General features: G+C 50.0%; 2 protein-coding genes and 1 pseudogene across 5 annotated transcripts; 2 read left to right on the top strand and 1 right to left on the bottom strand.

Annotated features, from left to right (window-relative positions):
- Positions 1 to 145,792: 145,792 nt before the first annotated feature.
- Positions 145,793 to 151,408, top strand: LOC142568027 (uncharacterized). The gene is made up of 3 exons (XM_075678109.1): positions 145,793 to 146,882; positions 147,860 to 147,977; positions 148,416 to 151,408. Exons 1-3 carry the CDS (start codon positions 145,833 to 145,835, stop codon positions 148,514 to 148,516), a joined length of 1,269 nt encoding a protein of 422 aa, XP_075534224.1. The 5' UTR covers positions 145,793 to 145,832; the 3' UTR covers positions 148,517 to 151,408.
- Positions 151,409 to 155,287: 3,879 nt separating this feature from the next.
- Positions 155,288 to 287,404, top strand: LOC142568072 (uncharacterized). 4 transcript variants are annotated; one of them, XM_075678165.1, is made up of 10 exons: positions 155,288 to 155,417; positions 155,522 to 155,593; positions 168,997 to 169,101; positions 170,796 to 170,876; positions 198,030 to 198,131; positions 201,205 to 201,243; positions 224,569 to 224,754; positions 230,243 to 230,415; positions 265,771 to 265,838; positions 285,088 to 287,404. In XM_075678165.1, the coding sequence occupies exons 2-10, from the start codon at positions 155,582 to 155,584 to the stop codon at positions 285,495 to 285,497; spliced, it is 1,176 nt and encodes a 391-aa protein (XP_075534280.1). In that variant the 5' UTR covers positions 155,288 to 155,417; positions 155,522 to 155,581; the 3' UTR covers positions 285,498 to 287,404. The 4 variants fall into 4 exon arrangements, with proteins under 4 accessions (XP_075534280.1, XP_075534281.1, XP_075534283.1 ...); XM_075678166.1 differs by lacking the exon at positions 155,288 to 155,417 and having other exon boundaries at positions 155,424 to 155,593; positions 224,569 to 224,715; XM_075678168.1 differs by lacking the exons at positions 155,288 to 155,417; positions 285,088 to 287,404 and adding an exon at positions 279,849 to 280,042 and having other exon boundaries at positions 155,424 to 155,593.
- LOC142568084 (uncharacterized) lies at positions 217,218 to 224,519 on the bottom strand (annotated as a pseudogene).
- Positions 287,405 to 288,358: the final 954 nt, after the last annotated feature.

Genomic DNA, 288,358 nt, shown 5'->3' with positions numbered 1-288,358 from the left:
CGACCCTAGATGCACTTATTCGCGCAGTCCGATGTGCCGACGCGCGAAATACCTTGTCACGGGCTCGAGGAGTCGACACTCGACGCGCTTGTTCGCGCAATCCGAGGTGCCGAAGCACGCAATTCCTTGCCGTGGGCTCGAGGAGTCGACCCTCGATGCGCTTATTCGCGCCGTCCGAGGTGCCGCTCGCGAAATGCCTAGCTGCGGGCTCGAGGAGTCCACCCTGGATGCGCTTCCTCGCGCAGTCCGAGGTGTCGACGCGCAAAATCCCTTGCCACGGGCTCCAGGAGTCAACCCTCGATGTGCTGATTCGCGCAGTCCGAAGTGTCGACGCGCGAAATTCGTACCCGCGGGCTCGAGGAGTCCACCCTCGATGCGCTTATTCGCGCAGTCAGAGGTGTCGACGCGCGAACAGCTTACCAGCGGGCTCGAGGAGTCAACCCTGGATGAGCTTATTTGCGCAGTCCGAGGTGTCGATACGCGAAATGTCTAGCCGCGGGCTCGATGAGTCCACCCACAATGCGTTCATTCGCGCAGGTCGAGGTGCCGATGCGCGAAATTCCTAGCCGCGGGCTCCAGGAGTCAACCCACGATGCGCTGATTCGTGCAGTCCGAGGTGTCGACGCGCTAAATTCGTACCCGCGTGCTCGAGGAGTCCACCCTCGATGCGCTTATTCGCCCAGTCAGAGGTGTCGACGCGCGAAATTCCTAGCCGCGGGCTCGAGGAGTCCACCCACGATGCGCTTATTCGCGCAGTTCGAGTTGCCGACGCGCTAAATGCCTAGCCGCGGGCTCGAGGAGTCGACCCTCGATGCGCTTATTCGCACAGTCTGAGGTGCCGACGCGCTAAATGCCTAGCCGCGGGCTTGAGGAGTCAACCCTGGATGCGCTTATTCGCTCAGTCGGAGGTGTCCACGCGCGAAATGCCTAGCCACGGGCTCAAGTAGTCGACCCTCGATGAGCTTATTCGCGCAGTCCGAGGTGCCGACGCGCGAAATGACTAGCCGCGTGGTCGGGGAGTCGACTCTGGATGCGCTTATTCGCGCAGTCCGAGGTGCCGACGCGCGAAATGCCTAGCCGCGAGCTAGAGGAGTCAACCCTCGATTCGCTGATTCGTGCAGTCTGAAGTGTCGACGCGCGAAATTCGTAGCCGCGGGCTCGAGGTGTCGACCATCGATGCGCTTATTCGGGCAGTCAGAGGTGTCGACGCGCGAAATGCCTAGCCGCGGGATCGAGGAGTCGACCCTCGACGCGCTTATTCGCGCAGTCCGAGGTGTCGACACGCGAAATTACCATCCGCGGGCCCGAGGAGTCGACCCTCGATGAGCTTATTCGCGCAATCCGAGGTGCCGACGCGCGAAATTCCTAGCCGCGGGCTCGAGGTGTCAGACCTCGATGCGCTGATTCGCGCAGTCCGAGGTGCCGACGCGCGAAATGCCTAGCCGCGGGCGCGAGGAGTCGACCCTCGATGCGCTTATTCGTGCAGTCCGAGGTGTCGACAAGCGAATTTCATAGCCGCGGGCTCGAGGAGTCGACCCTCGATGCGCTTATTCGCGCAGTCCGAGGTGCCGCTCGCGAAATGCCTAGCGGCGGGCTCGAGGAGTCAACCCTGGATGCGCTTATTCGCGCAGTCCGAGGTGCCGACACGCGAAATTCCTAGCCGCGGGCTCGAGGTGTCAAACCTCGATGCGCTGATTCGCGCAGTCCGAGGTGCCGACGCGCGAAATGCCTTGTCGCGGGCTCGAGGAGTCGACACTCGACGCGCTTGTTCGCGCAGTCCGAGGTGCCGAAGCACGAAATTCCTAGCCGTGGGCTCGAGGAGTCGACCCTCGATGCGCTTATTCGCGCAGTCCGAGGTGTCGACGCGCGCGATTCGTACCCGCGGGCTCGAGGAGTCCACCCTCGATGCGCTTATTCGCACAGTCCGAGGAGCCGACGCGCGAAATGTCTAGCCGCGAGCTCGAGGAGTCGACCCTCGATGCACTTATTCGCGCAGTCCGAGGTGCCGACGCGCGAAATACCTTGTCGAGGGCTCGAGGAGTCGACACTCGACGCGCTTGTTCGCGCAGTCAGAGGTGTCGACGCGCGAAATTCCTAGCCGCGGGCTCGAGGAGTCCACCCACGATGCGCTTATTTGCGCAGTCCGAGGTGTCGATACGCGAAATGTCTAGCCGCGGGCTCGATGAGTCCACCCACAATGCGTTCATTCGCGCAGGTCGAGGTGTCGATGCGCGAAATTCCTAGCCGCGGGCTCCAGGAGTCAACCCTCGATGCGCTGATTCGTGCAGTCCGAGGTGACGACGCGCTAAATTCGTACCCGCGGGCTCGAGGAGTCCACCCTCGATGCGCTTATTCGCCCAGTCAGAGGTGTCGACGCGCGAAATTCCTAGCCGCGGGCTCGAGGAGTCCACCCACGATGCGCTTATTCGCGCAGTTCGAGTTGCCGACGCGCTAAATGCCTAGCCGCGGGCTCGAGGAGTCGACCCTCGATGCGCTTATTCGCACAGTCTGAGGTGCCGACGCGCTAAATGCCTAGCCGCGGGCTTGAGGAGTCAACCCTGGATGCGCTTATTCGCTCAGTCGGAGGTGTCGACGCGCGAAATGCCTAGCCACGGGCTCAAGTAGTCGACCCTCGATGAGCTTATTCGCGCAGTCCGAGGTGCCGACGCGCGAAATGACTAGCCGCGTAGTCGGGGAGTCGACTCTGGATGCGCTTATTCGCGCAGTCCGAGGTGCCGACGCGCGAAATGCCTAGCCGCGAGCTCGAGGAGTCAACCCTCGATTCGCTGATTCGTGCAGTCTGAAGTGTCGACGCGCGAAATTCGTAGCCGCGGGCTCGAGGTGTCGACCATCGATGCGCTTATTCGGGCAGTCAGAGGTGTCGACGCGCGAAATGCTTAGCCGCGGGCTCGAGGAGTCGACCCTCGACGCGCTTATTCGCGATGTCCGAGGTGTCGACACGCGAAATTACCATCCGCGGGCCCGAGGAGTCGACCCTCGATGAGCTTATTCTCGCAATCCGAGGTGCTGACGCGCGAAATTCCTAGCCGCGGGCTCGAGGTGTCAGACCTCGATGCGCAGATTCGCGCAGTCCGAGGTGCCGACGCGCGAAATGCCTAGCCGCGGGCGCGAGGAGTCGACCCTCGATGCACTTATTCGTGCAGTCCGAGGTGTCGACAAGCGAATTTCATAGCCGCGGGCTCGAGGAGTCGACCCTCGATGCGCTTTTTCGCGCAGTCCGAGGTGCCGCTCGCGAAATGCCTAGCGGCGGGCTCGAGGAGTCAACCCTGGATGCGCTTATTCGCAAAGTCCGAGGTGCCGACACGCGAAATTCCTAGCCGCGGGCTCGAGGTGTCAAACCTCGATGCGCTCATTCGCGCAGTCCGAGGTGCCGACGCGCGAAATGCCTTGTCGCGGGCTCGAGGAGTCGACACTCGACGCGCTTGTTCGCGCAGTCCGAGGTGCTGAAGCACGAAATTCCTAGCCGTGGGCTCGAGGAGTCGACCCTCGATGCGCTTATTCGCGCAGTCCGAGGTGTCGACGCGCGCGATTCGTACCCGCGGGCTCGAGGAGTCCACCCTCGATGCGCTTATTCGCGCAGTTCGAGGTGCCGACGCGCTAAATGCCTAGCCGCGGGCTCGAGGAGTCGACCCTCGATGCGCTTATTCGCACAGTCCGAAGAGCCGACGCGCGAAATGTCTAGCCGCGAGCTCGAGGAGTCGACCCTCGATGCACTTATTCGCGCAGTCCGAGGTGCCGACGCGCGAAATGCCTTGTCGCGGGCTCGAGGAGTCGACACTCGACGCGCTTGTTCGCGCAGTCAGGTGTCGACGCGCGAAATTCCTAGCCGCGGGCTCGAGGAGTCCACCCACGATGCGCTTATTCGCGCAGTTCGAGGTGCCGACGCGCTAAATGCCTAGACGCGGGCTCGAGGAGTCGACCCTCGATGCGCTTATTCGCACAGTCCGAGGAGCCGACGCACGAAATGTCTAGCCGCGGGCTCGAGGAGTCGACCCTCGATGCGCTTATTCGCGCAGTCCGAGGTGCCGCTAGCGAAATGCCTAGCCACGGGCTCGAGGAGTCGACCCTCGATGCGCTTATTCGCGCTGTCCGATGTGTCGACACGCGAAATTCGTCCCCGCGGGCTCGAGGAGTCCACCCTCGATGCGCTTATTCGCGCAGTCAGAGGTGTCGACGCGCGAAATGCCTAGTCGCGGGCTCGAGGAGTCAACCTTGGATGCGCTTACTCGCGCAATCCGAGGTGTCGACGCGCGAAATTCCTAGCCGCGGGCTCCAGGAGTCAACCCTCGATGCGCCGATTCCCGCAGTCCGAGGTGTCTACGCACGAAATTCGTACCCGCGGGCTCGAGGAGCCCACCCTCGATGCGCTTATTCGCACAGTCTGAGGTGCCGACGCGCGAAATGCCTAGCCGCGGGCTTGAAGAGTCAATCCTGGATGCGCTTATTCGCGCAGTCGGAGGTGCCGGCGCGCGAAATTGCTAGCCGCGGCATCGAGGAGTCGACCCTCGATGCGCTTATTCGCGCAGTCTGAGGTGCCGACGCGCGAAATGCCTAGCCGCGGGCTCGAGTTGTCTACCCTCGATGCGCTTATTCGCGCTGTCCGATGTGTCGACACGCGAAATTCCCATCCGCGCTCTCGAGGAGTCGACCCTCAATGAGCTTATTCGCGCAGTCCGAGGTGCCGACGCGCGAAATGCCTAGCCGCGAGCTCGAGGAGTCAACCCTCGATGCGCTGATTCGCGCAGTCCGAGGTGTCTACGCGCGAAATTCGTACCCGCGGGCTCGAGGAGTCCACCCTCGATGCCCTTATTCGCACAGTCTCAGGTGCCGACGCACGAAATGCCTAGCCGCGGGCTTGAGGAGTCAACCCTGAATGCGCTTATTCGCGCAGTCGGAGGTGTCGACGCGCGAAATTGCTAGCCGCGGCCTCGAGGAGTCGACCCTCGAGGCACTTATTCGCGCAGTCCGAGGTGCCGACGCGCGAAATAACTAGCCGCGGGCTCGAGTAGTCGACCCTCGATGCGCTTATTCGCGCAGTCAGAGGTATCGACCCGCGAAATGCCTAGACACGGGCTCAAGTAGTCGACCCTCGATGAGCTTATTCGCGCAGTCCGAGGTGCCGACGCGCGAAATGACTAGCCGCGTGCCCGGGGAGTCGACTCTGGATGCGCTTATTCGCGCAGTCCGAGGTGCCGACGCGCGAAATGCCTAGCCGCGAGCTCGAGGAGTCAACACTCGATTCGCTGATTCGTGCAGTCTGAAGTGTCCACGCGCGAAATTCGTAGCCGCGGGCTCCAGGTGTCGATCCTCGATGCGCTTATTCGGGCAGTCAGAGGTGTCGATGCGCGAAATGCCTAGCCGCGGGCTCGAGGAGTCGACCCTCGACGCGCTTATTTGCGCAGTCCGAGGTGTCGACACGCGAAATTCCCATCCGCGGACCCGAGGAGTCGACCCTCGATGAGCTTATTCGCGCAATCCGAGGTGCCGACGCGCGAAATTCCTAGCCGCGGGCTCGAGGTGTCAAACCTCGATGCGCTGATTCGCGCAGTCCGAGGTGCCGACGCGCGAAATGCCTAGCCGCGGGCGCGAGGAGTCGACCCTCGATGCGCTTATTCGCGCAGTCCGAGGTGCCGCTCGCGAAATGCCTAGCCGCGGGCTCGAGGAGTCAACCCTGGATACGCTTATTCGCGCAGTCCGAGGTGCCGACACGCGAAATTCCTAGCCGCGGGCTCGAGGTGTCAAACCTCGATGCGCTCATTCGCGCAGTCCGAGGTGCCGACGCGCGAAATGCCTTGTCGCGGGCTCGAGGAGTCGACACTCGACGCGCTTGTTCGCGCAGTCCGAGGTGCCGACACGCAAAATTCCTAGCCGCGGGCTCGAGGAGTCCACCCACGATGCGCTTATTCGTGCAGTTCGAGGTGCCGACGCGCGAAATGCCTAGCCGCGGGCTCGAGGAGTCGACCCTCGATGCACTTATTCGCGCAGTCCGAGGTGCCGACGCGCGAAATGCCTTGTCGCGGGCTCGAGGAGTCGACACTCGACGCGCTTGTTCGCGCAGTCCGAGGTGCCGAAGCACGAAATTCCTAGCCGCGGGCTCGAGGAGTCGACCCTCAATGCGCTTATTCGCGCAGTCCGATGTGTCGACGCGCGCGATTCGCACCCGCGGGCTCGAGGAGTCCACCCTCGATGCGCTTATTCGCGCAGTTCGAGGTGCCGACGCGCTAAATGCCTAGCCGCGGGCTCGAGGAGTCGACCCTCGATGCGCTTATTCGCACAGTCCGAGGAGCCGACGCGCGAAAGGTCTAGCCGCGAGCTCGAGGAGTCGACCCTCGATGCACTTATTCGCGCAGTCCGAGGTGCCGACGCGTGAAATGCCTTGTCGCGGGCTCGAAGAGTCGACACTCGACGCGCTTGTTCGCGCAGTCAGAGGTGTCGACGCGCGAAATTCCTAGCCGCGGGCTCGAGGAGTCCACCCACGATGCGCTTATTCGCGCAGTTCGAGGTGCCGACGCGCTAAATGCCTAGCCGCGGGCTCGAGGAGTCGACCCTCGATGCGCTTATTCGCACAGTCCGAGGAGCCGACGCGCGAAATGTCTAGCCGCGGGCTCGAGGAGTCGACCCTCGATGCGCTTATTCGCGCAGTCCGAGGTGCCGCTAGCGAAATGCCTAGCCACGGGCTCGAGGAGTCGACCCACGATGAGCTTATTCGCGCTCCGAGGTGCCGACGCGCGAAATGCCTAGCCGCGAGCTCGAGGAGTCAACCCTCGATGCGCTGATCCGCGCAGCCCGAGGTGTCTACGCGCGAAATTCGTCCCCGCGGGCTCGAGGAGTCCACCCTCGATGCGCTTATTCGCGCAGTCAGATGTGTCGACGCGCGAAATGCCTAGCCGCGGGCTCGAGGAGTCAACCCTGGATGCGCTTACTCGCGCAGTCCGAGGTGTGGACGCGCGAAATTCCTAGCCGCGGGCTCCAGGAGTCAACCCTCGATGCACTGATTCGCGCAGTCCGAGGTGTCTACGCACGAAATTCGTACCCGCGGGCTCGAGGAGCCCACCCTCGATGCGCTTATTCGCACAGTCTGAGGTGCCGACGCGCGAAATGCCTAGCCGCGGGCTTGAGGAGTCAATCCTGGATGCGCTTATTCGCGCAGTCGGAGGTGCCGGCGCGCGAAATTGCTAGCCGCGGCCTCGAGGAGTCGACCCTCGATGCGCTTATTCGCGCAGTCCGAGGTGCCGACGCGCGAAATGCCTAGCCGCGGGCTCGAGTAGTCTACCCTCGATGCGCTTATTCGCGCTATCCGATGTGTCGACACGCGAAATTCCCATCCGCGCGCTCGAGGAGCCGACCCTCAATGAGCTTATTCGCGCAGTCCGAGGTGCCGACGCGCGAAATGCCTAGCCGCGAGCTCGAGGAGTCAACCCTCGATGCGCTGATTCGCGCAGTCCGAGGTGTCTACGCGCGAAATTCGTACCCGCGGGCTCGAGGAGTCCACCCTCGATGCGCTTATTCGCACAGTCTGAGGTGCCGACGCACGAAATGCCTAGCCGCGGGCTTGAGGAGTCAACCCTGGATGCGCTTAATCGCGCAGTCGGAGGTGTCGACGCGCGAAATTGCTAGCCGCGGCCTCGAGGAGTCGACCTTCGATGCGCTTATTCGCGCAGTCCGAGGTACCGACGCGCGAAATGCCTAGCCGCGGGCTCGAGTAGTCGACCCTCGATGCGCTTATTCGCGCTGTCCGAGGTGTCGACACGCGAAATTCTCATCCGCGGGCTCGAGGTGTCGACCCTCGATGCGCTTATTCGCGCAGTCAGAGGTGTCGACGCGCGAAATGCCTAGACACGGGCTCGAGGAGTCGACCCTCGACGCGCTTATTCGCGCAGTCCGAGGTGCCGACGCGCGAGATACCTAGCCACGGGCTCGTGGAGCTGACCCTCGATGCGCTTATTCGCGCAGTCCGAGGTGTCGACGCGCAAAATTGCTAGCCGCGGCCTCGAGGAGTCGACCCTCGATGCGCTTATTCGCGCAGTCCGAGGTGCCGACGCGCGAAATGCCTAGCCGCGGGCTCGAGTAGTCGACCCTCGATGCGCTTATTCGCGCTGTCCGAGGTGTCGACACGTGAAATTCCCATCCGCGGGTTCGAGGAGTCGACCCTCCATGAGCTTATTCGCGCAGTTCGAGGTGCCGACGCGCAAAATTCCTAGCCGCGGGCTCGAGGTGTCAAACCTCGATGCGCTCATTCGCGCAGTCCGAGGTGCCGACGCGCGAAATGCCTAGCCGCGGGCTCGAGGAGTCGACCCTCGATGCGCTTATTCGCGCAGTCCGAGGTGTCTACGCACGAATTTCATAGCCGCGGGCTCGAGGAGTCGTCCCTCGATGCACTTATTCGCGCAGTCCGAGGTGCCGACGCGCGAAATGCCTTGTTGCGGGCTCGAGGAGTCAATCCTGGATGCGCTTATTCGCGCAGTCGGAGGTGCCGGCGCGCGAAATTGCTAGCCGCGGGATCGAGTAGTCTACCCTCGATACGCTTATTCGCGCTGTCCGATGTGTCGACACGCGAAATTCCCATCCGCGCGCTCGAGGAGTCGACCATCAATGAGCTTATTCGCGCAGTCCGAGGTGCCGACGCGCGAAATGCCTTGCCGCGAGCTCGAGGAGTCAACCCTCGATGCGCTGATTCGCGCAGTCCGAGGTGTCTACGCGCGAAATTCGTACCCGCGGGCTCGAGGAGTCCACCCTCGATGCGCTTATTCGCACAGTCTGAGGTGCCGATGCACGAAATGCCTAGCCGCGGGCTTGAGGAGTCAACCCTGGATGCGCTTATTCGCGCAGTCGGAGGTGTCGACGCGCGAAATTGCTAGCCGCGGCCTCGAGGAGTCGACCCTCGATGCGCTTATTCGCGCAGTCCGAGGTGCCGACGCGCGAAATGCCTAGCCGCGGGCTCGAGTAGTCGACCCTCGATGCGCTTATTCGCGCTGTCCGAGGTGTCGACACGCGAAATTCCCATCCGCGGGCTCGAGGTGTCGTCCATCGATGCGCTTATTCGCGCAGTCAGAGGTGTCGACGCGCGAAATGCCTAGACACGGGCTCGAGGAGTCGACCCTCGACGCGCTTATTCGCGCAATCCGAGGTGCCGACGCGCGAGATACCTAGCCACGGGCTCGAGGAGCTGACCCTCGATGCGCTTATTCGCGCAGTCCGAGGTGCCGACACGCGAAGTTCCTAGCCGCGCACTCGAGGAGTCAACTCTCGATGCGCTGATTCGCGCAGTCCGAGGTGCCGACGCGCAAAATGCCTAGCCGCGGCCTCGAGGAGTCGACCCTCGATGCGCTTATTCGCGCAGTCCGAGGTGTCGACACGCGAAATTCCCATCCGCGGGCTCGAGGAGTCGACCCTCGATGAGCTTATTCGCGCAGTCCGAGGTGCCGACGCGCAAAATTCCTAGCCGCGGGCTCGAGGTGTCAAACCTCGATGCGCTGATTCGCGCAGTCCGAGGTGCCGACGCGCGAAATGCCTAGCCGCGGGCTCGAGGAGTCGACCCTCGATGCGCTTATTCGCGCAGTCCGAGGTGTCTACGCACGAATTTCATAGCCGCGGGCTCGAGGAGTCGACCCTCGATGCACTTATTCGCGCAGTACGAGGTGCCGACGCGCGAAATGCCTTGTTGCGGGCTCGAGGAGTCAATCCTGGATGCGCTTATTCGCGCAGTCGGAGGTGCCGGCGCGCGAAATTGCTAGCCGCGGCCTCGAGGAGTCGACCCTAGATGCGCTTATTCGCGCAGTCCGAGGTGCCGACGCGCGAAATGCCTAGCCGCGGGCTCGAGTAGTCTAGCCTCGATACGCTTATTCGCGCTGTCCGATGTGTCGACACGCGAAATTCCCATCCGCGCGCTCGAGGAGTCGACCATCAATGAGCTTATTCGCGCAGTCCGAGGCGCCGACGCGCCAAATGCCTAGCCGCGAGCTCGAGGAGTCAACCCAGGTTGCGCTGATTCGCGCAGTCCGAGGTGTCTACGCGCGAAATTCGTACCCGCGGGCTCGAGGAGTCCACCCTCGATGCGCTTATTCGCACAGTCTGAGGTGCCGACGCACGAAATGCCTAGCCGCGGGCTTGAGCAGTCAACCCTGGATGCGCTTATTCGCGCAGTCGGAGGTGTCGACGCGCGAAATTGCTAGCCGCGGCCTCGAGGAGTCGACCCTCGATGCGCTTATTCGCGCAGTCCGAGGTGCCGACGCGCGAAATGCCTAGCCGCGGGCTCGAGTAGTCGACCCTCGATGCGCTTATTCGCGCAGTCCGAGGTGCCGTCGCGCGAAATGCCTAGCCGCGGGCTCAAGTAGTCGACCCTCGATGCGCTTATTCGCGCAGTCCGAGGTGTCGACAAGCGAATTTCATAGCCGCGGGCTCGAGGAGTCGACCCTCGATATACTTATTCGCGCAGTCCGAGGTGCCGACGCGCGAAATGCCTTGTTGCGGGCTCGAGGAGTCGACACTCGATGCGCTTATTTGCGCAGTCCGAGGTGCCGATCGCGAAATGCCTAACCGCGGGCTCGAGGAGTCAACCCTGGATGCGCTTACTCGCGCAGTCCGAGGTGTCGACGCGCGAAATTCCTAGCCGCGGGCTTCAGGAGTCAACCCTCGATGCGCTTATTCGGGCTGTCCGAGGTGTCGACACGCGAAATTCCCATCCGCGGGCTCGAGGAGTCGACCCTCAATGAGCTTATTCGCGCAGTCCGAGGTGCCGACGCGCGAAATGCCTAGCCGCGAGCTCGAGGAGTCAACCCTGGATTCGCTGATTCGCCCAGTCTGAGGTGTCGACGCGCGAAATTCGTAGCCGCGGGCTCGAGGTGTCGACCCTCGATGCGCTTATTCGCGCAGTCAGAGGTGTCGACGCGCGAAATGCCTAGCCGCGGGCTCGAGGAGTCGACCCTCAACGCGCTTATTCGCGCAGTCCGAGGTGCCGACGCGCGAGATACCTAGCCACGGGCTCGAGAAGCTGACCCTCAATGCGCTTATTCGCGCAGTCCGAGGTGCCGACACGCGAAGTTCCTAGCCGCGGACTCGAGGAGTCAACTCTCGATGCGCTGATTCGCGCAGTCCGAGGTGCCGACGCGCGATACGCCTAGCCGCGGGCTCGAGGAGTCGACCCTGGATGCGCTTACTCGCGCACTCCGAGGTGTCGACGCGCGAAATTCCTAGCCGCGGGCTTCAGGAGTCAACCCTCGATGCGCTGATTCGCGCAGTCCGAGGTGTCGACGCGCGAAATTCGTACCCGCAGGGCTCGAGGAGTCCACCCTCGATGCGCTCATTCGCGCAGTCAGAGGTGTCGACGCGCGAAATTCCTAGCCGCGGGCTCGAGGAGTCCACCCACGATGCGCTTATTCGCGCAGTTCGAGGTGCTGACGCGCTAAATGCCTAACCGCGGGCTCAAGGAGTCGACCCTCGATGCGCTTATTCGCACAGTCTGAGGTGCCGACGCGCGAAATGCCTAGCCGCGGGCTTGAGGAGTCAACCCTGGATGCGCTTATTCGCTCAGTCGGAGGTGTCGACGCGCGAAATGCCTGGCCGCGGGCTCAAGTAGTCGACCCTCGATGAGCTTATTCGCGCAGTCCGAGGTGCCGACGCGCGAAATGACTAGCCGCGTGCTCGGGGAGTCGACTCTGGATGCACTTATTCGCGCAGTCCGAGGTGCCGACGCGCGAAATGCCTAGCCGCGAGCTCGAGGAGTCAACCCTCGATTCGCTGATTCGCGCAGGCTGAGGTGTCGACGCGCGAAATGCCTAGCCGGGGGCTCGAGGAGTCGACCCTCGACGCGCTTATTCGCGCAGTACGAGGTGCCGACGCGCGAGATACCTAGCCACGGGCTCGAGGAGCTGACCCTCGATGCGCTTATTCGCACAGTCCGACGTGCCGACACGCGAAGTTCCTACCCGCGGACTCGAGGAGTCAACCCTCGATGCGCTGATTCGCGCAATCCGAGGTGCCGACGCGCGAAATGCCTAGCCGCGGGCTCGAGGAGTCGACCCTCGATGCGCTTATTCGCGCAGTCCGAGGTGTCGACGCGCGAAATTCCTAGCCGCGGGCTCGAGGAGTCGACCCTCGACGCGCTTATTCGCGCAGTACGAGGTGCCGACGCGCGATATGCCTAGCCGCGAGCCCGAGGAGTCAACCCTCGATGCGCTGATTCGCGCAGTCCGAGGTGTCTACGCGCGAAATTCGTCCCCGCGGGCTCGAGGAGTCCACCCTCGATGCGCTTATTCGCGCAGTCAGAGGTGTCGACGCGCGAAATGCCTAGCCGGGGGCTCGAGGAGTCAACCCTGAATGCGCTTACTCGCGCAGTCCGAGGTGTCGACGCGCGAAATTCCTAGCCGCGGGCTCCAGGAGTCAACCCTCGATGCGCTGATTCGCGCAGTCCGAGGTGTCTACGCGCGAAATTCGTACCCGCGGGCTCGAGGAGTCCACCCTCGATGCGCTTATTCGCATAGTCTGAGGTGCCGACGCGCGATAGCCTAGCCGCGGGCTTGAGGAGTCAAGCCTGGATGCGCTTATTCGCGCAGTCGGAGGTGCCGACGCGCGAAATTGCTAGCCGCGGCCTCGAGGAGTCGACCCTCGATGCGCTTATTCGCGCAGTCCGAGGTGCCGACGCGCGAAATGCCTAGCCGCGGGCTCGAGGAGTCGACCCTCAATGAGCTTATTCGCGCAGTCCGAGGTGCCGACGCGCGAAATGCCTAGCCGCGAGCTCGAGTAGTCAACCCTCGATGCGCTGATTCACGCAGTCCGAGTTGTCTACGCGCGAAATTCGTACCCGCGGGCTCGAGGAGTCGACCCTCGATGCGCTTATTCGCGCAGTCCGAGGTGTCGACGCGCGAAATTGCTAGCTGCGGCCTCGAGCAGTCGACCCTTGATGCGCTTATTTGCGCAGTCCGAGGTGCCGACGCGCGAAATGCCTAGCCGCGGGCTCGAGTAGTCGACCCTCGATGCGCATATTCGCGCTGTCCGAGGTGTCGACACGCGAAATTCCCATCCGCGGGCTCGAGGAGTCGACCCTCAATGAGCTTATTCGCGCAGTCCGAGGTGCCGACGCGCGAAATGACTAGCCGCGTGCTCGGGGAGTCGACTCTGGATGCGCTTATTCGCGCAGTCCGAGGTGTCGACGCGCGAAATTCCTAGCCGCGGGCTCCAGGAGTCAACCCTCGATGCGCTGATTCGCGCAGTCCGAGGTATCGACGCGCGAAATTCGTACCCGCGGGCTCGAGGAGTCCACCCTCGATGCGCTTATTCGCGCAGTTCGAGGTGCCGACGCGCTAAATGCCTAGCCGCGGGCTCGAGGAGTCGACCCTCGATGCGCTTATTCGCGCAGTCCGAGCTGTCGACACGCGAAATTCCCATCCGCGGGCTTGAGGAGTCAACCCTGGATGCGCTTATTCGCTCAGTCGGAGGTGTCGACGCGCGAAATGCCTAGCCGCGGGCTCAAGTAGTCGACCCTCGATGAGCTTATTCGCGCAGTCCGAGGTGCCGACGCGCGAAATGACTAGCCGCGTGCTCGGGGAGTCGACTCTGGATGCACTTATTCGCGCAGTCCGAGGTGCCGACGCGCGAAATGCCTAGCCGCGAGCTCGAGGAGTCAACCCTCGATTCGCTGATTCGCGCCGGCTGAGGTGTCGACGCGCGAAATTGCTAGCTGCGGCCTCGAGCAGTCGACCCTTGATGCGCTTATTTGCGCAGTCCGAGGTGTCGACGCGCGAAATTCCTAGCCGCGGGCTCGAGGAGTCGACCCTCGACGCGCTTATTCGCGCAGTACGAGGTGCCGACGCGCGATATGCCTAGCCGCGAGCCCGAGGAGTCAACCCTCGATGCGCTGATTCGCGCAGTCCGAGGTGTCTACGCGCGAAATTCGTCCCCGAGGGCTCGAGGAGTCCACCCTCGATGCGCTTATTCGCGCAGTCAGAGGTGTCGACGCGCGAAATGCCTAGCCGGGGGCTCGAGGAGTCAACCCTGAATGCGCTTACTCGCGCAGTCCGAGGTGCCGACGCGCGAAATTTCTAGCCGCGGGCTCCAGGAGTCAACCCTCGATGCGCTGATTCGCGCAGTCCGAGGTATCGACGCGCGAAATTCGTACCCGCGGGCTCGAGGAGTCCACCCTCGATGCGCTTATTCGCGCAGTTCGAGGTGCCGACGCGCTAAATGCCTAGCCGCGGGCTCGAGGAGTCGACCCTCGATGCGCTTATTCGCGCAGTCCGAGGTGTCGACACGCGAAATTCCCATCCGCGGGCTTGAGGAGTCAACCCTGGATGCGCTTATTCGCTCAGTCGGAGGTGTCGACGCGCGAAATGCCTAGCCGCGGGCTCAAGTAGTCGACCCTCGATGAGCTTATTCGCGCAGTCCGAGGTGCCGACGCGCGAAATGACTAGCCGCGTGCTCGGGGAGTCGACTCTGGATGCACTTATTCGCGCAGTCCGAGGTGCGGACGCGCGAAATGCCTAGCCGCGAGCTCGAGGAGTCAACCCTCGATTCGCTGATTCGCGCCGGCTGAGGTGTCGACGCGCGAAATTGCTAGCTGCGGCCTCGAGCAGTCGACCCTTGATGCGCTTATTTGCGCAGTCCGAGGTGCCGACGCGCGAAATGCCTAGCCGCGGGCTCGAGTAGTCGACCCTCGATGCGCTTATTCGCGCAGTCAGAGGTGTCGACGCGCGAAATGCCTAGCCGGGGGCTCGAGGAGTCAACCCTGAATGCGCTTACTCGCGCAGTCCGAGGTGTCGACGCGCGAAATTCCTAGCCGCGGGCTCCAGGAGTCAACCCTCGATGCGCTGATTCGCGCAGTCCGAGGTGTCTACGCGCGAAATTCGTACCCGCGGGCTCGAGGAGTCCAGCCTCGATGCGCTTATTCGCATAGTCTGAGGTGCCGACGCGCGAAATGCCTAGCCGCGGGCTTGAGGAGTGAAGCCTGGATGCGCTTATTCGCGCAGTCGGAGGTGCCGACGCGCGAAATTGCTAGCCGCGGCCTCGAGGAGTCGACCCTCGATGCGCTTATTCGCGCAGTCCGAGGTGCCGACGCGCGAAATGCCTAGCCGCGGGCTCGAGGAGTCGACCCTCAATGAGCTTATTCGCGCAGTCCGAGGTGCCGACGCGCGAAATGCCTAGCCGCGCGCTCGAGTAGTCAACCCTCGATGCGCTGATTCGCGCAGTCCGAGTTGTCTACGCGCGAAATTCGTACCCGCGGGCTCGAGGAGTCCACCCTCGATGCGCTTATTCGCACAGTCTGAGGTGCCGACGCACGAAATGCCTAGCCGCGGGCTTGAGGAGTCAACCCTGGATGCGCTTATTCGCGCAGTCGGAGGTGTCGACGCGCGAAATTGCTAGCTGCGGCCTCGAGCAGTCGACCCTTGATGCGCTTATTTGCGCAGTCCGAGGTGCCGACGCGCGAAATGCCTAGCCGCGGGCTCGAGTAGTCGACCCTCGATGCCCATATTCGCGCTGTCCGAGGTGTCGACACGCGAAATTCCCATCCGCGGGCTCGAGGAGTCGACCCTCAATGAGCTTATTCGCGCAGTCCGAGGTGCCGATGCGCGAAATGACTAGCCGCGTGCTCGGGGAGTCGACTCTGGATGCGCTTATTCGCGCAGTCCGAGGTGTCGACGCGCGAAATTCCTAGCCGCGGGCTCCAGGAGTCAACCCTCGATGCGCTGATTCGCGCAGTCCGAGGTATCGACGCGCGAAATTCGTACCCGCGGGCTCGAGGAGTCCACCCTCGATGCGCTTATTCGCGCAGTTCGAGGTGCCGACGCGCTAAATGCCTAGCCGCGGGCTCGAGGAGTCGACCCTCGATGCGCTTATTCGCGCAGTCCGAGGTGTCGACACGCGAAATTCCCATCCGCGGGCTTGAGGAGTCAACCCTGGATGCGCTTATTCGCTCAGTCGGAGGTGTCGACGCCCGAAATGCCTAGCCGCGGGCTCAAGTAGTCGACCCTCGATGAGCTTATTCGCGCAGTCCGAGGTGCCGACGCGCGAAATGACTAGCCGCGTGCTCGGGGAGTCGACTCTGGATGCACTTATTCGCGCAGTCCGAGGTGCCGACGCGAGAAATGCCTAGCCGCGAGCTCGAGGAGTCAACCCTCGATTCGCTGATTCGCGCCGGCTGAGGTGTCGACGCGCGAAATTGCTAGCTGCGGCCTCGAGCAGTCGACCCTTGATGCGCTTATTTGCGCAGTCCGAGGTGTCGACGCGCGAAATTCCTAGCCGCGGGCTCGAGGAGTCGACCCTCGACGCGCTTATTCGCACAGTACGAGGTGCCGACGCGCGATATGCCTAGCCGCGAGCCCGAGGGGTCAACCCTCGATGCGCTGATTCGCGCAGTCCGAGGTGTCTACGCGCGAAATTCGTCCCCGCGGGCTCGAGGAGTCCACCCTCGATGCGCTTATTCGCGCAGTCAGAGGTGTCGACGCGCGAAATGCCTAGCCGGGGGCTCGAGGAGTCAACCCTGAATGCGCTTACTCGCGCAGTCCGAGGTGCCGACGCGCGAAATTCCTAGCCGCGGGCTCCAGGAGTCAACCCTCGATGCGCTGATTCGCGCAGTCCGAGGTGTCTACGCGCGAAATTCGTACCCGCGGGCTCGAGGAGTCCACCCTCGATGCGCTTATTCGCATAGTCTGAGGTGCCGACGCGCGAAATGCCTAGCCGCGGGCTTGAGGAGTCAAGCCTGGATGCGCTTATTCGCGCAGTCGGAGGTGCCGACGCGCGAAATTGCTAGCCGCGGCCTCGAGGAGTCGACCCTCGATGCGCTTATTCGCGCAGTCCGAGGTGCCGACGCGCGAAATGCCTAGCCGCGGGCTCGAGGAGTCGACCCTGAATGAGCTTATTCGCGCAGTCCGAGGTGCCGACGCGCGAAATGCCTAGCCGCGAGCTCGAGTAGTCAACCCTCGATGCGCTGATTCGCGCAGTCCGAGTTGTCTACGCGCGAAATTCGTACCCGCGGGCTCGAGGAGTCCACCCTCGATGCGCTTATTCGCACAGTCTGAGGTGCCGACGCACGAAATGCCTAGCCGCGGGCTTGAGGAGTCAACCCTGGATGCGCTTATTCGCGCAGTCGGAGGTGTCGACGCGCGAAATTGCTAGCTGCGGCCTCGAGCAGTCGACCCTTGATGCGCTTATTTGCGCAGTCCGAGGTGCCGACGCGCGAAATGCCTAGCCGCGGGCTCGAGTAGTCGACCCTCGATGCGTATATTCGCGCTGTCCGAGGTGTCGACACGCGAAATTCCCATGCGCGGGCTCGAGGAGTCGACCCTCAATGAGCTTGTTCGCGCAGTCCGAGGTGCCGACGCGCGAAATGACTAGCCGCGTGCTCGGGGAGTCGATTCTGGATGCGCTTATTCGCGCAGTCCGAGGTGTCGACGCGCGAAATTCCTAGCCGCGGGCTCCAGGAGTCAACCCTCGATGCGCTGATTCGCGCAGTCCGAGGTATCGACGCGCGAAATTCGTACCCGCGGGCTCGAGGAGTCCACCCTCGATGCGCTTATTCGCGCAGTTCGAGGTGCCGACGCGCTAAATGCCTAGCCGCGGGCTCGAGGAGTCGACCCTCGATGCGCTTATTCGCGCAGTCCGAGGTGTCGACACGCGAAATTCCCATCCGCGGGCTTGAGGAGTCAACCCTGGATGCGCTTATTCGCTCAGTCGGAGGTGTCGACGCGCGAAATGCCTAGCCGCGGGCTCAAGTAGTCGACCCTCGATGAGCTTATTCGCGCAGTCCGAGGTGCCGACGCGCGAAATGACTAGCCGCGTGCTCGGGGAGTCGACTCTGGATGCACTTATTCGCGCAGTCCGAGGTGCCGACGCGCGAAATGCCTAGCCGCGAGCTCGAGGAGTCAACCCTCGATTCGCTGATTCGCGCCGGCCGAGGTGTCGACGCGCGAAATTGCTAGCTGCGGCCTCGAGCAGTCGACCCTTGATGCGCTTATTTGCGCAGTCCGAGGTGCCGACGCGCGAAATGCCTAGCCGCGGGCTCGAGTAGTCGACCCTCGATGCGCTTATTCGCGCAGTCAGAGGTGTCGACGCGCGAAATGCCTAGCCGGGGGCTCGAGGAGTCAACCCTGAATGCGCTTACTCGCGCAGTCCGAGGTGTCGACGCGCGAAATTCCGAGCCGCGGGCTCCAGGAGTCAACCCTCGATGCGCTGATTCGCGCAGTCCGAGGTGTCTACGCGCGAAATTCGTACCCGCGGGCTCGAGGAGTCCACCCTCGATGCGCTTATTCGCATAGTCTGAGGTGCCGACGCGCGAAATGCCTAGCCGCGGGCTTGAGGAGTCAAGCCTGGATGCGCTTATTCGCGCAGTCGGAGGTGCCGACGCGCGAAATTGCTAGCCGCGGCCTCGAGGAGTCGACCCTCGATGCGCTTATTCGCGCAGTCCGAGGTGCCGACGCGCGAAATGCCTAGCCGCGGGCTCGAGGAGTCGACCCTCAATGAGCTTATTCGCGCAGTCCGAGGTGCCGACGCGCGAAATGCCTAGCCGCGAGCTCGAGTAGTCAACCCTCGATGCGCTGATTCGCGCAGTCCGAGTTGTCTACGCGCGAAATTCGTACCCGCGGGCTCGAGGAGTCCACCCTCGATGCGCTTATTCGCACAGTCTGAGGTGCCGACGCACGAAATGCCTAGCCGCGGGCTTGAGGAGTCAACCCTGGATGCGCTTATTCGCGCAGTCGGAGGTGTCGACGCGCGAAATTGCTAGCTGCGGCCTCGAGCAGTCGACCCTTGATGCGCTTATTTGCGCAGTCCGAGGTGCCGACGCGCGAAATGCCTAGCCGCGGGCTCGAGTAGTCGACCCTCGATGCGCATATTCGCGCTGTCCGAGGTGTCGACACGCGAAATTCCCATCCGCGGGCTCGAGGAGTCGACCCTCAATGAGCTTATTCGCGCAGTCCGAGGTGCCGATGCGCGAAATGACTAGCCGCGTGCTCGGGGAGTCGACTCTGGATGCGCTTATTCGCGCAGTCCGAGGTGTCGACGCGCGAAATTCCTAGCCGCGGGCTCCAGGAGTCAACCCTCGATGCGCTGATTCGCGCAGTCCGAGGTATCGACGCGCGAAATTCGTACCCGCGGGCTCGAGGAGTCCACCCTCGATGCGCTTATTCGCGCAGTTCGAGGTGCCGACGCGCTAAATGCCTAGCCGCGGGCTCGAGGAGTCGACCCTCGATGCGCTTATTCGCGCAGTCCGAGGTGTCGACACGCGAAATTCCCATCCGCGGGCTTGAGGAGTCAACCCTGGATGCGCTTATTCGCTCAGTCGGAGGTGTCGACGCGCGAAATGCCTAGCCGCGGGCTCAAGTAGTCGACCCTCGATGAGCTTATTCGCGCAGTCCGAGGTGCCGACGCGCGAAATGCCTAGCCGCGGGCTCGAGGAGTCGACCCTCAATGAGCTTATTCGCGCAGTCCGAGGTGCCGACGCGCAAAATGCCTAGCCGCGAGCTCGAGTAGTCAACCCTCGATGCGCTGATTCGCGCAGTCCGAGTTGTCTACGCGCGAAATTCGTACCCGCGGGCTCGAGGAGTCCACCCTCGATGCGCTTATTCGCACAGTCTGAGGTGCCGACGCACGAAATGCCTAGCCGCGGGCTTGAGGAGTCAACCCTGGATGCGCTTATTCGCGCAGTCGGAGGTGTCGACGCGCGAAATCGCTAGCTGCGGCCTCGTGCAGTCGACCCTTGATGCGCTTATTTGCGCAGTCCGAGGTGCCGACGCGCGAAATGCCTAGCCGCGGGCTCGAGTAGTCGACCCTCGATGCGTATATTCGCGCTGTCCGAGGTGTCGACACGCGAAATTCCCATCCGCGGGCTCGAGGAGTCGACCCTCAATGAGCTTATTCGCGCAGTCCGAGGTGCCGACGCGCGAAATGACTAGCCGCGTGCTCGGGGAGTCGATTCTGGATGCGCTTATTCGCGCAGTCCGAGGTGTCGACGCGCGAAATTCCTAGCCGCGGGCTCCAGGAGTCAACCCTCGATGCGCTGATTCGCGCAGTCCGAGGTATCGACGCGCGAAATTCGTACCCGCGGGCTCGAGGAGTCCACCCTCGATGCGCTTATTCGCGCAGTTCGAGGTGCCGACGCGCTAAATGCCTAGCCGCGGGCTCGAGGAGTCGACCCTCGATGCGCTTATTCGCGCAGTCCGAGGTGTCGACACGCGAAATTCCCATCCGCGGGCTTGAGGAGTCAACCCTGGATGCCCTTATTCGCTCAGTCGGAGGTGTCGACGCGCGAAATGCCTAGCCGCGGGCTCAAGTAGTCGACCCTCGATGAGCTTATTCGCGCAGTCCGAGGTGCCGACGCGCGAAATGACTAGCCGCGTGCTCGGGGAGTCGACTCTGGATGCACTTATTCGCGCAGTCCGAGGTGCCGACGCGCGAAATGCCTAGCCGCGAGCTCGAGGAGTCAACCCTCGATTCGCTGATTCGCGCCGGCTGAGGTGTCGACGCGCGAAATTGCTAGCTGCGGCCTCGAGCAGTCGACCCTTGATGCGCTTATTTGCGCAGTCCGAGGTGCCGACGCGCGAAATGCCTAGCCGCGGGCTCGAGTAGTCGACCCTCGATGCGCTTATTCGCGCAGTCAGAGGTGTCGACGCGCGAAATGCCTAGGCGGGGGCTCGAGGAGTCAACCCTGAATGCGCTTACTCGCGCAGTCCGAGGTGTCGATGCGCGAAATTCCGAGCCGCGGGCTCCAGGAGTCAACCCTCGATGCGCTGATTTGCGCAGTCCGAGGTGTCTACGCGCGAAATTCGTACCCGCGGGCTCGAGGAGTCCACCCTCGATGCGCTTATTCGCATAGTCTGAGGTGCCGACGCGCGAAATGCCTAGCCGCGGGCTTGAGGAGTCAAGCCTGGATGCGCTTATTCGCGCAGTCGGAGGTGTCGACGCGCGAAATTGCTAGCCGCGGCCTCGAGGAGTCGACCCTCGATGCGCTTATTCGCGCAGTCCGAGGTGCCGACGCGCGAAATGCCTAGCCGCGGGCTCGAGGAGTCGACCCTCAATGAGCTTATTCGCGCAGTCCGAGGTGCCGACGCGCGAAATGCCTAGCCGCGAGCTCGAGTAGTCAACCCTCGATGCGCTGATTCGCGCAGTCCGAGTTGTCTACGCGCGAAATTCGTACCCGCGGGCTCGAGGAGTCGACCCTCAATGAGCTTATTCGCGCAGTCCGAGGTGCCGATGCGCGAAATGACTAGCCGCGTGCTCGGGGAGTCGACTCTGGATGCGCTTATTCGCGCAGTCCGAGGTGTCGACGCGCGAAATTCCTAGCCGCGGGCTCCAGGAGTCAACCCTCGATGCGCTGATTCGCGCAGTCCGAGGTATCGACGCGCGAAATTCGTACCCGCGGGCTCGAGGAGTCCACCCTCGATGCGCTTATTCGCGCAGTTCGTGGTGCCGACGCGCTAAATGCCTAGCCGCGGGCTCGAGGAGTCGACCCTCGATGCGCTTATTCGCGCAGTCCGAGGTGTCGACACGCGAAATTCCCATCCGCGGGCTTGAGGAGTCAACCCTGGATGCGCTTATTCGCTCACTCGGAGGTGTCGACGCGCGAAATGCCTAGCCGCGGGCTCAAGTAGTCGACCCTCGATGAGCTTATTCGCGCAGTCCGAGGTGCCGACGCGCGAAATGACTAGCCGCGTGCTCGGGGAGTCGACTCTGGATGCACTTATTCGCGCAGTCCGAGGTGCCGACGCGCGAAATGCCTAGCCGCGAGCTCGAGGAGTCAACCCTCGATTCGCTGATTCGCGCCGGCTGAGGTGTCGACGCGCGATATTGCTAGCTGCGGCCTCGAGCTGTCGACCCTTGATGCGCTTATTTGCGCAGTCCGAGGTGTCGACGCGCGAAATTCCTAGCCGCGGGCTCGAGGAGTCGACCCTCGACGCGCTTATTCGCGCAGTACGAGGTGCCGACGCGCGATATGCCTAGCCGCGAGCCCGAGGAGTCAACCCTCGATGCGCTGATTCGCGCAGTCCGAGGTGTCTACGCGCGAAATTCGTCCCCGCGGGCTCGAGGAGTCCACCCTCGATGCGCTTATTCGCGCAGTCAGAGGTGTCGACGCGCGAAATGCCTAGCCGGGGGCTCGAGGAGTCAACCCTGAATGCGCTTACTCGCGCAGTCCGAGGTGCCGACGCGCGAAATTCCTAGCCGCGGGCTCCAGGAGTCAACCCTCGATGCGCTGATTCGCGCAGTCCGAGGTGTCTACGCGCGAAATTCGTACCCGCGGGCTCGAGGAGTCCACCCTCGATGCGCTTATTCGCATAGTCTGAGGTGCCGACGCGCGAAATGCCTAGCCGCGGTCTTGAGGAGTCAAGCCTGGATGCGCTTATTCGCGCAGTCGGAGGTGCCGACCCGCGAAATTGCTAGCCGCGGCCTCGAGGAGTCGACCCTCGATGCGCTTATTCGCGCAGTCCGAGGTGCCGACGCGCGAAATGCCTAGCCGCGGGCTCGAGGAGTCGACCCTCAATGAGCTTATTCGCGCAGTCCGAGGTGCCGACGCGCGAAATGCCTAGCCGCGAGCTCGAGTAGTCAACCCTCGATGCGCTGATTCGCTCAGTCCGAGTTGTCTACGCGCGAAATTCGTACCCGCGGGCTCGAGGAGTCCACCCTCGCTGCGCTTATTCGCACAGTCTGAGGTGCCGACGCACGAAATGCCTAGCCGCGGGCTTGAGGAGTCAACCCTGGATGCGCTTATTCGCGCAGTCGGAGGTGTCGACGCGCGAAATTGCTAGCTGCGGCCTCGAGCAGTCGACCCTTGATGCGCTTATTTGCGCAGTCCGAGGTGCCGACGCGCGAAATGCCTAGCCGCGGGCTCGAGTAGTCGACCCTCGATGCGCATATTCGCGCTGTCCGAGGTGTCGACACGCGAAATTCCCATCCGCGGGCTCGAGGAGTCGACCCTCAATGAGCTTATTCGCGCAGTCCGAGGTGCCGACGCGCGAAATGACTAGCCGCGTGCTCGGGGAGTCGACTCTGGATGCGCTTATTCGCGCAGTCCGAGGTGTCGACGCGCGAAATTCCTAGCCGCGGGCTCCAGGAGTCAATCCTCGATGCGCTGATTCGCGCAGTCCGAGGTATCGACGCGCGAAATTCGTACCCGCGGGCTCGAGGAGTCCACCCTCGATGCGCTTATTCGCGCAGTTCGAGGTGCCGACGCGCTAAATGCCTAACCGCGGGCTCAAGGAGTCGACCCTCGATGCGCTTATTCGCACAGTCTGAGGTGCCGACGCGCGAAATGCCTAGCCGCAGGCTTGAGGAGTCAACCCTGGATGCGCTTATTCGCTCAGTCGGAGGTGTCGACGCGCGAAATGCCTAGCCGCGGGCTCAAGTAGTCGACCCTCGATGAGCTTATTCGCGCAGTCCGAGGTGCCGACGCGCGAAATGCCTAGCCGCGAGCTCGAGGAGTCAACCCTCGATTCGCTGATTCGCGCAGTCCGAGGTATCGACGCGCGAAATTCGTACCCGCGGGCTCGAGGAGTCCACCCTCGATGCGCTTATTCGCGCAGTTCGAGGTGCCGACGCGCTAAATGCCTAGCCGCGGGCTCGAGGAGTCGACCCTCGATGCGCTTATTCGCGCAGTCCGAGGTGTCGACACGCGAAATTCCCATCCGCGGGCTTGAGGAGTCAACCCTGGATGCGCTTATTCGCTCAGTCGGAGGTGTCGACGCGCGAAATGCCTAGCCGCGGGCTCAAGTAGTCGACCCTCGATGAGCTTATTCGCGCAGTCCGAGGTGCCGACGCGCGAAATGCCTAGCCGCGGGCTCGAGGAGTCGACCCTCAATGAGCTTATTCGCGCAGTCCGAGGTGCCGACGCGCAAAATGCCTAGCCGCGAGCTCGAGTAGTCAACCCTCGATGCGCTGATTCGCGCAGTCCGAGTTGTCTACGCGCGAAATTCGTACCCGCGGGCTCGAGGAGTCCACCCTCGATGCGCTTATTCGCACAGTCTGAGGTGCCGACGCACGAAATGCCTAGCCGCGGGCTTGAGGAGTCAACCCTGGATGCGCTTATTCGCGCAGTCGGAGGTGTCGACGCGCGAAATTGCTAGCTGCGGCCTCGAGCAGTCGACCCTTGATGCGCTTATTTGCGCAGTCCGAGGTGCCGACGCGCGAAATGCCTAGCCGCGGGCTCGAGTATTCGACCCTCGATGCGTATATTCGCGCTGTCCGAGGTGTCGACACGCGAAATTCCCATCCGCGGGCTCGAGGAGTCGACCCTCAATGAGCTTATTCGCGCAGTCCGAGGTGCCGACGCGCGAAATGACTAGCCGCGTGCTCGGGGAGTCGATTCTGGATGCGCTTATTCGCGCAGTCCGAGGTGTCGACGCGCGAAATTCCTAGCCGCGGGCTCCAGGAGTCAACCCTCGATGCGCTGATTCGCGCAGTCCGAGGTATCGACGCGCGAAATTCGTACCCGCGGGCTCGAGGAGTCCACCCTCGATGCGCTTATTCGCGCAGTTCGAGGTGCCGACGCGCTAAATGCCTAGCCGCGGGCTCGAGGAGTCGACACTCGATGCGCTTATTCGCGCAGTCCGAGGTGTCGACACGTGAAATTCCCATCCGCGGGCTTGAGGAGTCAACCCTGGATGCGCTTATTCGCTCAGTCGGAGGTGTCGACACGCGAAATGCCTAGCCGCGGGCTCAAGTAGTCGACCCTCGATGAGCTTATTCGCGCAGTCCGAGGTGCCGACGCGCGAAATGACTAGCCGCGTGCTCGGGGAGTCGACTCTGGATGCACTTATTCGCGCAGTCCGAGGTGCCGACGCGCGAAATGCCTAGCCGCGAGCTCGAGGAGTCAACCCTCGATTCGCTGATTCGCGCCGGCTGAGGTGTCGACGCGCGAAATTGCTAGCTGCGGCCTCGAGCAGTCGACCCTTGATGCGCTCATTTGCGCAGTCCGAGGTGCCGACGCGCGAAATGCCTAGCCGCGGGCTCGAGTAGTCGACCCTCGATGCGCTTATTCGCGCAGTCAGAGGTGTCGACGCGCGAAATGCCTAGGCGGGGGCTCGAGGAGTCAACCCTGAATGCGCTTACTCGCGCAGTCCGAGGTGTCGATGCGCGAAATTCCGAGCCGCGGGCTCCAGGAGTCAACCCTCGATGCGCTGATTCGCGCAGTCCGAGGTGTCTACGCGCGAAATTCGTACCCGCGGGCTCGAGGAGTCCACCCTCGATGCGCTTATTCGCATAGTCTGAGGTGCCGACGCGCGAAATGCCTAGCCGCGGGCTTGAGGAGTCAAGCCTGGATGCGCTTATTCGCGCAGTCGGAGGTGCCGACGCGCGAAATTGCTAGCCGCGGCCTCGAGGAGTCGACCCTCGATGCGCTTATTCGCGCAGTCCGAGGTGCCGACGCGCGAAATGCCTAGCCGCGGGCTCGAGGAGTCGACCCTCAATGAGGTTATTCGCGCAGTCCGAGGTGCCGACGCGCGAAATGCCTAGCCGCGAGCTCGAGTAGTCAACCCTCGATGCGCTGATTCGCGCAGTCCGAGTTGTCTACGCGCGAAATTCGTACCCGCGGGCTCGAGGAGTCCACCCTCGATGCGCTTATTCGCGCAGTCCGAGGTATCGACGCGCGAAATTCGTACCCGCGGGCTCGAGGAGTCCACCCTCGATGCGCTTATTCGCGCAGTTCGAGGTGCCGACGCGCTAAATGCCTAGCCGCGGGCTCGAGGAGTCGACCCTCGATGCGCTTATTCGCGCAGTCCGAGGTGTCGACACGCGAAATTCCCATCCGCGGGCTTGAGGAGTCAACCCTGGATGCGCTTATTCGCTCAGTCGGAGGTGTCGACGCGCGAAATGCCTAGCCGCGGGCTCAAGTAGTCGACCCTCGATGAGCTTATTCGCGCAGTCCGAGGTGCCGACGCGCGAAATGACTAGCCGCGTGCTCGGGGAGTCGACTCTGGATGCACTTATTCGCGCAGTCCGAGGTGCCGACGCGCGAAATGCCTAGCCGCGAGCTCGAGGAGTCAACCCTCGATTCGCTGATTCGCGCCGGCTGAGGTGTCGACGCGCGATATTGCTAGCTGCGGCCTCGAGCTGTCGACCCTTGATGCGCTGATTTGCGCAGTCCGAGGTGTCGACGCGCGAAATTCCTAGCCGCGGGCTCGAGGAGTCGACCCTCGACGCGCTTATTCGCGCAGTACGAGGTGCCGACGCGCGATATGCCTAGCCGCGAGCCCGAGGAGTCAACCCTCGATGCGCTGATTCGCGCAGTCCGAGGTGTCTACGCGCGAAATTCGTCCCCGCGGGCTCGAGGAGTCCACCCTCGATGCGCTTATTCGCGCAGTCAGAGGTGTCGACGCGCGAAATGCCTAGCCGGGGGCTCGAGGAGTCAACCCTGAATGCGCTTACTCGCGCAGTCCGAGGTGCCGACGCGCGAAATTCCTAGCCGCGGGCTCCAGGAGTCAACCCTCGATGCGCTGATTCGCGCAGTCCGAGGTGTCTACGCGCGAAATTCGTACCCGCGGGCTCGAGGAGTCCACCCTCGATGCGCTTATTCGCATAGTCTGAGGTGCCGACGCGCGAAATGCCTAGCCGCGGGCTTGAGGAGTCAAGCCTGGATGCGCTTATTCGCGCAGTCGGAGGTGCCGACGCGCGAAATTGCTAGCCGCGGCCTCGAGGAGTCGACCCTCGATGCGCTTATTCGCGCAGTCCGAGGTGCCGACGCGCGAAATGCCTAGCCGCGGGCTCGAGGAGTCGACCCTCAATGAGCTTATTCGCGCAGTCCGAGGTGCCGACGCGCGAAATGCCTAGCCGCGAGCTCGAGTAGTCAACCCTCGATGCGCTGATTCGCGCAGTCCGAGTTGTCTACGCGCGAAATTCGTACCCGCGGGCTCGAGGAGTCCACCCTCGATGCGCTTATTCGCACAGTCTGAGGTGCCGACGCACGAAATGCCTAGCCGCGGGCTTGAGGAGTCAACCCTGGATGCGCTTATTCGCGCAGTCGGAGGTGTCGACGCGCGAAATTGCTAGCTGCGGCCTCGAGCAGTCGACCCTTGATGCGCTTATTTGCGCAGTCCGAGGTGCCGACGCGCGAAATGCCTAGCCGCGGGCTCGAGTATTCGACCCTCGATGCGTATATTCGCGCTGTCCGAGGTGTCGACACGCGAAATTCCCATCCGCGGGCTCGAGGAGTCGACCCTCAATGAGCTTATTCGCGCAGTCCGAGGTGCCGACGCGCGAAATGACTAGCCGCGTGCTCGGGGAGTCGATTCTGGATGCGCTTATTCGCGCAGTCCGAGGTGTCGACGCGCGAAATTCCTAGCCGCGGGCTCCAGGAGTCAACCCTCGATGCGCTGATTCGCGCAGTCCGAGGTATCGACGCGCGAAATTCGTACCCGCGGGCTCGAGGAGTCCACCCTCGATGCGCTTATTCGCGCAGTTCGAGGTGCCGACGCGCTAAATGCCTAGCCGCGGGCTCGAGGAGTCGACACTCGATGCGCTTATTCGCGCAGTCCGAGGTGTCGACACGTGAAATTCCCATCCGCGGGCTTGAGGAGTCGACCCTCGACGCGCTTATTCGCGCAGTACGAGGTGCCGACGCGCGATATGCCTAGCCGCGAGCCCGAGGAGTCAACCCTCGATGCGCTGATTCGCGCAGTCCGAGGTGTCTACGCGCGAAATTCGTCCCCGCGGGCTCGAGGAGTCCACCCTCGATGCGCTTATTCGCGCAGTCAGAGGTGTCGACGCGCGAAATGCCTAGCCGGGGGCTCGAGGAGTCAACCCTGAATGCGCTTACTCGCGCAGTCCGAGGTGCCGACGCGCGAAATTCCTAGCCGCGGGCTCCAGGAGTCAACCCTCGATGCGCTGATTCGCGCAGTCCGAGGTGTCTACGCGCGAAATTCGTACCCGCGGGCTCGAGGAGTCCACCCTCGATGCGCTTATTCGCATAGTCTGAGGTGCCGACGCGCGAAATGCCTAGCCGCGGGCTTGAGGAGTCAAGCCTGGATGCGCTTATTCGCGCAGTCGGAGGTGCCGACGCGCGAAATTGCTAGCCGCGGCCTCGAGGAGTCGACCCTCGATGCGCTTATTCGCGCAGTCCGAGGTGCCGACGCGCGAAATGCCTAGCCGCGGGCTCGAGGAGTCGACCCTCAATGAGCTTATTCGCGCAGTCCGAGGTGCCGACGCGCGAAATGCCTAGCCGCGAGCTCGAGTAGTCAACCCTCGATGCGCTGATTCGCGCAGTCCGAGTTGTCTACGCGCGAAATTCGTACCCGCGGGCTCGAGGAGTCCACCCTCGATGCGCTTATTCGCACAGTCTGAGGTGCCGACGCACGAAATGCCTAGCCGCGGGCTTGAGGAGTCAACCCTGGATGCGCTTATTCGCGCAGTCGGAGGTGTCGACGCGCGAAATTGCTAGCTGCGGCCTCGAGCAGTCGACCCTTGATGCGCTTATTTGCGCAGTCCGAGGTGCCGACGCGCGAAATGCCTAGCCGCGGGCTCGAGTAGTCGACCCTCGATGCGCATATTCGCGCTGTCCGAGGTGTCGACACGCGAAATTCCCATCCGCGGGCTCGAGGAGTCGACCCTCAATGAGCTTATTCGCGCAGTCCGAGGTGCCGACGCGCGAAATGACTAGCCGCGTGCTCGGGGAGTCGACTCTGGATGCGCTTATTCGCGCAGTCCGAGGTGTCGACGCGCGAAATTCCTAGCCGCGGGCTCCAGGAGTCAACCCTCGATGCGCTGATTCGCGCAGTCCGAGGTATCGACGCGCGAAATTCGTACCCGCGGCCTCGAGGAGTCCACCCTCGATGCGCTTATTCGCGCAGTTCGAGGTGCCGACGCGCTAAATGCCTAACCGCGGGCTCAAGGAGTCGACCCTCGATGCGCTTATTCGCACAGTCTGAGGTGCCGACGCGCGAAATGCCTAGCCGCGGGCTTGAGGAGTCAACCCTGGATGCGCTTATTCGCTCAGTCGGAGGTGTCGACGCGCGAAATGCCTAGCCGCGGGCTCAAGTAGTCGACCCTCGATGAGCTTATTCGCGCAGTCCGACGTGCCGACACGCGAAGTTCCTAGCCGCGGACTCGAGGAGTCAACCCTCGATGCGCTGATTCGCGCAGTCCGAGGTGCCGACGCGCGAAATGCCTAGCCGTGGGCTCGAGGAGTCGACCCTCGATGCGCTTATTCGCGCAGTCCGAGGTGTCGACGCGCGAAATTCCTAGCCGCGGGCTCGAGGAGTCGACCCTCGACGCGCTTATTCGCGCAGTACGAGGTGCCGACGCGCGATATGCCTAGCCGGGGGCTCGAGGAGTCAACCCTGAATGCGCTTACTCGCGCAGTCCGAGCTGTCGACGCGCGAAATTCCTAGCCGCGGGCTCCAGGAGTCAACCCTCGATGCGCTGATTTGCGCAGTCCGAGGTGTCTACGCGCGAAATTCGTACCCGCGGGCTCGAGGAGTCCACCCTCGATGCGCTTATTCGCATAGTCTGAGGTGCCGACGCGCGAAATGCCTAGCCGCGGGCTTGAGGAGTCAACCCTGGATGCGCTTATTCGCGCAGTCGGAGGTGCCGACGCGCGAAATTGCTAGCCGCGGCCTGGAGGAGTCGACCCTCGATGCGCTTATTCGCGCAGTCCGAGGTGCCGACGCGCGAAATGGCTTGCCGCGGGCACGAGTAGTCGACCCTCGATGCGCTTATTCGCGCTGTCCGAGGTGTCGACACGCGAAATTCCCATCCGCGGGCTCGAGCAGTCGACCCTCAATGAGCTTATTCGCGCAGTCCGAGGTGCCGACGCGCGAAATGCCTAGCCGCGAGCTCGAGTAGTCAACCCTCGATGCGCTGATTCGCGCAGTCCGAGTTGTCTACGCGCGAAATTCGTACCCGCGGCCTCGAGGAGTCCACCTTCGATGCGCTTATTCGCACAGTCTGAGGTGCCGACGCACGAAATGCCTAGCCGCGGGCTTGAGGAGTCAACCCTGGATGCGCTTATTCGCACAGTCGGAGGTGCCGACGCGCGAAATTGCTAGCCGCGGCCTGGAGGAGTCGACCCTCGATGCGCTTATTCGCGCAGTCCGAGGTGCCGACTCGCGAAATGACTAGCCGCGTGCTCGGGGAGTCGACTCTGGATGCGCTTATTCGCGCAGTCCGAGGTGTCGACGCGCGAAATTCCTAGCCGCGGGCTCCAGGAGTCAACCCTCGATGCGCTGATTCGCGCAGTCCGAGGTATCGACGCGCGAAATTCGTACCCGCGGGCTCGAGGAGTCCACCCTCGATGCGCTTATTCGCGCAGTTCGAGGTGCCGACGCGCTAAATTCCCATCCGCGGGCTCGAGGAGTTGACCCTCGATGAGCTTATTCGCGCAGTCCGAGGTGCCGACGCGCAAAATTCCTAGCCGCGGGCTCGAGGTGTCAAATCTCGATGCGCTGATTCGCGCAGTCCGAGGTGCCGACGCCCGAAATGCCTAGCCGCGGGCTCGAGGAGTCGACCCTCGATGCGCTTATTCGCGCAGTCCGAGGTGTCGACAAGCGAATTTCATTGCCGCGAGCTCGAGGAGTCGACCCTCGATGCACTTATTCGCGCAGTCCGAGGTGCCGACGCGCGAAATGCCTTGTTGCGGGCTCGAGGAGTCGACACTCGACGCGCTTGTTCGCGCAGTCCGACGTGCCGAAGCACGAAGTTCCTAGCCGCGGGCTCGAGGAGTCGACCCTCTATGCGCTTATTCGCGCAGTCCGAGGAGCCGAAGCGCGAAATGTCTAGCCGCGGGCTCGAGGAGTCGACCTTCGATGCGCTTATTTGCGCAGTCCGAGGTGCCGATCGCGAAATGCCTAGCCGCGGGCTCGAGGAGTCAACCCTAGATGCGCTTACTCGCGCAGTCCGAGGTGTCGACGCGCGAAATTCCTAGCCGCGGGCTCCAGGAGTCAACCCTCGATACGCTGATTCGCGCAGTCCGAGGTATCGACGCGCGAAATTCGTAGCCGCGGGCTCGAGGAGTCCACCCACGATGCGCTTATTCGCGCAGTTCGAGGTGCCGACGCCCTAAATGCCTAGCCGCGGGCTCGAGCAGTCGACCCTCGATGCGCTTATTCGCACAGTCTGAGGTGCCGACGCGCGAAATGCCTAGCCGCGGGCTTGAGGAGTCAACCCTGGATGCGCTTATTCGCTCAGTCGGAGGTGTCGACGCGCGAAATGCCTAGCCACGGGCTCAAGTAGTCGACCCTCGATGAGCTTATTCGCGCAGTCCGAGATGCCGACGCGCGAAATGACTAGCCGCGTGCTCGGGGAGTCGACTCTGGATGCGCTTATTCGCGCAGTCCGAAGTGCCGACGCGCGAAATGCCTAGCCGCGAGCTCGAGGAGTCAACCCACGATTCGCTGATTCGCGCAGTCTGAGGTGTCGACGCGCGAAATTCGTAGCCGCATGCTCGAGGTGTCGACCCTCAATGAGCTTATTCGCACAGTGTGAGGTGCCGACGCGCGAAATGCCTAGCCGCGGGCTTGAGGAGTCAACCCTGGATGCGCTTATTCGCGCAGTCGGAGGTGTCGACGCGCGAAATTGCTAGCCGCGGCCTCGAGGAGTCGACCCTCGATGCGCTTATTCGCGCAGTCCGAGGTGCCGACGCGCGAAATGCCTAGCCGCGGGCTTAAGTAGTCGACCCTCGATGCGCATATTCGCGCTGTCCGAGGTGTCGACACGCGAAATTCCCATCCGCGGGCTCGAGGAGTCGACCCTCAATGAGCTTATTCGCGCTGTCCGAGGTGCCGATGCGCGAAATGACTAGCCGCGTGCTCGGGGAGTCGACTCTGGATGCGCTTATTCGCGCAGTCCGAGGTGTCGACGCGCGAAATTCCTAGCCGCGGGCTCCAGGAGTCAACCCTCGATGCGCTGATTCGCGCAGTCCGAGGTATCGACGCGCGAAATTCGTACCCGCGGGCTCGAGGAGTCCACCCTCGATGCGCTTATTCGCGCAGTTCGAGGTGCCGACGCGCTAAATGCCTAGCCGCGGGCTCGAGGAGTCGACCCTCGATGCGCTTATTCGCGCAGTCCGAGGTGTCGACACGCGAAATTCCCATCCGCGGGCTTGAGGAGTCAACCCTGGATGCGCTTATTCGCTCAGTCGGAGGTGTCGACGCGCGAAATGCCTAGCCGCGGGCTCAAGTAGTCGACCCTCGATGAGCTAATTCGCGCAGTCCGAGGTGCCGACGCGCGAAATGACTAGCCGCGTGCTCGGGGAGTCGACTCTGCATGCACTTATTCGCGCAGTCCGAGGTGCCGACGCGCGAAATGCCTAGCCGCGAGCTCGAGGAGTCAACCCTCGATTCGCTGATTCGCGCCGGCTGAGGTGTCGACGCGCGAAATTGCTAGCTGCGGCCTCGAGCTGTCGACCCTTGATGCGCTTATTTGCGCAGTCCGAGGTGTCGACGCGCGAAATTCCTAGCCGCGGGCTCGAGGAGTCGACCCTCGACGCGCTTATTCGCGCAGTACGAGGTGCCGACACGCGAAATTCCCATCCGCGGGCTTGAGGAGTCAACCCTGGATGCGCTTATTCGCTCAGTCGGAGGTGTCGACGCGCGAAATGCCTAGCCGCGGGCTCAAGTAGTCGACCCTCGATGAGCTTATTCGCGCAGTCCGAGGTGCCGACGCGCGAAATGACTAGCCGCGTGCTCGGGGAGTCGACTCTGGATGCACTTATTCGCGCAGTCCGAGGTGCCGACGCGCGAAATGCCTAGCCGCGAGCTCGAGGAGTCAACCCTCGATTCGCTGATTCGCGCCGGCTGAGGTGTCGACGCGCGAAATTGCTAGCTGCGGCCTCGAGCAGTCGACCCTTGATGCGCTTATTTGCGCAGTCCGAGGTGCCGACGCGCGAAATGCCTAGCCGCGGGCTCGAGTTGTCGACCCTCGATGCGCTTATTCGCGCTGTCCGAGGTGTCGACACGCGAAATTCCCATCCGCGGGCTCGAGGAGTCGACCCTCAATGAGCTTATTCGCGCAGTCCGAGGTGCCGACGCGCGAAATGACTAGCCGCGTGCTCGGGGAGTCGACTCTGGATGCGCTTATTCGCGCAGTCCGAGGTGTCGACGCGCGAAATTCCTAGCCGCGGGCTCCAGGAGTCAACCCTCGATGCGCTGATTCGCGCAGTCCGAGGTATCGACGCGCGAAATTCGTACCCGCGGGCTCGAGGAGTCCACCCTCGATGCGCTTATTGGCGCAGTTCGAGGTGCCGACGCGCTAAATGCCTAACCGCGGGCTCAAGGAGTCGACCCTCGATGCGCTTATTCGCACAGTCTGAGGTGCCGACGCGCGAAATGCCTAGCCGCGGGCTTGAGGAGTCAACCCTGGATACGCTTATTCGCGCAGTCGGAGGTGTCGACGCGCGAAATTGCTAGCCGCGGCCTCGAGGAGTCGACCCTCGATGCGCTTATTCGCGCAGTCCGAGGTGCCGACGCGCGAAATGCCTAGCCGCGGGCTTAAGTAGTCGACCCTCGATGCGCATATTCGCGCTGTCGGAGGTGTCGACGCGCGAAATGCCTAGCCGCGGGCTCAAGTAGTCGACCCTCGATGAGCTAATTCGCGCAGTCCGAGGTGCCGACGCGCGAAATGACTAGCCGCGTGCTCGGGGAGTCGACTCTGGATGCGCTTATTCGCGCAGTCCGAAGTGCCGACGCGCGAAATGCCTAGCCGCGAGCTCGAGGAGTCAACCCACGATTCGCTGATTCGCGCCGTCTGAGGTGTCGACGCGCGAAATTCGTAGCCGCATGCTCGAGGTGTCGACCCTCAATGAGCTTATTCGCACAGTGTGAGGTGCCGACGCGCGAAATGCCTAGCCGTGGGCTTGAGGAGTCAACCCTGGATGCGCTTATTCGCGCAGTCGGAGGTGTCGACGCGCGAAATTGCTAGCCGCGGCCTCGAGGAGTCGACCCTCGATGCGCTTATTCGCGCAGTCCGAGGTGCCGACACGCGAAATGCCTAGCCGCGGGCTTAAGTAGTCGACCCTCGATGCGCATATTCGCGCTGTCCGAGGTGTCGACACGCGAAATTCCCATCCGCGGGCTCGAGGAGTCGACCCTCAATGAGCTTATTCGCGCAGTCCGAGGTGCCGATGCGCGAAATGACTAGCCGCGGGCTCGGGGAGTCGACTCTGGATGCGCTTATTCGCGCAGTCCGAGGTGTCGACGCGCGAAATTCCTAGCCGCGGGCTCCAGGAGTCAACCCTCGATGCGCTGATTCGCGCAGTCCGAGGTATCGACGCGCGAAATTCGTACCCGCGGGCTCGAGGAGTCCACCCTCGATGCGCTTATTCGCGCAGTTCGAGGTGCCGACGCGCTAAATGCCTAGCCGCGGGCTCGAGGAGTCGACCCTCGATGCGCTTATTCGCGCAGTCCGAGGTGTCGACACGCGAAATTCCCATCCGCGGGCTTGAGGAGTCAACCCTGGATGCGCTTATTCGCTCAGTCGGAGGTGTCGACGCGCGAAATGCCTAGCCGCGGGCTCAAGTAGTCGACCCTCGATGAGCTAATTCGCGCAGTCCGAGGTGCCGACGCGCGAAATGACTAGCCGCGTGCTCGGGGAGTCGACTCTGCATGCACTTATTCGCGCAGTCCGAGGTGCCGACGCGCGAAATGCCTAGCCGCGAGCTCGAGGAGTCAACCCTCGATTCGCTGATTCGCGCCGGCTGAGGTGTCGACGCGCGAAATTGCTAGCTGCGGCCTCGAGCTGTCGACCCTTGATGCGCTTATTTGCGCAGTCCGAGGTGTCGACGCGCGAAATTCCTAGCCGCGGGCTCGAGGAGTCGACCCTCGACACGCTTATTCGCGCAGTACGAGGTGCCGACACGCGAAATTCCCATCCGCGGGCTTGAGGAGTCAACCCTGGATGCGCTTATTCGCTCAGTCGGAGGTGTCGACGCGCGAAATGCCTAGCCGCGGGCTCAAGTAGTCGACCCTCGATGAGCTTATTCGCGCAATCCGAGGTGCCGACGCGCGAAATGACTAGCCGCGTGCTCGGGGAGTCGACTCTGGATGCACTTATTCGCGCAGTCCGAGGTGCCGACGCGCGAAATGCCTAGCCGCGAGCTCGAGGAGTCAACCCTCGATTCGCTGATTCGCGCCGGCTGAGGTGTCGACGCGCGAAATTGCTAGCTGCGGCCTCGAGCAGTCGACCCTTGATGCGCTTATTTGCGCAGTCCGAGGTGCCGACGCGCGAAATGCCTAGCCGCGGGCTCGAGTAGTCGACCCTCGATGCGCTTATTCGCGCTGTCCGAGGAGTCGACACGCGAAATTCCCATCCGCGGGCTCGAGGAGTCGACCCTCAATGAGCTTATTCGCGCAGTCCGAGGTGCCGACGCGCGAAATGACTAGCCGCGTGCTCGGGGAGTCGACTCTGGATGCGCTTATTCGCGCAGTCCGAGGTGTCGACGCGCGAAATTCCTAGCCGCGGGCTCCAGGAGTCAACCCTCGATGCGCTGATTCGCGCAGTCCGAGGTATCGACGCGCGAAATTCGTACCCGCGGGCTCAAGGAGTCCACCCTCGATGCGCTTATTCGCGCAGTTCGAGGTGCCGACGCGCTAAATTCCCATCCGCGGGCTCGAGGAGTTGACCCTCGATGAGCTTATTCGCGCAGTCCGAGGTGCCGACGTGCAAAATTCCTAGCCGCGGGCTCGAGGTGTCAAACCTCGATGCGCTGATTCGCGCAGTCCGAGGTGCCGACGCGCGAAATGCCTAGCCGCGGGCTCGAGGAGTCGACCCTCGATGCGCTTATTCGCGCAGTCCGAGGTGTCGACAAGCGAATTTCATTGCCGCGAGCTCGAGGAGTCGACCCTCGATGCACTTATTCGCGCAGTCCGAGGTGCCGACGCGCGAAATGCCTTGTTGCGGGCTCGAGGAGTCGACACTCGACGCGCTTCTTCGCGCAGTCCGACGTGCCGAAGCACGAAGTTCCTAGCCGCGGGCTCGAGGAGTCGACCCTCTATGCGCTTATTCGCGCAGTCCGAGGAGCCGAAGCGCGAAATGTCTAGCCGCGGGCTCGAGGAGTCGACCTTCGATGCGCTTATTTGCGCAGTCCGAGGTGCCGATCGCGAAATGCCTAGCCGCGGGCTCGAGGAGTCAACCCCAGATGCGCTTACTCGCGCAGTCCGAGGTGTCGACGCGCGAAATTCCTAGCCGCGGGCTCCAGGAGTCAACCCTCGATACGCTGATTCGCGCAGTCCGAGGTATCGACGCGCGAAATTCGTAGCCGCGGGCTCGAGGAGTCCACCCACGATGCGCTTATTCGCGCAGTTCGAGGTGCCGACGCGCTAAATGCCTAGCCGCGGGCTCGAGCAGTCGACCCTCGATGCGCTTATTCGCACAGTCTGAGGTGCCGACGCGCGAAATGCCTAGCCGCGGGCTTGAGGAGTCAACCCTGGATGCGCTTATTCGCTCAGTCGGAGGTGTCGACGCGCGAAATGCCTAGCCACGGGCTCAAGTAGTCGACCCTCGATGAGCTTATTCGCGCAGTCCGAGGTGCCGACGCGCGAAATGACTAGCCGCGTGCTCGGGGAGTCGACTCTGGATGCGCTTATTCGCGCAGTCCGAAGTGCCGACGCGCGAAATGCCTAGCCGCGAGCTCGAGGAGTCAACCCACGATTCGCTGATTCGCGCAGTCTGAGGTGTCGACGCGCGAAATTCGTAGCCGCATGCTCGAGGTGTCGACCCTCAATGAGCTTATTCGCACAGTGTGAGGTGCCGACGCGCGAAATGCCTAGCCGCGGGCTTGAGGAGTCAACCCTGGATGCGCTTATTCGCGCAGTCGGAGGTGTCGACGCGCGAAATTGCTAGCCGCGGCCTCGAGGAGTCGACCCTCGATGCGCTTATTCGCGCAGTCCGAGGTGCCGACGCGCGAAATGCCTAGCCGCGGGCTTAAGTAGTCGACCCTCGATGCGCCTATTCGCGCAGTCCGAGGTGCCGACGCGCGAAATGCCTAACCGCGATCTCGAGGAGTCAACCCTGGATTCGCTGATTCGCCCAGTCTGAAGTGTCGACGCGCGAAATTCGTAGCCGCGGGCTCGAGGTGTCGACCCTCGATGCGCTTATTCGCGCAGTCAGAGGTGTCGACGCGCGAAATGCCTAGCCGCGGGCCCGAGGGGTCGACCCTCGACGCGCTTATTCGCGCAGTCCGAGGTGCCGACGCGCGAGATACCTAGCCACGGGCTCGAGGAGCTGACCCTCAATGCGCTTATTCGCGCAGTCCGAGGTGCCGACACGCGAAGTTCCTAGCCGCGGACTCGAGGAGTCAACTCTCGATGCGCTGATTCGCGCAGTCCGAGGTGCCGACGCGCGAAATGCCTAGCCGCGGGCTCGGAGTCGACCCTGGATGCGCTTACTCGCGCAGTCCGAGGTGTCGACGCGCGAAATTTCTAGCCGCGGGATCCAGGAGTCAACCCTCGATGCGCTGATTCGCGCAGTCCGAGGTGTCGACGCGCGAAATTCGTACCCGCAGGGCTCGAGGAGTCCACCCTCGATGCGCTTATTCGCGCAGTCAAAGGTGTCGACGGGCGAAATTCCTAGCCGCGGGCTCGAGGAGTCCACCCACGATGCGCTTATTCGCGCAGTTCGAGGTGCTGACGCGCTAAATGCCTAGCCGCGGGCTCGAGGAGTCGACCCTCGATGCGCTCATTCGCACAGTCTGAGGTGCCGACGCGCGAAATGCCTAGGCGCGGGCTTGAGGAGTCAACCCTGGATGCGCTTATTCGCTCAGTCCGAGGTGTCGACACGCGAAATGCCTAGCCGCGGGCTCAAGTAGTCGACCCTCGATGAGCTTATTCGCGCAGTCCGAGGTGCCGACGCGCGAAATGACTAGCCGCGTGCTCGGGGAGTCGACTCTGGATGCACTTATTCGCGCAGTCCGAGGTGCCGACGCGCGAAATGCCTAGCCGCGAGCTCGAGGAGTCAACCCTCGATTCGCTGATTCGCGCAGTCTGAGGTGTCGACGCGCGAAATTCATAGCCGCGGGCTCGAGGAGTCGACCGTCGACGCGCTTATTCGCGCAGTCCCAGGTGCCGACGCGCGAGATACCTAGCCACGGGCTCGAGGAGCTGACCCTCGATGCGCTTATTCGCGCAGTCCGAGGTGCCGCTAGCGAAATGCCTAGCCACGGGCTCGAGGAGTCAACCCTGGATGCGCTGATTCGCGCAGTCCGAGATGTCTACGCGGGAAATTCGTCCCCGCGGGCTCGAGGAGTCCACCCTCGATGCGCTTATTCGCGCAGTCAGAGGTGTCGACGCGCGAAATGCCTAGCCGGGTCAACCCTGGATGCGCTTACTCGCGCAGTCCGAGGTGTCGACGCGCGAAATTCCTAGCCACGGGCTCCAGGAGTCAACGCTCGATGCGCTGATTCGCGCAGTCCGAGGTCTCTACGCGCGAAATTCGTACCCGCGGGCTCGAGGAGTCCACCCTCGATGCGCTTATTCGCATAGTCTGAGGTGCCGACGCGCGAAATGCCTAGCCGCGGGCTCGAGCAGTCGACCCTTGATGCGCTTATTTGCGCAGTCCGAGGTGCCGACGCGCGAAATGCCTAGCCGCGGGCTCGAGTAGTCGACCCTCGATGCGCTTATTCGCGCTGTCCGAGGTGTCGACACGCGAAATTCCCATCCGCGGGCTCGAGGAGTCGACCCTCAATGAGCTTATTCGCGCAGTCCGAGGTGTCGACACGCGAAATTCCCATCCGCGGGCTCGAGGAGTCGACCCTCCATGAGCTTATTCGCGCATTCCGAGGTGCCGACGCGCGAAATGCCTAGCCGCGCGCTCGAGGAGTCAACCCTGGATTCCCTGATTCGCCCAGTCTGAGGTGTCGACGCGCGAAATTCGTAGCCGCGGGCTCGAGGTGTCGACCCTCGATGCGCTTATTCGCGCAGTCAGAGGTGTCGACGCGCGAAATGCCTAGCCGCGGGCTCGAGGAGTCGACCCTCGACGCGCTTATTCGCGCAGTCCGAGGTGCCGACGCGCGAGATACCTAGCCACGGGCTCGAGGAGCTGACCCTCAATGCGCTTATTCGCGCAGTCCGAGGTGCCGACACGCGAAGTTCCTAGCCGCGGACACGAGGAGTCAACTCTCGATGCGCTGATTCGCGCAGTCCGAGGTGCCGACGCGCGAAATGCCTAGCCGCGGGCTCGAGGAGTCGACCCTGGATGCGCTTACTCGCGCAGTCCGAGGTGTCGACGCGCGAAATTCCTAGCCGCGGGCTCCAGGAGTCAACCCTCGATGCGCTGATTCGCGCAGTCCGAGGTGTCGACGCGCGAAATTCGTACCCGCAGGGCTCGAGGAGTCCACCCTCGATGCGCTTATTCGCGCAGTCAAAGGTGTCGACGCGCGAAATTCCTAGCCGCGGGCTCGAGGAGTCCACCCACGATGCGCTTATTCGCGCAGTTCGACGTGCTGACGCGCTAAATGCCTAGCCGCGGGCTCGAGGAGTCGACCCTCGATGCGCCTATTCGCACAGTCTGAGGTGCCGACGCGCGAAATGCCTAGCCGCGGGCTCGAGCAGTCGACCCTTGATGCGCTTATTTGCGCAGTCCGAGGTGCCGACGCGCGAAATGCCTAGCCGCGGGCTCGAGTAGTCGACCCTCGATGCGCTTATTCGCGCTGTCCGAGGTGTCGACACGCGAAATTCCCATCCGCGGGCTCGAGGAGTCGACCCTCAATGAGCTTATTCGCGCAGTCCGAGGTGTCGACACGCGCAATTCCCATCCGCGGGCTCGAGGAGTCGACCCTCAATGAGCTTATTCGCGCATTCCGAGGTGCCGACGCGCGAAATGCCTAGCCGCGCGCTCGAGGAGTCAACCCTGGATTCGCTGATTCGCCCAGTCTGAGGTGTCGCCGCGCGAAATTCGTAGCCGCGGGCTCGAGGTGTCGACCCTCGATGCGCTTATTCGCGCAGTCAGAGGTGTCGACGCGCGAAATGCCTAGCCGCGGGCTCGAGGAGTCGACCCTCGATGCGCTTATTCGCGCAGTCCGAGGTGCCGACGCGCGAGATACCTAGCCACGGGCTCGAGGAGCTGACCCTCAATGCACTTATTCGCGCAGTCCGAGGTGCCGACACGCGAAGTTCCTAGCCGCGGACACGAGGAGTCAACTCTCGATGCGCTGATTCGCGCAGTCCGAGGTGCCGACGCGCGAAATGCCTAGCCGCGGGCTCGAGGAGTCGACCCTGGATGCGCTTACTCGCGCAGTCCGAGGTGTCGACGCGCGAAATTCCTAGCCGCGGGCTCCAGGAGTCAACCCTCGATGCGCTGATTCGCGCAGTCCGAGGTGTCGACGCGCGAAATTCGTAGCCGCAGGGCTCGAGGAGTCCACCCTCGATGCGCTTATTCGCGCAGTCAAAGGTGTCGACGCGCGAAATTCCTAGCCGCGGGCTCGAGGAGTCCACCCACGATGCGCTTATTCGTGCAGTTCGAGGTGCTGACGCGCTAAATGCCTAGCCGCGGGCTCGAGGAGTCGACCCTCGATGCGCCTATTCGCACAGTCTGAGGTGCCGACGCGCGAAATGCCTAGGCGCGGGCTTGAGGAGTCAACCCTGGATGCACTTATTCGCTCAGTCGGAGGTGTCGACACGCGAAATGCCTAGCCGCTGGCTCAAGTAGTCGACCCTCGATGAGCTGATTCGCGCAGTCTGAGGTGTCGACGCGCGAAATTCGTAGCCGCGGGCTCGAGGAGTCGACCCTCGACGCGCTTATTCGCGCAGTCCCAGGTGCCGACGCGCGAGATACCTAGCCACGGGCTCGAGGAGTCAACCCTGGATGCGCTTACTCGCGCAGTCCGAGGTGTCTACGCGCGAAATTCGTACCCGCGGGCTCGAGGAGTCCACCCTCGATGCGCTTATTCGCATAGTCTGAGGTGCCGACGCGCGAAATGCCTAGCCGCGGGCTCGAGGAGTCGACCCTGGATGCGCTTACTCGCGCAGTCCGAGGTGTCGACGCGCGAAATTCCTAGCCGCGGGCTCCAGGAGTCAACCCTCGATGCGCTGATTCGCGCAGTCCGAGGTGTCGACGCGCGAAATTCGTACCCGCAGGGCTCGAGGAGTCCACCCTCGATGCGCTTATTCGCGCAGTCAAAGGTGTCGACGGGCGAAATTCCTAGCCGCGGGCTCGAGGAGTCCACCCACGATGCGCTTATTCGCGCAGTTCGAGGTGCTGACGCGCTAAATGCCTAGCCGCGGGCTCGAGGAGTCGACCCTCGATGCGCTCATTCGCACAGTCTGAGGTGCCGACGCGCGAAATGCCTAGGCGCGGGCTTGAGGAGTCAACCCTGGATGCGCTTATTCGCTCAGTCCGAGGTGTCGACACGCGAAATGCCTAGCCGCGGGCTCAAGTAGTCGACCCTCGATGAGCTTATTCGCGCAGTCCGAGGTGCCGACGCGCGAAATGACTAGCCGCGTGCTCGGGGAGTCGACTCTGGATGCACTTATTCGCGCAGTCCGAGGTGCCGACGCGCGAAATGCCTAGCCGCGAGCTCGAGGAGTCAACCCTCGATTCGCTGATTCGCGCAGTCTGAGGTGTCGACGCGCGAAATTCATAGCCGCGGGCTCGAGGAGTCGACCGTCGACGCGCTTATTCGCGCAGTCCCAGGTGCCGACGCGCGAGATACCTAGCCACGGGCTCGAGGAGCTGACCCTCGATGCGCTTATTCGCGCAGTCCGAGGTGCCGCTAGCGAAATGCCTAGCCACGGGCTCGAGGAGTCAACCCTGGATGCGCTGATTCGCGCAGTCCGAGATGTCTACGCGGGAAATTCGTCCCCGCGGGCTCGAGGAGTCCACCCTCGATGCGCTTATTCGCGCAGTCAGAGGTGTCGACGCGCGAAATGCCTAGCCGGGTCAACCCTGGATGCGCTTACTCGCGCAGTCCGAGGTGTCGACGCGCGAAATTCCTAGCCACGGGCTCCAGGAGTCAACGCTCGATGCGCTGATTCGCGCAGTCCGAGGTCTCTACGCGCGAAATTCGTACCCGCGGGCTCGAGGAGTCCACCCTCGATGCGCTTATTCGCATAGTCTGAGGTGCCGACGCGCGAAATGCCTAGCCGCGGGCTCGAGCAGTCGACCCTTGATGCGCTTATTTGCGCAGTCCGAGGTGCCGACGCGCGAAATGCCTAGCCGCGGGCTCGAGTAGTCGACCCTCGATGCGCTTATTCGCGCTGTCCGAGGTGTCGACACGCGAAATTCCCATCCGCGGGCTCGAGGAGTCGACCCTCAATGAGCTTATTCGCGCAGTCCGAGGTGTCGACACGCGAAATTCCCATCCGCGGGCTCGAGGAGTCGACCCTCCATGAGCTTATTCGCGCATTCCGAGGTGCCGACGCGCGAAATGCCTAGCCGCGCGCTCGAGGAGTCAACCCTGGATTCCCTGATTCGCCCAGTCTGAGGTGTCGACGCGCGAAATTCGTAGCCGCGGGCTCGAGGTGTCGACCCTCGATGCGCTTATTCGCGCAGTCAGAGGTGTCGACGCGCGAAATGCCTAGCCGCGGGCTCGAGGAGTCGACCCTCGACGCGCTTATTCGCGCAGTCCGAGGTGCCGACGCGCGAGATACCTAGCCACGGGCTCGAGGAGCTGACCCTCAATGCGCTTATTCGCGCAGTCCGAGGTGCCGACACGCGAAGTTCCTAGCCGCGGACACGAGGAGTCAACTCTCGATGCGCTGATTCGCGCAGTCCGAGGTGCCGACGCGCGAAATGCCTAGCCGCGGGCTCGAGGAGTCGACCCTGGATGCGCTTACTCGCGCAGTCCGAGGTGTCGACGCGCGAAATTCCTAGCCGCGGGCTCCAGGAGTCAACCCTCGATGCGCTGATTCGCGCAGTCCGGGGTGTCGACGCGCGAAATTCGTACCCGCAGGGCTCGAGGAGTCCACCCTCGATGCGCTTATTCGCGCAGTCAAAGGTGTCGACGCGCGAAATTCCTAGCCGCGGGCTCGAGGAGTCCACCCACGATGCGCTTATTCGCGCAGTTCGACGTGCTGACGCGCTAAATGCCTAGCCGCGGGCTCGAGGAGTCGACCCTCGATGCGCCTATTCGCACAGTCTGAGGTGCCGACGCGCGAAATGCCTAGCCGCGGGCTCGAGCAGTCGACCCTTGATGCGCTTATTTGCGCAGTCCGAGGTGCCGACGCGCGAAATGCCTAGCCGCGGGCTCGAGTAGTCGACCCTCGATGCGCTTATTCGCGCTGTCCGAGGTGTCGACACGCGAAATTCCCATCCGCGGGCTCGAGGAGTCGACCCTCAATGAGCTTATTCGCGCATTCCGAGGTGCCGACGCGCGAAATGCCTAGCCGCGCGCTCGAGGAGTCAACCCTGGATTCGCTGATTCGCCCAGTCTGAGGTGTCGCCGCGCGAAATTCGTAGCCGCGGGCTCGAGGTGTCGACCCTCGATGCGCTTATTCGCGCAGTCAGAGGTGTCGACGCGCGAAATGCCTAGCCGCGGGCTCGAGGAGTCGACCCTCGACGCGCTTATTCGCGCAGTCCGAGGTGCCGACGCGCGAGATACCTAGCCACGGGCTCGAGGAGCTGACCCTCAATGCACTTATTCGCGCAGTCCGAGGTGCCGACACGCGAAGTTCCTAGCCGCGGACACGAGGAGTCAACTCTCGATGCGCTGATTCGCGCAGTCCGAGGTGCCGACGCGCGAAATGCCTAGCCGCGGGCTCGAGGAGTCGACCCTGGATGCGCTTACTCGCGCAGTCCGAGGTGTCGACGCGCGAAATTCCTAGCCGCGGGCTCCAGGAGTCAACCCTCGATGCGCTGATTCGCGCAGTCCGAGGTGTCGACGCGCGAAATTCGTACCCGCAGGGCTCGAGGAGTCCACCCTCGATGCGCTTATTCGCGCAGTCAAAGGTGTCGACGCGCGAAATTCCTAGCCGCGGGCTCGAGGAGTCCACCCACGATGCGCTTATTCGTGCAGTTCGAGGTGCTGACGCGCTAAATGCCTAGCCGCGGGCTCGAGGAGTCGACCCTCGATGCGCCTATTCGCACAGTCTGAGGTGCCGACGCGCGAAATGCCTAGGCGCGGGCTTGAGGAGTCAACCCTGGATGCACTTATTCGCTCAGTCGGAGGTGTCGACACGCGAAATGCCTAGCCGCTGGCTCAAGTAGTCGACCCTCGATGAGCTGATTCGCGCAGTCTGAGGTGTCGACGCGCGAAATTCGTAGCCGCGGGCTCGAGGAGTCGACCCTCGACGCGCTTATTCGCGCAGTCCCAGGTGCCGACGCGCGAGATACCTAGCCACGGGCTCGAGGAGTCAACCCTGGATGCGCTTACTCGCGCAGTCCGAGGTGTCTACGCGCGAAATTCGTACCCGCGGGCTCGAGGAGTCCACCCTCGATGCGCTTATTCGCATAGTCTGAGGTGCCGACGCGCGAAATGCCTAGCCGCGGGCTTGAGGAGTCCACCCTGGATGCGCTTATTCGCGTAGTCGGAGGTGCCGACGCGCGAAATTGCTAGCCGCGGCCTCGAGGAGTCGACCCTCGATGCGCTTATTCGCGCAGTCCGAGGTGCCGACGCGCGAAATGCCTAGCCGCGGGCTCGAGTAGTCGACCCTCGATGCGCTTATTCGCGCTGTCCTAGGTGTCGACACGCGAAATTCCCATCCGCGGGCTCGAGGAGTCGACCCTCAATGAGCTTATTCGCGCCGTCCGAGGTGCCGACGCGTGAAATGACTAGCCGCGTGCTCGGGGAGTCGACTCTGGATGCGCTTATTCGCGCAGTCCGAGGTGTCGACGCGCGAAATTCCTAGCCGCGGGCTCCAGGAGTCAACCCTCGATGCGCTGATTCGCGCAGTCCGAGGTATCGACGCGCGAAATTCGTACCCGTGGGCTCGAGGAGTCCACCCTCGATGCGCTTATTCGCGCAGTCAGAGGTGTCGACGCGCGAAATTCCTAGCCGCGGGCTCGAGGAGTCCACCCTCGATGCGCTTATTCGCGCAGTTCGAGGTGCCGACGCGCTAAATGCCTAGCCGCGGGCTCGAGGAGTCGACCCTCGAGGCGCTTATTCGCACAGTCTGAGGTGCCGTCGCGCGAAATGCCTAGCCGCGGGCTTGAGGAGTCAACCCTGGATGCGCTTATTCGCTCAGTCGGAGGTGTCGACGCGCGAAATGCCTAGCCGCGGGCTCAAGTAGTCGACCCTCGATGAGCTTATTCGCGCAGTCCGAGGTGCCGACGCGCGAAATGACTAGCCGCGTGCTCGGGGAGTCGACTCTGGATGCGCTTATTCGCGCAGTCCGAGGTGCCGACGCGCGAAATGCCTAGCAGCGAGCTCGAGGAGTCAACCCTCGATTCGCTGATTCGCCCAGTCTTAGGTGTCGACGCGCGAAATTCGTAGCCGCTGGCTCGAGGTGTCGACCCTCAATGAGCTTATTCGCACAGTCTGAGGTGCCGACGCGCGAAATGCCTAGCCACGGGCTTGAGGAGTCAACCCTGGATGCGCTTATTCGCGCAGTCGGAGATGTCGACGGGCGAACTTGCTAGCCGCGGCCTCGAGGAGTCGACCCTCGATGTGCTTATTCGCGCAGTCCGAGGTGCCGACGCGCGAAATGCCTAGCCGCGGGCTTAAGTAGTCGACCCTCGATGCGCTTATTCGCGCTGTCCGAGGTGTCGACACGCGAAATTCCCATCCGCGGGATCGAGGAGTCGACCCTCAATGAGCTTATTCGCGCAGTCCGAGGTGCCGACGCGCGAAATGCCTACCCGCGAGCTCGAGGAGTCAACCCTGGATTCGCTGATTCGCCCAGTCTGAGGTGTCGACGCGCGAAATTCGTAGCCGCTGGCTCGAGGTGTCGACCCTCCATGCGCTTATTCGCGCAGTCAGAGGTGTCGACGCGCGAAATGCCTAGCCGCGGGCTCGTGGAGTCGACCCTCGACGCGCTTATTCGCGCAGTCCGAGGTGCCGACGCGCGAGATACCTAGCCACGGGCTCGAGGAGCTGACCCTCAATGCGCTTATTCGCGCACTCCGAGGTGCCGACACGCGAAGTTCCTAGCCGCGGACTCGAGGAGTCAACTCTCGATGCGCTGATTCGCGCAGTCCGACGTGCCGACGCGCGAAATGCCTAGCCGCGGGCTCGAGGAGTCGACCCTGGATGCGCTTACTCGCGCAGTCCGAGGTGTCGACGCGCGAAATTCCTAGCCGCGGGCTCCAGGAGTCAACCCTCGATGCGCTGATTCGCACAGTCCGAGGTGTCGACGCGCGAAATTCGTACCCGCAGGGCTCGAGGAGTCCACCCTCGATGCGCTTATTCGCGCAGTCTGAGGTGCCGACGCGCGAAATGCCTAGCCGCGGGCTTGAGGAGTCAACCCTGGATGCGCTTATTCGCTCAGTCGGAGGTGTCGACGCGCGAAATGCCTAGCCGCGGGCTCAAGTAGTCGACCCTCGATGAGCTTATTCGCGCAGTCCAAGGTGCCGACGCGCGAAATGACTAGCCGCGTGCTCGGGGAGTCGACTCTGGATGCGCTTATTCGCGCAGTCCGAGGTGCAGACGCGCGAAATGCCTAGCCGCGAGCTCGAGGAGTCAACCCTCGATTCGCTGGTTCGCGCAGTCTGAGGTGTCGACGCGCGAAATTCGCAGCCGCGTGCTCGAGGTGTCGACCCTCAATGAGCTTATTCGCACAGTGTGAGGTGCCGACGCGCGAAATTCGTAGCCGCGGGCTCGAGGTGTCGACCCTCGATGCGCTTATTCGCGCAGTCAGAGGTGTCGACGCGCGAAATGCCTAGCCGCGGGCTCGAGGACTCAACCCTGGATGCGCTTATTCGCTCAGTCGGAGGTGTCGACGCGCGAAATGCCTAGCCGCGGGCTCAAGTAGTCGACCCTCGATGAGCTTATTCGCGCAGTCCGAGGTGCCGACGCGCGAAATGACTAGCCGCGTGCTCGGGGAGTCGACTCTGGATGCACTTATTCGCGCAGTCCGAGGTGCCGACGCGCGAAATGCCTAGCCGCGAGCTCGAGGAGTCAACCCTCGATTCGCTGATTCGCGCAGTCTGAGGTGTCGACGCGCGAAATTCGTAGCCGCGGGCTCGAGGAGTCGACCCTCGACGTGCTTATTCGCGCAGTCCCAGGTGCCGACGCGCGAGATACCTAGCCACGGGCTCGAGGAGCTGACCCTCGATGCGCTTATTCGCGCAGTCCGACGTGCCGACACGCGAAGTTCCTAGCAGCGGACTCGAGGAGTCAACCCTCGATGCGCTGATTCGCGCAGTCCGAGTTGCCGACGCGCCAAATGCCTAGCCGCGGGCTCGAGGAGTCGACCTTCGATGCGCTTATTCGCGCAGTCCCAGGTGTCGACGCGCGAAATTCCTAGCCGCGGGCTCGAGGAGTCGACCCTCGATGCGCTTATTCGCGCAGTCCGAGGAGCCGACGCGCGAAATGTCTAGCCGCGGGCTCGAGGAGTCGACCCTCGATGCGCTTATTCGCGCAGTCCGAGGTGCCGCTAGCGAAATGCCTAGCCACGGGCTCGAGGAGTTAACCCTGGATGCGCTGATTCGCGCAGTCCGAGGTGTCTACGCGCGAAATTCGTCCCCGCGGGCTCGAGGAGTCCACCCTCGATGCGCTTATTCGCGCAGTCCGAGGTGCCGACGCGCGAAATGCCTAGCCGCGGGCTCGAGTAGTCGACCCTCGATGCGCTTATTCGCGCTGTCCGAGGTGTCGACACGCGAAATTCCCATCCGCGGGCTCGAGGAGTCGACCCTCAACGAGCTTATTCGCGCAGTCCGAGGTGCCGACGCGCGAAATGCCTTGCCGCGAGCTCGAGGAGTCAACCCTCGATGCGCTGATTCGCGCAGTCCGAGGTGTCTACGCGCGAAATTCGTACCCGCGGGCTCGAGGAGTCCACCCTCGATGCGCTTATTCGCACAGTCTGAGGTGCCGACGCACGAAATGCCTAGCCGCGGGCTTGAGGAGTCAACCCTGGATGCGCTTATTCGCGCAGTCGGAGGTGTCGACGCGCGAAATTGCTAGCTGCGGCCTCGAGGAGTCGACCCTTGATGCGCTTATTCGCGCAGTCCGAGGTGCCGACGCGCGAAATTCCTAGCCGCGGGCTCGAGTAGTCGACCCTCGATGCGCTTATTCGCGCTGTCCGAGGTTTCGACACGCGAAATTCCCATCCGCGGGCTCGAGGTGTCGACCCTCGATGCGCTTATTCGCGCAGTCAGAGGTGTCGACGCGCGAAATGCCTAGACACGGGCTCGAGGAGTCGACCCTCGACGCGCTTATTCGCGCAGTCCGAGGTGCCGACGCGCGAGATACCTAGCCACGGGCTCGAGGAGCTGACCCTCGATGCGCTTATTCGCGCAGTCCGAGGTGCCGACACGCGAAGTTCCTAGCCGCGGACTCGCAGAGTCCACCCTCGATGCGCTTATTCGCGCAGTCAGAGGTGTCGACGCGCGAAATTCCTAGCTGCGGGCTCGAGGAGTCCACCCACGATGCGCTTATTCGCGCAGTTCGAGGTGCCGACGCGCTAAATGCCTAGCCGCGGGCTCGAGGAGTCGATCCTCGATGCGCTTATTCGCACAGTCTGAGGTGCCGACGCGCGAAATGCCTAGCCGCGGGCTTGAGGAGTCAACCCTGGATGCGCTTATTCGCTCAGTCGGAGGTGTCGACGCGCGAAATGCCTAGCCGCGGGCTCAAGTAGTCGACCCTCGATGAGCTTATTCGCGCAGTCCGAGGTGCCGACGCGCGAAATGACTAGCCGCGTGCTCGGGGAGTCGACTCTGGATGCGCTTATTCGCGCAGTCCGAGGTGCCGACGCGCGAAATGCCTAGCCGCGAGCTCGAGGAGTCAACCCTCGATTCGCTGATTCGCGCAGTCTGAGGTGTCGACGCGCGAAATTCGTAGCCGCGCGCTCGAGCTGTCGACCCTCAATGAGCTTATTCGCACAGTGTGAAGTGCCGACGCGCGAAATTCGTAGCCGCGGGCTCGAGGTGTCGACCCTCGATGCGCTTATTCGCGCAGTCAGAGGTGTCGACGCGCGAAATGCCTAGCCGCGGGCTCGAGGACTCAACCCTGGATGCGCTTATTCGCTCAGTCGGAGGTGTCGACGCGCGAAATGCCTAGCCGCGGGCTCAAGTAGTCGACCCTCGATGAGCTTATTCGCGCAGTCCGAGGTGCCGACGCGCGAAATGACTAGCCGCGTGCACGGGGAGTCGACTCTTGATGCACTTATTCGCGCAGTCCGAGGTGCCGACGCGCGAAATGCCTAGCCGCGAGCTCGAGTGGTCAACCCTCGATTCGCTGATTCGCGCTGTCTGAGGTGTCGACGCGCGAAATTCGTAGCCGCGGGCTCGAGGAGTCGACCCTCGACGTGTTTATTCGCGCAGTCCCAGGTGCCGACGCGCGAGATACCTAGCCACGGGCTCGAGGAGCTGACCCTCGATGCGCTTATTCGCGCAGTCCGACGTGCCGACACGCGAAGTTCCTAGAGGCGGACTCGAGGAGTCAACCCTCGATGCGCTGATTCGCGCAGTCCGGGTTGCCGACGCGCCAAATGCCTAGCCGCGGGCTCGAGGAGTCGACCCTCGATGCGCTTATTCGCGCAGTCCCAGGTATCGACGCGCGAAATTCCTAGCCGCGGTCGAGGAGTCGACCCTCGATGCGCTTATTCGCGCAGTCCGAGGAGCCGACGCGCGAAATGTCTAGCCGCGGGCTCGAGGAGTCGACCCTCGATGCGCTTATTCGCGCAGTCCGAGGTGCCGCTAGCGAAATGCCTAGCCACGGGCTCGAGGAGTCAAGCCTGGATGCGCTGATTCGCGCAGTCCGAGGTGTCTACACGCGAAATTCGTCCCCGCGGGCTCGAGGAGTCCACCCTCGATGCGCTTATTCGCGCAGTCCGAGGTGCCGACGCGCGAAATGCCTAGCCGCGGGCTCGAGTAGTCGACCCTCGATGCGCTTATTCGCGCTGTCCGAGGTGTCGACACGCGAAATTCCCATCCGCGGGCTCGAGGAGTCGACCCTCAACGAGCTTATTCGCGCAGTCCGAGGTGCCGACGCGCGAAGTGCCTTGCCGCGAGCTCGAGGAGTCAACCCTCGATGCGCTGATTCGCGCAGTCCGAGGTGTCTACGCACGAAATTCGTACCCGCGGGCTCGAGGAGTCCACCCTCGATGCGCTTATTCGCACAGTCTGAGGTGCCGACGCACGAAGTTCCTAGCCGCGGACTCGAGGAGTCCACCCTCGACGCGCTTATTCGCGCAGTCAGAGGTGTCGACGCGCGAAATTCCTAGCCGCGGGCTCGAGGAGTCCACCCACGATGCGCTTATTCGTGCAGTTCGAGGTGCCGACGCGCTAAATGCCTAGCCGCGGGCTCGAGGAGTCGATCCTCGATGCGCTTATTCGCACAGTCTGAGGTGCCGACGCGCGAAATGCCTAGCCGCGGGCTTGAGGAGTCAACCCTGGATGCGCTTATTCGCTCAGTCGGAGGTGTCGACGCGCGAAATGCCCAGCCGCGGGCTCAAGTAGTCGACCCTCGATGAGCTTATTCGCGCAGTCCGAGGTGCCGACGCGCGAAATGACTAGCCGCGTGCTCGGGGAGTCGACTCTGGATGCGCTTATTTGCGCAGTCCGAGGTGCCGACGCGCGAAATGCCTAGCCGCGAGCTCGAGGAGTCAACCCTCGATTCGCTGATTCGCGCAGTCTGAGTTGTCGACGCGCGAAATTCGTAGCCGCGTGCTCGAGGTGTCGACCCTCAATGAGCTTATTCGCACAGTGTGAGGTGCCGACGCGCGAAATTCGTAGCCGCGGGCTCGAGGTGTCGACCCTCGATGCGCTTATTCGCGCAGTGAGAGGTGTCGACGCGCGAAATGCCTAGCCGCGGGCTCGAGGAGTCGACCCTCAACGCGCTTATTCGCGCAGTCCGAGGTGCCGACGCGCGAGATACCTAGCCACGGGCTCGAGGAGCTGACCCTCAATGCGCTTATTCGCGCAGTCCGAGGTGCCGACACGCGAAGTTCCTAGCCGCGGACTCGAGGAGTCAACTCTCGATGCGCTGATTCGCGCAGTCCGAGGTGCCGACGCGCGATATGCCTAGCCGCGGGCTCGAGGAGTCGACCCTGGATGCGCTTACACGCGCAGTCCGAGGTGTCGACGCGCAAAATTCCTAGCCGCGGGCTCCAGGAGTCAACCCTCGATGCGCTGATTCGCGCAGTCCGAGGTGTCGACGCGCGAAATTCGTACCCGCAGGGCTCGAGGAGTCCACCCTCGATGCGCTTATTCGCGCAGTCAGGGGTGTCGACGCGCGAAATTCCTAGCCGCGGGCTCGAGGAGTCCACCCACGATGCGCTTATTCGCGCAGTTCGAGGTGCTGACGCGCTAAATGCCTAGCCGCGGGCTCAAGGAGTCGACCCTCGATGCGCTTATTCGCACAGTCTGAGGTGCCGACGCGCGAAATGCCTAGCCGCGGGCTTGAGGAGTCAACCCTGGATGCGCTTATTCGCTCAGTCGGAGGTGTCGACGCGCGAAATGCCTAGCCGCGGGCTCAAGTAGTCGACCCTCGATGAGCTTATTCGCGCAGTCCGAGGTGCCGACGCGCGAAATGACTAGCCGCGTGCTCGAGGAGCTGACCCTCGATGCGCTTATTCACGCAGTCCGACGTGCCGACACGCGAAGTTCCTAGCCGCGGACTCGAGGAGTCAACCCTCGATGCGCTGATTCGCGCAGTCCGAGGTGCCGACGCGCGAAATGCCTAGCCGCGGGATCGAGGAGTCGACCCTCGATGCGCTTATTCGCGCAATCCCAGGTGTCGACGCGCGAAATTCCTAGCCGCGGGCTCGAGGAGTCGACCCTCGACGCGCTTATTCGCGCAGTACGAGGTGCCGACGCGCGATATGCCTAGCCGCGAGCCCGAGGAGTCAACCCTCGATGCGCTTATTCGCGCAGTCCGAGGTGCCGAAGCACGAAATTCCTAGCCGCGGGTTTGAGGAGTCGACCCTCGATGCGCTTATTCGCGCAGTCCGAGGTGCCGCTAGCGAAATGCCTAGCCACGGGCTCGAGGAGTCAAGCCTGGATGCGCTGATTCGCGCCGTCCGAGGTGTCTACGCGCGAAATTCGTCCCCGCGGGCTCGAGGAGTCCACCCTCGATGCGCTTATTCGCGCAGTCAGAGGTGCCGACGCGCGAAATGACTAGCCGCGTGCTCGGGGAGTCGACTCTGGATGCACTTATTCGCGCAGTCCGAGGTGCCGACGCGCGAAATGCCTAGCCGCGAGCTCGAGGGGTCAACCCTCGATTCGCTGATTCGCGCAGTCTGAGGTGTCGACGCGCGAAATTCGTAGCCGCGGGCTCGAGGAGTCGACCCTCGACGTGCTTATTCGCGCAGTCCCAGGTGCCGACGCGCGAGATACCTAGCCACGGGCTCGAGGAGCTGACCCTCGATGCGCTTATTCGCGCAGTCCGACGTGCCGACACGCGAAGTTCCTAGAGGCGGACTCGAGGAGTCAACCCTCGATGCGCTGATTCGCGCAGTCCGAGTTGCCGACGCGCCAAATGCCTAGCCGCGGGCTCGAGGAGTCGACCCTCGATGCGCTTATTCGCGCAGTCCGAGGTGCCGCTCGCGAAATGCCTAGCCACGGGCTCGAGGAGTCAACCCTGGATGCGCTGATTCGCGCAGTCCGAGGTGTCTACGCGCGAAATTCGTCCCCGCGGGCTCGAGGAGTCCACCCTCGATGCGCTTATTCGCGCAGTCCGAGGTGCCGACGCGCGAAATGCCTAGCCGCGGGCTCGAGTAGTCGACCCTCGATGCGCTTATTCGCGCTGTCCGAGGTGTCGACACGCGAAATTCCCATCCGCGGGCTCGAGGAGTCGACCCTCAACGAGCTTATTCGCGCAGTCCGAGGTGCCGACGCGCGAAATGCCTTGCCGCGAGCTCGAGGAGTCAACCCTCGATGCGCTGATTCGCGCAGTCCGAGGTATCTACGCGCGAAATTCGTACCCGCGGGCTCGAGGAGTCCACCCTCGATGCGCTTATTCGCACAGTCTGAGGTGCCGACGCACGAAATGCCTAGCCGCGGGCTTGAGGAGTCAACCCTGGATGCGCTTATTCGCGCTGTCGGAGGTTTCGACGCGCGAAATTGCTAGCTGCGGCCTCGAGGAGTCGACCCTTGATGCGCTTATTCGCGCAGTCCGAGGTGCCGACGCGCGAAATTCCTAGCCGCGGGCTCGAGTAGTCGACCCTCGATGCGCTTATTCGCGCTGTCCGAGGTGTCGACACGCGAAATTCCCATCCGCGGGCTCGAGGTGTCGACCCTCGATGCGCTTATTCGCGCAGTCAGAGGTGTCGACGCGCGAAATGCCTAGACACGGGCTCGAGGAGTCGACCCTCGACGCGCTTATTCGCGCAGTCCGAGGTGCCGACGCGCGAGATACCTAGCCACGGGCTCGAGGAGTCCACCCTCGATGCGCTTATTCGCGCAGTCAGAGGTGTCGACGCGCGAAATTCCTAGCCGCGGGCTCGAAGAGTCCACCCACGATGCGCTTATTCGCGCAGTTCGAGGTGCCGACGCGCTAAATGCCTAGCCGCGGGCTCGAGGAGTCGATCCTCGATGCGCTTATTCGCACAGTCTGAGGTGCCGACGCGCGAAATGCCTAGCCGCGGGCTTGAGGAGTCAACCCTGGATGCGCTTATTCGCTCAGTCGGAGGTGTCGACGCGCGAAATGCCTAGCCGCGGGCTCAAGTAGTCGACCCTCGATGAGCTTATTCGCGCAGTCCGAGGTGCCGACGCGCGAAATGCCTAGCCGCGAGCTCGAGGAGTCAACCCTCGATTCGCTGATTCGCGCAGTCTGAGGTGTCGACGCGCGAAATTCGTAGCCGCGCGCTCGAGCTGTCGACCCTCAATGAGCTTATTCGCACAGTGTGAAGTGCCGACGCGCGAAATTCGTAGCCGCGGGCTCGAGGTGTCGACCCTCGATGCGCTTATTCGCGCAGTCAGAGGTGTCGACGCGCGAAATGCCTAGCCGCGGGCTCGAGGACTCAACCCTGGATGCGCTTATTCGCTCAGTCGGAGGTGTCGACGCGCGAAATGCCTAGCCGCGGGCTCAAGTAGTCGACCCTCGATGAGCTTATTCGCGCAGTCCGAGGTGCCGACGCGCGAAATGACTAGCCGCGTGCACGGGGAGTCGACTCTTGATGCACTTATTCGCGCAGTCCGAGGTGCCGACGCGCGAAATGCCTAGCCGCGAGCTCGAGTGGTCAACCCTCGATTCGCTGATTCGCGCTGTCTGAGGTGTCGACGCGCGAAATTCGTAGCCGCGGGCTCGAGGAGTCGACCCTCGACGTGTTTATTCGCGCAGTCCCAGGTGCCGACGCGCGAGATACCTAGCCACGGGCTCGAGGAGCTGACCCTCGATGCGCTTATTCGCGCAGTCCGACGTGCCGACACGCGAAGTTCCTAGAGGCGGACTCGAGGAGTCAACCCTCGATGCGCTGATTCGCGCAGTCCGGGTTGCCGACGCGCCAAATGCCTAGCCGCGGGCTCGAGGAGTCGACCCTCGATGCGCTTATTCGCGCAGTCCCAGGTATCGACGCGCGAAATTCCTAGCCGCGGGCTCGAGGAGTCGACCCTCGATGCGCTTATTCGCGCAGTCCGAGGAGCCGACGCGCGAAATGTCTAGCCGCGGGCTCGAGGAGTCGACCCTCGATGCGCTTATTCGCGCAGTCCGAGGTGCCGCTAGCGAAATGCCTAGCCACGGGCTCGAGGAGTCAAGCCTGGATGCGCTGATTCGCGCAGTCCGAGGTGTCTACACGCGAAATTCGTCCCCGCGGGCTCGAGGAGTCCACCCTCGATGCGCTTATTCGCGCAGTCCGAGGTGCCGACGCGCGAAATGCCTAGCCGCGGGCTCGAGTAGTCGACCCTCGATGCGCTTATTCGCGCTGTCCGAGGTGTCGACACGCGAAATTCCCATCCGCGGGCTCGAGGAGTCGACCCTCAACGAGCTTATTCGCGCAGTCCGAGGTGCCGACGCGCGAAGTGCCTTGCCGCGAGCTCGAGGAGTCAACCCTCGATGCGCTGATTCGCGCAGTCCGAGGTGTCTACGCGCGAAATTCGTACCCGCGGGCTCGAGGAGTCCACCCTCGATGCGCTTATTCGCACAGTCTGAGGTGCCGACGCACGAAATGCCTAGCCGCGGGCTTGAGGAGTCAACCCTGGATGCGCTTATTCGCGCAGTCGGAGGTGTCGACGCGCGAAATTGCTAGCTGCGGCCTCGAGGAGTCGACCCTTGATGCGCTTATTCGCGCAGTCCGAGGTGCCGACGCGCGAAATTCCTAGCCGCGGGCTCGAGTAGTCGACCCTCGATGCGCTTATTCGCGCTGTCCGAGGTGTCGACACGCGAAATTCCCATCCGCGGGCTCGAGGTGTCGACCCTCGATGCGCTTATTCGCGCAGTCAGAGGTGTCGACGCGCGAAATGCCTAGACACGGGCTCGAGGAGTCGACCCTCGACGCGCTTATTCGCGCAGTCCGAGGTGCCGACGCGCGAGATACCTAGCCACGGGCTCGAGGAGCTGACCCTCGATGCGCTTATTCGCGCAGTCCGAGGTGCCGACACGCGAAGTTCCTAGCCGCGGACTCGAGGAGTCCACCCTCGACGCGCTTATTCGCGCAGTCAGAGGTGTCGACGCGCGAAATTCCTAGCCGCGGGCTCGAGGAGTCCACCCACGATGCGCTTATTCGTGCAGTTCGAGGTGCCGACGCGCTAAATGCCTAGCCGCGGGCTCGAGGAGTCGATCCTCGATGCGCTTATTCGCACAGTCTGAGGTGCCGACGCGCGAAATGCCTAGCCGCGGGCTTGAGGAGTCAACCCTGGATGCGCTTATTCGCTCAGTCGGAGGTGTCGACGCGCGAAATGCCCAGCCGCGGGCTCAAGTAGTCGACCCTCGATGAGCTTATTCGCGCAGTCCGAGGTGCCGACGCGCGAAATGACTAGCCGCGTGCTCGGGGAGTCGACTCTGGATGCGCTTATTTGCGCAGTCCGAGGTGCCGACGCGCGAAATGCCTAGCCGCGAGCTCGAGGAGTCAACCCTCGATTCGCTGATTCGCGCAGTCTGAGTTGTCGACGCGCGAAATTCGTAGCCGCGTGCTCGAGGTGTCGACCCTCAATGAGCTTATTCGCACAGTGTGAGGTGCCGACGCGCGAAATTCGTAGCCGCGGGCTCGAGGTGTCGACCCTCGATGCGCTTATTCGCGCAGTCAGAGGTGTCGACGCGCGAAATGCCTAGCCGCGGGCTCGAGGAGTCGACCCTCAACGCGCTTATTCGCGCAGTCCGAGGTGCCGACGCGCGAGATACCTAGCCACGGGCTCGAGGAGCTGACCCTCAATGCGCTTATTCGCGCAGTCCGAGGTGCCGACACGCGAAGTTCCTAGCCGCGGACTCGAGGAGTCAACTCTCGATGCGCTGATTCGCGCAGTCCGAGGTGCCGACGCGCGATATGCCTAGCCGCGGGCTCGAGGAGTCGACCCTGGATGCGCTTACACGCGCAGTCCGAGGTGTCGACGCGCAAAATTCCTAGCCGCGGGCTCCAGGAGTCAACCCTCGATGCGCTGATTCGCGCAGTCCGAGGTGTCGACGCGCGAAATTCGTACCCGCAGGGCTCGATTAGTCCACCCTCGATGCGCTTATTCGCGCAGTCAGGGGTGTCGACGCGCGAAATTCCTAGCCGCGGGCTCGAGGAGTCCACCCACGATGCGCTTATTCGCGCAGTTCGAGGTGCTGACGCGCTAAATGCCTAGCCGCGGGCTCAAGGAGTCGACCCTCGATGCGCTTATTCGCACAGTCTGAGGTGCCGACGCGCGAAATGCCTAGCCGCGGGCTTGAGGAGTCAACCCTGGATGCGCTTATTCGCTCAGTCGGAGGTGTCGACGCGCGAAATGCCTAGCCGCGGGCTCAAGTAGTCGACCCTCGATGAGCTTATTCGCGCAGTCCGAGGTGCCGACGCGCGAAATGACTAGCCGCGTGCTCGAGGAGTCGTCTCTGGATGCACTTATTCGCGCAGTCCGAGGTGCCGACGCGCGAAATGCCTAGCCGCGAGCTCGAGGAGTCAACCCTCGATTCGCTGATTCGCGCAGTCTGAGGTGTCGACGCGCGAAATTCGTAGCCGCGGGCTCGAGGAGTCGACCCTCGACGCGCTTATTCGCGCAGTCCCAGGTGCCGACGCGCGAGATACCTAGCCACGGGCTCGAGGAGCTGACCCTCGATGCGCTTATTCGCGCAGTCCGACGTGCCGACACGCGAAGTTCCTAGCCGCGGACTCGAGGAGTCAACCCTCGATGCGCTGATTCGCGCAGTCCGAGGTGCCGACGCGCGAAATGCCTAGCCGCGGGATCGAGGAGTCGACCCTCGATGCGCTTATTCGCGCAATCCCAGGTGTCGACGGGCGAAATTCCTAGCCGCGGGCTCGAGGAGTCGACCCTCGACGCGCTTATTCGCGCAGTACGAGGTGCCGACGCGCGATATGCCTAGCCGCGAGCCCGAGGAGTCAACCCTCGATGCGCTTATTCGCGCAGTCCGAGGTGCCGAAGCACGAAATTCCTAGCCGCGGGTTTGAGGAGTCGACCCTCGATGCGCTTATTCGCGCAGTCCGAGGTGCCGCTAGCGAAATGCCTAGCCACGGGCTCGAGGAGTCAACCCTGGATGCGCTGATTCGCGCCGTCCGAGGTGTCTACGCGCGAAATTCGTCCCCGCGGGCTCGAGGAGTCCACCCTCGATGCGCTTATTCGCGCAGTCAGAGGTGCCGACGCGCGAAATGACTAGCCGCGTGCTCGGGGAGTCGACTCTGGATGCACTTATTCGCGCAGTCCGAGGTGCCGACGCGCGAAATGCCTAGCCGCGAGCTCGAGGGGTCAACCCTCGATTCGCTGATTCGCGCAGTCTGAGGTGTCGACGCGCGAAATTCGTAGCCGCGGGCTCGAGGAGTCGACCCTCGACGTGCTTATTCGCGCAGTCCCAGGTGCCGACGCGCGAGATACCTAGCCACGGGCTCGAGGAGCTGACCCTCGATGCGCTTATTCGCGCAGTCCGACGTGCCGACACGCGAAGTTCCTAGAGGCGGACTCGAGGAGTCAACCCTCGATGCGCTGATTCGCGCAGTCCGAGTTGCCGACGCGCCAAATGCCTAGCCGCGGGCTCGAGGAGTCGACCCTCGATGCGCTTATTCGCGCAGTCCGAGGTGCCGCTCGCGAAATGCCTAGCCACGGGCTCGAGGAGTCAACCCTGGATGCGCTGATTCGCGCAGTCCGAGGTGTCTACGCGCGAAATTCGTCCCCGCGGGCTCGAGGAGTCCACCCTCGATGCGCTTATTCGCGCAGTCCGAGGTGCCGACGCGCGAAATGCCTAGCCGCGGGCTCGAGTAGTCGACCCTCGATGCGCTTATTCGCGCTGTCCGAGGTGTCGACACGCGAAATTCCCATCCGCGGGCTCGAGGAGTCGACCCTCAACGAGCTTATTCGCGCAGTCCGAGGTGCCGACGCGCGAAATGCCTTGCCGCGAGCTCGAGGAGTCAACCCTTGATGCGCTGATTCGCGCAGTCCGAGGTATCTACGCGCGAAATTCGTACCCGCGGGCTCGAGGAGTCCACCCTCGATGCGCTTATTCGCACAGTCTGAGGTGCCGACGCACGAAATGCCTAGCCGCGGGCTTGAGGAGTCAACCCTGGATGCGCTTCTTCGCGCAGTCGGAGGTTTCGACGCGCGAAATTGCTAGCTGCGGCCTCGAGGAGTCGACCCTTGATGCGCTTATTCGCGCAGTCCGAGGTGCCGACGCGCGAAATTCCTAGCCGCGGGCTCGAGTAGTCGACCCTCGATGCGCTTATTCGCGCTGTCCGAGGTGTCGACACGCGAAATTCCCATCCGCGGGCTCGAGGTGTCGACCCTCGATGCGCTTATTCGCGCAGTCAGAGGTGTCGACGCGCGAAATGCCTAGACACGGGCTCGAGGAGTCGACCCTCGACGCGCTTATTCGCGCAGTCCGAGGTGCCGACGCGCGAGATACCTAGCCACGGGCTCGAGGAGTCCACCCTCGATGCGCTTATTCGCGCAGTCAGAGGTGTCGACGCGCGAAATTCCTAGCCGCGGGCTCGAAGAGTCCACCCACGATGCGCTTATTCGCGCAGTTCGAGGTGCCGACGCGCTAAATGCCTAGCCGCGGGCTCGAGGAGTCGATCCTCGATGCGCTTATTCGCACAGTCTGAGGTGCCGACGCGCGAAATGCCTAGCCGCGGGCTTGAGGAGTCAACCCTGGATGCGCTTATTCGCTCAGTCGGAGGTGTCGACGCGCGAAATGCCCAGCCGCGGGCTCAAGTAGTCGACCATCGATGAGCTTATTCGCGCAGTCCAAGGTGCCGACGCGCGAAATGACTAGCCGCGTGCTCGGGGAGTCGACTCTGGATGCGCTTATTCGCGCAGTCCGAGGTGCCGACGCGCGAAATGCCTAGCCGCGAGCTCGAGGAGTCAACCCTCGATTCGCTGATTCGCGCAGTCTGAGGTGTCGACGCGCGAAATTCGTAGCCGCGTGCTCGAGGTGTCGACCCTCAATGAGCTTATTCGCACAGTGTGAGGTGCCGACGCGCGAAATTCGTAGCCGCGGGCTCGAGGTGTCGACCCTCGATGCGCTTATTCGCGCAGTCAGAGGTGTCGACGCGCGAAATGCCTAGCCGCGGGCTCGAGGAGTCGACCCTCAACGCGCTTATTCGCGCAGTCCGAGGTGCCGACGCGCGAGATACCTAGCCACGGGCTCGAGGAGCTGACCCTCAATGCGCTTATTCGCGCAGTCCGAGGTGCCGACACGAGAAGTTCCTAGCCGCGGACTCGAGGAGTCAACTCTCGATGCGCTGATTCGCGCAGTCCGAGGTGCCGACGCGCGATATGCCTAGCCGCGGGCTCGAGGAGTCGACCCTGGATGCGCTTACACGCGCAGTCCGAGGTGTCGACGCGCAAAATTCCTAGCCGCGGGCTCCAGGAGTCAACCCTCGATCCGCTGATTCGCGCAGTCCGAGGTGTCGACGCGCGAAATTCGTACCCGCAGGGCTCGAGGAGTCCACCCTCGATGCGCTTATTCGCGCAGTCAGGGGTGTCGACGCGCGAAATTCCTAGCCGCGGGCTCGAGGAGTCCACCCACGATGCGCTTATTCGCGCAGTTCGAGGTGCTGACGCGCTAAATGCCTAGCCGCGGGCTCAAGGAGTCGACCCTCGATGCGCTTATTCGCACAGTCTGAGGTGCCGACGCGCGAAATGCCTAGCCGCGGGCTTGAGGAGTCAACCCTGGATGCGCTTATTCGCTCAGTCGGAGGTGTCGACGCGCGAAATGCCTAGCCGCGGGCTCAAGTAGTCGACCCTCGATGAGCTTATTCGCGCAGTCCGAGGTGCCGACGCGCGAAATGACTAGCCGCGTGCTCGAGGAGTCGTCTCTGGATGCACTTATTCGCGCAGTCCGAGGTGCCGACGCGCGAAATGCCTAGCCGCGAGCTCGAGGAGTCAACCCTCGATTCGCTGATTCGCGCAGTCTGAGGTGTCGACGCGTGAAATTCGTAGCCGCGGGCTCGAGGAGTCGACCCTCGACGCGCTTATTCGCGCAGTCCCAGGTGCCGACGCGCGAGATACCTAGCCACGGGCTCGAGGAGCTGACCCTCGATGCGCTTATTCGCGCAGTCCGACGTGCCGACACGCGAAGTTCCTAGCCGCGGACTCGAGGAGTCAACCCTCGATGCGCTGATTCGCGCAGTCCGAGGTGCCGACGCGCGAAATGCCTAGCCGCGGGCTCGAGGAGTCGACCCTCGATGCGCTTATTAGCGCAATCTCAGGTGTCGACGCGCGAAATTTCTAGCCGCGGGCTCGAGGAGTCGACCCTCGACGCGCTTATTCGCGCAGTACGAGGTGCCGACGCGCGATATGCCTAGCCGCGAGCCCGAGGAGTCAACCCTCGATGCGCTTATTCGCGCAGTCCGAGGTGCCGAAGCACGAAATTCCTAGCCGCGGGTTTGAGGAGTCGACCCTCGATGCGCTTATTCGCGCAGTCCGAGGTGCCGCTAGCGAAATGCCTAGCCACAGGCTCGAGGAGTCAACCCTGGATGCGCTGATTCGCGCAGTCCGAGGTGTCTACGCGCGAAATTCGTCCCCGCGGGCTCGAGGAGTCCACCCTCGATGCGCTTATTCGCGCAGTCAGAGGTGTCGACGCGCGAAATGCCTAGCCGGGGGCTCGAGAAGTCAACGCTGAATGCGCTTACTCGCGCAGTCCGAGGTGTCGACGCGCGAAATTCGTAGCCGCGGGCTCCAGGAGTCAACCCTCGATGCGCTGATTCACGCAGTCCGAGGTGTCTACGCGCGAAATTCGTACCCGCGGGCTCGAGGAGTCCACCCTCGATGCGCTCATTCGCATTGTCTGAGGTGCCGCCGCGCGAAATGCCTAGCCGCGGGCTTGAGGAGTCAACCCTGGATGCGCTTATTCGCGCAGTCGGAGGTGCCGACGCGCGAAATTGCTAGCCGCGGCCTCGAGGAGTCGACCCTCGATGCGCTTATTCGCGCAGTCCGAGGTGCCGACGCGCGAAATGCCTAGCCGCGGGCTCGAGTAGTCGACCCTCGATGCGCTTATTCCCGCTGTCCGAGGTGTCGACACGCGAAATTCCCATGCGCGGGCTCGAGGAGTCGACCCTCAATGACCTTATTCGCGCAGTCCGAGGTGCCGACGCGCGAAATGCCTAGCCGCGAGCTCGAGGAGTCAACCCTCGATGCGCTGATTCGCGCAGTCCGAGGTGTCTACGCGCGAAATTCGTACCCGCGGGCTCGAGGAGTCCACACTCGATGCGCTTATTCGCATAGTCTGAGGTTCCGACGCACGAAATGCCTAGCCGCGTGCTTGAGGAGTCAACCCTGGATGCGCTTATTTGCGCAGTCGGAGGTGCCGACGCGCGAAATGCCTAGCCGCGGGCTCGAGGAGTCGACCCTCAATGAGCTTATTCGCGCAGTCCGAGGTGCCGACGCGCGAAATGACTAGCCGCGTGCTCGGGGAGTCGACTCTGGATGCGCTTAATCGCGCAGTCCGAGGTGTCGACGCGCGAAATTCCTAGCCGCGGGCTCCAGGAGTCAACCCTCGATGCGCTGATTCGCGCAGTCCGAGGTATCGACGCGCGAAATTCGTACCCGCGGGCTCGAGGAGTCCACCCTCGATGCGCTTATTCGCGCAGTTCGAGGTGCCGACGCGCTAAATGCCTAGCCGCGGGCTCGAGGAGTCGACCCTCGATGAGCTTATTCGCGCAGTCCGAGGTGCCGACGCGCAAAATTCCTAGCCGCGGGCTCGAGGTGTCAAACCTCGATGCGCTGATTCGCGCAGTCCGAGGTGCCGACGCGCGAAATGCCTAGCCGCGGGCTCGAGGAGTCGACCCTCGATGCCCTTATTCGCGCAGTCCGAGGAGTCGACAAGCGAATTTCATAGCCGCGAGCTCGAGGAGTCGACCCTCGATGCACTTATTCGCGCAGTCCGAGGTGCCGACGCGCGAAATGCCTTGTTGCGGGCTCGAGGAGTCGACACTCGACGCGCTTGTTCGCGTAGTCCGACGTGCCGAAGCACGAAGTTCCCAGCCGCGGGCTCGAGGAGTCGACCCTCTACGCGCTTATTCGCGCAGTCCGAGGAGCCGAAGCGCGAAATGTCTAGCCGCGGGCTCGAGGAGTCGACCCTCTACGCGCTTATTCGCGCAGTCCGAGGAGCCGAAGCGCGAAATGTCTAGCCGCGGGCTCGAGGAGTCGACCCTCGATGCGCTTATTCGCGCAGTCCGAGGTGCCGCTAGCGAAATGCCTAGCCACGGGCTCGAGGAGTCAACCCTGGATGCGCTGATTCGCGCAGTCCGAGGTGTCTACGCGCGAAATTCGTCCCCGCGGGCTCGAGGAGTCCACCCTCGATGCGCTTATTCGCGCAGTCAGAGGTGTCGACGCGCGAAATGCCTAGCCGGGGGCTCGAGGAGTCAACCCTGGATGCGCTTACTCGCGCAGTCCGAGGTGTCGACGCGCGAAATTCCTAGCCGCGGGCTCCAGGAGTCAACCCTCGATGCGCTGATTCGTGCAGTCCGAGGTGTCTACGCGCGAAATTCGTACCCGCGGGCAAGAGGAGTCCACCCTCGATGCGCTTATTCGCATAGTCTGAGGTGCCGACGCGCGAAATGCCTAGCCGCGGGCTTGAGGAGTCAACCCTGGATGCGCTTATTCGCGCAGTCGGAGGTGCCGACGCGCGAAATTGCTAGCCGCGGCCTCGAGGAGTCGACCCTCGATGCGCTTATTCGCGCTGTCCGAGGTGTCGACACGCGAAATTCCCATCCGCGGGCTCGAGGAGTCGACCCTCAATGAGCTTATTCGCGCAGTCCGAGGTGCCGACGCGTGAAATGACTAGCCGCGTGCTCGGGGAGTCGACTCTGGATGCGCTTATTCGCGCAGTCCGAGGTGTCGACGCGCGAAATTCCTAGCCGCGGGCTCCAGGAGTCAACCCTCGATGCGCTGATTCGCGCAGTCCGAGGTATCGACGCGCGAAATTCGTACCCGCGGGCTCGAGGAGTCCACCCTCGATGCGCTTATTCGCGCAGTCAGAGGTGTCGACGCGCGAAATTCCTAGCCGCGGGCTCGAGGAGTCCACCCTCGATGCGCTTATTCGCGCAGTTCGAGGTGCCGACGCGCTAAATGCCTAGCCGCGGGCTCGAGGAGTCGACCCTCGATGCGCTTATTCGCACAGTCTGAGGTGCCGTCGCGCGAAATGCCTAGCCGCGGGCTTGAGGAGTCAACCCTGGATGCGCTTATTCGCTCAGTCGGAGGTGTCGACGCGCGAAATTCCCATCCGCGGGCTCAAGTAGTCGACCCTCGATGAGCATATTCGCGCAGTCCGAGGTGCCGACGCGCGAAATGACTAGCCGCGTGCTCGGGGAGTCGACTCTGGATGCGCTTATTCGCGCAGTCCGGGGTGTCGACGCGCGAAACCTCGGTTTTGGTAGGTGATAGGTTGAGACCTGTGCCAGAAATGAAGCTTTCAACCGCATTGATGGCGCATTGAATGCTTTAACGAACTTGCCGACTGCGGGAAGTGGGTCCGGTGGCGAAAAGGGCTATGTATACGTCGTCAACATAAACTGCGATGCGGACTTCATGAGGTAGAACGCGCGGAACGAAGTCCCTGATGCGAGCGATAGCCAGGTTAAACAGAAAGGGGCCGTTTATAAGCTGCCTTGGGGAACACCGGTAAAGACGGGACGGGGCGCACTTAATGAGCCGCCTATTCGGACGCGAAAACAGCGGCCATTCAGAAAAGCGGCCACATAGGAGAGGAAGCGCTCGCAGACACTCAAGGCCCCCCCACATTCAGCGTTTCTACCGACGTTTTTTGGCGTTCCGTATGGCGTATAGCAATAAAAAGCACCTACTTCCCCCTCTATCATAGAATAAAGAACCCTCGATGCTCAGCTTCGCACGCCGACGCGTCGACAGCTCGTGATGTTCACGCCGATATTGCTGCCAGTTTTCTGAAACTTAGCCTTGTGTAATTTTTCTACTCTGCCCTGAATATATTATTTAGCGTAAAACTATGCAAAAGGCATAAATATTGCATTGAAGAATACTTATGACAGCTCTTTTCATTGACATTACACAATTAGCTTAGAAGGTATCTGGTAAAATAAATCTGGTCACATTGTGCGACGCTGCGCTGGCGCTGGTCCGCGTGCCGCTCGTGTGGCTGGACGCCCTCTCTGGCGCCGTTCATGCGACCACGCCGGGAGACGCAACGCCAAAAAACGCCGGTAGAAACGCTCAATGTGGGGCGGCCTTGAGTGTCTGCGACCGGTTCCTCTCCTATGTGACCGCTTTTCTGAATGGCCGCTGTTTTCGCGTCCGAATAGGCGGTTCATTAAGTGCGCCCCGTCCCGTCTCTACCGGTGTTCCCCTAGGCAGCTTATACTCGGCCCCTTTCTGTTTAACCTGGCTATCGCTCGCATCAGGGACTTCGTTCCGCGCGTTCTACCTTATGAAGTCCGCATCGCAGTTTATGTTGACGACGTATACATAGCCCTTTTCGCCACCGGACCCACTTCCCGCAGTCGGCAAGTTCGTCAAAGCATTCAATGCGCCATCAATGCGGTTGAAAGCTTCATTTCTGGCACAGGTCTCAACCTATCACCTACCAAAACCGAGGCCCTACTCATAAACACTCGTCTTAAAGCGCGCTTTGAGGTTACTCGTCTCAGTCTGCGCGGTGTTTCTCTCCCGTGGGCTCGTAAAGTTCGCTACCTTGGTGTCCTTATAGACCATGGTCTTACCTTGAGGCGGGCTGTAGCCGCTCTGAGCGCCATGAAAGTTGCCAGTGCCGCGCGTTCCCTCCTAGCTCGAGGCCGCGGCTGCCCTCCCCAACTTGCCCTCAGAGTATACAGTGCGGTTGCTTCCTCAAGAACCCTTTACGGTCTCCCTTTGGCCTCCCTCAAACCTGCCCAGTGGCAGTCGCTCGACATGCAACACGGAGCACTCATCCGCCAGATTTATGGCCTCCCGCGCACTTCTCAAATAGGGCCCACTCTAGCCGAAGCCAAAGACTTTCCCTCTCACTTAGAGCGGAATGGCGCGCCCTAAACCACATTGCGCGCCTTCAACGCACGTTGCAGGGGCAAAAGCTCGTCACGCGCTTTCACTCTCTCCCCCGCTCTGGCATGGGACGGCAACATCCTACTTTCACTCACTTGTGAAACTCGCCCCTGACTGTGGCTGGCTTCCGCGCACCCCCTATCGTTGCCGCCCGCTTGACATCCGTACTACAGTACCCGGGGTGAAAAGCAAGCGGAACACACCCACCTGCGCCATTCTTCACGAGATCGCCGCCACCTTTGAGGAGCGACTGTCGGGCCGTGTGCTCGTCTTCACCGACGGCTCGGTTCTCAATGACGGCTCCTCAACCACAGCCTGTGTTATTCCGGAGCTCTTATATATCAAGCATGAGCTTCAAGATGTATTGCTGAATAAGGCGGTAAGACTTGATAAAGGTTGGTATTAATTATTTGTCCAATGTTTCAGTTTTCTCATCAAAAATATCTAGCTTTTTCTGACTGCCCCAAATTTTTGCTTCATTCTCCTTTTCACCACATGTGCTTCATGGCAATCTCTCATCTTTCCATCCCTTCTCCTTTCCCACACTGTTGGCCAATGTTACGATGTGGTCAGCGGGCTTTGCATTTCTCTGTCAATCAATTTCTGTCTCTTTGCTTCCGTGATCAAGTCCACCTGACCCTTAGCTTACTGTATACAATGAAAACAAAGCCTTTTTTCATGAAATGAGCAAGCACTTGCATCTCTTGCAAAGGATCTTCCAGTAAAGTTTCTCATTCCTCCAATCACACTGAAAATGCACGTCCATTATAATTTTTATGTATCTAAAGCACACCGTCAGAAAGAGTAACAAAAGGCAGCTATATTTTCAGATAGCACTTGTGGCTAAGGGAGCAAACCAAGACTAATTATGGGTGGTCTCCATCTTTTTTTTTCAACATGCAAGGAACATTGTGCACACACCTCTCAAGCATAAAGGGAGGACATATGAGCCATGACGCCTAATTGGCTCCTATGTCTGATCACCCAAAAGAAGGCAGGTCAAACATAAAATTTTTTTATGAAATTCCGTTTATTATAGCTAAAATTTTATCTTAAAAATACAGAAAGTAGTCTTCATTGCAAAACCGTGCAGCCTCTGGATGTATACTTTGCAGAGCATGAAAAATGAGAAAAATACTAAATTGAAATGGCAACAGTAAAGAAACATTGGCACCCATCTTTTGCAATGCAGAAGAAAGTGACACTGTACACGGTAATCCAAAGTATGGACCCAACTTGGACATAGTATACATGCTCAGTGCGGATGTAACCTTAATTAGAACTGAAATGTGGCATTCACTACTCGCTTGTGTCGTCAAAGGCCATTTCATGTTGCCACACATTCTTTATCCGCTACCTGAAATGATTACATTACACCATGAAGATGACAAAGCTCAGATGCATTGGAGGAAAATTGGTCGGCCCTCTTGTCTTCCATACAACTCCGCCAAATACCTTCAATTAGTGTAAGTATGTGAGTTCCTTGCACTTTTTCCCATAACATCTTTGGTAACAATATCTCAATCGCTTGACAAACTGCAGATTATTGTTAATCTTTAAAGCGAACAGCGTTCTTTTCCTCTCGACAGCACATGGCATAATTTGTAAAATCTAAATGTAAAATGTAAAAGGTTGAAGCAATTCATCGGCATGTGTTTCACAATGTGCCTTGCAAAGATTCCTCATTAACAAATATGCTGTTTCGAGAGTTTTCATTTCAGTTTGCTCGCACAATGACAACACACAGGAGGGAAGCTATGAAGCTGCTTGTCTCTCCACACAAAAAACCAGCACCTATAGACTCTGCTAAAGATGTACTTCTCAAAATCTAACTACTCCTTGACGAAACTGTGCAAAAATGGTAAATACTTGAGTCAGAAGTTATGTCAATCAGGCTGCTGCCACTAAAAGGGCAAAGCTCCTTGAAACAGCAAATTCCCAAAAAGAAGGAAAGAAGAGCACGTGCGAACGTTTCATGCTTTATAATGTAGAATGAAGATTTCAACCAAGCCAGGAATTCCACGCGTCAGTGCCAGCGGGAATTTCGTCTTGAGAATGGCTCCTTGATCTGGATTACATATTTCAACAGTTCTGCTGTATTGGTTTACAGGTTGTATTTATGAAATCAGCACCAATTCTGCTCGTACAGTTTGGGAAATGTGCCAAAATTGATGCATTTTTCTTCCACATAAGAATTTGAAGGATAAATTCTAGGAAGCGTTACAAAGGCAGAAACAGTGTTCAGAGGTGTCAGAATGAGGGCCATGAAATGAGGTCCTACGAATACGAAATTCTGCAAGGCTGCTACTCCGTGAAGATTTCTTATGGGCTGTTTTAAATTACTGCGATTATGAAAAGTAATGTCGCAAAATTTGCAACAATTTATCACAACGCGCGACGTAGACAAAGCGGTCCTAGGCGTAGCACTTTCACAGCTGTCCCCATAGTGCGCAAGGCAAGAGTGACGGCGGCGCACGTGGGCGACAGCATGTAAAGCTCCTTAAACTTTGTAAAGCGGTGCAACGCTTTGAAGAATGCCGCCTCCTCCTCGCGCGCTATGGCCGAGACCGCCGCCGCGTCGCTATTGGCCTAATAGCATCACGTGGGCTCTCGCGCCTCGCTTCAGCGCCATTTTTGCTCGAGAAGTGTCTACGGACTGGCGAAGCGCGCATGTTGGCGCCGTTACTACGCTCGAGCCGTGTAGGCGGCGCCACGGTCGAAGTAGGAGCGTGAAAGAGAGGAGAAACGAGGAGGAGTGAAGGCGGAGGACGAGAGTGTCGCTACTTTGCGAAGGTTTAGGGGCTTTAACATCATGCGAAGCTCTAGGTACATCGTACCCTAGGGAGGCATTGTCAAAGGTAGCTTTATTTTCTTTGTTCCTTGAAGCGAAGAATTGCCTGGAAAATGGCGTTTCGAGGATAGTTTCAACCGACCAATGAAAACGACGATCAGTCTCCTGTGTATACGGCCTCCGGCGCCAGGGCGCGTGCGTCTAAACATAACCTCCTAAAATATAGGAGGCTATGGTCTAAATGTCGTACAAAAATCCCTCACGTGACCTGATCCTAGATGCCTAGGGACAGGATCGTTTAGGGATTTTTGAGACGGCACGATGGTGGCGTCGAGCGACGCCGTGGCGTTTTCGACCTCGGTGTGATCGTTCTCTGGCCCGCGCGGACCGCGCATTGTTCAACGTTGCTTATGTGATTGTGCTTGCGTTGCTTGTGTGTTGGTTGTATGTTCTGTGCTACTTGGCGGAAAGCCGTGAGTAGTGGTGGTGGTGCGGCAGTGCAGTTTTGGCCTCAGTGAGCTCTGGCGGCACAGAATCTGCGTTGTGTAACCCGTACTAACTTTAGAACTCGCGGAGGTGGCGATTGAAATGTCGAAGTGGCCTAGCGTTTCGGCAGCAAAGTTCTGCGAACCGCGATGTGGCGTCGCCGTGTCCGACTTTGCTTAACGGACATCGATGGATGTGCTGCTCGCTACAAATCATGTAAATGCGACTCCGTCAACCGCCCACTGTTCAGCGCTGAATATGTGTTTGGTGTGCTGTGCTTGAAACGAGTGGTGCAGCCGTGCAGCGGGGGTGGTGGAAGAGCAGAGTGGCTTAGGGGGCTCCATTGGCACGTTCAAGAGACATGTGCTCCCGTTTTAGTCTCATTAGCGGTTCTCGCGGGATTGTGGTGTGCTCCTTGCCTAGTATGAAGTTTACGAGGCTAACACACAGAATGGTCACGTTTTTGCGTGCTATATGTCATTTGCATGACGGCCGAGTTGAAAGCGAGGCATACGTCTGTATTCTTTACGTTTGTGTGTTGTAAATTACTTTCTGTTGTGGGAGTTCTGGCAGTTTTATTACGCAAGAAGTGCGAACGTAAACATATAAACATATTTGTGTGTCTGAAATTTTGAATTACCCATAATACCCTTTACGACTGATAAGTGGGCTACACGGCCTTCGACGCTCTTCCGTGTGGTAGACTGATGCATCGTGCGCGTTTATTTCTGTGCTGTTGTAAAAACCATTCGTTCATTCACTCAATACAAATGTACTGCTTCTTCGCCGCAGTACACCTCAGTTACGCGGTGAAGCATACTAAAAGTGGCAGAGGGCAGCTTTCACTCAGCATAGCATGTCCCCTTAGGCGACCTCAGAGGCGGCGGGTGCGCGAGTGTATAATTAAAGAACTCTTATTATGTCCAGTGACAGTGGCCCCTTTTCTCTGTTAGTATGCTTAACCGCAGTACATTGCTTAGGCTTCACCGCGAAATATTCGTTTATTGCGAGAAAGATAATCCTAAAAACCTAATTATGCAACATTTCTTTTGTAGCTTGCTACACCGCAATAGAGGGGTGTAAATAAGCATCGTGCAGTAAAGCATACTAAGAGCGGAAAGGGCACATAGGTTTACACTGTGCTCATTATTTTCAATTGTGATATAATTTGCAAGTGCATCTGTGCTCGTGGTAACCTTCATTGACAATTCTTTGAACATTGCAAATTCATATTGCAGGGAAGCTTACTAAAGCACATTCACCATTATGGTGAGCGTTATTCACCTTCAATGCAGCAGCACAATGCAGATTTTTGCCCCTCCTATTAGCTGGACTGCACATGCTCTTTGAGAACTGATTCATTGTTCATAAGTGCACTGGTACTTTAAAGTGGAGGGATCAAGTTGATATGGAAGCACAATTTTTATTAAGGGGACAAGATGTTGCCGAGATGGTTGCAGCACAGCTTTTTTTTTCTTCCGGGCACCTTTTATACTTGAAGCTTCCATTGCAGTGTTTCAAACCTCTTTGAACCAGCACATAGTGTATATAAAAATTGGACACTGATTGGGAACATCACCTAAGTTCATGCCTATCTGTAGTAAAAAGATGTAGCACGACTAGACAAAATAAAAGAAGGGGGCGGGCTGCAGCAATAGTAAGCGTTAAATGGTGCTTTATTCTCTCCCTTGAGTTTTCTGTTTTTGTGCTTTTATGGATCTTCCGCAGTAACCACGCGAGTGCAGGACCTGAGCTTGTTGGCTTCAGGTATCATGGTTGTTACTAACAGAACAGTGTGATAAACGAACAAGGGCTTGGAGGCATCCATTCACCTTCCTTGCCTCATGGTGTTGCTTCATAAGCACCGTGAGCATCCAGGCGAACTAGGAAGGGAGGTTTGTTGCAATCGCTTTTGAACTGTATTGCCACCATACCAACAGTGCTTTCAATGACAGCTTTTGGACAGTAGAATGCTTGCACCCACAAAAGTCGTAAGAAGGAAGCATTCAGGATGTGCAAAGTGGGCTTTTGAAGCTGGCAGCATTGCTGAAGGGGCTTTGCCCATCTGCCCTCTTTGTGGATACACAAAGATGATTTCCTCTTTGAGAGGGATTGTTTCCGAGGTCATTACATGGCAACAGTGTTGGGTGTTTAGTAGCAGAGAAGCTTGTCTTCGCTTACTGTCAATAATCTGTTCCTTCTCCAGCGCCCCTGTGGAAGTGCCTACTTTTTGGACACAAAGTGCTCTCCATGCATGCATGCATTTTTAGCTTGTAAAGAGGTCTATTACCCCTTGCCTCAAGCTGGTCCTTGCTGATGTCACCCAAGTGGCGACGCGCCCTTACAAAACACTGTTGATACCTGTGAAACCAGACTAATGGAGCTGCTGTTTTTTTTACACTCCATCTTCGTCAGTTACAATAAGCAGTTCTTTTTCCGAACAGAAGGCATATGTAGTTGGTCATGCATAACCTGCGCACTAAGACTTGTTGGCGTGTTACAAGAGACCTGCGTGAGAACCTTCGCACAGTGTCTATATGCTAAAACCTTCTAATGCTTTGATGAATTCCTTCTCTTTATCACACTTTACCTGATGAAGCCAACAACTGGGTGAACCATATGTTCATCAGGCTTCCCACTAGTTTTCCCAGCGTCTCCTTTACCAGGGCGCTGCTCATAGATATCTGTTTTCTTGACCTTTGGCTGCACTTCAACAATGGTCACGCCTGCTGAACATATAGGATGCGATCAGAAAAGTGCTATACATCATGTTGCTCCAAACTCATGACATGTGCTACAAGGCCTTGAGGAACACCCTCATTTATTTACGCCCTCGTCGTACTGTATGAAGCTTCGCATGATAAGTGCGACAATTAACATCTGCCGGTTTTTCAGTGATATTCCTGTCCACCTTTGAAAGCTATCCTGAGTGTTTCAAAAGCAATACTGCTGCCTGACAAGAAGTGCATAAAGCAATCGTCGCTATAACTACATATGTCACACAATATGAAGAATGCCACTGAGTATACAGGCGGTTTACTTGATATCCCACAAGCTTGGTTCTCCCTTTGCAAGTGAGTAAACTGAACTTGCACCGAAGACATGGCCTGTGACAAACTGTGCCAGATGCTGTGTAACCTGCAAAGCTGAAGATGTGTACAAGATCCTGACACCCGCAGCGGCTTCTACACCGGGCAAACAGGCTACTATAAGAACGACTGCCTTTACTAATATGCTAATAACACGAAAAAATACCATGAAAACGGGTAGAAATTTGGCTATTCATTGGGCCCAATTGCAGGTGCAAGCCACTCTTCCACCAAATGTGTGTTGTTCACAGGGACTGGAGCTATACATATGTAGATGAAAACAATGATGTTTGAAAGTAGTAGAGTTGAACTATATTCTGCACAAACAATGCTACTTGCAGCGCTAGTACCTTATAGCTACAATTCATGGCTGCGCCACCATGCAAAGGCACTATTCTTGAATTATTAACTTCTATTTATTATATTCATGGTGGCCATATATTGCAAGTACATATCATCCATATCGTGTGCAATATGGTTAAATGATGTCAACTATGATAGCCATTTCTAACCTGAAATGCAACAAAAGAGCAGAAATAGGCAACAAATTGTAATTCAAAAGACAAAGACAACCAGCGAACAGGTTAAGGGACAAACTTCCTTTTATTGAAAAAAAATGTCATGCGCTAGTATACCACCAGCAGTGGGCAGCAAACTTTCAAGCTTGGGTGGCACAGGTAAAACTAAGCAATATGCTATACTCAAATGTAAAATGGCCTATGACACAAAAACGACATTATATTGTACAGAATGAAAGGGCAATACTCCATCCAAGAACACACTATGGCACCACATACTTGACATAGTGTAAAAGATGTTAACATGCCCTCCCCATAAAAAAAGCAGTGAAAACATGCCTTAAAAGGCAACGTGCAGAGTCTGAAAGCAAGAAAAAACAACCCAAAAGGTTTCGCTAAGTCTTTCAATTATTAAAATTGTCAAACTGTCTTGTCACTTCTTAATGAATCTGCACAACAGAAAAGGAGGGAAAGAAAGCCCAATAGAAGGGCCACAGAAATGTCACCAAATAAATAAACCTTGCTTACCAAGAATACCTCTGGTTTAGTTGTCTGACTTTGCACAATAATTGTGTATGAGCTGCTTTTGTTTAGAATGGTTAGCAGACAGGGAAAAAGTGGCCATGAGAGCCCCAGGTGTATGCATAGTCGATGCACAAAACGCCACTGTTTTCTTTTATTTTATTTTCTCTACTACTATTCACGAATAGTTAAGTGCCTTAATAGCACTGCTAACATCCTACTGCAAAACACAAACTTGGGCAAGTTGTGGCATTAAGAAAATTGCAGTTTCACTCATACTTCGAAACAGTGATGCAATAGATGGTGAAATATGCACAAGAAGCTTGCTTCATGCGGTGTTTCTTGAAGTGAACACCTGCCAGTGCAAGTCAGTAATCTCCTTTAAAGAACTAAAATAAGTACAAGTCATTTATTTATAGGAGTTGTGTCTCCCAGTGTTGAAGTGGAAAGACTCGACTTTTCTTCCTCCTCGTTCATATCCAAACTTGGTCACTGGTCTACACCACAACAACTCTTTAGCTTCTTACTGCTGAATTTGTTTGGTTTTTTCAAATCTATATTTGAGCTACCCGTTGCTAGGTCTTGCGCAGTGCCCCATCAACCAGCCCCATCTAATAAATCTCAGAAGCCAAGCACTACAAGAAGATTAACGAAGTAGACGCGCCCAATCACTGTCGTTACATGTAAGAAGAAAATTTAACGTAGGAGTGCCTTCACAAGTGGGAAAGTGATGAGTCAGAACTTGAAGGTGTGGACGCCAGCTTTATTTCCAGTACGCTGACATTGCACAGGTGTTAGCCAATCATGGCACCTGTTGGCTAGATCGCACTCTCCAGGATCAGTATTCACCACGTCTGTACCTTCAGCAGAGTGGCTGAAGTTGATTGCAGAAATTTTATTGCAAGACATTGTGTAATACCGCTTATGAAAGAATGAAGAGAGTGAAGAGGCTTTTAACAGCAGTACTACCTCATGCTAATCTAATAAGAGGGACGATGAGCGAAAAAATTTCTGGTAGAGCACTTAAACAGTAACTTTCTGAAAGACAGAAAATTCCAGCTGAGAGTTGGAGGTACATTTCGCCCACCCACACCAACAACACTGGCATACTACAAGAAACACTACAGCCTATGGTGTATTACATTCTATGGGAAAGCTGTCTTATAAAGACATCAAGAATGATGCAACAAGCCCTCGACAACATTGCAGACTTTCTTGGCCAGTCTGGCCTCTCGCTTTCTCATAAGTCGACTTACATCGACGTCGAAAAAAAGACTAGAATCAAGAACTACTACAGATTGCACATTGCGCTCCCAATAGCTGGAGAAACATACCTGAAAGTCAACATCCACAAATCCTCAGCTAGTGTAAGCCAATGACGGCAGAGCCAGCACGTGGTTGAAACAATTATACAATGCCTGGACGCAGCTTCCACACCTGGTGAAGAGAATAATCTCGAAATCATGGGGGTGGACGAGTGGATACTATGAAAAATCGCAGATGCTGTGCTTGTGTCCAAGGTATAGTACGGTATGAATTACCAGCAGCACACAAAAAAGACAACTCATCGAATACAGGCATCGGGCAGTAATAACAGGTCTTTCCAACTTTACCATGCTTGAAGACCTCTATGAGAAAGAGCTAACGAACAAGCACCTAGACAGAGTACAGTTGCAGCCTGCAGCACAAATTCTTTGTCTCAAGAACTCAGAACCTCATCCCAAGATACTATGCCAGCTAGCATGTGAGATGCAAAGACGACTACCCCTCCCTTCAGATATACAACCTCGGGAGTACCTGAACTTGAAACACAACAGGCCCATACCGTGAAATATGGGGGCAAACAATTAGGCCCGGAGACTATATGCAACTGCCAAACACACAGAGGAGGTTGCTAATCATGAAGATGCAAGCAAATATAAGGCACATATAATATGTACACTGATCTGGCAATAGCAGTGTAAAAGTATGACACTACATAAAATTAAACACCATATAAGTGATTACCATTCCAGGTCATCCTACACGTAGAAAAACTGAACTGAAAGCAATCAAAGCAGCACTTGTAGTGCAGATTACACCCTGCACAACACCCTGCATGGATTCACAAGAAACTGTCTGGGCCTGCACATCACACAAGATTTTCAGGAAAGTCAGGATTGACACGCAACATGTAAGCACATGGCCAGAAATTAAATTACAGGATACATAGCCATGCAGATATTCCAGGACACAAGAGGGCTTATAAGCCCGACATAATAACTGAAAACTAGATGAGTTTGTGTGTATTCATTATTAACTAAAGTGCAACAGATAGACAACAGACAAGAACGAAGTGCTCTGTGTGTTCGCTTCGTTCTTGTCCATCGTATTTCTGTTGCAATATAGTTAATGAATTCACGAGGCTGCACTGGAGAAGACTGATACCTCTGTCCAAGGGCCCGATTTCACATCCAAATCCACGCATGCACACACACACACACACACGCACACACACACACACACACACACACACGCGCGCGCGCGCGCGCGCGCGAGCGCACCAATATTGCAAGAGTGCATAGCATGAAGCAGTATCAACAGGATGACACTAGATATGGATGAGGACTAACTTTCAACTGAGGTTCATTTGTAAAAGTGTCGCGAGTTATACAAGTTATACAAGTGGACTTGTCTTCTTCAAGGTCCACTTGTGGAAACGTTGGCTCCTACTTTCACCTTGTTCTCGTGTTGCTCATCGTCTTGAATTTCCATCTCACGCCTTCCCCCAGTTTTTCCCAGAAAAAGAAAGATATCTATGAAGGATAGAAAAAAATTAGTGCTTGATGCAGCCAAACATAAATAAAAATGCTACAGAAAGAAAATACAGAAAAATTTCAAGTGCAGGAAAGAATCATCACAATTGCCAATCCTGCATGCCAGCACCTTTCAAGAAACACTGTTGTTATTCTAATAGACAGACTGACAGCTTGCTTATGCAAGCACATTCTTCCAGTTCCGTGCCATTGGGAAAAAATGAGTTTCCTGGAAGGTGGCCACATGCACACTTGGTGAACACAATGTTTTTTTTTCCCTGGACTTGTATATGTATATGTATTTTCTCCCTTTCCTTCTTTTATGTTTGGTTTCATCAAGCACTAGTCTTTATCAAGTTTTATTGCTGTACTACTTTCTGGTAACCTTTATAGATCACTGCATTTTCACAATAAACCATTTAATTAGAAGTTAGCGTACCCTCTTCTTACAGCTTCACACTATACATTCTTGCTACATTGGCCAAATAAAAGATATTATAAGGTACACAGAAGCATCATAAGGGCTATTAAAGGGACTTGTTGCAGTCTAAAAAAATGAATAGCCTGGCTGTAAATGGCACCAGAGAACACATAGGACAAAGAAGAAAACCGAGATGATCTAACAACCAGAAGTTTAATGTACACACCGAGTAAATGCTTGCTGACAAGCAATAGACTGAACATACACAAAAAGGAGAAGCAAAAATTCATGTGCATTTCCTGACAGGAAATGCATCCATTTCTAACAGAGGCCGTGCTGACAAGATTAACCCAGCATTTTTAGATCTACAGCTTCCGTGATTTCTCTAGGCAGCCGATCTGCACAGAGTGCTAGCTTCTTCCTAAACAATGCACGCTCAGATGTGGAGAATGCATTGTAGAGGAAGCTAGCATTCTGTGCAGATCGGCTGCCTAGAGAAATTATGGAAGCTGTAGATACATAGACACTGGGAGAATCTTGTGTCAGCATGGCCTCTGTTACACTTTCAGAGATAAATGCGTTTCTTGTTGGGATCTGTATGTACACACATCAGATCTTGCTTCGGCTTCTTGTGTATTTCGATTTATTGCTTGTCGACCAGCATTTACTCGTCAGATTCAGTGAACTTTCATTTGTTAATACACCTCATGATTGTCTTGGTCTCTAGCAGAAAAGTGTTCATTCTTTTTACAGTCAAGCTGTATATGCCTAGGCGAAACACTCGTGGTCCGATCACAAAAACCCTAGTGTGGGGGTGTGAGCCATTGTTTAAGGGGGAGTGAGCCATTGCATTCGTCTTGCATGATGGACGGAGAAATTTCTTGTTGGGTAGACGTAGAAATGCTTATGCATTTCAAACATATATTTATCTACGTATTATTGCAGGGAAGGGACACAGAGGGGGATGGGTTTAAGACAAGATCATCATGTCATTATTGTCTCGCAGCAAAGGTGTCGTGGGCCATTGGCCACAGCGATAGTGATGTCGTTCATCTCTAGCAGCAGAGCGCTCGTGCAGCAGTCTCTCTCCGACTTCCCAATAGGTTCAAAAATGTGTCCCTGTATTTAAATAAATGAAACATGCAGCACCGGTGTGTCACTTGGTAACTACAGTGCATAACTGAGCCATAAACATTATGATTAACGCATTACAAAACACAAGTGCGTAACATAATTCAGAAAGGCTTTGATGCACCCGCTGCATTAACACAATGTACCACTCATTGCACATTCCATGATGGTGATCTTGCAAAGTGCGATGTGTGGCATTCCAAATAAAGAATGTGATAAACCCAAACCAAACATGCGCATAACCTCATTAAGAAACACAGACATAACCAATAATATAGAAAGACTTGAATAAACCATTGAATTAACCCAGTGATAAACACCGGGGCCGCACATTTCAGCATCGGTGGTCTACCATCTGTACAGGGTGCATGGGCAGTAATTTTTTTCTGTTATTGTTTGTTAAGTATTGTATAATGTTGTGCCAGTAAAGCACGTTGGGCTAGTTGGTGCAATGTATTGGTACTGCTTTTCTTGCTGTTTTTTTTTCTTAATGTTGTGCCCTTCTTCCTCTTGTAACAACTTTTTTATTCCCCCTCGCATAATACTCGAACCTTGCAGCCTGCGAGGTATATATATCAATAAGTACATAAGCACGTCATTCATTCGTCTGCATACACCTCGCACCATTCCTTGCTCAACAAACGTCACTGTGTTGATATCTCGCAGCGTGCATCTACATTAACTGCCGTTTGCGTTTCGGTATAGTTTGTGAACAGTGTAATGCATAAAGATTACATGACATTAAGGTTGTGACCTATGCGGTGCATAAGCAAACCTTGCAAAATATGACATGTTGGATTGTTGAAAATAAGACAAATTGTATTATTGCAGTTACTTTAACAGCATTTAATTGACCACTTGACAAAAACTTCACTTCGCATAGATTCCAACACGTACACTGAATCTGCAGTTGTTCTTTTGTGTTTACTAATGTAGTCGTTACTGCATGGCCACATTGTAGATTTGAATACAAAGTTAAATAAATTTGTTTGTTGCAATATAACAATATGCGTAGATCAGTGCGATTGCAACTTCAGAACTTCATACATACATGCACACTACAGTATGCAGACAAATGCGCAGGACAAATTTCAGAATGTTTGCATCCTGATACTTATGAAAGTGAACGGTTTCATTCCATGGCTGTCAATGAGAGGGAGAGAAAAAACTTAATTGTGTTCGTGGAACAAAAACGCATTGATAAGCTTAGACATATAGTCATTGCTTAACACTTTCGAAATGAATAATTATAGCTTGCTATCGACATTGAAGCAGCCTTTCGACAGCAAGAAAAGAAATCAGTTTTTCCAGCTCTGAACATTGAAATGCAGGAAATACAAGCAGCCATAAAATTCTGCCAATACAATCTGCTTAGGAATACCAAATTGGAATAAACATTGAGACTTGCATTTGTACTTCCTCTGGCTGAGCAATCTAACTTGAAATGACTCCTATAAGCATGTCGTAACAATGTTGATCTATTACAGGTTAAATCCATGGCTAGCCTAAGAAATCTGGATGATTGCTATAAATTACAGCGAAGAAACTATAATAACTATAACTTCCAGAAACGTCGGATACATGCAGGCGCGTCCCTCGCTGTGCGATTACAGTTGTTAAGCGGCGAAACGTGGTCGCTTGATAAAGATAATTCCACGTGTCAATATCTAATAACATTAATAATATAATAATCATATTTATTTCCACAAAACAGGCTAACCGTGAGAGGCGTGCGAGGCTGAGCAGAAAGCTGAAAAATGCTACGGCAAGTGCGCCTGCCGTGGGCCTACGATCCTGCATTATGAATAGCGCGTATTGATATGGTCTTCTTGTTAGGAGTTCCGAGTATACTACCAGCGCGAGACACGGGACAACAAAATGGACGAGAAGCGTGTCTTTTAGAAAGCTATGTTACAACGTACAGGTTTCTACAAAAGTGACGGTAACTGCTCGAAACATTTGATGCGTCGGCTTTGGCGCCTTTAGAAATATTTATAGAGGGCTCCCATATATATATTCGCAGCGCAAGCACGGTGATGGACGAACCAGGCTAGCGCTAAGGTTGAAGTTCACAACACAATTTTCATTCCATGTCGTCATCACACAGATCGTTTGAGGCTTCGTTCAGGGGCACACGCGGGCGTTCGGGTTGGTGCTTCTTGTTGCGTTTGGCGTAAGAATATGGTTAGGAGCAGGCACCACATATGCGCAATGACGGGCAATATACACGCATCATTTCTCCAGAAGCTGACGCCGAGCACGGGTAGCGCGAGGATCTTGTTGGGCTGACACGACAACTTCGTGGCAGCCGAATTCCGAATACTGCATATGCGGTGAGGGTAGCTATATGAACTTGGCGATAGGTCATCCTGTAGATTGTTGTAGCGCAGGCAGAACGAAACGGTCATAGAAGGTAGATAAGACAACACACAGCGCTGAACCATAGAATAAAGAACCGCTGAAACACCTGCGAACAGCTGTTTACGTGCGCGATGTCGCACTGAACTACAGAAACTGCCGTCGCGCACTCCAAGACAAATCTTAACTAATGTTTTTAAATTAGTAAGCGTACATATTATTTGCTTCTAATCAATAGAAGTCAATAATATTATAGTGTAAACGTTTTATTCACTACAATAAAAGAATTATGCAGCGTGTGCCACAAAACCTGGCAGTGAGCAACCCTGGGCGTCGCACCAGTCGCACCAGCCGGGACGGACAGATGCCAACAGCTAAGTTCTATTTCTATTTTTATTTCTAATTGCAGCGGCGGGAAATCTGAATGGAGATAGGGCCAGCATAGAAACGTACGTTGCAGAGAATTGGAGCACTGCGAAGCCAGGCGAACACTTAGCCAAAGTAGGGCGATAAAGTAGGTCGTGGCCAACACAGAACAGTTAGGACTAAATGTTTAATAGTTAGGGCTGAAAGTGTTTTTTTCTTTGTCCTTTTTTTCTTTTTTCCTTTTTCCCCTGGTTTTTGGTTTGGTTATTTTACTAGCTCACTTTATTCTTCTAGAGATTCCCAGTGGTCTTTGTTATAGTTAATTTTCTTGCTCGCTTTTACACTGTTAAATAACAGTAGGACAAGAGAATTCATGGGACGGCCGGCTAGAAAAGCCATGGAGGAAGGCGGGGACCTCGTCCAGTGTGAAAGGTGTGAAAGATGGTGTTATTTGGATGAAACGACATTCAAAACCGTGGCGAAGGCGGAAGGGAACGGCTTCGTGTGCAGGCTGTGTAATGTGATTGAGAATTTGGAGAAGCAGCTAAAGAGTGAAATGGCGAGGACAAAGGAGGAACTCGAGAAAGAAAAAACGAAGTGCGCAGAGTTTGAGGAAAGGGTCGAGAGGGAGTGGGCCTCAACAATGGAGGCTGTAGAGCGGAATGGAGTGAGGAGCGAGAGAAAGGGCAGTAATTAGAAAAACAATTGAAAGAGAGAACAGAGAGAATCTGAGAGGGAGGCACAGCAGGAATTGAAGGAAAAGGAAGCGGGAGGATCACCCAGTGGAGCAGAATGGGGGGCGGACACGTTAACGTCGAGACCGCGGGAGACACAGGTACAGAGGGATGAGACGACAAGAGGCAGAGAAGGCGAAAAGGCAGGGAAGACCCAGCCGACAGAGACAGGAGGGAGGCAAGATTTGCTTGAAGACAGAAAGGTCTGGGTCGTAGGAAGCTCTAACGTATCGCGAATGCAAACAGCACTCTTCAGAACAGTGCAGTATGACAGACGGGTGAAGGTCGAATGCATGCCGGGGGCTCGATTCGAAGCTGTGGCGGAGAGAGCCAAAAACAAACTGAATGAAAACAGAGAGGGAAGGAACCTGGTAATTTTGCACGCTGGGGTGAATGATGTCCTGCAGAATAGGGGGCGAATGCTGGGCAGACAGAATCAAGAGGGAGTGGCGAAATTAAGGGCGACCTCTGAGGCGGTGCACATTGCCCTGTGTACTGTCCCAGAGGTCAAGGGACAGCGCCCTTTCATTGAAGAACAGGTAGCGGCGGCAAATGTAATGATTCGGGAGTTGGGGCGAGCCCTCAGGTGTGATGTGGTGGAGGTGAACAGAATGATCGGGGGGGAAAAACTTCCCTCCTTTCGGCCCGGATGGCATTCACTACACTACACCAGCGGGATGGCAGGTAGGAACGAGGGTGGGTCGTAGGGCTCAGGCTTTTTTGCAGGCACGCAGGGCGAACCTGCATGCCAAAACATAAAAGATAAAGGACAGGGGAGGGGTGGCAGGACAGGAGCACGGAGGAGGAAGAGGAAGAAGAAGGCAGTAAATGTGGGGTTCATCAACATGCAGGGGGGAAGAAATCGCAGTAAGTGGGACGAAATAGAAGATCAATTACAAACGGAAAATTTTCAGGTATATGGAGTTGCCGAAACCCATTTAAGAGATGAGGAAGAGCCACCATTCATTGCAGGATACACCTGGGTAGGGTGCAAGAGAAAAAGGAAAAAACACAGAGTAGGAGGCCTTGGGGCGCTAGTGAAGGGACAGGACTGCGAAAGGGTAAGGGAGAGCTGCAGTGAGCACATGTGGCTCAAGGGCACCGTAGGGAATGTTGAGACAATCCTGGGAGTTGTGTATCTGAAAACGGGGAATGAGTCGAAAGGGGAGAATGCAAAACATTTCAAATGTATAGCCAAGGACATCAGGGAGTTAGCTATGAAACGGGAGATAATCATCCTAGGGGATATGAATGCACATTTGGAATACTTTGACGGGGCGACAGATGCAACTGGGCAGATGTTAGTAGATTTTTGTGAGGCTCATGATTTTGTGATAGTTAATACTGAAATTAAATGCGACGGGAAAATAACATGGGAAAGAAATAACACCCACTCGACAATCGACTACTGCCTAATGTCCCACAAGCTGTATGAACGGTTGGGATGTATGGAAATTGATGAGGAAGGTACAAAAACCCTGAGGAGTGATCACAAACGAATCAAAATCAGTTTTGGAAGGACAGTACCACTGGTAGAAACTAAAGAAAGGAAAGGTATGAGCAAATTGAATGACAGGCAGCTACAAGTGGCGAGAAACATTGAAAGCATGGTATCCAAGCAACCGCAAAGGGCATGGACATATGACGAGTTAATAGGTATTTTTAAACGAGAGCTAGAGAAGGGACAGATTAGGAAACTAGAAAGTAAGCAGGGAAAACATAAACCGAAAAGCTGGTGGGATCGAGAAGTTAAGGAGGCCATAGAGCAACGCAAAGATGCGTGCAGAAAACACAGAGCAGCAAAGAAAAGGGGAGCCACACCAGAAGAGGTGGAGACAAAATGGGAGGATTACCTTGCAATGAAAAGAGAAGCATTGGCATTAATTCAAGTCAAGATAGCAAACGTTGGGGTACAGTAGTTGTTAGAGATACGAAAAAAAGACAGAAATGCCTCTAAGAAATTTTGGGAACACATTAGGCCACAGAGTAAGAAGACAGAGGTGGTTCAGCACTCACTGACCACACCAGAAGGAACAAAGATAGAGGGAGAGGAAGCTCAGGAATATATTAGGTTAACAATAGAGGCAGCATTTGCAGAGCCAGTGGGTAGCGAAATGGAGAACAATGAAAACAGCAGGACAGAATTAGAGGAGGAGTTGGAAAGAATTGAACACAAGGTTCCTGTGGGAACAGCGACAGGACCTGATGGCATGCCTATGAAATTGATAAGCATATTAGGCCAGAAAAGTAAATTAAAATTACGACAAGTTATTGAACAAATAGTAGTAGGGGGAGATGTTCCACAGGACTGGAAATCAAGCAGAATATTAGTTTGCAAAGGTAAGGGAAGCAAGGACAACATTAAATCCTACAGGCCAATAACTGTCACATATCAGTGATATACAGAGTAGCAATGCAGATGGTGAAAAAGAGAATGGAGGAATGGGCAGAACGTGTAGAGATCTTGGGAGAACTGCAGAATGGATTTAGAAGGAACAGAAGGCTAGATGATAATTTATTTGTTATAAAACAGTGCATAGAGATAGCGGCAGCCAGGCAGAAACCGCTATGGATAGCTTCTTTAGACATTAGAGGAGCCTATGATAATGTAAACCGAGAAAAGTTACGGAGCCAATTGAGGGAATATGGTCTAGATAGAAAGATGATTGGGTTCCTACAACAAGTTTATACAGATAATCAGGTAGAGATAACATGGGAGGGGGAAACTACAAAGCCAGCTAAAATAAGAAGAGGTCTCAGGCAGGGCTGTCCCTGCTTTTTATGATTTACATGAGCCAAATGGAAAAGAGACTAGAACAGAGCACAATCCGACATAAGCTATATGCTGGAAGGGCAGAAGGTAGCTCAAGTACTAGCCGGACTGATGTATGCAGATGATATTGTACTGCTACTGACACCCGAGTATGGCTACATGAATTAATGAGCATATGTGGAGAGGAGGGAGAAAAATTGGGAATGCAATTCAGTAGAGATAAATCTGGGATAATAGTATACAATGAAGGGGAGAACCATTGCAAATACAAAGCACTAAGATTGATTATGTTGAAAAATATAAGTATTTGGGCATATGGCTAAACGAGGGCAAAAAGTACTAGGAAGAACAGGAAAAAATTATGATTGAAAAAGTGAAAAAGGAACTCAGCTGTAATGAAACACAAGGCACTATGGAACTATAACAGGTACGAGGTGGTTAGGGGCGTATGGAAAGGGGTTATGGTACCTGGCCTCACATTCGGAAATTCAGTACTGCGCATGAAATCGGAAGTTCAGGCATGCATAGAAACGAGACAAAGAAGTGTAGGCAGGTTGGCTTTAGGAGCGCACGGGAACACCCCTAATGAGGGAGTGCAGGGGGACACGGGATGGACGTCATTCGAAGGTAGAGAGGCAGTAAGTAAGCTAAAATATGAACAGAGACTGCCAGCACTGGGGGAAAAAAGGTGGGCAGAAAAAGTGTACAAATATCTATACATGAAAAGTTTGAACACAAAGTGGACACTCAGAACGAGGAAGCTGAGGAATAGATATCTACAGCCTAGGGAGGGGGTCCAACGTGGTTCTAGTGTGGGAAAGGAGGTGAAGGAGACGGAAAGAAAAATGTGGGAAGAAAGAATGCTCGGAAAGCCAACGCTATCTATGTATAGGTCACAAGAACAAGAGATTAAGAGAGAGCTCTTATTTGATAACTCGCGGGGCAGCTCACTATTATTCGAAGCTAGGGCGGGGGTTTTGAGAACGAAAACATACAGGGCTAAATTTGAAGACGTGGACCTTTGGTGCACAGCTTGCGGAGCCGAAATGGAGACCACAGAGCATATAGTGCTGAGATGCACAGACCTTCGCCCGACTCTGGCAGAGGGAACAGTGGCAGATATGGAAGGGGCATTGGGTTTTCCGGGGGAACGAGGGCAAATAGACGAGAAAAGAGTGGCAGTAACGGAGAGGAGGCTACAGGATTGGTGGAGGAAGTCAAGGGAGAGATAATACCATAAATCGCGGAGATAATGTTTCTTATACTTTTTAGATAGTTATTTTGGGGGGAGGAGGGGAGTGAAAACTAGTTTAAGGAGAAGAAGATATAAAGAAAGAAAAAAATAGGAGGGGGAGCAAAAGGCTAGGTGGCGCCAGCCGCCTCCCGTTACAAAGGGTATAGCCGCCATCCATCCATCCATCCATCACATTGTTGAAATCGCAATCATGTGAAATGAGCCCTCTAAAAATCGTACTGTGACGCGTGCGACAGCACTGATTTTCGTCGTTGCAGTCGCAGCATGTTAAACAGCCTTTTCGGCTGCGACTACAGTGAACTAGAATACATTCTAGTGGCACGAACGGCTCCGCGCAGGCGGCCCGTTTTCGCATTGATGCCACGAGATGGCGCCACTGCAACTTTTCCTACTGCTTTGGTGCGGCGGCCTACGGTTTCAGGGGCTTTTCCGCACGCAATAATTGCAGATTTCGAAATGATCGGTGCTGTTACCTAAACACACTCATCTTACACGTGCGATTACTTATTATTTGCACATTTCAGGTAGTGAAATGCCGATAAATAATTTAAGCCCGAACATCGCGTTTCGCATATTTTCAACCGAGTACAAGGCAATCGCCGGCTGCGGGTAGAAAAATTTTCATTCGATCGCCTTTCCACATCAGTAGTGCGAATTGGACACAATTACACTGTGCTGAACTAATACAAGCTGTCCACAGAGATGATCGGGCAATGAATGATCGATTTTGCGAAACTTACATCTTCGTCCTTGTAGTACGACGTCGTAGCAAAAAGCAGCAAACATTCTTGATGGGCAGTTTCTCAACACTCTTAATGGCACGCGAATTCATTCTGTGTTGAGCTGCTCCAAGGGTGGTCCGGAGACCCTAGCTAGGGGGTTGCCCACCCTCGACTCACTTACGCCCACCTTCACCCTCCAGATAAATTCTTGATCGTCCAGTAAATTTTTCGCATGAAGTTCAGTATAAACGCAACGCTCTACACGTGGTAGGCAGCTGCATGCTGAAGAAATCAAAGCGATAAAGGCAGGGCTGAAGTATGATTTATTCAAAGAGCACTAAGTAATGTTTAGCACCTGCTCAATTTAAGGTGCATCGCACCTTCACGCCTTTTGATGCTAGCCTGGTTTAGGCTCTTTGTGAAAAAATGTAGGCGTGTTGTGATATAAAATGCTGTAACCTCAGCTGCAACTTGCTCACAATGATCTTGGCATCCAAGCTGAATCTTCTGCTTTCGCTTGATGTGGTCCAGAACATCAAGTACACTGTCAGAATGTAATTCCAAAAGACTGAAGCATTCAGTAAAGGCATTCTCCAAATTTACAACAAACGTATAAAGCACACTTGACGGGTAGAGCAGGCCGCCATTATCTCTCATTCGTGTGAATGAAGCCAAGTTCAAGCATTTTGCAGCCTCTTTAGTCATCAAGACGCACAGGGCACACGGTCCGCACGAGAAGGCCCTTCGCACGAAACACAAGGCCAACCGTATGCACACCACTCCAACAGTCTTGCGAAACGCAGGAGAGGCAGGCTGACGAATGCCTATCCGTGCCTCACGCAAGCCCAGCCGTCCGCGCCGCAATATGAAAGAGAGCGGCAGCGCCTCTAGCGGCTTTCCGGAGCGTAACGGGCCGCCGGAAAAGCAGGCGCGCCATTCCGGTCGTGTCACTATAATGTATTCCAGTTCACTGTAGCTGCGACCAACCGGTTGGTAGCATAGTCGCACCGTCGCAGCGATCGCTGCGATTTTCCGTCCAAATTGCGCGGAGAGCTATCGCGGAGCTATTTCGCCGGTTTGTTATAGAAAATGGCGTCTCACACAACAAGTGCAATGCGCGGAGACGTGGATTGCCGAATTCGGTACGTACGGGAAGGGAGAATAACAAATTTGTCCTGCAGATTCCATTCTCCCGTTTCTGTGCGTTTGTTGACACGCTACGCAGCAAATGAAGTGCATTTTCACGTTTGCGTCGTACGCCTTTGCGTCGTGCATAAAATATTACATGCACGTTAAGTTGCAGCTCTTCTCTGGAGAACTTTCTTTTAGTGCACAGAAACCAATAAACATTGACTATGTTGCGGACTTTGTATCCTTACTGCATCTTTATTAACATTTGCTTTGAAAGGTAATAAGCTTTAACTCTACAGCTAGTAGATTAAGTAAATTACTTGCTTGCTATAGTGGCACCGTCACAACGTACCCTCCTGCACCGTCATGTAAAACTTGTGCAACAATGAGAAAAGCAGGCAAACGGCCTGTTCTTGTGGGGATAAAACAGTATAAAACGACGCGCTGAAGAAAAGTAAATCAAAACTGTGCAGTGAAGTCAGCCAGTACAAGCAGTTCTTGCACGTTCACAGCTGATCAAGTACGCAGAAACATTCATGCCTTACATGTTTCTAATAAGTTTGTGACCACATATATTAGTGTGTAAACCCATATAACGATATCTGCTGTGATTACTCTTTATAAATAATGAAATACTATGCTACTTGCAAGAACATATCACTCGAAGATTTTCGAAGAAATTTCTGCATTTAAACTATACACAATATGGGGTTTATTCAATAAAGGACCACAAACTGAGCTTTTTTGCAACGACAAACGTAATCCAAATTTTACTTACATACAGGCAAGAAAAAAATCTATAGAAAAAAATATTGTTCTTCAATTTATTTACCTGCCACTGTGGCTATAGCATTCTGCTGCTAACACAAGGCGAAGGGTCGATTTGCCAGCCATGGAAGTCGCATTTCGATAGGAGTCATAGGCAAAAAAAAGCTCTTGCACTTAGATTTGGTTCATCACCTTTCATTGAACCCTTAAACTTCAACATACTATTGCAGAGGGGGGCATGCTTATGCAAAATCTAACACGAATAGAAAGCAAAGGGCAGAATTGTAAAACAACCATCTTTCGTGATAATTCGAGTGAGTAAATATTCATTGCATCAATATGTATTGTTCAACAGCACTGCACAAATAAGCATGATCAGGTATAGCAAGTACTCTGTCGGGAAGCTGGTTCTACAGATGTATAAATATCAAGGCATGAATGCTCATACTACATCGCACACATAGCACAAAGAAAACCTTTTTCAAGAGTTGTCCCCCTTCTGGCAGATATTAGTGGGCCATAAGCAGCAGAAACTTTATTGCAGGACATTGTGTAATACCGATTATGAAAGAATGAAGTGAGTGAAGAGGCTTTTAACAGCAGTACCTCATGCTACTCTAAGAGGAACGATGAGCAAAAACATTTCTGGTAGAGCACATAAACAGTAACTTTCTGGAAAACAGAAAATTCCAGGTGAGAGTTGGAGGTACATTTGGCCCATCCACACCAACAACACTGGCATACTACAAGAAACACTACAGCCTATGGTGTATTAAAATCTATGGGAAAGCTGTCTTATACAGAAATCAAGAATGATGCAACAAGCCCTCGACAACACAGCAGGCTTCCTTGGCCAGTCTGGCTTCGCTTTTTGATAAGTCGACTTAAATCGACGTCGAAAAAAAGACTAGAATCAAGAACTACTGCAGATTGCACATTGTGCTCCCAATAGCTGGAGCAACATACCTGCAAGTCAATATCCACAAATCCTCAGCTAGCGTAAGCCCATGACGGCAAAGCCAGAACGTGGGTGAAACAATTATGCAATGCCTGGACGCAACTTCCACACCTGGTGAAAAGAATAATCTCGAAATAATGGGGGTGGACGAGTGGATACTATAGAATATCGCAGATGCTGTGCTTGTGTCCAAGGTATGGTACGGTATGAATCACCAGCAGCACACAAAGAAGACAACTCATCGAATACAGGCATCGGGTAGTAACAACAGGTCTTTCCAACTGTGCCATGCTTGAAGACCTCTATGAGAAAGAGCTAAGAAACAAGCGCCTAGACAGAGTAGAGTTGCAGCCTGCAGCACAAATTCTTTGCCTCAAGAGCTCAAAACCTGGTCCCAAGGTACTATGCCAGCTAGCATATGAAATGCAATGACGACTACTTCTCCCTTCAGAAACAGCCTCGGGAGCACCTGAACATGAAACACAACAGGCCCACACCGTGCAATATGGGGGCAAAGAAATAGGCGAGGAGACTATATTCAACTGCCAAACACACAGATGAGGTTGCTAATCATGAAGATGCAAGCAAACATCGGGCACATATAGTACAATGATTTGGCAATAGCAGTGTAACAGTAGTATGACGCTACATAAAACTAAACCCCGTATAAGTGAGCACCATTCCAGGTCATGCTACACCTAGAAAAGGTGAACTGAAAGCAATCAAAGTAGCACTTGTAGTGCAAATTACACCCCGCACACCTGCATGGATTCACCAGAAACTGTCTGGGCCTCCACATTACATGAGATTGTCAAGGAAATCCGGAGATTTACACACATCTTCAAGCACATGGCCAGAAATTAAATTACAGGATACATAGCCATGCAGATATTCCAGGACACAAGCGGGCTTATAATAATAAACCCAAAATAAGAGCTGAAAACTGGACGAGTTGGTGTGTATTCATTATTAATTAAAGCGCAGCAGATAGACAACGGACAACAACGAAGCGCTCTGTGTGTTGACTTCGTTCTTGTCCATCTTATTTCTGTTGCACTATAGTTAATGAATTCATGAAGCTGCACAGGAGAAGAATGATACCTCCGCCCAAGGGCCCGATTTCGCATCTAAATCCATGTGTGCACATGCACACACAAACACACACACACACACACACACAAATGCTGCAAGGGTGCAAGCTGCACTCTACAATGCACGCTCAGATGTGGAGAGTGCATTGTAGAGGAAGAAGCTAGCATTCTGTGAAGATTCGCTGCCAAGTGAAATTATGGATGCTGTAGATGCAAATAAGCTGGGATAATCTTGTCAGCATGGCCTCTGTTACACTTTCAGAGATGGATAGGTTTTCTGTTGGGATCTGTATGGACACAAATCAGTTTTTGTTTCTGCTTTTTGTGTAACTTCAATTTATTGCTTGTCAATTAGCATTTACTCGGCATGTTCAATAAACTTTCATTTGTTAATACACCTCATGATTGTCTTGGTCTCTAGCAGAAAAGTGTTCATCCTTTTAACAGTGAAGCTGTACAAGCCTAGGCAAAACACTCATGGTCCGATCCCAAAAACCCTAGTGTAGGGGTATGAGCCATTGTTTAAGGGGGTGTAAGCCATCGCATTCGTCTTGCATGATGGACGGAGAAATTTCTTGTTGGGTAGACATAGAAATGTTTATGCATTTCAAACATGCATTTATCTACGTATTAGTCAGTTTGAGATTAGGGACTTGACCTCGCTGTTATTTTGTGGCCCAGTTTAGGCGACTATAGCAAAGCGTAGGACGAGCCCACACCTGCTGTATCGGCCAATAACCGGAAATGAGGCACGCATATGGATTCCGCAAAGAGGGGACGTGGGCAACACTCACGCGAGAATAGAAAGCGGATTAGTAGCTGCACCGTAGAAAAGGCATTAGAACTGCACCCCTGCTCGGAACAAAAGGGTAGAAGGCCCGAGCGCGTATTTGTAATATCCAGAAAGTAACACGCATGGCAACCGCAACACCACGCTTTTGGCTTACGAGCCTGCGGGACGCCGTATGTCACTCCTATCAACGGCGCCAAGAGATAACTCTCGTTCCCGGTGCTCTCCTGGTGACTAGACCTGACTAGACTACACCGTGTTCCAGACGTCGCAGGCTAAACGTGCGTCTAATTATCGTACAAAAATCCCTCACGTGACCTGATCCTAGGTGCCTAGGGACAGGATGTTTAGGGATTTTCGAGAAGGCATGATGGTGGCGCCGAGCGACGCCGTGGCGTGTTCGTTCTACGGCTCGCGCGGACCGCGCGTTGTTCAACGTTGCTTATGTGATCGTGCTTGCGTTGCTTGTGTGTTAGTGGTAGGTTCTGTGTTACTTGGCGGAAAGGCGTGAGTAGTGGTGGTGCGGCAGTGCGACTTGCGCCTCGGTGAGCTCTGGCAGTACAGAATCTGCGTTGTGACCCGTGCTTCCTTGACAATTGAAATGTCGAACTGGCCTAGCGCCTCAGCAGCGAAGTTCTGCGAACCGCGATGTGGCGTCGCCGTGTCCGACTTTGCTTGACGGACATCGGGGGATGTGCTGCTCGCTACAAGTCATGTAAATGCGACTGCGTTGACCGCCCATGAACTGTTCAGCGCTGAATGTGTGTTAGGTGTGCTGTGCTTGAAACGAGTGGTGCAGCCGTGCAGCGGTGGGGGGGGGGGGGGGGGAGGGTTGGAGGAGCAGAGTGCCTTGGTGGTCTCCATTTGCACGTTCACAGATATGTGCTCCCGTTTTGGTCTCATTAGCGGCTGTCGCGGGATTGTGGTGTGCTCCTTGCCTAGTATGAAGTTTACGATGCTAACACACAGCATGTTCACGTTTTTCCGTGCTATATGTCATTTGCATGACGACCGAGTTGAAAACAAGGCATATGTCTGTGTTGTTTCCATTTGTGTGTTGTGAATTACTTCCTATTGTGGAAGTTCTGGCAGTCTTATTACGCAAGGAGTACGAACGTAAACATATAAACATATTTCTGTGTGTCTGAAATTTTGAATTTCCGATAATAGCCTTTACGACTGATAAGCGGGCTACACAGCCTGTGTGAATCAGCTACCTTTCGTTGCGACGCTCTTCCATGTGGTAGACTGATGCATGGTGCGCGTTTATTTCTGTACTGTTGTAAAAACCATTTGTTTATTCACCCAATACAAATGTACTGCTTCTTCGCCGCAGTACGTTTTAGTTACGCGCTGAAGGATACTAAAAGTGGGAGGGGACCGCTATCACCCAGCATAGTATGTCCACTCAGGCGACCTGAGAGGCGGTGGTTGCGCGAGTGTATAATTAAAGAACTTTTTTATGTCCAGTGACAGTGGCCCCTTTCCACTTTTAGTATGCTTCACCGCATTACACAGATGTATTGCGAAAAAGGTAATCTTAAAAAGCTCAATTATGCAACGTTTTCTTCGTAGCTTGCTACACCGCAATACAGGAGTGTAGCATCGTGCAGTAAAGCATACTAAGATTGGAAAGGGCTTACTCATTATTAGGTTTACTCATTATTTTCAATTGTGATATAATTTGCAAGTGCATCTGTGCTCTTGGTAAGCTTTATTGACAATTCTTTGTACATTACAAATTCATATTGCCGGGAAGCTTACTAAGGCACATTCGCCATATTGTAATGCATTATTCAGCTTCAATGCAGGAGCACAATGTGCATTCATGCCTATGCTTCTGGCTGGACTGCACGTGCTCTTTGAGAATTGATTCGTTGTTCATAAGTGCACTGGTACTCTAAACTGGAGGGCTGAAGTTGATACGGAAGCACAATTTTTATTAAGGGGACAAGATGTTGCCAAGGTGGTTGTAGCAGTTTTTTTTTTCTTCCAGGTACCTTTTCTACTAGAAGCTCCCATTGCAGTGTTTCGAGCCTCTTTGAGCCAGCACATAGTGTATATAAATATCGGACACCGATTGGGAACATCACCTATGCTCTCTGCAGTAAGCTGCGCACAGGATAAGTTCATGCCTATCTATAGAAAAAAAATGTACATGACCAGACAAATTAAAAGGGGGTGGGCTCCAGCAATACTAAGTGTTAAATGGTGCCTTATCCTTTCCGTTGAGTTTTCTGTTTTGTGCTTTTTATTATGGATCCTCCACAGTAACCACTAGAGTGCCGAACTTGAGCTTGTTGGTTTCAGATCTCATGGTTGTTACTAACAAAACAGTGTGATAAACGAACAAGGGCTTAAAGGCATCCAGTCACCTTGCTTATCTCATGGTGTTGCTTCATGAGCACCGTGAGCCTCCAGACCAACTAGGAAGGGAAATTTGTTGCAATCACTTCTGAACTGTATTGCAACCAAACGAACAGTGCTCTCAATGACAACTTTTGGACAGTAGAATGCTTGCACCCAGCAAAGTATAAGAAGGAAGCATTCAGGATGTGCAAGTGGGCCTTTTGAAGCTGGCATCATTGCTGAAGGGGCTTTGCCTGCTGCCCTCTTTATGGATACACAAAGATGATTTCCTCTTTGAGAGGGATTGTTTCAGATGTCGTTACATGGCAACAATGCTGGGTGTGTAGTAGCAGAGATGCTTGTCTTTGCCCACTGTCAATAATATGTTCCTTTTCCAGTGCCCCTGTGGAAGTGCCTACTTTTTGGACACAAAGTGCTCTCCATGCATGCATGCATGTTTAGCTTGTAAAGATGTCTATTACCCCTTGCCTCAAGCTGGTCCTTGTTGATGTCACCCAAGAAGGCATTGCGGAGAATGGCGATGCGGGCTTACAAATCAGTGTTGATGCCAGTGAAACAGATTAATGGAGCTGCCGTTTATTTCTGTCCACTCCATCTTCATCCAGTTACAATGAGCAGTTCTTTGTCCAAACAGAAGGCATATGTAGTTGGTCATGCATAGCCTGCACACTAAGACTTGTTGGCTTGCCTCAGAACCTTAGCAGTGTCTATATGCAAAAACATTCTGATGTGTTGATGACTTCCTTCTCTTTATCACACTTTGCCTGATGAAGCCAGCAACTCGGTCAATTAGATGTTCAACAGGCTTCCCATTAGATTTCCCAGCGTCTCCTTTACCAGGGTGCTGCTCATAGATATCTGTTTTCTTGACCTTGCACTGCACTTAAACCACGGCCACACCTGCTGAACCTATAGTATGCGATCAGAAAAGTACTATACATCACGTTGCTCCAAACTCATGAAATGTGCTACAAGGCCTTGAGGAACACCTTCATTCATTTCCACCCTCATCATACTGTACGAAGCTTCGCATGACAAGTGCGACAATTAACATCTGCTGGTTTTTCAGTGCTATTCCTGTCCAGCTTGCTGAAAGCTATCCCGAGTGTTTCAAAAGCAGGACTGCTGCCGGACAAGAAGTGCATAAAGCAAGGGTAGCTATAACCATATATGTCACACAAAATGAAGAAGGCCACTGAGTGTACAGGTGTTTTAATTATTATCCAACAAGCTTGGTTCTCCCTTTGCAAGTGAGTAAACCCAACTTGCCCCAAAGACATGGCCTGTGACAAACTATGTGCCAGATGCTGTGTCCCCTGCAAAGCCGAAGATGTGTACAAGATCCTGACACCCGCAGAGGCTTCTACACTGGGCAAACAGGCTACTATAAGAACGCCGCCCCTACTAATATGCTAATAACATGAAAACGGGCAGAAATTTGGCTATTCATTGGGCCCAACTGCAGGTACAAGCCACTCTTCCACCAGATGTGTGTTGTTCACTGGAATTGAAGCTATACAAATGCAGACAAAAACAATGATGTTTGAAAGTAGTAGAGTTGAACTATATTCTGCACAAACCGTGCTACTTGCAGCGCTGTTACCTTATAGCTACAATTCACGGCTGTCCCACCATGCAAAGGCACTATTCTTGAATTATTAACTTCTATTTATATTTATGGTGGTCATATATTGCAAGTACATATCCACATTGTGTGCAATATGGTTAAATGATGTCAACTATGATAGCCATTCCTAATCTGAGATGCAACAAAAGAACTAATATAGGCAACAAATTGTAATTCAAAAAGACAACCCGTGCACAGGATAAGTGACAAACTTCCTTTTATTGAACAAAAGTCACATGTGTCACATGTCACCAGCAGTGGGTAGCAAACTTGCAAGCTTGGGTGACAGAGGCAAAACTTAGCAAAATGCTACACTCATACTCAAATGTAAAACGGCCTATGACACAAAAAACATTATATTCTACTGTATGAAAGGGCAAGACTCCATCCAAGAACACATTATGGCACCACATAATTGACATGGTGTAAAAGATGTTAACACGCCCTCCCCATAAATAAACACTGAAAACATGCCTTAAAAGGCAATGTGCAGCGTCTGAAAGCAAGAAAAAACAACCCAAAAAAGGTTTCGCTAAGTCTTTCAATGATTAAAATTGTCAAACTGTCTTGTCACTTCTTAATGGATCTGCATTGTGTACTAGGGTGTTCTGATAAGACAGTTTCAGCAAGTGTATTGGAAAGCAGTGTTCCCAGTCTGTGTCCAATATTGCGAATTTAAAGAGGGTCAGGCTACCTTTCAAAGATGTACATTTTAGTTTATAAAACAAAAAAAGGCAAGCAAAATTGATGTGCTTTAGAAATTCGCTTAAAGCAGTGCTCTTAAATTAGTCTTAGCTTGCACATTGCCATTATAACAGCTTTCCACCTCTAACATTTTTTATCCCAGTTGTAAAAAGATGGGAATTTCTTTTTGAACAGAACTTCTCAAACTATATTTAACAGGCGAACTAAATACATCATAAAAGTGGCATTTCGCATCTGCAACAACTTCAATGTACTTTAAATTCAGCATATTCGGACATGGAGGAAGCCATAAAAAGGCAATAACAGCCCGAGAGAGTTCTCTGCAATTAGGCGAAGAAATTGGCACATACCTGCAATATTTATTGATATCTAGAGTGAACTTTAACATCCAACCCAATATAGGCTCTTTCGGGACTGTTTATAACGTTTTGTGCCAGTGCAAATACGTTAAAACACTATTCAGTGCTTTCACGCCGTGTCCATGTATGCCGAATTGCATTAACAGGACGTGAGCAGCACAGTAATCGCAAGGACGTTTTGTTTCCTCTTGAGGGCATCGCGCTGCGTATCATTAGTAGTAGTGGTGGAATACGACTCCATCTCACAGGTTCCGAGCATTGGTTTCGCCCAGCGATCCTCGCAGCGTAAACTGTCGCACCGGCGTAGGTCCCGATTCCTATCAATCGGCAGGGCGGAGAGGGCGCTTCGATGGATGGGACGGAAAGTCGCGTCACCCTCGGCTCGCGACCGCGCCAGCACACAGTTACGCCTGTTTCACGTAACCGCGTCTGCGTGCCGGCCACGACAAAACGTTGTCCACGGCGTTGGCCACGACCCACAAGCTACGCGAGACCGCTGGTGATGAGAGTACGTTGTTAGGCATGACGCCACGGCGCGTCCCCGCAGCCGGCAGCCAATAGCGTGGCGCTGCGGTTGCCATGCGTTGTCCCTTCTGGATGTTCCAAATACGCGGCCCGAGCTGTAGGGGAGCGTTCGGGGAGAGGAGCGTGAAGATGAAAGTAGTGGGGTGCTTGAGGTCACCGCCACCACTAATGCCCACGCGCTCCCCAATTGTCCCGTCGACCGTCTCGGTCACGGAAATTGAGCGACGCGACGCTGCCCAGCCGGTTTGATGTTTGGCATCCGCGGGCGCTTGCTAAGGATTCCCGTGAAAATGGCGGTAGCTTTAAAACTTAGCCGGCTACGGCGGAGGAAGGCTTTTGTGTGCGATTGCGATCGGGTCCCAATTATGGTGTTTGTATTTCAAGCGAACCGGCACACAGCTGCACGGGAGACAGTTTTCTCAGTACTGGCAGGGTAGCCCGCTGTCCCGCGGATATGCAGTTAATAATCCGTGATTTCACGGAACATTCTCGGCATCTTGCATGGCGGCCGTTTGCAGGTGAAAAGAGGGAAGACATCAGGGGCCGATACTCGCAGCCCAACGTAGGGGAGAGGGAGGTGGCACGTGTGTTTGAGAAATGCTATCCCCTGGCGTGTTCTAAAGAGTGCCACTCTTTCCACCAATGCTGTGTGCGGCACGAAGGTGGTTGTGCTATCGGTTACAATGATGTGAACTCGCACGTGTGATTGGCTGGTTTGCGAATCCTTTGTACAACTGAGGGCGTAAAAAGTCATGTTTGGTTGTGTGGAAAGGGAGTGGAGCTTCGGGCTTGGACTCGAACAGAGGCTTGGGCGTTTGAATAAAACGTCACTTCGTCGGACAACGGCTCTTCCTTCGCACTGCCACCGTGCACTCGAATCATCGAGGGGCGCCGACTTCGGACCTTCAACACCTTCCCTCCTTGACTACCGTTGAAGCTACGAGAGGACAAAGGGAAAGGAAATTAACTGTATTATTTCAGGGAAGGGACACAAAGGGGGACGGTGTTAAGAGGAAGCTTTAGCTCGGGCCCAACTCCGACGCGGCCTATTCAAATACATGTAAAACGCAAAAAGGTTTTTCTGAGATAGCCCCTGGACCGATTTTAATTAAATTTGTTGCATTTGAGAGAGAAAGTTAAATTCTAGTGACTGTTGGAAGCGGAATTTCGATTTATGTCCTGAGTTTTATTAAAAGAATTTCCGAAAATTCGGAAGTTCGAAAAAAATAGAAGAACGAAATTTACAAATTCATAACTCTGCGTCAAAAACAGATATCGCAGTTCTGTAAACGGCATCCATTAGACCATTGAAAGCTGACAAATTTGATATGTCATTTCTTATCTTATGTGAATTAGTTACTTTGTTTACAAAGGTTCTTCAAAAGCTGTATTTCCATACTACTAATTTTTTTTAGATTCACGTATAGCATATCAATTTTGTCCGCTTTAAATATACTATTAGATGTAATTCACAAAATTGTATTATCGTTTCTCGTTTCTGAGTTACAGAGTTCTAAACTTGATATTTTCTGTCTTCTAATTCTCGATTTTTGCCTACTTTTAATAAAAAATTAAGGACCTAAATAAAAAATTCGTAACCAACAGTCACTAGATTTTAAGTTTTTTTTTTTTAAACGCAACAAACTTTGTCAAATTTGGTGCAGTAGTTGCCGAGAAAAACGAATTCTCCTTTCACATGTATTTAGATAGGAGCACCCGAGCTAAAGCTTGCTCTTAAGACAAGATCATGATGTCATTATTATGTCGCAGCAAAGGTGTGGTGGGCCATTGGTTAGACCGATAGTGACGTTGTTTCTCTAGCAGCAGAGCGTGCATGCAGCAGTCTCTCTCCGACTTCGCAATAGGTTCAAAAATGTGTCCCTGTATTTAATTAAATGAAATGTTGGGCCCCGGTGTGTCACTTGGTAACTACAGTGCATAACTGAGTCATAAACATTATGATTAACGCATTACAAAACACAAGTGCGTAACAGAATTCACAAAGGCTTTGATGCACCCGCTGGATTAACACAACGAACCACTGATTGCACACATTCCATGATGGTGATCTTGCAAAGTGCGATGTGTGGCATTCCAAATAAAGAATGTGATAAACCCAAACCAAACATGTGCATAACCTCATTAAGAAACACAGGCATAACCAATAACATAGAAAGACTTGACTAAACCATTGGAATAAACCCAGTGATAAACACCGGGGCCGCACATTTCAGCATCGCTGGTTTACCATCTGTACAGGGTGCATGGGCAGTAATTTTTTTCTGTTATTGTTTGTTAAGTATTGTACAATGTTGTGCCAGTAAAGCACGTTGGGCTAGTTGGTGCAATGTATTGGTACTGCTTTTCTTGCTGTTTTTTTTTCTTAATGTTGTGCCCTTCTTCCTCTTGTAACAACTTTTTTATTCCCCCTTGCATAATACTCCAACCGTGCAGCCTGCGAAATATATAAATAAATAAGTACATAAGCACGTCATTCGTTCATCTGCATACACCTCGCACCATTCCTCGCTCAACAAACGTCACTGTGTTGATGTCTCGCAGCGTGGATCTACATTAAGTGCCGTTTGCGTTTCGGTATAAATTGTGAACAGTGTAATGCATAAAGATTACATGACATTAAGGTTGTGACCTATGCGGTGCATAAGCAAACCTTGCAAAATATGACATGTTGGATTGTTGAAAATAAGACAAATTGTATATATTGCAGTTACTTTAACAGCATTTAATTGACCACTTGACAAAAACTTCACTTCGCATAGATTCCAACACGTACACTGAATCTGCAGTTGTTCTTTTGTGTTTACTAATGCAGTCGTTACTGCATGGCCACATTGTAGATTTGAAAACAAAGTTAAATAAATTTGTTTGTTGTAATATAACAATATGCGTAGATCACTGCGATTGCAACTCCAGAACTTCATACAAACATGCACACTACAGTATGCAGACAAATGCTCAGAACAAACTACAGAATGTTTGCCTCCTGATACTTATGAAAGTGAACAGTTTAATTCCATGGCTATCAATGAGAGGGAGAAAGAAAACTTAATTGTGTTCGTGTAACAAAAACGCATTGATAAGCTTAGAGATATAGTCATTGCTTAACACCTTCGAAATGAATAATTATAGCTTGCTATCGACATTGAAGCAGCCTTTCGATAGCAAGAAAAGGATTCAGTTTTTCCAGCTCTGAACATTGAATTGCAGGAAATACAAGCAGGCATAAAATTCTGCCAATACAATCTGCTTAGGAATACCAAATTGGAATAAACATTGAGACTTGCATTTGTACTTTCTCTGGCTGAGCAATCTAACTTGAAATGACTCCTATAAGCATGTCGTAACAACGTTGATCTATTACAGGTTAAATGCATGACTACCTTAAGAAATCTGGATGACTGCTATAAATTACAGTGAAGAAACTGTAATATTTAATAACATAATTAATGTAATAATAATATTTATTTCCACAAAACAGGCTAACCGTGAGCTGCGTGCGAGGCTGAGTACAAAGCTGAAAAATTCTACGGCAAGTGCGCCTGCCGTGGGCCTACGATCCTGCATTATGGATAGCGCGTGTTGATATGGTCTTCTTGTTAGAAGTTCCGAGTAGAAGCTGACGCCGAGCATGGGTAGCGCGAGGATCTTGTTGGGCTGACACGACGACTTCGTGGCAGCCGAATTCCGCATACTGCATATGCGGTGAGGGTACGTATATGAACTTGTCGATAGGTCATCTTGTAGATCGTTGTAGCGCGGACAGAACGAAACGGTCATAGAATGTAGATGAGACAACACAGCGCTAAACCACCCGCGAACAGCTGTTTACGTGCGCCATGTCGCACTGAACTACAGAAACCGCCGTCGCGCACTCCAAGACAAATCTTAACTAACGTTTTCAAATTAGTAAACGTACATATTTGCTACTAATCAAGAGAAGTCAATTATATTATAATATAAACGTTTTATTCATTACAAGAAAAGAATTATGCAGCGTGTGCCACGAAACCTGGCTGTAAGCAACTCTGGGCGTCGCACCCGTCGCATTGTTGAAATAGCAAACATGTGAAATCAGCCTTCTAAAAATCGCATTGCGACGCGTGCGACCGCACCGATTTTCGTTGTTCCAGTCGCAGCATGTGAAACAGCCTAAAATGGACGGTGCGCCGGGGTGCAATCCCCGCAAGCACTGCGGGACGCGCGCGCGCACTGCAGACTGCAGAACCGCGGACGCTCTGGCCCGATAGCTGCGGTTGCAACGGAGTTAGCGGAGTTAGCTAGCGGATATGTCGGCAATGAGAAAGGAAGCGCTGCTAATTGCCGCAATCGATTAGCTTTTTTGAAGTTCGTCTGACAGCGAAGACGGCATGCAGATAGACCTCGTCCAAAAATAATGTGGTGAAGAGCAGCCGAAAGTAGACAGGTTCGTTGAACGGGTCGTCAGGATTAATTATAAAATCCGTTGGTGTTTGCTTGCAACCAGGTATGTCGGAGCACGCAGTTTTACAAGGTTCGAGCGGTTGCCGCAGATGCTCAGCACCTGTAAACAATAAAATATGCGCGCGAGCGCGTGTTCGCGCACGGTTTGCGCGCCAGGGGCAAAGTATCGCTGCATGCAAGCACCCTGCACGGGGTGCAGTTTTGTCAGGCCCCGCACACTCTCAAGTTCAACAAATGGCCACAGAGGGCGAAATAATTGACCGCGCGCTGCTGCTAACAAAACCAGCATAGTAGAATCACTTCGGGATGCTTACGTTAGTTTGAACATTTTCCGCTAGAGGCGCCGTAATAAGCGAAATCTTATTTTACAAACTTTCTCTTACAACTACCGAAGCAATTTTACTACGTAAAACAAAGGGCGAACTTATCATTGCTAATTAGATATTGTACTCTTTGTAAGTAAGTTTATTGTTTCTTTGTCACTATAAACGCAAATAGCGTTCAGCGTCATCGATCTTTCAAGTGACCTCTGGCCTGGATTTAAAACTTTTACCGGTATTATCGAGTGCATGGCGGCACGGCTTCATTCGTTCGTGCACTCAGACTGGTTGCTCCTTTTTTTTTGCTAAAACTAGGTTATTGCGCTTCGATGTCTCGCGTTATTTAACCTGGGGTGAAGTGACATGTTTGCAAGCGGACATGTAAGCCCGGAAGTTGGGTTTCGGTCGTTAGCCATTCGGAACACGTCTGCATCGAAACGGGAGCTGGATTCTGCTGCGGCTGACAACGGCAATAACGTTGAGTCGTTTAACACCGCTGCTTGAATCGTTATATAATATTCGTCTCATTAACTTACAGGCGGAGACAAGTTAACGAACTAGATCCTGCACAACATATGGCAGTAGGGATCCTCCGTTGCTGTTTCCTAATTAAACAGTTACTTGCGAGGCTGTCGTTATACACACACAATCGGGCAAGAAAGAGCGATATCGGAACGCGCGTCTCATTTTTCATCTTATTGTAGCCGTGGCCATAGGTGACTGGGTAGCCTTAACAATAGACATATAAAACTTTTTTTCGAGTCCGCCGGCAGCTTCTTTTGTCCACAAAACCGAATAATCCTTTGGTAAAATGATGTGAAAGTACAGAATTTAATGTATTAAACAGTTGCAAGCGTGATAATTCACTCATATTTCGTATTTGTTGGTTCCAAATGTTCTTGCTGTTCAGTTTGGTTTACCGTAGGGCATTTATTTTTGCAGTAGTGAAGCAGTGCATCACGCTCGTGCAGAAAAATAATTGATCAGTTCTAATAACTTCATGACTTTCATGCACTTGCTTGTGGAACCAGCAGTGAGATCTCTTCCAGTGTATAAATGAACGCACAAATGTTCTCATGTGTGATCTTAATAATACTTAAGCTGTTTACATGCATTGTATAGTTAAGCAGACATCAATTTTATGGACAACAGCAATATTTATTTAACGTGCTGCTTAAGCATCCCTAGAACAGACAGTGTACATTTGCATGTGTTCTGTAGTCGCAAATCATTACAACATATATGTCAAACCTTATTGCATTTCATATTGCAAAACTTTGCTTTTTCAATTTCTGATTCAGTCAAAATTTCTGTTCCAGACATGCAGTAATGAGGATGGCACCAGAATAAAGCAACACACTCCACGCACTAAACAGAAGCTGCTGCCTGCTACAACAAGGCCATTGTGTGGACATTGGCTGCTACTACAAGGTAAACAACACGTGGTTCAGAAATAAATATGCCTGATATATGCTGTATTGGCTTGCTAGTCTCGAGATACATGTCATTTGTTTGCAGCAGAAATGAATGTTTCTTCATGTTTATGGTTCAGTATAATTGGTTCGAACATTAAAGAAAACACACATCAGTTTGGCTAATCTGTACTGTATCTCATGTGTCACCGTTCTGCCCCAACAGAGTCCATGCCAAGCATATCTTGGTCATCACAGGAGCTCCTATCCACACCCACAGCAAGGGGCTGGAGCCGAATTTGCAAGGCTTTTACACCACAAACAAAGAAGCGCGTGCAGAAGAATTTGCATGAGATATCAAGTCTGCGGAGCACTGTGGGAAGACTGAAATGAGCTTCAGCCACCATTCCACCAGCACGGACAAATTGGCTGAGTTATCCAGGTAACTCAAAAAGGACTTTGTAGAAATTCTTCGTGTTCAGATGCACCTGCAACTTCTGATCAAGCACGGACGACGCTGGCCAAAAGAGTTCCGTCAGTTTGCCCTTAATCATCTTCCTGGCCATGTCAATTCCATTTGTGCCAAGTGTAATTTTTCTTCCATGAATGCAAGCTTTTTCATTGCCCATTCACGTTAGAGATCATTCATCCTCATCCAAACATAAAGGTGAACCGATTCTTCGCTGATACTTAATACAAGTCACTGTCTAGTAGCATAACATATCTATAGCAGTACCTTTTAGTGTATGTTGTCATGCACAGTTCCTCTCCTGAAATAGCTGATGCAACATCGACATGTGTCTTCACTCGTTCACATGAACCGTTCACTCGTTCCTGCAATCTGCACAGCGACATAGACTTCCAATTTAGACACCGTGATTCGCGCTCCCCGTTCAGCCTTTCCTGCTGCAGCCATGGGCAAATTGTGCCTGTTGCCTTTCTCGGCCGCGATTAAGCACGAACGGAGACCGGCATACGTGTTTACATAGTCCGACGTGTGTGAAGTTGGGTGCAAAGGCCCGCAAAAGTGCTGATGAAGGTGACGCCCATGAAAGTGACTTGTCCATATTGAGACAATGTAGGACACCAAGTGCGAGCCACCCATTAGCGGCCCTCAACAGAAAAGAAACGTGCAGGTTGGAAAGGAGTTAACGCTAAAATGCCGGGTAGTCCATGTCGCTGTGTAGGCTGTAGCAGCAGATGCCTGCGTCACTCGATTGCATCGCAATGCAAGTTGCTCATCTTTAACGGCGACTGCCGCTGCACACAGGCGGGAGCCTCTGTACAATCTGCTTGTGCCGCTGGTTGTCGCTCGTTACTAGACCGCCATGTGCGACGACGACGGTGAGCCGTTTACGAGCTCACGTCAAAGATTCCAGCGTATCTCGACATACAAATTTTATTTCTGCTATTGCGCGATAATGTACACTGCTTGTCTTCTGCCAATAAAGTCGCGCGTTCTGTGCACTCACTTGTGGCTTGTTTGTATGGGGGTCAGTCGAGGCTCTTCGGTCTCCTTGCAATTAGAACGCACCGGCTATGCCGGCTACGCGGCAGCCAAGGAACGAGCACATCACAATTGGATTTCTCCGCTTTTTGTGCGCATGCGCGAGGAGCAGTGGTTGCGAGAGAGAAATGTGGGAACTTTCGGTCCTTGAGATTTCTCTTCGCCTAGGTACTACGGGGAAGAAAGTTGCTAGCTCCGTTTGTCCCTATCGAGCTGGCAGACAGAATGCGTGGCCGGCAAGGCGAAGAAGCAGTGTCCGAGGTGAGTTTGTTGCTATTTTGTTGCGACGGTAGCATATTAAATTTTTATAGACCCACTGGGATATGTTTCGAAGTGAGGTGTCTTCTCGGGTGACTTTAGTGGCAAAGTATTACATCGTGCCGATGCCTTGTTCATTAGTGTCGTTGAGCAAGGTCAGCATACGGCACACTTCAGGAGATTCGCGGGAACGGAAATAGTTTATGAATTCGAATGCCGTGCCGATGCAAGGTTGTTGCTTTTTTTTGTGGTGGTGGCATATTAAATTCTGATAGTCGCAGGGGGATACGTTTGGACGTGAGGCGTATTCTCGGATTACTTTAATGGCAAAGCATTACGCTGTGTCGATGCATTGTTCATTAGTATCGTTGAGCATACCACACACTTCAGAGGAAACGCGGGAAAGGAAACAGTTTATGAATTCAACTGCAGTACCGATGCATTAGTTCTTAATTAATGTAATTGACCATACAACACACTTGAATATTCGTGGGAATGGAACATTTTGCACTCTGTATGTGAAAGTACTAAAACTTGCGTCGCCATGCAGTCTCAAGCCTGTTTCACATGATGCGATTTTCGTCGCACCGGAAGTGCGATTTCCGTCGTTTGCGATGAAAATCGCAGTCGCAGTGCCGACCCCCCGATTTTCGGCTGCGACCAACCGGTTGGTTGCACAGTCGCACCGTCGCACCGATCGCTGCGATTTTCCGTCGAAATTGCGCGGAGAGCTGTCAACGGAGCTATTCCGCCGGTTTGTTTTGGAAAATGGCGTCTCGCACGACAAGTGCAATGCGCGGAGACGTGGATCGTCGAATTCGGTACGTACGCGAAGGGAGAATAAAAAACTTGTACCGCAGATTGCATTCTCCGATTGCTATGCGTTTGTTGACACGCTACACAGCAAATGAAGTGCATTTTCCCGTTTGCTTCGTACGCCTTTGCGAGTTGTCAGTGCTAGGAGGTGTTCAATCCCCAGCAGCCGACGAGGTCGTCACAATTTTCTTTTGTTGAGTAGCATGCAAAAATCGCGCTTACGGAGCAGCTTGAATTATGTCAACCTCGGCAAGGGCAAATGACAAGGCAGCAAAGTACCCGAAGTTTTAACTTTGCGCTGAACGCGGTACCGTTCAGTTGCATTTTCTTGTCGGTTTTCAAGCACGAATTTCCCGATGCATCTTGAAAGCTTATCTTGCCTCTTATTAAATTTGACAGAGCAAAAGTTTAGGCTATTGTAATGAATTTGCTACAATAGCTTGAAATCCGTGGCTTGAATAAAATATTACATGCGCGTTAAGTTGCACCTCTTCTCTGGATAATTTTTTTTTCTTGCACAGAAGCCAATCAACATTGACTATATTGCGGACTTTGTATCCTTACTGCATTTGTATGAACACTTGCTCTGCAAGGTAATTCATTGTACAGCTAGTAGATTAAGTAAATTGCTTGCTATAGTGGCACAGTGACAACGTACCCTCCTGCACAATTATGTAGAACTCGTGCATCAACGCGAAAAGCAGGCAAACGGCCTGTTCTTGTGGGGATAAAACAGTATAAAACGACACGATGAAGAAAAGTAAATCAAAACTGTGCAGTGAAGTCAGCCAGTACAAGCAGTTCTTGCACGTTCAGAGCTAATCAAGTGTGCAGAAATATCCATGCCTTACATGCTTCTAGCAAGTTTCTAACAAGTTTGTGATCACATATATTAGTGTGTAAACCCATATAACGATATCCGCTACGGTTACTATCTTTATAAGTAATGAAATACCATGCTACTTGCAAGAACATATATCACCCGAGGATTTTAGAAGAAATTTCTGCATTTCAACTATACACAATATGTGGTTTATTCAATAAAAGTCCACAAACTGGGCTTTTTTGCAATGACAAACTTAATTCAAACTTTACTTACATACAGGTAAGAAAAAAAATTATACACGGAAATATTGTTCAATTTGTTCACCTGCCACTGTGGCTATAGCATTCTGCTGCTAACACAAGCCGAGGGGTTGATTTGCCAGCCATGGAAGTCACATTTTGATGGGAGTCATAGGTAAGAAAAAAATCTCTTGCACTTAGATTTAGTTCATCACCTTTTATTGAACCCTTACACTTCAAAATACTATTGCATAGGGGGGCATGCTTATGCAAAATTTAACACCAATAGAAAGCAAAGGGCAGAATTGTAAAACAACCATCTTTCGTGATAATTCGAGCGTGTAAATATTCATTGCATCAATATGTATTGTTCAACAGCACTGCACAAATAAGCACGATCAGGTATATCAAGTACTCTGTCTGGAAGCTGGTTCTACAGATGTATAAATGTCAAGGCATGAATGCTCATACTATGTTGCACACATAGCACAAAGAAAACCTTTTTCAACAGTTGTCCGTACTGGCAGATATGAGTGGGCCATAAGCAGCAGAAACTTTATTGCAGGACATTGTGTAATACCGCTTATGAAAGAATGAAGAGAGTGAAGAGGCTTTTAACAGCAGTACCTCATGCTGCTCTAATGAGAGGAACGATGAGCAAAAACATTTCTGGTAGAGCACTTAAACAGTAACTTTCTGAAAGACAGAAAATTCCAGGTGAGAGTTGGAGGTACATTTGGCCCACACACACCAACAACACGGGCATACTACAAGAAACACTACAGCCTATGGTGTATTACAGTCTATGGGAAAGCTATCTTATACAGAAATCAAGAATGATGCAACAAGCCCTCCACAACACTGCAGACTTTCTTGGCCAGTCTGGCCTCTCGCTTTCTGATAAGTCAGCTCATATCGACGTCGAAAAAAAGAAAGACTAGAATCAAGAACTACCCCAGATTGCACATCGTGATCCACATAGCTGGACAAATATGCCCGCAAGTCAACATCCACAAATCCTCAGCTAGTGTAAGCCCATCACGGCAAAGCCAGAACGTGGGTGAAACAATTATGCAATGCCTGGACGCAACTTCCACACCTGGTGAAAAGAATAATCTCGAAATAATGGGGGTGGACGAGTGGATACTATAGAATATCGCAGATGCTGTGCTTGTGTCCAAGGTATCGTACGGTATGAATTACCAGCAGCACGCAAAAAAGACAACTCATCGAATACAGGCATCGGGTAGTAACAACAGGTCTTTCCAACTGTGCTATGCTTGAAGACCTCTATGAGAAAGAGCTAACAAACAAGCGCCTAGACAGAGTAGAGTTGCAGCCTGCAGCACAAATTCTTCGTCTCAAGAGCTCAGAACCTTGTCCCAAGATACTATGCCAGCTAGCATACGAGATGCAAAGACGACTACCCCTCCCTTCAGAAACACAACCTCGGGAGTACCTGAACTTGAAACACAACAGGCCCATACCGTGGAATATGGGGGCAAACAATTAGGCCAGGAGACTATATTCAACTGCCAAACACACAGAGGAGGTTGCTAATCATGAAGATGCAAGCAAACATAAGGCACATATAGTACACTGATCTGGCAATAGCAATGTAACAGTAGTATGACACTACATAAAACTAAACCCCATATAAGTGAGTACCATTCCAGGTCATCCTACACCTAGAAAAGCTGAACTGAAAGCAATCAAAGCAGCACTTGTAGTGCAGATTACACCCTGCATGGATTCACCAGAAACTGTCTGGGCTGGCACATCACACGAGATTGTCGGGAAAATTGGGAGATTGACATGCGACTTGCAAGCACATGGCCAGAAATTAAATTACAGGATACATAGCCATGCAGATATTCTAGGAGACAAGCGGGCTTATAAGCCCGACATAACTGAAAACTAGATGAGTTTGTGTGTATTCGTTATTAACTAAAGTGCAACAGATAGACAACAGACAAGAACGAAGCGCTCTGTGTGTTCACTTCGTTCCTGTCCATCGCATTTCTGTTGCACTATAGTTAATGAATTCATAAGGCTGCACAGGAGAAGAATGATACCTCTGCCCAAGGGCCCGATCACACATCCAAATACACGCGTGCACACACACACACACAAATGTTGCAAGAGTGCATAGCATGAAGCAGTATCAACAGGATGACACTAGATATGGATGAGGACTAACTTTCAACTGAGGTTCATTTGTGAAAATGTGGCGAGTTATATAAATTACCAGAAAAAAAAGGACAATGAGCAAAACGAGAACAAGGTGAAAGCAGGAGCCAACGTTTTGACAAGTGGACTTGTCTTCTTCAAGGTCCACGTGTGGAAACGTTGGCTCCTACTTTCACCTTGTTCTCATGTTGCTCATCGTCTTGAATTTCCATCTCCCGCCTTCCCTGAGTTTTCCCCAAAAAAAGAAAGACATCTTTGAAGGATAGATAAAAATTGGTGCTTGATGCAGCCAAACAGAAATATAAATGCTACAGCAAGAAAATAGAGAAAAATTCCAAGGAAAAAATCATTACAATTGCCAATCCTGCATGCCAGCACCTTTCAAGAAACACTGTTGTTATTCCAATAGACAGACTGACAGCTTGCTTATGCAAGCACATTCTTCCAGTTCCATGCCATTGGGAAAAAAATGAGTTTCCTGGAAGGTAGCCACATGCACACTTGGTGATCACAATGTTTTTTCCCTGGACTTGTATATCTATATGTATTTTCTCCCTTTCCTGCTTTTATGTTAGGTTTCATCAAGCACTAGTCTTTATCAGGTTTTATTGCTGTACTACTTTGTGGCAACCTTTATAGATCACTGCAGTTTTCACAATAAACCTTTTAATTAGAAGTTAGCATACCCTGTTCTTACTGCTTCACACTGTACATTCTTGCTACATTGGCCAAATAAAAGATTTTATAAGGTATCATGAGGGCCATTAAAGTGACTTGTAGCAGTCTAAAAAAAGAAAAACGAATAGCCTGGCTGCAAATAGCACTAGAGAACACATAGGATAAACAAGAAAACCGAGATGATCTAACAACCAAAAGTTTAATGTACACACCGAGTAAATGCTCGCTGACAAGCAATAGACTGAACCTACACAAAAAGGAGAAGGAAAAATTAATGTGCCTTTCCTGACAGGAAATGCATCCATTTCTAATGGAGGCTGTGCTGACAAGATTAACCCAGCATTTTTAGATCTACAGCTTCCGTAATTTCTCTAGGCAGCCGATCTGCACGGAATGCTAGCTTCTTCCTCTACGATGCACGCTCAGATGTGGAGAGTGCACTGTAGAGGAAGAAGCTAGCATTCTGTGGAGATCGGCTGCCTAGAGAAATTATGGATGCTGTAGATGCAAATACACTGGGAGAATGTTGTGTCAGCATGGCTGCTGTTACACTTTCAGAGAGGGATGCGTTTCTTGTTGGGATCTGTATGGGCACACATCAGATCTTGCTTCTGCTTTTTGTGTAAAGTCGATTTATTGCTTGTCGAACAGCATTTACTCGGCATGTTCAATAAACTTCCATTTGTTAATACACCTCATGATTGTCTTGGTCTCTAGCAGAAAGGTGTTCATTCTTTTTACAGTGAAGCTGTATATGCCTAGGCAAAACACTCATGGTCCGATCCCAAAAACCCTAGTGTGGGGGTGTGAGCCATTGTTTAGGGGGGTGTGAGCCATTGCACTCGTCTTGCATGATGGACGGAGACATTTCTTGTTGGGTAGACATAGAAATGCTTATGCATTTGAAACATATATTTATCTACGTATTATTGCAGGGAAGGGACACAGAGGGGGAGGGGGTTAAGAGAAGATCATGATGTCATTATTATCTCACAGCAAAGGTGTGGTGGGCCATTGGCTAGACCGATAGTGACGTCGTTTCTCTCTAGCAGCAGAGCGCATGTGCAGCAGTCTCTCTCCGACTTCCCAATAGGTTCGAAAATGTGTCCCTGTATTTAATTGAATGAAATGTGCAGCCCCGGTGTGTCACTTCATAACTACAGTGCATAACTGAGTCATAAACATTAGGATTAACGCATTACAAAACACAAGTGCGTAACATAATTCAGAAAGACTTTGATGGACCCGCTGGATTAACACAATGAACCACTCATTGCACTTTCCATGATGGTGATCTTGCAAAGTGCGATGTGTGGCATTACAAATAAACAATGTGATAAACCCAAGCCAAACATGTGCATAACCTCGTTAAGAAACACAGACATAACCAATAATATTGTAAAACTTGAATAAACCATTCGAATTAACCCAGTGATAAACACCGGGGCTGCACATTTCAGCTTCACTGGTTTACCGTCTGTACAGGGTACATGGGCAGTAACTTTTTCCGTTATTGTTTGTTAAGTATTGTATAATGTTGTGCCAGTAAAACACGTTGGGCTAGTTGGTGCAATGTATTGGTACTGCTTTTTTTGCTGGCTTTTTTCTTAATGTTGTGCCCTTCTTCCTTTTGTCACAACTTTTTTATTCCCCCTCACAAATGCTCCAACCTTGCGAGGTATATAATAAATAAGTACATAAGCACGTCATTCATCTGCATACACCTTGCACCATTCCTTGCTCAACAAACGTCACTGTGTTGATGTCTCGCAGCGTGCATCTACATTAACTGCCATTTGTGTTTCGGTATGGTTTGTGAACAGTGTAATGCATAAAGATTACATGACATTAAGGTTGTGACCTATGCGGTACATAAGCAAACCTTGCAAAAGATGACATGTTCGATTGTTGAAATTAAGACAAATTGTATATATCGCAGTTACTTTAACAGTATTTAATTGACCACTTGACAAAAACTACACTTCGCATAGATCCGAACACGTACACTGAATCTGCATTTTTTTGCTTATTAATGTAGTCGTTACTGCATGGCCACATTGTAGATTTGAAAACAAAGGTAAATAAATTTGTTTGTTGCAATATAACAATATGTGTAGATCACTGCGATTGTAACCCCAGAACTTGATACAAACATGCACACTACAGGATGCAGACAAATGCTCAGGACAAATTTCAGAATGTTTGCATCCTGACACTTATGAAAGTGAACGGTTTCATTCCATGGCTGTCAATGAGAAGGAGAGAGAAAACTTAATTGTGTCCGTGGAACAAAAACGCATTGATAAGCTTAGACATATAGTCATTGCTTAACACTTTCGAAATGAATAATTATAGCTTGCTATCGACATTGAAGCAGCTCTTCGACAGCAAGAAAAAGAATCAGTTTTTCCACCTCTGAACATTGAATTGCAGGAAATGCAAGCAGGCATAAAATTCTACCAATGTAATTTGTTTAGGAATACCAAATTGGAATAAACATTGAGACTTGCATTTGTACATTCTCTGGCTGAGCAATCTAGTTTGAAAGGACTCCCATAAGCATGTCATAACAATGTTGATCTAATACATGTTAAATGCATGACTAGCTTAAGAAATCTGGGTGATTGCTATAAATTACAGTGAAGAAACTATAATATTTAATAACATTAATAATATAATAATAATATTTATTTCCACAAAACAGGCTAACCGTGAGAGGCGTGCGAGGCTGAGCAGAAAGCTGAAAAATTCTACGGCAAGTGCGCCTGCCGTGGGCCTACGATCCTGCATTATGAATAGCGCGTACTGACATGGTCTTCGTGTTAGAAGTTCCGAGTATACTACCAGCGCGAGACACGGGACAGCAAAGTGGACGAGAAGCGTGTCTTTTATAATGCTATGTTACAACGTACAGGTTTCTACAAAAGTGACGGTAACTGCTCGAAACATTTGATGCGTCGGCTTTAGCGCCTTTAGAAATATGTAGAGAGGGCTCTCATATATATATTCGCAGCGCAAGCACGGCGATGGACGAACCAGGCTAGCGCTAAGGTTGAATTTCACAACACAATTTTCATTCCACGTCGTAATTACACAGATCGTTTGAGGCTTCGTACAGGGGCGCACGCGGGCGTTCGGGTTGGTGCTTCTTGTTGCGTTTGGCGTAAGAATATGGCTAGGAGCAGGCACCACATATGCGCAATGACGGGCAATATACACGCATCATTTCTCCAGAAGCTGACGCCGAGCACGGGTAGCGCGAGGATCTTGTTGGGCTGACACGACAACTTCGTGGCGGCCGAATTCCGAATACTGCATATGCGGTGAGGGTACCTATAAGAACTTGTCGATAGGTCATCTTGTAGATTGTTGTAGCGCAGGCAGAACGAAACGGTCATAGAAGGTAGATAAGACAACACACAGCGCTGAACCATAGACTAAAGAACCGCTGAACCACCTGCGAACAGCTGTTTCCGTGCGCGATGTCGCACTGAACTACAGAAACCGCCGTCGCGCACTCCAAGACAAATCTTAACTAACGTTCTTAAATTAGTAAACGTACATATTATTTGCTTTTAATCAGGAGAAGTCAATAACATTATAGTGTAAACATTTTATTCACTACAATAAAAGAATTATGCAGCGTGTGCCACGAAACCTGGCAGTAAGCAACACTGGGCGTCGCACCAGTCGCATTGTTGAAATCGCAATCATGTGAAATGAGCCCTCTAAAAATCGCACTGCGACGCGTGCGACAGCACCGATTTTCGTCGTTGCAGTCGCAGCATGTGAAACAGCCTTCAGCCGTAGATCGTTGTGGGAGCTGTATAGCCACACTGGCAAAACACTATGCCTTGCTGATGAATACGGAACAAATGTATGCTAAAGAACAATAGTCGTCATGCAATTTCATAGCAGTAGACCGTGGTGAAAGGCTGTACAGTAACACTGATATTGGCTACGTGGTGCAGATTCGTAGCGATTCTGAGGTGCTTGTGCGCAAGGGTAATTAATGAAGGGGCGCGTATTACTAATCCCGGCTGGTACGATGTCTAGCCCGTATCGTCACGTGGTAGTGACTGTGAAGAAAGCAGCCAAACTGAGAAAGACGAAACTAGCGTTTTATTGGGCGAACTTGTGCCCTCAAAAACAGGCTACACTCAAAGAACGGCGACAGCAGCGAACACAGTCGCCGATCGTCGAAAATCTGATCAGCGGGTCAAGCGCGTCGGCTTTTATGCAACAGTCGTCGAATGTTCCAGAGTAATCACTGGGACCCGCGTGTTTTCTACAAAGCTCTACATTATTCGCGTCCCGCACACACGCGATCAGAGTACACAAGGCGGGTACACAAGGGTACACAAGGACAGACAGCGGCTGGAAGCGTCGATAATATTCCAGAAACTTCCGATACATGCAGGCGCGTCCTGCGCTGTGTGATAACATTTGTTAGGCAGTGAAACGTGTCGCCCAATAAAGACAAACAAGTACACGTGTCAATACCCCCCTCTTAAAAAGCATCGACCCGATGCTGCAAACGAAAGTAATAAAGAAAAGCACTCGTAGCAATGAAAACAACAAAATAAGGAAGTTCGCCAGCGTCCGTAAAAGGGTTTAAGACGCACCACGTGGACCAGTTCAGATCGTGCGCAGCGCCGCTGTGAATGCGAAATGCCGTCTGGCACGACCTCATAGTCCAGTGCGCCAATACGTCGGATGACCTTGTAGGGACCGAAATAGCGTCGCAGTAGTATCTCACTGAGTCCTCGTCGGCGTATCGGGGTCCATACCCAAACACGGTCGCCGGGCTGGTACTCGACGAAGCGTCGTCGGAGGTTGTAGTGTCGGCTGTCGGTCCTCTGCTGGTTCTTGGTCCGCAGACGGGCGAGCTGTCGGGCTTCTTCGGCGCGCTGGAGATAGGTAGCGGCGTCAAGATTCTCCTCGTCAGTGACGTGCGGCAGCATGGCGTCGAGCATCGTCGTCGGGTTCCTGCCGTAAACAAGCTTGAACGGCGTGATCTGTGTTGATTCTTGCACCGCCGTGTTGTAAGCGAATGTTACGTACGACAGGACGGCATCCCAGGTCTTGTGTTCGACGTCGACGTACATTGCTAGCATGTCGGCGAGGGTCTTATTCAGCCGCTCCATAAGACCATTCGTCTGTGGGTGGTAGGCCGTTGTCCTCCTGTGTCTTGTCTGACTGTATTGCAGAATGGCTTGGGTGAGCTCCGCTGTAAAGGCCGTTCCTCTGTCGGTGATGAGGGCTTCCGGGGTGCTATGTCGCAGCAGGATGTTTTCGACAAATAATTTCGCCACTTCGGCTGCGCCACCTTTCGGCAGTGCTTTAGTTTCAGCGAAGCGGGTTAGGTAGTCCGTCGCCACGACGATCCACTTCTTTCCGTTTGTTGACGTCGGAAAGGGTTCCAATAAGTCCATCCCGATCTGCTAGAGTGGTCGGCAAGGAGGCTCGATTGGCTGCAGTAATGCAGCTGGCCTTGTCGGTGCTGTCTTGCGTCGCTGACAGTCTCGGCATGTTCTGACATAACGGGTGACGTCGGCGGTCCGGCTCGGCCAATAATACCTTTCCTGTATCCTCGATAGTGTCCGGGAAAATCCGAGGTGTCCAGCGGTCGGATCGTCATGTAGGGCGTTCAATACTTCTGGACGCAGTCCTGACGGGACAACAAGAATGTAGTTGGCGCGCACTGGTGAGAAGTTCTTCTTTACGGGTAGGTTATTTTGAAGCGAGAACGAAGACAATCCTCGCTTAAATGCCCTGGGGTCAACGTCGGTGTGCCCTTCCAAATACTCGACGAGGTTTTTCTATCCGGGTCTGCTCGCTGCTGTTCAGCCAAGTCTTCCGCGCTTAAAATTCCCAAGAAGGCGTCGTCATCTTCATCTTCCGGCGGCGAGTCAATGGGGGCGCGTGATACGCAATCGGCATCAGAGTGTTTTCGTCCGGACTTATAGGTTACAGTGATATCATAATCTTGCAGTCTTAGGCTCCACCGCGCCAGTCGTCCTGAAGGATCCTTTAAATTCGCTAGCCAACATAAGGCGTGATGGTCGCTGACGACTTTGAATGGCCTGCCATATGGTAAGGGCGAAATTTCGCTGTAGCCCAAACGATCGCGAGGCATTCCTTTTCGGTTGTAGAATAATTGCCTTCCGCTTTTGACAACGACCGGCTAGCGTAAGCTATCACGTGTTCATGTCCATCTTTTCTCTGGACTAGGATGGCACCGAGGCCTAGGCTACTGGCGTCAGTGTGGATTTCGGTGTCGGCGTGCTCGTCGAAGTGCGCAAGTACGGGCGGCGACTGCATGCGTCGTTTGAGTTCTTGAAATGCGTCGGCTTGCGGCGTTTCCCACTTGAACTTGACGTCACATTTAGTTAGCTGTGTCAGCGGCTCAGCGATGCGTGAAAAGTCCTTGACAAAGTGCTTGTAGCAGGCACTATGCCAAGAAATTTAAGCACTGTCTTCTTGTCAATGGGTTGCGGGAACTTTGCAATGGCAGCTGTCTTCTACGGATAGGGGTACACTCCAGATTTGCTCATGACGTGGCCGAGGGACAGAAGCTCATCGTAAGCAAAGCAGCACTTTTCTGGCTTCAGAGGGAGCGCTGATGACGTGATGGCCTCTAGTACTGTTGCAAGCCGCCTAAGGTGATTGTCCAAATTTCCAACGAAGACGACAACATCATTCAGGTAAACAAGGCAGGTCTGCCACTTCAATCCTGCTAAAACCGTGTCCATCAAGCGCTGGAATGTTGCAGGTGCCGAGCACAGTCCGAATGGCATGACCTTGAACTCGTAAAGGCCGTCTAGCGTGATGAAAGCGGTCTTTTCGCGATCTCTCTCGTCGACTTCTATTTGCCAGTAGCCAGACTTGAGATCCATCGACGAGAAGTATTTTGCGTTGCAGAGCCGATCTAATGCGTCGTCTATCCGTGGTAGGGGGCATACATCCTTTGTGATCTTGTTCAGTCGACGATAATCAACGCAGAAGCGTAACGTTCCGTCCTTTCTCTTCACCAGGACCGCAGGGGATGCCCACGGGCTTTTCGACGGCTGGATGATGTCGCGCAGCATTTCGTCGACTTGTTGTCTTATAGCTTCACGTTCTCGCGGCGAAACTCGGTAAGGGCTATGGCGGAGTGGTCGAGCGCACTCCTCGGTGATTATGCGATGCTTGGCGACTGGTGTTTGTCGAATCCTCGATGACGTCGAAAAGCAGCCTTTGTATCGTCGGAGCAGACTTCTGAGCTGCTGTTGCTTAATCATGGGGAGATTTGGATTAATGTCGTTGTCTGGTTCGGAAACCATGGTCGTCGGGGTAGATGCGGCGGAATCCGAGATGACAAACGCATTACCGGTTTCCAGAATTTCCTCGATGTACGCGATCGTCGTTCCCTTGTTGATATGCTTGAACTCCTGGCTGAAGTTTGTCAGCAACGCTTCAGTTTTCCCTCCATGCAGTCGAGCGATCCCTCTTGCGACACAAATTTCACGGTCTAGCAGTAGACGTTGGTCACCCTCGATGACGCCTTCTACGTCGGCAGGTGTTTTGGTGCCGACGGAAATGACAATGCTGGGGCGAGGCGGGATGCTGACTTGACTTTCGAGCACGCTTAAGGCATGGTGACTACGAGAGCTCTCCGGCGGTATCGCTCGATCTTCCGACAGCGTCATCGACTTCGACTTCAGGTCGATGATTGCGCCGCGTTGATTCAGGAAGTCCATGCCGAGAATGACGTCTCGTGAACATTGTTGGAGGATAACGAAAGTGGGTAAGTCCGGTCATGAACGGTAATTCTTGCCGTGCAGATTCCAGTCGGCGTGATGAGGTGTCCTCCAGCGGTCCGAATGTGGGGGCCCTCCCATGCAGTCTTAACCTTCTTCAACTGGGCGGCGATGTGTCCACTCATTACGTAGTAATTGGCCCCTGTGTCGACTAAGGCAGTGACTGCGTGGCCGTCGAGAAGTACGTCGAGGTCGGTGGTTCTTTGTCTGGCGTTGCAGTTGGGTCTTGACGTCGGATCACGGCTGCGTCGTTTTGAACTGAAGCTGGAACGTCGCGTGCCTTCTACAAAGTTCTACATTATTCACGTCCCGCACACACGCGATCAGATTACACAAGGTTCGGTGACAGACAGCGGATGGAAGCATCGATAATTTTCCAGAAACTTCCGATACATGCAGGCGCGTCCTGCGCTGTGTGAAAACATTTGTTAGGCACTGAAACGTGTCGCCCGATAAAGACAAACAAGTACACGTGTCAATATACTATGCGCTCAATGTGGGCGAACCAAGGTCTCAGATCGCTACAACCGCGTGCGAAATAGCTCTGAAGGCCTGCCAGTACATTTGTTCGGCGTCTCCGTGCTTGTACTGCGACAGGAGACGTGACATATCCTTTGACAGTGGCCACTTTCCACTCTTGGTATACTTCGCCGCAATACATTGCGCATGCTTGATTGCGCGACACTGGTGCCTTGCGGTGAAGCTGACTTTAGGCAAATGGCATTATGCAACGCTCGAGCCATCTTGTCCGTCACTGCGGATAGAAAACGCATACACGTTCAAGCTATTTGAGCTGCATCATTTTGTCGATGTTTACCCCTCTTTACTAAATGAAGAGGATAACGTACGCCTGTGTTGGTGATTCAAAAGATTGATAAAATGCCTCGTAGCCTATGTGCAGTCAGTCAAAAAACTATTTATGCAGGTGTCCATGCTTCTGTAAAAAAATGCAATTCAGTGATGACCCTCTGGAGGTGGATCCGCACCTATGTAAGCACAGCCGGCTCATCAGTCACAAAGTAGGAGCTGAAGAGAACGTTTTAATGCTCATTATACGACATTGATAGCGATTAATTTGTGGTCAGCCAGTGACAAACGCATTGCAGGAAACAGTAAGACTTCGTCTTAATCCGCAATGCTTATGTGGCGGACAGGAGAGCAAAAGGTGAAAACAATGTTTTCATACAAGGCAAGTCATCCATGTAGTGGAATTGTGTCTATCGTTGGTGTAATGTTAACGTACTTTCTGAAGTCCAACTTTTACTGCAACTTAGTTTCCGTTGGTGCAGGTGCTTCTACTGGAAACATCCAAACTATGATTTATCAAATCAGCTTGCCGTCTTATAATTTTAGAAATTTTCATCTGGTCTTAAGTCTTTCCTGAATGAGGAAGAACTGGATGATTGCACATTTCATCTCGAGATAGCTCACACACTTCCAGCAGCACAGGTTACCACACTTTGTTGAGTGCAGATCAGCACTGGAAATTCAATCATTTTGATGAGGCACTGATTTAATGCCGCTCACTATTGCCACAGCACTTTTTCAACTTGTGCTGTACTTGTTTCTTCCACATTCCATTTGCAGCACCAGGGCTAAGGCACAACAGCAATAACATTTCTAGCAGAAAATATTTGCTCCTAGGCATCTGATCACCCCGTTCATATGCTACTTTCTTCGAATTTTTTTATCTGATGCACTTGCTTTCACACTGTCAGACTATTCTTCATGCGTTTCCTTGTACTCTTTCTGTCCGCTTCTTCCTCGACATACCCTACATGCCCTCAGTCATGTCGAATTGATCGATGCAGTCTTGTCCTCTTTGTCTCTCTCCTCCAGAACCTGTGACCTTCGGCAACCACTCCCCAGCATTAGTTAACGTTTTTGTGATAGTGCCTGGCTATCTGTTGCTGATGCCACACATTCACTTTGCAATGGTTTATTAGACCACATACATAAATTATTAATTGCTGTATAAAAGCTTAACTGTCCAGCACTTCCACAAAATTTATGCAGACTGGAAACAAAGATTAAACTTCATTCCTCACTACAGATTACTATGTCTGTATCAAAGCTTGATATTACCTACATGTCTGCACTGTCTGTGTCTTTCTTTTGTAGCTGCAGGTCACTGCATAAGCAGAAAAGATTTTGTTGCTTAAATGTTTATGTCCTTAAGTAGGCAATGTAGTGTACTTGATTTTCACAAAGCTTAACCTTATTGGTGGTATGCCTGCACTATAACATGCAGATACTCAACAGCATATTCAAACAAGGAAATGGCTAGCCTATCACAGTTATGTTGAGTTATTTGAATAAAGCTGGGACAGTTTTTGTTTGGGATGGCTGATGGCATCCAGGCTCATTATGTCACTCTCAAAGTGGGAGCAAAAACTCTGTACATGTATAAAAGATGCGAAATTTTATTGGACTGTAGTGCTTTACATGCACCTCACTTCAATCACAACGATCTCTTTGCATGTCACCTATGTCGACATGAAGCCACTGTAGCTGGTGAGCAATGTGCTTGCAGATAACGCTGGCTACATTCCTTTGGAAAGGCATCCTCATATTCCACAATGTAGTGAAGATGAAGGCTTTTAAATCAATGTGTACTTTATTTTTTATTTACCTCTCGCCTACTGTTGTCAACACAAATAATGTCTCCTGGTGAGCCCAATGCCTGTGAACATTGCAAGGCACCCAGTGTCAGGCAACCCTTTATAATCTTCAGCATAAGACTGAAGAAGGCGGCCTTCTAGTTTGTATACATGAAAGCACCAGGAAAGCAAGCTAGATTGACTAAATACTAACTGATTTCACAGCTCTGTACAGCCCGTACTGCTTACAGAAAGCAAGTCACACTAGTCATGGGATCTATAGCAGCGGCATGCAAATAGATGTATTGTAATGCCTGTAGTACATATACATAGCCTTTCTTTGAAAAATGTTTCGTCACTTTTCATTAACTTTACCTAGTCAGGAAATGCATTATCACTTAAACTGCTTGGTCTTCAAATAAAGCGAACATTTTCTGCATAATACCTTTTACTTGCATGAAATATGTAGCGGTGTTGACCTGTAGAAGTGTACATAACACATAAAATCTTGAAGCACTTAAGCAGAATTTATAAACGACGCTAAATTTAGGTAGACTGACAAACTGGACTGTACAACACAGGTAATATAGGACACTTGCAAGACAGTTTCTTGATGGCCTAGTTCCTAGAAGATTTTTAGAACGAAAACAGTGTCAACTAATTGGAAAAGGAAAGGAGAGACACAGTGGGCTCACTTATGACTCATGGTTTGTGTGTTTGTGTGTGTGCGTGTGTGTGTGTGTGTGTGTGTGTGTGTGTGTGTGTGTGTGTGTGTGTGTGTGTGTGTGTGTGTGTGTGTGTGTGTGTGTGTGTGTGTGTGTGTGTGTGCGCGTGTGTGTGTGTGAGTGTGTGTGTGTGTGTGTGTGTGTGTGTGTGTGTGTGTGTGTGTGTGTGTGTGTGTGTGTGTGTGTGTGTGTGTGTGTGTGTGTGTGTGTGTGTGTGTGTGTGTGTGTACAGTAAAATATACGAGGTGTGTTTAAAAAGAGACTGAACTTTTGAAATAGCGTGCCAACTGGCAGAGGGAGTGAGTGAGCTGTGGCTACTGCATGAGCGCATGTAGCGGCAGGTTTAGACAACAAACTGCCATTTGCCGCCTTTCACTCTGACCGTTAGTTGGCGAGCTACAGCCGCTGAAGTGAGCACATGAACAAGCTGCTCTTCGAATTCGTGCCAAAGTGACAATGAAGGAATTGGAAGAACAGCGTGTGTGTGTGAAGTTCTGCCATAAACTTGGAAAAACTTTCACAGAGACATTTCAGTTGCTTAGCCAATCATACGGGGAGGACTGTATGAGTCGCACGCAGTACTATGATTGGTTCAAGCGTTTTGAAGATGAAAGAATGTCAGTCGGTGACGATCCCAAGTCTGGACAACTTTCCACATTCCCATACGATGACCACATTGAGAGAGCTTAAACTGTGATTCGTGAAAATCGGCGTTTAACTGTTCGAGAAGTCGCTGACGAAGTGGGTATCAGCGTAGGATCATGTCATGAAATTTTTAGTGACAAACTTGGGATGGCGTCGTGTCAGTGCAAAATTCGTGCCGCATTTGTTGACTGACAAACAGAAGCGGACCGATATTGAAATCAGCCAGGAAATGGTCGCTGCTGCTAATGATGATGAAAACTTTGTTAAGAACGTAACAGCTGATGAGATACGGGTTTATGGCTACAATGTTGAATCGAAAGTGCAGTCATTGCAGTTGGTGGCTAGAGGTTATCATCGTCCAAAAAAGCACGCATGAGTCGGTCAAAAATGAAGGTGATGTTGGTTGTGTTTCTTGAATGCAAAGGCATTGCCCATCAGGAATTTGTGCCACATGGTCAGATGGTAAACAGAGAAGTTTGCCAGGGAATCCTAGCACGTTTGAGAGATTCTGTGCGCAGTATGAGGTCTGAATTGTGGGAAAATCAGTCTTGGATGTTGCGTCATGACAATGCCCCGGCTCACGCATCGCTCCTTGTCTGCAGCTACTTAGCGAAACGCCACACTCCTGTCGTGCCCCACCCACCATATTCTCCGGACCTAGACCCAGCAGACTTTTTTCTATTCCCCAAACTGAAAACCACCTTGAAAAGATGTCGTTTCCAAACCGTAGAGGAGATCCAGGACAATGCAAGAAGAGACCTGCTGCCATTCCAGAAAGTGCATTCCAGGAGGCTTTGCAAAAATGGAAGAAAAGATCGGAAGAGTGCATTGCCAGGGTAGGGGACTTTATACTTTGAAGGGGGCAGCAATTAAAATGTTGTGCCATAAGCAGTAAAGGTGTTATAGCAAAAGTTCGGTTTCTTTTTGAACACACCTCATATGGACGGAAGGGATGGGGTTCAAGGCAGGTACAACAAGAACACACAATGTGAGGTCGAACGTAGAGTCCAATGTCTAAACCACAGCAGTAAACTGGTAACCTTTAAAAAGTAAGCAGAACAGTAATGCTACGGTAACTGTCATGCCCTTCATAATTGCAACAACCGTCGAAATGCTGAAGTGTCTTCAATGTCCCATTAATTTCCACTATTCTCATTCTAAATGGGCAAATGCACTTCCATTCATTTACCATAAGACATATCTTCAAGAGATCAAACTCACTAATGCTAGTTCTTTCCAGGTAGCTGAAGCAAAAGAGCATTTTGTTCAGACAGTATTGATGCAAGTTTCCAAACACTCCTATCGTGAAATAGCTCTGTTGTCCTCATTGAGCACGGCAGTTATTAGCTGCTGTAATATCAGAATTTTTTTATCATTTACCGGTAGACCTGCTTATGCTGGTGATAAAGTAAGCAGAATGCTGTTGAGCCCACTGAGAAAGTGTGAAAAAGAAAATAATTATGACATTGTCCCAGCCATCATTTCATAAGGTGTCCACCCTGCCCCATCTTAAGCGACCACTTCACTTCCCAGTATGTATATCTTGCTCATTTCTTTATTTCGCTCTTTCTCTATGGTTTAGGGCTGGCCATATTAGCTTAAAGCACTAGAAATTAATAAAAATGACATCAGCATTGCCGCTGAGAAATGACTGAAGTTAATGAAAACAGAACAAAATCATACAAGAAAGTAAGGAACAACTGCAAGTTTATTGTTGAAAAAACAGTTACTATAACACAAATTGATAAGGAAAAAAATGTTCACTGAAAAACTGTACTTGTGTAACAGAACCTTGCGGGTGCATTAAGAAAAAAAGACTAAACGTTAACCTCATCACTCAAAGGGTGCCTGAAACGATTTTAGTTGTTTGTTACCTACACATACACAGTATCTCTCCTCGAATGGTTACTCAAAAAAGCTTTATGTCACCATGCTGTATAAAGAGCTGAAAGTGGTTAAAAATTTCCCTCCTCTAAAGCCTTTCCTCTCCAATGTCACTTTTATTCTATGTGGCCTTGGTTATGTCCTGCCTCATTGGGCATGACATCGTACAGTGACAGTAGTGTTGGCTACTTGCAGTTTACTTGAACCGAGTGTGTTCCCGTGTCACTTAAAGATGCAGATCTTTTTTTTTGTTATTGTGGCGATGGTGGCCTGAAAACGAAGTTTACATAGAGCGCTTATGTTTTGTACAGTGTGCACTCGCGATAGCTTCCTCTCTGCACTCACCTGCAGTACAAGAATACAAGTGCAGTAGGTACAGTGCAAGTTTCTGCCACCACATGTACCCTTCTGTTGCTTTGCTTCGGTTGCTGTCGTCACTGTGCTATTGTTAAACATTATTACATTCTTTTTCACTCTTTGGCTGCACATTTACAGCCTGGCACATCTACAGCGAAGCCTTGCTCTTTTGGAGAAACTCTCTAATTCATACCTTCCCTACCACACACACACACAGATGTACTATTGACCAAAAAGTTTATGAACCAAGGGATCTGACAAAAAGCTGAATATCTCCGCAGCCTCAAAATGCAGCCAGGTATTCCCATTTCCAGCCTCTACTTGTATATGCGAACATTTTGATGTACGGTTTTAGTGGCTACTTTTAAAGGCTGCTCTGATATTTAGCGTTTCCTGAGATCCCGTGGTCCGTAAACGTTTTTGGTCGATAGTACATCTGCAGACAACAGTAGCAGACAATCTGCTATCTCAGGCAGGTCTACCATTGGACTCAAGAAACATCTACATGTCTTACATTAGTGTGTTTACTTTTACAGGTACATCAATTACTATGCCTAATGGTGTCCGATTAATTTCCACTATTCGCAATCTAAATGGGCAAATGCACCTCCATTCATTTACCATAAGACATATCTTCAAAAGATCAAACCCACTAATGCTAGTTCTTTCCAGGTAGCTGAAGCAAAATAGCATTTCGTTAGTCAATATTGATGCAAGTTTCCAAACACTCCTATCGTGAAATAGCTCAGTTGTCGACCTGAGTATGGCAGTTATTAGCTGCTGTAATGTCAGAATTTGTTTATCATTTACCGGTTGACCTGCTGTTGCTGGTGATAATGTAGGAACCCGTATGGGTTTCCTTTGTAGCAGTTGCTACAAACGGGTGGATGTCTGATTTTCCCTTTATCAATTACTTCTCTCCGCCTTGGGGGTTTCCGCAGAATTACTACGTCAAACTTCTCAGTTGACCAGAAGCCTGGTTGTGACTGGCATTACATGTGCCAAACAATCTAAAAAACATCTCTTCTAGTGCTTTTCTAGGTTTGTTTTCCACCCCTCAAGTGTCAAAACCAGCCCTACTGCCTTTGGCGTTGTGTGCTGCTAAGCCCAAGGGCGCGGGGTCAAATTCTGACTGCGGCAGCTGCATTTCCATGCGGAAGAAATGCAAAACACCTGTGTACCATGCATTGAGTGCACATTGAAGAATTCCATGTGGTCAAAATTAATCCGGAGTCCCCCACTATGGTGTGCCTTATAATCATGTCGTGGTTTTTGCACATAAAACCTTAAACTCACCTCATGATTCCAGGTGGTCAAAATTAATCCGGAGTCCCCCACTATGGTGTGCCTTATAATCATGTCGTGGTTTTCGCACATAAAACCTTAAACTCACCTCATGTATTCCCTGTAAGTGGCATCGGTTGCATGCATTTAAGGCCGTACTGCTCCACTCAAGGCTCATATGTAGTAGGGGTTTTCATATTCTGATATTTCTAGATAGAATTAAATATGAATATTTGAGGAAACTGACCTATTGAATATTGAACAACAAATATGTTCACATTTCAGAGAAGTGCGGAGTATTTTTGGGAAAAAAGAAACATTACATTGCAAGGGTTGACTTTTAACATTGTTGGTACAATTTTTTAGTGCTAGCGCAGAAACCTTAGACGAGGCAGACGAGAGAAGAGACAACGCACACAAGTGGTACTGTCAACAACAATTTATTGGAAGTTGGATTACGGGTTTATACATGCAAGCATTTGCTAGCATTCTTGATAAACCTGGCCAGATTGATGTTATATTCCTGTTTTGCAGAAAAGCATTTGAGCTTGTTTGTCACTCTAAACTAATTGAGAAGCTCGAAATCACAAATCTTCTGCCATACTTAATTGGCTGAACCTCTGCATACTTAACTAAGCACAAACAATTTGTCAGCATAAGCGATTGCCCTTGCCATAAAGTGCCAGTTATTTCCAGTGTTCCCCAAGGTAGCATGCTTGGCCTATTGTTATTTTTAATATAAATGATATTGTAGAAGTAGTCAGTCACCCCGTTCAAATAAGTTTGTTTGCTAATGATTGTTTTTTTAATGAAATACATTTCTATGGGCCCAAACTTTTGTTATTTCATTCTCAAGATTGGCCTTCGCCGGATAATACGAACCTCACTGGTCAAATTCGCCCCAATACAGCTGTGTTATGTGCTGAAGCATCGCATCTTATTGTGGTGAAGTATACCAAGAATAGAAAAGGGTCACTGTCACAAGACATAGTATGTGTTCCTTGATTATACAGGCACGCAGTCTCCTGTCACAGTAGGAGTACCAAGGCACCTAATAGGCATACTGGCAACCATTCAGAGCTGTTTCTTACACTTCAGTGGTGATTTGAGTCCTTGTTTCACCTTCCATGCATGTCTCGTATATGAGACCGTTAATTAGGCCTAGTACGTGTTCCTTAATTAAATGTGCCGTGCACGGAGAAGTGGAAAACAATCGTGTTTTAGGAAAGCTATCAAAAAGGAAGGCAGTAAGTTGAAAAAACTGCGATAAGTCAAGATGTTAAAAGCCAACAAAAGAGTGTGAATCTATCTGAAACTCTGAAGGCCTGCCCATACACGTATTAGACGTCTTGGGGCTCATACTGTGACTGCAGACTGCACATGTGCATGTACATAAATTAGGGAACACGTGCTATGTGTTGCAACAATGACACCTTTCCCTGCTTTGTATGCTTCAATGCATAACACGGCTATATTGCAGTGAAGCTAACATTAAGAAAAATAGCAAACTGGGCAAGTTGGTAGCTGTTCATGGTTGCAGGGGTAGCGCTAAACTGAAACGCAACCAAAGTTAACATTAAAGGCGAATACTGCCAAGTGAAGCAATGGCATGTTTCGATGTTTGTTTATGCCTTTTGTTTATTTCGACCAGTCTCAATGGTCCCGTCAGGGTCGAATTAACGGGCGTGCCTCATAATCAGAACTGGTTTTTGGCACATAAAACCACAGAAAGATGATCGAATTAACGGAAGTCGACTGTATATATGGCCCTTGAGTAAAGCCACACTGCCTTAAATGCACGCAACCAATGCCACTTAGAGGGAATACAACAGCTCAATTTGGGGTTTTACATGCCTAAACCACGATATTGACACGTGTACTTATTTTTCCTTTTCTGGGGGACTGCATTTCACCCGCTAACAACTTAATGTTATCGCTCAGCGGCAAGAGGCACCTGCATGATTGGAACTTCGCCCCAATCATTTTCATTGTATTGTCATTTTCTTGTATTTATCATAAAGCAGGCACTTTAATGTTTTTGTGGTTGTGTGACACAGAGCCATTTGTTTCTTACAGCCGCGATCTTCTCGGAAGCAGGCACTCATGCTTGGAGACCTGCAGAGCACGAACTGCAGCATGTATGCCGAAATAAACAGCTATTGCCTATTTCAAATAAACCAATGTAAGGCAAGGCCCCTTCTTGCTGCACTGGACTTTCAAATTGCAAAGCAATTATAAGAAACATTTTCTTTTATTTGGCAGACATTAAAGTGGCATCACAAAAAAAATACTGAGCAGCCCCAAGTCAGTCACTAAACTAAGCAGCTCCACTGCAATTCACATGACCTGGGAACCCCAGCCATAAAACCGAAAGATTCGTCTAAGGGACGCCCAAGATCATTCTTCACTTGAATGCCATGGTGCGCTGTTCAGTAACAGCAGTCACTTTGTGTCCCTGCAAGCAGGAATATTAATTCGTGTTTTGGTTATTGGTGACATAACGAAATTAATAGTTTTCTGGCCCATCAGATGTTTGAATCAGGAATAACTTCTCCAAAGATGTACACCTTGTCAGCGGCACATGCAGGATGATTTGCGGTGCCAGAGACTTTTGAGTGGGACTTTGGTATCAATGGAGGTATAATGTTTGTGCATGCTTCAGTACATGGGAGATTGGAGGCAGCATCAAGGCAACCTATAGGCACTGTGTGAAAAATTTTGAGAGCTATGGTATTTGCTAATGCTCTTCTGCCCTCTGCACTTGATATCATACTTTCCAGGTTTAATTTCAATCAGAAAATAAATTTAATATTTTCTGATGCTACCTTGACATGTAAACAGGTCTTTGTCATGTAGGAGGGGGTTTAAACTGCAACACAACATATTTTATCTAGAAGTTTTTCAGCATCCTATTTAATGGGTGACACACTTTCTTTAATTTGCCTTGCATGACCTGGCAGTCACGTAGTCTTGGGCCAGGGATGACTGGATGGGAGAAGACGATGAGGTGTACTGTTCATTGTTTAATACGCGCTTATGTACTATAAGATGTAAAAATAAAAAAGGAGTGATATTTTTATGCTTTAAGCATTTTGCAGAGTGAAGTAAGGTTATAATGAACTTTTATTTTCTCTAAGAGATGAGAGAAGATGGTGTTGTTTGCTCATGATGTTGCTGTAATACCCTAGTACCTAGCTCATAACTCTTTAGTGCAGTGAAGATCACCAGGTAGAAACCACATCAATTTGTAAGAGTTATGAATCTTCAGCATGAAAGTAAATTAGTGCTTTATTTTATTGGATACGTTCCCCTTTTGGAAAGTCCTTTGAACAGAATGAAAATTTGCAAAAGGAACAAATAAGAATTTGGAACGAGCATGCTAGCAACACAAGTAATGCAGAAGCAGAATTTAGTTACACTACATACCAATAAGGACAGTGTAGGTGTGAGAATGTTGCTAATACATTACTTTTCCACCTATGACAAAGGAAAAAGGATACTTCAGTAATTCAGATGAGAACACAATTCTTGCTACAGCATCCTTATAATGTTCTTTAATATAGGCAGTATCATTTCGGGGGCTCCTATCTGAATACATGGGAACAGAGAAATAGTTTTTCTATGAAGTCAGCGCACGGAATTCGATGAGGTTGGTTACATGTAAAAAAAAAGCTGGAATGTAGCGACTGTTTCAAGGCGCAATTTTTTGTGGCAGGCAATTTTGAAAATTGCGAAATTAAAACGACTTCCGTATGAAGTTTACAACTTGATACAAAAGCTATGAAATTGTAAACTTCGTGCTTGTATTATTTAAGCTTACTGACTTTCAGCGATTTTGCCTAAATATTCAAGGCCCTAAATCAAAATTGTGCTGCCTAGCATGATTAAATGTAACTTTCTCTCTCAAATGCAGCAAATTTCATTGAAATCGGTCCAGTAGTCTCAAAAGCATTTCTGCATTTTGCATGTATTTGAATAATGAGATTAGAGCTGGCACTGAACTAAAGTATCCTCAAGGTAAGTGCATCATTTCTGGCCGTAAGGCCAGTTACCAGTCGACACTCTTCGCTATAAAAGAGAATTGCCCTTTTTTACATTTTTCAAGTAATTCCAACTTAGTGGCATGCTTAACTGAATGCAGCTAGGAAGAAGGAAATTTGACAATTTTTATTTTATGTGCAGAATTAAAGCGTTTGTATGCCACTGCATTTTGGCCTTCATGAGCATTCAAATCCTTGAATTTTCTTTGAATGTCCAATCGAACATTCTGTATAATACCTGAAGCAGCCATCAGGCCACCAAGCAACATAAGGTCAAATAAGAACTACATGTGGAACATGGAGGAAGGAAACTGAAGAGAGGCCCTACCCCATCCGCGCGCTAGGAGAAAAGTGTGGAGGAAGTGACGTAATAGGTTCTCTTTTTTGCTGATTTTTTATTTCTTTCCCGTAGTGGCCACGCCTTTTGGGCCACAATGGCGGCTCTGTATTGGTTCTGTGCGCTCACACGTGTTGCACCGTAGGTTTCGTAGCGTGGCAAAGGCGCCGTGCGGGCAGGTTCGCGTTGGTCTCCGTGTTTTGTTGCGCTGCGTTATCTGGACCGTGATCTCCCGGATGTTGCTGCGGCCAGGTGGGACAGGAGGAACTAAAGTTAGGGAAATGAACGCCCACGCAACGGTGTACGCAATGTACCGCTCCACGGCAATGGTAACGGACGAAGGAATATCCGCGGGAAATTTTGCCCTCTTTGGCGGAATCATGCTAACGTGCTAACGATTGTTTAGTATTGCTGCGGAGCGCGCGGGTCCGAGCAGCACGGTTGCGCGCAGCGCGGCGTGGTTTCGCGAGAAATGTAAACTAGTGTTCCTGTATATGCTCCCGCAGGGAGCAGAGTTGCGCATACCTTTTCCGGCGCCGCTCGCACCGCTATTGGCCGAGCGCGAAAAATGACGTCAAATGATCCGCGCCGCTGCGAAGCCAACTTTACGGGGGCATCGCCAACTCATGCGAATTTGTCGTTTCCGTCAGTGCCATCGCCATTGCAATCAGCGGACCGTCGATCGTGCATTGAGAGGAGCAGCTGCGGGTTTCAGGTACGGTATTCGACGATGTGAAGTCAAGGACCTTGGTGAAGTGATACGAAACACATCGTACTGGCACTTGTATTCCAGTATGACGGGGTGCGGCGCACCATACTGCACAAACCGCACGGAAGTCGGCGATAGGAGTAAATGCTTCAGCCAAGCAAACTAGCTGGACACACACTGATACTATAGTGAGAGTGTTGTTGCTAACAAGTCTGGGCTTCTTGAGTTTGAATGCACCCTTCAGAGTTTAAAATTGAAATGAATAATATGTACCTCTCTCGTCAACCGCAATTTCTGAAGAGCTAGGACATCGTTGCAGAAAGCACACAAGGGAACAAGGATAAAACGGGTGCTAAGTTGGCATATGCATATTTAGCTCTCAAGCTGTGATAATTGTAATATATTCCTTCTCCGTGTGAAGTTTTGAGAACAGTAAAATTGATTCTAGTCAATTTATTGTCTTGAAGTGCACAGGCTTATTTATTTTGTTAACTAATGGCTGCCATAGAAGCTAAGCCGCAACTGTATGTGTGCTAGCTTGTGAGCATCATGTATCGGCCAGTGGAACAAAAACTTGTCGTTCATTTAAACACGCTAGAAATCTACGTTGTGCTTTGGTGAATGCTGTTTCCTGTGGGCGGGAGTGGAGTGAATGCACTGTTCAATGACGTAAAATTTCCTTGCCTCTGATGCGATAGGTCACAAAGCTTTGTAACCTGGCTTTTTGGCCAAAAGCTGCTTCAGTGATTTCATTGATTTGATACAGTGTCTTCAACTACTGGCTTTTTTCCGAGTGGTAAGAGATCAAGAAAAATGTGTTGTCAGATTACAGTCTGCACTGTGTGAATAATTACTCTGCAAGTTTGCCATCTTGATGTGATTAGTGCAATAAAAATAACCTACTCTTAATAGCTTGTTGCCTTTCCAGTTTCTTTGAATTCTGCCCCCAAGGTTCCAAGAACCAGCACACTTGGCCTGCTGCCAGCAGCCGTGCATGCATTCCCTTGTATGAAATAAATTTGATCTAGAAGCTCTTGCATCTTGAATCTTTTTCTACTTGCAGATTTGCTGCTACTATATAGCTGATTAGTCTGCGGTATGAATGAATCGTAAAAGCAAGCTTTGCTTAAAATGTGCGCATGTGAACATTTGAAATGCGCTTAAATCTGTGTCTGCACCGCATGTATCGAAAACGTGCAGCTGTTGTGAACGATGGTTAGTGATAAATGACGCTCTGTTAACGGTCACTGACATAACTGCAGGCACGATAGCTCTCTTGGCGACGGTCATTAATCGGCTGGTTTCGGCAGCCAAAATGCGCTAAGTGTCCACCTTACGTGTGTGAAGTTTTAAACTCTTTAAAACATTTCTTGCTTTCTGACAGTGATAAGACAACTTCATATGCATGCTGAAAATCATTGCACCGCGTTTTCTGGCAACGTACTGCGCGTTTGCGAGCGAACTTTGGAGCTCTTCGAGCCACGGGAGTATTTTATTTTGGGGAATGGAAGGCGGTCCTACCCCCTATTTGTACGTTCATGTGTGTGTTTGTATATGCGTGTTTACATAGGTACATACAAAGTTTCGGTTGGTTGGAAGCCCACCCCCTACGACTGCACGAATGACTCGTTCGAGCGTAGCCTGTATTAAGAAGTGCCCTTTGCTAAGCGCCTGCGAACAATTGGCGCTTGTAGCTCGCGACCACTAGAGAAAAAGGCGGAACACCGCGCGGCATTTGGCTCCTGCGCGCACGAGGAGTGGCTTCGCTGCAGAGCTGGATGACGACGGCGGACCTATGCGCAACTCTGCTCCCTGCGGGAGCATATACAGGAACACTAATGTAAACGAGAGGAGAGCTGGCCCGATAGGCGGAGCAACGCCATGAGCAACGCCAACTTCCGGCTTCACTTTAGCTTCACAAAGAGTGACGTCAGGGCCTCTCCTGAGTTTCCTTCCTCCGTGATGTGGAAGCACTTAAAAGGTCCATTCGATTTGCCCGAACCACTGCGAACCAGATAACGGCCGTTCACGAGAAGTTCAGAAATTGTGCAGCTCGATTTCTGCGGTGCAGGCACAGCGCAACACTCGAAACGAATGCCAAGGTGTCACGAATGCCAAGGTGTAACGCCAGCTCGATGTTATGCCCGATTAATGTGCACAGAGTGCGTAAATTTGAAAGGTCCGGAACTACAAGTGTGATCGGCTTGTGGGCCGTAACTACAAACCACACTTGTAGACACATCAGACGTACGTAAGTGGGCTTTTAATGGTGCTCGCGCCCGTGTGCTGGGTTGTCTGCTGCACTGCTGCTTCGCACCTGTACGCCTGCACCAAGTCGGCACCGACAGCAGAGTAGGTGCAGCAGAATCATGAACCAGCCTTGCACCTTTTGAAACGAACGGAGTGGTTCAGCGGGCGCCATTGCTGCACCGCTGGAACAAATGGCAGGGTGCAGCACCTCGTGAATTGGTTCAGGGGGTGCAGGCGAATCGAACGCACCTAAAGTAAAGCACGTTCAGGGGCGCTATAACGTGAAATGATTCCAAACTGTTTTGATTTCAATCCCCTGACGTCAAATTCACGTAACCAACGGCGCAAGCACCGGGCGGTGACCCGCAGCGTGGTCTGAACAACCCAATCAAACACACTCCTCGTTTATAGGAGGTCACCTTTGTTCGCTTTCAAAACCAATAACATTGCCTACACTCGGCGGTTTTTCCTTATCTAATTGGCTGACAAGAGGCGAGGAGCACGGCCTAGTGGAGAGGGTTTCGATGGGGCTGAGCCAGCACAGTGAAAATCGATAACCGCATGAAGAGGGTGGTACCGGCTTCTCCGATTGGTCCGCTTCGCCTTAGCTTGCGGTGGCCGGTCGAATATCGCGGCGGCGTGCAACGTAAGGATAAGAATGCAGCTAAAATGGATCCTCAGCAAGGAATAGTTGGCAGAGCGATGCCGTATATGTACCGAAAGGGCTCGATAACGTTTTACTGCCACGCAAAAAAGTTTATCATGTGCAAATAAATACATGCTCACCGGCAGGTGCGAGTAGCGAGGGCCTGAGAGATCGGCGAGCAGCCATCTTCTATTCCTTTCGGAACGGGGCAGTCTCTGGCTATTCAGAAAAATTTTCAGTTTTCTTCATATTAATGATTTTTTTCGCGTACACGTACGTCGCTTTGACGCAGTGACTTTTCGTGGTGTTGTGAAGTCGCTTGACAGACAGGCAAAGTGGGTGTAGCCGGAAAACATTGAACCAATAGCAGATGGCTAATGGTGAAAAGGCATCGAATCAGGAGTAATTTTTTTTCTTTTGTGCGGTTTATTCATGCATAATCAGTGAGTACACGTTATACCAGATGGGGAGCTTTCTCGGCTTTCCTGACGTCGCGTGAAATACAGGCGAAGTTGAGAGTGGCCCGAAAAAGTTTTGACCAATCGTGGTGAGTTGATTGCAGAATTGGAATATAAAAATTTGGAATCATTTTTCGTTATAGCGCCCCAGGACTCTACAGGGGGCCATATAATGTAGACTTCCATGCAAAGGTGGCCAACCTCACAGGGTTCACAAGGCTGACGCAATAAAGTTTACCTAAGCTGATCTCAACCTCCTAAAGTGATGCGACGTTGGTTGGCTGTTAAAAATTTTTAGCTATGGCAATGGCAACCTCATGAACGAACTTGAGGTTGAGTGAGGTCGAATTCTCCGTGAGGTTATGATATTTCACAACTGCTGATGTGCACATTTCCTCCTCATGAATAAATATGTGGAAAGTTTTATAATTTTAGTGATTTGAAGGGGTAATTATTTAATACAATAGCCCCAGGCAGGAATCTGGAAGTGGGCTTCACCCCAAGCCACCTGAGGTTTCGTTTTCAATTTGTATAGACAGCTCTCATGTGAACCATAGGTGTAGATTTCTTTTGCTTTACATCACATGCGTGACACCACTGCAGTTGGATATCTGGCATCGGCCTATATCTTCTGACCTTGTTTTCAAAAGACAGTGAGTCGCGTGCCGAACTTTTTCCTCGTTGAGTGTTCTTGCTCTAAACCAACAAATGACAGTTGTTGCCTCTCATTCAGTGTTGGCCAAAGACATCTAGCCAGAATCTTGGTACTCAATAATGAAACTATGAAAGAAAAACATTTTTTCTGATATGTTGCCTGTAGGCAACAATCGTCAGTAAAGGGTTAATGAGAAATAAATAAACAACTGAATTACAGTAGAACCTCGTTGATACAATCTTCACAGAAACCGGAAAATAATGTCTATCATACGAAAATTATATTATCCAAGATATTATCCAACCAAATCGGATTTTCGGGAAAAGAAAAAAAAACTTAACATCCCGAAAAACGTATTAAGCAGAATCGTATCGAGGTTCCACTGTATAAAAAGAAAGGACACTGAAACTGGCTTAGAAAAGTTAGTAAATTACTAACTGCGCTCTGAAGCTTGTCACAAATTTTTCTACAGTTTAGAAGTCTAGGACCTTGATTTAACACAAGAAATGAATAGTCAAAAATATAATGTCAGTACCCCTTTAAAGTTCAACATCTTAAGACGTATTTCTGCACACTGAGAGGTAATATTTATCTAAGCCATAAGACTCTGAACAAAGCATGTTTCACAGTCTTGCAGGCAAATCGATCATTAGCAGTGGTGCACCTTCAGATGGTGCAGTCGATTCTATGGACCTAATGTTGCATCTTGCATACCTGCTCAAGTCAGAGGCAGGAAATTAGGACAACCTCCAAAACACTTCAATTATCTCTTTCTGAAAACGAGAAGTGTGTTTTATCCAGCAATTCTTGACATAGCCAGGCTGTTCTAAAGGCAAATTAACAACTATGTTCCTCGCGAAGGCCTGATTCACACAGGTGTAATCGGCCCCGTCATGCTACCCACGTCTGTCAGGACAGAGCATTTCCTTGCCGATTTCTCCACAAAAACAAGACGCTATCGACATTTGCTGATACTCTAAACAACATCAGTGTCCTATGTTAGAGGAGAAACTGGTGTGAAAACCCTATATTTTCACAGATACAGGTTCCGTAACATTTGGTGCCGAGATATGACAGGATGGGTCAAATGTGCGTGAACCACAATTAACTTACAATTGCACTTGAACATAAGATAAGTAAGAGAAACATTGCTGTAAACAGATGGCAACACAGGTGAAATGTTTTAGATAACGATGCCAAAGGACAGACACCATTGCTTGTAATGCTTCAGTAGAAGCACAAGGTGAGATTTTCAAGATCATAAGCTGAAATCTAAACTGCGCAAGGCAAGCAACGCCCACCTGCCATCTGTGTTCACAGCAGTTTAGACATATTGTCAACCCACGTCACGTTTCTATGGCCAACATACCATGGCGGTTGTGCCAGGATGACTGTGGGCGCAGATGGCAACGTGCCCGAAGCATTCTCGCCTTGAGCTGGCATTGCAGATGCAGCCAAGGAGCGTCTGCTGCATAAATCCGTCTTACGTCTGGAAGCGTCCGCAACCTCCATAAAGGTGTTACAGAGAAAAGAGGCGCTCCAAATATGTTTACTGAATATTTACAAAAACTGTAGCAGCTGACAAGGCAGTAGTGAGCACGCAAAGTCCAAAAGTGTTACCTTCTTCATCAGCCTTTTAAAATAGGCTCTCTAGATCACTAGACTTTATCTAAAGCAGGAACAATCGATCGATCCTCTTCAAAGACAATACAGCACTGACATGGGTACTCACATGAACAAGCCCACTTCATGTGTCGACCACTCGAATCTGTTTTAAACACAGGCCTATTTCCAAAGCGCCAACTGCAGTGCACTTCCTTTCATGAGATATATGTAAACTAATTTGGGCTAGTTGATGGGTATTAACCTGAATGCACAGTTCAAAACAAAATACAGATGGAAGTGACAACGTAGACAGAACCGTCTTCCAACTGTTTCTATTAGAGCATAACCTGGCTATAGCGAAGCAACATATAGGGAACTGACAGTTATAGTGAAAAAAGTGCCAGTCCTGATTACACTCGCATAAGCATTCGCATATTTTTCAGTGATATCCCATTCATGCACTGCGTGCACAAGAGGCTATTTGAATATGACACTTGTCTTTGGTGTAACTTAGTATGATCAGGGGTTCCCTGTAGTGCGATTATGTGACAAGTTTGGTTCAGTACTTATTGATTGGTTTCATTGCATGGTGTTTATATAATTGTTATTACTAAATATTTCGCCTACTGCCTAATCCGAAATTTGAGTGCAGCTCTATACATGTTTTCATTTTGCAATATATTGGCTGGCGCAGACAATCTATCTCGTGTGGCACTTCGCAAACGAAGCGAAGTGTGGCTCGACTGTCTTGCTAATTGGAAGACCCCGAGAGCAGCACATGGGTGTGCGTGGGCGCAATTCACAGCAGCTGCCGCAGACAGACCTCCGCTCATGCAGTGCTTTGTTTCCATACAGATTAAACGTACTAGTGTGGTATAAAGGCATCCAAGATTTTCCTTCCTAGGAAACATTTAATGAAGCAGTAGCCCCTAAGAAGGCCACTATCCAAAATCATCAAAAAAGAGCAATAGAGAAAAATGTCACAGAAAATCACATCAAACTAGCTCAAGCATAAAAAATTGACCAACATTCTAGGCCTTGCCATTGAAAAAAGTCTTGCAGCAAGGTAATAGCAAAGTTAATTGAGCACAAATGATATGCAGGGATTCTATGGAGTGATGTCAAGGCTGAAACACTGAGCTCTGCTCTTCTGCAGGACCTTGGTGATGCACATTTTAAATGCCATTCTCCTGGCTACTATGGTTTCGAGGAAAATTGGTCATCCTTAAGAGGACAGGACACTACCATAGTACATTTTCAGGCATATTACTTGCGCTGGCAGACATAACGATTCGGGTCTACTGACAATGAACATTTGCCGCAGGACACGATAGCAATGACAGTATTTGGCAGGATGTTTAGACAACAGACTAAAAAGAGTGGACTGGAGGTGAAAGCAGTCCTTTTGGTGAAGTATTTAACTCGGCTTTCAACAGTGCATTGCTTGCATATAGGGTAATGTGCTTGTCATATGTAAGTTTGTAACAGTGTACTTATGATGGAAAATTCTGATCAAAACCACACAGTGGCAAGGTGAGGCGAGTGGACAACACAGTGGTTTTAAAGCATTGTTTCGTGCCGAGTACTAAGTAGCAAGTTCGGTATTCCCGTACAGCAGCCAGGTTAATGAGATCAAAAATGAGGATAAAATGCCAAACCAAGAGACAAAGTATGAAGCAAGACCTATAAAGTTTCAAAGTGCTTTGAGTCGTGTGTGCACATTGTTGGCAAATATGTGAACTTTCGACGTAGAAAAAATGTTGTCATTGGAAACAACTTGTCAAAGATAATCACTCGTTTATCAACAAAGCGAGGTTTTATCAGACAAGAGTTCAAAAAAGCCTGCCTAAAAATGAAAAACACCAGTAATTTTGACGTGCTCTTACATTGAACACCCTGTGATTAATCTGTCTATGGCATCTCTAGCATGTCATGCGGACCGACACCTAGACAAGAGACAATGCCAGCAACTGCTGCAGAATAGGCGAAAGCAGAGAAAACAGTAATGGCACAAGACAGGCTGTAGCATCACAAAAAGAACATGCACAAGTTTGATGACAAATGATAGAAAAAATAGATTTCACAGCCCTTCCACTATGTGAAGATGGAAGACCAGCTGAAGCTGCACTTGTCGATAAGTATATTGAGTTATATATGGTTAAGTGCTATAATGATTGAATAAAGACACATACACACAACTTCGTTGTTATCTTTTATTTTCTATTTACTTTGTCACCATGGTAACCATTGCTTTGTGGTCACTGTGATATACTGCAATTGGTCGCCAATGCTTTCGCGCCGACTCCCGCTTCTGTTCGCAAAGGTGATCCTCACGGGCACGCTGTTCTTCATCGGTCACAGAGCAGCTATCTGACATTACGGATCTGCGGACAAGACGCGTCCGGCTATAGCAGCTGCCTGTTGCCTTCATGCCCATTCACACTGTTGCTCACACCGGTGATCTTTACATGCACATTGTTCTCTTTCAGTACGGACTACGTGCGTCCTGGCCATAGCATTACCAAAGTAAACTGCTGATAACGTCGCTAGAGCGATGTCGACATCACAAGAAAACGAGGCACAGACATTGGTGGGTACACAATGACGTTTTATTATTCCGCCATTCACTCCAGAGCCACTGAGCACCGCCGGCGCACAGCAGGCTACTGTGGATTCAATTTTGTCCACGCAACTTTTTTCTACACACCCTGTCGATGTATGCACTTTTGGTCAGAACCCAGCCATATACAGCTTCGCTGTAAAAATAGCAATAGAAACGGAAGCAGACACGTTCAATGCATGACAAAGGAATGCAGCAGGCAAAAAGATGCGGTTTCTGCAGCCGTTCACGCAAGCCATCACCTTGTACAGCCTGTGGCAACAAAATGCAGCACAAGCAGATAGCTCAATCACTTAGCAGTTGTTCTAGCCTTGTGAACTGGAGCAGCTGGCTTTCCTGTTCAGGAAGAACGGGCAACAACACTGCAGACGTGTTGGTAGTATCAAGCTTTGATGCAGACATGGTAAGCTGTGGTAAGGAAATAAGTGTAATCTTTGTTTCCGCTTCTGCATCAATATTGTGGAAGTGCTGGAGGTTCAAGTTTTCATACAGCAATTAATAATTATGTATGTGGTCTAATAAACCATTGCAAAGTGAATGTGGGGCATCAGCAACAGACAGACAGGCACTATCACAAAAACGTAAAATAATGCTGGGGAGTGGTTGTCGAAAGTTGCAGGTTCTGGAGCAGAGAGACAAAAGGACAAGACTGCATCGATCAATTGGACATCACTGAAGGCATGTACGGTATGTCGAGGAAGAAGCGGACAGAAATAGTACAAGGAAATCCATGGAGAACAGTCTGGTATTGTCAATGCAAGAGCATCACATAAAAAAAATTGCAAGAAAGTAGCAAATGAACGGGGAGATCAGAAGCCAAGGAGCAAGCATTTCCTGCTAGAAATGTTATTGCCGTTGTGCCTTAGCCCTGGTGCTGCAAATGGAAGGTGGAAGAAACAAGTACAGTGCAAGTTGAAAAAGTGCTGTGGCAAGAGTGAGCGGCATTAGATCGGTGCCTCATCAAAATGATTGAATTTCCAGTGCTGATCTGCACTCAACAAAGTGTGGTAACCTGTGCTGCTGGAAGTGTGTGAGCTATCTCGAGATGAAATGTGCAATCCGCCAGCTCTTCCAGATTCAGAAAAGACTTAAGACCAGATGAAAATTTCTAAAATTATAAGACGGCAATTTACAAATTACAAGACGGCGATTTGATTTGATAAATCATAGTTTGGATGTTTCCAGTAGAAGCACCTGCACCAACGGAAACTAAGTTGCAGTAAAAGTTGGACTTCAGAAAGTACGTTAACATTACACCAACGATAGACACAATTCCACTACATGGATGACTTGCCTTGTATGAAAACATTGTTTTCACCTTTTGCTCACCTGTCCGCCACATAAGCATTGCGGATTAAGACGAAGTCTCACTGTTTCCTGCAATGCGTTTGTCACTGGCTGACCACAAATTAATCGCTATCAATGTCGTATAATGAGCATTAAAACGTTCTCTTCAGCTCCTACTTTGTGACTGATGAGCCGGCTGTGCTTACATAGGTGCGGATCCACCTCCAGAGGGTCATAACTGAATTGCATTTTTTTACAGGAGCATGGACACCTGCATAAATAGTTTTTTGACTGACTGCACATAGGCTACGAGGCATTTTATCAATCTTTTGAATCACTAACACAGGCGCACGTTATCCTCTTCATTTAGTAAAGAGGGGTAAACATCGACACAATGATGCAGCTCAAATAGCTTGAACGTGTATGCGTTTTCTATCCGCAGTGACGGACAAGATGGCTCGAGCGTTGCATAATGCCGTTTGCCTAAAGTCAGCTTCGCCGCAAGGCAGCAGTGTCGCGCAATCAAGCATGCGCAGTGTATTGCGGCGAAGCATACCAAGAGTGGAAAGCGGTCACTGTCAAAGGATATGTCACGTCTCCTGTCGCAGTACAAGCACGGAGACGCCGAATAAGTGTACTGGCAGGCCTTCAGAGCTATTTCGCACGTGGTTGTAGCGGTCTGAGCCGTTGTTTCGCCCACATAGAGCGCCCCGTATATGAGCTAGACATCGTAACAGCCGGCATTAGTTAATACGCGCTCCTTCATTAATTACCCTTGCGCACACGCACCTCAGAATCGCTGCGAATCTGCACCACGTAGCCAATATCAGTGTTACTGTACAGCTTTGACAACGGTCTCCTGCTATGAAATTGCATGAACACCATTGTTCTTTAGCATACATTTGTTCCATATTCACCAGCAGGGCGTAGTGTTTTGCCAGTGTGGCTGTACAGCTCTCGCAACGATCTACGGCTCAGATTGCATGGCGACGCAAGTTTTAGTACTTTCACATACAGAGTACAAGATGTTCCGTTCCCACGAATCTCCAAGTGTGTTGGATGCTCAGTTACATTAAGAACTAATGCATCGGCACGGCAGTAGAATTCATAAACTGTTTCCGTTCCAGCGATTTTCCTGAAGTGTGTGGTATGCTCAACGACACTACTGAACAATGCATCGACACGACATAATGCTTTGCCACTAAAGTCATTGAGAAGACACCTCACTTCTAAACGCATCCCCCTGGGACTATAAAAATTTAATATGCTACCGTCGCAACAAAATAGCAACAAACTCACCTCGGACACGGCTTCTTCGCCTTGCCGGTCACGCATTCTGACTGCCAGCTCGATAAGGACAAACGGAGCTAACAACTTTGTTCCCCGTAGTACCTAGGCACACAGAAATTTCAAGGACCGAAAGTCCCCACATTTCTCTCTCGCGACCACTGCTTCTCGCGCATGCGCAGACAGAGCGGAGAAATCCCAAAGCATAAATGTTTCCAAAGAGGATGCCACGCTAGGGTGGCTAGAAGGGGAGGTGTGAATACCGGCGGCGAAAACGTGACCCCACAGCGCACCGATGCCGCGAGGCGGCGCTGTTGACCGAGGCGCGATGGAGTAACCAATTTCTTAAAAGATATCTATAAAGGTAACCGGGTGATTATACAATGGGAAAAGCAGGTTTCGGAGCCTGTGATGATTCGGCGGGGGCTTAGGCAGGGGTGCCCATTGTCACCTCTGATGTTTATGCTGTACCTACAAGTTCTAGAGGCCAAAATACAGCAAAGCGGACTCGGCTTCAACCTATTATTTCTCAAGCAAGGAAAATTGATTGAACAGTCATTACCAGGACTGATGTACGCGGATGATATTGTATTAATGGCTGACAATGCAGAAGATCTGCAGGAATTAATGGACATATGTGGTACAGAAGGAGACAGGTTAGGCTTGAAGTTTAGCAAAGAAAAATCAGCAGTCATGATTTTTAATGATAACAGTTGCGGCGAGCATAAGATACAGGAGGCCACACTGGAGATAGTCGACAAATACAAGTACCTTGGGGTGTGGATAAATAATGGCATTGAGTATCTGACAGAGTACGAGAAATATCTAACGACTAAAGGTAACATAAGTGCAGCGATTATGAAGAGTAGGGCACTGTGGAACTACAATAGGTACGAGGTAGTACAAGGGATATGGAAGGGGGTAATGGTACCAGGCCTGACTTTTGCCAATGCAGTTCTATGTATTAGAACAGAGACCCGGCAACAGTTGGAAATTAGGCAACGTGGTGTGGGTAGGCTCGCTCTGGGAGCACATGGCAAGACACCAAATCTTGGAGTAAGAAAGAACAATGACAGAACAAGGCGCTTGCCCTGTCATTGTTCTTTCTTAGTGTGTTGTCTCTGTTAGCGCTTCATCTTTTGTAAACAAATTTAAACGCTTAACTTGAGCAAGGAGCGAGCACGTGCGCGCAAGCTCCACGTGTGCAAAACTTACCGGCCAGCAGCAGAACTTGGGCCTCGTAGGCCCGCGTATTCTCGTGGTTCTCTTCGTCAACCCAGAATACCGAGTACACAGTCCTGTTGTTAAAATCCTCTGTGCTGCGAGGATGAAAGTCTAAAATCGAACTGGCAGTCACAACGTACAGCCGGTTCCTGTCGAATTCTTTGAGAAACTTCACTAAAGCAAACATATCGTAATACAATAAAAAAAGAGCTACTCGCCGCACCGGCGCACCCCAGGTAGCACAAAAGAGATACGTAACGTTTTCGTAGCGTTTATCCAAGACGATAAAAACGGGTTAAAGAAGACACGAATGAGAGAACTTCGGCGGGAAAACGTCGTATATCTCTGCTAATGTCCGGCTTAATTACTTTCTTGAGACGATCTAGAACAGGTCTGCAAGACGTATTCGAAAAGCTGGTCTAGAAATAGGATTGGGAAAGACTCAAGTAATCCCTTTGCCAAAGCTATTCGTAACCAATTTCTAAACGTTTTTAGGACGTTATCAAAAAGCTGGTCTAGAAGCGGTCTTGAAAGGTTTACGATCATCTGAAGGTAATTTTCGCGGGTGACGGGCGCGATCAGACATCGTTGTTCAAAACACGCGTTTAGTTTCGCCTCACGCGACTGGCCTATGCCGCGCAGACGTCGTCAGCCGCACCCGTTGGCACGGCCTAGGCCAATCGCGTGAGGTGAAACTGATTGGGCATTTCGAACAACGATCTCCAATCGCGCCCCAGATGAGTAGAAGCGTCGGTGTTGTCTGTATGAGCCATGGCGCAGTGCCAAACACTGTTCCCCGCATGGCCGGCGCATCCTCAAGTCGCACGAGAATGAGCCTGTTAGGAATAATGAATCCTTAATACCGCCTGTAGTAAGCTACGATGCTTACAACCACAATGGGAGCGACGTCCTGCAAAGAACAAATGGTCACGTCTTGGCAGGCGGCCAGATCAAGCCCTTCATGCCAAGAGTGCATGAAATGAGAACATTGTGACAAAGCAAAAACACTTTATTAAAATGTAATGCTTATGCAATGTTCGAACAAACTGTGTGAGAAATGCAAATAGAAGTAAAAGTACATCAATAATGACAAAAGTCGCAGAAAGGATTCGTAATGAACTCGAAAGTGAACATTCACTAGCACATAAACAAAATTCCAAGCACACATACAAAAATGAACAGAAAAACCTAATTTATCATAATTAATCATAATTTGTCATAGTAAAGAGCATGTGGTATTAGATGGACTAGAGTTATGCAGAAGTGACATCGGAGCGAATGGAAGAAGTAGACTGAAAAATGAAAGAGTATGAATCGCATGGTAACTGCCTCCAAGCAATGTTATCAATCAGCTAGATGCTTGAAAAGAGCACAAAAAGAAATACCACCGCATACCATCATAAAACAATCCTGTGACAGAAATAAATAAAATGGGAACAATGCAAAATTGGAAATATTGCCTTTAGGATATATCAAAGAAAGTATTGGCGAGAAAAAATAACCATACAAAAAAACAATAAAGTGAAATTAATACAGAATACTTAAACGGGGGATTCAGTCTAACAAGTGAACACTACTGTAGTACAGCGAACGATGAGACAGTAATGCTGCATCTTGCCACTCCAGAACGTGAGAAATGAATATGCAAGCCTCATATTATAAAGTTACATAAGCATGGAAGTAAACTGGAATGCACTGGAAGCTGCATTTGTGTAACAAAGGAAGCAATGGTCATAATAAATAGTAAGTGTTTTATTTAAAAAGCCCTTTACAAGAGGCAAAGTTGTACCTCTCTGGCAAAAACAAAGTTGCAACGAATAACTTGCAAACCAGCAAATACATTAATTAGCACACTGACATGTCACACTTTGCGCACACCTCCAGTCTTTTAAAGTAAGAAAAAAAGCACTCTGAATGAGAAAAAGGTTTAACACATGTAGCCCAGAGCAAATTCTTTGCCAGGTCACTCACACTTTCACATCCAAAAACATTTGCCACAAAGTCCAGGCACAGTTCCACTGATGCTTACCAATTCACCCCCACTTTCACGTCCAAAAATATTTGGCACACAGTCCAGGCAGAGCTTCATAGATAAACAGCTTGAGAGCACCCTACAGATTATTGTGCAGTCCCGCTGCTGGAAATAGAACTGCCGCACATGCTGGTAGTGGTTTCAATGTAGACACACTAGCTGCCCTGGACAGGTATGCTCAGATATCTGCACTGGTGCTCCATTTTGTCGAAGTAGACACATTGATGCACTACGCTGGTAATTGAAATGTTTCGAATGCACAAGTATTGGCTTCACCAGAAAGACTTGCCCACATACCACCACTGGCATATATATGCACTTGTTCTTCACTCAGTAGCATTGAACTTAAAGTGTTCCCTGTGTGGGAGCCATGTGGAAAACCGGTGTCACACGACCACTCTCGATCACGATCAAGCCCGATCCGGATCAAAATTATCGATGCGACTGCCTCACTCTCGTAGCTCGCGCAAATGAGCCAATCACGACCGAGAAATTCGATTTGTAACGGACTGGACAGCGGTTAAAAGAGCCCCGTGTGAAACCGGTATCAAATAATGCACAGACGTACGCTAGGAATATTGTGTTGCACAAGGACAAAGAACTGCGACATGCCCTGTTGTGCGAAGCGCGCGAACAGAACACATGTATGTATATATATATATATATATATATATATATATATATATAAATGCGAGAGCACTTCGCGAACTCCATGCGCACACATGGCACCCGCACGAACTCGGCAGGCCGCCGTAAAGCGCGAAGGGCGCACAGCGTACATTTCGACACATGTCCCAAACTGCAAACAATCGTACTACCTAAAGCATGCAATTAATTTTATACCAAGGGCATACTCGACCCACGTATGCAGTATCCACAAGCGAGTTATGCAGCGTACATGCTGTATCCATTCGCCAAATAGTAAAATTGATAACAAGGGACTCAATACATTACTACCATTTGAGGCGTCAAATAAAATCGAATTTGGCCATTTCATATATTGGACACAATATATGGACACATATGGTACCCGGTAATACCATGAAATACCTATCACGTGGGTAAAGGGGGCGAAAACACAACCGAGAACCTGAAGCGCAAACGATAAAAGCACGGTATAGTGCACGCAAAATTCTGCCAGGGTGCTGTAGCGCGAGGGAAGAAAATAGGGCGAGCATTTCACCTCACCTTTTGGGATACCGCACTAGTACTGAATCATTAAAAAAAAGCCTGTTTGAACCAGTTCCCTTGTCTGCAACACTCTTGCTAAACGGGAGACTAAAATACCACGATGACGACTCCATTGCGGAGATCGGCAAGGTGCGCACAGACAGAAATTTTGCCGCCTTTCTTCGCATTCTGAAAAATGCTTTCTTGTTTCGATCACGCATAGCGGCTGACCCCGACGCTAGGGACACACAGGCACGATTTCGTCCCTCTAACTTTCGTCCTTATACTGCCCTTAACGCCTTAATTACAGCGTCAGTGAAAAGGCGCTTCACATAACATGACAATGAACTTGAAGAGCTGATTAGTGCCCTCCACTCCGCGCCCTCCAATTGAAAACACTACTGATTTCCAAATTAAACTGCACAAACAGATCTCACAACCCAAACTAATCACAGAACGTCGTTTTCTTGACGGCAAAACCCTGCAACACCTACATGACAAAGGGCAGCGGCAGCACATTCAGAACAGCCGCTATCATACCACAGCGCAATGCAAGTGCGATAACGCTATTATGCCCTGCTCAAACAGATCGCACAACCCAAAATAATCACAGAATGTCGTTTTCTTGACAGCAAAGCACTGCAACACTTACATGACAAAGGGCAGCGGCAGCAAATTCAGAACAGTCGCAAACAGACCATAGTGCCATGCGAGTGCGATAACGCAACTATGCCCGGCTTCACGAATAACGTGGCCGCCTTGGTCACATAACAATTGAAAATACTACTGATTTCCAAATTAAAACCACACAAACATATCGCACAACCCAAACTGATCACAGAATATCGTTTTGTTGGCAGCAAAACACTGCAACACTTACATAGCAAAGGGCAGCGGCAGCACGTTCAGAACAGCCGCAAACACACCACAGCGCAATGCGAGTGCGGTGACGCGACGACGCCATGACGACGCGACTACGCCCGGCTCGCCCGGCTGCCCGGCATCACGAATCACGTGGCCACCTTGGTCACATGATTTGACGACGGTATCGCCACCTTGCGCAAGGTTGGATCGCGTTGATGGGTTGTTGAATATTGTAGAAGCCGCTAAAGAGGCTGACGCGCCGTGGCGTGGCGTTTTGAGTCGTTTGCAAAACGTATTCACCCCTCGTTTTTAAGCTGTCTGGCTTCCAACGTTATCAAGACGTATTCACCCCTCGTTTTTAAGTTATCTTGTTTGGAACGTCTTTGATGCGTCGATTTTGGTCAAAAATCCGTTTCAGACGTTGAATCCCTTAATATGACGTTTTCAAGATTTTGTGTGCTACCTGGGACGTCGTGAAATGCGTTGCAGCGGCTATCTGGTGGATCGAGTCGGATTTTCATACATCCGCATTAAATTGGATATAATGACCGGCCGCAGCCGTTGAATCAAAAAGAATGAGCAACATGACTGCACTTTTTCAATTTTATTCTACAATTTTATAACTGTGAATTTAATTTCAGCTTGCTCAAACATTTTTCAAAAGTTTGACGACGCAAAATAACATGGCATGATCACCGTGTTTTAGATCAGCTAGCCAAGCCTAACCACAGCTTAGCCGGTGGCCTTAGTTCTTTATGACTGAGACAGACAACAGCTTATAAATCGTTGGTGGATAGTCTGTGCGCGACATTGCGTGTATTCAAATGAGGCCCCGGAAACGATATCTCGATAATGGAGGAGATGTCACAGACCTTCCCTACACTACAAGAAAAAGGTTACTTGAAATGCGGTCTGTGCCGCAAACGGCTGACACAGCGACGCAACAGGCAGCCGTTCAACATCACGCGTGCACCGCCTCTTCAGCGTCTTGCAGCCCCGCGCATTTGGAGTCTGACGAAGATTCGAACGTGCCTTCAGCATTGCCTTCGCGCGAAGAGAGTGAACCAAGTTCTTGCGGCGAACTGCCGCCAGAACCAGCCCAGGAGGAGGAGCCGAAGCTGAGTCCTGACGACTTGTTAGCACTAGCTGTGAACTTCGCGATCGAATACAAGCTTCCTTGGAAAGCGGTGGAAGCACTGCAGAGGTTACTTGCATATGTCTTGCGAAGATGTGATTTACCGGTGACAAAGTTTCTGTTCAGAAAAAACACTGGTATCAGCATCGACGCCGCCAAGTTTCATTTTTATTGCAATGATTGTAAGTCTCTCGTAGCTGAGACGTCGGGACTCCTGGCTGAGCGAAATGGAACTCGGGGCAGCTGCAGTGTGTGCACTAAAGGGTATTGCGGGCGAGAGATGATGCGTGACGGACATTTCTTTGTCAGCCTCCCGTTGCGCCAACAGTTGGTGTCCCTACTTTCAACACAAGAACTTGCAGTTACCCTCCGAGAAAGGCTGGACCATATCGAAGACCGCTGCAAAAGTAGCGTAACAAATGAAATGCTGGACATAACGGACGGCAAAGCCTACCGAGCCATGCGCCAGAAATTAAACAAATATGACCTCAGCCTGACCGTTAACTCCGACGGAAGCCCACTGTTTAAGTCTTCAAAGTACTCTATTTGGCCAGTTCAGGTGACAGTCAATGAACTGCCTCCACATACCCGCGGGAAACATGTTTTCACCACCACGCTTTGGTATGGGCAGTCACATCCTGACATGGGACTGCTAATGGGCAGTTTTGTTCAAGAAGTGGAGGACCTCATGCAGGGCGGCATCACCTGGACGGATGGCACAAAGTCTATCTCATCGAAGGTATGTACAGCATTAAAAACAAGTAGTGCTCATTCAACCGGGGTGGCATTGTATTGATGTCAGATATTACATGGGAAATGTTATATGCAGATTTTGTGAGTGCATGTGACATTCAGTAACAAAGCCTGAGGGAGTAAAGCCTGATACCAAATTTTTTGGCCAGCTAGTTTGTATTTTCTTTTTTTACATAATATAAAGCTTACTGCACACTACCAAAGCATTTCATCTGCACTAGTGCACCCCGGTTTACGCAATTGCCCTTCACTATTTCCGACTCGACAAACTTGTGCATGACAACTGTGATGAGTGTTTTATTTAAGGTGCGCATGAATTCGGATGGCGTCATTTTTTATTATCGCAGTGCAACATTGTCTGTCATTTTCAAAAACATCGCAACCAATCCCACTTTTCCCAACTTTTTCTTGGACACAGTACATAAGTAGCACTGCTGTCACGCCAGTCAGCTTGGATTTCATACATGCAATAGTGTCGCGAACCGAGGGATTGCAGCGGAGCACCAGAACTGTAGGACCAATGTAGCAGGCTCTTAGAACAAACTAGTGCGTGCCATGCTTGCGCCATGACCACGCATTGTCCAACTTTTTTCCTCATCTTTCGCAGTGCTGACCTTTAGCGTCCGTGCGTAGCGTTGTCGATGGGCGCTACAAAAGTATACTTTAGCTGTTTCTTGTCAGTCACATTTGGCAAAAGTGATATCGTTCTACCTCTTGAATGTGAACTTGAATGCACTGCTGGGGCTTGTGATAAGGAAATGCAGAAATGCAATTAGTGTGGCACATAAGTTATTCAGATGTGTTTTACATTTTTACAAGATAATCTTTCTATAAGTTCTAAACCTGGAAGACAACACGCCATTTCTTATTCAGACTGCAGCGAATGTCAAAATCCACATGGGTTATTCAGATTTGTGGTCACTTTATTTAATTCCTGGTAACATTGCTCTCATTGCTTTGCAGGTCCACCCCTTCAGCTGTTGTGCTGATGCCCCAGCAAGGGCAATAATGCAAAATATGCGCCAGTTCAATGGGCATTTTGGCTGTAGCTGGTGCTTGCATCCTGGGTTTGTCATAGATGGTAAGCAAATTTCGTGCCTCTTGCATGAGAAAGCTTTCGTATGGGAATTATATAGCTGTAGGACAGGTAAAGCCCAGTGCATGAAGAATCTTGATATATATAGATTCTGATTGTATGCTGATTTAATTTCAATGTGTTTAATAGAACAGTACATAATTACAGTATAATACTTGCAGAAATATTTATTGTTTGTATAGCAGTGCGTAATATGCTGCTTCATGATCTTATTTTTCACCTGCTGCTTCCACTAAAGTATTGCCGTCTTGCTGTAGCCATTTTCAAGTCAAGTTTACTTTTCTTCATCGATAAGGGAAGAGCAGCCGCATAAAAGCTGCTATGTACATCAGCTTGAATAATGAAACACCGTCGAGAATTTGTTATTAGCATGTAGGATTAACCTGCTGATTTGTGCACCTGTGTTGTTTTCTTTTGGAATAGGAACCATTAAGTATACAATCGACGAGCCAGTGCCAGACAGGACAATGGAAGAAACCATTGACGCCATGAAGACAGCAGCACGCACAGGGACAATTGTTTAAGGCATAAAAGGTCCCACTCCATTAATGAATATGCCACACTTTGATATAGTCTGGGGATTCACGCCAGATTGCATGCATTGTGTGTTGCTGGGAGTTGCACGCCAGTTGACGGAACTGTGGCTCTCTAGTGTGGGCCAGCCCTACTACATTGGGAGGCCAGCACTGCTCAATGCTGTAGACAAGCGGCTGTGCAACATCAAGCCACCATTGTGTTTCAGGCTGCAGCGTACCCTTTCCTTGCGGTAGTATTGGAAGGCTTCAGAGTGGCAGCAGTGGCTGTTGTGGTTTTCACTGCCTTGTTTAGATGGCATTTTGCCTATAGAGTATCTCAGGCACTTCACCTTGCTTATTAGAGGAGTATACCTACTGCTAATGGACAATGTTAGCAGCACTGATGTCAGTGAGAGCGCTAGCCTACTAGTGAAGTTTGTAGTAGGTGTGCAATTTCTTTATGGAGAAAGAGAAATGACATTTAATGTACACCAGCTTTTGCACTTGCCCAAGAGTGTGACACTGCAGGGACCACTTTGGTCACATTCCTGCTTTGTATTTGAATCCAACATTGGGCATGTGAAGGAGCTAGTCACATCTGCAAAAGGAGTGTCAATCCAAATTGTTGAACGGCTGTTGATGGCTAGCTCTTTCGCTAGTCTTAAAGCATCAACTCTCCCTCAGACTAGAGAATTTTTAACTAAAGGGAATGCTGCAAAATGTGGAGCAGTTGTTTTATTGATTGGCAAGCCACGAAAAGTGCTGCAGCCAGTTTTAGATTTGTTAATGAACCATATTGGCTGCATGATAGTCGGTCCCATTGTGGAACATGACAAAGTTGCAGTGTCTCAATATGTTTTCCACAGCAAACAGTATAAAAGACCAAGCAAAACAGACTGCACTGCTGCAATGCTTCCTTCAGGGGCATGTGTAATAATTTCTCACATCCTTGGGTTTAAAGACATCACTGGCAAAGCTAGAGTTTTTGCAGTATGTGAAAAATTTCGCACAAGCCCGACCAAAGCTTCCCACATTCACAAGGCCCAAAGTGTGCAGTCCAGCCATGCCATTGAGGTAAAGACTGGCATCATTCCATGTTTATACATGGAGATTGAACAATCAATTTTTTTTGCACCACTTGCTTTTAAAGCCCTTTTTAAAAATAGGTGAATTATAAAACATGACTTCAAAGGAACGCTTATTTCTGCAGAGGCCCTGCAACACTCTTTATTAAAGTTGTCACATATGTTTGGAATGAAAAGGCATCACCACACAAAGCTTTTACAGCAAATAACATTTATCTCTGGAATTCGTGGCATCATTGTTGTCTAAAGCTATTCTCAGTGACAACTTCAGTGTTCAGTATGAGCTCCGGCTACCAAACCCCATGGCAATTGCCCTCTGCGCCTTTGCATTCTGAAACATAGTTCCCGACGGGCACTGATATTGTATAAAGTCACCTCTGCATTGACATTATGGAAACAGGCCAGTGTAGTCGACTAGTACATTTATACAAATTCTTGGAGTTGTACACCAGAGCAGTTGCCACTGCATTCTTAGTTTGTATATATATATATATATATATATATATATATAGTGTGTGTGTGCAGCTTTATCCACCATGCGTGTTAAGTGGTTTAGCGCACCTTTATGTAATGGAACTCTGGTGTATGTGCTTGTATGTGTGCAAATTCTCTGGATACTCGCCTACTCTGGCTCTGTATGGTCATAGTAGCCTTTGTGCCATTAAACACCATTAATCATAATCATCTAGATACTCAAGATAACAAGTTGAATCTTTGAAGTGCTCTACGCCTAGCCTGTAATGTCCCATATCGCTACCACAGTGCAGAATTGTTTAAGAAGCACCACATGATTCAGGTTCCATCAATGTATGATTACAAGCTATGCCGTTTATATAAACTCGGTTTGCTGAAAAATAATGATGCCATGACAAACCTAGGAAGGCTATAGAAAAACTTCCTCGCTTATCATGTGCGCCATCCTGAAGTGTGGTATGTCGCCAAATGTAGGACCACTTACAGAAATCAAATGTTAAAATTTCAATTGCCTACACTTCTAAACCACATAATAAAAGAAAATAAGATTGACATATCTAGTTCATCACCAAGACAAACTGCATTTAATGTTTGTATAATGATGTGATACGATGATTTTCTATTTGACTACTGTATAATCCCCTTTACAAGTGACGTTTTATAACTCCTGTAAGTGTTTTCCTCTTAGTAGGTTGTACTCTCTTAGCCGCACGCTTTTATGCTTCCCCGTGTGATAGGGGGTCAGGGGTCCTCAAGCTGTTCTTACAGCTTTTACGTGTCCTCCTTGTAACATTTTCTTGTTGCGGAATAAACTCAATTCAATTCAACTAAAATGCTCCCCAATATCTAACTCACAAAATTGGGAGCATATAATGATGCCCACAGTTCACCCTGGCACCTCATCACTTGGCGCACTTCAACACAGACGCACATGCGATCGCATTATTCTTCTACACGAGATTATCAACAGGCGTATTTATGTTAACGCCCTCTTTACTGTTGCCAGTTCTTCAGCACGTGTCACTCGCAGTACATACCCGCTTAACGTCATGCCATTTATGCCGTTTTTAGACTGCTTCAAATTTTCTTTCTTTCCTTTCACAGTTGAACTATGGAACAATTTAGATGGCACATTGCATATGATGTCTGTTGATCACTTTGTGCGAAAATTACCTAATCATATTTTTCGAATGATACTGTGCTGTTTTCTGTGTTAATTTTTTCACTCAATTTCTAATCATGTAGGTTCCTAATAATATAGTTCTATGTGAAACCTTCTGTACCACTCCTGCAATGTCCCAATGACATGTGATAGTAGTATCTGTAAATAAATAAAGTAAATGCCCACACCTTTCTGTTTTGTGTTTATATAGAATTTGTTCTAATAAACAATAATTACAGTGAAATATTACTCATGATTTGTACTTGTGTATTGTAGATATTTTCATTGTGATAGCTCTTATTTACACCAGTTAATCATAATGCAAAGGGGCGTGCGCTCTTTTATACCAGCAGAGCCAAAAAGCCTTAAGATTGGCTGCAATTTCAAACATCTGAAAAGTATAACAGACCTGCCATGGGGGCTCTGTGGCTATTAATTGCCACAGAGTCGTCTGTTACTGAATGTTTGTGGTTGTAAGTTCGATTACTGGCCGTGGTAGCTACATCTTTATAGGGTAGGAGGTGAAAACGTACTGAACTTGGGGTGCACATTATAAAGAACCCCAGATAACCAGAGCTAGGCATTTGTTGCTTTGAGAAGTTAGCATCATCATAAATCAGTTTGGAGATGACATATTCCATACACATTTTGGCAGGCCGCCTTCACAAAAATTGCCGCAAAATCTAGTTGTAGATGCATATTGCACTGTTTTAGCAAGAAGTGGTTAATTTTCCCAGCGAAGAATATAATACTGTCGGCATGTTCGTGTGGCGTCATGAACAACTAAGCATCGAAGCAAATATATGCAAATGCTATATACAGCCTGGCTTCTTGAGTCAATTTTCGTGTCTTATCAAAGTGGTACGCATGCACATTGGCTCTTCCAAATTGGCCTCTGATTGGTCCTGTATTTATTATGGCCTCCAACTGGACCCACTGGGCTGCCAGTTGGAGTATGTGTGGTCCCAGTTGAAGCCTATGTGATCCCAGTCAGCCCCCAGCTGGGACCACTCAGTTCTAGTCAAGTCCCAATTGGTCCCAGTAGGCTCCTAGCAGGTCCCACTTCACTCCCACCAGGAACCAGTTAAAAGCCAGCTGGAACCAGCTGATCCCTGTGTGGGACCACTTGGTTCCAGTCAAGTCCCAATTGGTCCCAGTAGGCTCCCAGCTGGTCCCAGTCTGGAACCAGCTGGGACCAATCTGGAACCAGCTGGGACCAATCTGGAACCAGCTGGGACCAGTCTGTAACCAGCTGGGACCAGTCCGGAACCAGCTGGGACCAGTCCGGAACCAGCTGGGACCAGTTGGTCCCAGTTCATCACCAGTTCGCTATTTTCACCTGGGGTGCAGGGGGATCTGGGATGGTCTTCTTTCGAGGGCAGAGAGGCTAGTAGCAAGATAGCATTTGAGGAGCGATTGAGAAAAATGGGGGAAATTCGGTGGGCTAGGAAGGTTTTCAGTTACTTATACACGAGGAATGTTGACACGAGGTGGAGGAAGCGAACTAGAAAATTGACAAGCAAATACTTGGGCAGTAGCGGGGGAACAAGTAAGGAATCATCTGTCAAGAAAAAGGTTAAGGAGGCAGAGAGGGGTATGTGGAGTACAGAGATGCAAACCAAATCGGCATTGGAGACATACAGGACGTTTAAGCAAGAAATAGCCAAAGAAAATATTTACGATAACTCTAAGGGAAGCTCATTGTTGTTCGAAGCCAGGACAGGTGTACTGAGGACTAAAACGTACCGAGCCAGATACCAGGAGATAGATTTGGTGTGCGAGGCGTGTAGAGAGGAGGAGGAAACGGCGGAACACCTGATACTTGCTTGTAAACAACTTCACCCTGCAGTTGAATCTAACGGGGAACTATTCAAAGCCTTGGGTTTTAAAGACAGTGAAAGTAGAATAGACTTTCAACAGGTAGAAATAACTAAACGGAGGCTATCTGATTGGTGGACAATATCAACGCAAAAGTAAAGGAGTAAATACATAGGTATGCATGCATATAGAACCATTAAAGGCTAGGTGTCGCGCGCCGCCGCCGCCCGATTCAAAGGGTTGAGCCACAATCATCCATCCATCCATCCATCCGAGAAGCAGGCAGCCGAAATGAGCGCCTCGCCAGCCTCGCGTCGGCTGCATCTCTAGCACCCAAGTGAAAGTGAGCCCGTTTGGAGTATCGCGCGCTTTCTGCGAGCCTCAAAGAATGAATCTTTATCATGAAAACGATGTTATGTCAGCCCACATCATTACTCCTGTGAAATTTTACGGGTCCAGTTCACACTGAATCGAGATTCAAACGCGTTTTGTCTGTGCACATTTCGTGAAGCGGCTCAGAGTGTTAGGGGCTAGTGGGGGGCTTCGAAATAATTTCGACCACTTCGGTTTCTTTAACGCGCACTGACATAATACGGCACACGGGCGCCTTGCATTTCGCCTCTCTGAAAATGCGACCGTCGTCCTCGAGATCAGCAGTCAATCACCCTATGCGTGACGCACGCATAGTAGTCAATCACCCTATGCGTATCAGGTAATGTCTGCAGATTAAGAGACATTGCCTGACAATTCGTCTCGACGTATTTACAAACCACTTTCTGTCTGCACTTGACCTGTAGCATGTAATTTTGATGCTCATTTAAGCAATTTCCCATGATTGTAGACAGTGAAGCAACAGATCTGGTCATGAAATCGTTTATTTACAAGTGAGGAAAAAAATTGTCATAACTTTACAACACACAAAATTTCAGTGTTTTCCGTTTCTTCTCCTACCCTGCTGACTGACACCTTTAAGCAAAAAGTAAATCCTTGTGAGGCGATAAAAACGTATAACTGAGCCTGTCAGGGTAACAGAACGGTCCAGGCAAGCAATTTTTGGCACTTCACCAATTGACTGCTACATTTCGGCCACAGCTTTGGCATGCATGCAAGTGTATTACACTGAATGAACGAGTGAGTTTCATTTCAGGGGCATTGACCAGCTTATAGAATTATTCTGAGGGATATAAAATTATAAAATACCCCCAAGGTCCCGCTCTTTGGATGCCTCTGATGGAAGTTCTCTGGGGATATTGCCTTTATCACTAAGAGATGCTGCTTTGTAGCCTCACAATGTGTGGGAAAAACACGCCTTCTCGCCACATAACCTGCAATGTAATAAATTAGCCGTGCGTCGCTGCGGTGCTCTACATAACTTTGGTGGTCCAAAGCCACTTGCACGGCATCAGTTGGCACAGCCTTCACGCTGTCTTCACTGTGGCTTTCTTGTTCAGCCAGCGCCTCTTCAACAGATAACAAGAACTCCAGGACATCCGACGGCACATTGCCGCCTTGGCGCTCCTGCTAGACTGTAGAAGCTTAGACACCTGGATGTGCACAAGCAACATTTGTTACATACTGTTGTTACATACTGTTGTTACATACTGTTGTTACATGTTGTTTGTTACATGAAGTCAGCGTTTTCTGCAAGGTACTTTAGAAGGTGTTTTGTTGAATGGATGTTCATCCTCAGCCCTTCAGAAGTACTGTTTCTAAGAAAGCCGAGCCCTTTGGAGTGAGCCTCACATTCATCAAGAAACGGAAGAGTTTCAAGGGTGGCCTCTTTCTTGCTGCCCCGTCTAAAATGCCAAAGACAACAATCATGCACCATTTTGAGCGAAAAACTATGTTAAAATAACGTCATGACTTCTGCAGTGAACCTCGATGTCATAGCTTCAATGAGCCTGGCCCAATTGGGATCGCTCGATCCCGTTCGGCAAACGTTTGTTTGCAGGCAGGGGAACGGAAGAGATACTTTTTCTGAGGTTTTCCTGCACCCAGGATCACATCCGGGCACAAAGCGCCAACGCTCTGTCTTCTTTTTCGCTGCCGACTGCATCTCGCCCTCGAATGACAGGTTGTCGCAAAGAACCACCTTAAAAGAGGCGACGAGACCAAGTGACAGCGGAGGCACGGAGGCGCAGGCCAGCGAGGCTACAAGTACCCCGCCGCAAGCGGCAGCGCCACATTCCCCCTGGTGGCATCGGTGCGCAAGGGGGTCGCGCGCGCCCGAAGGAAAGCGCCGCCGGTATTCATACCTCCCCTTCTAGCCACCCTAGCCACGCCGTCGAAATAACGTCGTGAATGTTCTGACAGCTCTGTAGCGTTTTTCATGCTGTCGTGTCTTTTGCCGGCACGTAGTGCGATCCGCTGGGTACGTCGTGTTGCTTGTGTTGCGAACTGGCTATTTCACTGCTTCGTGATTGCTGCTTGCGCTTTCGAAGAGTGCTTCTGGAAACGTGGTGGTTAATCGCGCAGTGCAGCTTGTGAGCTGATCGAGCTTTCGTCGTGGTGTGACCAGCCGAAAGCAACCACGAAATGTCGGCACAGGTAAGCACCAAGCACAATTGCCCACTATAAAACAAATGTTATTTCACTTTGAGTTTGTCCTCACCCTACTGACCATTTTTGACTGAACTGTGAGAACACGTCGCAAGTGGAGCAACATCGCAAACGCGACAGTCGATCGCGTTAACTGCTACTGAAAAACTCCTTGTGCAGTTTTGCATAGGTTCTTGATGACTGTGTCTTTATTGTGCTGCGGAGGCGAATGTCTGTTCACTGAACCGCGGTTGTGCTATTGCTTTGCTTACTAACTCAGGGGACCAATTGCAATGCATGCTCACTGACCTGGATAGGCAAAGCAGAAGGGTGGGTCTAAAAATTAATCTGCAGAAAACTAAAGTATTGTTTAACAGTCTCGGAAGAGAACACGATGAGCAAAACGTGAACAAGGTGAATGCATGCTCCTGCATTCACCTTGTTCACATTTTGCTCATCGTCTTGAATTTCCATCTCCCGCATTCCGCGTCTTTTCTCGGAAGAGAACAGCAGTTTACGATAGGTAGCGAGGCACTGGAAGCGGTAAGGGAATACATCAACTTAGGGCAGGTAGCGACCCCGGATCCGGATCATGAGACTGAAATAACCAGAAGAATAAAAATGGGCTGGGGTGCGTTTGGCAGGCATTTTCACATCATGAATAGCAGGTTGCCACTATCCCTCAAGAGAAAAGTGTATAACAGCTGTGTCTTACCAGTACTCGCCTACGGGGCAGAAACCTGGAGGCTTACGAAAAGGGTTCTACTGAAATTGAGGACTACGCAACGAGCTATGGAAAGAAGAATGGTAGGTGTAATGTTAAAGGGGATAAGAAGAGAGCTGATTGGGTGAGGGAAAAAACTCGAGTTAATGACATCTTAGTTGAAATCAAGAAAAAGAAATGGGGGGCAGGGCATGTAATGAGGAGGGAAGATAACTGGTGGTTATTAAGGCTTACGGACTGGATTCCAAGAGAATGGAAGCGTAGCAGGGGGCGGCAGAAAGTTAGGTGGACGGATGAGATTAAGAAGTTTGCAGGGACATCATGGCCACAATTAGCACATGACCGGGGTACTTGGAGAAGTATGGGAGAGGCCTTTGGTCCTGCAGTGGGCATGGCCAGGCTGATGATGGTGATGGTGTGCTACAGTACGATGATTTGTGGGCCGGCGTGTTTTCCTGTGGCGTCGAACCCTGCCTGAAGGTTGACAGAAACTGGCACGACTGCAAGGTGTCCTGTAATTTTATATTTGTGATTGCTGAATTACAGACAATACAAGTAAATAGTCTGGTGCAGTTAATTTGCCCGCACTATGAATAACAGAGGTGTTATTATTTACTGCATGTATTTTGTTCTGGACCAATGTCTCGCCCAATCTCGTTTGTTATGCTATCCAAGTTAAGTTCGTCGTTTACTACAGAAGAAAACTATCGGCGCGTAAGTCTGTACGGTGACATTTACTTGAGGCCCATCGTTTTTGGGAAAACTATCTTGTAGTACGTGGCAGCGATTAACCTTCAGCATTGTTGGTGTGGTGTGGGGACAAGTTTAATGCACAGTTAAACAAGGACCGACATGAAGTACATGCAATGAGCATTAAATTTCAACAAATAGCTTGTTCGAAACCTAGCCACACACATAAATTGACAATACCTATCACAATTGTCAGTAATATTACTTGCGTTCCCTCTACAATACGCATGCAAACAATACAATTTAATCACCGGGCGTCATGTTAGTAGATGGAGAGGCGTTCTCCTAACTTTTGTGTCAGGCAAATCAGTTCTGCACAAATCCACACGGTGAAAAATTTGAATGAAATCGCCTTCAAGTTTGTTTCACTGCAGGCACAACTACACAGACATTGAAGGCACATGATGCAATACACAATGCCCTCTGTATTCATGTCATTGCGACTGCACTACAACAAATCACCTACGTCCTTCTATTTTGTTTACGTATATTTTATTGTAACATTTCTCTCCCCCTATCATCTTATACCCGAGTCAGATGGGCAAATTTAGTGACACTTCGAGCGAGTGCACTTCGCATGTAGTGTCACTTTGAGGCTGTCAGACACTTGCTGCGGAGTGCGCTTTCCAGCTAATGTGTTCAGCGAACTCACTTGGCTGCGATGAAGTGCATTTGCTTTAGTTTGCTTGGATGCGATGGTCTTTCCTTGGCTCATGACGATAGCATTCTGCTTCCATCACGTGGGTTGCACGTTGTCATAGCGTAGGAGCATCCATGCTGTCTGCTAGAGAGAAGCCGGTTTTGCTTTGTACGAACGCTCGACGATGTTAGTAAGCCTCTAAATTAACCGCCCCTTGTTTAAATCATTCCCACCCCTCCCGGCATTTCACCTGGACGCAGAGTTCTTCTCTCTTTGCGTTTCCACTCCAAGTATGTTCAGCGAGTACATCTGTGCCGCTACCTTGAGTAGGCTTGATGCTAGCCTTGGCATCAAGCCTACTCGCCTTGATGCCAAGGCGAGTAGGCCAAGTCATCGCAGTCGACGGCGAATTTTCATCCCATTGAGGACCTCTTCAACGCATGGAACCCCAATTTTTATTTTCTTCCGTGAATAGACTTTCACGAGCGACTTGTCTTTCCGATTAGTCTTTCCAATAATCTCTTTCTGGCGGTACTTTTATAAGGAAAGTTTCATAACGGACTGTGTATAGTAGTAGCGAATTAAAGCAGTGTGAAGAGGCGCACTGCTATAGTTAATAAACCCACTGCTGGAGACAATGCCGGAAAAGTAATATCGACAGAGAACCCGCGCCGGCAGTAAAGCTTGGCACCTGCAAGCGCGCGTAACCGTAGCCGCCGCTGCGGCTGCTTTTGTTGTGTTGTCTAAAATCGAGCAGCGGTGGACGCCAGCGAAATGCACTCATATGAGAGGTATGGTGAATATAAGCAAAACAACATTAAGAACGAGTCTTCGTTCCTTCTCAGTGGCGCGGTTTGACGCCCCGCGGCCGTCCACTACTGTTCGACAGCGCCATGTGCTAAACTACCGGCGATGCACAGTCCCCTTCGTCGCGACCGTCAGCAGCAGAGCAACCGAACAGCGCACTAGAAATTTATCAAGCGTGACAAGGATCCGTAAGAGAGAGAGGGCGAAGTCTGGCGTCACTCGGGGCACTCTCGCCGTCAGCGCGCGGAGCGAGATAGCAGCGCCCCGGTGCGGCCCCGCAGCCGCTCCGGCCAGCGGTGCCGTGGTCCGTTTACTTTTTTGGCCGATAGTACATTGCTTTATGCTACTCTCAGATGGATGACAATTTTTCCCTTTCATGTTCAATTTCACTGCTGCGACCTCCACTGGTTTTGTTTGCATGAAAACGTACAATTGCATCTAAAGGAGCGGTACGTTTTAGCATTTATTTATATTTGCACCCACTGTTGCCAAATATGAAAATATGTAGATAATAAGGCATTTGAGTGTCCTGGCTGTTCTTTGTTGTCGATACTCCTACATGTCAAAGGAAAAAAAGAAGAGGAGGTTACATGAGTTAGCACAGATTCAGCTTTAGGGTTTTACGAACCGATAGGAAGACAGGCGAATAATGCTAAGTGCTGACAGTGAAGTCTCATTCAGAAGTTATCGATCATGTATTGTGGGCACTAAGCTGGGAAGGAGCTCCATGCAGTGTATGGGCTTTAATGCTTCCATCAGGCTTCCCTGTGTGGTAATCGATTGCCACTGCTGTGTTCTTTTTGAAGACAAGGTCTTCTTAGCAGACTTCACATGGGTTTAGCATATCTGTGTATCTTGCAATCACTTCCAGAAAAAAAGAATGTCTCTTTTGTGCAACCAGAGCGTCATAGCGAGTCATAAGAGGTATCAAAATGTAGGTCTCAACAAGGCAAGAAGCTAGTATTAGTTGCTGAGTAGGTAAAATTAATGATTGCAGCAAGCATGAGACGCACCCCAGGCATAATGTTCGTTCGCTGCCAGGCTTGGTGGCCTGCTAAAGCTCGGCAGGCAACCTTGGTCACCGCACCGCAATAAACACCGACGAGCACGGCTGCTCGCCGGTCAGTCATCGTTCAGCACCACCATGCTGCGGAGCGTCCGTCTATCAAAGGGTGCCTCGAGCCCTCCCTTGTTCACGAACCCGAGTGGATCGTGACACTGGCAACGAGTACCCATGGATCGTCCCATGCCGCCGCGCGCAGCGAAACACCGCCCCCCGTTGCTGTCACCATGCCGCTGTACGGAAGGCTCGAGCCGTTCGAGGGAGATGGGTCCGCCTGGCAAATTTACGAGGAGCAAGTCCACGTGTTCTTCCGGGCAAACGACACACCTGAGGCCAAACAGCGGGACATTTTCCTAGCCAGCTGCGGGACCCGCATCTTCAGCCTCTTGCTCGACCTTCTCAAGCCAGCCACGCTGTACGTTAAGACGCTGGGTGAGGTGCTTGCCGTACTGCGCTCGCATTTTAACCCAGCACCATCCACACAAATGGAGCGTTTCCTCTTCAACAACCGGAGCGGCCGGGAAGGAGAGACCCTCGGGCAATTTGTTGCTGCGCTACGAGGGTTACCGAATGCCTGCACCTTCGGGGACCAACTGGACCCGCTGCTCCGGGACCGTTTCGTCTGTGGAATCAACAACCCCGCCATGCAGACGCGACTCCTGGAGCTTCCCGACGCATCGCTGGTCGACGCCATGAAGGCAGCGCTGGCAATGGAAGCTGCCGCCAAGGATGCCGGCGAGATTGCCCGTGCGACTGGCTCACCGTCGGCGGAAGCAGCGATCAACGAGTTGGCGACAAAGGGCAGTACCTGTGGTCGCTGTGGTGGTGCCCACTCCCCCTCACTGTGCCAGTTCTCTCAAGCGAGATGGCAGTGTCAGGACCTGCAGGGATTTCATCATTTATCATCATTTATTGACCCTTAAGGACCCTTTTCAGGGTATTACATAAGGGAGGGGCAAAAGCATCAAGAAACATTATGGTTTTCATTATACAATGGTTAACTCATTAGTACAACGGCAAACAAAACTTAGTATGCATGCTGCTAGTAGACGACGGGCAAGAAAAAATAAAGTAAGGTACGAACCGGACGTAGAAATGGCAACACAACCGGCAATATAACAGAAAAGTGGAGAAAAAAAAGAACTTGGACGTTAGAGTAACAGCATAGTACTGGTAGGTTAAGGGTTTAGAAAACATGACAAGAGGTGTCTAAATTTATCTGGATTACTTTCATTTACTATGCTGTTGGGTAGCGCGTTCCACGATTCAATAGCACTGGGTAAGAAAGAGTTGTTGAAGGCATTTGAGGAACCATGGAGACGTTGTAGACTCAGGTTGTTAAAGAGACGCTTAGAATAGCGGTTGGGCGGAAGTAAGAGAGTGTTCCTGAGTTGTGGGAAATTGTAATAGCGTTTGTGGAAGAGGGAAAGTTGTGAAATCTTCCTACTATGTTCTAGACTAGGGATGCTGAGGGATGATTTAATGCCGCTTATACTTGTATGCCAGTCATAGTTTGAAGCAATAAAACGTGCTGTGCGATTCTGCATTGCTTCGAGCGAGTTAGTAAGATAGGACTGGTAAGGGTTCCAAATTGCTGAGGCATATTCAAGTTTAGTCCGAATGAATGTTTCATAGGCGAGCTTGCGTACGGGAACATGAGACAGAAAAATCGATCTTTTGAGTAGGCCAAGTGATTTAGAACAGTCATTTATAAGTTGAGTTATGTGTGCAGACCACCTAAGCTGATTAGTGATAGTAATGCCTAGATAACGGTAAGAGTCAACTTTAGTCAAGGGTGTGGAATTAAGAAAGTACCGGTGGTTAATGATGTCCAGCTTGCGAGTTACACACATGTACTTGCACTTGGAAAAGTTACCATCAACCCCGTCGCTACCGTCGAGAAGTACCCGCTTCCCCCGATTGAAGATCTCTGGTCAGCATTGTCTGGTGGACAGAAGTTTCCCAAGCTCGACCTCAGAGATGCTTACCAGCAGCTGGTGCTCCAGGATGCCTCCCGGAAGTATGTCACTATATCGACAACTTTGGGACTCTTTCAGTACACGCGCTTACCGTTGGGCGTGGCCTCGGCCCCAGCCATATTCCAGAGGGAGATGGACAACCTCTTCAGGGGCATGAGGCACGTGGCAGTGTACTTGGACAACATCCTGGTTACTGGCAGCGACAACGGGGACCACCTACAGAACCTGCACAACGTCTTGGCATGACTGCAGGACGCCGGCCTCAAGCTCAAGCTAGAAAAGTGTGTTTTCCTAGCCCCCAGCGTTGAGTACTTGGGACATGTCATTTCCCAGGCAGGCCTAGCCCCGGCTCCCCACAAAGTTGATGCGGTGCTCAAGGCACCTAAGCCCCAGAACAAGAAGGAGCTTCAGAGCTACCTGGGCCTCATCAACTTCTATAGGAGTTTTCTGCCGAACCTGTCGCGGCATCTACAGCCGCTCCATCTTCTGCTTCGAGATGGTCAACAGTGGGTCTGGAAGAAGGAGCAGGACCGAGCCTTCCTGCACAGCAAGGAGCTAATCACTAAGGCTCCAGTGCTGGTGCACTTCGTTCCTGCCAAGTCTGTCGTCCTTACTGTAGATGCGTCGCCGTACGGTGTGGAAGCCATCCTGGCACACCGGGACAAAAATGGCCAGGAACGCCCTGTGTCGCTTGCTTCTCGACGGCTTCATGCTGCAGAGCAACGTTACAGCCAGGTGGACAAAGAAGGTTTGGCGTCGGTGTCGAACGCTTCCACCAGTACCTGTGGGGCCGGAAGTTCGAGGCAGTCACAGACCACAAGCCGCTGTTGGGGCTGCTGGGGCCTGACAAGGCAGTTCCTGTGCAAGCATCACCTCGAGTGGTACGCTGGGCCTTGAGGCTGGCAGCTTACAGTTACCAGCTGGTCTACCGTCCGGGAAAGGACCTGGGACCTGCTGATGCCCTGAGCCACCTGCCCCTGCCAGAGGTGCCTGATGCTGTTCCAGAACCTGCTGAAGTGTTCATGCTGGAACACGCATACCCGGAGGTGCTCTCCAGATCTGCGGTATCTTAAGCGACCAGCCGGGACCCAGTCCGGTCTTAGGTGGTCAAGGCGGTGTCCCGTGAAGAGGAATTGGTGCGGCAAGCCTATAGCCACAAGGCCGCTGAGCTGAGCTTGCAGCAGGGCTGCCTACTGTGGGGTTCGAGGGTGGTGATCCCACAAAGTCTCCGGTCCAGGGTCCTGCAGTTGCTGCACGCGGGTCATCCTGACATAGAAAAGGCCAAGATGGTGGCCCGGTCCCATGTTTGGTGGCCTGGCCTGGACCAAGACATCGCTAACTTGGTGCAGAGCTGCCAAATCTGCCAGGAGAATCAGCGAGCCTCGCGTCGTGTGGAAATCACCCCCTGGCTTTTCCCACAGAGACCCTGGTCCCGCCTACATGCGGATTTTGGGGGACCCTTTAATGGCCATTACTTCCTGGTGGTGGTGGACGCATTTTCGAAGTGGGTGGAGGTTCTACCTGTCACCACTCCATCAGCAGGCACAACCATTGCAGCGCTACGACAGGTCTTCGCCGCCCAGTGGTTGCCGGATGTCATCGTGTCCGACAATGGTCCTGCTTTCGCCAGCACAGAGTACCTGGCCTGGCTGACGAAGAACGGAATCCGCCGGATGATTGTTTCGCCGTACCACCCAGCTTCAAATTGTGCAGACGAGCGGGTGGTGGAAACCATCAAAGACAAGCTCAAGAAAAGCCAGACTGGGGATTTCCGGACTCAGATTGCCCGGATACTGTTTCAGTACCGGACCACGCCTCACGATGTCACTGGCCGTGCCCCCCTGTGAGCTCCTGCTGTGTCTAATGGTCAAGACCCCCTTGGACATCTTGCATCCGGACCTCCGATCCACAGTGCTTTTGAAGCAGCTGAAGCAGAAGCTAGCTGTTGACCAAGGGTGCCGTCCCGGGCCTTTGTGAGAGTCGAGAGCTCTAGTTTTCACCAGGAACTTCCGTCCTGGCCCACCCTGGTCTGCTGGACAGTTGGTGCCTCCTGTCAGCGCCTCATCGCTGCTCGTCCGCATGCCAGATGGGGCCATGTGGCACAGACACGCCGACCATGTCATGCCTCGGGTGGATCGTGACAATGATATGAGTGTAATTAATGCCAATAAGTAGAAAATCAACGGCATTGCACTATACCCCTCTAAAGGGTGCTCTGCCGTAGATATGGACAGCTGCTATATGGCACACTTCCGAAAAATGGAGCGAGTTTTCTTGGGATAAGCAGGGCTTGCACAAGGCTATGGTGTCTGGAAGGTGGCTTCGGCAGTGCCCATCAGAAGCAAAAATTATAGAAGGTAAAATTAGCGATAGATGCGTAATTAGTGTAAATGTAGTAGAAAATTAACCTTATATTACCGCGTCTCTTTCATATCGACGACAAGGACAATGATGGGAGCTCTAGTAGGCTTCATCACGTGCATCAGCCTAGCAGAGATTAGAAGACGAAGAAGTAATCTCTAGGCTTGTCTACTAAAACAAGCTGTTTTTCTTATACTTGTCCTCCTCCCCTGTCTTTGTTGCACCACGACACTAGTGGAGATGCAGGGTACGACAACCCGATGCTCCGGACTCTCCTGGTAGTTGTTCATCGAGCCCTTACACTGTCGCCCATTGCAACGCCTGTGCATCGTTTCAGTCATTGGTTGCAAGGCGTTGCTCCAGAGCTCGCCCCCTTGCAGGAACCTTCGTCCAGACACTGCCCATCACCGTCCATGGCCGACGCCAGCCTGCCACAGGATCTCGAAAGCGTCCGTTTGTCCAGCCCGCCACAGATAACCCTTCTTCAGCTTCAAATCCCGGATCGCTTTCACGGTAGCACCTTTGAATACATCGAAGACTGGCTTGACCAATTTGAGCGCGTTGCCAAGATCAGTGAGTGGAGTTCTAAACAAAAGCTCACTAATGTCTATTTTGCTCTTGGCGAGAGGGCTCGGACGTGGTATGAAAGACGAGAAGGCAGTCTATCCACATGGAGTGACTTCCCCCAGTAGCTCCTTGACACCCTTGCGAGTGTCAACCGACAGGACCATGCCCAGCAGGTTTCGGGTTTCAGAAACTCAAATACGCTGTCACAATGTTCGCCGAGGACATGGCCTGTCTGTGTCGTAGAGCTGACCCAAACATGGCAGATAAGAAGTTACACTACCTCATGCGCGCCGTGAAAGAGCAGTTGTTCGCCGGACTGGTGCACAATCCACCAAGTACCGTGGCTGATTTTATCAAGAAAGCTACTGCTATTGGAGCGAGCACTTCGACAACGATGCAGGCAGTAAGATCGCTTGTCGATTAGCAACGAGGTCACTGCCGCCACCATAACTGCTGGCACTCAGAGCTCTCTGCACGATCTGATTAGAGAGATTGTTTGTGAAGAAATTCAAGAGCTCGCAACTCTGACAGTGGAACCCCCAGTGGCATCTGTAGCCGAAGTCATACGTGACGAAATCAGGCAAGCGTTGCCATCTCTGAACCTTAGTCCTGAGCCGCATTCCATGAACTATGCCGCCGCGGTGTGATGTTCACCACCTGTTATGTCAATACCGCCAGCCGTTGACTGCCGCACCTTGGTCATCCCAGGAAGAGCCTCTGAGATGTCCACAGCTTCGGAAAACGGACGTATGGCAGACTGCAGATCGGTGCCCACTCTGTTTCAACTGCGGTGGCGTTGGCCACATTTCCCGTGATTGCTGGCATCACGATGTACCTCTTCGCCCATGGTTTGACGGTTGACGTGCCAACGACGGCTACTCGCTACGCCGCCAAGCTCCTTTTCAAGGGTCTCCAGCCACACGCTCTCGCTGAGCCAATGATGATGAGTCACTGCCGAATTGCCAGGCCAACATGGGCCATCGGTTGCAATCTCCATCTTCTACATATTCGTCTGCACCAATACGCCGCACTTTCACTGACCTCAGATACAGGAAGTCACCTAGCCCACGCCGGGGAAACTAAAATCGGCGACCTTCAGGGGTAAGATTACAAGCTGTTGCAACGATAAAAAGCCCCTGTTGCTTCCTCCACAGGACACTATGAAGCCAATGAGCTGTAACAGCAACGAAGTTGTAAGTGCAGACCTTATTGTTTTTGTTGACGGGCAGCAAGTGACAACTTTGGTCAACACTGGTGCTGACTTCTCCATAATAAGTCAAGACCTTGCAGTTAATCTCAAGAAAATAGACACCGTGGACGGGACCCCAAATAAGGACTGCAGGAGGCCAGTTACTGATGCCTGCCGGACAATGTACGGTGAGAGTCAACATAGGAGGTGCATCTTTCATTGCCACGTTTGATTGCCACATCAGGAGTCGGTTGCATGCCCTTAACCAAGCACTAAATAATCACTGAAGACACGGCGAGACCAATTCACGAGAACCCTTATCGTGTGGATCTAAAAGAACATGAAGTGATACAGGAGCAAGTAACTAGAATGCTCGAAGATGACATAATTCAACCGACCAAGAGCCCCTGCGCATCGCCGGTAGTTTTTGTGTCAACTACCGCAAGCTAAATCAGGTTACAAAGAAAGATTTCTACCCACTCCCACATTTAAATTACTCCCTTGACCGGCTTCAATACTCTCGTTACTTTTCCTCAACGGACTTGAAAAGTGCATATTGGCAAATCAAGGTGGGCTGAAGAGACCATGAGAAAACTGCTTTTATGGCACCAGGCGAACTGTACGAATTTAAAGTTTTGCCCTTTGGTTTGTGCTCTGTGCCCGCAACTTTCCAAAGGCTCATGGATACTGTGCTATCATGGGTGAAGTGGAAAACCTGCTTGGTCTATCTCAACTACGTCATTGTGCTTTCTGCAACATTTGACGAGCACCTGCAATGACTGAAAGTGGTTCTGCAAGCCATCCAGTCGGCGGGCCTCATGCTGAAGCCAGAGAAATGTCACTTTTGCATTGAGGAACTGCAGTTTCTTGGTCACGTTGTCAGTCATGCTGGTGTTTGTCTCGATCCTTAGAAAATTGCCGGTGTCGCACAGTTTCCTATACCATCTGACAAGAAAGCTATCAGGCGCTTTCTCGGCCTCTCTGCATATTATCGTCGGTTTATTGCAGATTTTGCATGCATTGCATCGCCATAAACTCAACTCATAAGAGACAATGTGGCATTTGTGTGGGGCGACGCACAGAAAACTGCATTTAATAAGCTGAGGCAACGACTACAATCACCTCCAGTACTTGCCTACTTTGACGAAGCAGACCCTACGACTCTTCACACTGATGCCAGCAATGTTGGTCTGAGAGCAGTGCTCGTGCACTTGCAGGACAACAATGAAAGGGTGATTGCCTATGCAAGCAGAATGCTCTCGCACACAGAAGTCAATTACTTGACAACTGAGAAGGTATGGGCGGTTGTGAAATTTCGCCTATATTTGTACAGCCGCCCTTTCAAAGTTATCAGTGATCATTATTCACTATGCTGGCTGACAAAGCTGAAAGATCCTTCTGGGCGACTAACATGCTGGAGCCTCAGGCTGCAAGAGTTCGGCATGACGGTCATCTTCAAGTCGGGGAAAAGACATACCGACGCTGATTGCCTGTCACGGTCTCAGATAGAGTCGACTGCTTCATCCTATGAAGATGAAATGCCGCTCCTTGGTGTTCTTGATACGGCCGCCGTTGCACACCAACAACGTGATGACCCTGAGTTGCTTGCCCTTATTAATTTATTAGATGGACGAACTCTTGAGGCTCTTAGAATTTTTTCAGGAGGCCTGTCGTCGTTTTGTTTACTCAACAGTGTTCTCAACAAAAGGAACTTTTCACCCATTGGATGCAACTATTTACTGGTTCTTCCTATGCCCCTTCGGACTCCAAGCATGTCACAACGAGGTAACTTCAGGCCACTTAGGCTACATGCGTACACTGAACAGAGTACGACAAAGGTACTGCTGTCCAAGACTCGACGTGGCCGTGAAACATGTGCGGACTTGCCTCGATTGCCAGAGGCACAAGTCATCCCAAACAAAATCAACCAGCCTGCTACAACTCGTTCAGGTCCCATGCACACCATTTGACCAGATCAGAATGGACCTTTTGGGCCCACTTCCGGCGTCTAGTGCAGGAAACCACTGGGTTATTGTTACGACTGATTATCTGACTTACTACGCATTAACAAAGGCTCTCCCACAAGGCACAGCAGCAGAGATGGCACGATTTTTCATAAAGAATGTTGTGTTGAGGCATGGTGCACCAACCATCATAATCACAGACAGAGGAACCGCATTCACTGCAGCGCTTTTAGATAATGTTCTGATGCTCAGTGGAACGACTCACTGAAAAACAACGGCCTACCATCCACAAACCTACGGACGCACAGAGCACCTAAACAGAACTCTTGAAGACATGCTTTCCATGTATGTGGATGTCGAACACAAAAATTGGGATGAGATCTTGCCTGATATAACTTTTGCGTACAACACTGCTAAGCAAGAAACAACACAGATGACTCTGTTCAGCCTTGTTCACGAACGGGAAGTATGGACGGTGTTGGATGCAATGCTCCCACACGGATGCAGATGCATTTAGACAACGCACTGAAGAAGCTAGTCAGCTCGTACGCATACGCATCTGTCAACAGCAGGACTCGACGCAGGCCACTACAATGGTCGCCATATACCAGTAACCTATGAAACCGGCAACAGAGTGTGGGTTTGGACGCCCATCCGAAGACTATGCGAGAAGCTATTAAGGTGATACTTCGGACCGTATCAAGTACTACTCCTAAGTGACGTCACATACGAGGTAGTCCCAGGTAGCCCCTGTTGCATGAGGCACTGCCAACACCGGCCTGAAGTTGTGCACGTACTATGCATGAAACTGTACGTCACTGAGTGAATGTGCAAGGAACTTCACACCAGTGACCTCCTCTAGCATTGGGGCAATGCTCCTTTTTAGAGGGAGGCAAATGCCTCGTCTCTTCTATGTCGACGACAAAGACAACAATAAGAGCTTTAGTAGGCTTTGTCTCATGCATCAGCCTAGTGGGGATTAGAAGATGAAGAAGTAATCTCTTTGGCTCGACTACTAAAACAAACTGTTTTAGTTATACATGTCATTGTCTCGTATCTTCGTAGTACTGCGACAATATTGCACCATAGGCTGCACTAACTTCGGGATTGGTCCACCTGGCTTCCTGGTAAAAAAAAGAAAGAAAGAAAGAACAAGGAGTCGACCAAGTGTCAATGCTAAAGACAAGGTTGACCTAATTGCATGTGAAATCCTTTATGAATAAGATGCGAAATAACCCAAATGAGTGATTAATGAACATGAAAAAGAGACAGAATAGAGATAAATCAATACCTAATCATCAAATAATTTGCACCACCATGTACATCGACCTTACCTTCTTTAGCGTCAACACTTCCTTTTTACCACAGCCGCTTACCACTGGAGAAATGTCCCGGGAGGACCGGGAACGACTGGTCCAGCAGCGCATGGAGGATATGAGGCGTAAAAATGAAGAACTGCTCCGACGCCATGCAGTGAGGACATTATTTCACTTCTTATTTCACAATGTGCTAAGTGTGCCAGTTATATATCTTGTACTTTCCCATTATTTGCCCTGAGTTCACTGTTGATTTGTAGGCACATTTATATCTACATTTCACGTTTTATACTTTTTTTTCAATTCAGGGGTAAAAATTTTGTGTTATTTTCAAAGAGGAAATTGGGGATAAATTGGCTTCTTGTCTGGAAATCCAAAGTTTGAGATTTTTTCTGGTAACTTTCACAAATGATTAACACAGGCATTTGTCTCCTTTTGGAGACAAACATTTTATTTAAACAAGCTAAATCACTGACAGAAACAACAACATGAAGGTGTTCATGTTGTGCACATATGCTTAAGGAGAGGGACAGGCAGAATGAAAGAGCACTGTGGGCATGTGCTCGAATCATGACACTTGATGGATATCAGTCGCTCTCCTTGTATATCAGTTCCTTGCCTTGTTTCATTCTTTTTTGGCAGTGTAATTATTCAGTTCTTTAGGAAAATAATAAAACAAGTTGGAAGTCGGCACTCATTCACTCTGCCTGTCCCTCTTCCCAAGTATGTGTGTGCTGTGAATGCTTTCAAGATTCATCGTTACTAACTCGTATGAGCTTCAACCCTTGCATGATATTGAATGACAAGCAGGGTTGCTTCCAAGTTATGTGATGAACTTATCTATACAAGTTCCCACTATCGGGCATTATTCACACTTTTGAATGAAACATCCTTGGCGATCCCTTGTTTACTTTATCCTTTGCACTTCCTTTATCAAAGAAAAAAAGTCACTAATAGTAGAGCACATGGGCATGCTTCTTAAGACGTGTGGTGCATTTATTTAACTTACAACCCCTTGTAGACATACATTGCCATTTGCATTTTGAGCATTTCTCTGTCCATTCTAGGCCTGCCAGGCCTGTTGTCCTTGTTCTACTGCATCGCTCCAAATGCCCGTGCAACAAAATTGATAGAATACCAGCTAGCCCCATCTGGCACCTTTATATGAACATACCTTAGTAGAGAAAATGACCTCGCCACAACACAGCTACCATTTGCAATGCATAATAACATCAGTGCTGCGTTCACTTCCTGGTGCATCATCGCTGTTTAAATGTGCGTGACGCGTGGGAACTGCAATGTGATATGCCATTGTGGTAGTCATGTACTAAATGCGGCTACTTAAAGGACAACAAGCTTTTGTTCACTGAATGCCTGCAGGTGCTGAATATATTGCCCATGTCAGTTTTTGCTTGAGTGTTGGATGAAAAGGAAGCACATATCATATGCACACAGGCATAATATTAATGTGATACATATATCTTGACCACTTGCTCACACAAGTGATGCCTGCATTTATTCTTACCCTTTATGAAAGGTCAAAACAGGAAGGAGAGATCAGGTTTAACCCAATTTTCATGCTTTGTTTGGGGTGCAAAAATAAAAAATTATCTGATGATTTTACCTGAAAACGAAGGACCCTACTAATATTGCATGTCTCTAAATTGCCCCTGATGTGGTGACCTCTGGGGTGCTTAGTGCACTGAAATAGTGACCTACAGCTGCCATTATTTCTAGTGTTGCTCAATTCTTCCCCCATTAATGTTATAGAAATGTGGGACCCCCCCACATTCATTGTTTTGCCAAGGAAAGCATCGTGTCCTGTACTATAAACTTGTCTCATGCCACCAGGAAATTGAAGCAGACAAGAAGAATGCTGACCTGCTCAGCAGTGCAGCCATCAAAGACAATTCCCTTCGGAAGCCACCATCTGTAAGTTTCTTTACTCCTTAAGTCCGATAAGTAAGGTGTTAGCTTGAGCTGATCGGTTAGATTTCTTACTTAACCTAGCACAAAGAAAAAAGATGAGTAAGACAATACGAGCGCAGTCATCTTCTCACTCATTCGTGTCTTTTCACTGTTTTAATTATGGAGTCAATTAAGCCAGCTACTTGACTGATATAACAGACATGCAAAGTACCTGGAATGTGTGTAGTGCATCTTTCTGCTATAAAATATCCTTGTAAGGGCAAGCTGTGCTTTGCTTATTTTCTGGCTTAACATATTGAAATGAGCAGAGATAAATGGGACCGTGTTTCCTCTGCAGAAGATATGGCCGGTACAACCAGTATGACCGAACGTTAGGTTAGCCCCGCTATGCCGTCTCTTTCGTCTTGTTGGTGATCGTCGTCTTTGTTCCTTTCGTGGCACCGTGACATAACCCCCGGTGGCAAAAGCGCCAACCCGGCGCCTTCTAGATGGCAGCCGCATTATATGGCTTGAGACGACCCACGTGGATTATATCAGTTGACGTGGACAACGGGGATGCATCGGCTGGAACTACTTCATAAGTCACATCACTGAGCTGTTGGACGATGCGGTAAAGGCCAAAGTACCGGGAGAGCAGTTTTTGCTATAGGCCCACATGCCGTGAAGGAGTACAAAGGACGACGAGGTCGCTGGCAGAGAACTGGGCATCACAATGACGGTTGTCATAAAGAGACTTCTGTCTTGCCTGCGACTCAGAAAGGCGACGGTGGGCAATCTGGCGAGCCTGGGCGGCTGTACCTATAGTGTCGTGAGCATACTCAGATGGAAACTCGAGAGCAGTTGGCAGGAGCATGTCGAAAAGCAGTGTCGGGTCACAACCAAAAAGGAGATAGAAGGGGGAGTAGAGAGCGGTGACGTGACAAGTTGTATGCGAACGTCACAAATGGAAGCGCGGCATCCAATCATGATGATCTGAGGAGACATACGTTGAGAGCATATCTGTAAGGGTTCGGTTCTGACGTTCAGTGAGGCTGTTCGTTTGAGGGTGGTATGCTGTCGTGAACTTGTGCTTCGTGGCACAAGACCGAAGTAGATGTTCAATAACCCAAGATAAAAAGATCGGCTCCTGTCTGTGAGAAGCTGGCAAGGAGCTCCGTAGTGTAAGATGACGTCTTGGAGCAGGAAGTCTGCGACGTCGGTTGCACAACTGGTCTGGATGGCTCGTGTGACGGCATAGCGGGTTGAATAATCTGTTGCAACGGCAATGTACTTATTTCCAGCTCTGGTAGGGAAAGGGCCCAACAGGTTGAGGCCAACACAATAAAACAATTCGGTGGGTATATCAATTGGCCGGAGGGTTCCAGCCGAAAGCAAAGCAGGCTTCTTACAACGTTGGCATGGTTTGCAAGCAGTGACACAACGTCGCACGGTACAGTAGAGTCCAGGCCAGAAAAATCGTCGCCAGACACGGTCACAGGTCCTGGAAACACTCAGGTGGCCAGCTGTGGGGACATCATGGAGTTGCGCGAGTACATTTGCCCGAAGATGAGGAGGAATGACTATCAGCAGTTCGTGTCCTTCTGTGCACATATTTCGGCGTCATAACATGCTGGTCCAAAACGAGGAACAAGCTAAGCAAGGGGTCTGACGGATCAGAACAGAGGCAGCTGATGAGGGCGCGCAGTGATATATCACGTGCTTGCTCCTCGCCGATGTGGTGGAAGGCGGAGAGCATGAATATTCCAGCAGTTGCATCACTGGAGTCTGGAGCGTCGATGGGGTGCCGAGACAAACAATTGGCATCCTGGTGTGGCCTACCGGACTTGTACACTACTGTGTAGGTGAATTCTTGAAGATGTAGTGCCCAGTGACCTAGATGACCCGTTGGATCCTTAAGTGTCGAGAGCCAACAGAGAGCACGATGGTCCATGGTAACAGTGAAAAGTCGACCAAATAAGTATGGCCGGAATTTGGTCACTGCCCATACGAGTGCAAGGCACTCGCACTCTGTAATGGAGTAATTGTGTTCAGCGTGCGGGGTAAAGCAGGCGACTTGCGTACGCAATAACTTTGTCACGCCGACGTTGACACTGAGCTAAAACCGCACCAATTCCATAGCCACTAGCATCTGTACGGGCCTCTGTTGGGGCAGGTGGGTTGAAGCAAGAATTGGCAGAGTAGTGAGCAAGGTGATAAGGCGTTGGAAGGCAGCAGCTTGGCCAGGACCCCATGAAAAGGAGGTGCCTTTCTTCAGAAGTTCAGTCAGAGGCTGAGCAACTATGCGAAAATTTCTGACAAATCAACAGAAATAAGAGCATGAGGCCTACAAAGCTGCGGATGTCTTTGGCACAGGTTGGCACAAGAAAATCGAGAAGAGCACGAACTGTCGCGGGATTGGGGCGGACTCCAAATAAGTTGCCAGATGCGTCGTCTATGTGTGGCAGTGGATAGACATCCTTCTTTGTTATCTTGTTTAGATGGTGGTAACCTGTGCAGAATCACCAGGTGTTGTCCTTCTTTTTGACCAAGACAACAGGAGAAGCCCACGAGCTCGACGATGGTTCAATGATGCCCTTGGTAAGCATCTTATCAAGCTCCTGTTGTATTACCCAGCGCTCGGCGTGTGCCACGCAATAGGGCCATTGAAGTGCATCACTGGTATGTATGTGATGCTTAACTAGGGAAGTTTGTCCCAAAGGCCGACCATCAAGGTAAAAAATGGCGGAATAAGATGTGAGCAGATGACGAAGATCATCGGTTTGTTTAGGGGTAAGGTCCGCTGCTATCATCTTGGTAATGTTGTCGTGCACTGGAGGCGATGTGGCAGAATGAGAATTGCAGGCGGTGGAAGAGTTGGAGGAAGACGGAAGAGAAAAGAGGGAAGAAAGGTCATACTCATGCGACGGTGACAGTGTGAAAAGAGAGATCCCTTTGGGTAGTACTTGAGGGCAGAATCCAAAATTCAGGAGCGGAAGGTAAGTTTTGTTAGATGATATGGTCACTACAGTGTAAGGAAACAACATGCCATGTGAAAGGAAGGCACTGACACAGGAAGTGACGACATAGTCAACATCCAGTACACGGGTTGGGCACAGCAGTGATACAGGCCAGTGCCTGTGGAAATAGACGAACAAAGTCGGCGCAACACAGCTGGACCGGTATGGTGTCAGTAAGGTCGGTAACATCAGCCAAGCAGTCAAATATAGCTGAGTGGGCAGATAAAAAATCAAGGCCAAAGGTCACGCCATGAGGGCAATGGTCAAGTACATGGAACAATACAGATCTGTGGCGACCGGTGACGCTGACACGAGCGGCACACATTCCCAGCACAGCGGGAGTTCTATCAGCGACTCATACGACGCGGGACTCGGCATGAGAGCTCTTTCTTGAGCCGCTTCCGGAGATCAGGTCAGTAACAGGTAGGTCATCAACTTTCACAGTGATTAGGTTCTGATCTGTCGGCAATGTAAGGAGAGGATTTGCAGTTCGAGAGTTCAATGCAGCGTCACCTCCAGGAGCTGCATCCGTCAGTTTTCTGGGGATGAGCGTACAGAAGGGTGAGGCGATGAAAAACGACAGGGCAGGGGCGAGTGGGAACGATGACTGCGCGGTGACAGGGAACGGCTCAAGTGTAGGATGGACACAGAAGGGCTGCGGTCTTGGTATGTCGGGTCATTTGGAGCATGAAATGGCTGGCGCTGGTTGTCATTGTGGCGGTAGTAGAACGTGGAGCGTGAAAACGAGGGCTTACGATAATGGCAATAGCGAGAAATGTGCCCCACGCTGCTGCAATGGAAGCATATGGGCTTGTCGTCTGGTGTTCGCCATTGGGCCGGATCTTGATAGCGTCGAAACATCATCGGAGGTTGATGAAGAGGGGCACGGCTAACCGGAAGGCATGTTATGGAGCACGCAGGTTGAGTTCTTGCGTTGGTTAGTTCCTCGCAGACAACTGCGTGGATGAGGGAGATCGCCAATTGTGTATCCTCAGAAGGGCATGCAAAAGAAGATGCCGACACAGCCTCAATTTCGCGCCGCACAATTTGGACAATGCTATCTGTAGTGGACGATTGAAGAGCCAAATGAGCATCTTTGCACGATGACGTATGAACTGTCTGGCAATGCGACGACTTTTTGCAACTTCGAAACGCCTGCACTCATGGATAATTCATCGACCGTCGAGCAGTCTTTAAAAATAAGCAAGTTAAATGCATCATTGGTGATGCCTTTCAGAATATGCCTCGCTTTGTCACCTCAGGCACACTGGCATCAACGTGGCGGCCAAGAGCTAGGACATCAAGGATGTACGCAATGTATGACTCTATAGCTGTCTGAGCCCAACAGGATAGGTCTCTTGCAGCGGTGCACTTGCGACCAGCAAGCTTGCTTAAGAGTTTGCGAAGTTTTTGCTTGCATATGTCCCAGCTGGTCAACTCTTCTTCGTGTGTGCCATACCAGGTGCGTGCTGATCCCTGGAGGTAGAAGAGAAGATTTGCAAGCATCACTGTCGGGTCCCATCGGTTGTGTGCAGCGACATGTTCGTCTATGCCAAGCCATTCTTCGATGTCAACTTTGTCGGTGCTGTTACCAGAGAAGGTGCCAGGGTCATGTGGATGGGTCAAGACGACTGACAGTTGCGGTGTCGCGGATGCTGACGGCCCAAGTGTGTAGGGTGCTGACGCCGTGCTTAACCCAGCGGCCTGGTCGTCTGTCAGCATGGTAGGATGGCCGAGGACAAGCCTGCTGCAGAGTTCCGTCTTGTGCAATACCCAGCACCTCCACCAAAAATGAAACAGGTAGAGATATAAGGTTAAATGGGACCACTTTTGCTCTGCAGCACATATGGCTGGTACAACCAGTATGGCCGAACGTTAGGTTAGCCCCACTATGTTGTCTCTTTAATCTATTTGGTGATCGTCGTCTTTGTCCCTCTCTTGCCACCGTGACAGTTTTGTCACGAACAGTGGCGAAGACAAAGATGTAGTGGGGCTGAGTCAGAGTCTCTCCTGTCGGACTGAAAAACCGGCTCAAACCTGTGTGTCCTGTGCAGTTTTCATTAGCCAAGTGCTAGCCGTTTACTGTTGAGTAAATACGCCCCGTAACATCTTTTTGGTGGAGGTTGTGGGCTCTATTCTTCCTGGCCCTGGGTCTTAGGAGCGGATGCCACGTTTCTCTGACCTCCATGGCTGAAGGCAGTACACCGTCATTGCAGCCGACAGCTCCAGCCACTGTGTTCCTTTCGCATCCCCTCGACCCCGGCACATTTTGCTGTACGGACAACAATGCTGTCAACGATTGGCTCCTATTGTAAAAGCACGTCAGCAAGCACCACAGGTGGTGGTATGTGACACTATGCTTGTCAACATCGTTTCCTACCTATGGGGCACAGCTCGTGTGTGGTTCAACATGCACAAAAAAAGCTGACACGTTGGGATATTTGCAATGGAGAAGATGCGCGAATTGTTTGGCCGATTGGTCGCAGAACAAATGACAGCTCGGGACGAACTCGTGGCCAGAGCTCAGACATCGACGAAATCGTATGTCACATACATTCAAGACGGGTGCAATAAATGCCCTTGTGATTGTTTGCACTACTGTGTTGTCGTTCCTTTGTCCCGAGAGTATGGGTGGGAGAGACCCCACATCTGGCGCCCAACGTGGGGCTCTTGGGGCATCGCACGATAGTTTTAACAGTTTTGCTTCGTTCGAGACCTTTGTTTGAACCGAAGCGTAGGCCCAGCGTGAATTTTGATCGCGGCGTGCTTCTTGAATCGCGGCGTGCTTTCTTGAGCGAGGTGATGGTGGCTGTAGTGTGTTTGAACATGTCAACATGCTAAGCCTTTTCGCAAGTGTTTTTTTTTTAATGACATTCGTCAGTACGAGAGCCACGTGGTCTGCATCCTGGGAGAGCGAGGCTGAGCGCCCGCGGAGCAGTGGCAAGCCTGAAGCGAGTGAGTACGGAAGCCTCGTGGGTGGTCCGAATTTCTTATGTAAATAGCTTCTTCTATCTCTTTGACTCGGATGAAGTCGCGGCTCTGGGAGCCGGGTGGCCGCGGGCCACGGGTGCCACTACGGGCTGACTGGTATTGCGGCCTGGCACCGGGCGCTCCGACACCGTCTAGGACGGTGGGCGCCGTCAACTCGGATGCTGTGTGCACCGAGCGGAGTAGGACCACCTCACAGAGCTGACGTCTCCTCGCGGCTGCCTGTTTTGCGCTCATTTTGGGTGTTGTTTTTGGATGCCGGTTGTTGTCAGGGTAGCGACGCTTTAGGCCTAAGGCTTTACGGAGCTGCCTGTCGCACGTGGAGGGACACAACCTGGTAGACCGTGGCGTTGAGGTGTTGCAATTTGCTTCCCTCATTCTATTTCGCCTCGCACGAATTGAAATTACTCGTTCGACTCAAGGAAGCGAGCTTCGTTCACATGAACTTAGCATCTGAGTAGCTGCCCGATCTTTTGTTAGCCGAGTTGAACATCGTACCACGTGGGCGATGCGCATGCATAATTCCTCTCCCTTGCACTACTTTAGTGTTTGCCGAGTGTGTTGAATGTACGCAGCGTGATTGGAGTCACCCCTGGCTTGCTGTCACCTGCACATCGTCTGCGCTGCTGCCCCGGACTACGATCGAGCCACCCCGGGCGATGGTGATGCTGTGGCCAGTTCGGCGCAGCAACTTCGGCGGCCTCCTGCATCCAGCTCGCAACCCTCGGCGGCGGACAAAAGAGCCGGCGGCCACCGACAGCTACTGCGGCTCTCGCCAGCAGGGCGCGTCGGCGCGAGCGACGCTTGCTCGTTCCGACTACTGCGTCGTCGTTTCCGGAGTCCTGGCCTGGAATCGTGCCGCCGAGTCTGCAAAGCTGCTGCTGTGACCGGCGGACGCCAGCGGTGTACCCAGGGACAATGCCGGCTCGCATGTTATGGACAGCGTGTGGACATTTCTTCGGCGCGGCCACTGTTGCATGTACTACCTTGCCGCGAAGCACGCGTTGATGTGAGACCGAGTGACATGTTTCGCCGGAATATGTAGTGATTTAAGGTTGGGAGATGTGGGGATGCGCGACTCTCGCGCGTCCCCTGATGTTTTTCCCGTATAGCGCGTCTCCTGTAATCTGGCTTCGCCGCGTGGCCTGCGTGATGCCCGCGGCGGTGGATGTGGTTGGGGCGCAGTGCGAGAGATGGCGCGAGTGTTGCGCTGCTAACGCCGCCTCACGGCAGGGTTACTTGGGGGCGCAGGGGAGGACGGACTGTCTCTTGCCCGGCGGATCGGCTAACAGCGAGGACGTCCCGCGCGCGCACGCCGACCCATGCTTCTGCGAGACCGCCTCGCGTGGCCTGCCTTCGAACGCGCCACCGTTGGCATGACTGTACACGCGAACGACCAGGCGTTGGGATCCAGCATGGGGCGAACATATTCGCTCGTTTTCCGGTCGCGGTGAGTCAGACTTCTAGATTTGTCGCGCGCCCATCGGCATGTTTTGTGGATAGCAAATCGGCTAGCAGGCATTGATCTATGAAAGGTGCAATAAATGCCCTTGTGATTGTTTGCACTACTGTGTTGTCGTTCCTTTGTCCCGAGAGCACGGGTGTGAGAGACCCCACACACTTGATACTGAATGCCATCACAAAATTCTCTGCGTGAACATATCTCTCCCTGGAAGCATTAACATACTCATTGCTTGCTATCGCGCGCCTGACTGTGACATTTCCTTTGTGGAAGAACTACATACTGTCCTCGGTTTGCACAACCGCTTTCCTAGAGCCAATGTTATTCTCTGCGGTGATTTCAATTACCCTGATATAATCTGGGATACTTTATGTGCTACTTCTGGCCAACCCAAAGAATTCCTCGATCTTGTACTTATGTATAATCTTACACAGACAGTCAATATGCCAACTGGGATCAACAACACCCTTGACCTAGTTTTTGTTTCGCACCCAGACATGGTCCACTCAATGTCTCGTGCTTACGGTCTCAGCGATCACAATATAATTTTATTTAACCTATCAGTGTCGAAGCCTCCCCGTAACCCTTCCACTAAAGTTATCCGTGATTATAACAAAGCAGATTTCTAGGGCTGTGCTAATATTCAAAACTTTCGAATACCAAAACGAATAATGTCATATTCGATTCGACCTTCGATATGAATAGGGCTATTCAAAAACTTCGAATATTTTCGAAGTCTTTCGAAGTTTAAGAATACCAGTACGCGTACATTTTTTGCAAGTTTGTCTTTCTATATCTACCCTGGGTAGGGCATTTTCATGCCACTTTGCTGACGGAGCCACGGCCGCTTGAAAGAAACAAGACCGTGACCGAGCTTTGGACCTAGCATACGAATTCACAAATGTAAACAATATTGATAACGATAGCGATGGCTCTTCGGAAGTTTTAAAGAAAGCGTTTACTATTGCATTTTTAGGCACTAAATGTAACGTAACTGTAACGTCATCATAATATCCGCAGGTATTTATCTACCTAAAAGTACATATTATACCTTGTAATTGTAAGATATAATATAAGTCGCCTTAACACCGACAAATTAAAAAAAAAAAAGAAGTTTGTCCTAGTGGTAGAAGGTATTTGGTAAAGCAACCATGTGCTTTCTATAGCTTTTTTTTTTAGGCTTGCGCTTGCAAACGTGGTCGCCGGATGTGTACGTCGCTTCAAGTTATAAACTTCAGTCACACTTTAGTTGTTCATTTTGCTCGATTGTGCGCACAGCCGAAGTAGCCACACCATGAACGAATTGGCGCAGCAGTTGTTCCGGAGTGCCATCTGGGAGTTCTTCGATCGTGGAGCCAGTGACGCGACTTGCTGCACGTGCAAGATGTGCCTTAAGACACCCACGGGCACTACAACCACCCTCGTCAATCACCTAAAGCGTCACCCTGATCCATTCAAGCAGTTCGAGAAGCTCCGTGCTGCCGAAAGCTCAAAAAAGCCTGCAGGCCCGAAAAAGACGACGGGCACCAACAAGGCGGACGCAAGTGCTGCTAGCTGTAGCTACTTCAAGCCGACGTTGAAAGGTGACAGTCAGCGCGCAAAAACATTAACAACGAAGGTTGCACAGTTCCTGGCCACTGGCTTGCACTCTTATTCTATGGTTGAGGAGCCAGGCTTTTTGTCTTTGATGCACACGGCAGTGCCCGAGTACAAGGTCCCATCGAGGACTACGTTTTCTCGGAGTGTCGTGCCAGAACTTTACACCAAAGAAAAAGAACAGATCAAAAGCGAGCTGCACCATCACTTCACTGACGGGACCCCATGCTACTCGGTGACGACCGACGGGTGGACGTCTAGGCCCGGGGATAGCTATGTCTTATTTACATGCCACCTCGTTGATAAAGAGTTCCGGCTTCACAATTATCACCTTGCATGCCGGCACATGCCAGAATGCCATGCATCTGACAACCGGAAGCACATCCTCCTTGACTTGGCAAAGGAGTGGGGACTGCCTCAAGATGTTCCAGCTTTCATTGTCACTGACAATGCCAGAAACTTCCTGGGTGCCGCATCGCGAACGGGATGGACAAGTATACAGTGCTTCGCGCATAAGTTACAATTGTGCATCCAGTGTGCGAAGAAGGACACTCAGAATTTTGAGCAGCTGTGTGTCAAGGCCCGAGCAATTGTAGGGCACTACAAGAGGAGTTCCCAAGCCAGAAGTCGCCTCAAAGAGGTTCAGGTTAGCATGGGCTTAGAGCCCCTTGAAGTGATTCAGGATGTTGCGACGAGATGGAACAGTGAATATAAAATGATGTCACGCCTTTTAAAGCTCCGTGCACCAATTTCCTTGAATCTGTCGGAACAGGACACATTGGAAAACCTGACTTCAAGTGAATGGCATCTGATGGCATCCGTCACATCAGTGCTAAAATGTGTTGACGATGCAACAAGAGAGTCTTGCTCTGAAAAGCACCCGACTCTTTCGCAAGTGGTGCCACTAGTGCATTGCATGCAACTTCTGCTCACTCAGCAACAGCAGCGTTGTGGGGAGGAGTCTGCATTTGCAGGAAACCTCCTTCACAGCGATATAAAATTGCAGGTGACATATGCCTTGAGCACAGCATTGGACCCCCGATTTAAAGCCGTTTGTTACGACACCACATGTGAGAAACGGTGGCTGAAAAATCTACTCTGCTCAGCTGTGGAGAAGAGCCTGCCTCAGGGGAGAGACAGCGAAGAGTCCAATGCACCTGCACAAGCTGTCTCTAGTGATGTGTGGGATGTTTTTGGAGCTTTGGCCTCTACCACCACTTCAAGCACTGGTTCCCAGCGACTTATGGAAGAGGTGGAGGAGTACCTCCATGCACCTGTTCAGCCCCGCTTGGAGAATCCTTTCCTGTGGTGAAAAAATTTCGGCGAAGTCAAGTACCCGTCACTGTCCAAGCTAGCTCGGCTATACCTGTCGGTGCCAGCAACCCAAGTGTCAAGTGAGAGGTTGTTCTCGTCAACAGGAAATGTTGTCACCACTAGAAGAGAACACCTTCTCCCCGAGCATGTTGTGCAGTTAGTGTTTATACATAGCAACATGCACTAGGATGAAAGGCTGGGTGAGCAGTGCACAGTGGTCTGAATAAATTGAAAAATGAAAAGGTGTCGTGCCTCATGCCTCTTTCTCATTGCCTCACATTTATAATGGTTCAGAAAATATAACTGATAAAACAGCCAGCAGAGATCATTGTAACAAGATTATGTACTTCACTCCATCAATTTTTCTGTTGTGTACTAAAAGTCCCAAATATTCGCTTCGATTCGAAAATATTTGCTTCGCTTCGAAATTATTCGAATTCGATGACTATTCGCTTCATATTCGCTTCGAAGTGAAAAATCACTATTCACACATGCCTACAGATTTCACTACTATGAATGCTGAACTCGCAAATTTTTTTCACACCTTTAAACAGCTCGCTCCTTCCAGGACTGTCAACCAAAACTGGTTAATATTCAAGCGCAAACTCTTGGCACTAATTGAAGCCTGTGTTCCAGTCATTCTAGCTTGGATTAATTCTAGCCTAGATTAAATGCTTCCTCACCGACCGCCTTCAGTACACCGTTATAGGTGGATGTTCTTCAGCCTCAAGCAAGGTATTTTCTGGAGTTCCACAAGTATCAGTCCTTGGTCCCCTTCTCTTTCTTATCTGCATTAATGACCTCCCTTGTGGTATTTCATCATCTATACGCCTCTTCGCAGACGACTTTGTCCTTTATCGTCGAATTTCTACTGAGTCTGACCAGGCCCTTCTTCAGAACGACCTGCATTTAATAGATAACTGGTGTACCAAATGGTTGAAGCAGCTTAACATTTCTAAATGCAAATTTATTCAAATTTCCCACAAGCACACTAACATCACCCAAGAGTACTCATTACGCACAGTGAACATCTCGCAAGTGCAAACGTATCGCTACCTTGGTATCCTAATCGCTAGCAATCTAAACTGGTCGGAACACATCATGAAACTTATCACCGACAGCTCTAAAACACTAGGCTTCATCAGAAGAACATTATCGTTGTCACCCCTTGCGTTCGTAAACTGGCATACGAAACTTTTGTTCGAACAAAACTTGAATACGCTTCCGTGATTTGGTGTCCACATCAAACATATCTAATCAGTGCAATAGAATCAGTCCAGAACCGTGCTGCTCGATTCATATCTTCAAAATATGACTACGAAACTAGTATCAGTTATATTAAGTCATCGCTCAATTTACCCACATTAGTCTATCGACGCAAGATAGCACGTCTATGCTTATTCCACAAGTTTTACTACCATTTTTCATCATCTGCGCGAATCACTTCTACCACCAGCACGTTCGTCACGACGCATGTTCAATTCACTCAGTTTACAGCGCCTGTATGGATCAACTTCAGCCTTCAAAAAATCATTTTTTACCCACAGCAGTCCAGGAATGGAATGCACTCCCAGATGCAATTGCCAGGGTGCATGATCCTGAAGAATTTAAAGAATGGTTGCTTTCACAATTCGGAAACTACAATTGAACGATTTCTCTTTTCATTCCAAGTGTTGTTGCATTTGAAGTCGCCTGTACTCCTATTTTGTTTTGCTGCATTACTTAACCTGCGTTATTTCAATTCACTCTTGATGTAACATCTTTGACTTAAGTATATCTATGACACCCCCCCCCCCCTATGTAATACCCTGTAAAGGGTCCTTAAGGGTCCAATAAATGATGAATGATGATGCACCTTTGGGTGCCGCCGCTTGGACAACTAGTTGATGCTACTGGTGTCCAACCAGACCTTGGCAAAGTCCGTGCTGTCCGCGAGTTTCCGGTTCCGCATTTCATGCCTGAAGTACGCAGCTTTCTTGGGCTCTTCTACTACTTTTGCCGCTTTGTAGGGTGCGTCGACCTCTGTCAAGCCTTTCTTCTGGCTTTTTGTCGATGCACCCAACATCCTCATGACGATGTTGAATAAAGAATTGAATTGAATTGAATTGAATTGTTCTCAATTTCACGTACATCGCTCGACCCCTCATGGACCTCCTAAAAAAGGATGCAACCTTTTCTTGGGGCACAGACCAGCGACTTCCTTTGCATCGCTGATTTCTGCCCTTGCATCACCACCTGTGCTGGCTAATTTTGACCCAGCTGCTGAACAGAGCTTCCCACTGATGCAAGCAGCCATGGCATAAGTGCTACCCTCACCCAAACACAGACTGGAGCTAACTGTGTGATAGCATATGCTAGTTGCCTCTTGTCACAGTCGGAAAAGAATTACACCATTACAGAGTAGGAGTGCCTAGCTCTCCTCCGGGCTGTTGCAAAATTCCATCTGTACCTATATGGACGGCCGTTCATGGTCATAACAGACCATCATGCACTCTGCTAGCTCTAAACACTCAGACCCCACAGGGAGGCTTGGCCGTTGCGCATTACCATTACAGGAGTACACATTCTTGGTTGTGTACAAATATGGCAAGTTACATACTGATGCCGACTGCCTATCCCATCACCCTGTTGAACCCTACTGAAACAGACCCTGGCACCTACGTCTTAGCAGTCATAGACTTCATCCATGTGGCCAACAAACAACATAGAGATCCATCGTTGCTCTCTCTTACTGACCGTCTACTCAACATGTTCTTGCTTCAGTATAACATTCTTTACCGCCACAACATGCGCCTCGACAGTGCAGAATTCCTGCTCATTGACCCACGTTATCTATGCAGGGATGTCCTTGTCCAGTTTCACAAAGCCCCAACTTCCAAGCACTTAGGCGTCTCCAGAACTTATAATCGCACACGACATTTCCTCTGGAAGGGCCTTTATCGTTCCGTTCACCGCAGTGTAACATCTTGTGACCTGTGTCAGTGCTGCAAGAAACCTGGGACTCAACCTGCTGATGTCCTTCAGCCAATTGATGTTTCAACCGAACCATTTTATCGAGTGGGCCTGGACTTGCTCAGACCCTTTCCAATTTCCACGAAAGGCAACAAATGGATTGCAGTCGCTACAGATTATACCATGCGATATGCAGTTACTTAAGCATTGCCAACCAGCTGTGCCATGGATGTAGCTGACTTCCTACTGTACAACGTCACCCTCCAACATGGTGCTCCACGTCACCTACTCATAGATTGCAGTCGCTACTTCCTGTCTCGTGTGTTTGACGATCTACTTCGATCATGTGCTACTCATCACAACTTCACCACCTCATATCACCCTCAAACCAATGGACTCACTGAACGCCTCAGCAGTACACTGACTGACCTGCTTTCCATGTACGTTTCTGATGATCACCCCAATTGGGACGTTGCTCTTCCGTTCATCACATTTGCATACAACTCATCGCATTATGACACTGCCGGCTATTCACCCTCTGCTGTTTGGCCGCCATTCCTTATTACCCTTTGACGCCTTGCTCCCTTCTGATCTGGTGTCCACGTCCATGACTTCCTATGTGCAAGATGCCATCACACTTGAGCTTGTCACACACACAGTAGCCCGCGCTCGGCTCTCGTCATCGCAGACCACACAAAAGTCCATTTAGGATCGCCAAAACCAGGGTACCGCTTTTCCACCGGACTCTCTCATCCTTCTCTGGCTCCCAACTCGTGTTGGCCTCTGCCAAAGTAAATGTTGCGGTACATCGGGGCCTACTACGTGCTGCGCCAGGTGACTCCTGTCACCTATGAGATAACTCCCATGGCATCCACTTCATTGATGGCCACACCACGAAGTGACATGGTACATGTTTCCCACCTCAAGCGTTAGAAGTGTAATAACCCATTTTGACCACAACCAGCACTGGGACGGTGCCTTACCGGCCGGGGATAATGTCACGAACAGTGGCGAAGACAAAGATGTTGTAGTGGGGCCGGGTCAGAGTCTCTCCTGTTGGACTGAAAAACCTGCTCAAACCTGTGTGCCCTGTGCAGTCTTGACTAGCCAAGTGCTATTCATTTACTGTTGAGTAAATACTCCCCATAACAATATTTTTAGATAAGAAACTTCCAGATAGTTCCGAATGCACAATTCCTTGATCTTATGAGGCAAGCACCCAAATTTATTCAAGTTAACTTTCAGCTGTTACTTCTGCACTTGTTAAATTTTGTAGAACAGTGCAGTGACTTGGCACCTCGTATAGACCTGTTATATGATGACGTTTGCCATGTCATCATAATGAACAGAGATATTGCAAGTATACCTTGCTTATAGTATTGTAATGCCACACTGGAGGAGCATGGAGCGTGGAGGAGAGAAGCGCTATCGCATATTTCTCACGGAAAGAAAAGTGATCGCCGAACAGGTCGAGACACATGCTGCAGAAATGTGTCATTCAGGAGTCTTGCAGTCCTTCGGGAGCTCCTGTTATACTAGTGAAAAAGAAAGACAACTCGTGGAGATTTTGTGTCGACTACCGCCGCCTGAATGCCGTCACAAAGAAAAACAAAGAATTGTATCCCTTACCATGCATTGACGATGCTGTTGACTGCCTTCACTCTGCCTCATACTTTTCGTCGGTTGACTTCCGGTCTGGGTACTAGTAGATACCAATGCGTCTGTCTGACATAGAAATGACCGCTTTTGTTACACCTGATGGACTCTATGAATTTAACATCATGCCGTTTGGTTTATGTATTGCCCCAGCAACCTTTGGGTGATTTATGGACTCTCATCTTCCGCGGTCTCAAAGGGGAGATTTGTATGTGTTATTTAGATGAAATGATTACTTTCGGCCGAACTTTCCATGAGCACAACCAGCGGCTCAACGTTGTTTTGGACTGCATCCAAAACAGGTTGGCCTCATTTTAAACTCTTAAGTGTCGTTTCGGTGACCGTCAACCCTTCGTACTAGGATACGTCATCAACAAGGATGGTATACGGCCAGATCCCCAAAAGATTTCTGTTGTTCGCAACTTTAAGCAGCCGGAGACAGTGAAAGACTTCAGAAGTTTCCTGGGCCTTTGTTCTTATTTTTGCAGGTTTATTAAAGACTTAACCCAGCTTGCTTGTCCACTCACTGACTTACTCTGCAAGGACACTCCCTACATATGGTGTGCTCAGTGCAAGACTGCTTTCCAGCAGCTGAAGTTTTTGATCACCTCTGGGCTGCTTCTCCGCCATTTCGATCCAGAGGCGTTCATCGAACTGCATACTGATGCAAGTGGTGTGGGCGTTGGTGCTGTGCTCGTCCAGTTTTATGACAGACGCCAACACGTTATTGTGTATGCTAGTCGTACGTGTACAAAAGCAGAGAGCAATTATATAGTCACGGAACAGGAATGTCTTGCTGTTGTTTTCACCATCCACAAGTTCAGATCTTATATGTATGGCTGCCATTTCAAGATTGCCACCGACCATCATTCTCTCTGCTGGCTGGTTGGACTATGTGACCCAGCTGGGCAGTTGGCTTGATCGGCTTGCGTCTTCAAGAATATGACTTCTATGTTGCTTACAAGAGCAGTCAGTGCTACACAGATGCCGACTGCTTATCTCGTCTTCCCTCTCAGAGCGAGGGTACTGATGATGATGATTTCAACGACTACTTAACTACAACCTCATTAGACTTTTCTGACTTTGCTGTTTTCAAGAACGAACAACAGCACGACCATTCACTAAAGCTAAGTATTAATGCAACCCATAGATCTGAACAAGCTACTCTATCTGTGATTTGTGATAGTCTGCTTTACCACAAGAATTATTCAAACAACAGTGCTCCATTGCTGCTCATCGTCCCAAAATGCCTGCACCGTGCTATACTTTGGGCCATACACAACGACCTTACATCCGGTCACCTTGGATTCACTTGAACACTCCACCGCCTCCGACAATGTTTCTGTTGGCCTCAATCATGGAAGGCCCCCAAGCAGTATGTCACCAACTGTGATGTCTGCCAACACCACAAACAACTGACTACAGCTCCTGTAGGAACTCTGCAACCGGTTAGACAGCCGACTTCACCTTCTGAGAAAGTGGGTATAGATTTTCTCAGTCCCTTCCCCAAGTCTTCCACTGGCTGCCACTGGACATTCGTGTGTGTGTGGATTATTTAACACATTATACTGAAACAATGGCACTTGTCTCAGCTACAACATTCAATGTTTCGGGGTTTCTTCTGCATTTGATTATCCTCCACCATGGAGCTCCTGTTGTGGTGATAAGTGATCACGGCTGCATTTCACCGCTGACGTCGTGGAAGAGTTGCTACGCCTTTGTGGAACTCAGTATCACCATTCCACGCCTTACGATCCGCAAACCAATGGTCTAACCGAGCGCACAAACTGTACCCTCGTCAACATGCTTTCAACGTATGTCTCAGCGGATTGTAAGAACTGGGATGCCGTATTAACGTTCATCACGTATGCCTGCAACGCAGCCAATCATGAAGTCACAGGACACACACCTTTCTTCTCTACGCTCGCCATCCTCAAAGTTTTCCCTACACCATACTTCCTTTTTCACCTAACGACGATGCTTCTGTCGCGCAGATATTGTGCCGTGCCGAAGAAGCACGTCGACATGCCAGGCTCAGAACCCTATCGTCGCATGTTTAGGCTAAGGCTCGCTGTGACGCACAACATCTGCCCGTCAGATTTGTCACTCGTGACTTTGTGTGGCTGTGGACACTGGTTCGGAAAAGGGGACTTTGCTAAAAGCTTCTCTTCTAGTATTCAGGCCGGCTCATCATTCTTAAATGCTTGAGTGAAGCAACCTGTGTCATCGCTAAAGTAATGGCTGATAACCACTGTTCATGCAAGACGCAAGTTGTGCTTGTTGCACAATTGAAACCGTACCATCAATGCGCACTCTAACTCGCTCGGTGAGCTTCGTCTGCCCCAGAGGAAAATGTAACGCCGCACTGAGGAGCGTGGAAGAGGAAGAAGAAGCGGCGTGAGGGTATTGGGTGATCGGCTGTTTCGGACCGTCCCATGTCTTCTCTACCCCTTTCTCTGTAAATAAATCCATTCTACATCTGTAACAGTGTTATATTACAAATAATGCACTGGGCAGTTTGTTATAATAGTGAGTGCGTGGTATTGTAATAGAGGGGAAATGTCTGGCCCAGATATATGTACACACATGAAGGTGCAGTGGCGGAATCACAAGGTGTTACACTAGCGGATAAATTAAATGACCCGGCATGCCTCCTTCATTGCTTCTTCACACAGGGTCGTCTTTCTCAAATAGCTCTACAAACTGACCCTCAAAGGGCTGGAGCACCATCCTTGCAGTTGCTAGAATGTAACGAAGTGGCCAAACAGTATGGTTCTAAATATAACACTTAGGCGGACATTGGTTCTTAACTGTGAAGACGATGGGGTAGTTTCAACAGAGGTGATTTCAATTCAGGGTGTCTACCAACCAGGAAAACGGAATTCTCAGGGATTTCGAATAGTCTGGAAAAACTCAAGGAAAACTCAGGGAATTTGTGCTTCAATCAGGGCAAATTAGCTGTCATTTTATTGAACGAGAATGAAAGTCTCCCTACTGCTGGCTCGAGTAAAAGAGAGGAATCTTAACTAATTGTCTTTGGCGCCGTGTCGTCGGCTGGGGGAGTTGCCAGTGTACAGTCAGCGGCCGATTTTCCGGACGCCTGATTTTAGGGAACCGCCTGATAATGCAGACAGCTTTGCGGCACCACCACATGTCCCATGGGCTTCCTGCAATGGTCAGGCAGCGCAGCTATCGGCTCAGCCGTCAGCACCACCGTGTCAGTTGCGTGCGACACCGAGGCAGCCACTGCTATGGAGGTATGCTTTTGTGGCGCTCGTTTGAAACCTGTCGGACGTTCTAAATTGCAGTTTTAAGTCAATCAAAAACATCGAGGCTCATTTTTGACCACTGACGCTTGAGAAAGGGCGTCAAATTCCCGACTACAACCATGTACCGTATTTACCCGCGTATAACCCGCCCCTGCGTATAACCCGCACCCCTAACTTTGAACTCGGCGGAAAAAAAAAAAAAACTCGCGTATAACCCGCACGTTTACCTGAAAAAAAAAAAATAAAAAAATGAGCGCTAGAAAGATGCAACTCACACTCAGTGATCATTTCGTTTTCAGAACATTTATTCAAACGACCGCCACCACGTCACTGGTTATCCGATTCTTAATCGTCGCCGCTCTCACTACTGCCATCCGAGGCTTCATCGCCACTCTCAAAGACGTAGTCGTCCTCGGAACCATCCAGACTATTACTGATCGCACATTTTTTAAAGCTTTTGCGCACCAAATCGGCCGGTATCGCTTTCCACGCATCCACGATCCACTGGCACAGCAATGGAATATCAGGCCTTCGCACGCGTCCCGTCGGTGTGAGGGCGTACATGCCGTCGGCCATCCACTGGGCATACAGCCGCTTCACGTGTGCTTGAACGGCTTGTTCAGGCACACGTCCAGTGGCTGTAGCATGGACGTCATGCCGCCAGGTATTATGACGAGGTCGGTGCTGGTCTCGGCAAGGCGAGCCTTCACCGCATCAGTGCAGTGGCCTCTGAAGGAATCTAGTACGAGCATCGACCGGCGTGCCAGCAAGGCACCTGGTCTTCGCTCCCAGATTACTCGAAGCCAGTCACCGACTAGGCCACTGTTCATCCACGAATTTTCTTCCGCACGCACAACGATTCCTGGGGGCAGTGGAATGCTAGGTAGCGTCTTGCGTTTGAAAATCACATACGGGCGCAGTTTCGTGCCGTCAGCCAAAGCGCATAGCATGACTGTGCAGCGCAGCTTGGCATTTCCGCCGGTCAGCACGCTGACTGATTTGGAGCCCTTTTTTTCCATGGTCGTGTCCATCGGCATCTCAAAGTACACAGGTGTTTGATCAGCATTTCCCACCTGAGACAGCAAATAGCTGTGCTCCTTCCGAAGTGCGATCACATATCGTTGAAAGTTCAACAACTTTTCCTCGTAGGCTTCAGGAAGCCGCTGGCACATGGTTGTTCGCCGCCGCATAGAAAATCCATGTCTTCGCATGAAGCGCTGAAGCCATCCACGGCTTGCACGAAACTCACGTGGAATGTTCAATTCCCGGGCCAACTTCAGGGCTTCCATTTGCGCCATCTCAGTCGAAACAGCGTGGCCACGACTTCTCTGCTCCTCAATGAACTTCGCAAGCTGCGTCTCGAGGTGGGGGTACGCGCCAGTCTTCGGACCCCGAAACGCTCGCCTGTTCCGGTTCGTTGCTTCGAGACTCTCTTTTTTCTTCCTCCAGTCGCGAATGCACGACTCGTCGACGTCATGCTGTCTTGCAGCAGCTCTGTTGCCGATTTCTTCGGCAGCGGCTATAATCTTTAGCTTCTCTTTCGCTGTGAAACACTGCCGTCGAGTCGCATTCATGATGCCAAAACAAAGCAGGCAAACAGTGCAAACTGGGGTAAGTACACTAAACAGCGCCTAACGCGAGGCTCAACAATGCTGGCCTTTCGTTGGCCCTTCATCGGCTTGACAAGCGTCGATGACGATGGGGATGGCGGACTACACGGGGAGGCCGCCGCACATTGCGGTGAAGCCGACCCCCCCCCCCCCCCCTCCCAAGGAAAAAATTCGCAGATAACCCGCACCCCCACTTTTTAAACCCGTTTTTTCACATTTTGGTGCGGGTTATACGCGAATAAATACGGTATATCGCGTGAAAAAAGTAAACACCACGAACATCACCGCGAGATGCTTAAATTAAATTATGATGTTTTAGGTGCCAAAAGCACGATCTGATTAGGAGGCACGCTATGGTGGGGGACTCCGGAATAATTTGGACCACCTGAGGTTCTTTTACATAGACCTAAATCTAATTACACGGGTGTTTTGGTATTTCGACCCCATCAAAATCCGGTCGCCATGGCCGGGATTTGATCCCGCGACCTCATGCTTAGCAGCCCAACACCATAGCCATTAAGCAATAGCCAGGTCGCTAAGTATTTGTCACACCAAAGCAAGCATGCTTACGACGATGAACTCAAAGTGAGTTAACAAATCCTCATTTTACGCCACTTAAGTGAGCAAATACGGCTGTGGACGTCTTTCAACTGTCATTTGTCACTTCATTACTCGGAGCGTGCCTTGCACCTCACAATTGTAGAGGTTTTGGTGAATTGGCAGGTAAGTGCTTTTTTCTCCATTGACAAAGTGCCTCAAGCATAATCTGGTATTGTAGTTCGTGCTTGAATGTGAGAGGGAATTACCACTGAAGCATCATAGAGAGCAATCGTCTGAGACTAAACATTAAGACTGAACAAATATGCGCTAGCATGCGCGAGAGAAATGTTAATTTTCGAATACTCTACGTGTGCTGCAGTGTACTCGAACTTTAGTTCTGTTGTTCTAAACTCGAGAAAACATCGGCACGAATGAGCTCGGTTCCAGCTTTCGCGTCTTGATATTGGCGCAGGAAGAAGCACAGTGTGTACAAAGCTCCATCTAGATTTGACACGTAACAACCATTGCACATTTGTTTTGGAGCAAGACGAGCTAAACGACTATCTAAACTGATTTACCCCAGCGGGAATCAGTTCATGGGCTTTTATGCAGTTGACACTTTATTGTGTGTTTAAGGGATGCCGCTGCTGGTTCTTTATTATTTGTTTTCTTGTTTTTGCATTTACGTCTTACTTCGTTTAACAGAAATTCGCAAGACCGACACGAACCGCGACGATCCACTTCAGCCGCCAGGAATGCTTCATCCGGTTTTGAAGGGAAGCGATACAATTTGATGCCGACGTCCCCTTCGCGGTTGTGACAATCCTTAACACAGCAGTATCTGCGCATGTTCTTTCTGTTCACACTTCTCATGAAGGAGCTGCCAAGAGGCCGCGCGGTGAATCCATTGGAAAATTCGGAAAACAGTCTTTCAGGCGGGCCTGAGCACACGACGGACAATAGTGTGATGACGGCGAGGGCCTACCCGCGGGTGCACTCCGCCGCTGCTAGGTTACGCTACATGTACTGGCAAACTTCATTGCAGAGTGCCCGTAAAGTCAATGTATAAGAACGTCTGTAATTTCAGACGCAATAACCCTTCGCTGTCCGATTTACCGGACTTTTTGCCGCGACCGCAGGTCCGAAACGGCATTAACTAAAGCCAACACCGCCGTTTTGATTATCTCGCCGTCTCGAACCAGCGCTCTTGCACCTAGATCCGCTGGAAGCCGTAGCCACCAACGCGAGGCTTAGCTGCTTCGACGTTTGCTGTTAAGGTTATCGCGGTTCCGTGCCGTGTTTATCCTTGAAAGAATTCGCCGCTCTCAGTAATGGCACCGACTCCGCCTCTGTAATTCTCATGATTGGCTTCGAAGCTTAGAAAGCATGGCACATTGCATAATGCCGGATCCCGAACGGCAGCTTCGCCTCCGCACAGCGATGTTACGCGGTGAAGCGTATGTGAAGTATTGCGGTGAAGCTTAACAAGCGTGGGAAGGGGCAATTGTCATGGGACACCAGTATATATTCCATAACTATACACGCGTACACCCACCGTCTCCTGTCATAGTACGAGCGCCGATATGCCTAATAGGTGTACTTGCAGGCCTTCAGAGCTTTTTTGGACGTGCCTGTGACGATTTGAGCCATTAAGGGCAGTAAAAGACATGCATCAATTTTTTTCGGACGGCCCGGTTTGATTTATCGGATGTTTTCATGGCACCTAGGGAGTCCAAAGAATCGGACGTTGACTGTACAACTGACCAAAAGGATGCTTCAAATGGTTTGTGGGGAAAACATGCGGTGGAATGAGGACAAGAGCAGAAGTGGCTGTCGCATTGAGGAATGATCGGGAAAGGAACTGTGTCGCCTCTTTTTTGAAGGAGCTTGAGCTCAAAAAGCAAAGTGGTGGCTGACGCAAAGATCCAGGTGACCCTCATCCAAACCAAAATAAACTCTTGAAAGCAGTGAAACACGAAACAGAGGCATTTTGCGTGGGCTGAGAGTATGTGAGGAGAGTAGAGGTTAACTTTCCAGCTGCTGAGAAAATCTCACTTGTGACAAAGGTTGGGCCTAATACCAATGATCTTGCTATCACTTGCTAGAAATAGCTCATTTTCGAAAATATTTGCTTCTGTATGCATCTCTTTTTATTTGTATTTGAAAATGTTCGACTTGATTTGCAATGTCCTTTACCATTTTTTTTTAGAAGATATTTGCTTTGCATTTTACTATCCTCCTACCTTCCGTTTTCTATTTTGAATAAAATAAACACCGCTCTTTACTATTCAAGCTGAATTAAGTTTTTTTTTATTTTCTTATAATGCTTACTTGAGAGTGACAGCATCTGGCAACGTCGTGTCAGCCTGTCTTGACATAAAATAAGTTCTGTGTCACTCAGGGAAAACATGGAAAATTCAGGGAATTTGAAAATGTCAACTTGATAGACACCCTGTTTCATAGTTTGTGCCATTTAGTTTTTGCAATACCTGGTAGGGCCTCACGTAATGTTAAGGCAGTTTTTCAGACAGGCCAACATGGCGACTTGGAGACCACAGAATGGGAGCTTTAGGAGAGAACTGAAGGTTTTGGTGGCAACTGTTCTAGCAGGTCTTTTTGACACCTGAGGTGCTGTAAGACGATTGTGGGCAATCTGATGAGTCGTACGAGCCCGAATAACGGCATCTCTGGTGTATTATATTTTATCTAGTAGTTGGCTGCCAAAGGCAGAGTGGAATGCCGACCAAACAAAAGGTTAAAGGGAGAGAAACTGGTGGACTCATGAGGTGAATAATTATACGCAAAGGTCACGTAGGGCAATGCGCTGTCCTTATTCTGGTGGTCAGCTGAAATGTACATAGACAACAAGGCAACATCTCTGCAAGGGTGCAATTCAGTTACTCGCTCAGTCTGTTTGAGTACGATAGGCTGTTGTGAGCTTGTATTTGGTCGATCAGAAATGAAGTAATCTTTTGACAACTTGTGATAGGATATAGCAACATGATTAGTCAGCAGCTGCTGGGACACGCCAAGGTGAAGGATCACCATGGTGCATTGGCAACTTGGGAGACTATAGCCACATTGCTGACAAATACTGCCATCAACTTATCGCTCATTGGTGCGTTAGTATGTGTTGTTGTTCATTGCCACTGACTGCACAAGTAGCCCTCTAAATGAAAAAAACACGACCAAAATATTTTTGCCATTTCTGCTTGATCTAGTTAAGGATCTGAATTAGTCTCTGTGTGCCACATTCATTGAGAAATAAGTAGGAACATGTGAATACCAGATGGTAGATTTTAAATCGAATATTGAATTGAATCAACAAAAAAAGGCAGAATGTCGAATATCAGAAAATTTTTCAAAAATTTTAATGCTTACAAATTTTAGACAATAACTTGTGGTGCTGCACATGCATGGGAGTGTCCAGCGTTGCATAACAAGAACCTAGCAAGCTATCAGTAACATAGATACATAGAAATCAAGATAAACAATACGGCCTACTCTTATTAAAGGGAATAACAAATTAGTATGCCAGCACTAATTACAGCTCAGTTGAAGTATAAGAAGCTCTGGGAAATATTTTTTTTTTATCAGTAGAATTTCTGTTGAATAAAATTAAGTGCTTTCTTCCTATGAAACTAATGAACTAGTGACATTCTGAATACCAATGAGGTTCTCAGTTTAATAGTGTACCTGTTTTGTGGGTATCTTTTATTTATTGCATAAAAAGTTTTGCTTTCCTGTTCTCCAAAATGCAGAAGGGCTATCCCAGCTTTATGGCAGGTGGGCTATCGTAAAGCCAATCTGAGCAATGTACGATAGGATTGCGCATCATGCGACTCGGATCACTGCTCCGCACACAGCCGGAGCCATCTGCGTCATTTCATTGTGAGGTTTGGCGTGATTTGCCACCTGTCAAGCATCCTGAAATCTGAACGACCCACTGCAGTTGCTTAGTGGCAATGGCGTTGGGCTGCTAAGCATGAGGTCGCAGGATCGAATCCTGGCCACGGTGGCTGCATTTCGATGGGGGCAAAATGCAAAAACACGTGTGTACTTAGAGTTAGGTGCATGTTAAAGAACCCCAGCTGGTCCAAATTTCCGGAGTCCCCCACTACGGCATCCCTCATAATCAGATCATGGTTTTGGCACATAATACCCCCCCCATACATATATATAAATATATATATATCTTGAAATCTGGAGGCTCTTGACAAATTTGAGACGCTTGCTACCCCCGCCCTCCTCCATCCGCTGTCTCTCGCTTTCGCTTGCAAGGCCGTTTATGAGCTTTCCAAGTGTCGCATGGCTGCTGTGCATAGATCTGTGTCGATTCGTTACCAAACCAAAACTATATTTAGTTGCCAATGCCTGACGAAGCAGCACCAATTAGGCTTAATGACCGAAGCAGTGTGGCCGTGATGGGAATGCACCACTGGCCGATGTAGTTAATGGGCCTCACGCTGTCGTGGCCTGCTTGCCGTTAATATGTTCATACAGGTAGCTCATCAGTGATCGGTCCCAAGATCACACGTGCGGGTCAAATTGACGACTCTCAAAGTGGCGTGAAGAACGTCGGTGCCCGTATATAATGCGATATGCGTACCTATCGGCAGTTAATCGGCTAGATCATCATGCATGCTTTCACACTTTACAAAATATGCTCTGCTTTTGTTGCCGTTCCCTCTGTCTGCCTCACATTATAATTTTAATCGGTCCTGGCGACCTGGACGAACCTTGTCCCGACGATGGCAGACCAGCCAATGCAGTACTGTTCTGTGAATTGCAGGGTTCGGGCATTGTGGGTGTGATCTCTGCATCGGGCCGACGTTGGGGAGTGCTATGGGGCTCGAGAGCTGGTGCGGTGGCGCTAGAACAACCAGCACTGGCAGCAGCGGCCACGTGTGCAATTATTTCGTCACTTGTTGCAGGCGCTCTCGTCGCTTCTGCCGTGCACAGCGCTGGTCTACGGGAGCAACGGCAAAGCGAAACCAGCAGCGCATTTTATTATGTGGATTTCACAGAATTGAAAATGCGGAACAGTGTTTGAAAACAGGCAGCTTGCTCCAAAGCAATTATCTTTACACCAGCGGTCATGTTTATGGCGTTAGTGAAGAAATTATGAGTGCAGTGGATCCCTCCAACGTTGGCAGATGTGTCGCACAAATGAAATGCGTTGACTACAACTTGCAGCTTCAGGCAAGCAAAACAATCATTATTTTGTTCCCTCTCTCTCATTCTTTCATTCTTTATTACCCAATTGTCTTCACATCCAAGGCACATTGTGAAAGCAAGCTGCACAATGTGGCTGGATGCTGACGACGGTGTAAATACGCCTCGGTCCTGGCTGTGTTTGTCAAAAAGTCTGAGCTTATGCCCTGCATGGACCTCTCATGTGCCTGACTGTGACCATCGTCGCATCCAATGCTGGACCCAACAATTTCCAACGATAGCAAAAAAAAAGCACATCTTTGTTTACTTCGCCCGTTGCAATGCCCGAATCCAGCGCTCCCATCGTTCCTTCTCGTAACAATTCCCAGGAAATCCTTAAAATTTTATCCTTGGGAGCTTACCAGTGGTGTTTGTGTAGCTGTTGTGGCAACCATGCATGCAACAGTACAGAGTTCCACTCTTTTTTGACAGTGATTCCGTGTCCTTCTTTTGAGGTGCCATGCTTTCGCCCGCACCTGCCAGCACTCTACGTCGCAGGCAGCACCACTTGTTCTGCTCAAAGCTGCAGTGCACAAGCTCTGTTGGCCCGTTCATGGTGCCCCTTTTGCACCGAAAATGCAATGCAACGCTTGCCTGGGGGGCAACAAGGGGCTCGCTCCGTGGCCCATGCAGCATGTGGCACTGTGCGGAACTCTACATTGAATATGTCAAATAGTCGAAAAATCCAGTTGTAGCTATTCGATTCACAAATAGAATTATTCCAAAAGTTTGCGATTTCATTCAGTGATATTCAATATTCGCATACCCCTAGTATTAAGCACTGCTTGTTACACTATTGTGGTTGTGCTTATTTAGTTATTGTACTGGCACCTACAGAACACACATCTTTGCATACTATGAAATATGCTTGGAAAGAAAGTTTGGGGCTAGCTTACAACCAAATAAATGGAGCATCGGAAACTTGATTTTAGGAGTATGCCTTATACTGCAACAGTAGTTTAAATCTCAAAACAAGGGTTGTGCTGTCCATTTCTCTGTTCCATTATCCTGTGCCATGATTCCTTGTGCCCTAGTCCATCAACCCTTTAATCATTATAGGAGAGACACGTGACACTCAACATTGCAACATTTTACAGTTACAATGTTGCCACTACAGCAACATTTTACAGTTGAATTATACAACTCCTTCCATGCTGCAATGCCATGGCATGTGACCTTGTGCAGTCTTAAATTTGCAAATGATGCCAGAAAATATGCAGGAAATGAGAGATGGCAAGGCAGTTGCAAGGAGCTCATAACAAGTGAAAGTTTATTTCTTGATTGCATAAAATGAATGCTTGTTCACAAACGATCAACTGGAACCTTCGTCATCATGCCATTGCTGTCATCTTGTTGTGATCATGACACTATCATCATCCTTGCCATTGTCATTGTACTGTTGTCATCTTTGCCGTATTCTAGCATACAGTGAGGCGAGCTTGTGCAGGATTGCAAATGTTTTTAACAAAGTTGGTATGGTGAGGGAATAGCTGCTGTTGCAATAAATGTGTTCTGCAGGAATGGCAGAAGTGTGCTGATTTTACTGGTGGTCTGTGCAGGCAGATTCTTCGAGCTTAACACAGGAGAAGGCCGAAAAAAAGCCCCCAAAGCCCAGGGAGCCACGGGAGCTTCGTGTTCGACCGGTGCCGCCACCTGTGGAGGTGAAAGCACACGTCTGCATATTTGCTCACATACAAAATCACTGCTTTTCATCTTAAACAGTCAAAGAAGTACTGATGTGATGTTTTCGACTTGTCAGCATTTTTTGCATTAGGTGAGAATGCTGTAAACCTTAGCAAAAGAGAATGGACAGCTACTGTAATGGTACTTGTTTTACAGACCAGTTTCAGCGCCAGGAAGTGGATGGTCCATGATGCCAGAGCGCAGTGACTCACTCCGTTTCTGCGATTGCCATAACTGCCACGCACAAGTGCATCCAGAAGAAACACACACACAGCACTTTTGCTAGTCTTCTTATGAGCCACACCTTGCCTTATTGATACCTAATGTTGGCAAATTTAGCTCGTCGTCATGACACCACAACAATGTCAATGATACCAGGTTGACCATTTTGAGACAACTTTATACTCTGTTTCATGGCAGGTAATGCTATGAAGGCTGGAGTGACTTCTATCACTGTTTACATCTGTGATGAAAAAGCAGCATGTCACATATGAATAAAAGAGAGTAGGTAAGTGCCACGCAATTCGAAGTAAAATAAAATTGCATACTTCTACGCCACAAAACATTGCGTATTTATTACATTAAAGATGTCATAGATCTAAACCTATTTACCACCACACGAGCGTCATAACATGTTCTGGCGAGCGGCAGCCACAGCGCATAACTCGCACTGCCACCAAACCATAGTACATCGATTACTAAAGGGTGAAATATGCACAGGCATTATGTGATTTGAAGTAAATCTGCATCCACAAGTAGTAGTTGAAATATGCAAAGTAGTTATTTCATAGGAAACATTGCAGATTAAAAACTACTGTGCTCCAAAGCACTCGAAATGATCACACTATACTTGCGTAGCTTCCGCAGCATTGCCTGCTATGTATGAAACGCAGTACAGTATCAAACTATGACCGCTTACGTTCCCCGAATTTCATGATACTCGCTAAGTGTGAAGCTTCTACACGTGAAAAGCATATGGTAGAGCTTTTGCAACTTAGAGTATATGTGCCAGTAATTCTTCAAGCACATTCCATGGACTCCTTTGAGCAAGCAGTTTGTACAACTGAAGGAAGGTGGCAGTAACACCAGTGCCCTCAATCCACCAGTGGCCTTGTGTGGCACCATGATGCATGGCTAGTGGCTAGTGGGATGCTGGGGTGGGGCTTTTTTTACCAAGCACATGCGGAACGTTAAAAGAAAAACATGCATTGTGGCTTGTTGCGGGAGCATTCACAGGTTTTAGTGGCTATGGCGTTCTGCTGTTGACTGTGAGGTTGTGGGTTCGATTCCCAACCACTGTGGCAGCATTCCGACGGAACGCAGAAACGCTCGTGTAGTACTTTGATTTGTAGAGTTTCATACTAGAATTACTAGAAGGAACTCGGGCTGCAATCGTTCAGCCGCCATGGGAATGATGGTTAACGCATGGATTTGGCTGATCTTTGTGCTTGCAGCTTCAGATGCCCTTGTGGCTTTGTTTAGAATGCTTAATCTGCCTTTATGGGCCCAAATTTTAAAGCACTCCTGCATATAGTACTGCATATAGGCACAATCACTTTGAATTGTGAATTGTTGCATTTCTTAATGCAATAGTTTGTTGAAAACAATCTATTTGATAAGAGCCATTTGACACCATAGGGACAAAGTTCGGGCAAATCCATGTACTGCTAGTAATCGTCATGCTGACTCAACTTGCGCCATGCATGCAGCCACAGACACTGCTGCCAGAATTCCCTCTAGTAATTTTCTTTAACTAACTTTGTGCCTAAATCTAAGTGCACATTAACCTTAGGTGCTCAAAATTAATCCAGAACCCTCCACTGTGTAATAGCATGCAGGTGACACACAGTGAAGTTCCAGGACGTTAAATACCATGTTCTTTGATTTTTTTTTAGTACACAGGTTCCTCAGGGTGCAGAACTTGCCCGTAAACAAAGTTTATGGGCATTTGCTTAATTGAGCCTTCCCATGTGCTACAAGTCTTTCTTACGCGTCTGATCTCTCAAATGCAGAAGAACAAGCCCCTCAGACAACGCTAAATCACAAATAACCACTCAAATTATTTCCACAGTGGGGGAAATGCTACCCACTGCCCTGGTTTAGTAAGCTCAAGGCAGAACTTGGCAGTTCGAGTAGTTGTTCAAAATTTCTGATTATATAATTTTTTAAATATGCGCCGGCAAATCGCCGGCGCATATTTTGACAGCGACATTTGCCAATCGCGGTATCACTGCTTTATGTTTCCTTCATTAAGCTGGTCAAAACATAAAACTGTTGAATGTATCTTTCAAAATATCAGAATGCTTGTATCAAAGGAAGAAAAGGGAAAGAGAAAAATTAATGTTGCGTGTAAGTTCTTCCTGTGCCCCCCCCCCCTCTCCTCTGCCCATTTACAAGCTACAAGATGTCCAGCCCTAAAATTTGAGGTAAATCCAGATCTCACTGCTGTGTTGATACAAAAGGGATGAGCAGCCTGATTGAAAGCCACTCTCACATTACTTTTTTTACATTGTGCACACGTTATTGATACATATGTTCACATAACACATCTACGGCACAGTTACAGAGGAAAAAATAGCAAGTGCCTGATACTGCAGACTTCTCCAATGTGGAAGAATGTTTAAAGGGGCACTACCGAAGTAGCACTATGCTAGTTTGGTCATGAAGCTAGTGCAGACACTCAAAGCCCATTCTGTCACTGTCCAATGTTTGGACAGCAGCACCACTACTGGCAGTAGTTGAAGGAGGGCGGGGGGGGGTGTATGCCGTTTGCTGCGGTAGCTCACCTAACTGTCAAAGCACCACACACTTAATGTGGAAGACGTGGGTTCAACTCCCACGTGTAGCACTTTACCGTTTTGTCCACTTTCATTCGTTTTTAACTGATTATTTCTATATTTCAATTAAACATAGTTCATAATTAATTACCCCTCTGCTTTTTCTTGCTTCATTGTCTCTTTTGTTCATGTGGTTGTGACTCTTCTAATGTCTTCTTCTTCAGGCCTATGGTATTCATGCTCTTTTACACACTCTTATATTTTTTAATTCCAGAGGGATGCTTTGGCCCACCGAATGCAAAGGCTCAGCACTGTAAGGATGTCTTTTTCTTATATATATATATTTTAGCACTTCAGCAATACTTGAGTGAAGATGCAAAAATTGTTGTTTGCATACAGTTGAACCCACTTATAACGATATTGGTTTTGACAATATGTTGGATATAACAATGAGCAGCTAATGCACTGTCAACTTCTGTATGTGTCCTAGATAAATAAACCGATTACTACAATCATCCCATGCCACATTATCGGTTATAACAATTAAATCTGGATACTGGGTGCCTGTGCCGAAAGGAAAAATGGTGCAAAATCCCAGAAAAAGAAAGGAATGTGAGCCACCACATCCACCTGTTCACTGCAGGCGAGTGCAGTGTTCACTGCACTCGCCGTTGTGCCACACAAAGCACACCTGTGCCACCCTACGCATCACCGACTTCCTCGCACACCCCTCTCTCGTCTCTCTTCAACTCCTCCGATACCCGAGTCGACTGTGGCTACATTGGAGATGAGAAAGGAAAGCAGAAGAGAGGCACACCAGGCTGGCAATGCTTAGGGCGATGCAACAAATGCGTTCCGTATGGGGGTGCCCGGCATAAAGGTGAGTGTTGTGAGGGTGTGCGGTCACGTAAGTGGGTGTGGCGGCTTGCATTCTTTTATTTTTTATTTTCCTCGATTTCACATTCTTTTTCATTTTGGCATAGACCCCCAGTAGCCAGATTTAATTATTATATTCACTCTTGCTTGAGGGGACCCCTTCGACCCCCCCGTCTCCAGTTCACATGCGACTTGGGCCATTCACCTGTGTGATCGCTGGGGACTTGCCATTCCAACCTTATTTTGGATAGTATGCATTACCCGTGGCCGCTGGTGCCACGACACGACACGGAGCCTGCGGCTTGTGTGTGTGGCTCACGTTAAGCCGCGTTCCACGCATACGAAATGCCCGAGGACAAGGAACGGGCCTCTCTCACCCTTTACTCAACATCTCTCTCCTTCGAGATCTGAGTAGCACGGGTGGCTTTGCCCAGCAGATTTACGTCTGGAACTCTTGGCTGTTATACGAGCAAACCCTCTTGGCTCTGCGCTCCTCTGAGCATGGCCTTTTAGGTGGTGAACCTAGCTTGAAAGAGCCTGTGTGGGAATTACCAGGAGCTTTGATCCGTAGTCTGCGACTGCCACCCTCGTGCCATATCCCCAGTATTGTAAGCACCTTTTGTATAAAACCCTTTCGTTTGTACCACGGCTGGCGTCGTCTTTGCGCCTTGCCGGTGAGTCAGCGAAACCCGTTGTGGCACCCCTTCGTGTGCATTGCAAATTGGGGAATGGCCACGTGTCTCGTTAGACCTGAGCTGGTCAGTACTGGGCACGTTCACCCGAACCTCCACATGTGTGCTGCCCACCTGGGTTTCCGCATGGCGTTGGAGCAGGCCCCTTTGCAAGCTTCGTCGCAGCACGATTCCTTGGTTGTGGACCTTTTTTCGTTTGAGGCAGTGAACAATGCTACTAGCTTCTCCGCTTGTTGCTTTTCATTGCAACGCCATGCTGTCAGATGTCAGGTGAAACCCGCCGAGGGATGCCCATTTTCCAATCTGTGCAGCCAGCGGCACCCTATGACCCGAGAAGCGCAAAATGTTTACCTGCTTGGCTGCTTCGTCAGCCTGCCAAGCAGGAGCCATCCCGCTCCGCCGGTGTCTGCAATCCACTGTCTGACCTCGGTTAGCCCGGAGAGCAACCTTTTTGCAGTACCGTCGGCTGGCCTCCCATAGGCCCGCACAACACCTCTCCGCTGTTTGTCGGTCCCTTGCGGCCACAAGTGCACACAATTCCTGCAGGCACCCTGTGAGTCTCGCCCAGGACAGTCGCCTCTGCACACCACAGCCATGCAGCTGCTATTGTCGCTTATGGAAATAGCACAGTTTCAGGCTAGTGTCAGGCCTCCCATGGTGGACCCCAGTTCCCCTAGGCCTACCCTGCCGAGTAACTTCAACGTGCATATTCCAACGTACAGCAATTACTCAGACCGTACGAGCGCCGCAGAATACCTGAAGGCTCTGTGCCAATATCAGAAAACGATGAGGCTGGAACAGACAGCATGATTATAGGCACCGTACTGGCTGTCTTGCTGAACTGCCCAAGATATGTGGTGGTACCGCCTAGTTGGCCAGCTCACTCGTAGCATGGAGGAGTTTAGAACGCTGTTAAGCCACGAGTTCTTTCCTCCTGGCCATGAATGACGCATGCAGCACGAGTTGGAGCTTCGAACCAAACACAGGGGATGAATCTCTGCTCGAGTATGTGAGAACCACGCTGGAGCTTTATCTCCTAGCAGAGCTCTCGGCGTCGGAACTTTCAGAAGGTGGAGAGGGTGATTCGGCAAGCCCATTCGGTCTTCAGTGCTTAGCATCGAAATGGTGGTTTCTCAACCTGGACAATTTGGCTACAGAAGCAAAGCATATTCAGGATGATATACTGGCCGTGTAGGCCTACCACCCACCGCCACCAGCATCGTCTCTTTAGCCCCGGTGTGCCTGGGATGGCTGCAATTTACCACCTGCTTCTTTCCTGCAAACCGATGCAACTGCAACTCTCATTGGAGAAATGAAGTGAGGTGTGTGGGAGCTTTTTGACGGCACTCTCAACCCGCACTCGTGCACCAGGCAGGCATACACGGCCGTCCAGCCCGGCCGAGAACAGCCCGATGGCACCCTTCCTTGTGCTCACGATCGCTGGTCAAACATTCGCCATGCTACTGGATAGCGGCACCACAGCCTCGCTGTTCGGGAAGGAAGCTTTGGCTTACTGCTGCGAGCCTGCAACACTGCCTTCCATCTCACTGGCAATGTGGCTACCTCGTGTGGCTCGGCAAGAATGGTTGTGCGCTGGGAGGACGCCGTCACAAGTTCAGGCACCTTCCTGGTCTGTCTGTTCTCGTGAAGCTAGACCAAGGCTTTCTGGCCCACAATGGAATCATGATTGCCATTGTTAAAAAAGAGTACAAGGCAGGCCCAGGTACACTCCTAAAATCTTTAGCAGATTTCCTTGTTGGTTCGGTGGCACATTTAGCCCCGGAAGCAATGCCATGGGAAGTGGAGGGGTGGGTCCCATTAAGCCTCCAAACTCGTGCTGTTACAAAACCTACTGTACATGGCCCCTTGTCGGCCAGTGAAGGGGGCAGAGATCATTATGGGACTCGTTCTGCTGAGCCGAGCGCAGCACTACTGGGTAAAATTTCACTGTCCTACGATCACAAGTGCACATGGCGAAACCAATCCTTCGCTGCCGCCTTTGCCTGACAGTTTGTCAGAATGCGAGAAGGCGCACCTATCATCACTGCTGAACCATTTTCACGTGATGTTCACAGATCGGCGAGTATGCACCACTCTTGTGCAACACTAGATCGACGCAGGGGATGTGCTACCGTGGAAATGCAATCGTAGGCCCATAAGTGGGGCCAAAAGGAGAGCTATCGACCTCGCAAAGGACGAAATGATTGTGACGGGTAATCTGCTAATCTAATAGTTTGTGGAGTTTTCTGGTCGAGCTTGGCCCCTAAAAAAGATGGTTCTTGTCATCATTGTGTGGACTACCACCAACTCAACCTAGTCACTTGGAAGGACGCTTATCCCCTGTCAAGCATTGACTAAATTGTGGCAAGCCTAGGTGGAGCACATTATTTTACCACTCTGGATACTAGTCACGGTTACGTGCAAGTGCAGATGGAACCAAGAGATGCCGAGATAACTTGTTTCACCTGGCGCAGAGGCTTGTACAAGTTCACTCTGAGCATGCCGTTTGGCTGCTCTAGTGCTGCAGTGACTTTCCAAATTGATGGACAGTTCTGGGAAAGGCAAAGTGGCAGTACACCCTAGCCTACCCAGACAATATTGTCATCTTCTCTTGCACCTTTGGGGAGTACCTCTGCCACTTGGAGAACAACCTCGGAATGCTGCACTCTGCCAGAATAACTCAGAATCTCTCAAAAGCTCAGATCGCAGAGCATTGTCTCACTGCTGAGCTTTACAGTCAGCCTGTGTTTTGCCAAGTGGCAACGAGGTCCGAGTTAAACTCCTTGAGTACCCAACACTGGCGAACATACAGGCTTTCAGACGTTGCTTGGGCATAGTGAATCACTGTGAAAATTTGTGCCCAATGGCGCCACTGTGCAGGCTCCTTTGGTCATGTTGAGGAAGTCTACAAGCTGGAGCTGGGGCAAGGAGCAAGAAGCTCTCTAAAGTTCTTGCGAGCGCCACTGAGCTGCAGCTGCTTGACCTAAACAGGAAGTTCACAGTCCAAGCTGACGTGAGCAACCTGGGCATAGGTACAATGCTGCTTCAAGAACATGAAGGAATTCTTAGGCCAGTTACCTTTGCCAGCTGGTCGTTGACACCAGCAGAGCATAAGTAGTATACAGTCACCGAACGTGAGTGTTTAGCAATAGTGTTCACTCTGTGTGAGTCCAATTACTACATCGATGGAGGGCCTTCTGTTGTTGAAATGAATCACGTGATGCTCACCTGGCTAAAGTACTTGTGCCAGCCCTCAGGATGCCTTGTGCGCGGGGCATTGACGTTACAGTGCTACGAATTTGTTGTTTGCTATTAGAAGGAGAGCACAATCATGGTGGCCGATGCCCTATTGCATGCCCACGTTTCAGACCCAGACACTTTTTCACCAGCACCCTTCTGAGTGAGTGCATCCAAGCAAAGCCAGAGCCCTTGTCTCCAATGACACAAACACAGTGAGTTCAGGCGCAATGTGGCCCATAAGCCACCGTCGTCAGATGAAAGCATTCACTTGCTGGACACTATAATGTCCATGGGTATCGCATTCAGCAGACAAGAGCTTCTGCAAGCTCAGCAGAACAATCCATTTTGTGGGAAAATCACGGAAGAGCTCAAAAAAAGAGCACAGCCTCAAGAGGGAGCGAGGTTTCAATGCCACTGGGTGCAAATTGACTGCTGGTATTGCTGCAGGCACATTGGATTCATATCTATTGGATGCTGACAGTGCTTCTGCGACAAATCCCATCTGAAGAGGCTCCTCATGAGTCTTAAGGTAGTGATTCCCTGCCGTCTACGAAGGCCCACTTTGAGATACTTCCATGACTCGCGGTTGGCTGCGCATGCGAGTGGCCGTAAGACTTACCTACCTTAAAGGGGCCCTGAACCACTTTTTATAGAAGTCAAGAAATGCATTTGAAGTGAAAATAGACTATTTCAGAAATACTTTGCTGCAAAAAGTACTTCAATGCATTCAGCAGAAGCGGAGTTATTGGCAGTGAAATGTACCCTACACGGTACTTCTGCTCCTTCTTCAATTGACTTGCACAGCGAAGGCTACAGTCAGCCAGGCTATGGTGGAGCGGGGTGTGCCCACAACGCTCCACCTACTGAACGTCACCGCGACGCGCAGTTCCAATTTGGTTTTGGATGTTCACGTAGATGCCACTACTTCCAATTTTGGCGCCTATGACACGCCAAATGCTGTTGTCTTCAGCGAGCTGCAATGCACTCAGCCACTGGACTAGTCATGGCATCCACTGTATTTGAACAGTAGACTATTTGGCAGTCCAGTGAAAATGTCCAACTTCATATCTGCTCAGGAACACAGCAGGTTCAACTGAGTCGAAACATGGCAGATCTCAATCTGTGTACTTGCCGGTATAACTTGCAAAACTGCTTTTAGTTGGCACTTCTCGCTGGTATGTAGTGGGACCTTATTCTTTGCCATGCTGGCAAGTGCAGAGGTGCAACTATGGTGTAAACACACATGTTAAAGCTGAAGAAAGGTACTCATGATGCTTTTCGCAGGAAATTATTTGTAGTGCCCAGCTTCTTCCGAGGATTGCAGTGAATCAGAGTGAGTCGCACGCCCGCTGGTGTGAGCAGTGAACGTTGACTCGGCCGTTGCCTTACTGCTCATGCCTAGGGAGCCCTATCCTACTGCGGTACTTGAATGACATGGAAGGCACAATTAGCGTTTCAGCACTCAGCTTCCATAAACCCAGTGTGCCCCCTTTTTGTGAGCCTCCTCTGGCAGCCACCTGCAGAGGTGAATGCATCAGAGTGATGTGTTAATATTGACACATGTACTTGTTTATCTATCTCCAGAGATTGTTTTTCACCGAATAACAAATGTTAAACATAATCGCTCGACGCAGGACTTGCCTGTATGTATCAGAAGTTTCTCAAATCTTATCACTAGTCCTATCCATTGTCTGTTATCACCGAACCTTGTGTAATCTAGCTATATGTGCTATGCAAATTGCGTAATACTTTCTAGAAAACGTGTGGAAACTAACGATTACACTGGAACCTTCGATGAGTCGTGTATAAAAGCCAACGCGCTTGACCCACTGATCAGAATTCAACGATCGCCGACTGTAGTCACCGTTATTGTTGTGCTTCGTGTCTCACTTTCTTTTGTGGGCACAGGTCCGCCCCATAAAAAGATAGCTTTGTAATTCACAGTTTTGCTACAGTGTTCTTCACCATCACTACAACGTGACAATATGGCAAGCTGACGGACGAATGTAGTGTGAGCGTCGCTGTCTGTGTGTTAATATTATCATTCAACTTTGAACTTCACTTTCGTTGTGCTAATATCATCAGACTGCGAGCTTATGTGTTTAAGTGTTAATACTTTCGGAGTGGTGCTACAAAAATGCCTCTGATGAAACATGATGATGATGATGATGATGATGATGATGATGATCTCAGCAAGCCTCAAGGGCGTCGACCGACTCGTACCTGTCTAGTAGGCACCACCAACGCCGCTCCAAGCACCTCCAGCCACCAGCCGTTCGGGGAGCACTCTGGTTGCAGCACCACCTGCACCTACAACATGACCTGTGGCTCAGTCCAGTGCCTCTGCTGCCTTCACGTCCTTCCCGGTGCTCAACAGCTTTGTCTCCATAGCCCAGCTACTGTTCAACTTCACACCGCCACGTTGCTACGTGAGCCTTCCGATCCGGCTCTCACGCGCCAATTTGCTTTGTGTTGTTGAAGCACTGGAAAGAAGAAATTAGTCTGGGGAACAGCACGAATGAGCGAGAGATCACATGCATCTTCCGTAGCCCTACGTTTTCAGCCATGGCTCAGGCCTCGACAGGAGCAGCCATGGCCCTTGACCCTTTGGCAGTGTATTTTGAGGTGTGTGGTATACTATGGCTGTGCCAGTTCCATGACTCCAGCAATCTGCTCAAGCTTCACGCGAAGATGGAGCCAGGCACCAGAGAGCCAGGGATGAATCTAGTTGCGCAGGCGCCGAAGAAGACGAATCCAGATGTCGCCCCTGCCCTGCTGCATTCCATTGGTGAATGCAGGGTCCAAATCCTGTGTTCACGGAGACCATCATGGCAACTGTCCAGCAGGCAACAGTGGTGGCAACCCTTCTCGGCTTTGCCTTTTCACCGCTAGTTGAGGACACAGACCGAAGTGAAAAGACTCTTGACTTCAGTATCTTACGCCGAGGAAATAAAGCACAAGTCAGACTTCAGCTTTGCCATTAATTCCGGTCAGCTCCCGTGTGGGCCTGCCTGAGCTTTTAGGAAGGGGGACCCCTTGAATCCCTGTCTCCAGTTCCCATGTGACTTGGGCCATTCACTTGTGCAATCACTGGGAACACAACATTCTGACCCTATTTCGGATGGTGTACATTCCCTGTGGCTGCTGGTGCTGGCATGACACGGAGCCTGCTGCAGGTGCTCCATTATGCCATCGAATAAAACATTTTTGGGAATAAAACCTTTTTGTTTGTACCACAGCTGGAGTCGCCTGGCCGGTGAGTTGGCGAACCCGCCGCGGCACCCATTTGTGTGCGTTGAGGAGTGGGACAAGCTATGCGTTCAGGACCTTAGCTAACCAGTACCAGGCAGATTAGCCTGTACCCCCACATGCAGCATTAGAATATTGTGGTGAACCTTGCCATAGAATGCGTTCATGGTGTCGCACGTTTCTCATTATTACATCAGCAGTGTTTTTAAAACTGGTAGTGTGTTCAAATGTACTTCTCTTTGTCTAATTAAAATGTTTGCATGTTTGTCCCCTCTGCTTTTTTTCATGCAACTCAGTTATAACAATGGTATTTTTTTGCACTTGAATATTGTTCTAAGTTGGTTCAACTGTATTCAATGTTTTACTCATATGTAAACTAGCAGTGAGTTTTACAGTGAAATGGCAATCCACAGAAGTTTGAGTTAATTGATAAAGTCATAGCACTGTATGGGTTCAGTGGGAACTTTGCAACCCCGGTTTAATAATCAGGCAGGCATTAAGGTACACCATACGTAATGCTGAAAATAGGGATTGCTACTCAGCCCTCTCTGCAGCTGCTACAGCCATTTCATATCACACATTCGGGAAAGCAGACTCTCACTATCCTAGATGTCAGAGGGAAGTAATGTTTTGCCTATTACAAGAACATCTAGAACATCTAGTTTGTGTTCAAGCAAAGCCTGCTCTATATCAGCACTTTCTTGCAAGATTGCACAAAGTGAAATGTGTCAGACCTGTTGTGTCAGAATCAGTGGCCATGTCATTCAGCTGCTGAGGATGATGTCAATACCCACTGCTGCTGCAACTGCTGGGGTGGAAGGTAAGGCATGCATTAAGTTTGTCTTTAAGTACAGGCAGTAAAAAATGATCTGGTGTCCTTCACTAGGTCATATCTCGTAGCGCTATGTTTGCCAGCCACATCAAAACCGGTCAGTCAGTGGTATTTATCAATTAGGAGATGTCATTCTGATGTTAGTATGTGAACAACACAATGGCCAGTTTGTTTACACCCAGGGTAATGTTTGTGCCAGCATACTAACACGTTGTGGCAATTTTGATTTTGTTGAAAACCAGTGGAATTTCCTGGGTGCTTCTGTTGTCTTCCCTCATTCTTTTCACATCAGAACAGAATTATTTATTTATTTATTTATTTATTTATTTACAATACCGCGCAGGCAGATTGAAGGGCATTGAGTAAGAGGGGTAACATTTGATGGCAGAGCAGAAAAAGATATCAAATTAGCACCAAATGCAATAGTGATGAATGTATGGTTTGTACGCAGGAGCAAAATGTGTGAGCATGTGTACGCATGAGCAAAAGTATAGGACAACAGGCTTGCCAAAGAAACTGAATATATTCATAATTCATATGCACAATCTGAAGAGTGCACTGGAAAGATTGCAATGCCAATCTTGAAGAGCAGTCCTCTACTTCAAGTTACATTCATAGGTGGAGTAGAAAAGGATTTATTGTGGAATCCCTGGTCTGTATGCTTTTGCTCACGGGTGTATATACAAAGTTTAGAAACAAAGTTGAAGGACAGTGAAACATCATTATACAGCATTAGGAGTGCATTGTATTCAGGTTATTGCAAAACCTTTCATGGTTTCATATGGATGCTGTGTGGTCTGGAAGGTCGTTCCAATATGCAATAGCATAAGGGAACACAGATGAGTTAAATCCTTGCGTTTGACTGCTTATGCACAGTTGGACAATCTCACTCTCGCATCATGATGTGGCTTCAGCCACATCTTTCTTCCCCCAAAAAATGAGCCAAAAGTTTCCTGTGTGTTATAAGGGAACGTGAAACCAAAACCTCATTCACGGCGTTGGCAGCCTACTGTTGGAGTCATCAAATGGTTGATGACTCTGACATCTTCTGACTCTTACCTGTCATCACCATTACAAAATGGCAACAGGGCTCGTTTTTGTGAATGTTGCTGTTGGTTCATTTTATTCTCAACAATGATCTATAGTATGCTCAGCCAATAACTCTTGGATGTACTATCAGTTTCACAAGGTTTTGCGCGACTCGACACCAGATGCGTCGGTGCAATTGGCCACCAGTGTTTCTGCCACTGTGCCAAGCTTCCTATCCGTGCATACTGCTGGGAATGCTGTTGAACACACACTTCGACATGTCTGATGCAGAGTCTCGTAAAAGTGATGGTAGTACTATCTCTATAAGTGATCGCTCTAAAAATAACCTGGTGGCTTGATATCCATGGCCAGCGAAGTACAGATGGCGACAATGGTGTGTTGCTTTCATTATGAAAGCTTGTGAAGAACATTCCAGTCTAGGCAGGTAAATTCTTCCTGTCTCGTCTTTTTTGATCGGGAATGTGGGGGCCACGGTATATTTTTCGTTCATGGATCGGTGGCATGTTACATTCAGGTGCACTCTTATTTTCTTAATTTAAGCCTGCAAAAGTTTGATGCGCATAAATTTCGGGGCTGTGTTAGAATCTGGTAAGCATGGTACCTGTGAAACAGACATAAAAAAAAGTGTCTCGAACGTGATCCTTATTATGGTTCATTTACAAAGGAAACAAACCATGGAGAGCAGTCTGAAGGTGTTTTTCACACCTGACTAAGGCCTGCCCTCCAAAAGCAATAAATTGAGTGCGATGTTAAGAACGCATATTTTTATTTCAAGGGACTGTAGAGGAAGGCTGTGACGGACAGTGCATCTAGTCATGGTGACAAAGAAGTGTGCATTTAACTAAGTAACCATTGCTGAGTAAACATGCAATGAACAGTAGTGACAAGATGGTGTTGATGCTGTTACATTCCTTGTCAAAAAGAAAGACATAGAGACGGGCTCATGGCACTAAAACATCAAAGAGGACCAACACATAACCTTACAAGTGTGCCTGCTGCGCAGATAAAGAAAATTTGCGAGTGGTTGAGTTCGCGATGTTTTGTTAACCTTATACCTCTCAGTTATTCATCACTGCCAGTAATGTGCTAGATAGTGTATAGATAGTGCTGTCATTATATTGATTGCACTATTAGTACTTTGGTATTGTATTGGATCAGGGAGATCCACAGGGTGACGCGAGAGGCAGTCAGCATCCTTGTGCAGACCTCCAGACTTATAGTTGACAACAAATGAAAATTCCTGGAGCCGCAAAGCCTAGCAACCAAGCTGTCCTGTGGGACACAGAGCCAGCAGAGGACGTGGTGGTCTGAAACGACCAAAAACATGCGGCCGTACAAATATGGCCGGAACTTAGTGACAGCCGAAACTAAAGCCAAGCATTTCCGCTCAGTGCTGGAGTAATTTCTCTCGGCAGGTGACAGCAGGCGGCTAGCATAAGCTTTCATGCACTCGGTACCATCCTGCTGTTGGGCAAGAACAGTGCCGATGCCATCGCCGCTTACGTTAGTGTGGACTTTGCGGTGCAGCTGGATCAAAGTGGGCAAGTATGGGAGGGGTGGTCATAAACCCAATGAGAGCGGCGAACGCGTGAGCCTGCTCTGGGCCCCATGAGAATGGCGTGTTCTTCTTTAGAAGATCTGTCAAAGGCCGAGCAACGTCAGCAAAGTTTTTGAAAAAACTGCGAAAGTAAGAACACAGGCTGACGAAGCAGCGCACATCAGAAGCAGAACGTGGCACAGGGAAACTGCGTACGGCGCGAACTTTTTCCGGATCTGGTTGGGCAGTGGATGCGTCAACCAGGTGTCCCAACATTGTAATCTGATGGTGCCCGAATTGACACTTGTGGAGTTCAGTGTAAGGCCAGCTTTTCGGGAGACTGCGAGAATTGCAGCGAGTCGAGTAAGGTGGCTGCCGAACATGGGGGGGGAGAAAAAGCAGTAACGTCGTCAAGGTAACGAGATCAAGTGGTCCATTTGTAGCCTCGCAGAAGAGAGTCCGTCATACGCTCAAATGTTGCAGGAGCATTGCATAGGCTAAAGGGCATGACTTTGAAGGGATATAAGCCATCCGGCGTGATGAAGGCCGTCTTCTCGCAGTCCATTTTATCAACTGAAATCTACCAGTAGCCGGATCAAAAGTCGATGGACGAAAAGTATTTAGCTCCGTGCAAGCAGTCCAAAGCGTCATCGATGCGTGGTAGTAGGTAGACGTCTTTGCACGTGATCTTGTTTATGTGGCGATAATTGACGCAAACACGCCAGGTACCATCTTTTTTTTTCACAAGGATGACAGGCGAAGCCCAAGGGCTGACTGATGGCTCGATGACCCCCTTGCGGAGCATTTTGTCCACTTCTGATTGGATGACTCACCGTTCAGCATGCGATACCCGATAGGGACACCAACAAATAGGATTCATGTCTCCAGTGTTTATGCAGTGGTGAACGACAGATGTTTGGCCTAAAGGCCTGTCGCCGAAATCAAAGATGTTGCTGTACAATTCAAGCAAGTGACATATGTGCAGGGCCTGTGCAGAGGTGAGGTCAGGTGCAATCATTTTCGCGAAGTCATCCGTTAAGGAACCAGAGCTGTGAGCTGAAATTTGCACTAATAAGCCACTCTCGGCATTCAGACTCTCAATGTCAAATTCGGAACCACTACTAACGCTGGCCAAGAACATTCCGGCCGGAATCACTTGAGGGCACAGGCTGAAATTCAGAAGCGGTAGAACGGCGTCGTTAGTAACCGTGACCAACGTATGCAGAACAGCAACATTCCGGACACGATCATGTCACGATCGGCTTTACGACAAAGTGCCAGCACGTCCTGGATGTACGAGATGTAGGACTCCGTGGGGGATTGGGCACGGGAGGCCAGTTCCTGCTTTGCAGCAATCTTACGGTCGTCTGTTTTGCCAAACAACTTTGTCAACTTCTCTTTGCATTGGTCCCAGCTGGTGAGCTCCTCTTCGTGGTTTTTGTACCACACCTTTGCCGTGCCTCTTAGGTAGAACAACAGGCTAACTAGCATAAGCATAGGGTCCCATCTGTTTACTCCACTAACGCGTTCGTACATAGCCACCGACTCTTCAACGTTGGCGCCATCGGTCCCACAGAATGTACCAGGATCCTTGGGTTGCACAACCACAACCGAAGGCGACAGCAACGTTAGTGACGACGGTAACGTTGGAGGCAGCAACAACGTTGATCCTCCGTTCTCTATCATTCATGGTGCGGACGGTGATGCGACGTCCACTGCATAGCTCTTTCCAGCCGTGGTACCCCGCACCTCCACCAATATGTTACGGAGATATTAGGAGTATATAAAGACTATTTACAATATATATACAGGATGAGTCACCACAGACAATATGGCTGACCACCAACAACCCGCACCAGCGAGCGTCTCCCGATCTTTTTCTTCCTCTATTCGTTCGTCCCTCTGTAACAATATTATCATGTGATAATATCACATGGTTTTACATTATTGATAGAGTGCTTGATAGTACAGTTAAACCTCGATATAATGAACTTCAGTATGACAAAATTCTAAATGCAACAAACTGTTTAACTTTTCATAACCGCTTGTTTATAGAACACCATGTATTTAGAGCCTCAGTATAATCACATGTGTTTGTATACAATTTCAGTATGACGAAATTTCGCTTCCACAGCAAAGGGATGCCAAGACAATAAATAGAAACTCTCGCGGATGCAGATGCTCAAATGATTGAATTACAAGCAGCTGCTTGCAAACGCACCTCTCAATTTGTGTGCGCTGCGCGACAAGAGCGACCGCCGCAGTGAAGCTGCATCATGTTCCGTGTAACGTCTAAGATCCTATCGCCCCCTGCGCCTTTGCGGTTTAGGTGCGATTGAAAGTGTGGGATGATGAGAAATAAAGATGGTGGCTTCAAGAGTGCCACCTTCCCATGCGAGTAAAGAGAAAGAGGGGGGAGGGGAGCGAGCTCACGGTAACGCGATCAAGTGTGCGTGAGGGGCGTGGAGGGGGGCGTTTAAGTTGGCACGCATCACAATTTATGGCATGCATCTCGGCCCTGTCTGTGCATGGCTGTAAGTGCGGCTGAGCGCACACGCAGCAGCACACCCTGCTTTAGAGGTAATCTGTCGCATGTGCAAAGAGTGGGTGAGCAGAGACGACATAGCATCATGTAAGCTGTCTTCCAGTGCCGTTAGCATTGAAGGTTGCATATGTAGTCTCGAGTTTCAGTGATCCATTGGAGCGAGAGGCAGACGAAGCATTTGCTCCCTGCTGCCGGCGCATTTCATGATAGCATCATCCCAGTGCGGGTGATGCTATCAGCTACGGGGCTGGAGTGCACGTGAAAGCATGGCTGGCTTCGCCTAATTCATACCGCTGATGTGATGATATGGTCAACTTGGCATGAAACCGTATAGTTAAGTTTTGAATGTTCTTTTCTCCTTGAAGTCGACCAAAGTCTCTTCAAGGTGATTATCGGCGTTGATGAAGCAGGAGGCAGGTTGGAGGTAACAAAACTTGAAGATATATTGCAACGGAAATATTTACACAGTCAAATACAGAGTTAGCAAAAGAACACTGATACAAAACACACAAGTAAACAGCGCCTTACTCTTCTACTTTCTCTTAAGTTAGAGCCTAGGACAACTGTCACTACATACGATCAACCGAGTCTCACTGTTCTACCACTAAGTGGTTACGGCCCAGACTAGCATTGCATCGTACGGAGTCTTACTGTTCTATCAGGTTTAGTGATTACAGCCTAGACTGAGGAACAAGCACCTCGTCTCGATTGTTATAGGGAAAAGAGACAAAGAAAAAGGGCGGTAGGGCCGTTAGCCCATCCCACGGAAGCAATTGCCAATGAGAGTTGACAGTTTCTTAAGCCACAACCCAAAGGGATGGGCTTACTCTCAAAAGGGAATCTATTGGAAAACCACCCTGTTTTCCCTCTTCCCACATCTTCGTCTCCCCCTCCTATTTCCACGTGGTCAGTGACGGCCTCGGCAAACACGCCAGGCACGCACGATTTATTGAGGCCATCTCGCACCTCAGCGGCGTTTCTAGCCAGCAAGGGGGCTCGGGCGCTGGTGTCCCAACACCGCGTACCGTAGTCCCCCTCAAGGTTTTTCCTGGTAGAAAAATAATGACCGCTGGCGGCATCCGGACTCGGGTGCTCTTAAAACGACATTCTCCGAACGCGGCCTCCGCATGCGCACCGCGCCCCTCTCTACGGCTCGCACTGCATGTTGTAACACGACACAAAGCGGGCTCTCCCCAGCGCTCAAAACAAGATGCACGTGGCTGCCGCCCGAATGCGTAGGGGCGTGAACCCCCCGCTCCGTACGCGCCAGACGTGGTCAACATTGCTAGCAGCTGCGTCTCTAATTAGCAGGGGACTCAAGAGCCGGCGCCACAACGTCGCGTATACAACCGTCCCAGTCGAGGTTTGTCCGCGTGGCCCTATTATGACCATCGGCGGAATGTCAACAGAGCGCGCGTAAAAGCATGTTCTCCGAATCCGTTTTCCGCCTCTGCACCGCGCCCTCCGCGGCGGCGCGCGCCTCGGCTCGTCACCCGACACCACGCGGGCCGTCCGACCCCTCAAAAACAGAAACGGTTGCTGCCCGACGCGCTGGGGGGGTGGACGCTTCCCCATTCACAAAACGCATGGGCAACTCGCGGCACTGCAAAAGTATATACAAAACAATCATGCAGCCCTACGCCGTCCATTCTGCCTGTTCGAGAGATGAGCGGCCTAACACGTTCCCCCTAAAGAGTATACTGGGCTGATTTTCGCTCAGTGATACGATAAATCACTGCCGCGATTACGTAATGAACTTTCTAACCACACCCTGGCCTAATTGTATCACAACAACAAACACCTTCAAATAACAAAGCAAAAAGAGAGTAAAAAGAAATACACGATACATGTCATCAAACAATTAAGCACACGATTGCAGTTCCAAACTATAAGAGCACTCTAGTGTCTCTGTGTCTTGAATCGACACTCACAAAGTCCACAATATACAGCGCCAAGTGAGCAGGAACATTCACGCCCATCCAGTTGGCATGGCACTATAGCATTACGCTGGCTTCCATGCGCTGTTGTGAAGCCTGGACAAAGCATCCGCGTTACCATTACTGACACCCGTCCGATGTCGCACTGACACGTGATATCGCTGTAAAGCCAGCGCCCATCTTGTCAATTTTGCCCCGTGTGGAGTTGAAGTTGTAAGGTACGACAATGGATTGTGGTCGGAAACAACGTTTATCATGGCGCCAAAAAGCCAGTAGTCAAACTTCTTTAAGGCCCATATAATAGCAAACGCTTCCCTCTCAATTGTCGACTATCGCGTCTGAGTCGGCGTGAAGCGGTGGCTGGCGAAGGCAATAGGCCTCTCCTTTCCCTCGGCTGTCATTTGTGCCAAACAAGCGCCCGCCGCCGTAGCTGATGCGTCTGTGAAAAGCCAGTAGGGCTCAGATGGGTCCGGAGTGCTGAGCGCCACGGCCTCGCACAGGGACTGTTTCAGGCTCTCAAATGCCGTCTGAGCTTCCTCCGGCCAGGGTATGCTATTGGGTACCGCTTTCTTTGTTAACCGCGTGAGCGGGCTCGCCACCTCTGCATATGCTCTGACGTACTCGCGATAGTAGCCGCACAGTCCCAGCAGGCTGCGTAGCTCCTTTTTAGTGCGTGGTGGCACCAGATTCTTAATGGCAGCTATTTTCTCTGGGTCTGGTGCGTGCGTCCCTGAACCGACAATATGCCCGAGGTAATGAATGTGGGATTGTGCAACCTGACACTTTTCCGGACTGGCTTTCAGCCCAGCCTTTTCTAGGACCTGAAGGATAATGTCGAGATGCGTTAAGTGCTCCTTCCACGTGCTAGAGAAAATGGCAATATCATCTAGGTATGCCGTGGCATATGTCTGATGTTGCGATAAGAGCTTGTTCACCATTCTCTGAAAGGTCGCGGCTGAATTTTTTAGCCCGAACGGCATCACCTTCCAAGCATATTGACCTTCATGCGTTACAAACGCGGTGAAATTCTGACTCTTCTCTTCCATCGGTACCTGCCAGTATCCGCGCCTAAGGTCTATCACCGTAATGAACTGTGCTCTTCCTACTCTGAAAATCAATTCTTGAGGATTCATCATAGGGAACGCATCCACCTTGGTGACGGCATTTAGCGCGCGGTAATCTACACACATGCGGATTGTCCCATCCTTTTTCCCTACGCATACTACCGGATGCGCAAATTCGCTTTCCGTAGGATAGATCAGTTTCCAAGCCAAAAGTTCACCAACTTGCCGGCTGACTTCTTTCTTTAACAGCTCAGGTATCCGATAAGGGAACGTCTTCTTTGGCTGGTGCCCTGGTTCTAATTCTATCCTATGTTGACCCACATTTGCCATACCCGGAATGCCGTCAAAGAGTGCGCGATGCCTTTGAAATACAGCCTCTATTTCCGTCTGGGAATCAGCATCTAGATGAGCAACCTTTTCGCTTGTCATCGCCAACTCTTCGCGCCTTATAGTTGCAGGTTGCGGAGCATATTCTACCTCCCCAAAGTCATGGTCCTGATCGAAAATGACCCCAATATGGCTGACTCTTGCATAGTATGGTCGAATGTAGTTGGCGTGAATACTTTTCACTTTACCCTCTACTGTTTCAACCCGATAAGAATGCCGTCGCTCACATCCAACCACTGTGAACGGGCCCAGCCACTTAGGTGCCATCTTACCATTCCGATCGTTGTCGAATACCAGCACTTTGTCGCCGACCTTAAAAGCTTTGTGCCTGGTGCTGCGATTATACGCACCAACATAGCTGTCCTGACGTGTTGCACTAGTTAGCTCAGCGATATTAGCAGCGGTCTCGAGTTGCTCCCGAAGTTGCTGTAAATACTTAGCGGGGTTCTCTCTTAAAGTTGCAGGTACCGTCAGTTCTCCCGTCCACGTCCGCTGTAGTATTAGAAGCGGTCCCGTGGGGTTTCTTCCATACAACAGACGGAACGGAGCCACTCCGGTAACCTCATGGGGAACTTCCCGATAAGCCCATAATACAAGCGGGATCAATTTGTCCCAATTCTTCGAGTCTCTTTGAATGACATGGAACAACATGTTTTTCAAGACCCTGTTCCATCTTTCTACGACTCCATTACTCTCTGGGTGTTCTGGGGTTGAGAACCTTGGTGCGCAACCTAATTTCTCGAGCATCGTCTGTGTGAGCTGTGATTTGAAATTAGTGCCCTGGTCGGAACAGATCATTTCCGGAACGCCAGTGCGACTGAAAATTTCAATCAACGCGTCGCAAGTCGCCTTAGCTGTCAAAGAGCGCAGTGGAACAACCTCTGGCCACCTCGTGCAAATGTCCACCAAGCATAGCGCGTACCTATGGCCTCTCGCTGACGGTGTGTCTAAGGGTCCAATGATATCCACGTTGACAATTTGAAAAGGGTGCTCTGGCCTAGTGAGAGGAGTTATAGGTACTCTGTCCGTGCGACGCCTGTCAGAGCGAATTTGACAATCATGGCATGAGCGACAATGCTCTAATACCTCCTTCTCCATGCCAGGCCAAAAAAAATTATACCTAATGCGCGCTTTAGTTTTCTTTGGGCCTAGGTGCCCTCCGCATAGTGACTCGTGAGCCAAATGCATCACCTCACTGCGCTTGTCTTTCGGAACAACTAGTTGTCTCACTCGGGTGCCTACTATTGAGTCCCAGTGGTATAAGAGTCCATCAGAGACGAACATGCCGGATTTCCCACTCCGAGCATCTTCCCACCCTTTCTTTAAGGTAGCGTCAGCTAGCTGCAATCTGCGGAACTCTTCTCTCTGGCTTATTGACGCATCCCTCTCTGCATCAATTAGCTCAACTTCTCCAGAAACACCTTCCTCCTCCAAAGTAACATTGCAGGCCACTGCCTCGGCTTTCTCATTGGATCTCTCTATCCTCTGAGCAGGCTCGGCCGGTGCTACAATGGATTCCAGAGAGCTGCTGGCCCTCAACAAATGTTCCCAATCTTCCTTGGTCAACAAACAATCTGTGCCCTCGACGAGCTCATTAGTCAACGCGCAGAGTAGGTCGACGTTCTGAGGTTCCGCTGCCATTTACGGGCTATTTAACTTTACCGGCAACGTTGCTAGCTTTGCCTCAATAGTTTTACCAAATGCCGACACCAATCGTATCGTGCCTGAAGGCTCCACAATACTTTGCGGAAGCAGACTCTCGCGTATGACAGTTATTTCACTCCCCGTATCTAGAATCGCATCTGTGGATGCGTTTCCGCATGAGATCGGGATCAACTGTAGGTTAGTCATGCCTTCACCTTTGTGTTTCAAGGCCTCCACCTTTGCAGTAAGGACTCCATCAGGTATCTCACTTCCCGTCTCGTGGGCTATCGCCACCCTTTGTGCCCTCTGCCTTGGCTCGATAGCCTTCTTTGGCTGGTTTCCCTTTTCACTAGACTTCGGGCAATCCTTAGCGAAATGGCCTGAGCTGTGACATACGTGGCACTTGAGGGCGCTTTTCGCCACTCGCGTCGGCTTTTGCCCCATCTCTGCCGCTGATGGCTTTGAGGCGTATCCTTTGCCTTTCGCTTGTTCCAAAGTTTGCAGTACTTTGGCAATCTCAGGTGGCTTAAGCCATTCCTCGCCTTCTCGTAGCCTCACGTACTCAAGACCCTCTATACTAAGGCCCGCTTTTATACGATCCGCAACCATGAGTTCTGCCATCACTTCTACAGTGTCGGCTCCTCTTACTTGAAGGTAGTAGGAGAAATACGTTTTCACTCGCGACGCGAACTGTGACCACGTTTCCTCCTTCCGCTTCACTGCTCTCTCAAACCTTTGCAGATACTCTGCCGGAGAAAGCTTCAGTTCCATCAACACTGCCTGTTTAACTGACTCGTAATCTGTACTCTCTTCCTGGTTGAGGTTACGCAGTAGGTAGCGAACGCGCTCAGTTAGAGCTGGCATGACTAAATGCACGCGACTCTCATACGGTACCCCATAAGTAGCAAAAAGTCTTTCTACCTCCTCAAACCATAAGGGTACATCCGCGTCACACGGCAGGCGGAACCCTTTCAGCACTTTTGCGCATTGCTCGACGGAGTCGAAGCCCACTCGCCTCCGATCGCCCCGCTCCGACCCAGTGCTAGACGACGTGCCATTGAGAGGTTCAGCATTCGTCCTTGTCTGCAACAGCATTTCGTACTCAATCTGAAGTTGTATACAAGTAGTCTGAGCATTGAGCCTTTGAATTTCAAGTTCAAGCATTCTTGTATCATTCGGAATTTGCAAAGGCTGAGATGCCTGCTGCGACAATTCCTGGCTCTGACTGGGTTCTCTCCCTTCATTTGACTTATCGGAATTTAGCATATCGTCATTTGATAACTCCTGATTCCGATCCATTTCCGCCACAGTCGCATCCTCAACTCCATTAGACTCCATTGTCTCTGTGCCCCCGCGTGTCCTCACCATGTGCTCTACACATCAACTGCCATGCCAACCTAAGAAAGACGCAAGAAATCCTGCTCACCCGTTGCTGAATGCACTGTCGTTTCCGGATCTCCTCCACGGTGCCGGGCTTGGCTGCTGTGGGATCTTCTCGGAGGTGCAGGAGGTGGTCGTTGGATGACTTGATCTTCTCACCACTGGTACAGCATTCGATGTTGTAGAGTTCGCCGATCCTGTCGACTGCGCCAGTTAAGTTTTGAATGTTCTTTTCTCCTTGAAGTCGACCAAAGTCTCTTCAAGGTGATTATCGGCGTTGATGAAGCAGGAGGCAGGTTGGAGGTAACAAAACTTGAAGATATATTGCAACGGAAATATTTACACAGTCAAATACAGAGTTAGCAAAAGAACACTGATACAAAACACACAAGTAAACAGCGCCTTACTCTTCTACTTTCTCTTAAGTTAGAGCCTAGGACAACTGTCACTACATACGATCAACCGAGTCTCACTGTTCTACCACTAAGTGGTTACGGCCCAGACTAGCATTGCATCGTACGGAGTCTTACTGTTCTATCAGGTTTAGTGATTACAGCCTAGACTGAGGAACAAGCACCTCGTCTCGATTGTTATAGGGAAAAGAGACAAAGAAAAAGGGCGGTAGGGCCGTTAGCCCATCCCACGGAAGCAATTGCCAATGAGAGTTGACAGTTTCTTAAGCCACAACCCAAAGGGATGGGCTTACTCTCAAAAGGGAATCTATTGGAAAACCACCCTGTTTTCCCTCTTCCCACATCTTCGTCTCCCCCTCCTATTTCCACGTGGTCAGTGACGGCCTCGGCAAACACGCCAGGCACGCACGATTTATTGAGGCCATCTCGCACCTCAGCGGCGTTTCTAGCCAGCAAGGGGGCTCGGGCGCTGGTGTCCCAACACCGCGTACCGTAGTCCCCCTCAAGGTTTTTCCTGGTAGAAAAATAATGACCGCTGGCGGCATCCGGACTTGGGTGCTCTTAAAACGACATTCTCCGAACGCGGCCTCCGCATGCGCACCGCGCCCCTCTCTACGGCTCGCACTGCATGTTGTAACACGACACAAAGCGGGCTCTCCCCAGCGCTCAAAACAAGATGCACGTGGCTGCCGCCCGAATGCGTAGGGGCGTGAACCCCCCGCTCCGTACGCGCCAGACGTGGTCAACATTGCTAGCAGCTGCGTCTCTAATTAGCAGGGGACTCAAGAGCCGGCGCCACAACGTCGCGTATACAACCGTCCCAGTCGAGGTTTGTCCGCGTGGCCCTATTATGACCATCGGCGGAATGTCAACAGAGCGCGCGTAAAAGCATGTTCTCCGAATCCGTTTTCCGCCTCTGCACCGCGCCCTCCGCGGCGGCGCGCGCCTCGGCTCGTCACCCGACACCACGCGGGCCGTCCGACCCCTCAAAAACAGAAACGGTTGCTGCCCGACGCGCTGGGGGGGTGGACGCTTCCCCATTCACAAAACGCATGGGCAACTCGCGGCACTGCAAAAGTATATACAAAACAATCATGCAGCCCTACGCCGTCCATTCTGCCTGTTCGAGAGATGAGCGGCCTAACACGTATCATTCGTTGCCGACCCCCAAATGCATCACAATGAATTGTTTTCGCATTAAAATTTGCCTTTTTAGATTGCCCAGTAATTCGGAAAATTCTGCAGCCCCTTTCCGTGTAATAAAAATTGATTGATGATGTGCTTATTTGCATAAAAGGTCAAATTTCAATACAACGAAATTTTGATATCACAAAGCAAATTGCTGATTCCACCTATTTTGTTGTATCGAGGTTTAACTGTACTATCAATATAAATAGCACACTATTGATGGCGCTATTGATAGTACTATTGATATTCACTACAATGGCACAGTTAACTTAGGAAAGCAATACGAAGAGCTTGAAGAGTGTGTCTAACTCAGCAACTAAAAAGGAAATTTTGCTACTTTTTAGTGTATGTGTATGAATAAAGTTTGTTTCCCTGTCCTTGAATTTTGACTTTTGGCATCCTTGCATTCGTTGAATTGACCTTGAATTGTGAGTCAAATGTTCTGTACAAACCCTGTTTCTTTGTGTGGATGATTTGAGACTGCTAGTTGGTAGGTCCCTGAACGTTGAACAAATTTATTCTTCTTTGGCTTAGAGTTCGAGTCAGCTCCTTGTTATTATTATAGGCGTGCCTCTGCGCAAGTTCCAGTGTGCATTGTTGGAGACGTCACCCTGTTCCTCGGCTTTTAGTGCTAGGCTATACCACCAAATGAATTCTTGCGTCCTTTAGGAGCAGCAGCTCATTCTTTAATAACCTTCATTGATCAGCTCTAGGACATCTTTCCGGAGTACAACACCAAAACTGAAGCAATTACCTTCTAAAGCATTCCACTGTAAACAATCACTACTTCTCTAGGACTCCAGTAATTCTTGTTGTGGCCTAAACAAGAAGAAAGGGAGGTTAACCGAGGGACCCAATTTTATTAGTCATGTCGTAAGAAGCCAACGAACACTGACACATAGGGAAAATGACTTGTGCTTAATATAAAATTAAAAAATTATAAATTCATAGAAAGGAAAGTGGATCAAAAAACAACTTGCCACAGGTGGGGGACGATCCCACAACCTTTGCATTTCAAGTGCGATGTTCTACCAATTGAGCTACCGCAACGCCGTTTCCTTGTCCACTTTCTCGGGTATTTACGTTTCCTGGTCATGCTTTGCTATAGTGGACTCAGCTTCAGTCTCTTTAGCATAGTGCCATCTTAAGGTAGACTTTGTGACCAGTTGTGAGAGGTGAATCAGCTGGTTAACTACACGTTTGGAGATCTGTATGCCTTTTTTGTGTGCAATATTTATTGCTTGTTTTCTAATGTAGAAGATTCTGGCAGAACTCATCTAAAATGACTGTTCAAGTGTACGAATAGCATTCTTTTGAGGTGGAAATGAATTTGAAAAAATTTAAAGCATATTTCTTTGATTGAGGAGCACTGGGGATTAGGTTAGGCCCACATTTTTAGACTGCACTATCTCTGGGATCTGCCCACAATTATTGGTTAGATAGATAGCCGGAAAGAAAACTGGTCTGACAGTGCCAAGCATGCTATTCACATCAATATTTTGACTTCTGTTGTAGTACCTATCCTTCTGTGCTTCCTGTCTAGTGTGAAGATCATGCTCAGTGTAGTGAATGTGTGTCATCACAGCATATACCCTGACCTGCAGGAGGACGGTCCTCCGCCTGATCCAAACTACCGCTTCCTGGCTGACCGAATGCGTGAGGGTGATGCAGATGGTGATGGGGATGCCAGCAGAGACCGTGGCAGCAGCCGTCGCCACCGGGACAATTACGGAGGCCAGGACTTTGAGAATGTACGGCATGCCATGCGCCAGGATAAGGCACTGCAAAGGGTGGGCATCCTGTTTGCTTTACTGATCTTAGAGTGCCAGATGCACACGTGGCGACTCGGTCCATTGTGGAAGCTTCGATGTTCCAAATTATGACGTGGAGGTGCGGCTGTGGTGGCTCACAGGCTCTGGCATTCTCTGCACAAGCTTGAGGGCTCATTTCCAAGCCACACCGGTGCCATTCCAATGGGGTATAAATGCATAAACACTCGTTAGTTAGGTGTACGTTAAAGAACCCCGGGTGATGACAATGAATCTGATTCCCTCCATTATGCTGTCTCTTATAGCCCCAGCTGCTGCTTTAGGTTGTCAAATGACTTAATTAATTAATTAATTAATTAATCAAAGAGCTACCTTACCATCTTTGCCAGACAGTTGCCATTGTAAGTTGTGTTCCAGTCCTGCTGTAGGTGGCAAGGAAAGCAGTATAGTTTTCACATTGGGCTGGTTGACAAAGGATCATTAATGAGTGTTGCTCTGCAACCTTACACATACAGATATGAACTACACATATAGTGCACTTGTGCCTGTGCCTTAATTGCACTTGTATGTGTCATTCCTATCTGTGTGCATTTGTTGGTGTACGTCTTATCAGTGCAGCAACATTTAATGATGAACAAGAAGATGGCTTCAGTGTGACGACATCAAAGTCTGAAACAATGCAGGTGACATTGCTAGCTAGCGAGCGCATGATACAGATAAGCAATAGAAGGAGGAGCTGCAGGGTGGAGTGAAATCAAACAAGCACTGTTAAGCGGACTTACCAACATTATCATTAAGGCCGGCCTGGCTGACAGGTCTGATGTTTAGTGTGAGCAATGTTTACACAGGCACCAGTTTTGGAGGAAATGCAGGTTTCAGAAATCACTGATGGGAGTCATCAAACTGTGGTATTCTGCAGCAGTTTTCTGCTACAACACTGATTTAGCAGCACCATAGTCCAAAATAATATGTTTGACAAATAATTCACTCTTTCATTCTCATTCTGAATAGAATTACCACAGCTTTTCAGTTTACGTTGGTGTTAATAAGTTGTGTGCCAATGGGAGGGGGGGGGGAGTCGGGCAAACTAGTTGTGTTCATGTTCCAGTAGGCACCATGAAAGCTGCCTTCATACATGTAAACTTAAACGACTTCTTGGAATGAGCTGAAACACGCCCACTGTTGGAAGGAGAAGGTGTCATATGTAAGAGGCATGCGGCGCAAAAAGAAAGGAAGAGGACGATGTGTGTGGATTGGTTCGAACGGTACAAGCCCTCGAGGCGCGTGACATGAGCTGTGATCGGGAGAGAAGCGGCGCTGAGCTGGCATTATCTACATCGCTCTGGGCCAAGAAGGTTGGAGCGTCAGCATCGCACTGGCGACGGGAGCCATGGAGGTTCGGTCAAGCCCGTGACGCTGACGATACAGGGTGTGACCGTCGACCTCGATGACGTTTGAGCTCCTTGGACCTGCTGCAGCCTCTCACGGCAGTGCTAGGCACTCCAGGAGGGATCCCCCTACAGAGGCAGACCAGCACGTACAATAGTCCCCGGGGCGTCTTGTCGGCACTCGAAGAAGTAGCGACGGAACCCGAAGGTAGGCCTAGCCAGTGAGGCCAGAGTGCAACGTCACCGACACAGTTCGGTACACCGGAGTGCCACGTCACCGACAGAGTTCGGTACACTGGCAGCAAAGACACACCGGTTGACTGGCTGACACCAAGGCAGCAACGTCTACGGCATCGGCAATGAGGAAGATATGACAGGCATCGGATTTGGAGATACGTGAGATGACAGAAGCTTGTAAGAACACTCCTTTCTGACGGTGTCGCAACCATAGGCTAGGCTAAAACACATTGGCGGGCTAGTTGCGCTGTCTCTGTGTATCTGTTTCTTTATACATCCTTGTTCAGTGGCGCTTGTACGCTCTATCATGCATAGGCTAGGGTTGCCTGACTTTTGCTTAGGAACCGCTAAGGAGGAACAGAGACTGGGATAAGGACATATTTAGGCTATGCAAGTGTTACTATTCCTTAGTGGAGTCTTATTTTTAGTCAATTGAATTTTGAGTTTTTCATTTTGTGTTTGGGGTTATTAAAGTATGTTTGCTGTGCTGCCCTGTGCCTCCCGTGACTGTAACTCCTGTGACTCCATCTCTCCTAACATTCGCACGCCCCCAAAATCAGTGACATGTGACAAATAGAGCGACAAATTGGCGAGCCTGCCAGGATATTCCAGGATATGTTCCATGAGTCATTCCAGGATTCTATTCCGGCCCTGTCACTGATCTTGGTGGTTTAAAGATGGAGTGGGAACGTTTGGTGGCGATAGCTGAAGATTGAAACCTATCTGACAGGTGAAGGATGAGACCACGAAGTTTGCTGAACAAGAAAAAGAAAATCAACACGAACGAACGTGTGAAGAGCACAAAAGAGAAAAAGAAATTTTGGAGCTGAGGAGCTGAGGGTGCTCTCGTGATGGCACGAGTACACCCGTATCGGCATCATCCGACTCACCTTATTCCAGGCCAAGACAGATTTGCCCTAGGAAATTGATGAGTGGAGGGATGACCTGGATGCTTGTTTGCATCGGTTTGAAAGGATAGCAATCAGGCCAGGCTGGGAGAGGAGCGAGTGGGCTAACGCTTTAAGCCTGTGCTTAGTGGGCGAGGCTCTGAGTGTCCTTGGGCGTATGCCAGCAGAAGAGTCATTAGATTATGACAAGGTGAAAAAAACCTTATTGCAAAGATTCAGGTTGACCGCAGAAGGGTTCTGGGAGAAGTTTAGGTCATGTAAGCCCGAAGATTCAGAAACAGGCAAGCACTTCCCATGTCACTAACAAATTATTTTGAGAGTTGGATAGAGCTGTCCGAGACGGACAAAACATATGAAGGTGTTTGCGACAAAGTCATGGGTGAACAATTTCTTGCCAGGTGTAGCAACAGTTTGGCGATATTCCTTAAAGAAAGAAAACTACAAACTGTGGAGCAGATGGCAGAACAAACATACCAGTTCGTAGAGGCACAAGGATTGAGAAATTTGGGAAAGGGTGACAAAGATGCACACATGACAGCAATAGGAGAGATGAACCAGGGGCAAATCAGTAGACAAAGAGGACTCCAGAGACCTTTTCTCTGTAACCGGTTAGGTCATTTAGCAGTGGCCTGCCGAGTGAGAGGTAATCGTCACGAAACACTGGTGGTGTGCTAGTTGTGCCAAAAGAAAGGTCACAAGGCAGATTAATGCAGGACTGGATCTGCGGATAAGACTACATGTATCATGAGGCCAAGAGAGGACGAACTGAGAGAGCAGGACATGCCTGTAGTGGAAGGCGAGGTACAAGGACGCAAAGCTACAGTCTTGAGAGGCATGGGAGCCAATACCTTTATAGTAAGAAGGAGTCTTGTGCCACCAGAAAGCATGACCGAGTACTTTAAACCAGTTATCTTGGTAGATATGTCCGTTAAATATATGCCAGAGGCACGGATTCAAATATTGACACTGTTTTACACAGGACTGGTCACAGCTATATGTGTGGAGAACCCCCTTTATGATTTGATTGTGGGAAATGTCCCTGGGGTGAGGAGGGCAGACGACCCAGACTCAAGTTGGAATAGGACAGGGAATGACATGGAAGAGAAAGAACACTCAGAAGTGCAAAAAAAGAGGATGGAAGAGACAGACGTAGTGGCTGCAGTACAAACACAAGCAAGCAATAGTAGCACCAAACCTCTGACAGCATTGCAGGTTACAACTATTGATGGAATAAATACAACCGCAGCAGAATTTAAGGAATAACAGAACAAGGAGGATTTAATACTAAAATGTGAACTAAAGGTAGGGGAACTTGTGCGAAAGAAAAGGAGTAGGACAGGGGTAGAGTTTTTAAAGAAGAATAACCTATTGTACCGGAAGTGTGTGTTTAGCTCAGGTAGGGAAGCACTGCAGTTGATGGTCCCGAAGGAACTCAGGGATGCATTACTGAAGATAGGGCATGATAGTGTAATGGCAAGTCACCAAGGAATAAAGAACACGTTAGAAAGGATCACAGAAAAGTTCTTTTGGATCGGGGTGCAGAATGATGTGAAACGGTATGTGAAGTCATGTGATGTATGCCAAAAGACGGTGGCTAAGGGTCGTGTAAGAAAGAAGATAGCAAAGGGAAAGAATGAGGAGAGGACTATAGAGGTTGCATGGTGTTTGCTGAAGAGAAGGACCACGGGGAAGTGCACACTTATATCGATAAGAAGACCATGGAGGTAGAGAATTCACAAGTTCGAGGAAGTGTTTTCAGATCTCCCCCGGTGAACAGAAGTAATGCGGTGCAAGCTACAGTAGTAATAGGGCGGATTTCATGAGTAGGGTGCTGGAGTGATGAAATATCAAGAGTATAATGCGGACGAACAAGTGTGCACATGTCAAGTGGTGGGAACAATGAACTCGCAAACGTTAACTGTGCATGTGGTGAAAGGTGTGTGACAGTGTGGTGATGTGTTGTCAGCCACGACGATGCAAGAAAGAGCACCTAAGTCGCAGCGGGAGAGTCAAATCTTGCCACCAAGAAGAGCGACAGAAGGGAGTTTCTTGGAAAGAATGCTGCTGAAAAGGGGATCCGTGTCATATGTAAGAGGCATGCGGCGCAAAAAAAAGGAAGACGACGATGTGTGCGGATTGGTCCGAACGGTACGAGCCCTCGAGGCGTGTAACCCGAGATGTGATGGGGAGAGAAGCGGCGCTGAGCTGGCATTATCAACGTGGCTCTGGGCCAAGAAGGTTGGAGCGTCAGCATCACACTGGTGACGGGAGCCATGGAGGTTTGATCAAGCCCCTGACGCTGGCAATCCGGGGTGTGTCCATCGACCTCAGCGACGTTCGAGCGAAGCTCCTTGGACCTGCTGCAGCCTCTCACGGCAGTGCTGGGCATTCCAGGAGGGATCCCCGCTCAGAGGCAGACCAGCACGTATGATAGTCCCCGGTGCGTCTCGTCGGCACTCGAAGCAGCAGCGAAACCCGACGCTAGGCCTAGCCAGTGAAGCCGGAGTGCAACGTCATCGACGGAGTTCGGTACACCGGCATCAAAGACGGACGGGTTGACTGGCCGACACCAAGGCAGCAATGACTGTGGCATCGGCGATGAGGAAGATCCAACAGGCATCGGACTCGGAGATACGTGAGACGACAGAAGTTTGTAAGAACACTCCTTTCTGACGGCGTAGCAACCATAGGCTAGGGTTGCCTGACTTTCGCTTAGGAACCACTAAGGACAAACGGAGACAAGGATAAGGACATATTTCGGCTGTGCAAGCGTTGCCATTCCTTCATTGAGTTTTGTTTTGAGTCAGTTCAGTCAAATCTGTTTGACAGAATTGTCAAACAGTCAGATCTGTTTGCTGTGCTCCCCTGCGCCTCCCAACTCCATCGCTCCTAACATCTGCATGCCCCCGAGATCAGTGACACACGACAGAAGGCCACGTACAACTGTTGCAAATGAGCTGTCTCTGCCACGACCAGGAAGCTGGCCACGCCCTGCCTCCAAAGCTGGCCATGACGGGACGACAGCGGCGAGAGTACGAGCAGTGGAAAAGTGACCGTGCTGCCATTGACCAGGCGCGAATGCAGCGCCACAGGGATTCCGAGGGCAACTTCACACGCGAGTGGGACCTCCACAAGGACGAGCAGTTGGGGTGAGCTGGTGATGCTGCATGTTAGACCACCGTGCCATTGTTAAATAGTTTCACCCGCTCTGCAGTGGGGATCAGGTGGAGTGCAGTCTACTCGCATTGTGTAGATCATTGCCACAACTTTGACAACCACATCACGACACAGTCACTTACTGTCACTTATTTATGCCAAAAACAAATTGCTGCTGAAATCACTTGCCCATCAAATTGGTTAATGTTACTAATGCAGACCATTTTCGTGAAGCAGTACAGTCGAACGCCTTTACAACAAAATGGCCTGTGTGATGAAGGAATAATTCTGTCCCGGTTCTATTTTGAGTGGTGTGTTACACAACCTTTGCAATGAAGTGACCTGTGGACCGAAAAATTTCGCAGGCTGCAAGCACTTCATTATAAAGGCATTCAACTGTGCTGCCATTACAGTCGATCCCGGATATATTGAACCCGGATATACAGTGCAGTCCACTTATAACGATACCACATATAACGATATATTGGTTGTAACGATGGGTTGACATGAGTGTCATTTCATGCATTAGGTCTATGATAAAAACACCATTTGTAACGATAGGTTATTCACTGCATATTGGATATAACGACCAAAATTTTGCCGTCTGGACAGCGTTTTCCGCGCCAAATAATCGTAACATTTGCGTTGCTTAGTTCCCTGAAACGAACGATGTCGAGGCGAGGCGATGTTTACCTCCGTAAGTTCTTATCTACCGCCATTACTGCGCAGCGTGTCCCGCCCTGCCCGCGTACCGGAGAGTACCCGAGTAGACGCAGCGCGCCACAAGATGGTGCTAGCTGCTTCATACGCGTCAGCCACAGTTGCTCCAAAAGAAAGAGAAAGAAAAAAAGAGGCGACAAGCAAAGCGCCGTGGCGGCGCCCATCCCGCACTCAGTCTCTCTCTCTAGCGATAGCAGGCTGACGTCACCGAAGCAGCGTGCAACGAATGGTGCAACCCAGTGACCCAATTCGAAGATGGCGCCGACAAAGCGCAAAGCTGTGTTGCTTGACCTGAAGATGGATATATTGCAGGGCTCTTGACACGGCTTCAAAGTGAGCGCCCTCGTGAAGAAGTATTAGCTCACCAAGTCGACGATATCAACCATCTTGAAAACTGGGAGCACCGCGATTGTGAAGGCAGGAGCTATCAGCGGCCATGCCGATCAGCAGAAAAGGGTTAGAGACCCTTTGTACGCCGATGTTGAAGAAGCGCTTTACCAGTGGTTCCTTACAACCCGCGCGCATAATGTGCCTATTAGTGGGCCAATACTTGCCACCAAAGCGAAAAACTTTGCTTTTCTTCTGGGACGTCCAAATTTTGAGCCTGGGGGAGGCTGGATTCAGCGCTTTAAAGAGCGGCAAGGAATCATTTACAAAAACGTGGTAGGGGTAGCGGCGTCTCTGGACACAGGCGAAGCAGTAGTGGCTGCAGACAAAGCTGCCCGGCATGCTGGAGCGCTACACGGAGAAGGACATATATAATCGCAACGAAACTGCTCCATTTTTTCAAATGTTGCCATCGAAGACTCGCACTCTTAAAGGAGATCGATGCCCCAGCGGGAAGCACTCGAAACTTAGGGTGATCGTGTTGCTGTGCATTAGCATGGACGCGAGCCATCGTCTCAAGCCTTTCATGATCGGGCGATCAAAGAAGCTAACGTGCTTTAAGAATCAGCGCATCCCGGTCCGCTATCGCAGCAATAAGAAGGCGTGGATGACCCATGACCTGTTCGAAGAATGAGTGCTCAAGTTCGACAGTATAATTGAAGGCCAAGGAAGAAAAGTAGTGTTGCTACTTGACAACTGTAGCGCACATAGCGTTAGCCCGAAGCTAACATCTGTCGAATTGATGTTTCTGCCTCCGAATACTACGGCAGGCCTGCAGCCGTTGGACGCCGACGTGATCGCCAACTTTAAAGTCCTGTATCGGCAGCGCATGCTGGAGTGGATAATTTTAGCCATTGACCGCGCAGCTCCTGGCACGTCGGGTCATGCAGACGGGCCCCCTGACCTGAAGAGCAGCCTTTTGAAAGCCGTGTGCTTCGTTTATGGTGCATGGTATGAAGTAAAGCAGTCAACCATATACAATTGCTTCAAAAAGGCGGGCTTTGTGCGTCAGGACAAACTTCCCCAACCCACTGGGACCAACACGGTGGAAGCCGCTGACATAACCGAGCTCTGGGAGCTTGTTCCTACTGGTGACACAGGTGGTGCGTCGATGGAGGAGTTTTTGATGGCAGACAGTGCTGCCTCGTTCTGCGATGAGGTCACCGACGAGGCGATCGCCAAAGACGTGCTGTCTCGACAGATGGCAAAGTTGTGCGATGGTGCCGACAGCAGCAGTGACAGTGACGAGATTGACAGTGGCTCCTTGACCCTGACCTCTATGTCCACGCAAAGTGCACTTTCATCGATCGACTCCTTAATTGATTTTATGCATGCTAAAGGATTGCCACCAGTGTTCGCGCAGCAGCTAGAATCCATGCACACCGTGGTTGTCAAGCTGAAGCCGCCGCAAAAGCAAGTGCAGATTTCAGACTATTTCGGCACACCTAACCCTTGACACTGTCATTCGCGCTAGAAATAAAGTTTGTTTTTCACGGCCTACTTTCTACATCATCTATTCTTTAGAGCAAGTAGCAAATTCGAGTTCGGAGCTGCAAAGGTATGTTCAGCGTTTTTTTTTTTAATAACTGCAGTCCAAATATAGCAATCATCGGTTATAACGGCCATATTTTTCATCTTTCTCTATATCATTATAAGTGGACTGCACTGTATCGAATTATTGCCTATATCGAACAGTTGAAAAATCCCCTTGGGAATCCCATGCAAAAGTATAGCACTATTGTTCGCGTATATAGAACTCCCGTGCACCGGCATATCAATGTATTGAAATTCGTGCTGAGCTGCGCCTCGGCAAGTGAGCTTCTCCCACCATACCCCACCCCTGCAAGTGCACTTCTCCCATCGCATCCCACCCCCACAAGTGCGCTTCTCCTCACGAAGATCTCGCGATGTTCCCGCGGTCTCACGTGGACCGCCCCGCACTCTGAGAAGGGGGTAAAAGGTAAAAGGCACATAACGAGAAGCACTTGGAGTGCGATTGGGTGTGAAAGGGAAGCGGGAGGGAGAAACCACGCTGACCGCAGGCGCCCGTTTCCTGTGTTTTGGTTGGCTGATACCGCTGGCGCGGTGAGACGAACAAGGTCAGTGCAGCTTGGGCTTGTGGTAGTGCGGGACGCGGAGCAGTGCATCTTTCGATTCGCTTTGTTCCTTTTATTCGCAAGGCCAACGCAAAGGCTTGAGACTCGTGTGGTACAGTGCATTTTTCTTTCCACTTTTGGCACGTGTTCCGAAGCCATGGCCGTGAAACAACGCAAGAATTTGAACTTTTCAACAAAGGCGGACATAATTCAATGGGTGGAGGCTGGTGAGAAAAGGTCGTCGGGCGCCGCGGCGTTCGGGATTCCTCGCAACACCCTGAGTAGACAGGGTGTTGCAAACACCTGTGTACTCAGATGTTAAGCTGATGGCAGTGCAGTCCAGTCGTCCTGGAGCGTGTCGTGTGTGCATCCCAACCTTTGACAAGGTTGAAAAGGCATTGTACGCCTGGTTTTTAGAGACACGTGCCAAGAACATACCTGTTGACGGCCCAATGCTCATGGAGAAGGCCAAATGGTTTGCTGTGGCCTTCGGAGAAGAAAGCTTCACTGGTGGCACTGGTTGGCAGCAGCGATTTAAGAGTTGCTACAGCATCGTCGGAAAGACCCTTTCGGGCGAAATCGAGGCGACCAGCACAAGTCACATAAGTGGCTGTCCGAAGAGTGCCCAAATATTTCCGACCACTTTTCGCTGTCGCAAATATTCAACGCAGATGAGACAGCACTGTTTTGGCCAATGCTGCCAAACAAGACTCTGCATCTGAAGGGCACTGCATGCCATGGTGGAAAGAACAGGAAAGTGCGCGTATCGATTTTGCTTGCTGCAAATATGGATGGGTCATGCAAACTACGATAGTTCGTCATCGGAAAGAGCAGGTCGCCATGCTGCTTTAAGAATGCGAAAGGCCTCCTGGTTCGATATGCGTCCAATAAGAAAGCTTGGATGACACACAATTTTTTCGTTGAGTGGCTACAGGCATGGGATGCCGAACTGGAGAAGTCTGGCCGCAAAGATTGTCTTCTTCTTGACAATCGTTCGGCCCATCACGTTGTCTGCCCATTAAAGCAGATCACCCTCAAGTTCTGCTGCCAAACACAATGGCAAAACTTCAGCCTCTCAACCAAGGCATTGTGAAAGCATTTAAGGTTAAATACAGACAACAACTGGTGCACAGGCTCCTAATCAACCTTCGATTAGGAATCGAACTCAAGGTGGACCTCCTCGGAGCCATTCAATTGCTGGCTGGTGCTTGGAACGACATGAAGAAAAGCACAATTGTGAACTGTTTCTGCAAAGCAGGCTTTGTGGTAGTTGCAGACAACGGATGTCTTGACAGTGAAGACAATGACGCTGGATGCCTGGACAGCAAATTTCGCGAGCTCTCTGCATTTCCAGGCGCCATCCCAGGCGGCGTTACAGCACGCGATTTCGTCAGTGCTGACGATGGTGTGCAAGCTGTAGTGGATCGTGCTAATGCGGAGATTGTGGCTGACATCATGGGTGATGAGAACGCAGACTCGAGTAGTGGCGAAGGTTCCGATGAAGAGGACCAACCGCCATGCACTGCATCTGAACTTGGATCAGCTTTCAGCGTCATTCGCCGCTGTTGTGGCACAATGGAAGGAGCTGGCCTTTCTCATTTGGACACTGTCAACAAGCTTGAGGACAGCTTAATGAACTTGATGGTGCAGAAGAAAAAGCAAGCAGATATCACAGGTTTTTTTCTTCCGAAATAAAGTGTTCTGGTCATTGTGTTGTGTTTTTGTTTTTTTACACGCCTTGGAGGCACAGATTCGTAAGTTCTCATTAGACACGACATCGGGAAACTGCCTTGAGATATATGGAGTTGTTAGAGAAGCTTCTTACATGCATATTTTATATTTTGAATTATCGATATATCGAACTATTTCCCGATGCCCATTGAGTTCACTATATCCGGGATCGACTGTATTACATGATGTACCTCGTCTCTCATGCAAGTTTGATCTACACTTATCTTGTTGTATTACATGCTCATTTCTTTAATTCTATAACAATGTTTGCTGGACATATTTGTTCTTATTACAGTCAACTTCTGTTGATTCGACCCTGACGGGACTGACGAAACTGATCAAATTATCCGGTGGGTCGAATTAAACAAGATGCAGGAAAGAGCTTCAGAACACACCAATTGGTCAGTATTTGGCAGAGTCTAACACGCCCCAGCATCAAACATGTGCTCACTCTCTGTGTGTCCAAAGTAGAAAACTAACCTACCAATTATATTAAATCTCCTAAACAGGGCAGAAATCCAACGCAAACCCGATTTTTTGGCAAGAAAAATGGGCAAGTGCTTAATATGTGTTGCACAATGATGGTCGGTTTCCTGAAGTCAGCTTCGTCACAGTACATTTGTGTTGCACGAAAAATCATAGATGCCATGAAGGCAGCTTTGGCTTCATATCCAATTTCACTGTGCAGGCAATTTTCAGCGCAGTTTTCTTGAAAAAGATGGTGTACATGAGAATGAGGCAAATACTATAATCGGACATTGTGAGCTACAGTTATTACTTGGAAAAATCTTCTATGGTAGGCTGAAAGTAGGCGTTCTTGATGAGAGATGCATTTTTTAATATGTGTTCAGTGTATTCACTGTCCCCTTATCTCCACTGCCACCAAAAGGGGTCACTATTGGGGTCACCATAGGAGTCAGGCACGTCCATGCCGACTGCTTAAGTTCAAATTATCTGGCAGAGGCCAATTTGAGAATCGGAATAATGAAAGTTTCGGCCCATAGAAATGCATGGGCACTGGCCAAGACCTTTGACCACATTCGAATTAATCAAATTTTAATTAACAGAAATCTACTGTGTTCATTTCCGTATTAGTGTATTAGTATTTGCTTTTCTTACTGCTGCAGCTGCATTATGTTTGTATCCATTTTTCTATTACTGTTGCTAAATATATTATTGTAGCCCCAATATATAATTTTTTAAAAAGAAGCCCTGAGGGCATTGCAAATAAATAAATATGAGGCTTATTACTCATCGAACCTTTCGTTGCCTTGAAAGTATTCTCCACTGAGTGTAATGCACTTGTCCCAGCATTTCTGCCATTCCTGGAACACATGAGTGAAGTCATTTTTCGCCATCTGCCTGAAAACTGCCTCCAAAGCCTTGACTGCGTTCTGGTTCGTATCAAAATGGCGTCCCTTCAGTTCTTTTTTTGCCATGGGGTAGAAAAAGAAGTCACAGGGTGGGTGAGGGATTGTTGAGATGTTTTTCTGGGAGAGAAATTAGACCACAGCATTCGCCATGTGAGTCCTTGCGGGATCGTTTCCCATTTCTCACAAGTTCAGGCCTTTTTTCGGGAGATGTCTCACGAGTGTCTCCAAAATACTCCTGTAGTACTCTGTGTTTTCCATATGGCCCGTAGGAACTGAATTGGTGTAGACCATTTCCTTGTGGTCTAAATATGGATCACCATTGCATTGTTTGCCAATCTTTGTGCTTTAGCCTTCATTGGTCGAGGCTGCCCCATTTCAACTCACTGAGTGCTTTGACACTTCATCTCTGGGTCATAGCAGTATATATATCCAGGTCTCGTTTGCAGTAATAATGGTCTTCACCAGTCTTCACCAGTCTTCACCTTCTCCTTCTAGGCACCGCTTCCACTCGAGACAAACGTCTACATGGTTTTGTTTCTGGGCTAGGATGAGCAGGCAAGGGATCCACTTCGCACAGACTCTGGATATGTGAAGACATTCCTTCAAAATTTAGTGGGACCCGCCGTGGTTGCTCAGTGGCTATGGTGTTGGGCTGCTGAGCACGAGGTCGCGGGATCGAATCCCGGCCACGGCGGCCGCATTTCGATGGGGGCGAAATGCGAAAACACCGGTGTGCTTAGATTTAGGTGCACGTTAAAGAACCCCAGGTGGTCAAAATTTCCGGAGTCCTCCACTACGGCATGCCTAATAATCAGAAAGTGGTTTTGGCACGTAAAACCCCAAATATTATTATTATATTATTATATTAAAATTTAGTGGGTGCTTCCTGCTGAAATCTCCAGAGATTGGGCAAGTCGCCTGACAGTAAGGCGTCCATCGGTTTTTATCATTGCAGCTGCTCTGTTGACAGTTTCCTCAGAAAGAGGTGCACCATCCCCTCCCTGCAATTCAGGATAAACACGTTGCATGAGACATAACATCCTTACCAAATGCACGAGTCAAGTAGGCATACGTTTCTGTGGCCGTTTTGTTAAGCCGCGCTCAAAACTTGATCGTGTAGCATTGTACACGCCAAGTTGCCATCAATCACACAACCAGCACACGTGGAGGCTATTACATGCTGGCTCATGTTTGGATGCATATTGCTGCTGCCACATTAATTGTCACAGCGTTTACAAATTATGCTGAGAGACGATGCATTGTGTGCACAGTGAAGAGCATCAGACCCAGTCTCAGTCTTTATTGAACAACCCTCATAAATAAAGATAAATAAATAAATAAACAAATGAGTAAACTTGACGAAGATCCCTGATACCGGTGTTGTAAAGGCATTTCGAAGGCCTTTGTCACTATGTTTACCGTTTCGTTGGAATGTCGCATCCGTAACTTTTCTGTCATTGTTTTTCATTATTACTGTTTTTATTAATTACACGACTTCACTGAAAACAATCTGTGTGATTTATTCCTTGTTATTATATTATGTTTTCGTGTTTCTTCTTTCCCCTAGTGAATCATGAACTAATTAATTCTTTTTTCATCTCAGTTGTACTTTGGTTGTAGGTTGTAAACACATACGGTTTATAGATGTTTTGTATTCTATGTATTTTCTATGTACTGCCCCCTTACTCAATGCCTGACTTTGAGGCCTGTAAGATATTTTTAAATAAATAAATAAATAAATAAATTGTCTATCAACTGAATGGCAAAGTAGGTGCTGATATACCAGGAGTTGAAGGGCCATAAAGTAGGTAGAGTTACATTAACTCCATCAAAATAGAGTTTTGATACAAAGAAGAACTGCAGGAAAATGTTTACCTTGTAAAAATAATTTGTTTTCTTGCAGCATTAACTAACGCATGTACCACATCATAAAGGAACCGCAGGTAGCAACCTCAATGTTACCATATTGCTCAACTAAATCTGACAGTTCACACAAAATAGGTGCAAGTGCTGCAGTAATTTAGCGTGACATTTAAGAAGCACAATGAAAAGGTAAAAGGGACGCTCAAAATGTGCGTTACAGATATTTAGAATGTTTTTTAGGACTAGTCACTTTTGAAGATGCAGAGCTGTTGCCTGTAGTAGTGGCACTACAACCACTTGCTGTCAGATTACTGAAACGTTTCAGTGGCCATGGAGTTTGCCATGTAGAAGTGACACACCTTGTTCTAGTTGACAGAGGTCTAGAATTACAAAGGTATTCAACTCCATAGCCGTTTAATGGGGAACGCGGCTTTCGCATCGCAAAAAATTGCCAAAACATTGATTTTTTGAAAATCACATTTTCAGTTTCTATAACCCTTTTTCTATTTGATACCCAAATGTCATCACTGTAACCCACTTAGAAGTGCTCTAAAAAATTCGTTTTATCAGCCAAGGTGGCAAAAAATCTCGTGGAAATCAAGAAAGAACAGCGTTTTTCAAGCCACAATATCTCCAGAACGGTGCGATCGAGCGCCGTCATCTTGGTCTCGTTGGAAAGCACATTTCTCTGTCTTCAAATTTACCACTTCAGCAATCTCCTGCATACAGAAACAAGCACACAAAAAGCAAATGATTTAAGGTCATGCTGGAGTCTGCGATTGGCCGCGCCCGCCATGTGACTCCAGCGCGGTTCGGCATTGGTCCGGCGCTCGCGTTGTCTGCTCGGCTCTTTGCACCTCACGAGTCTGGACGTCTCCACTCGCCGTAATCTCGACGTGTCAAGACGGGCACTATGCGGACATCACAGTAGCATGGCCAATCCCTACACTTGTGGACGTTTCAAACTCGTGGCTAAGCATTCCGAACATCGGCGACGTGGACTTCGCGACCAAGATTCATGTGCGGAAGCTTCAGACATGCGGCTAAGCCTTTGAGCACTTGGTGTTTCGGAATTTGTGACGAAGTACATTGCGCACGCGTTCCTCTGACACATGGCTAAACATTTCACGCATGGAGAGTCTCCGACTCGGCGATCATGCACATCGCGCGCGGACTTCTTGGACCCTCACCGAAGCATTCGGTGCATCTGCGCCTCCAACTGCGCAAATAAGCGGATCGAATGTCAACTCCTCGAGCCTGCAGCTGGGAATTTAACACGTCGGCACGTCGAACTGCGCGGCTAGGTACTTCGCGCGTCGGCACCTCAAATTGTGCGACTAAGCACATTGCGCGTCAGCTCCTTGTCTGCGGCTAAGCATTTCGCACATTGGCACTTCGGACCCACAACCAAGCATACTGCGAGTTCACTCTACTATCATATTGTCACGATAGCTTGTAACAATATCTATCATACCACCTCTTCATAAAGAGAACCTCATCATGAGCTTTGTTCACTAGGCCCCTTGGGCTGGCACAGACACTTGGCTGCAGAAGTGATCGAGGCACCATACAAAAGTAAAATTCTGGAAAGCACCTAGCTGCTGTCATGCCCACTGCTGGAGCAGTGATGCAAGCAAAAGACTGACGCCACTCCGATGTAGCCACGAACCCAAAAAACCCCGTGTTTATTAGACAGCCGCGTTTTATCCCTTTTCCTCGATGACGTCACAGCCTGCGCACACGAGTGCTTGGTCAGATCAAAGAACCGATAACACTACATCTCCCCTTTGTTTTTCTTTTTCTTTTTTTTTACAACACATAGAAAACAAATGAACCACATAACAACCAAACAGTATGAAACATACAAACAGGATGGGTATACAGCACCGAATTGCAGTATGTAGCTCTCAAGTGTAGCCATATCGCTGTGGCGGCCTTATTTCTCGACCGTAGCTTGTCATATAACCACCGGGCCTCCCGTCCTCATATGAGGCAGCAGTCGGCATTGAATTAAGCAGTGAAGGCTCTGCCAAGGCCTTGATTTCCTCGGATTGGCCTGCAGCATCCGTAGTCGCAGGAAAGTCATAGGATGGGTCATGCATGCCAGTTTGCTCGCTGTATTGGAGCAATGCGCGTCTGTTTCTCTCTAGTTCAACCCTGTCATCTGTCCGCGCTTGATAAAACCGAGGCTGCATGGCTCGACTCAACACTTTCGCTGGAATTTTGCTGTGTTTTATCCATACCCGGTTTCCTGGGGCGAGCAGCGGTAGCTGCGTTACTGCATGGCGATGGTCGTAGTCGAGTTTTTGCTTAGTCCACACTGTCTTGTCTTTGTATCGGAGGCTCCTGAGACCACTCGTCATTGACGGTACTAGCTTTTTCGGGTGCACGGGAAAAGTAGAGCGCAACCGTCGGCCCATCAATAGCTGGGCTGGGCTTGTACCCAAGGGACCTGGGGAGTCCTTATAAGCTAGGAGTGCCAGGTACGGGTCAACCGATTTTTTTAACATATGTTTTACCGTCTGCACTGTACGTTCGGCAGCTCCATTTGACTGTGGGTACCTGGGGCTGGACGTGACGTGATGGAAGCCATAACCTGTTGTGAACAATGCAGATTCTGCAGAAGCGAATTGAGGACCGTTTTCTGTTACAACAAGTTCTGGAATCCCGTGCCTAGCAAATATACTCTTGATTTGCTCAATATCCGCTGCCAAGCTCGTGGAAGATAAAAGGGCAAGCTCTGGATAGCGCAAAAAATAGTCTACGACCACAAGGTATGATCTACCATGCAAATGGAAAAGGTCAGCTCCTACCTTCAGCCAAGGCAAGCTGGTACTGATGGCATCATGGGCTCCTTCAGCCAAGGCAAGCTGATGGCATCATGGGCTCAGCTTTCTGAACGCGCAGTCTCGCGCACTCTCGACAACTGTTTACCAGAGCTCCTAGCTCGGCGCTGACACCGGGCCACCACACAGATTCGCGGGCCCTTGCGCGACATTTCACAATGCCCTGGTGACCAACATGCAATGAACAAAGTATTTCACTTCTTAGGTTCTGAGGCACCACAAGACGACACCCATGCAGAAGCACAACGTCACATATTGTAAGATTTGCTCTCTCCGACCAGTAAGGGCTTAGTCAACTGCTCACTTTAGCGCGACGTGGCCAGCTCTGCTTATAATACAACTGAAGTTGTTGGCAGGGTGAGTCTTTTTCTTGCGCGAACTTTATTTTGTTCCAATGGGCTGAAAATTTCAGTTCGCTTATGCAGCCTTGTGCATTTCTCGATACTTCACTGCAATCCAGCTCCCCTATATCTACATCCGCTTCCATGCAAGGTGCCCGAGAAAGGGCGTCGGTGGTGCCAATCTGTTTTCCTGGGACATAGGAGACTGAAAAGAGATATCGCATGAGCCTCAATCGGAATCTTTGTATTCTAGGGGGAAGCACATCAAGGGGTGACTGACTGAGTAGCGATACGAGCGGTTTGTGATCGGTCTCAAATTGAAATTCCAGCCCTATCAAAAACCCTTCCAACCTTTCTGCCGCCCACGTCAGAGCAAGCGCTTCCTTTTCTATCTGCGCATACCATTGTTCTGTTGGCGTTAATGAACGAGAGTGGTATGCAACCGGCCGCCTTTGCCCATCAGATTGCACTTGCATGAGCACACAGCCGAGACCGAATGACGACGCGTTGGCAGACACAATAGTGCGCAGCTCAAAGTCAAATTTTTCGATGCATTACGCCAAGGTGATCAATTCTTTCAAAGTCTCAAAGGATTTTTGCTGAGGCAGGCCCCAGTGCCAGTCATGGCTTTTCAAGAGAAGACTACGGAGCGGTGCTGACATGTCGGCAAGGTTGTTCACAAACCTTGCCAGATAGTTTATCATGCCCAAAAGCCTGCGGACATCAGCAACATTTGATGGCGTAGCCATTTCGTTTATGGCTCGAACTTTCTTGGGATCCGGCCTGATTCCCGACACATTGACCACGCAGCCTAAAAACACTACTCTGCTGACACAAAAAGAACATTTTGTCCGATTGAGTGTTACCCCCGCTGCAACCAACCTTTTGAGCATTGCGTGCAGCCGTTCATCATGTTCACACTTCGTAGCTCCGTAAACCAGGTCGTCGTCCATCAGGTCCACTACTCCTTGAAGGCCATCTAAGATTTCTACCATTCGCTTTTGAGAGTATTCTGGGGCCGAGGTGATACCGAACGGCAGTAGCTAGAAGCAGTACCTACCAAAGGGGGGTGATAAATGTTGTTAGTTCTTGACTTTCTTTTGCCAATTTAACCTGGTGAAATCCTGAATTGGCATCTAATTTCGAAAAGTATGTGGCTCCCGCCAATTGCCCAAGTGCGCCGTCTACTGTTGGCAAGACAAACCATTCACGTAGGACGCTCTTGTTCAGCTGGGTTAGATCCACACAGATTCGAACTTCCCCACTTGGTTTGACTACTGGAACCATTCCTGCACACCATGTAGTCGGGCCATCTACCTTACGAATAACTTTGCTTTTGACCATTTTGGCCAACTCTAGTTTGATGGGGTTCTTTAACGGGATGGATACCCGCCGCGGCGCGAACATTGCAAAGGGGACCGCGCCCTCTTTCATGCGAATGGTGTATTCGCCTGACATCATGCCCAGTCCAGAGAAGAGCTGCGGATACATGTGCTCGTACAGTTTATCGTCAGCCATATCAAGAAATTTGACTACACGAAGTACTTCAATGGCTGGGAGTCCTAATAGGACACACTGCAGTGACTCTACAATGTACAGTGTTTGTTGCATTGTTTTGCCTTTCCAAACAATATCTGCTGAAAAACAACCATTCACTTCGAGGCGCTGATTCGCAGCCTTTCTCAACACCGCTTGTAACCTGTCTATACAAGGCGGTAAACAGAGGAAATCGGGCGGAACAACAGTGACTTCCGCTCGTGAATCAATTTTTGCACTTACGCGTACACCATTGATCGACACTTCCGCATATCTGGCACTTGAGCCTTTGAGTGTCCCAACAAAAAAAAGTTTTGTTCACCGCCTCCTAGCATAGACACGCCCACCTGGTTGTTTTCTGTTCTCTTGTGACACACCACAGCGAAATGTCCCTTGAGTCCACAGTGGTCACACCGCGCTGAACGTGCAGGACACCGGGCTCTCGGGTGGCTCGACCGTCCGCAGAACTGGCGCACTTGTGTTCGCCGCTGTGCTGTGACGCCAGGCTCCCAGTTGTTGGACAGCGCCTCGTTGCTGACGGCCCGGAGTTCCAGTTGCTGTCGGTGAACTGTTTCCTTGAGCCTGGCCCTCGCCAGAGCGGTTGCTAGCGTAAGGGTGGCATCCATCTGAAGCGCTTCCGACTATATTCTATAGACTATATTCTTCGTGGCCACAAAATGGGCGTCAAACTTTTTCTTCACTTTCTCGCAGCTTCGAGACTTCTCTTCGGTAAGGCTGAATGTCTGAAAAATTTTTCTTGCCTGCCTGTGTTCGCACCTGGGCCTCCTCCATTCTGTCGTTGAGCCCTGACGCGTAGCGGTAGTCATCGAATGACATAATCCATTCTGGCCATTCAGAAGTCCGGTCGAAGTTGAAGGGTGCCAGTGGTGGGATGGCTGCCGGTGGCGGGGCTGCCGCTGGCGGAGCCGTCATTGCGCAGATCGAACTCTGGGTGAGCGCCGCATAGGCAACTAGGTCGATCCCACTTCTGACACCATGTCGTGCCCGCTGCCTGAGCGGTGATGCAAGCAAAAGACTGACGCCACTCCGATGTAGCCACGAACCTAAAAAACCCAGTGTTTATTAGACAGCCGCGTTTTATCCCTTTTCCTCGATGACGTCACAGCCTGCGCACACGAGTGCTTGGTCAGATCAGAGAACCGATAACACTACAGCTGCTGCATATCTATCACTGGCTCTCTGATTCTAAGTTCTACAGCCATTGTCAAGTAAAGATGACTTGGGAGGCTGCTGACACTCGGAGCCTTCATTCAATAACATGGGCAATCCTACCAAATAAAGAAAAAAAGCCTCACTGATTGTACTGGAGATTGCTATCAATCAGCCAGCCTGCGGGTACAGGCTGCCTGAATGTACACTGGAACTATATTCATGCCCACACAGAGTTCTGCACGACACTTGGTTTGAAACCTAGGTGCCATGCTGTTTGTAGAGCAGCAGCAGCAAAGAATGCCCTATAAAAAGAAAAGGGGGGGGAAGCACACCAGACCGGCGACCACATGTACCAGAAGCCCCCACATCACAAAACGCCCCAAAGACTACAAATTTGGTGCCTTTTAGGGAACTGATGAGAAGGTGAAACTTTGAGAGCCATTTTTTCAAGACTGTTTTTCTGCCTTTCTGCTCAGTTTCTGGAGCTGATTTCTTTGTTACCGTTTAACATATTTTGACTCTGTTTATTTTTTTGCGTTCCTTGGGCTGCAGTGCAGGTCGTTCTCGCTTTCTTATCTTGACCCTTTGTAATTTTATGATATGGCTATTCGTCTACCCTGAAAGTGTGCTTGATGTGAAGGTAACATAAAATATGGCACTCCGAAAAATGTGTGTTGCGAAAAAAAAATGCAAGAATGTCACGACCTTCAGCGTGCATTTAGCTATCCAGCCAATACTTAACAAGCCTTCTATCACGTTTTTTTTAATTTCCCCAGGCTCTCCAGAAAGTAAGAGGGAAAAAAATTCTGCTCAATAAAATTGAATAATATGTTCCCAAGAGAACACTCTGAAACTTTTATGAAAGCATCAGGGAGACATTCTAAACGTGTGCCAATTTTCATCAAGAGCCATGAAGAAATAAGGAAGTTGATTTTCGAAGCCACGTCACCCCTTAAAGGGACACTAAAGGTTACTATTAAGTCAACGTGGACTGTTGAAATATCATCACAGAAACCTCGAAACGCTTGTTTCGTGCCAAGGAGAGACTTATTTTAAGAGAAAATGCGTTCTGAAGCGTCCGCGTAGCTCTAGCGCAGTTCAAATCGCCCGCCCTCCAATCCAGGAGTACTGACATCATGGTCTCATAGTGACGTTGCGCCATCGGTGAGTAGAACGGCGTCCGCAGACGGCGCTACGGCTTTTCTGCGCAAAACGCGAACGCGCGGCCAGAAACAGAGCCAAGACGGAGCCGACAGCAGAGCGAAAGCGGGAGTATGATGGCTAGCGGAAGGAGAAACAAATTACGTCCCACATTACGTCCCACGGCACACGGAGAGTCCGTTTTCGTTAAACTATAGGCTGCGGCGAGCTCGCAGCGTGGTCGGCGTGGTCTATGAGAAGCGACGAGCCTTTTAGCACTCGCAACAGGGCATAAAAATGTGCGAATCGACGCAAAACTCGGCCTAGAAACATGCTTCGCCACAGCCAGGGCTCAATACGACCCAAGCTGGCACGACCCAGATGTCGTTTCCCGCACCGCCACCAGGCGCCGCTACTATACCTCAAACTCCAGCGCAAGACGCCCATAAGCTGGTACTTCATTCTATGATGCTAACTTTGACACTCGTCGCAATGGACCCTGACACCGACAGATTGGCTCGCGATGGTGGGGCGATTTGAGCACCGACGAGCGCGACCTGCTGCTGAGGGCTCGCACTGCCGGCGTCGTTGCGTACTACGACGGCGGCCTCGACACCGGCTCTCCAGAGCGGGAAAGCAACGAGGGCTTCCCACGACATCACATGGACGTGGCATTCTCGCTGCTTGTTCCAAATGAAAGTTTCGCGAGCCAGCAGAACCCTCACAGCACGACGCGATAACGAAACTACTGAAACTCCAAAGCGTGCGCGGCGCAGAGTCGAGCGCGCAGAGTCGAGCGAAAACGAAACCTTTCGAACACCCATATTACTGAAGGGTAACGTCAAAATGTTATTTTTTCTTAGAATCGAATAGACGTAGACAAGTAGCATTTTTTTCCGTCTTATAATCGAATGAAATTATATTTTTAATACGAGTAGTTGAGTATTAGTAACACAAATTATGAGGAGTCCTTTCGTCATCGGGCTAGTACCGGAATGTCGCTTGGGGGTCTCAAATCGTGTCATGCATTTACCTCAATATTTCGGTTACTAAAGCTCTGTTCGCGATTATATTGACGCCTTAGACGTTCTAGAACATTGCTCTACCACTTTAACTTGAGTTTCTGGTAACCTTTAGTGTCCCTTTAAACGTGCCTGTGTGACATGGATGTGATCTTCTGCTATAAGGCCTCCTTCACGATCAAAAGTAACGTACAGCGCGAAGGACAAGGACAGTGATAGACGACATACACAGCGCTGACTTCCAACAATATCTTATTGCGTTGCCACATTGTGTGTATATATACAAAAAGGGCATGCGCAGAAAATGTAAGACAGTCACATGGGGTGTTCTAACAGCAAGTCACTGAACTAAGAGCATGGTCAGCTGAAAAAATATTTTTAAAAATTAACATTACGATTTCTATAAGTCATTAAACTAAGAGCATGGTCACCTGAAAAAAATAAAAACATTAAGCATTACGATTTCTATCTGTTTAGATAGAAATCGTAATGCTTAATGTTTTTATTTTTTTCAGGTGACCATGCTCTTAGTTTAGTGACTTGCTGTTAGAACACCCCATGTGACTGTCTTACATTTTCTGCGCATGCCCTTTCTTGTATATATACACACGATGTGGCAACGCAATAAAATATTGTTGGAAGTCAGCGCTGTGTATGTCGTCTATCGCTGTCCTTGTCCTTCGCGCTGTACGTTATTTTTGATCATGAATTACCAACTAGCCCAAGCAACCACCCTAGCCTCCTTCACATTTTCATGTCATCATCACATATGCATGCTCACGCACATTTTCTTTCATAAGAATATGTGTGTTTGTATCTGCAGAAGCACAAGTCACTCGTGGATGGTACTAAGAGAAAATGCTGCAGCACTGTTCCTGAGCAATATGAGTGAAAAATAAATTGCTAAAAAAAAACAACAAAGGGAGGCATTAAACGCAATAACATTCATAGACGAGTACTTACACGACTGAGAGGAAGCACAGCGTGAACCGACACAGTTGAACCTCAATATAACAAACACGGATACAAAAAATTATCAGATATAACAAAGTAGATATAAACTTTGGTTGTCCATGCTTTATTGCAATGTTATGCATTATTACAAATTCCTGTTAGTATAATGAAATAGCAAATGTGACATAGGACATGGTATCAGTTATAGCAAGGCATATGTATTTGTTTGCACTTTCCTCAAAGTATATACTATTCTGGTAGTAAAAGGTGTTAAGTGCAGTTGCTGACCAATTTTTTAGACCCCCGGTTTTTTGGACCTGCACTAGCACCAGTGCATAAAGACAATAACTGAATTCCGGACCCGGGCAAGAACTGCACGTGCAATGTCATAAACATGGCAGCCGGGAACAAAGTTACCGTGTTGACGAGCACAAAACCTCAACTTTGGTTGCCGACTCGACAAAGCGATGCTCGTTAGGTTAGACCTAGCAGCCCAAGCAGTGTGGCCAGCCAAGTGGCTGGTCGCAATCTATTTCGGGATGCTCGCTGCTAGTATATTGGCACTGTTAGACCGTATCGGCGATCGAGTGTGAGATCAGATGCACGGGCTTGACTGACAGTCGTAGTAGAGCAATACAGATCCACATGCAGTCCCCTTGGTGTCCAAAAATGTTTGTTGGCTGCGTGCACATCAGCCGCTTGGCTTGGTTCGGCTACAGTCTGCAAGCAGATGGCTGCTTTTTCACGATGGTTCAGAGCATGTGTATGTAATTTATTGTTGTTCCCATACCTCGTATTGGCATGGCAAGATTTCGGCAGGTTATTAGAATGCACAGGAGACCCTTTGCTGACCCATCATGGGCCACCCTGCCTGTTTTTCTTTTGCACAGACCTGATTGGCAATTTGTTTTTTGTCAATATGTGCTTGTGTGCTTGTATGAATATTGGATATAACATAGGTATTTTTGTTTTTGATGCAGCTTCGTTATAATGAGGTTCGACTGTATTATACAGGGTGCCCTTTTTTTTTTAACTTTAACAGAATATTTAAAGCTCGCCTGCGGCATGCATTGTGTGGGGGCACTCGACTCTCACATGTCCCCCGATTTGTTTTCCCCGCATGGCTCTCGCATCTCCTATAATCTGGCTTCTCCGTGTAGCTAAGTTCTGGCAGCGTTCAGTGTAGTTGCAGAGCAGTAGGAGAGGCGGCGAAAGTCTTGCACTACTAACGCCACCTAATGGCGAAGTTACTCGGGTGCAAAAGGGCGTAGGCGCTTCCTCTGTGGCTTGGGGTTGGCAGAGTGTCGGACTTGTGCACCTGTCAGCATGCTCTGTGGGACCATCTCGTGAGGCTTCGGAGCGGGACATGGGGACGGATGCACTCGATCGTTCGAACACGCCACTGTTCGCATGACTGCACACGCCAACTATTAGGCGTTGATGCCCAGCGTGGGGGCAAACATATTCGCTCAATATCCTGTCACAGTGAGTCAGACTTCCTCGATTTGTCCGCACCCATCGGCATGTTCTATCGATGTTAATTCGACCAGCTGGCATAGGGGTATGAAAGATGCAATAAATGCTCTGGTGATTGTTTGCACTACTGTTTTGTCGTTTGCCCCAAGAGCATGTTCACGACCCCATAGCAGATAGCCCAAATATACTCATTAAGCTGGATTACTCAGAGAGGCAGATATTACTTACACTGCAAATCAAAATGTGTAGCTGAATGATCAACAAAAATTCACTAATTAACTTTCTAATTTATTATTTTAGTACACATTGTACACAAAGCACACAAGTTGTACACATTTAGCACACAAGGCATACGGTCATTTCATTCTGCCGGTGCTAACATATGGGGCAGAAACTTGCAGGTTAACAGAGTAGCTCAAGAACAAGTCGAGGACTGTACAAAAAGCAGTGGAACAAGAAATGTTAGGCGTTGTAACGTTAAGAGACCGGAAGCGAGCAATGTGGATCGGAGAGCGAACGGGGACATCTGACATTTCATGGTTGAATTGGCGTCAAGTAGAGAGAAAGAAGAAATGGAGCTGCACAGGCAGGCCATGGGAGACCACTTTAGACTCGCAGAACGGGTGCCCAGGGAAGGGAAGCGCAGTCGAGCAGAGCAGAAAACTAGCTGTGGTGATGAAATCGTGAAATTTGCAGGCACAAGCTGGAATCAGCTAGCGATTGGAGATCGCTGGGAGAAGCCTTCTTCTTACAGTGGACATAAAGATAGGCTGATGATGACATACTGCAATATACAAATTGATGCCGCTGATTTCACAAAGAACATCCATTTGGACGAATGTTGAAACTAGCATAAATTTTGAGATAAACGCTGTTACACTTACGCAAAAGTTCACTGTTGTTCCATTTACTTTGGGCATGCCTCATAATCAAATCGTTGTTTTGGCACGTAAAACACCACAAACATAAACTTTCACAAAATGCCTTTTTATTTGTTCAAACTCTAAAATTACTGGAACACCAGTGCATTTAGTCACAAGCTTTGAAAATGCATATCTTGAAACTTGTGTCATCCTCAGAATTTGTTTCTAGTGGATATCACTTTCAAAGTCACTGGCTACAATTTGTTAATTGCAATATGTGCTTGCCGTAAAGTAATTAATTGGTTTAAATGTCCACTGGGAAAACTTTGTTAATTATCATACATTGATTTAGATTTCTTGTGCAAATAGTCTCCACCCCCGAGCGTAATCTAGCTCGGGAAGTATAATTGCGCTGCATGCCTCAGGGGAGTTTGAAAGTTCTGTTAACGAAAAAAAAAAAAAAGAAAAACACCCAGTACAGTGAAACCTAGTTAAACCATAGTTGGCCAGAGCTCGGAAAAGGTACGTACTAAACGGTAGTACTGTTTAACCGAATTAGCACGAGATCACCCACTTACCTGTCAAAACGGAACACGGAACTCAGAGTGAGTGTGATGAAAGAGTAAAAAAAAACATGCAGTATTTATTCACTTTGCGCGACAAAAGTGTTATTTTCATTTCATGCTGCCGCGGCCTAGCACGACGACAGCGGCCTCAAACTTACTGAAGCTGCGTGCCAGCTTTTCAGCCAGCCCCCTCTTCTCAGCAAACACCTGCATCGCAGATTCCTCGTTGGCGTTACGTATTCTTCATGCACGCAAGCGGTAGCACTACAGCAGTCGAAGGGGTCTTTTTAATTGCGGGGTGCTGTTCTTGTCGCGACGATTGCATTTATGAGGCTGACGTAACACGCAGCTTCTGCCACTGTCAGGCCTGAATTGCCCGTGCTGTCACTTTCCATGTCATCCTCATCATTATCGCTAGTCCACACTTCTGCAACAGCAAAGTCAACGATGGCGAAAAGTCAAACCTTGTAGCCGACATCTCTTCGCGGTCGCAGCAACGCTGCCGGGAAACATCGCCGCATTCCAAATGCCACACACCGTAGTCAACAGCAGATCCCTGTCGCGTGCCAGCGGCGACTTCTTCGTGTGATGCTCGATAGCATGAACGAGACCTAATTTTTCTTCTATGCTAAGCACCTGGCGCCTTTTTTATCCGAGCTTCAGTGTGACGCTAGTCCTTGCTTGCACGACGCCAAAACGCACTCTGGCATGGCGTCGAAATGATGTTGATGTTGATGTGGCTTCACACGCAAACGCACAGGGTGCTTGGAGGCCATTATTCCAATTTCTGAGGCTTGTTGTTCTGCCGGGCCGCCCAATGGAAACGACGCATCGCCGTGTTTGCGCGGAGAAAAGTGGAAACACTACATATTAACCGACACGTTCGCAATAAGCTGGTACGGTTTATGCAGATACAAAACACATAATGTTCAATGGCAGCTGAGTCGGAGATTTGACTTCACTTCTTTTAAAACGAAACTAATGTTTAAGCGGGTACAGTTTAAAGAGGTTTTATTGTATATGAATAAGTCTTCAAAGTTAGCTATAAGCTAACCTCAGTTAATTAACCAAAGCTAAATACCGCAGCTAGTTAATCTGGTAGCTTCACTGTTATGCCTGTTTTTGCTGTCCTTACCATCTTGTCGTGCTATTTATCATTTGATACAAAGGACCAACTGCAATAGATACTGTTTTGGAGTGTCAAGGTGGGCCAGGTTGGTGCCCGATAGCAATAAAGTAGGTTTTCTGCATAATGCTACATCAAGATGCATAATGGTTTAACAGGGTCTGACACTGCTATTGCTGTGACTGTACCCTGGATATTCATGCAGGACTGTTGTTCTTTTTCTTTTTATTTCTTTTTGTGTGTTTCTTCTACATAAAAAATTTTCTGAAAGAAACGGACCCAGTGATTTGAAGTTCTTCAAGGCAGTTCTTTTTCACACTGTGTAGCATTAGTGCTCTGCACGCAGGTGTATCATGTATTCTCCACTCTGACTCGTCTTGAGCATAAAAGACAGTGTGTTTAACTGTTAGCATGCCTGCTAACCTTCATGGTTTTATTGTAAAATGCCTGCCTCATAGCACCTCTTAGCAATTATCATAATGATGCCAATAATGTCATGATTTTTGTGTCTTCGCACCACTTAAAAATAAAGCATGTCTAAAATGATAAAAATATTCGCGTTTTACTAATTTTAGCACATTTACATTTTAGTGCGAGCTACGAAAGGTGCTCGTTTGCCTCTAGACTTCACACTTAGACTGTTGCACTTTTGAAGGCACTAGCCTACGAAGTCATTCATCATAATCAGCAGCAGCAGTGGCGGCGGCCGCCGCCGCCCTTTATATTATGCCCACTGCAGGACGAAGGCCTCTCCCTGCGATCTCCAGTTACTGTCATCCTCGACTGCGTTTCCCTTCTCTTGGTACCCTAATGGTAATGGTCCAACGGTTATCTAACCTGCGCATTACATGACCTGCCCTGCTCCATTTTTTTTTCTTAATGTCAATTAGAGAGAGAGAGAAAACAAGGGTAGGAAAGGCAGGGAGGTCAACCAGAACAGCATCCGGTTTGCTAACCCTACACTGGGGGTGGGGGAAATGTCAATTAGAATATTGGTTATACCCATTTGCTCTCTTATCCAAACCGCTCTCTTTCTGTCTTTTAACGTTATGCCTAGCAATCTTCGTTCCATCGCTCTTTGTGCGGTCCTTAACTTGTTCTCAATCTTCTTTGTCTCCAAGTCTCTGCCCCATATGTCAGCACCGGTAAAATCACTGATTGTGGACCTTCCTTTTCAATAGTAATGTTAAGCTTTCAGTCAGAAGCTGACAATGTCTGCCTTATACAATCCAACCCATTTTTATTCTTCTATGAATTTCCTTCTCATGATCAGGGTTCCCTGTGATTAGTTGACCTACGTAAACATACTCCTTCACAGACTCTAGAGCCTGACTGGCGATCCTGAACTCTTGTTCTCTTGCCCGGCTATTCATCATTATCTTTGTCTTCTGCCTATTAATCTTCAACCCCACTCTTACACTCTCGCTGTTAAGGTCCTTGTAGTATATCAGTTTCAGTTTCTGTTTGCCCTTACACACCGCCAGTGTCGCCAATGTTGTCACCTGTATATATACACGCCTCTGATAAAGCCCTCTTTATTCAGAGGCATGTATATATACAGGTGACAACACTCTTTATTCAGAGGCATGTATATATACAGGTGACAACACTGGCAACACTGGCGGCGTGTAAGAATAGAAACTTACAGAAACAGAAACAAGTCTTGTTCCATTGCGGCTGTGGCTGTCTTCGCGGTTCCTCTGCGGCTTCTGCCAAAATATCACAATGGCGGCAAGGATGGGATCTTTTTGAGGGGCTTGACCGTGCCTGCAACTTTTCTATGCCGTGAGCTGTATCGGGCTCGCCCCGCTGCCCCCATTTCTGCCTGTACCCGGCCGTCCTCCTGTTTCCTGGCCGCAACGGCACCGGATGTTCGAGAACTTCCTGCTGGCATCAGAAGCATCCGACTTCAAGCCCGAAGCTGTGAGCAGTCTATGTGTGACCGCGTCCAGCCGCGCTGGAATTCTGGTCGAGGTAGCAGTTGTTCACGCGACTTTATTATTCCGTATCAACTCGAGATCTTCAGTCTCCATTCTAGCGGGTGATCTTCTTGATAAACACTTTGCCGGACAGGTGCTGCTGTCCGTGCCCCGTGTGAAGCTGTTAGATTATTAAAAAAAAAGCCTGTCCCGTGCGAGGATGCTTTTTTTTAAAGTTGCATACAAGGAATGCGAAGAGTCCATTCTGTTCTATGTTGTCTCGCAAGGCACATCGCTTCTGGGTGTCACCGCCATTATGGCTCTTGACTTCCAGATTGATGGCTCGTCCCTCCGCTGCTTTGAGACTACTATGTCAACTAACAGTGCTACTGATGTAGACGTTCCAGTTCGGGAACCAGTTTCATCTGCACGTCTTCTGGCACAGTCGCACAATGAATTTGCACGTCTTTTCGACTCCACCCTCAGCCTAGCCAATGGGTTCGTGCGTCGTGTCAAAGTACGGCTCTCGATTCCGCCCGTTGTAGCAAAACTTCGCCGCCTTCCTCTTTCACTCTCCGCTTGGGTATCTGAGGAACTTCATCGACTAGAGCAGTTGGGTGTGATAGAGCGCATTAACGCTTCAGAATGGTTGTCTACGATTGTTGTTGTTCAAAAGAAGGATGGAGGCATTCGTGTTTGTGTCGACTTTTGAGAGCCTAACAAAGCTGTTGTGATGGATAGCTTCCCTCTTCCACACACCGAAGAACTCCTCCTCAGTCTCGTTGGGGCAATGCATTTTGCGAACCTAGATCTCACATCGTCCAACTACCAGGTTTTGCTCAATCCTGAAAGTTGTGACTTGACCGCTTTCATAACTCACAATGGCCTCTTGCCCTTCAAACTCGTGTGCTTCGTGTTGGCATCCACCCCCGCTGCAGTTGAACGAATGATGTCGAAAATCCTTCAAGGATGCTCTGGTGTTTTGTTCTATATTGACGACATCATTGTTTTTGGGAAGAGTGAGCAGGAACACTTGGCCAACCTGACTGCTGTACTGTGGGGCGTTAAGGAAGCAGGGCTCAAGTTGAATAACAAGGGCGTATTTGGCGTACAGGAACTTTCCTTCTTGGGACAGAGGTTCACATCACAAGGCATCTCCTTTGCCAGAGAAAATTGATTCCATTATGAATACTCCAGCACCCACTGATCGCACTAGGCTGCGCTTTTTGCTCGGACTGATAAAGTATTATGCGAAGTTCATTCCCAGGCTTGCTGAAGTGGTGGAACCAATGCGAGCTCGTCTCCGGAAGAACCAGCCATTCATTTGGAATGATGCCGTAGATGTCAGTGTCACTCAGGTGAAGTTTCTGCCCTCTTCCAGCAAAGTTCTGCACATGTTTGATGCGTCCCTTCCGGTTGTAGTGTCCACTGACACGTCCCACTGCGGACCGGGTGCTGTTCTCCAGCAAGTGGATGACCACAGGCTGAGAACTTTTGCCTTTGCTTCACGCACACTTTCACCTGCAGAGAAGAAATGTGGAGTGGGAGAGCGTGAAGCGCTGGTGTGTGTTTGGGATGTGAGCATTGGCATGCATACTTCTGGGGACGGCATTTCACGTTGCACACGGACCACCAAGCTTTGGTCTCGCTACTCTCTTCTCAAGGCACTGGGCGCCGCCCCCTTCGCATTGCACGCTGGTCGGAATGGCTGCTTCGCTACAATTATACAGTAGAGTGTCGGAAGGTGTCTGAAAACCAGGTGGTGGATGCCTTTTCCTGCCTTCCAGTTCCGTCTCCGCAGGAAAATGTCTCATTTTATGAGGTTGTGTCCTTTGTTGAGCTACAGTGCGTCACCAAAGAGCAGTTTCAACAGGCCTTTCGTGAAGACTGCATGTTAGAACAAGACCTATGATACCACATCTTGACCTGCACATAAGACGCTCTCGGGCGAACTTCAGCCTTTCTTTTTGATACGTGAAAAATTGTCCGTCGTTGACAACCTACTCCTGCGTGGCGAACAAATTGTCGTTCCCTTGTCTCTCACACTGCATGTAATTGCTGCTGCCCATGAAGCTCACCTTGGTATAGTTCAAACAAAAGCTCGGCTACGAGAATGGTTCTGGTGGCCAGGCATAGACAGGCAAGTGAAGCTTTCCATCCAGAACTGCTGCATATGTCAGTTGGCTGACGAAAGTACCAAGACTGCTGCTACTCCCTTGAAGCCAGTACCCTTGCCAGAGTGTCCATTGCAGAAGCTTGCTGTTGGCATCATCGGCCCTCTGGAGAGAGCACCACATGACTGCAGATACGCCATTATGATTATCGACTATTTTTCCAAATGGCCAGATGTTCAATTCTACAGTGAAGTATCATCCCGCACCGTCATAAGCTTTGCTTTCTGTGTTCTCCTGTGAAGGCTATCCGGATGTGGTGGTCTGCGACAATAGGCCCCAGTTCTCATTTGTGTAGTTCATTGAGTTCCTCAAAGATCGCAACATCTGCCTTGTGCACTCTTCTGTTTACTATCCCCAAGGGAACGGACTTGTCGAGCGGTTTAACCAGGTCTCCAAGAATTTTTTGCAAGTTTCCATGCTGGAACAGCGTCCGATTCGCCAAGAAGTAACCGAGTATTAGGGCATATATCGCTGCACGCCACATGCCACTATGGGAGTTACACCGTCTGATCTCCCACACGGACGGCGACCGAGAACACACCCTGACATTGTGGGTCACCTGTCACCAGCTTTCTTCAGTGATCCTGTTTCCGAACTTCGTCTGTGCCAACTAGTGTCACAATCCACCCGGGTTCGTGAACAAGGGAGGGCTCGAGGCACCCTCCGTTAGACAGACGCTCCACTGCGTGGCGGTGACGAACGATGACTGACCGCCGAGCAGCTGTGCTCGTCGATGTTTATTGGGTGCGGTGCCCAGTGTTGCCTACCGAGCATGGCAGACCACCGAGCCTGGCGGGCCAACGAAGATTATGTCCGAGGGGGCGTCACATGCTTGTTACACCCCCTTACCCCCAGTTTGTTTTTTAATTAAAAAACAAACATCCAAGTTGAAAGTATGAGGCTCTGCCGCTGTCCTAGCTGAGTCGACGGTGCTTCCTACCCAGGCGAGTAACGGTCCGGTGGCCTCCGCCGTCGAGTACTCTGTCTGGGCACCGGTGTTGACGGGCCGGGTGTGGAAACACCGAGTGCTGCCTGAGACAGCCTCGCTCCATCCGGAGGGCTCGCACTGGTCAGCCTTGTGAGTGGTGCCAGACTTGACACCGGCCCAACGGGCGCCGCCTCCAAGGTGTGTGGTGCTTCGCTTGAAGCGACTGGTGTTGCCGCTAGTCCTCCTGCGAGCTGGAACTCTGATGTGGCATTCGACGGTGCTGGCCAGGTCCCGAGGCAAGGCCTGACATGGTCAGTGTGTCTGTGCCACGTGGCCCCCTCTGGCATGTGGACAAGCAGCAATGAGGTGCTGGCAGGGGCCACCACCTCTCCGGCGAACCAGGGTGGGCCAGGACGGAAGTTCCTAGCGAAAACTGAACCTCCCGACTCCGGCAAAGGCCCAGGACGGCACCCTTGGTCAGCAGCCAGCTTCTGCTTTAGCTGCTTCGGGAGCACTGCAGATCGGAGGTCCAAATGCAAGACGTCTAAGGGTGTCTTGACCATCCGACCCAGCAGGAGCTCACAGGGAGCATGGCCAGTGGCATCGTGGGGTGTGGTCCGGAAGTGAAACAGTATCCGGGCAATCTGCGTCTGGAAATTCCCAGTCTGGCTCTTCCTGAGCTTGTCCTTGATGGTTTGCACCACCCGCTTGGCTGCACCATTTGAAGCAGGGTGGTACGGCAGAACCATCATCTGGCGGATTCCGTTCTTCGTCAGCCAGACCAGGTACTCTGTGCTGGCGAAAGCAGGAATGTTGTCGGACACGATGATGTCCGGCAACCCCTGGGCGGTGAAGACCTGTTGTAGCGTTGCAATGGTTGCGCCTGCTGATGGAGTGGTGACAGGTAGAACCTCCACCCACTTCGAAAAGGCGTCCACCACTACCAGGAAGTAATGGCCCTTGAAGGGTCCGCCAAAATGCACATGCAGGCGGGACCAGGGTGTCTGTGGGAACGGCCAGGGGGTGATTTCCACATGACGTGAGGCCCGCTAATGCTCCTGGCAGATTTTGCAGCTCTGCACCATGTGAGCGATGTCCTGGTCTAGGCAGGCCACCAAACATGGGACCGGGCCACCATCTTGGTCTTTTCCATGCCAGGATGACTTGCATGCAGTAACTGCAGGACCCTGAACCAGAGATTTTGTGGGATCACCACCCTGGGCCCCCACAGTAGACAGCCCTGCTGCAAGCTCAGCTCAGCGGCCTTGTGGCTATAGGCCTGCAAAACCAATTCCTCCCCACAGGACACCACCTTGACCACCTGAGACAGGACTAGGTCCTGGTTGGTCGCTTGCGATACCACAGATCTGAAGAGCACCTTCGGGTACGCGTGCTCCAGCATGAACACTTCAGCAGGTTCTGGAACAGTATCAGGCACCTCTGGCAGGGGCAGGCGGCTCAGGGCATCAGCAGGTCCGAGGTCCTTTCTCGGATGGTAAACCAGCTGATAACTGTAAGCTGCCAACCTCAAGGCCCAGCGTACCACTCGAGGTGATGCCTGCATGGGAACTGCCTTGTCAGGCCCCAGCAGCTCCAACAGCGGCTTGTGGTGCGTGACCGCCTCGAACTTCCGGCCCCACAAATACTGATGGAAGCGTTCGACACCAAACATGAGGGCCGAGCCTTCCTTGTCGAGCTGGCTGTAACGTTGCTCTGCAGCATGAAGCCGACAAGAATCAAACGACACAGGGCGTTCCTGGCCATCTTTGTCCCTGTGCGCTAGGACAGCTCCCACGCTGTATGGCGACGCATCTACGGTTATGATGACAGGCTTGGCAGGATTGAAGTGTACCAGCACTGGAGCCTTGATGATTAGCTCCTTGCTGCGCTGGAAGGCCCGGTCCTGCTCCTTCGTCTAGACCCATTGCTGACCATCTCGAAGCAGAAATGGAGTGGCTGTAGATGCTCTGACAGGTTCGGCAGGAAACTCCTGTAGAAGTTGATGAGACCGAGGTAATTATGAAGCTCCTTCTTGTTCTGGAGCTTAGGCGCCTTGAGCACAGCATCAACCTTGCGGGGAGCCAGGGCTAGGCCTGCCTGGGAAATGACATGTCCCAGGTGTTTAACACTGGGGGCCAGTAAAATGCACTTTTCCAGCTTGAGCTTGAGACCGTCATCCTGCAGTCGTGCCAGGACATTGTGCAGGTTCTGCAGGTGGTCCCCATCGTCGGTGCCAGTAACCAGGATGTCATCCAAGTACACCGCCATGTGCCTCATGCCCCTGAAGAGGTTGTCCATCTCCCTCTGAAATATGGCCGGGGCTGGGCCACGTTAAATGGTAAGCGCATGTACTAGAAGAGCCCCAAAGTTGTTGATATTTTGACATACTTCTGGGAGGCATCCTGGAGCACCAGCTGCTGGTAAGCATCTCTGAGGTCAAGCTTGGTAAGCTTCTGTCCACCGGACAACACTGACCAGAGATCTTGAATCCGGGGCAGCGGGTATTTCTCGATGGTAGCGATGGGGTTGATGGTAACGAAATCCCCGCAGATCCTGACACTGCCGTCTCGCTTGAGGACTGGTACGATGGGAGCGACCCACTATAACGTCTTGACGGGCACCAGGATGCCCTCTCGATGCAACTGTTGCAGCTCCTGGGTGACCCCGTCCTTCAGGGCAAACAGCAGTAGGCGAGACTTGAAAAAATGTGGCCGAGCTCCCTCATGTACATAGATGCCAGCTGTTGTGCCAGCGAATGTGCCCACCCCTGGCTGGGACAGGGACTTGAATTCAGTCAGGAGGTAGGGTACGTCTTTCGCCAACATGCACGCTGGCTTCCTTGTACTCTGGCAGACGAACGCTCAGTGCATGAATCCAGTTTCGGCCCAGCAATGTCGGCGACGGCCCCTTGGTTGAGTAAAGGGGAAGGGTTGCCTCCCTATCGCCAAAGCGAACGCTGACGTGTGCCTGACCCTGGACCTAAGAGAGCTGCCCGGAGTAGCTGCGCAGCATCACGCCCGAAGCCTCAACGGACACACCGGGGAAGGTATGCTTGAACCGTTTCCCGGCCATGACATGAGCTGGCCATGACAAGACATGAGCTGGCCCCTGTATCCAGCTCCATGAAAATGGGGTGCCCGCAGATTTTAACGGTCAGCATGCAGGGCGGCACAGACGACGGTACAAGGCCTGTGTGCCACATGTCGAAAATAGGTGGGTCCTCGGCCATGACGTTTAGCCTGGCCGCGGAAGAAGTTGAGCCTGCTGCCGCATGCCCCCGCCGCGTACCTTTGCGACGGCTACCCTGGCCGCGTGCTTGTGTGGTACCTGGGCTTGAACCAGGCTGCTGCTGCTGTTTGCTGTTCATCTTCCCCCTTCGGCATACACTTGCCAGGTGCCCAGTTGTTCCGCATGTGAAGCATTGTGCTTGAGAGAACTGGCACCCTGAGGGGGAGTGGGCGCCACCACAGCGACCGCAGGTACTGCCTTTTGTCCTTTGCCCTTTGTCACCAACTTGTTGACCACCGCTTCCGCCGATGGTGAGCCAGTCACACGAGAAATCTCGCTGGCGTCCTTGGTGGCAGCTTCAATTGCCAGCACTGCCTTCACTGCGTCGTCCAGCGAAGCTCCAGGAGTCGCGTCTGCATGGTGGTGTTGTTGATGCCGCGGACGAAACAATCCCGGAGCAGCGAGTCCAGTTGGTCCCTGAAGGCTCAGGCACTCGCTAACCCTTGTAGCGCAGCAACGAACTGCCCAAGGGTCTCTCCCTCCCGGTGGCTCCGGTTGTTAAACCGGAAACGCTCCATTATTGTGGACGGTGCTGGGTTGAAATGCGAACACAGTATGGCAGGCAGCTCACCCAGTGTCTCAACGTGCGGCGTGGCTGGCTTGAGAAGGTCGAGCAAGAGGCTGAAGATGCGGGTGCCGCAGCTGGCCAGGAAAATGTCCCGCTGTTTGACTTCGGGTGTGTCGTTTGCCTGGAAGAACACGTGGACTTCCAAAAGGACTTCTTGTTGGGCAAGTTGGTGCTTAGATTTCCTGGGTATACTTTGTGGTGCAAGATACATTGCAAATACAAACAAATACAAATACACATGAACCAATGCAGATGCCCTCTTTCTGCACGTGTAGCACCCATTTTATGTGACATCTTTTTATCCTACTTTGACCACGCACTACAATGTGTTTTTACTTCATCTCATCCTAATGTTCTTAAAGTTTTTAGATACGTTGACGATTTTTTAGTTGTTATTGACAATAGATGCCCCTTGCCATGCCATGAAATGGTTGAGCAGCTTTTAGATGTTTTTAAGGCAAACGCAAAAAGACTTACTTTTACTAACGAGCTTCCGAAGGACAGTTCGTTGCCGTTTTTAGACCTTAACCTAACACTTAAGAGTGATCACGTTTGCTGTGCGTACCTCCCTCGAGGTAAAAAAGAATTGCTACAATATGACTCAGTGCACTCTAAGACTGTGAAGCGTGGATTCGCCTTACTTTGCCTGGAATCGGCTCTGCGCAAGTCGTGTGCATGTGATGCAGGCGAGTTTTTGCAATCAACTTGAGAGGCTTTTAAAAGCAGGCTACCCTCAGTCTGTCTTAAATGCCGTGGTCGAGTCCCTCCTAGAGAAGCTGAAAACTAGCGCTGCAAGTGGGAAAACGCACTCGAAGGAAAGGGAGCGAGTAAAACCCGAAGTAGTACCGTATGTGCACCGTGTGAGCCATAACCTCAAGAAGGTAGCTACCAGACATGGCATTCCGATTGTCTTTTCAGCTCCCAACAAGTTAGCTCAATTGTGCCCCCGGATCACATGCGAGGAGCCGCGGGGCTACCAGAAGCAGCACACCAAACATTTCAGGGACTGTGTTGAAGGGGTGGTCTACGAGATACCCCTAGATTGCGGCAAGTCATACGTCGGACAAACGGGCTGTTGTATTAATGACAGACGGAGGGAGCACATTAATAGTATCGGCAAGTGTGACAAGGCACATCTTCCTGCGCACTGTAAAGCCTTTCGTTGTACGCCATGCTTTGAACAAGCATTGATTCTTGGTAAAAGTAGGGACCAAACTGCAAGGGAGTTGTTGGAAGCGTTTTACATTAAAAAGAAAGGGTCTGATTGTGTCAGCGATACATCTATCATATTATATTCCGCAGAAATGTGCTTTATCCAAAGTATGGTATCATGACCACGTTGTTCTGTCACACCTTGGCTCCCTGCGCATGAGCAGAAGTTGTCTTTTCTTCGATGCGTTTGTTCAGGCTGTCATTAAACAGTTGGTAGTTTGGCGCTTCACTGTCTTCCTTTCTTCTGTCCCTTTTCAAGAAATGTATTTTGAGCCACAAAGTATACTTAGGAAACACGTGGACTTGTTCCTCGTAAATTGGCTAGGCAGACCCATCTCCCTCGAATGGCTCGAGCCTTCCATACTGCAGCATGGCGGCAGCAACGGGGGTGGTGTTTCACCGCTCGCGGCGGCGTGGGACAATCCGTGGGTGCTCGTCGCCAGTGTCACGATCTGCCTGGGTTCGTGAACGAGGGAGGGCTCGAGGCACCCTCCGATAGACGGACACTCCGCAGCGTGGTGGTGACGAATGATGACTGACCGGCGAGCAGCCGTGCTCGTCGGTGTTTATTGGGTGCGGTGCCTAACGTTGCCTACCAAGCACGGCAGGCCACCGAGCCTGGCAGGCCAACGAAGTTATGCCCAAGGAGTTGTCGAGCGGTTTAGCTGGGTCTTCAAGAATTTTTTGCAGGTTGCCAAGCTGGAACAGCGTCTTGATTCGCCAAGCAGTAACCGAGTGTTTGGGCATATTTCGCTGCACGCCACGTGCCACTACGGGAGTTGCACTGTCTGATCTCCCACACGGACGGCGATCGAGAACACACCCTGACGTTGTGGGTCACCTGTCACCAGCTCTCTTCAGCGATCCTGTTTCCGAACTTCATCGTCTGTGCCAAGGAGTTAAAAGTAAACAAGGCTACAGCAAAGAGTACATAGACCGTCGCAGGGCCGCGAAGAAGTCAACAGTGTCTGTTGGTGACTACAGGATTAAAAAACTTAAAATATTGGTTAAGGAAGACTTCACGTTTAGCCACCCGAGGAACGTAGTCCATCAGCAAGGTCCATAATCATTTTGGCTTGGTGATGGACGAACCTGGAGCGCCTGGAAGCTATCCAGGGTACCTGCAGCTTCAGCCACATGGAATCTGCAGCATAATGCTGTTTCCGAACCCGCAACTTCGTCGTCTCCACCTCAGCAACCCAACGATTACACCTCAACAGCTCAAACCGAAGCCTGACCACACTACGAGCTCCAACGCCAGCTGTGTCAGAGGACCCTGTGCTTCAACGTCAGGTCCAACCACCGAGGAACAGGCCTCCAGATCGATGTCGGGACCACATGTAGCTTGTGTGCTAGGTGCAGACGGGTGCAATGCCAGAGAACTTGAGTGCTGCACAAACTGTGTGCAGACGGTTGCGTCCCTCTGTGAGCAAATCTTCTTTTTTTTTTGTATTGCTTGTTCTAGGCCGTGCTGTATAGTTGTTCTATACAGTATTATAGTGAAGGGCACATGCCATGTATGGTTGCAGATATTCGTAAATTTTTGTAAATACTGTATATCTGTATAACAATACTAATCTACTAACTATTACTTACCCTGTTCGTGTAAGGATATGTAGAATATCAGTTCCAGTTTCTGTTCGCCCTTACACACCGCCAGTGGTGCCAGTGTTGTCACCTGTATATATACATGCATCTGAATAAATGGGTGATGTTTCGTTGCGACCGTGACTGTCATTGTGGTTCTTCTGCAGCTTCCGACGAACTACAACAGTCCTCAGTCATTTGTTGTAACTCGTCTGCATTGTTGCTGAATAGAACAATATCATCGGCAAACCAAGTCATTAGATGTTATCATTTTAGACCGTTCTTCATTGGTATGGATGGTAGCAATGATACCGGCAGTGGTGCCAGACTCTACCCAATTGTTGTGACACTTCCCGGCAGGATTTTTGTGCTACCTGGTTGGCAATGCCTGCTTTGAAACACGACACCGCTGGTCTTATTATTGGTACCCTCATTTTGGACATGCTGAACAAGAATGGTATTGGGGGCGAGCTCCACCACTGGAAAAGCTGACGCCACCGTCGGCATGACGTGGCATGAAGGATCACGTGCACACAACAGCTGCGTCTGCTGCTTCGGAAGCGCCGAAGCGTGCTGAAAACGGAAGTTCAAAGTGCCATCTGCGCTGTGGTTCTGATTAAGTGGTGAGGCTTTCCCTCCTTGGGTGTCTGCTTGACAACATTTGAAACCACTATAATAGGTAGTGGCTGCCTTTGGAGGCGTGCAGCTTGGTAGGCTTCTGCTCAGTGCCGCAGTGCCGGATGTATGCAACGGAGCCCGGTGTCAGCCTTATTCACACGTAGCTGCAGGACAAGAAGCTGCATGAAGCTTGGCTCGTGAAACTTAGAACCGGCAAACAGCCGTCCGCTACAACGCGGGTATGCAGCAAGCACAGACGCGAGGAAGATTTCTGCTACGGTGGAGGGTGTGGGATGTTCAGTGACTAGCAGAAAACGCGCACTGTGACGCTCGCCCGCGTCCACTGCCCGACTAATTTCATGACAGTTCAGTCTATGAACTTGTCGATGCTAGATACTGGGAAGCTCACTGGAATGGAAAGGGAGCGGTAAGAAGCACATTAAAGAAAGCATGGCATATGGTCATGTTTGTGTTATGAATTAATGCACTGGATTACGAAAAAGAAACAGCGGGAAATCACACGCTGAGAAGACCGATAAACATACAGTGCGACGCAATTTGAGAAATGATATTGAAACGTCCAAGGCTTTAGAGGGAAAAAACAAGATTGGATCTCCGCAACGGCACATCACAATCACCGTACGTGTTGAAGTCTCTATAATGCAATTATTTTTCAGCAGCTCTGATAGCATCCACTCAACAATGGTTGCTTGTGTACTGTCAAATTCTCATATTCTGCGGTCTAAAGCTCACGGCACAGTGCAAAAATGCGCAAGCAGCGAAGGCGAAACAGTGCACACACATGCACGCAGATGCGCAGTCGGGCTGCAAACCCGTGTGATCGCTGCATTGAGGCTTCATTTTGTTATGCTCCATTTGGTTATACAGACACTATAAGAACATATTTCGCATAGTTTTCTCTCAGTGTTTGCCTAGCTTTCACGCAGGAAGCCGGTTCGGGAGACTCCATCGTGATGACCACACGCAGTGGTGTTCGCTGTACGTATTCGGTAAAGGGATAGCATCTGTAAAGGGTTCTGTGCTTTCAGTTTGACCAAGATTATTATTTCGACAGTAAAAAGCTTCCCTCATTTTGAGAGCACTTACAGAAAGATCCAGGTGGGCTGCCGCGTGGTGTTCTTATTGAGCGTCGTAAGTGAAACCTGTGAGGAGTGCGCCACATGATCCATCATACTACGCAAGTGAGGCCCTTTCGACAGATGGCGACTCCATGAGTCCTCGCCCCCAATACCACTTTGCAACTTCAGCATAAAATGTGATAATGTTCCAGTTATGATTAGATTGTTAAATGTAGTTTTTGCCATTCTTGAGAAAGTGCATAAAAATATTGCCATTCTGGTGTGCTCATGTCATCTTCTCAACCTTGATACACAGAAGGGCACTGCAAGCCTTCTGCTTCATATTGACAGAATACTTAAGTCTCTCTAAAGGGTAGGTAAGCTAAAAGCTTTTCAGGCTCTGCACGATTCAGAGTCCGAAAAAATCTTAAAACATGGGCGAGTGCCAGATTAGCCAGTGAAGGACTGACAGTGAACAGTCCTTCAGCCAGGAATTTCTGAAAGTGGTAGAGGCAGCAGCATGCATATAGTTGCATTTGCCTACCACCTCTGCAACGTGTGCTTAAAAGGTTAGTTTTCGGTAGGGACAGTTTTGAATGGAAAGTGCAGTATTTTTGTAGTAAAATTTCACTATTTGTTGGCTGTGGTCCTAGTATGTGCAGATTTTCAGGATCGGTGTGTGCCTTTTTGTCATGTTCATAAAACTTAAGTCACTGATCACTTGGCTGAAACGACCTCTGAACTCCTCCCGTTTTTATGAAGGCCGCCATCACCTCCAACTGATCGTCGAGCGCCTCGAGGTGGATCCACTCTGGAGAGCCGCATGCGAGGTCAGTGCAGCCCTTTCCCCACAGATAATCTGAGCCTTTTGCATTGCCTGTCAACTAAAATGGCAGCTCGGAACTGCACATTGAAATCAAGCCGATGGCAGAGGTGAACATTTGGAACAAGAACTCCTTGAGTCCTTTGGTGGTGCATGGCAGCAGCAGTTGTCAAAGAATTGGGTAATATTTAAATTAATAATTGGACAACATGCCATATGGTTGGGAAGTAAATTCCTATTATAAAACAGAAAAAAACAGAATGTTGACCAAACCGGTGCCATCAAGAGGGTTGACATCTTGTCTTTCACACAGAATGCAATGTTCACTAAGCTAAAAGGCTCTAATCATCGAGCTTAAGTTTGCTTGAGTAATCTGTTCGGGCATCTTGTGTAGGCCGGCGGGAGATTACCATCGTTTCTAATTCGGCTCCTTTTTTGTCTGAATCGTGAAAGATTCTAGGTATTGCCACATTACCATTTCTTTTTTTGCTTTTTCTGTTTCATTTTCTCTTTCTGTTTGTAATTATTTGATGTTATTGCAATAACAATTGTAGAGACATTCCAGGTGAATTTCCACCATCGCCGTCATCTTCCGTATCGAGTTCAAGTGCAATAAGATCCTCTCGCGCCCTGTGGTGCCTTTTGCCGTAGGGCGTCATGTGCCAAGTCTAGCTAATAGTAGCTCTATTCGATTCAGCCAAGTTTCTCTGCACCTTCTGCACCTATTCACGGTGCACTGTACCTAGACCCTCGATTCCCCGAGGTGCAGCAGTGCACCCTGCACCCCCGTGCTCGATTGAACTGGGTGCAAGGCAAGGTGCCGCCGCGGTGCACTGCACCCTTGAACCTTGCAGTGAGTGGATGCAGCCCGGCACCCCCTGCACCTTTTCATTTGTGGTACCGTGCACCTTTTTCTGAATCAAACAAACCTAGTGATCACGCTTACCATCTGTCGAATGCTATGCCAACGTCTCCAAGACAAACCAAGCGGTCTGCACGCACCAAACATTTTTAAGCAGATGCCCCATTTTATTCCTTTCATCACTTTCCGCACTTCCATGACAAAAAAGAAAGCTACAACCAAACTTGACTTTATTATGTGTAGGCTTTATAATGGTTGTGGTCAACAACAACAAAAAAGGCGCCTTTCGATTCTTCTCGTCTGCACTTGTGGGCGCGCAACAAATCATGAGCGACAACGATAGCAGCCACGTTTACACTGATACGATAGAAGTGTACCCTATTCATACGCCTATGCTAGTAACACAGCTAAGATATTCGCCCACCCTTAGCGGAAACGTGCCGTATTAGGATAGTAGTGAAGACAAATGCTGCAGTTTCCGCAGCATGCCCGCCATGTGTTCCTGTGTCACTGGCAGCTAAGCGCGCCCATCTGTTTCTGTCCCCTCAAAGTAGACATGGCTACGTTATTGCCGCAAACTTGCCGATATTAACAATATTATTCATTACTGATATGGAAGAAACTGTTTCAATGCACGTAATGTACTCACGAGAAGAAAAAAATCGCGTTCGGCGCGTTCGGCTTGCTCCGCCCGCCGCCAGTTTTGTTTCGGTGTCCCGCACTACATACACCAGGGTGTCTACTAACCGGGAAAACCGGGAATTCTCAGGGATTTTGAATAGTCTGGATATACTCAGGGAAAACTCAGGAAATTTGTGCTTGTATCAGGGAAACTTGGGTGTATTTTTTTTTTAATTAACGAAAGTCGCGGTATTGCTGGCTCGAGTAACAGAGAGGAATCGTGAAGAATCTACTTTGACGCCGTGTCGTCGGCTGGAGGAGTTGCCAGTGTACAGTCAACGACCGGCTTTCCGGACAGCTTTGCGGCGCCATCACCTACCCGAATCAGTGTATAATTAGAACATCTGAAATTCCGGACGCAAGAACCCTTCGCCATCCGACTTTCCGGACTTTTTGCCGTGACCGCAGGTCAGAAATCGCATTAATCAAAGCCACCACTGCCGCCATTTTGATTACCTCGCCGCCTCGAACTGGCTCTCTCGCACGCAGGTCCGCTAGCAGCAGTAGCCACCACCGCGGCAACACTAGGCCTAGCTGCTTCGACGTTCGCTACCGAGCTTCTTGCTATTCGACGCCGTGTTTTTCATTAAAACAATTCGCCGCTGTCAGAAATATCATCGACTCCGCCTTTGTCGTTTTCGTAATTGTCTTCGAAGCTCGTAAAGCACGACGCGTTGCATAATGCCGGTTCCCGAAAGTCAGCTTCGCCTTAGTACAATAGTGCTACGCGGTGAAACATAAGTGTGGAAAAGGGCAATAGTCACGGTACAAAGTATGTATTCCTTAATTATACACGCGTGCACCCGCGATCTCATGTCATAGTACGAGCACCAATATGTCTAATAAGTATACTGGCAGGCATTCAGAGCTTTTTTGGATGTGCCTGTGGCGATTTGAGTCCGAAAGGACCCACACCAGGTCTGGCCATTGTGAGCTGACAAGCGCAGAGCATTCATTGTGTGTTTGCTAAGTATTACATCGCTACGCACCGCGGAAAGGCCTGAAAGTTCAAACCGAACGCCGTTTTTCTTTCTCCTCGCGGCCGCCACGCACCAAGCTGGAGGATGACGTACACATGCTGGTGCGCCTACGTGCACGTGTTTTCACTGTGACGTCGCTCGTGGTGACACGTGACTTCAAGAATTAGGTATTCAAGGCACGATCTGTTATTTGTGTAATATATTGCTCGAATAGACAAATTAAGGCTTAGAGAAATAATAAAACACACAAACTGAATGCATTGCACGTTTTTGTTTCACTTCATACCGCAGCAAGAGAGATGCACTTCTGTTTCATCTGCTTGTTCCCACGTCGTGCAATCACCCGCACAGACACCAAAAGTGGGGGATCATGCTCTGTGGTCCGCTTGTGTCTGCCTCAGTATTCATGTAGCACTGACTTGCACAGCTAGTCAGGTGTCCTCATACACAGTGCGCAAAATCGTGCGCAAAATCGTGCGCTGCGCGAAACGAGACAATCACAGCAGCTCGCACGCGACACCATCAGTGCAAGTGCGCAGTGTCACAAAAGAAAAGAAAAAAAAAGAGCGAGGAGAAAAAAAAATGAAGGCCCCCGGGGGCCCTTGTATGTGTCACGCTGTCACACGATCCTCGAAGTCCTGTGTGGGAGAATGCAGGGAAGGAATTTTGCTTGCGGAGGTTAGATGGGGCGAGTGGAGAGAGTGTCTTGCTTGGCAGTGGAGCTCACCTCCTTAAATCATGGGTTGGCGGCACTAAAATATTTCTTCCGCTATTAATGAGCCGATTGGAAAATTTTGTTTGCGGCAGAATGCTCCCTAGAGGACACGTAACAACTTTCACCACATAAGCAAAATTTGTTATGGGGCCTGGTGAGGGGCAGTAAAATACATGCATTAATTTTTCAAACTGCCCTATTTTTTGGACGTTTTCGCGGCCCCTAGGGAGTCTGAGAAATCGGACGTTGACTGTACAACTGACCAAGAGGATGTTTCAAATAGTCTGTGGGGCAAACGCACGGCAGAAGGAAGACGAGAACAGAAAGGACCTACGCATTGAAGAGTGAACGGGAAAGGAAGCGTGCCACTGCTTCTTTGAAGGAGCTTGAGCTTACACAAAAAAATAAAGTGTTGGCTGATGCCGAGATGCAGGTGCCCCTTGTGCAAACAAAATAAGCTCTTTAAAAACGCAACACTCAGGTATTGTGCGTGTGCTGAGAATATGTGAGAACAGATGAGGTTTACAAAAAGCTGTTGCGAGAGAGAATAACACTTGTGAGAAAGTTCTGGCCTCATACGAATGAGCTTGCTATCAATTGATAGAAATAGCTCATATTGAAAATGTTTGCTTCTATATGCATCTTCTTTTTATTCATATTTTAGAATGTTCAAGTTGATTCGCAATGGATATGGCCTTTTTTTCGAATGTATTTTATTTGCTATGCATTTCACTAACCCCTCCCTTCTGTTTTCTTTACACCACTCCTTACTATTAAAACTGGATTAAGTAGTTCTTTTTTGTTTTTAAAATACTTACTAGAGAGTAACAGCATCAGGTGACATGGTGTCAGCCCGTCTTGAAATCTTCCTCACTCAAAAAATTTACGAAGCCACTCAGGGAAAACCTGGAAAACTCAGGGAATTTGGAAATGTCAACTTGGTAGACACCCTGATACAGCGGCAGCCGCCTAATTGTTGACCTGTTATCATCCCGCAGCAAATGCGAGATGAAAAAAAATTTGTTTGTTTTTTTTTTGCAGAAAATTTAACCCGCGTAATGATCACACCCCTGAATTTGCATCAATTTTTCTTGACAAAAAAGTGTGATCATTATGCGAATAAATACGGTGCCTTACAGGCCCATAGGACATTGTGTAAGGGGGTGCGAAAAAAATCCCAGCAGTGCATACACAACCAGATGAAAAAGAACATGGTAAATACATGGTAAATAAAATTTGTGCACATAATAGCAGTAAAGAAGAGGAGACTAAGCAATGCGGAAATAACATGAAGAAATATGGTACATAGTTTTAAAGCACACGATAACATGAAAAGTGCATGGCGCATGAATAAGTGCGCAATTCATCAAGCGTGAATATGAAATGAATATGAATGAATGAATATGAAACATGAATATAAAACATGAATAAACGTGAGCTGAAACATGAATATGAAACATGCTAAATGATGGCTTCAGTGAAATGTGTAATAAGTTGGTGATGGAATGTATCAGGATGAGACAGAGATGTGATGCTGTAAGGTAGATTATTCCATAATCTGATGGCTCATGGAAGTGCTGATGAATTGAAAGGTAAAGTGTCACCATAGATCCATGTAAGACTCAAATGATTATGAAATCTTTTGGACGTGCGGAATGGGACATCGGCGTGAAAGGAACATGGATCTATTGGAGTGTACATACTTGTGAAATACTGTTAGTAGAGCGATGTTGCAGCGTGTGCCTAAAGATTGGAGAAAAAGATCAGTTTTAATCTGAGTGACACTTGAATGGTAGTTATAGTTTCTTGAGATGAATCGTGCGGCCCTATTTTGGATGGATTCTAAAGTGCTGACCATCTCATTATGATAAGGAGACCAATCTGAGGAAGCAAACTCAAGTTGTGGGCTAACAAAAGTAAGGTAGGCTAGTTTGCTAATATTAGCAGGGGAACTTATGAGGTTACGGCGTAGGTGCCCTAAAGACTTAGAGGCGACGGTGCATATGGATGTGATAGGAAATGACCATAAAATATCTGATAAAAGGTTAACACCATGATATTTGTAATGGGAGACGTGAGACAGTAAGTCATCTTGAAGATGGTATATATAACTAGAATTGTTATGTTTGTAGCTGAATTAGATAATTTTACATTTCGATACGTTAAGGGTCATTAACCATGTTTTGCACCACTCTTTGATAAGATAAAGATCGGATTAGAGTGCCAGGTCATCAGCAGATTTAATGGGGCGGTAGATGATACAATCATCCGCAAAAATTTGCATACAGGAATAAATGTTATTAGGTAAATCATTTATATTGTCACAGTCAGTAATGTGGGAAAAGGAGGACGATGATGGTGGCCTTGGAGACGACGAAGAAGAGTGTAGCATTATCACTGCTCTACGCTTGCTGGCTCAGCCATTAAAAGCCATCTGTAGATAGACGCACGCTTCTTCCTTCCCATAACATCTATGGTGGACGTTCGGGGTAATCACTTGCGCAAGACGGAGCTCCGCAGCGGACGTAACCTGGCCGCCATGTCATCCGAAGGAGAGTTCAACCACGGCCCCGTTGTCGCCACCGACGATCATCCTGGCCCAGCCTCGCGACCCTGGCATGTTTTCCAGGATCGACAACGTTGACGTCGATGACTGGTTGCAGAATTATGAATGGGTCAGCGCACACAACAGGTGGGATAACACGCTTATGCTGGCCAATATTCTACCTCAAGAAAACAGCACGGGTCTGGTTCGAAACACACGAAGAAGAGATTACGGGTTGGGACCAGTGCAAGCAGAAGCTTAGAGATTTGTTCAGCTAGCCCGTCGGCCGCCAACGTGCTGCGAAGAAGGACCTTGGGACCCATGTACAGACGTCCACTGAATCTTACGTGGCGTATATACAGGACGTCCTCGCCCTTTGCCGCTACGTGGATAACAATATGGCAAAGGCAGACAAGGTCAGCCACGTTTTAAAAGGCATCACGGACGACGCATTTAACCTGATTGTTTGCAAGAACGTAACGGTCGGTGAAATCATTAACGAATGTCGCTGCTTTGAAGACGCGAAGAGTCGCCACATAGTTCAACAGTTTACGCGTCTACCTAATACTGCAGCTTCATCGACATGCGAAGATGTGTGTCCACCGCGTGAGCCCACCTCCTGCGAGAACGTCGTACGTATCGTTCGGCGAGAAATCGAAGCAGCGTCTCCTGCCACGCCGGTGACGCAATGCTTTGACGATTCCCGGCCGCTTGTGTCTCTCATTCAGTCAGTAATTTGCCAAGAACTTGCTAGTGTGGGCCTTCCGTCCATCTGCTCCGCCAGCCGTCCTGACTTTGCTTCGTCTGCTGCCTCTGCCCCTGTTCACCAGAGCCAATACGGTCCATATCCGAGCTATCGCAACCCGGCCGAATGGCGCACACATGACGATAGACCCATCTGCTTTTAGTGTGGACGTGTGGGCCACATCTCTCGCCACTGTCGAAGTTCCTGGCCATCCCACTCTCGACCAAGCTTTCCCGCCTACCGCCGCTCCCCACTGAATCCTCGCCCGCCATCACTCTCCACCGAGGTTGAAGACGCTCCTGACAACGCTCGAGCCACCGTGACCAGCTGCTCGCCATCACCACATAGTCGCCGCTCCCGTTCACCCCAGCTGCGTCGCTCTCTATCCCCAGCTTACCGTCGTCGCTCTCCAACAGGAAACTAACTGGGGCAGCTCCTGGAGGTGATGCTGCTCTAAAACCCCGGCCTGGAATTCCTCTGCTGACCCTGCCTACTAATCGGAACCTTCTGGACGTGGATGTGGATAGTTTGCCCGTTACAGCACTCATCGACACTGGAGCCCAAATTTCCATCATGAGTGCGGAGCTTCAAACGCGCTTGAAGAAAGTACTGACTCCTGCTCCGACTCGACTGCTCCAGGTCGCCAACGGTGGAACTCCGGCTGTGCTTGGAATGTGTACTGCTCGTGTCAGTGTCGCCAGTCACCACATGTCCGTTTTGTTTGGTGTGCTTGAACGTTGCCCTCACAATGTTATCCTCAGACTCGACTTTTTGGCCGCCCATTCAGCTCTGATTGACTGTTCAGCCGGTGTTGTACAACTTGACCTACCCCTACCTGTTCCCACTCACCTTCCGGCTCAAGCTCCAACTCAGCTTTGTTTCGCGGATTTTATACGCCTGCCATCTCTTGCAGCAACTTGCAGCCCTGTCTTAGCCTGCCCACCTGTACCTGACGGAGACTATGTCCTTACTCCCGCGACTTCAGTCCTGCTTTCTCACAATGTCTCCTTCCCGCACACCATCGTTTCTGTTGCGAACAATCAGACATGTCTTCCCATCCTAAATTTCGGACAGCGCCCACAAGTACTTCCTCGAGGCACGTCTCTAGCCACGTTGTCACCGACACACGAGTGCCACATTTCCGCTCTATCTGTTGCGCCGTCTTCGACCAATGCTGATTCTGCGCCTTCTGCATCAGCCCGGACCGACGACTTTACAAAGTTGATTGCACCGGACCTCTCAACCCAACAAGCCGCAGAGCTCCGCGGTCTCCTCGAGTCCTACTCCGACATTTTTTACCTGAACGAACGCCCTTTGTGTCAAACTACGGTCGTGAAGCATCGTATAAATACCGGCGATGCAGCACCTGTTCGCTGATGCCCATACCGGGTGTCGCCTTCTGAGCGACAAGTTATCCAGAGCGAGGTTGACAAGATGCTTGCCAAAGGGGATTATTGAACACTCTTCCAGCCCGTGGGCATCCCCTGTTGTTCTTGTCAAAAAGAAGGATAACAGCTGGCAATTCTGCGTTGACTATCGTCATCTAAACACGATCACCAAGAAAGATGTATATCCACTTCCCCGCATTGACGATGCTCTGGATTGTCTCCACGGTGCCACTTATTTTTCATCTATAGACCTTCGCTCTGCATATTGGCAAATTGCCGTGGATGAAATGGACCGTGAATGGACCGCATTCGTCACACCAGACGGCCTATATCAGTTCCGGGTAATGCCTTTTGGCTTGTGCAATGCCCCGGCGACCTTTGAACGGATGATGGACATGCTCTTACGTGGTTTGAAGTGGTTCATTTGTTTGTGCTACTTGGATGACGTCATCGTATTCTCTTCAACTTTTGCGACGCATCTTGAAAGACTTTCATCTGTTCTTTCTGTTTTTCGCACCGCTGGCTTACAGCTCAACTCGTTCAAGTGCCACTTCGGTCACCGCCAAATAACCATGCTCGGACACCTCATCGATTTGTCAGGCATTCGCCCCAACCCCGCTAAAGTTCATGCTGTGCAGAATTTCCCCATGCCAACTTGTGTCAAAGATGTTCGCAGCTTTACTGGCCTTTGCTCGTACTTCCGCAGGTTTGTGGAAAATTTCACCCATGTTGCCCGTCCCCTGACTGACCTCCTGAAGAAAGACGTTCCTTTCTGTTGGGGCTCTGAACAGGCGTCTGCTTTCTCACAGCTCATCACGCTGCTCACCACACCTCCTGTTCTCGCCCATTTTGACGCCTCCGCTCTGACAGAAATCCGCACCGACGCCAGTGGCTACGGTATCGGCGCAGTTTTAGCTCGATGCCAATGTGGGCACGACCGCGTCATCGCCTACGCCAGCCGCCTCCTCTCTCCCGCAGAGCGCAATTACTCGATTACTGAGCACAAGTGTCTCGCCCTCATTTGGGTGGTGGGCAAGTTCCGACCCTACATATATGGTTGACCATTTACATTTACAACTGACCACCACGCCCTTTGTTGGCTTTCCTCCCTCAAGGATCCCACCGGACGCCTCGGTCGCTGGGCCCTACGGTTACAGGAATACTTATACACTGTGGTCTACAAGTCGGATCGTCTACATCAGGACGCCGACTGCCTGTCTCGTCATCTTGTCGATGTACCGGACGGTTTAGTGGATGTCGCACCGATCTGCATTCTTTTGCTCTCTGCCTTGCAAGACATTGGCGCTGAACAACGACGCGATGAGTCGTTACGCCCCATTATCGAACGCCTGCTCTCTGATCCGTCTGACCCATCCCTTCACTTGTTTATACTAAAAAATGGCATCCTGTATCGCCGTAACATGCACCCCGACAGGCCCGAGCACCTAACCGTCATTCCGTCTCGTCTGCGACAGATTGTACTGCAGCAACTGCACGACGTTCCCACCGCTGGACACCTTGGTGTCACGCAGACCTATGACCGAATTCGGCGACGGTATTTCTGACCCCGTCTCAACCGCTCCGTCCGGCGCTATGTCGCCGTGTGTGAGTCGTGTCAACGCCGGAAAAGACCAGTTGTGCCTCCCGCCGGACTGCTGCAGCCTTTGGATATACCAGCCGATCCTTTTTTTCGCATTGGCGTTAATCTTCTCAGACCATTCCCTATATCAAATTACGGAAATAGGTGGATTGCCATCGCTACGGACTATACAACTCGCTGTGCCATTACTAGAGCCCTACCGACCAGCTGTGCCACAGACGTCGCTGATTTCTTGCTTCACGACGTTATCTTGCACCACGGTGCACCTCGTCAACTTCTCACCGATCACGGCAGATACTTTCTTGCCAAAGTCATAGACGACCTACTTCGATCATGTGCTACTAAACACAAACATACTACCGCTTACCATCCTCAAACTAATGGTCTTACCAGACGCCTGAATCGCACATTAACTGACATGTTAGCAATGTATGTTTCCTCCGATCATCGCGACTGGGACATTGCTGTACCATTTGTCACGTTCGCCTACAATTCCTCGCGCCACGACACTGCTGTATATTCACCCTTCTATCTCCTCTTCGGCCGTGAGCCGACTTTGCCTTTCGAGACTCTCCTTTCGACCACACTCGACTCGCCGACAGAGTACACTCGAGATGTCATAGCCACAGCGACCCAAGCACGCCAGATTGCCTGCATTCGTCTTTCTGCTTCACAGACACACCAGAAGTGCCGTTATAACCAGCGCCATCACGATGTGCACTACGAACCAGGTGCTTTTGTGCTAGTCTGGTATCCAACTCGGCGTGTTGGCCTTTCAGAGCAATTCCTCTCGCGATACCATGGCCCTTACCGCATCCTTCGCCAGGTGACCCCTGTCACATATGAAGTGTCTCCGCTGGATGCCACCGTGCCTTCACCTCTCTCTGACATCATCCATGTCAGCCCATCTCATACTTTACCTTTCTCAGACCGATGAGCCGCACCAATAAGGTGCTTTTTCCGACGGGGGTGATGTCACTGTCGGCAATGTGGGAAAAGGTGGACGATGATGGTGGCCTTGGAGACGACGAAGAAGAGTGTAGCATTCTCGCTGCTCTATGCTTGCTGGCTCAGCCATTAAAAGCCATCTGTAAATAGACGCACGCTTCTTCCTTCCCGTAACAATATAAATAAGAAATAATAATGGACTGACTACGCTGCCCTGTGGCATACAAGAGGTAACTGAGGAAAGATTAGAGGACAGATTATTAACAAGTATGAACTGTTGGCGATGCGAAAGGAAGTTACGAAGCCATGATAACAAGTCTAGACGGAGTGATGATAATTTTGAAATCATGCGGCCGTGAGCAATGCAGTCAAAGGCTTTGGTAAAGTCAAGAAATATACAATCATTTTGGAGGTTATCGTTCATACTAAAATGTAAGTCAGTTGTTAGTTCGAATACCTGTGCTTTGCAGAAATAATTCTTTCTAAACCAATGTTAATCAGCGTAAAAAAATTTATTGTGCTCAAGATGACTGAAAACATTAGATGCAATTAGATGCTCTAGCATTTTGCATAAAATGCGCGTAAGAGATATAGGACAGTAATGCTCAGCTGGCATTCTGTTTCCAGTTTTAAATATGGATATTACTTTAGCTACCTTCCAGTCAGGTGGTAGCATTCCAGTAGTTAAGGATTGCTGAAAAATGTGAAATAAAAATTTACTAGACACTGCAATTGTATTTTTTAATATTTTAGAATTAATACCATCAATACCGGCTAAAGTAGATACCTTAAGGTTATTTATAAGGCGCTTGATGCCTTCTTCAGTTATTTCAATGGGTGTCGTGTAGTGGTAATCAAGATTGGGAACTTGAGGAAGATTAGAGTGGACTTCTGAAGTGAACACAGATGAGAAGAAGGTGTTGGATATTGCGGGGCACTCATTGTCTGGGACGGGAGTGTTGTTACTTTGTAGGGAAGTGAAACGAGTGTCACGATCAGTATTTGCTTCCAAAACTTTTTAGGATTACTTTTCATATGTGATGGAAGATCATGTGCACAGTATTTATCTTTCGCAACCGATAAGGCATAGCAATAGGATTTTAGACAAACATTGTATCTATCCCAAGCTGAACGGGTACCCACACACTTGGCAGTGTGTTATAGCCTCTTTTTTTTTTCCTTAGTTGCTTAAGCTTCCTAGTGAACCAAGGGTTAGATTTATCTTTAGTTATTGGTGATTAGAGGCACGTACTGGCTGACCAAAGATGAAACACTATCTCTAAAGAGTGTCCAGTTTTCATCAATGCCTCAGTTGTTAAATGAAGGTAAAAATTTATCGTAAAAGAAGGTTTCAAGTTCTGTGTTGATATCTGTAAAATTAGCTTTATCGTAATGGTAAATCGTCTTCGTCACATAGCCCATAAATTTAGCTGAAGTAAAGGATTATCACTGAATCCATCCAAGTGTGTTATCTCTTTAATCATTTATGGTGCTGTTGTAAGTATTAGATCTAATCTATTGGTCTCATGGGTGAGTTGGTTAATGACTTCAGTCAGGTGGTAATCAAGTATCAAGTTACAGAATTCTGCTGAAATATGACAAGATGATGATAGTTGAGCCCAGTTGATTAAGGGGTAATTAAAATCCCCTATGAGATAGATGCTATCAGTAGGAAGCAAGTCACGTGGGCCATTCTCTGCTAGTCTGCAAGCTGCGAAATATGAGTCGTGGTGGTGGGCCTTTTTATAGGAGCACTAAATAGGTTTGCGAGGTGTTCTTTCTGAGGAAGTTTTCTTTTTTTTCTCGCTTGGCAGAAGTGATGAGTCGGAAGAGTAAATGAGGGCCAGCCCTCTCGTCCTTCAGTTTTGAGCTCAAAGCGCAATGCTGGTACATCAGTGTGATGTCACGGATTTGAAGTGTTTTTAATAATGTAAAGATGTGTAAAATACTAACTATATATAGGAGTAGGTCCTGAAGTAAGAAACTAATGGAATTTCCTGTACATAGTAAACCCAATGATGTAAAGTGTAGTTGCAATTAGTGGAAGAAAAAGGAAACGTAAATAGACAATAAATTGAGGACTGTAGTAGTGTTAAACAATGTGACAAATAAGATGTCAAGGGACATTGAGCAGCTATAAATCACGTCCACTGAATGCAGCAAATTAAATTACGGTAATTTTAAGTTTATATTAAGTAATCGTAAGCCTATATTAAAAGTAGATGTAGTAGAATCTTGGTAAATGGAAACCACCTGAGCATGATTGCCACCTGAATGGAATATCCTTATGAATGGTTGGCTTTTCACTAAGGCAGTGCAGAAAGAAAGCTCGCTAAACGGAACCACATTTTTTTCAAACTCTGCACAAACAGAGCTAAACAGCCAGTGTTGGTGTCAACGCAACCGGCATTGCTGTTAATGCCTTTGCTTTTCTTGCTTTCTCACCAAGATCAAATTTATTGACTTCGAGAGTGGTGGCGTAGCTAAAATGGCAAGTTTTTTTTCCATATGAATCCTCTTTTTTTTTTTCTTTTTGTAATGATGTTTTGTGCTGCTAGCTCTAGCTGGCAGCTGTTTGTAAGTAGAAACTTTGTAAGAAGAAACTTTTCAATCAGATCTGCCACACCTTTAATCTGCTGTTGACAATAAGGTAGGTGCATCATTAAGTTTAATCTCCCGGTAAGTGAAGCTCGACATACAGAACTTATTTCCCTGGTCCCTTAAAGTTCTGTTTAGCGAGAGTCCACTGATCTTGAAGGCAACTGAAAATATGGGGGGTGGAGGGGAATCAGAAAAAATGTGAATAAGTGGTTGGAAAGGATAAAATGCAGTGCTTCTTTTAGTGTCAGATGTTTTTATTTTTTCCGACTTATAGTAACCAGCTTATGTATTGAGAAGACTTTTTGTACACAAGAGCATTTTGTTACCAGTCAGCAGTCGGGCACCAGTCACTTATTAGTGATCGACATGATGGCAATGGCCAATTCCAAATGGCGCTCGCGTGGGAGAAGTTTTCTGAGTAGCATGTGTACAGCCTCCCGGATTCTTTAATAATTTCCTGTGATCATCAACTGCACAGCGCCTTCAAACGGCAAGTGTGATAGGCGATAGTGTGCGTGCACAAGCGTGCAAAGCACTATCCCTTGTGCTTTGCCTTTGTTATCTGTGAGGCTCACATAAATTATTGACAATACCTCATGCACACTCATAAATTACCAGCTTTCCTTTTCATCCTAATCCCCAGCCCATGCCCAGGTCCAGTAATAAAAAGAAAAATCACACGTTTTAGTTATGGATGTGTTTTGCTTCAGTCCAGTCTTTTGTAAACACAACCGGGCTAATGTACCTCTGACCTGCCCGTCTCCTGAAAGGAACATCGTAGCAGACTACGCTTGCACTAGAGAGTGCTTTAGTGCACCTGCACACGCCATAGCCGACCCTCGTGGCGTCTTGCTGTCACTATATGGAGTGCCGTGTGGTGGATGCCTTGCACGGTATTATTAGATGTCTGGGAAGTCGTACACCCAGACACCCTTGTGCTTGCATGTTTCAGGAACTCCAAGTCCGCCACCCGAGGAGGAGATCTGGTAACAGCATTCATAACCACTGTAGACTCTGTGTGGAGATCTGGTAGGCGCCGGGGACCTGCCAATGAGATGGCCTCTCGAAGGCACCGATATCTGTATCTAGTCAGCTGTGTGTTATCTGCTGTATGTTACCAGTCAATCATAAAACAATCTTCATGCATTAATGTCCCAGTCAGTCTCATCCTTGCACCCTTTTCCAAGGTGCTTGTTGTTCTGCATGCAATTTTGGCATCTTTACCAGTGCCTTGTGTCGGTGCAGTGCAGGACTGGGCCAGTATGCTTGAGTGATCACTTTTAGAGATGATGTCACTTCCACAAGATTTTGTGTGACTTTGCACCAGATGCATCAAAGTATGAGGCTAACCGTGTTCCCGACATTGTGCAAAGCTTGCCATCTTACACGGTTAGGGGAACTCTGCTCTGATGTTTGCCGTGTCGAGTCGTGAAATTTCGAGAAAGTGACTGCTTCCCCGAAGTGATCGCTCAAAAGTGCTGCCCTTGGTGCGCTGCATGAGTATGTGCATGTTTTGGGCAGTCCTGCTTCATTGCATTGCGATAAGAACAGATGGAATGTAGCCAGCAGCTGCCTTGGAAAAGCAAGAGCATTACATTCAGCGACACAGCAACTGTCAGGTTAAGGGTAACTCAAATATTATGTATAGGTTCAAAGCAAAGAAACTAGCGCAATTTTAGTAATCATGTCATTTTGTAGTGAATGTGTTGTGCAAAAATTATTTCAGGCACCAAGTCATTCCAAGTCTTGCTACTTTTTCATGTACTTTTGCTGTTCCCATCGCTTGAAGTGTTGACAACAATTATGCCTCTGGAGAAACCCTCACGGCATTGATTTTGTTTCATCTTGCACTGATATAGTTCTGCTGCACATGAATGTATTAATCCTACCTTATCCTGAATGTTCATTCCATTAATTATTTTAATTTGACATGTCCAAAAAGAAAATACACAGTTGCCAAATATTTTGTATAGTTTTGATGGTATACTTGTATTTTTTCTATGCTGTAGAATTTGTTTATGTACAACAGCCCGTTTCTTTGTCTGAACATTTACTTTAGAAAGCCTAATAGTCAGTGCACCTATTTTTAGAAAAGTAGATTGCCAGTAGGTTTGATTTTCTTTGCTACCATCCTTGACCTGAGTGTCAAGCTTTTAGAGTTTCTCGTTTAACCTGAAGTTGTTTCTTTAGTGAACAGTGGGATTAGAAAGATGGAGCAGGTCAGGTAGATGTAGCAACACGCCAGTGAGGAGTTAAGAAAAAAATGCACTAAGAATTAGAATAGAGAAGGTAAAATTCATGACATAAACATGCAAGGTGGTCGCAAGCAGAAAAAAAATGGCTGGAAATTGAAACGCAGCTGAATGATGACGCTATTAGTATGTACGCCTTGACCGAAACATATCTACGAGGTTTGGAGCAGCCACTTGTTATTAATAATTTTGTGCAGGAAGGGTGCAACAGAATGACTGGGTCAAGAAAAGCGTAAGTGTAGGCAAGCTAATTAGGTGAGGAATAAAGTGGCAAAGGGTAAAAGAGACATGTAAGCAACATTTATAGATTAGTGGCACATTGTAAGGCAAAATTATGGGGCTTGGTGTAGCTTACCTGCGGACAGGCAGTTGCGATAAAAATAAAGGATTGACTGCGTTAGAAACGATATTAATGAGTTCAGGAAGTCAGACGATATGGTGTTATAGACGGATATACTGATTACAATGGTTCGCTAGTGCTGGATCTGTGAAATGAACAGAATGTATAGCAAACAAAGAAAATCAGTGTCACGGGCAGGTAATGTGGCAATGCAGAAACAGGCAGTCACATAAGAAATGGTCTTCGAATGACTAGGCCTAATGATGATAGATGAACACGGAGAAGATAGCCTGGGCAGTGATCATAAAGGTTTAACCTTAAGATTTGTGAGGGATAATAGCAAAAAAAAAAAAAAAATGAACCAGTAGCATCAGAATTTCTACAAATGAATGAAAAGCAGATAACAGAGAAATAAAAAAAAAGTAGAGAAGGAAATGGAGATGTTTTCTACAACAGTCTGGAAATATAAGGAACTGGTAGAAGTTATGCAACAGCAGGACATAACAGAGACATTGCAAAAGAAATTGTTAGATTGGAAAGAGGGAGCCACGTAAGTTGTAGAACAAGGAAATAAAGCAACCTATGGAAGAGCGAAAGCAGGCATCTAGGGTTCATCGAGAAGCTAAAGAGTTGGGATTACATAAAGAAGAGGTGCTCCTGAGGTGGAACAAACAGCGGCAAAAGAAAAGGGTGGCAAGTGAGCTCGTGCAAGAGAAAATTAAATGCGCAAGTGAACATTGGGTGCATAACATTTGCAAAAGAGACAAAGGCATCCAAAAAAGTTTCTGGAACCATATAAGAGCACTCGGAGCTTCAAGAAAAAATCGCAAGTGGCTATAAGTGATGAAGATAGTAAAATCTTCGAAGGAGACCATGAACTGTGATACATCAGAGACATTATTACAGATAACTTCAGCACAAAAGAAAGCTTAGTTCAGACTCAAACAGATCTAGCAACAACAGAGAGCCCTGATAGATCAAAATTTAGCTCAGAAAGATTTTATTGGAGAAAAGCAGAAGAAAGGTTCCCTAATAATGTGGCAGCAATATCCGATGCACTCCCAATGCAACTAATCAAAAACCTTGAACCAAAGAGCAAGGCAATGTTGACTAATGCCCTACAGCAAGTGACTAAAACGAAGAAAATACCAGTTGGATGGCATCAAAGAAAAGTGAACCTTATCTACAAAGACAAATGTGATCGAGATAGGACAAGCTCGTACAGGCCAGTTACAGCAATGTTGGTGATATATAGGATGGCAATGCAAGCCATAAAATTAGAGCTGTTGAAGTAGGTGGAGCAAAATTATCTAGTAGGAGAACTACAGAATATGTTCAGACCAGGCAGATGCTTAGCAGATATATGTTTTTACTAACTCAATGCAGAGATTCCAGTAGCTCAGAATAGACCTTGATGGATAGCATTTCAAGATATTAAGGTAGCCTATGACGACGTAGACAGGGAATTGTTATGGGATATTCTTAAGCAGTAACGCGTAGATGACGATTTAGTGGAGCTGCTGAGGGCGGTATATAGAGACAACCGACTACAAATCGTATAGGAAGGCCGAAAAGGTAATGAAGTGGTGGGGATCCACCAAGGACTGAATCAAAGATGTTCTCTGTCTCCATTGTTGTTCACGCCTTATGTTAAGGGCATAGAAAGATGACTGGAAAACAGTGAATTAGGGTTTAGTTTATCCTACATGCGTAATGGGCAAATGGTGCAATAGAAGCTCCCTGGACTGATGTATGCAGAAGGCATAGTGCTCACTAGCGGACAATGCAAGAGATTTACAGAGACTGGTCAGTATGCGTGGCAATGCAGCGACATATCTAGGCCTTAAGTTTAGCACAGAGAAATCGGGAATTACGATCCGTAATGAAAAGTCTACTAATTACATGGTGTCAATTCAACAGGGAGTAATACCCATAGTCAAGCAATATATTTGTCACCACCCCGTTTCAAAGGGAATGCCAATAAATCATCATCATCATCATAACCATTTAACCATGTTACTGGAAATAAAGTCTATTTTTAAGGCCGTTCTAATGGTGTCATATTGAAAATCCTTCCAAGTGGCCTTTTACCTAGTCAGCAACATTGCTCAGAGCTGCCTTCTTTAAACATCCTAAAAATGTTGTAGCCAAGAGTAGTTGGATGTTGTGCTGGTCTTGGGGGTTCAGATCCACTTTGTACCCCTGCACTGAAGAGTAGCAAATCATGGAAAAGAATGACCTGTGTGATGAATGAGAATGCAAAAACAAGTAACAGATACAATGGTGAATAGCATGGTCTTCGAACTTTGTTCAAGGAAGCCAAATCAGGGGCATACTTAGGTGCACACCAATATAAAACATAACTTAATAGCCTTAATCTCAAATTATTATACACTATAAGAATGCACAATGTAGAAAGCCATGGGAAAGAACAATGACCAGCAAAGTAAACCTGACCACTGATAACCAATCACTTAATGCATCGCAGTCTTATGTATTGATAGTGAGCGCACTACCTAACAAGAATGGCAATAAACAGCAAATGGCATTGAAAAAGAAGCAAGAAATAAGTCAGTGAAGCAACAGTGTGAAACATTGCAACATGAGTGGAGAGTTTCCTCAGAAAAATATAAATTAAGCCCCACAAGGAACCGGCAGTTTACCGTTCGCGTCTCTCAGTTTACTTTTTTTTTTGTATAACGAACCAACTAGTTCTAGGACAAAATTTCATGACAAATTGCCTGTACATTGCTTGACAATGTAATTGTAATGCAAGGACGGTGGCTTGCATGTGTTGCACATTGTATGCCAAAGTGCTGCACACTTGGTGGTGCGAGAGCAGCATGCAACGCTACATGGGTGGGGGCCATCTATGATATCAACTTCTCATGGCTTGTATGTGCATGACAAAAGCCATTATCTGAGTTTTGCTTTGTGCATGGCTTGCCGGTCACTGTTTTCACGGCACATGCCTCGGAATACACAGATTTATTATGCAAGTGGTAGTCCGTGCTTGGTAGCATATGAAAATGACCACATACAAACAAGAGATCTGATGGCAACGAACGTGGCATGTTGCACCTTGCTACTTAGAATGATCATTTGCTGATGTCATCTCAACTTCTGCATGCCAGAGATCTATGCTGTCTCCAGTGGGGTTGACCTTTGAGTTTTCACACCGAGCATCGAATGTGCGACTGCTACACTGAAACTGCACCAAGCCATTGTAACTGCAAGCTGATTATCTGAGAACAGAACACTGCACTTCTGCATGGACATGGCATCTTGTGTAAAACGGTGTTGGTGCTAGTTCTGCTGCTGGCTATACTTGTTATAGTGCAGGGGACTTCATAGCAGCTTGGAGAACAGCCTGTATTTGGAATGTGGACATGCATCAACATTGTCATTCCCATTTTGACCCGTCTCCACCATCCTTTGCTGCTTCTTCCCCTGCCATTTTTGTCAGCATTCTGCAAGGGCGCCACTGTTTCAATCTCACCTCCGTGAACATCCTTCTGTAGGAATCAAGGATGAGTGTTGTCCAGTGCCTTCGCAGTTTGTTGACTACAGGTTTGCCATGGTTTGCCACCACATTACAGGGGGCTCTCGAGGTCGTGGTGAAGGTGGCAGGCGATCCTCCCACCACGGTCCCATAGGTGGCCGATGCCGAGGCAGCTCTGGCGACTCGGGAGTTAGCGGCGACGAGAGCTTCCACGGAAAAGCGAGGCATTTGCGCCGAGGTGGCAGTGCTGGTAAAGGCGTGATCAATGGCCAAGATGTTTCTCATCATCGGGGCTCGAGGCACGACAACCAGCGACACCACAGCGCACGCTCGGACGTCTCGGAAGGCTCTACTTCCGATGACACGCAAGGTACGCAAGAACCGCCACCGCCACTGTCAGCAGATGATACAATGGAGAGTGGTCCAGTGGAGAGCGGTTCATCAGAAGAGCCCAGCGAGCAAGCTGCACCTTCTGAAGCAAATTCTGAGGGCCTGTGGGAGAAATGAACATCACCACTGAACATCTCAGCAGGAGGGCAAGCCATCAGATGGCCTATGAGGAAAGTGTAGGGTGGCGATGCTTGTACATGTAGCAAGTGATTTCGCCAAGGTCCACCTAAAGAGGCTTCGAGGCCACTGAGCCTCGATCTTAACACTGGCAATACAGGCCGGAGCGGCAGAAAGTGTTGAATAGATAGGTAGTACGTTTAGAGGATGGACAAAAAACCTTGCAATGGAATGGAACTCATAGTGTGTTTTTACGCCTTTTTGTTGCCGAAGAGTAACATTACAAAAGCTGCATACACTGCAGTGGTGAAGGTTTTAGGAATTTGATCAAGTTGTATCGTTGCTACGTACACGGAGGGTTTTACGGTATTTGCTCACCTCTTTGAGGCATGTTCTGCTTAGACCTTCCATGACATTTTTGTGGAAAACGTTTCTTGAAAATCTGTTTTACAGATTTACTCTGCCACAAGAAATGCGTAAAGTGGGGCACTCCTTGAGCAAGGCTCGGTATGTGCCAAGCCACTGCCTGAAAGAATACTACAGTTTTACAGAGGTGTGAGGTGCATGCGTACACGCAACTGTACAGGTTTACCCAACATCTTTCCTGAGCAGATATTTTGCCTGCCGTTTACTTCAAGGAGTGCTTACTTCTAGATTCCCACTGTATCACCAGTGTTAAAGCAGTGCACCTATACAAGAGCTTTAACGAATACTGGGCTATTTGGCGGTGCCCATATAAATACACAAAGCAATTAAATGTTTGTATAAGTGTATGTGTGTCTGGGCACATCAACGAGTGTCCTGTTTTGCCCTGACTGGACGACATTGGATGAGCACAAATGTTGGTTGAGGACTCCGTGGGGCATGCAATAACATGTAAAATGACCTGCACTATGACGCAGACTGCGGTGGTAAAAAAAAATGCTGCCACAAGCGCATGTAAAAATACCATTGAGTTGTGATTATGTAGTCTTTCAAATTAGCAAAACTGGGCTGATTATGTGGCTGTCATTTATGTTTTTTTAGCTTTCTGCGATGCTCCTGGTTTTCAGGAGCTTAGAGCATTACATGGTTCTCGATAAGCTTCTGCTAGTGTGCGTACAATTTTAGTACGCTCATTTTGTACACAGTATTTTGTTTGCTGTCCTAACTTACACTTCTTGGTAGGTGTGTGCAAATAGTAATGTGTTTGACCAAATCAAATATTGAATACTGTATTTACTCAATTATATCGCGCCCTCGATTGTAACGCGCACCCATTTTCCACGACCAAAAAAGAAGGAAAAAAAAAACTCAATTTTAATGCGCACCCGCTTGCCCTGACCTAAAAAACTAAAAGTCCTTTACAGTACTGCGCAACTCAGTCTTTCATACAGAAAGAGAACTTTTTCTAACTTGGAAAAAAATAAAGATTTACTTCCAATGCACTAAAGTTGCGATAAATAAAAAAAGTTGCAGTTTTGCCCAAAAGACGAAGCATCGATTACGATAGCAAATTAGTAGACAGCTATACGGAATGTAAGGATAGTAGTTTTGTTGGCCATATAAACTTTTAAACATTTGCTTACTAGTTAAATGAACAAGCATGGTGCCACGTGCGCGCAAGCAAACATGAACACGTCTCACTCAGTGACCGTGGAAACCCTTTATCAAAATGCTGGAGCGAGGAAATGCAGTAGCACGAGCGAGGGAATCGACCTTTGTGCGGCCTCTCGCTTCAACACAAACTAAGCGACTAGAACACAGCGCAGTGCACCTAGATGCATAGACTCATCTCCGTCGCATATCACTTTCAAGATAAGGGCCGCGCGGCCGCACCGTACGTAGCAGCCACTAGAGTAGAACACATAGAACGATCGAAAGCTGAGCTAGTTGGTAAGGATTCTTTATGCAAAAGAGAAGTGAGGCGTGCAAACAGGACACAAGAGTAGAAAAGCAAACAATACGAACGCCGATTAGTCGGCATTCGTGTTGTTCACTTCTCTACTCTTGTGTCCTGTCTGCACACCTCACTTCTTTTTTGCATGAGTAGAACACCTCTCCTGTTTGCGCCGGCCCTGCACACAAGTTTTGGGAACGCCGAACACCCATGATGCGGCCCGATTTCCGTCCGTCCCCGCACACATGATTGCTTTCCTTTTAATTGCAGCATCGTGATGAATTCGGCATGTCTTTGCAATCGGCACTTCCATGCTGATAGAGCAAACACGTAAAACGAGAAGACGGGCAGTGCACTAACCTAAGCCAAAGCAAGCATTGCCTAACCACACACTGCAGCACAAGGAGGAAACTATGGCAGCTAGGCTCGAAACGTGTATGAGGCAGCCATATTGAAATGCCGATGGCAATATGGTAACGCAGACTTAGGGTCGTACTTGATTCTAATGTGCACGCAATTTTTTAACCTGTTTTATTGGAAAAAAAGTGCGCGTTAGATTCAAGTAAATACGGTACTTTTCAAGTAGTCTCTTAACAAATAGCCCTATTCACTACTACTAATATAAAACAGCGTTCATACCCTGATATCTATAATGGCAGCAAGTTTCCGTCATTACACTGCACATTATGAAATATGGTTCATTAAAAGAACGAATGGAGCATTATACTACTCTGTTTCATGCGTATATAGTAAACAATGCTATGAAGGCTAAAGCGACTGCTCTCACTGCTTGCATGTGCAAACAAAAAGTGGTATTTCACATATGAAAGATAGATGTTGGTACACATTGTGTAATTCGATGTAACTTGATACAGTTCTCGATATAACTAAATTCTCAATATAACGAAGTATTTAACTTTCATAGCCACTCGTCCATAGAACACCAAGCATTTAGAACCTTAATATAACGAAGTGCATTCGT

Source organism: Dermacentor variabilis, unplaced genomic scaffold (assembly GCF_050947875.1).
Source record: "Dermacentor variabilis isolate Ectoservices unplaced genomic scaffold, ASM5094787v1 scaffold_16, whole genome shotgun sequence".
Lineage (NCBI taxonomy): Eukaryota > Metazoa > Arthropoda > Arachnida > Ixodida > Ixodidae > Dermacentor > Dermacentor variabilis.
This window is presented reverse-complemented; position numbering and strand designations above follow the sequence as displayed.

Excerpts from the sequence above, each read along its gene's own strand:
- LOC142568027 (XM_075678109.1), top strand. The coding sequence starts at position 145,833 with ATGAGGCCCCGGAAACGATATCTCGATAATGGAGGAGATGTCACAGAC. Across the intron at positions 146,883-147,859 it reads CAAAGTCTATCTCATCGAAG|GTCCACCCCTTCAGCTGTTG; the intron begins GTATGTACAGCA and ends ATTGCTTTGCAG. Across the intron at positions 147,978-148,415 it reads TCCTGGGTTTGTCATAGATG|GAACCATTAAGTATACAATC; the intron begins GTAAGCAAATTT and ends CTTTTGGAATAG.
- LOC142568072 (XM_075678165.1), top strand. Across the intron at positions 198,132-201,204 it reads CGGTGCCGCCACCTGTGGAG|AGGGATGCTTTGGCCCACCG; the intron begins GTGAAAGCACAC and ends TTTTAATTCCAG. Across the intron at positions 265,839-285,087 it reads TCTGGAGAGCCGCATGCGAG|GGGGCTCTCGAGGTCGTGGT; the intron begins GTCAGTGCAGCC and ends ACCACATTACAG.